We start from the raw sequence: 224,170 nt of genomic DNA on the forward strand, positions 1-224,170 counted from the left end.
CTCGAACTCGAACACCTCGAACCTCGAACACCTCGAACCTCGAACACCTCGAACCTCGAACACTCGAACACCTCGAACCTCGAACCTCGAACCTCGAACCTCGAACCTCGAACCTCGAACACCTCGAACACCTCGAACCTCGAACCTCGAACCTCGAACCTCAAACCTCGAACCTCGAAACCTCGAACCTCGAACACCTCGAACCTCGAACACCTCGAACCTCGAACCTCGAACTACCTCGAACCTCGAACCTCGAACCTCGAAACCTCGAACACCTCGAACCTCGAACACCTCGACCAACCTTGAACACCTCGAACCTCGAACACCTCGAACCTCGAACGACCTCGAACACCTCGAACCTCGAACCTCGAACCTCGAACCTCGAACACCTCGAACCTCAAACCTCGAACACCTCGAACCTCGAACTCGACCCTCGAACCTCGAACACCTCGAACCTCGAACCCTCGAACACCTCGAAACCTCGAACCTCGAACCTCGAACACCTCGAACCTCGAAACCTCGAACCTCGAACACCTCGAACCTCGAACACCTCGAACCTCGAACCTCGAACCTCGAACACCTCGAACCCTCGAACCTCGAAACCTCGAACACCTCGAACACCTCGAAACCTCGAACCTCGAACACCTCGAAACCTCGAGAACCTCGAACACCTCGAACCTCAAACCTCGAACAACCTCGAACCTCGAACACCTCGAACCTGCGAACGACCTCGAACCTCGAACACCTCGAACCTCGAAACCTCGAACACCTCGAGACCTCGAACACCTCGAACCTCGAACACCTCGAACCTCGAACACCTCGAACCTCGAACCTACCTCGAACCTCGAACACCTCGAACCTCGAACACCTCGAACCTCGAACCCTCGAACACCTCGAACCTCGAACACCTCGAACCTCGAACACCTCGAACCTCGAACACCTCGAACCTCGAACACCTCGAACCTCGAACCTCGAACCTCGAACCTCGAACCTCGAACCTCGAACCTCGAACCTCGAACCTCGACACCTCGAACCTCGAACACCTCGAACACTCGAACTCGAAACCTCGAACCTCGAACCTCGAACACCTCGAACCTCGAACCTCGAACCTCGAACCTCGAACCCTCGAACCTCGAACCCTCGAACACCTCTCGAACACCTCGAACCTCGAACCCTCGAACCTCGAACCTCGAAACACCTCGACACCTCGAAACCTCGAACACCTCGAACCTCGAACACCTCGAACCTCGAACACCTCGAACACCTCGAACCTCGAACCTCGAACCTCGAACCTCGAACCTCGAACACCTCGAACCTCGAACTGAACCTCGAACCTCGGAACTCGAACCTCGAACTCGAACCTCGAACACCTCGAACCTCGAACACCTCGAACCTCGAACACCTCGAACCTCGAACCTCGAACCTCGAACCTCGAACACCTCGAACCTCGAACCTCGAACACCTCGAACCTCGAACACCTCGAACCTCGAACCTCGAACACCTCGAACCTCGAACACCTCGAACCTCGAACACCTCGAACCTCGAACACCTCGAACCTCGAAACCTCGAACACCTCGAACCTCGAACACCTCGAACCTCGAACACCTCGAACCTCGAACACCTCGAACCTCGAACACCTCGAACCTCGAACACCCTCGAACCTCGAACCTCGAACACCTCGAACCTCGAACACCTCGAACCTCGAACACCTCGAACCTCGAACACCTCGAACCTCGAACACCTCGAAACCTCGAACCCTCGAACCCTCGAACCTCGAACACCTCGAACCTCGAACACCTCGAACCTCGAACACCTCGAACCTCGAACCTCGAACACCTCGAACCTCGAACACCTCGAACCTCGAACACCTCGAACCTCGAACACCTCGAACCTCGAACACCTCGAACCTAACCTCGAACACCTCGAACCTCGAACACCTCGAACCTCGAACCTCGAACACCTCGAACCTCGAACACCTCGAACCTCGAACACCTCGAACCTCGAACACACTCGAACCTCGAACACCTCGAACCTCGAACCTCAGAACCTCGAACCTCGAACCTCGAACACCTCGAACCTCGAACCTCGAACCTCGAACCTCGAACACCTCGAACACCTCGAAACCTCGAACCTCGAACCTCGAACACCTCGAACCTCGAACCTCGAACCTCGAACACTCGAACCTCGAACCTCGAACACCTCGAACACCTCGAACACCTCGAACCTCGAACCTCGAACACTCGAACCTCGAACACCTCGAACCTCGAACCTCGAACACCTCGAACCTCGAACACCTCGAACCTCGAACACCTCGAACACCTCGAACCTCGAACCTCGAACCTCGAACCTCGAACACCTCGAACCTCGAACGACCTCGAACCTCGAACACCTCGAACGAACCTCGAACAACCTCGAACCTCGAACCTCGAACACCTCGAAACCTCGAACCTCGAACCTCGAACCTCGAACACCCTCGAACCTCGAACACCTCGAACACGCTCGAACACCTCGAACCTCGAACCTCGAACCTCGAACCCTCGAACACCTCGACCTCAAACCTCGAACACGTCGAACCTCGAACACCTCGAACCTCGAACACCTCGAACACGCACCTCGAACCTCGAACCTCGAACCTCGAACCTCGAACACCTCGAACCTCGAACACCTCGAACACCTCGAACCTCGAACCTCGAACACCTCGAACCTCGAACACCTCGAACCTCGAACACCTCGAACCTCGAACACCTCGAACCTCGAACACCTCGAACCTCGAAACCTCGAACACCTCGAACCTCGAACACCTCGAACCTCGAACCTCGAACACCTCGAACCTCGAACACCTCGAACCTCGAACACCTCGAACACCTCGAACCTCGAACACCTCGAACCTCGAACACCTCGAACACCTCGAACCTCGAACACCTCGAACCTCGAACACCTCGAACACCTCGAACCTCGAACAACCTCGAACCTCGAACACCTCGAACCTCGAACCGAACACCTCGAACCTCGAACACCTCGAACCTCGAACACCTCGAACCTCGAACCTCGAACCTCGAACCTCGAACACCTCGAACCTCGAACCTCGAACCTCGAACCTCGAACACCTCGAACCTCGAACACCTCGAACCTCGAACACCTCGAACCTCGAACACCTCGAACCTCGAACACCTCGAACCTCGAACACCTCGAACCTCGAACCTCGAACCTCGAACACCTCGAACACCTCGAACCTCAAACCTCGAACACCTCGAACCTCGAACACCTCGAACCTCGAACACCTCGAACCTCAACCTCGAACACCTCGAACCTCGAACACCTCGAACCTCGAACACCTCGAACCTCGAACACCTCGAACCTCGAACACCTCGAACCTCGAACACCTCGAACACCTCGAACACTCGAACCTCGAACACTCGAACCTCGAACACCTCGAACCTCGAACCTCGAACCTCGAACACCTCGAACCTCGAACAACCTCGAAACCTCGAACACCTCGAACCTCGAACACCTCGAACCTCGAACACCTCGAAACCTCGACACCTCGAACCTCGAACCTCGAACACCTCGAACCTCGAACCTCGAACCTCGAACCTCGAACACCTCGAACCTCGAACACCTCGAACCCTCGAACACCTCGAACCTCGAACCTCGAACACCTCGAACCTCGAACACCTCGAACCTCGAACCCTCGAACCTCGAACACCTCGAACCTCAAACCTCGAACACCTCGAACCTCGAACACCTCGAACCTCGAACACCTCGAACCCTCGAACCTCGAACACCTCGAACCTCGAACACCTCGAACCTCGAACACCTCGAACCTCGAACACCTCGAACCTCGAACACCTCGACACCTCGAACCTCGAACACCTCGAACCTCGAACACCTCGAACCTCGAACCTCGAACACCTCGAACACCTCGAACCCTCGAACCTCGAACCTCGAACCTCGAACACCTCGAACCTCGAACCTCGAACACCTCGAACCTCGAACACCTCGAACACCTCGAACCTCAAACCTCGACCTCGAACCTCGAACACCTCGAACCTCGAACACCTCGAACCTCGAACACCTCGAACCTCGAACACCTCGAACCCTCGAACACCTCGAACCTCGAACCTCGAACCTCGAACACCTCGAACACCTCGAACCTCGAAACCTCGAACACCTCGAACCTCGAACACCTCGAACCTCGAACACCTCGAACCTCGAACCTCGAACACCTCGAACCTCGAACACCTCGAACCTCGAACACCTCGAACCTCGAACACCTCGAACCTCGAACACCTCGAACCTCGAACCCTCGAACCTCGAACACCTCGAACACCTCGAACACCTCGAACCTCGAACCTCGAACCTCGAACACCTCGAACCTCGAACCCTCGAACCTCGAACACCTCGAACCTCGAACACCTCGAACACCTCGAACACCTCGAACCTCGAACCTCGAACCTCGAACCTCGAACACCTCGAACCTCAAACCTCGAACCTCGAACCTCGAACACCTCGAACCTCGAACACCTCGAACCTCGAACCTCGAACCTCGAACACCTCGAACACCTCGAACACCTCGAACCTCGAACCTCGAACCTCGAACACCTCGAACCTCGAACCTCGAACCTCGAACACCTCGAACCTCGAACACCTCGAACACCTCGAACACCTCGAACCTCGAACCTCGAACACCTCGAACCTCGAAACCTCGAACACCTCGAACCTCGAACACCTCGAACCTCGAACACCTCGAACCTCGAACCTCGAACACCTCGAACCTCGAACACCTCGAACCTCGAACACCTCGAACCTCGAACACCTCGAACCTCGAACCTCGAACCTCGAACCTCGAACACCTCGAACACCTCGAACCTCGAACACCTCGAACCTCAAACCTCGAACACCTCGAACCTCGAACACTCGAACCTCGAACACCTCGAACCTCGAACACCTCGAACCTCGAAACCTCGAACACCTCGAACCTCGAACACCTCGAACCTCGAACACCTCGAACCTCAAACCTCGAACACCTCGAACCTCGAACACCTCGAACCTCGAACACCTCGAACCTCGAACACCTCGAACCTCAAACCTCGAACACCTCGAACCTCGAACACCTCGAACCTCGAACACCTCGAACCTCGAACCTCGAACACCTCGAACCTCGAACACCTCGAACCTCGAACACCTCGACCTCGAACCTCGAACACCTCGAACCTCGAACACCTCGAACCTCGAACACCTCGAACCTCGAACACCTCGAACCTCGAACCTCGAACACCTCGAACCTCGAACACCTCGAACCTCGAACACCTCGAACCTCGAACACCTCGAACCTCGAACACCTCGAACACCTCGAACCTCGAACACCTCGAACCTCGAACACCTCGAACCTCAAACCTCGAACACCTCGAACCTCGAACACCTCGAACCTCGAACCTCGAACACCTCGAACACCTCGAACACCTCGAACCTCGAACCTCGAACCTCGAACACCTCGAACCTCGAACCTCGAACACCTCGAACCTCGAACGACCTCGAACACCTCGAACACCTCGAACCTCGAACCTCGAACCTCGAACCTCGAACACCTCGAACCTCAAACCTCGAACCTCGAACCTCGAACACCTCGAACCTCGAACACCTCGAACCTCGAACACCTCGAACCTCGAACACCTCGAACCTCGAACACCTCGAACCTCGAACCTCGAACCTCGAACACCTCGAACACCTCGAACCTCAAACCTCGAACACCTCGAACCTCGAACACCTCGAACCTCGAACACCTCGAACCTCAAACCTCGAACACCTCGAACCTCGAACACCTCGAACCTCAAACACCTCGAACCTCGAACACCTCGAACCTCGAACACCTCGAACCTCGAACCTCGAACCTCGAACACCTCGAACACCTCGAACACCTCGAACCTCGAACCTCGAACCTCGAACACCTCGAACCTCGAACCTCGAACCTCGAACACCTCGAACCTCGAACACCTCGAACACCTCGAACACCTCGAACCTCGAACCTCGAACCTCGAACCTCGAACACCTCGAACCTCAAACCTCGAACCTCGAACCTCGAACACCTCGAACCTCGAACACCTCGAACCTCGAACACCTCGAACCTCGAACACCTCGAACCTCGAACACCTCGAACCTCGAACCTCGAACCTCGAACACCTCGAACACCTCGAACCTCAAACCTCGAACACCTCGAACCTCGAACACCTCGAACCTCGAACACCTCGAACCTCAAACCTCGAACACCTCGAACCTCGAACACCTCGAACCTCGAACACCTCGAACCTCGAACACCTCGAACCTCGAACACCTCGAACCTCGAACCTCGAACCTCGAACCTCGAACCTCGAACACCTCGAACTTCAAACCTCAAACCTCGAACACCTCGAACCTCGAACACCTCGAACCTCGAACACCTCGAACCTCGAACCTCGAACCTCGAACCTCGAACACCTCGAAAACCTCGAACCTCGAACCTCGAACCTCGAACCTCGAACACCTCGAACCTCGAACCTCGAACCTCGAACCTCGAACCTCGAACACCTCGAACCTCGAACACCTCGAACACCTCGAACACCTCGAACCTCGAACCTCGAACCTCGAACCTCGAACACCTCGAACCTCAAACCTCGAACACCTCGAACCTCGAACACCTCGAACCTCGAACACCTCGAACCTCGAACCTCGAACACCTCGAACCTCGAACACCTCGAACCTCGAACACCTCGAACCTCGAACACCTCGAACACCTCGAACCTCGAACCTCGAACCTCGAACCTCGAACCTCGAACACCTCGAACCTCGAACACCTCGAACACCTCGAACACCTCGAACCTCGAACCTCGAACCTCGAACCTCGAACACCTCGAACCTCAAACCTCGAACACCTCGAACCTCGAACACCTCGAACCTCGAACACCTCGAACCTCGAACCTCGAACACCTCGAACCTCGAACACCTCGAACACCTCGAACCTCGAACACCTCGAACCTCGAACCTCGAACCTCGAACCTCGAACCTCGAACCTCGAACACCTCGAAAACCTCGAACACCTCGAACACCTCGAACCTCGAACCTCGAACACCTCGAACCTCGAACACCTCGAACCTCGAACACCTCGAACCTCGAACACCTCGAACATCGAACACCTCGAACCTCGAACCTCGAACACCTCGAACCTCGAACCTCGAACCTCGAACCTCGAACACCTCGAACCTCGAACCTCGAACCTCGAACCTCGAACACCTCGAACCTCGAACACCTCGAACACCTCGAACCTCGAACCTCGAACCTCGAACACCTCGAACCTCAAACCTCGAACACCTCGAACCTCGAACACCTCGAACCTCGAACACCTCGAACCTCGAACCTCGAACACCTCGAACCTCGAACACCTCGAACCTCGAACACCTCGAACCTCAAACTTCGAACACCTCGAACCTCGAACACCTCGAACCTCGAACACCTCGAACCTCGAACACCTCGAACACCTCGAACCTCGAACCTCGAACACCTCGAAAACCTCGAACCTCGAACCTCGAACCTCGAACCTCGAACACCTCGAACCTCGAACCTCGAACCTCGAACCTCGAACCTCGAACACCTCGAACCTCGAACACCTCGAACACCTCGAACACCTCGAACCTCGAACCTCGAACCTCGAACACCTCGAACCTCAAACCTCGAACACCTCGAACCTCGAACACCTCGAACCTCGAACACCTCGAACCTCGAACACCTCGAACCTCGAACCTCGAACACCTCGAACCTCAAACCTCGAACCTCAAACCTCGAACACCTCGAACCTCGAACACCTCGAACCTCGAACACCTCGAACACCTCGAACACCTCGAACCTCGAACCTCGAACACCTCGAACCTCGAACCTCGAACCTCGAACACCTCGAACCTCGAACACCTCGAACACCTCAAACCTCGAACACCTCGAACCTCGAACACCTCGAACCTCGAACACCTCGAACCTCGAACCTCGAACACCTCGAACCTCGAACACCTCGAACCTCGAACACCTCGAACCTCGAACACCTCGAACATCGAACACCTCGAACCTCGAACCTCGAACACCTCGAACCTCGAACACCTCGAACCTCGAACACCTCGAACCTCGAACACCTCGAACCTCGAACACCTCGAACCTCGAACACCTCGAACCTCGAACCTCGAACACCTCGAACCTCGAACACCTCGAACCTCGAACACCTCGAACCTCGAACACCTCGAACCTCGAACCTCGAACACCTCGAACCTCGAACCTCGAACCTCGAACACCTCGAACCTCAAACCTCAAACCTCGAACACCTCGAACCTCGAACACCTCGAACCTCGAACACCTCGAACCTCGAACCTCGAACCTCGAACCTCGAACACCTCGAACACCTCGAAAACCTCGAACCTCGAACCTCGAACACCTCGAACCTCGAACCTCGAACCTCGAACCTCGAACACCTCGAACCTCGAACACCTCGAACACCTCGAACCTCGAACCTCGAACACCTCGAACCTCAAACCTCGAACACGTCGAACCTCGAACACCTCGAACCTCGAACACCTCGAACCTCGAACCTCGAACACCTCGAACCTCGAACACCTCGAACCTCGAACACCTCGAACCTCGAACCTCGAACCTCGAACACCTCGAACACCTCGAACCTCGAACACCTCGAACCTCAAACCTCGAACACCTCGAACCTCGAACACCTCGATCCTCGAACACCTCGAACCTCGAACACCTCGAACCTCGAACACCTCGAACCTCAAACCTCGAACACCTCGAACCTCGAACACCTCGAACCTCGAACACCTCGAACCTCGAACACCTCGAACCTCGAACACCTGAACCTCTAACACCTCGAACCTCGAACCTCGAACCTCGAACACCTCGAACCTCGAACACCTCGAACCTCGAACACCTCGAACCTCAAACCTCGAACACCTCGAACCTCGAACACCTCGAACCTCGAACCTCGAACCTCGAACACCTCGAAACTCGAACACCTCGAAACTCGAACACCTCGAAACTCGAACACCTCGAAACTCGAACACCTCGAAACTCGAACACCTCGAACCTCGAACACCTCGAAACTCGAACACCTCGAAACTCGAACACCTCGAAACTCGAACACCTCGAACCTCGAACACCTCGAACCTCGAACACCTCGAACACCTCGAAACTCGAACACCTCGAAACTCGAACACCTCGAAACTCGAACACCTCGAACCTCGAACACATCGAAACTCGAACACCTCGAAACTCGAACACCTCGAAACTCGGACCCCTCGAAACTCGAACACCTCGAAACTCGAACACCTCGAACCTCGAACCTCGAACACCTCGAAACTCGAACACCTCGAAACTCGAACACCTCGAAACTCGAACACCTCGAACCTCGAACACCTCGAAACTCGAACACCTCGAAACTCGAACATCTCGAAACTCGAACATCTCGAAACTCGAACACCTCGAAACTCGAACACCTCAAAACTCGAACACCTCGAAACTCGAGCACCTCGAAACTCGAACACCTCGAAACTCGAACACCTCGAAACTCGAACACCTCGAAACTCGAACACCTCGAAACTCGAACACCTCGAAACTCGAACACCTCGAACACCTCGAAACCTCGAACACCTCGAAACCTCGAACCTCGAACACCTCGAACACCTCGAAACCTCGAACACCTCGAAACCTCGAACACCTCGAAACCTCGAACACCTCGAACCCTCGAAACCTCGAACCCTCGAAACCTCAAACCCTCGAAACCTCAAACCTCAAACCCCAAACCCCAAACCCCAAACCCTTTTTTTTTTAAATGGACTGCTGGTCAAGTCATGATAGAAATGTATTATTTATTTCATGTTGCCTTGGCTGGTCAGACATTTTGTCAAGTTCTGACACTGAGGGGTTTTTGTGTCTTTAAGGCAAGTCATCAAACATTGCCACTATGCTACGCCCTCACAATGACCCCCCCCAAAAAAATCACTGTTTTATGTTGACCTTCTTTGTAGTATACATGGTTCTAATTCGGCAGCAATGGGCCAATTTGTGTTTTTTGTGTCGACTCATGATAACCACCCTGGATTAAAAAAAAAACAAGTCCGGAAAAAGGAGAGTTGGGCATCTTGTGGGACCACCCCAAGGAGGAATCAGGGCCTTCCCATTGACAGACCCAAGAGGCTGATGTCTGTTCAGGTCAAAGACGTTTGCTCAACTTCTGACCTCGTGCAGATGATTAACAAATGAGTCATATGGTGAATCATGAAAATGTGACGTCTTGCTCTGCAAACGTGCGATAACCAAATTAAGGTGAAATTCTTCCTATTTAGTATGAGTCTTCTGTCTGGTATACATGTTTCAAATTTGGTTGCAATTGGATCAAATATTTTGTATGAGCTTGTTCTCACTGGAAATGGCCAAAATGACAAAAATGGCCAACTTTCTTTTGAAGCATCTTTTTGGGCAATACACAGGATGGAAATTTGACAAGTTTAATGCAAGTGGCTGTGAACAAATATGATGTTGTGAAATGTGCCAAAATAACCTTGATGTAATTTAATTCAGGCTTAATTGAGTGTCGGTGTTTATGGGTTTTTTTTCATTGCCTTTAATTATGAAGAAAGCTTTTATGCCTTATCCCTTTAAAACATGTTAATTAGTTGCTCCCATAAATTGTGGGAAGGAAAAAAAAGATAATTTACTTCAAATGACTGGAATGGAGACATCTTATTTTTCATTACTTTCAATTCTTGCAAATGAGAGCCTGACGAATAAAGTTTCATTGCCTTGGTTTTAATTAAAGGTGGGGGCGGGGACTAATATGACCGCGAACTCTTTTCAGCAAGCAAAGATTTACTCTTTGGGAATATTTCAGTGGGAAGGAGTGACGAGGGAGACTGCTACGTTAGCTTCACTCGCTAGCCGCAATGACGTCCTTTGAACTGTCGTCGTCGTCGTCGTCTCACAAAGAATGTGAGCAGCCAGTTGAGCGTGATAGAGGAAGAACAGGACTTGACAAAACACGGGGAGTTCCAGTAGGTGGCGCTGGGTCGGGGGTGGGCGCAGATAGATTTCCCAGGTAATTAGGGGTGACGTTTTCCAAAGGCTAAAGCCGGCATCAAAGCGCACATCAGCTAAGGAGACGCTTGTTTCCTGAGAAAAGGTTAGGAAAGACCTCGGCGCCTGCAGGCCCGCTTGCCTTTTTCTGCGTCTTCAGTGGAGCAGACGGCTGACATTGTGCATTAACACCACGCAGACCAGCGTGGAGGCTCTGCTGTTTAGCGCCTCGGCTTTCTCTGGGTCGGGAACCAGCTAGCTTCACCAATTTTCAGTGGCAAGCGCAGGTGACTAAAATGCTTCATGAATGGAAAAAAAACAGGCAGTCCTCAATGATGTTTTTTAAAGACAAAACCTGACATGCTGGTCTGTTTTTTTTGTTTTACAAAGGTTAACCTCGAACCTCGAACCTCGAACACCTCGAACCTCGAACACCTCGAACCTCGAACACCTCGAACCTCGAACACCTCGAACCTCGAACACCTCGAACCTCGAACACCTCGAACACCTCGAACCTCGAACACCACGAACCTCGAACACCTCGAACCTCGAACACCTCGAACCTCGAACACCTCGAACCTCAAACGTCGAACACCTCGAACCTCGAACACCTCGAACCTCGAACCTCGAACACCTCGAACCTCGAACACCTCGAACCTCGAACACCTCGAACCTCGAACACCTCGAACCTCGAACACCTCGAACCTCGAACCTCGAACCTCGAACCTCGAACACCTCGAACCTCAAACCTCGAACCTCGAACCTCGAACCTCGAACCTCGAACACCTCGAACACCTCGAACACCTCGAACCTCGAACCTCGAACCTCGAACACCTCGAACCTCAAACCTCAAACCTCAAACCTCAAACCTCGAACCTCGAACACCTCGAACCTCGAACACCTCGAACCTCGAACCTCGAACACCTCGAACCTCGAACCTCGAACCTCGAACCTCGAACACCTCGAACCTCGAACACCTCGAACCTCAAACCTCGAACACCTCGAACCTCGAACACCTCGAATCTCGAACACCTCGAACCTCGAACACCTCGAACACCTCGAACACCTCGAACCTCGAACCTCGAACCTCGAACCTCGAACACCTCGAACCTCGAACGTCGAACCTCGAACACCTCGAAACTCGAACACCTCGAACCTCGAACACCTCGAACACCTCGAACACCTCGAACCTCGAACCTCGAACCTCGAACCTCGAACCTCGAACACCTCGAACCTCGAACGTCGAACCTCGAACACCTCGAACCTCGAACACCTCGAACACCTCGAACACCTCGAACACCTCGAACCTCGAACCTCGAACACCTCGAACCTCAAACCTCGAACACCTCGAACCTCGAACACCTCGAACCTCGAACACCTCGAACCTCGAACACCTCGAACCTCGAACACCTCGAACCTCGAACCTCGAACACCTCGAACCTCAAACCTCGAACCTCGAACCTCGAACCTCGAACACCTCGAACACCTCGAACACCTCGAACCTCGAACCTCGAACCTCGAACCTCGAACACCTCGAACCTCAAACCTCAAACCTCAAACCTCAAACCTCAAACCTCGAACACCTCGAACCTCGAACACCTCGAACCTCGAACCTCGAACACCTCGAACCTCGAACCTCGAACCTCGAACACCTCGAACACCTCGAACACCTCGAACCTCGAACCTCGAACCTCGAACCTCGAACACCTCGAACCTCGAACCTCGAACCTCGAACCTCGAACACCTCGAACCTCGAACACCTCGAACACCTCAAACACCTCGAACCTCGAACCTCGAACACCTCGAACCTCAAACCTCGAACACCTCGAACCTCGAACACCTCGAACCTCGAACACCTCGAACCTCGAACACCTCGAACCTCGAACACCTCGAACCTCGAACACCTTGAACCTCGAACCTCGAACCTCGAACACCTCGAACACCTCGAACCTCAAACCTCGAACACCTCGAACCTCGAACACCTCGAACCTCGAACACCTCGAACCTCGAACACCTCGAACCTCAAACCTCGAACACCTCGAACCTCGAACACCTCGAACCTCGAACACCTCGAACCTCGAACACCTCGAACCTCGAACACCTCGAACCTCGAACACCTCGAACACCTCGAACACCTCGAACCTCGAACCTCGAACCTCGAACCTCGAACACCTCGAACCTCAAACCTCAAACCTCGAACACCTCGAACCTCGAACACCTCGAACCTCGAACCTCGAACACCTCGAACCTCGAACACCTCGAACAACTCGAACACCTCGAACACCTCGAACCTCGAACCTCGAACACCTCGAACCTCAAACCTCGAACACCTCGAACCTCGAACACCTCGAACCTCGAACACCTCGAACCTCGAACACCTCGAACCTCGAACACCTCGAACCTCGAACCTCGAACACCTCGAACCTCAAACCTCGAACCTCGAACCTCGAACACCTCGAACACCTCGAACCTCGAACCTCGAACCTCGAACCTCGAACACCTCGAACCTCAAACCTCAAACCTCAAACCTCAAACCTCGAACCTCGAACACCTCGAACCTCGAACACCTCGAACCTCGAACCTCGAACACCTCGAACCTCGAACCTCGAACCTCGAACACCTCGAACCTCGAACACCTCGAACCTCAAACCTCGAACACCTCGAACCTCGAACACCTCGAATCTCGAACACCTCGAACCTCGAACACCTCGAACACCTCGAACCTCAAACCTCGAACCTCGAACCTCGAACACCTCGAACCTCGAACCTCGAACCTCGAACACCTCGAACCTCGAACACCTCGAACACCTCGAACACCTCGAACACCTCGAACCTCGAACCTCGAACACCTCGAACCTCAAACCTCGAACACCTCGAACCTCGAACACCTCGAACCTCGAACACCTCGAACCTCGAACACCTCGAACCTCGAACACCTCGAACCTCGAACACCTCGAATCTCGAACACCTCGAACCTCGAACACCTCGAACACCTCGAACCTCGAACCTCGAACCTCGAACACCTCGAACCTCAAACCTCGAACACCTCGAACCTCGAACACCTCGAACCTCGAACACCTCGAACCTCGAACACCTCGAACCTCGAACACCTCGAACCTCGAACACCTTGAACCTCGAACCTCGAACCTCGAACACCTCGAACACCTCGAACCTCAAACCTCGAACACCTCGAACCTCGAACACCTCGAACCTCGAACACCTCGAACCTCGAACACCTCGAACCTCAAACCTCGAACACCTCGAACCTCGAACACCTCGAACCTCGAACACCTCGAACCTCGAACACCTCGAACCTCGAACACCTCGAACACCTCGAACACCTCGAACCTCGAACCTCGAACCTCGAACCTCGAACACCTCGAACCTCAAACCTCAAACCTCGAACACCTCGAACCTCGAACACCTCGAACCTCGAACCTCAAACACCTCGAACCTCGAACCTCGAACCTCGAACACCTCGAAAACCTCGAACCTCGAACCTCGAACCTCGAACCTCGAACACCTCGAACCTCGAACCTCGAACCTCGAACACCTCGAACCTCGAACACCTCGAACACCTCGAACACCTCGAACCTCGAACCTCGAACCTCGAACACCTCGAACCTCAAACCTCGAACCTCGAACCTCAAACCTCGAACATCTCGAACACCTCGAACACCTCGAACCTCGAACCTCGAACCTCGAACCTCGAACACCTCGAACCTCAAACCTCAAACCTCAAACCTCAAACCTCGAACCTCGAACACCTCGAACACCTCGAACCTCGAACCTCGAACACCTCGAACCTCGAACCTCGAACACCTCGAACCTCGAACACCTCGAACCTCAAACCTCGAACACCTCGAACCTCGAACACCTCGAATCTCGAACACCTCGAACCTCGAACACCTCGAACACCTCGAATCTCGAACACCTCGAACCTCGAACACCTCGAACACCTCGAACCTCGAACCTCGAACCTCGAACACCTCGAACCTCGAACACCTCGAACACCTCGAACACCTCGAACACCTCGAACCTCGAACATCGAACACCTCGAACCTCAAACCTCGAACACCTCGAACCTCGAACACCTCGAACCTCGAACACCTCGAACCTCGAACACCTCGAACCTCGAACCTCGAACACCTCGAACCTCGAACCTCGAACCTCGAACACCTCGAACCTCAAACCTCGAACCTCGAACCTCGAACCTCGAACACCTCGAACACCTCGAACACCTCGAACCTCGAACCTCGAACCTCGAACCTCGAACACCTCGAACCTCAAACCTCAAACCTCAAACCTCGAACACCTCGAACCTCGAACACCTCGAACCTCGAACCTCGAACACCTCGAACCTCGAACCTCGAACCTCGAACACCTCGAACACCTCGAACACCTCGAACCTCGAACCTCGAACCTCGAACCTCGAACACCTCGAACCTCGAACACCTCGAACCTCGAACACCTCGAACCTCGAACACCTCGAACCTCGAACACCTTGAACCTCGAACCTCGAACCTCGAACACCTCGAACACCTCGAACCTCAAACCTCGAACACCTCGAACCTCGAACACCTCGAACCTCGAACACCTCGAACCTCGAACACCTCGAACCTCAAACCTCGAACACCTCGAACCTCGAACACCTCGAACCTCGAACACCTCGAACCTCGAACACCTCGAACCTCGAACACCTCGAACACCTCGAACACCTCGAACCTCGAACCTCGAACCTCGAACCTCGAACACCTCGAACCTCAAACCTCAAACCTCGAACACCTCGAACCTCGAACACCTCGAACCTCGAACCTCAAACACCTCGAACCTCGAACCTCGAACCTCGAACACCTCGAAAACCTCGAACCTCGAACCTCGAACCTCGAACCTCGAACACCTCGAACCTCGAACCTCGAACCTCGAACACCTCGAACCTCGAACACCTCGAACACCTCGAACACCTCGAACCTCGAACCTCGAACCTCGAACACCTCGAACCTCAAACCTCGAACCTCGAACCTCAAACCTCGAACATCTCGAACACCTCGAACACCTCGAACCTCGAACCTCGAACCTCGAACCTCGAACACCTCGAACCTCAAACCTCAAACCTCAAACCTCAAACCTCGAACCTCGAACACCTCGAACACCTCGAACCTCGAACCTCGAACACCTCGAACCTCGAACCTCGAACCTCGAACACCTCGAACCTCGAACACCTCGAACCTCAAACCTCGAACACCTCGAACCTCGAACACCTCGAATCTCGAACACCTCGAACCTCGAACACCTCGAACACCTCGAATCTCGAACACCTCGAACCTCGAACACCTCGAACACCTCGAACCTCGAACCTCGAACCTCGAACACCTCGAACCTCGAACACCTCGAACACCTCGAACACCTCGAACACCTCGAACCTCGAACATCGAACACCTCGAACCTCAAACCTCGAACACCTCGAACCTCGAACACCTCGAACCTCGAACACCTCGAACCTCGAACACCTCGAACCTCGAACCTCGAACACCTCGAACCTCGAACCTCGAACCTCGAACACCTCGAACCTCAAACCTCGAACCTCGAACCTCGAACCTCGAACACCTCGAACACCTCGAACACCTCGAACCTCGAACCTCGAACCTCGAACCTCGAACACCTCGAACCTCAAACCTCAAACCTCAAACCTCGAACACCTCGAACCTCGAACACCTCGAACCTCGAACCTCGAACACCTCGAACCTCGAACCTCGAACCTCGAACACCTCGAACACCTCGAACACCTCGAACCTCGAACCTCGAACCTCGAACCTCGAACACCTCGAACCTCGAACCTCGAACCTCGAACACCTCGAACCTCGAACACCTCGAACACCTCGAACACCTCGAACCTCGAACCTCGAACCTCGAACACCTCGAACCTCAAACCTCGAACACCTCGAACCTCGAACACCTCGAACCTCGAACACCTCGAACCTCGAACACCTCGAACCTCGAACACCTCGAACCTCGAACCTCGAACCTCGAACACCTCGAACCTCGAACCTCGAACACCTCGAACCTCGAACACCTCGAACCTCGAACACCTCGAACCTCGAACACCTCGAACCTCAAACCTCGAACACCTCGAACCTCGAACCTCGAACACCTCGAACCTCGAACACCTCGAACCTCGAACACCTCGAACCTCGAACCTCGAACACCTCGAACCTCAAACCTCGAACCTCGAACCTCGAACACCTCGAACACCTCGAACCTCGAACCTCGAACACCTCGAACCTCAAACCTCAAACCTCAAACCTCAAACCTCGAACCTCGAACAGCTCGAACCTCGAACACCTCGAACCTCGAACCTCGAACACCTCGAACCTCGAACCTCGAACCTCGAACCTCGAACACCTCGAACCTCGAACACCTCGAACCTCAAACCTCGAACACCTCGAACCTCAAACACCTCGAACCTCGAACACCTCGAACCTCGAACACCTCGAACCTCGAACACCTCGAACCTCGAACCTCGAACCTCGAACACCTCGAACCTCGAACCTCGAACCTCGAACCTCGAACACCTCGAACCTCGAACACCTCGAACACCTTGAACACCTCGAACCTCGAACCTCGAACCTCGAACAACTCGAACCTCAAACCTCGAACACCTCGAACCTCGAACACCTCGAACCTCGAACACCTCGAACCTCGAACCTCGAACACCTCGAACCTCGAACACCTCGAACCTCGAACACCTCGAACCTCGAACACCTCGAACCTCGAACCTCGAACACCTCGAACCTCAAACCTCGAACCTCGAACCTCGAACCTCGAACCTCGAACACCTCGAACACCTCGAACACCTCGAACCTCGAACCTCGAACCTCGAACACCTCGAACCTCAAACCTCAAACCTCAAACCTCGAACACCTCGAACCTCGAACACCTCGAACCTCGAACCTCAAACACCTCGAACCTCGACCTCGAACACCTCGAACACCTCGAAAACCTCGAACCTCGAACCTCGAACCTCGAACACCTCGAACCTCGAACCTCGAACCTCGAACACCTCGAACCTCGAACACCTCGAACACCTCGAACACCTCGAACCTCGAACCTCGAACCTCGAACCTCGAACCTCGAACACCTCAAACCTCAAACCTCGAACACCTCGAACCTCGAACACCTCGAACCTCGAACACCTCGAACCTCGAACCTCGAACACCTCGAACCTCGAACACCTCGAACCTCGAACACCTCGAACCTCGAACACCTCGAACCTCGAACACCTCGAACCTCGAACCTCGAACCTCGAACACCTCGAACACCTCGAACCTCGAACACCTCGAACCTCAAACCTCGAACACCTCGAACCTCGAACACCTCGATCCTTGAACACCTCGAACCTCGAACACCTCGAACCTGGAACACCTCGAACCTCAAACCTCGAACACCTCGAACCTCGAACACCTCGAACCTCGAACACCTCGAACACCTCGAACCTCGAACACCTCGAACCTCGAACACCTGAACCTCGAACACCTCGAACCTCGAACCTCGAACCTCGAACCTCGAACACCTCGAACCTCGAACACCTCGAACCTCGAACACCTCGAACCTCAAACCTCGAACACCTCGAACCTCGAACACTTCGAACCTCGAACACCTCGAAACTCGAACACCTCGAAACTCGAACACCTCAAAACTCGAACACCTCGAAACTCGAACACCTCGAAACTCGAACACCTCGAACCTCGAACACCTCGAACCTCGAACCTCGAACCTCGAACACCTCGAACCTCGAACCTCGAACCTCGAACCTCGAACCTCGAACACCTCGAACCTCGAACACCTCGAACACCTTGAACACCTCGAACCTCGAACCTCGAACCTCGAACACCTCGAACCTCAAACCTCGAACACCTCGAACCTCGAACACCTCGAACCTCGAACACCTCGAACCTCGAACCTCGAACACCTCGAACCTCGAACACCTCGAACCTCGAACACCTCGAACCTCGAACACCTCGAACCTCGAACCTCGAACACCTCGAACCTCAAACCTCGAACCTCGAACCTCGAACCTCGAACCTCGAACACCTCGAACACCTCGAACACCTCGAACACCTCGAACCTCGAACCTCGAACCTCGAACCTCGAACACCTCGAACACCTCGAACACCTCGAACACCTCGAACCTCGAACCTCGAACCTCGAACACCTCGAACCTCAAACCTCAAGCCTCAAACCTCGAACACCTCGAACCTCGAACACCTCGAACCTCGAACCTCGAACCTCGAACACCTCGAACCTCGAACACCTCGAACCTCGAACACCTCGAACCTCGAACCTCGAACCTCGAACACCTCGAACCTCAAACCTCAAGCCTCAAACCTCGAACACCTCGAACCTCGAACACCTCGAACCTCGAACCTCGAACCTCGAACACCTCGAACCTCGAACACCTCGAACCTCGAACACCTCGAACCTCGAACACCTCGAACCTCGAACACCTCGAACCTCGAACCTCGAACACCTCGAACCTCAAACCTCGAACCTCGAACCTCGAACCTCGAACCTCGAACACCTCGAACCTCGAACACCTCGAACCTCGAACACCTCGAACCTCGAACCTCGAACACCTCGAACCTCGAACACCTCGAACCTCGAACACCTCGAACCTCGAACCTCGAACACCTCGAACCTCAAACCTCGAACCTCGAACCTCGAACCTCGAACACCTCGAACACCTCGAACACCTCGAACACCTCGAACCTCGAACCTCGAACCTCGAACCTCGAACCTCGAACCTCGAACACCTCGAACACCTCGAACACCTCGAACACCTCGAACCTCGAACCTCGAACACCTCGAACCTCAAACCTCAAGCCTCAAACCTCGAACACCTCGAACCTCGAACACCTCGAACCTCGAACCTCGAACACCTCGAACCTCGAACACCTCGAACCTCGAACACCTCGAACACCTCGAAAACCTCGAACCTCGAACCTCGAACACCTCGAACCTCGAACCTCGAACCTCGAACAACTCGAACCTCGAACACCTCGAACACCTCGAACACCTCGAACCTCGAACCTCGAACCTCGAACCTCGAACACCTCAAACCTCAAACCTCGAACACCTCGAACCTCGAACACTTCGAACCTCGAACAGCTCGAAACTCGAACACCTCGAAACTCGAACACCTCAAAACTCGAACACCTCGAAACTCGAACACCTCGAAACTCGAACACCTCGAACCTCGAACACCTCGAACCTCGAACACCTCAAACCTCGAACACCTCGAAACTCGAACACCTCTAAACTCGAACACCTCGAACCTCGAACACCTCGAAACTCGAACACCTCGAAACTCGAACACCTCTAAACTCGAACACCTCTAAACTCGAACACCTCTAAACTCGAACACCTCTAAACTCGAACACCTCTAAACTCGAACACCTCGAACCTCGAACACCTCGAAACTCGAACACCTCAAAACTCGAACACCTCGAACCTCGAACACCTCTAAACTCGAACACCTCGAACCTCGAACACCTCGAAACTCGAACACCTCGAAACTCGAACACCTCGAAACTCGAACACCTCGAAACTCGAACACCTCGAAAATCGAACACCTCGAAACTCGAACACCTCTAAACTCGAACACCTCTAAACTCGAACACCTCTAAACTCGAACACCTCTAAACTCGAACACCTCGAAACTCGAACACCTCGAAACTCGAACACCTCGAACCTCGAACACCTCGAAACTCGAACACCTCGAAACTCGAACACCTCGAAACTCGAACACCTCTAAACCCGAACACCTCTAAACTCGAACACCTCGAACCTCGAACACCTCGAACCTCGAACACCTCGAAACTCGAACACCTCGAAACTCGAACACCTCGAAACTCGAACACCTCGAAACTCGAACACCTCGAAACCTCGAACACCTCGAACCCTCGAAACCTCGAACCCTCGAAACCTCAAACCTCAAACCTCAAACCCCAAACCCCAAACCCCAAACCCTTTTTTTTTTTAAATGGACTGCTGGTCAAGTCATGATAGAAATGTATTATTTATTTCATGTTGCCTTGGCTGGTCAGACATTTTGTCAAGCTCTGACACTGAGGGGTTTTTGTGTCTTTAAGGCAAGTCATCAAACATTGCCACTATGCTACGCCCTCACAATGACCCCCCCCAAAAAAATCACTGTTTTATGTTGACCTTCTTTGTAGTATACATGGTTCTAATTCGGCAGCAATGGGCCAATTTGTGTTTTTTGTGTCGACTCATGATAACCACCCTGGATTAAAAAAAAAACAAGTCCGGAAAAAGGAGAGTTGGGCATCTTGTGGGACCACCCCAAGGAGGAATCAGGGCCTTCCCATTGACAGACCCAAGAGGCTGATGTCTGTTCAGGTCCAAGACGTTTGCTCAACTTCTGACCTCGTGCAGATGATTAACAAATGAGTCATATGGTGAATCATGAAAATGTGACGTCTTGCTCTGCAAACGTGCGATAACCAAATTAAGGTGAAATTCTTCCTATTTAGTATGAGTCTTCTGTCTGGTATACATGTTTCAAATTTGGTTGCAATTGGATCAAATATTTTGTATGAGCTTGTTCTCACTGGAAATGGCCAAAATGACAAAAATGGCCAACTTTCTTTTGAAGCATCTTTTTGGGCAATACACAGGATGGAAATTTGACAAGTTTAATGCAAGTGGCTGTGAACAAATATGATGTTGTGAAATGTGCCAAAATAACCTTGATGTAATTTAATTCAGGCTTAATTGAGTGTCAGTGTTTATGGGTTTTTTTTCATTGCCTTTAATTATGAAGAAAGCTTTTATGCCTTATCCCTTTAAAACATGTTAATTAGTTGCTCCCATAAATTGTGGGAAGGAAAAAAAAAGATAATTTACTTCAAATGACTGGAATGGAGACATCTTATTTTTCATTACTTTCAATTCTTGCAAATGAGAGCCTGACGAATAAAGTTTCATTGCCTTGGTTTTAATTAAAGGTGGGGGCGGGGACTAATATGACCGCGAACTCTTTTCAGCAAGCAAAGATTTACTCTTTGGGAATATTTCAGTGGGAAGGAGTGACGAGGGAGACTGCTACGTTAGCTTCACTCGCTAGCCGCAATGACGTCCTTTGAACTGTCGTCGTCGTCGTCGTCTCACAAAGAATGTGAGCAGCCAGTTGAGCGTGATAGAGGAAGAACAGGACTTGACGAAACACGGGGAGTTCCAGTAGGTGGCGCTGGGTCGGGGGTGGGCGCAGATAGATTTCCCAGGTAATTAGGGGTGACGTTTTCCAAAGGCTAAAGCCGGCATCAAAGCGCACATCAGCTAAGGAGACGCTTGTTTCCTGAGAAAAGGTTAGGAAAGACCTCGGCGCCTGCAGGCCCGCTTGCCTTTTTCTGCGTCTTCAGTGGAGCAGACGGCTGACATTGTGCATTAACACCACGCAGACCAGCGTGGAGGCTCTGCTGTTTAGCGCCTCGGCTTTCTCTGGGTCGGGAACCAGCTAGCTTCACCAATTTTCAGTGGCAAGCGCAGGTGACTAAAATGCTTCATGAATGGAAAAAAAACAGGCAGTCCTCAATGATGTTTTTTAAAGACAAAACCTGACATGCTGGTCTGTTTTTTTTGTTTTACAAAGGTTAACCTCGAACCTCGAACCTCGAACACCTCGAACCTCGAACACCTCGAACCTCGAACACCTCGAACCTCGAACACCTCGAACCTCGAACACCTCGAACCTCGAACACCTCGAACACCTCGAACCTCGAACACCACGAACCTCGAACACCTCGAACCTCGAACACCTCGAACCTCGAACACCTCGAACCTCAAACCTCGAACACCTCGAACCTCGAACACCTCGAACCTCGAACCTCGAACACCTCGAACCTCGAACACCTCGAACCTCGAACACCTCGAACCTCGAACACCTCGAACCTCGAACACCTCGAACCTCGAACCTCGAACACCTCGAACCTCAAACCTCGAACCTCGAACCTCGAACCTCGAACACCTCGAACACCTCGAACACCTCGAACCTCGAACCTCGAACCTCGAACACCTCGAACCTCAAACCTCAAACCTCAAACCTCAAACCTCGAACACCTCGAACTTCGAACACCTCGAACCTCGAACCTCGAACACCTCGAACCTCGAACCTCGAACCTCGAACCTCGAACACCTCGAACCTCGAACACCTCGAACCTCAAACCTCGAACACCTCGAACCTCGAACACCTCGAATCTCGAACACCTCGAACCTCGAACACCTCGAACACCTCGAACACCTCGAACCTCGAACCTCGAACCTCGAACCTCGAACACCTCGAACCTCGAACGTCGAACCTCGAACACCTCGAACACCTCGAATCTCGAACACCTCGAACCTCGAACACCTCGAACACCTCGAACCTCGAACCTCGAACCTCGAACCTCGAACCTCGAACACCTCGAACCTCGAACGTCGAACCTCGAACACCTCGAACCTCGAACACCTCGAACACCTCGAACACCTCGAACACCTCGAACCTCAAACCTCGAACACCTCGAACCTCAAACCTCGAACACCTCGAACCTCGAACACCTCGAACCTCGAACACCTCGAACCTCGAACACCTCGAACCTCGAACACCTCGAACCTCGAACCTCGAACACCTCGAACCTCAAACCTCGAACCTCGAACCTCGAACCTCGAACACCTCGAACACCTCGAACACCTCGAACCTCGAACCTCGAACCTCGAACCTCGAACACCTCGAACCTCAAACCTCAAACCTCAAACCTCAAACCTCAAACCTCGAACACCTCGAACCTCGAACACCTCGAACCTCGAACCTCGGACACCTCGAACCTCGAACCTCGAACCTCGAACACCTCGAACACCTCGAACACCTCGAACCTCGAACCTCGAACCTCGAACACCTCGAACCTCGAACCTCGAACCTCGAACACCTCGAACCTCGAACACCTCGAACACCTCAAACACCTCGAACCTCGAACCTCGAACCTCGAACACCTCGAACCTCAAACCTCGAACACCTCGAACCTCGAACACCTCGAACCTCGAACACCTCGAACCTCGAACACCTCGAACCTCGAACACCTTGAACCTCGAACCTCGAACCTCGAACACCTCGAACACCTCGAACCTCAAACCTCGAACACCTCGAACCTCGAACACCTCGAACCTCGAACACCTCGAACCTCGAACAACTCGAACCTCGAACACCTCGAACACCTCGAACACCTCGAACCTCGAACCTCGAACCTCGAACACCTCAAACCTCAAACCTCGAACACCTCGAACCTCGAACACTTCGAACCTCGAACAGCTCGAAACTCGAACACCTCGAAACTCGAACACCTCAAAACTCGAACACCTCGAAACTCGAACCTCGAACCTCGAACAACTCGAACCTCGAACACCTCGAACACCTCGAACACCTCGAACCTCGAACCTCGAACCTCGAACCTCGAATACCTCAAACCTCAAACCTCGAACACCTCGAACCTCGAACACTTCGAACCTCGAACAGCTCGAAACTCGAACACCTCGAAACTCGAACACCTCAAAACTCGAACACCTCGAAACTCGAACACCTCGAAACTCGAACACCTCGAACCTCGAACACCTCGAACCTCGAACACCTCAAACCTCGAACACCTCGAAACTCGAACACCTCTAAACTCGAACACCTCTAAACTCGAACACCTCGAACCTCGAACACCTCGAAACTCGAACACCTCGAAACTCGAACACCTCTAAACTCGAACACCTCTAAACTCGAACACCTCTAAACTCGAACACCTCTAAACTCGAACACCTCGAACCTCGAACACCTCGAAACTCGAACACCTCAAAACTCGAACACCTCGAACCTCGAACACCTCTAAACTCGAACACCTCGAACCTCGAACACCTCGAACCTCGAACACCTCGAAACTCGAACACCTCGAACCTCGAACACCTCGAAACTCGAACACCTCGAAACTCGAACACCTCGAAAATCGAACACCTCGAAACTCGAACACCTCTAAACTCGAACACCTCTAAACTCGAACACCTCTAAACTCGAACACCTCTAAACTCGAACACCTCGAACCTCGAACACCTCGAACCTCGAACACCTCGAAACTCGAACACCTCGAAACTCGAACACCTCGAAACTCGAACACCTCGAAACTCGAACACCTCGAAACCTCGAACACCTCGAACCCTCGAAACCTCGAACCCTCGAAACCTCAAACCTCAAACCTCAAACCCCAAACCCCAAACCCCAAACCCTTTTTTTTTTTAAATGGACTGCTGGTCAAGTCATGATAGAAATGTATTATTTATTTCATGTTGCCTTGGCTGGTCAGACATTTTGTCAAGCTCTGACACTGAGGGGTTTTTGTGTCTTTAAGGCAAGTCATCAAACATTGCCACTATGCTACGCCCTCACAATGACCCCCCCCAAAAAAATCACTGTTTTATGTTGACCTTCTTTGTAGTATACATGGTTCTAATTCGGCAGCAATGGGCCAATTTGTGTTTTTTGTGTCGACTCATGATAACCACCCTGGATTAAAAAAAAAACAAGTCCGGAAAAAGGAGAGTTGGGCATCTTGTGGGACCACCCCAAGGAGGAATCAGGGCCTTCCCATTGACAGACCCAAGAGGCTGATGTCTGTTCAGGTCCAAGACGTTTGCTCAACTTCTGACCTCGTGCAGATGATTAACAAATGAGTCATATGGTGAATCATGAAAATGTGACGTCTTGCTCTGCAAACGTGCGATAACCAAATTAAGGTGAAATTCTTCCTATTTAGTATGAGTCTTCTGTCTGGTATACATGTTTCAAATTTGGTTGCAATTGGATCAAATATTTTGTATGAGCTTGTTCTCACTGGAAATGGCCAAAATGACAAAAATGGCCAACTTTCTTTTGAAGCATCTTTTTGGGCAATACACAGGATGGAAATTTGACAAGTTTAATGCAAGTGGCTGTGAACAAATATGATGTTGTGAAATGTGCCAAAATAACCTTGATGTAATTTAATTCAGGCTTAATTGAGTGTCAGTGTTTATGGGTTTTTTTTCATTGCCTTTAATTATGAAGAAAGCTTTTATGCCTTATCCCTTTAAAACATGTTAATTAGTTGCTCCCATAAATTGTGGGAAGGAAAAAAAAAGATAATTTACTTCAAATGACTGGAATGGAGACATCTTATTTTTCATTACTTTCAATTCTTGCAAATGAGAGCCTGACGAATAAAGTTTCATTGCCTTGGTTTTAATTAAAGGTGGGGGCGGGGACTAATATGACCGCGAACTCTTTTCAGCAAGCAAAGATTTACTCTTTGGGAATATTTCAGTGGGAAGGAGTGACGAGGGAGACTGCTACGTTAGCTTCACTCGCTAGCCGCAATGACGTCCTTTGAACTGTCGTCGTCGTCGTCGTCTCACAAAGAATGTGAGCAGCCAGTTGAGCGTGATAGAGGAAGAACAGGACTTGACGAAACACGGGGAGTTCCAGTAGGTGGCGCTGGGTCGGGGGTGGGCGCAGATAGATTTCCCAGGTAATTAGGGGTGACGTTTTCCAAAGGCTAAAGCCGGCATCAAAGCGCACATCAGCTAAGGAGACGCTTGTTTCCTGAGAAAAGGTTAGGAAAGACCTCGGCGCCTGCAGGCCCGCTTGCCTTTTTCTGCGTCTTCAGTGGAGCAGACGGCTGACATTGTGCATTAACACCACGCAGACCAGCGTGGAGGCTCTGCTGTTTAGCGCCTCGGCTTTCTCTGGGTCGGGAACCAGCTAGCTTCACCAATTTTCAGTGGCAAGCGCAGGTGACTAAAATGCTTCATGAATGGAAAAAAAACAGGCAGTCCTCAATGATGTTTTTTAAAGACAAAACCTGACATGCTGGTCTGTTTTTTTTGTTTTACAAAGGTTAACCTCGAACCTCGAACCTCGAACACCTCGAACCTCGAACACCTCGAACCTCGAACACCTCGAACCTCGAACACCTCGAACCTCGAACACCTCGAACCTCGAACACCTCGAACACCTCGAACCTCGAACACCACGAACCTCGAACACCTCGAACCTCGAACACCTCGAACCTCGAACACCTCGAACCTCAAACCTCGAACACCTCGAACCTCGAACACCTCGAACCTCGAACCTCGAACACCTCGAACCTCGAACACCTCGAACCTCGAACACCTCGAACCTCGAACACCTCGAACCTCGAACACCTCGAACCTCGAACCTCGAACACCTAGAACCTCAAACCTCGAACCTCGAACCTCGAACCTCGAACACCTCGAACACCTCGAACACCTCGAACCTCGAACCTCGAACCTCGAACACCTCGAACCTCAAACCTCAAACCTCAAACCTCAAACCTCGAACACCTCGAACCTCGAACACCTCGAACCTCGAACCTCGAACACCTCGAACCTCGAACCTCGAACCTCGAACCTCGAACACCTCGAACCTCGAACACCTCGAACCTCAAACCTCGAACACCTCGAACCTCGAACACCTCGAATCTCGAACACCTCGAACCTCGAACACCTCGAACACCTCGAACACCTCGAACCTCGAACCTCGAACCTCGAACCTCGAACACCTCGAACCTCGAACGTCGAACCTCGAACACCTCGAACACCTCGAATCTCGAACACCTCGAACCTCGAACACCTCGAACACCTCGAACCTCGAACCTCGAACCTCGAACCTCGAACCTCGAACACCTCGAACCTCGAACGTCGAACCTCGAACACCTCGAACCTCGAACACCTCGAACACCTCGAACACCTCGAACACCTCGAACCTCAAACCTCGAACACCTCGAACCTCAAACCTCGAACACCTCGAACCTCGAACACCTCGAACCTCGAACACCTCGAACCTCGAACACCTCGAACCTCGAACACCTCGAACCTCGAACCTCGAACACCTCGAACCTCAAACCTCGAACCTCGAACCTCGAACCTCGAACACCTCGAACACCTCGAACACCTCGAACCTCGAACCTCGAACCTCGAACCTCGAACACCTCGAACCTCAAACCTCAAACCTCAAACCTCAAACCTCAAACCTCGAACACCTCGAACCTCGAACACCTCGAACCTCGAACCTCGAACACCTCGAACCTCGAACCTCGAACCTCGAACACCTCGAACACCTCGAACACCTCGAACCTCGAACCTCGAACCTCGAACACCTCGAACCTCGAACCTCGAACCTCGAACACCTCGAACCTCGAACACCTCGAACACCTCAAACACCTCGAACCTCGAACCTCGAACCTCGAACACCTCGAACCTCAAACCTCGAACACCTCGAACCTCGAACACCTCGAACCTCGAACACCTCGAACCTCGAACACCTCGAACCTCGAACACCTTGAACCTCGAACCTCGAACCTCGAACACCTCGAACACCTCGAACCTCAAACCTCGAACACCTCGAACCTCGAACACCTCGAACCTCGAACACCTCGAACCTCGAACAACTCGAACCTCGAACACCTCGAACACCTCGAACACCTCGAACCTCGAACCTCGAACCTCGAACCTCGAACACCTCAAACCTCAAACCTCGAACACCTCGAACCTCAAACCTCAAACCTCAAACCTCAAACCTCAAACCTCGAACACCTCGAACCTCGAACACCTCGAACCTCGAACCTCGAACACCTCGAACCTCGAACCTCGAACCTCGAACACCTCGAACACCTCGAACCTCGAACCTCGAACCTCGAACCTCGAACACCTCGAACCTCAAACCTCAAACCTCAAACCTCAAACCTCGAACCTCGAACACCTCGAACCTCGAACACCTCGAACCTCGAACCTCGAACACCTCGAACCTCGAACCTCGAACCTCGAACCTCGAACACCTCGAACCTCGAACACCTCGAACCTCAAACCTCGAACACCTCGAACCTCGAACACCTCGAATCTCGAACACCTCGAACCTCGAACACCTCTAACACCTCGAACCTCAAACCTCGAACCTCGAACCTCGAACACCTCGAACCTCGAACCTCGAACACCTCGAACCTCGAACCTCGAACACCTCGAACACCTCGAACACCTCGAACACCTCGAACCTCGAACCTCGAACACCTCGAACCTCAAACCTCGAACACCTCGAACCTCGAACACCTCGAACCTCAAACACCTCGAACCTCGAACACCTCGAACCTCGAACACCTCGAACCTCGAACACCTCGAACCTCGAACCTCGAACCTCGAACACCTCGAACCTCAAACCTCGAACCTCGAACCTCGAACCTCGAACACCTCGAACCTCGAACCTCGAACCTCGAACCTCGAACACCTCGAACCTCAAACCTCAAACCTCAAACCTCAAACCTCGAACACCTCGAACCTCGAACACCTCGAACCTCGAACCTCGAACACCTCGAACCTCGAACCTCGAACCTCGAACACCTCGAACACCTCGAACACCTCGAACCTCGAACCTCGAACCTCGAACCTCGAACACCTCGAACCTCGAACCTCGAACCTCGAACACCTCGAACCTCGAACACCTCGAACACCTCGAACACCTCGAACCTCGAACCTCGAACCTCGAACACCTCGAACCTCAAACCTCGAACACCTCGAACCTCGAACACCTCGAACCTCGAACACCTCGAACCTCGAACACCTCAAACCTCGAACACCTCGAACCTCGAACCTCGAACACCTCGAACCTCGAACCTCGAACACCTCGAACCTCGAACACCTCGAACCTCGAACACCTCGAACCTCGAACACCTCGAACCTCAAACCTCGAACACCTCGAACCTCGAACCTCGAACACCTCGAACCTCGAACACCTCGAACCTCGAACACCTCGAACCTCGAACACCTCGAACCTCGAACCTCGAACACCTCGAACCTCAAACCTCGAACCTCGAACCTCGAACACCTCGAACACCTCGAACCTCGAACCTCGAACCTCGAACACCTCGAACCTCAAACCTCAAACCTCAAACCTCAAATCTCGAACCTCGAACAGCTCGAACCTCGAACACCTCGAACCTCGAACCTCGAACACCTCGAACCTCGAACCTCGAACCTCGAACCTCGAACACCTCGAACCTCGAACACCTCGAACCTCAAACCTCGAACACCTCGAACCTCAAACACCTCGAACCTCGAACACCTCGAACCTCGAACACCTCGAACCTCGAACACCTCGAACCTCGAACCTCGAACCTCGAACCTCGAACCTCGAACACCTCGAACCTCGAACCTCGAACCTCGAACCTCGAACACCTCGAACCTCAAACCTCAAACCTCAAACCTCAAACCTCGAACACCTCGAACCTCGAACACCTCGAACCTCGAACCTCGAACACCTCGAACCTCGAACCTCGAACCTCGAACACCTCGAACACCTCGAACACCTCGAACCTCGAACCTCGAACCTCGAACCTCGAACACCTCGAACCTCGAACCTCGAACCTCGAACACCTCGAACCTCGAACACCTCGAACACCTCGAACACCTCGAACCTCGAACCTCGAACCTCGAACACCTCGAACCTCAAACCTCGAACACCTCGAACCTCGAACACCTCGAACCTCGAACACCTCGAACCTCGAACACCTCAAACCTCGAACACCTCGAACCTCGAACCTCGAACCTCGAACACCTCGAACCTCGAACCTCGAACACCTCGAACCTCGAACACCTCGAACCTCGAACACCTCGAACCTCGAACACCTCGAACCTCAAACCTCGAACACCTCGAACCTCGAACCTCGAACACCTCGAACCTCGAACACCTCGAACCTCGAACACCTCGAACCTCGAACACCTCGAACCTCGAACCTCGAACACCTCGAACCTCAAACCTCGAACCTCGAACCTCGAACACCTCGAACACCTCGAACCTCGAACCTCGAACCTCGAACACCTCGAACCTCAAACCTCAAACCTCAAACCTCAAATCTCGAACCTCGAACAGCTCGAACCTCGAACACCTCGAACCTCGAACCTCGAACACCTCGAACCTCGAACCTCGAACCTCGAACCTCGAACACCTCGAACCTCGAACACCTCGAACCTCAAACCTCGAACACCTCGAACCTCAAACACCTCGAACCTCGAACACCTCGAACCTCGAACACCTCGAACCTCGAACACCTCGAACCTCGAACCTCGAACCTCGAACCTCGAACACCTCGAACCTCGAACCTCGAACCTCGAACCTCGAACACCTCGAACCTCGAACACCTCGAACACCTTGAACACCTCGAACCTCGAACCTCGAACCTCGAACACCTCGAACCTCAAACCTCGAACACCTCGAACCTCGAACACCTCGAACCTCGAACACCTCGAACCTCGAACCTCGAACACCTCGAACCTCGAACACCTCGAACCTCGAACACCTCGAACCTCGAACACCTCGAACCTCGAACCTCGAACACCTCAAACCTCAAACCTCGAACACCTCGAACCTCGAACACTTCGAACCTCGAACAGCTCGAAACTCGAACACCTCGAAACTCGAACACCTCAAAACTCGAACACCTCGAAACTCGAACCTCGAACCTCGAACAACTCGAACCTCGAACACCTCGAACACCTCGAACCTCGAACCTCGAACCTCGAACACCTCAAACCTCAAACCTCGAACACCTCGAACCTCGAACACTTCGAACCTCGAACAGCTCGAAACTCGAACACCTCGAAACTCGAACACCTCAAAACTCGAACACCTCGAAACTCGAACACCTCGAAACTCGAACACCTCGAACCTCGAACACCTCGAACCTCGAACACCTCAAACCTCGAACACCTCGAAACTCGAACACCTCTAAACTCGAACACCTCTAAACTCGAACACCTCGAACCTCGAACACCTCGAAACTCGAACACCTCTAAACTCGAACACCTCGAAACTCGAACACCTCTAAACTCGAACACCTCTAAACTCGAACACCTCGAACCTCGAACACCTCGAAACTCGAACACCTCAAAACTCGAACACCTCGAACCTCGAACACCTCTAAACTCGAACACCTCGAACCTCGAACACCTCGAACCTCGAACACCTCGAAACTCGAACACCTCGAACCTCGAACACCTCGAAACTCGAACACCTCGAAACTCGAACACCTCGAAAATCGAACACCTCGAAACTCGAACACCTCTAAACTCGAACACCTCTAAACTCGAACACCTCTAAACTCGAACACCTCTAAACTCGAACACCTCGAACCTCGAACACCTCGAACCTCGAACACCTCGAAACTCGAACACCTCGAACCTCGAACACCTCGAAACTCGAACACCTCGAAACTCGAACACCTCGAAAATCGAACACCTCGAAACTCGAACACCTCTAAACTCGAACACCTCTAAACTCGAACACCTCTAAACTCGAACACCTCTAAACTCGAACACCTCGAACCTCGAACACCTCGAAACTCGAACACCTCGAAACTCGAACACCTCTAAACTCGAACACCTCTAAACTCGAACACCTCTAAACCCGAACACCTCTAAACTCGAACACCTCGAACCTCGAACACCTCGAAACTCGAACACCTCGAAACTCGAACACCTCGAAACTCGAACACCTCGAAACTCGAACACCTCGAAACTCGAACACCTCGAAACCTCGAACACCTCGAACCCTCGAAACCTCGAACCCTCGAAACCTCAAACCTCAAACCTCAAACCCCAAACCCCAAACCCCAAACCCTTTTTTTTTTTAAATGGACTGCTGGTCAAGTCATGATAGAAATGTATTATTTATTTCATGTTGCCTTGGCTGGTCAGACATTTTGTCAAGCTCTGACACTGAGGGGTTTTTGTGTCTTTAAGGCAAGTCATCAAACATTGCCACTATGCTACGCCCTCACAATGACCCCCCCAAAAAAATCACTGTTTTATGTTGACCTTCTTTGTAGTATACATGGTTCTAATTCGGCAGCAATGGGCCAATTTGTGTTTTTTGTGTCGACTCATGATAACCACCCTGGATTAAAAAAAAAACAAGTCCGGAAAAAGGAGAGTTGGGCATCTTGTGGGACCACCCCAAGGAGGAATCAGGGCCTTCCCATTGACAGACCCAAGAGGCTGATGTCTGTTCAGGTCCAAGACGTTTGCTCAACTTCTGACCTCGTGCAGATGATTAACAAATGAGTCATATGGTGAATCATGAAAATGTGACGTCTTGCTCTGCAAACGTGCGATAACCAAATTAAGGTGAAATTCTTCCTATTTAGTATGAGTCTTCTGTCTGGTATACATGTTTCAAATTTGGTTGCAATTGGATCAAATATTTTGTATGAGCTTGTTCTCACTGGAAATGGCCAAAATGACAAAAATGGCCAACTTTCTTTTGAAGCATCTTTTTGGGCAATACACAGGATGGAAATTTGACAAGTTTAATGCAAGTGGCTGTGAACAAATATGATGTTGTGAAATGTGCCAAAATAACCTTGATGTAATTTAATTCAGGCTTAATTGAGTGTCAGTGTTTATGGGTTTTTTTTCATTGCCTTTAATTATGAAGAAAGCTTTTATGCCTTATCCCTTTAAAACATGTTAATTAGTTGCTCCCATAAATTGTGGGAAGGAAAAAAAAAGATAATTTACTTCAAATGACTGGAATGGAGACATCTTATTTTTCATTACTTTCAATTCTTGCAAATGAGAGCCTGACGAATAAAGTTTCATTGCCTTGGTTTTAATTAAAGGTGGGGGCGGGGACTAATATGACCGCGAACTCTTTTCAGCAAGCAAAGATTTACTCTTTGGGAATATTTCAGTGGGAAGGAGTGACGAGGGAGACTGCTACGTTAGCTTCACTCGCTAGCCGCAATGACGTCCTTTGAACTGTCGTCGTCGTCGTCGTCTCACAAAGAATGTGAGCAGCCAGTTGAGCGTGATAGAGGAAGAACAGGACTTGACGAAACACGGGGAGTTCCAGTAGGTGGCGCTGGGTCGGGGGTGGGCGCAGATAGATTTCCCAGGTAATTAGGGGTGACGTTTTCCAAAGGCTAAAGCCGGCATCAAAGCGCACATCAGCTAAGGAGACGCTTGTTTCCTGAGAAAAGGTTAGGAAAGACCTCGGCGCCTGCAGGCCCGCTTGCCTTTTTCTGCGTCTTCAGTGGAGCAGACGGCTGACATTGTGCATTAACACCACGCAGACCAGCGTGGAGGCTCTGCTGTTTAGCGCCTCGGCTTTCTCTGGGTCGGGAACCAGCTAGCTTCACCAATTTTCAGTGGCAAGCGCAGGTGACTAAAATGCTTCATGAATGGAAAAAAAACAGGCAGTCCTCAATGATGTTTTTTAAAGACAAAACCTGACATGCTGGTCTGTTTTTTTTGTTTTACAAAGGTTAACCTCGAACCTCGAACCTCGAACACCTCGAACCTCGAACACCTCGAACCTCGAACACCTCGAACCTCGAACACCTCGAACCTCGAACACCTCGAACCTCGAACACCTCGAACCTCGAACACCTCGAACACCTCGAACCTCGAACACCACGAACCTCGAACACCTCGAACCTCGAACACCTCGAACCTCGAACACCTCGAACCTCAAACCTCGAACACCTCGAACCTCGAACACCTCGAACCTCGAACCTCGAACACCTCGAACCTCGAACACCTCGAACACCTCGAACCTCGAACACCTCGAACCTCGAACACCTCGAACCTCGAACCTCGAACACCTCGAACCTCAAACCTCAAACCTCGAACCTCGAACCTCGAACACCTCGAACACCTCGAACACCTCGAACCTCGAACCTCGAACCTCGAACACCTCGAACCTCAAACCTCAAACCTCAAACCTCAAACCTCGAACACCTCGAACCTCGAACACCTCGAACCTCGAACCTCGAACACCTCGAACCTCGAACCTCGAACCTCGAACCTCGAACCTCGAACACCTCGAACCTCGAACACCTCGAACCTCAAACCTCGAACACCTCGAACCTCGAACACCTCGAATCTCGAACACCTCGAACCTCGAACACCTCGAACACCTCGAACACCTCGAACCTCGAACCTCGAACCTCGAACCTCGAACACCTCGAACCTCGAACGTCGAACCTCGAACACCTCGAACACCTCGAATCTCGAACACCTCGAACCTCGAACACCTCGAACACCTCGAACCTCGAACCTCGAACCTCGAACCTCGAACCTCGAACACCTCGAACCTCGAACGTCGAACCTCGAACACCTCGAACCTCGAACACCTCGAACACCTCGAACACCTCGAACACCTCGAACCTCAAACCTCGAACACCTCGAACCTCAAACCTCGAACACCTCGAACCTCGAACACCTCGAACCTCGAACACCTCGAACCTCGAACACCTCGAACCTCGAACACCTCGAACCTCGAACCTCGAACACCTCGAACCTCAAACCTCGAACCTCGAACCTCGAACCTCGAACACCTCGAACACCTCGAACACCTCGAACCTCGAACCTCGAACCTCGAACCTCGAACACCTCGAACCTCAAACCTCAAACCTCAAACCTCAAACCTCAAACCTCGAACACCTCGAACCTCGAACACCTCGAACCTCGAACCTCGAACACCTCGAACCTCGAACCTCGAACCTCGAACACCTCGAACACCTCGAACACCTCGAACCTCGAACCTCGAACCTCGAACACCTCGAACCTCGAACCTCGAACCTCGAACACCTCGAACCTCGAACACCTCGAACACCTCAAACACCTCGAACCTCGAACCTCGAACCTCGAACACCTCGAACCTCAAACCTCGAACACCTCGAACCTCGAACACCTCGAACCTCGAACACCTCGAACCTCGAACACCTCGAACCTCGAACACCTTGAACCTCGAACCTCGAACCTCGAACACCTCGAACACCTCGAACCTCAAACCTCGAACACCTCGAACCTCGAACACCTCGAACCTCGAACACCTCGAACCTCGAACACCTCGAACCTCAAACCTCGAACACCTCGAACCTCGAACACCTCGAACCTCGAACACCTCGAACCTCGAACACCTCGAACCTCGAACACCTCGAACCTCGAACACCTCGAACACCTCGAACACCTCGAACCTCGAACCTCGAACCTCGAACCTCGAACACCTCGAACCTCAAACCTCAAACCTCGAACACCTCGAACCTCGAACACCTCGAACCTCGAACACCTCGAACCTCGAACCTCGAACCTCGAACACCTCGAAAACCTCGAACCTCGAACCTCGAACCTCGAACCTCGAACACCTCGAACCTCGAACCTCGAACCTCGAACACCTCGAACCTCGAACACCTCGAACACCTCGAACACCTCGAACCTCGAACCTCGAACCTCGAACACCTCGAACCTCAAACCTCGAACCTCGAACCTCAAACCTCGAACATCTCGAACACCTCGAACACCTCGAACCTCGAACCTCGAACCTCGAACCTCGAACACCTCGAACCTCAAACCTCAAACCTCAAACCTCAAACCTCGAACCTCGAACACCTCGAACCTCGAACACCTCGAACCTCGAACCTCGAACACCTCGAACCTCGAACCTCGAACCTCGAACCTCGAACACCTCGAACCTCGAACACCTCGAACCTCAAACCTCGAACACCTCGAACCTCGAACACCTCGAATCTCGAACACCTCGAACCTCGAACACCTCTAACACCTCGAACCTCAAACCTCGAACCTCGAACCTCGAACACCTCGAACCTCGAACCTCGAACACCTCGAACCTCGAACCTCGAACACCTCGAACACCTCGAACACCTCGAACACCTCGAACCTCGAACCTCGAACACCTCGAACCTCAAACCTCGAACACCTCGAACCTCGAACACCTCGAACCTCAAACACCTCGAACCTCGAACACCTCGAACCTCGAACACCTCGAACCTCGAACACCTCGAACCTCGAACCTCGAACCTCGAACACCTCGAACCTCAAACCTCGAACCTCGAACCTCGAACCTCGAACACCTCGAACCTCGAACCTCGAACCTCGAACACCTCGAACCTCAAACCTCAAACCTCAAACCTCAAACCTCGAACACCTCGAACCTCGAACACCTCGAACCTCGAACCTCGAACACCTCGAACCTCGAACCTCGAACCTCGAACACCTCGAACACCTCGAACACCTCGAACCTCGAACCTCGAACCTCGAACCTCGAACACCTCGAACCTCGAACCTCGAACCTCGAACACCTCGAACCTCGAACACCTCGAACACCTCGAACACCTCGAACCTCGAACCTCGAACCTCGAACACCTCGAACCTCAAACCTCGAACACCTCGAACCTCGAACACCTCGAACCTCGAACACCTCGAACCTCGAACACCTCAAACCTCGAACACCTCGAACCTCGAACCTCGAACCTCGAACACCTCGAACCTCGAACCTCGAACACCTCGAACACCTCGAACCTCGAACACCTCGAACCTCGAACACCTCGAACCTCAAACCTCGAACACCTCGAACCTCGAACCTCGAACACCTCGAACCTCGAACACCTCGAACCTCGAACACCTCGAACCTCGAACACCTCGAACCTCGAACCTCGAACACCTCGAACCTCAAACCTCGAACCTCGAACCTCGAACACCTCGAACACCTCGAACCTCGAACCTCGAACCTCGAACACCTCGAACCTCAAACCTCAAACCTCAAACCTCAAATCTCGAACCTCGAACAGCTCGAACCTCGAACACCTCGAACCTCGAACCTCGAACCTCGAACCTCGAACACCTCGAACCTCGAACACCTCGAACCTCAAACCTCGAACACCTCGAACCTCGAACACCTCGAACCTCGAACACCTCGAACCTCGAACACCTCGAACCTCGAACCTCGAACCTCGAACCTCGAACACCTCGAACCTCGAACCTCGAACCTCGAACCTCGAACACCTCGAACCTCAAACCTCAAACCTCAAACCTCAAACCTCGAACACCTCGAACCTCGAACACCTCGAACCTCGAACCTCGAACACCTCGAACCTCGAACCTCGAACCTCGAACACCTCGAACACCTCGAACACCTCGAACCTCGAACCTCGAACCTCGAACCTCGAACACCTCGAACCTCGAACCTCGAACCTCGAACACCTCGAACCTCGAACACCTCGAACACCTCGAACACCTCGAACCTCGAACCTCGAACCTCGAACACCTCGAACCTCAAACCTCGAACACCTCGAACCTCGAACACCTCGAACCTCGAACACCTCGAACCTCGAACACCTCAAACCTCGAACACCTCGAACCTCGAACCTCGAACCTCGAACACCTCGAACCTCGAACCTCGAACACCTCGAACCTCGAACCTCGAACCTCGAACACCTCGAACCTCGAACACCTCGAACCTCAAACCTCGAACACCTCGAACCTCGAACCTCGAACACCTCGAACCTCGAACACCTCGAACCTCGAACACCTCGAACCTCGAACACCTCGAACCTCGAACCTCGAACACCTCGAACCTCAAACCTCGAACCTCGAACCTCGAACACCTCGAACACCTCGAACCTCGAACCTCGAACCTCGAACACCTCGAACCTCAAACCTCAAACCTCAAACCTCAAATCTCGAACCTCGAACAGCTCGAACCTCGAACACCTCGAACCTCGAACCTCGAACCTCGAACCTCGAACCTCGAACACCTCGAACCTCGAACACCTCGAACCTCAAACCTCGAACACCTCGAACCTCAAACACCTCGAACCTCAAACACCTCGAACCTCGAACACCTCGAACCTCGAACACCTCGAACCTCGAACACCTCGAACCTCGAACCTCGAACCTCGAACCTCGAACACCTCGAACCTCGAACCTCGAACCTCGAACCTCGAACACCTCGAACCTCGAACACCTCGAACACCTCGAACCTCGAACCTCGAACACCTCGAACCTCAAACCTCGAACACCTCGAACCTCGAACACCTCGAACCTCGAACACCTCGAACCTCGAACCTCGAACACCTCGAACCTCGAACACCTCGAACCTCGAACACCTCGAACCTCGAACACCTCGAACCTCGAACCTCGAACACCTCGAACCTCAAACCTCGAACCTCGAACCTCGAACCTCGAACCTCGAACACCTCGAACACCTCGAACACCTCGAACCTCGAACCTCGAACCTCGAACACCTCGAACCTCAAACCTCAAACCTCAAACCTCGAACACCTCGAACCTCGAACACCTCGAATCTCGAACACCTCGAACCTCGAACCTCGAACCTCGAACACCTCGAACCTCGAACCTCGAACCTCGAACACCTCGAACCTCGAACCTCGAACACCTCGAACCTCGAACACCTCGAACCTCGAACACCTCGAACCTCGAACACCTCGAACCTCGAACACCTCGAACCTCGAACACCTCGAACCTCAAACCTCGAACACCTCGAACCTCGAACACCTCGAACCTCGAACACCTCGAACCTCAAACCTCGAACACCTCGAACCTCGAACCTCGAACACCTCGAACCTCGAACACCTCGAACCTCGAACACCTCGAACCTCGAACACCTCGAACCTCGAACCTCGAACACCTCGAACCTCAAACCTCGAACCTCGAACCTCGAACACCTCGAACACCTCGAACCTCGAACCTCGAACCTCGAACACCTCGAACCTCAAACCTCAAACCTCAAACCTCAAATCTCGAACCTCGAACAGCTCGAACCTCGAACACCTCGAACCTCGAACCTCGAACACCTCGAACCTCGAACCTCGAACCTCGAACCTCGAACACCTCGAACCTCGAACACCTCGAACCTCAAACCTCGAACACCTCGAACCTCAAACACCTCGAACCTCGAACACCTCGAACCTCGAACACCTCGAACCTCGAACACCTCGAACCTCGAACCTCGAACCTCGAACCTCGAACACCTCGAACCTCGAACCTCGAACCTCGAACACCTCGAACCTCGAACACCTCGAACACCTTGAACACCTCGAACCTCGAACCTCGAACACCTCGAACCTCAAACCTCGAACACCTCGAACCTCGAACACCTCGAACCTCGAACACCTCGAACCTCGAACCTCGAACACCTCGAACCTCGAACACCTCGAACCTCGAACACCTCGAACCTCGAACACCTCGAACCTCGAACCTCGAACACCTCGAACCTCAAACCTCGAACCTCGAACCTCGAACCTCGAACCTCGAACACCTCGAACACCTCGAACACCTCGAACCTCGAACCTCGAACCTCGAACACCTCGAACCTCAAACCTCAAACCTCAAACCTCGAACACCTCGAACCTCGAACACCTCGAATCTCGAACACCTCGAACCTCGAACCTCGAACCTCGAACACCTCGAACACCTCGAACCTCGAACCTCGAACACCTCGAACCTCAAACCTCGAACCTCGAACCTCGAACACCTCGAACCTCGAACCTCGAACCTCGAACACCTCGAACCTCAAACCTCAAACCTCAAACCTCAAATCTCGAACCTCGAACAGCTCGAACCTCGAACACCTCGAACCTCGAACCTCGAACACCTCGAACCTCGAACCTCGAACCTCGAACCTCGAACACCTCGAACCTCGAACACCTCGAACCTCAAACCTCGAACACCTCGAACCTCAAACACCTCGAACCTCGAACACCTCGAACCTCGAACACCTCGAACCTCGAACACCTCGAACCTCGAACCTCGAACCTCGAACACCTCGAACCTCGAACCTCGAACCTCGAACCTCGAACACCTCGAACCTCGAACACCTCGAACACCTTGAACACCTCGAACCTCGAACCTCGAACCTCGAACACCTCGAACCTCAAACCTCGAACACCTCGAACCTCGAACACCTCGAACCTCGAACACCTCGAACCTCGAACCTCGAACACCTCGAACCTCGAACACCTCGAACCTCGAACACCTCGAACCTCGAACACCTCGAACCTCGAACCTCGAACACCTCGAACCTCAAACCTCGAACCTCGAACCTCGAACCTCGAACCTCGAACACCTCGAACACCTCGAACACCTCGAACCTCGAACCTCGAACCTCGAACACCTCGAACCTCAAACCTCAAACCTCAAACCTCGAACACCTCGAACCTCGAACACCTCGAATCTCGAACACCTCGAACCTCGAACCTCGAACCTCGAACACCTCGAACACCTCGAAAACCTCGAACCTCGAACCTCGAACCTCGAACCTCGAACACCTCGAACCTCGAACCTCGAACACCTCGAACCTCGAACACCTCGAACACCTCGAACACCTCGAACCTCGAACCTCGAACCTCGAACACCTCAAACCTCAAACCTCGAACACCTCGAACCTCGAACACCTCGAACCTCGAACACCTCGAACCTCGAACCTCGAACACCTCGAACCTCGAACACCTCGAACCTCGAACACCTCGAACCTCGAACACCTCGAACCTCGAACACCTCGAACACCTCGAACCTCGAACCTCGAACCTCGAACACCTCGAACACCTCGAACCTCGAACACCTCGAACCTCAAACCTCGAACACCTCGAACCTCGAACACCTCGATCCTTGAACACCTCGAACCTCGAACACCTCGAACCTCGAACACCTCGAACCTCAAACCTCGAACACCTCGAACCTCGAACACCTCGAACCTCGAACACCTCGAACACCTCGAACCTCGAACACCTCGAACCTCGAACACCTGAACCTCGAACACCTCGAACCTCGAACACCTCGAACCTCGAACACCTCGAACCTCGAACACCTCGAACCTCAAACCTCGAACACCTCGAACCTCGAACCTCGAACACCTCGAACCTCGAACACCTCGAACCTCGAACACCTCGAACCTCGAACACCTCGAACCTCGAACACCTCGAACCTCGAACCTCGAACACCTCGAACCTCAAACCTCGAACCTCGAACCTCGAACACCTCGAACACCTCGAACCTCGAACCTCGAACCTCGAACACCTCGAACCTAAAACCTCAAACCTCAAACCTCAAACCTCGAACCTCGAACAGCTCGAACCTCGAACACCTCGAACCTCGAACCTCGAACACCTCGAACCTCGAACCTCGAACCTCGAACCTCGAACACCTCGAACCTCGAACACCTCGAACCTCAAACCTCGAACACCTCGAACCTCAAACACCTCGAACCTCGAACACCTCGAACCTTGAACACCTCGAACCTCGAACACCTCGAACCTCGAACCTCGAACCTCCTCGAACCTCGAACACCTCGAACCTCGAACACCTCGAACACCTCGAACACCTCGAACCTCGAACCTCGAACACCTCGAACCTCGAACACCTCGAACCTCGAACACCTCGAACCTCGAACACCTCGAACCTCGAACCTCGAACACCTCGAACCTCAAACCTCGAACCTCGAACCTCGAACCTCGAACCTCGAACACCTCGAACACCTCGAACACCTCGAACCTCGAACCTCGAACACCTCGAACCTCAAACCTCAAACCTCAAACCTCGAACCTCGAACACCTCGAACCTCGAACACCTCGAACCTCGAACACCTCGAACCTCGAACCTCGAACCTCGAACACCTCGAACACCTCGAAAACCTCGAACCTCGAACCTCGAACCTCGAACCTCGAACACCTCGAACCTCGAACCTCGAACACCTCGAACCTCGAACCTCGAACCTCGAACACCTCGAACCTCAAACCTCAAACCTCAAACCTCAAACCTCGAACCTCGAACAGCTCGAACCTCGAACACCTCGAACCTCGAACCTCGAACACCTCGAACCTCGAACCTCGAACCTCGAACACCTCGAACCTCGAACACCTCGAACCTCAAACCTCGAACACCTCGAACCTCAAACACCTCGAACCTCGAACACCTCGAACCTCGAACACCTCGAACCTCGAACACCTCGAACCTCGAACACCTCGAACCTCGAACCTCGAACCTCGAACACCTCGAACACCTCGAACACCTCGAACCTCGAACCTCGAACCTCGAACCTCGAACACCTCGAACCTCGAACCTCGAACCTCGAACACCTCGAACCTCGAACACCTCGAACACCTCGAACACCTCGAACCTCGAACCTCGAACCTCGAACACCTCGAACCTCAAACCTCGAACACCTCGAACCTCGAACACCTCGAACCTCGAACACCTCGAACCTCGAACACCTCAAACCTCGAACACCTCGAACCTCGAACCTCGAACCTCGAACACCTCGAACCTCGAACCTCGAACACCTCGAACCTCGAACACCTCGAACCTCGAACACCTCGAACCTCGAACACCTCGAACCTCAAACCTCGAACACCTCGAACGTCGAACCTCGAACACCTCGAACCTCGAACACCTCGAACCTCGAACACCTCGAACCTCGAACACCTCGAACCTCGAACCTCGAACACCTCGAACCTCAAACCTCGAACCTCGAACCTCGAACACCTCGAACCTCGAACCTCGAACCTCGAACACCTCGAACCTCAAACCTCAAACCTCAAACCTCAAACCTCGAACCTCGAACAGCTCGAACCTCGAACACCTCGAACCTCGAACCTCGAACACCTCGAACCTCGAACCTCGAACCTCGAACCTCGAACACCTCGAACCTCGAACACCTCGAACCTCAAACCTCGAACACCTCGAACCTCAAACACCTCGAACCTCGAACACCTCGAACCTCGAACACCTCGAACCTCGAACACCTCGAACCTCGAACCTCGAACCTCGAACCTCGAACACCTCGAACCTCGAACCTCGAACCTCGAACCTCGAACCTCGAACACCTCGAACCTCGAACACCTCGAACACCTTGAACACCTCGAACCTCGAACCTCGAACCTCGAACACCTCGAACCTCAAACCTCGAACACCTCGAACCTCGAACACCTCGAACCTCGAACACCTCGAACCTCGAACCTCGAACACCTCGAACCTCGAACACCTCGAACCTCGAACACCTCGAACCTCGAACACCTCGAACCTCGAACCTCGAACACCTCGAACCTCAAACCTCGAACCTCGAACCTCGAACCTCGAACACCTCGAACACCTCGAACACCTCGAACCTCGAACCTCGAACCTCGAACACCTCGAACCTCAAACCTCAAACCTCAAACCTCGAACACCTCGAACCTCGAACACCTCGAACCTCGAACACCTCGAACCTCGAACCTCGAACCTCGAACACCTCGAACACCTCGAAAACCTCGAACCTCGAACCTCGAACCTCGAACACCTCGAACCTCGAACCTCGAACACCTCGAACCTCGAATACCTCGAACACCTCGAACACCTCGAACCTCGAACCTCGAACCTCGAACCTCGAACACCTCAAACCTCAAACCTCGAACACCTCGAACCTCGAACACCTCGAACCTCGAACACCTCGAACCTCGAACCTCGAACACCTCGAACCTCGAACACCTCGAACCTCGAACACCTCGAACCTCGAACACCTCGAACCTCGAACACCTCGAACACCTCGAACCTCGAACCTCGAACACCTCGAACACCTCGAACACCTCGAACCTCGAACACCTCGAACCTCAAACCTCGAACACCTCGAACCTCGAACACCTCGATCCTTGAACACCTCGAACCTCGAACACCTCGAACCTCGAACACCTCGAACCTCAAACCTCGAACACCTCGAACCTCGAACACCTCGAACCTCGAACACCTCGAACACCTCGAACCTCGAACACCTCGAACCTCGAACACCTGAACCTCGAACACCTCGAACCTCGAACACCTCGAACCTCGAACACCTCGAACCTCGAACACCTCGAACCTCAAACCTCGAACACCTCGAACCTCGAACCTCGAACACCTCGAACCTCGAACACCTCGAACCTCGAACACCTCGAACCTCGAACACCTCGAACCTCGAACACCTCGAACCTCGAACCTCGAACACCTCGAACCTCAAACCTCGAACCTCGAACCTCGAACACCTCGAACACCTCGAACCTCGAACCTCGAACCTCGAACACCTCGAACCTAAAACCTCAAACCTCAAACCTCAAACCTCGAACCTCGAACAGCTCGAACCTCGAACACCTCGAACCTCGAACCTCGAACACCTCGAACCTCGAACCTCGAACCTCGAACACCTCGAACCTCGAACACCTCGAACCTCAAACCTCGAACACCTCGAACCTCAAACACCTCGAACCTCGAACACCTCGAACCTCGAACACCTCGAACCTCGAACACCTCGAACCTCGAACCTCGAACCTCGAACACCTCGAACCTCGAACCTCGAACCTCGAACCTCGAACACCTCGAACCTCGAACACCTCGAACACCTCGAACACCTCGAACCTCGAACCTCGAACACCTCGAACCTCGAACACCTCGAACCTCGAACACCTCGAACCTCGAACACCTCGAACCTCGAACCTCGAACACCTCGAACCTCAAACCTCGAACCTCGAACCTCGAACCTCGAACCTCGAACACCTCGAACACCTCGAACACCTCGAACCTCGAACCTCGAACACCTCGAACCTCAAACCTCAAACCTCAAACCTCGAACACCTCGAACACCTCGAACCTCGAACCTCGAACCTCGAACACCTCGAACCTAAAACCTCAAACCTCAAACCTCAAACCTCGAACCTCGAACAGCTCGAACCTCGAACACCTCGAACCTCGAACCTCGAACACCTCGAACCTCGAACCTCGAACCTCGAACCTCGAACACCTCGAACCTCGAACACCTCGAACCTCAAACCTCGAACACCTCGAACCTCAAACACCTCGAACCTCGAACACCTCGAACCTTGAACACCTCGAACCTCGAACACCTCGAACCTCGAACCTCGAACCTCGAACCTCGAACCTCGAACCTCGAACCTCGAACCTCGAACCTCGAACACCTCGAACCTCGAACACCTCGAACACCTCGAACACCTCGAACCTCGAACCTCGAACACCTCGAACCTCGAACACCTCGAACCTCGAACACCTCGAACCTCGAACACCTCGAACCTCGAACCTCGAACACCTCGAACCTCAAACCTCGAACCTCGAACCTCGAACCTCGAACCTCGAACACCTCGAACACCTCGAACACCTCGAACCTCGAACCTCGAACACCTCGAACCTCAAACCTCAAACCTCAAACCTCGAACCTCGAACACCTCGAACCTCGAACACCTCGAACCTCGAACACCTCGAACCTCGAACCTCGAACCTCGAACACCTCGAACACCTCGAAAACCTCGAACCTCGAACCTCGAACCTCGAACCTCGAACACCTCGAACCTCGAACCTCGAACACCTCGAACCTCGAACCTCGAACCTCGAACACCTCGAACCTCAAACCTCAAACCTCAAACCTCAAACCTCGAACCTCGAACAGCTCGAACCTCGAACACCTCGAACCTCGAACCTCGAACACCTCGAACCTCGAACCTCGAACCTCGAACACCTCGAACCTCGAACACCTCGAACCTCAAACCTCGAACACCTCGAACCTCAAACACCTCGAACCTCGAACACCTCGAACCTCGAACACCTCGAACCTCGAACACCTCGAACCTCGAACACCTCGAACCTCGAACCTCGAACCTCGAACACCTCGAACACCTCGAACACCTCGAACCTCGAACCTCGAACCTCGAACCTCGAACACCTCGAACCTCGAACCTCGAACCTCGAACACCTCGAACCTCGAACACCTCGAACACCTCGAACACCTCGAACCTCGAACCTCGAACCTCGAACACCTCGAACCTCAAACCTCGAACACCTCGAACCTCGAACACCTCGAACCTCGAACACCTCGAACCTCGAACACCTCAAACCTCGAACACCTCGAACCTCGAACCTCGAACCTCGAACACCTCGAACCTCGAACCTCGAACACCTCGAACCTCGAACACCTCGAACCTCGAACACCTCGAACCTCGAACACCTCGAACCTCAAACCTCGAACACCTCGAACGTCGAACCTCGAACACCTCGAACCTCGAACACCTCGAACCTCGAACACCTCGAACCTCGAACACCTCGAACCTCGAACCTCGAACACCTCGAACCTCAAACCTCGAACCTCGAACCTCGAACACCTCGAACCTCGAACCTCGAACCTCGAACACCTCGAACCTCAAACCTCAAACCTCAAACCTCAAACCTCGAACCTCGAACAGCTCGAACCTCGAACACCTCGAACCTCGAACCTCGAACACCTCGAACCTCGAACCTCGAACCTCGAACCTCGAACACCTCGAACCTCGAACACCTCGAACCTCAAACCTCGAACACCTCGAACCTCAAACACCTCGAACCTCGAACACCTCGAACCTCGAACACCTCGAACCTCGAACACCTCGAACCTCGAACCTCGAACCTCGAACCTCGAACACCTCGAACCTCGAACCTCGAACCTCGAACCTCGAACCTCGAACACCTCGAACCTCGAACACCTCGAACACCTTGAACACCTCGAACCTCGAACCTCGAACCTCGAACACCTCGAACCTCAAACCTCGAACACCTCGAACCTCGAACACCTCGAACCTCGAACACCTCGAACCTCGAACCTCGAACACCTCGAACCTCGAACACCTCGAACCTCGAACACCTCGAACCTCGAACACCTCGAACCTCGAACCTCGAACACCTCGAACCTCAAACCTCGAACCTCGAACCTCGAACCTCGAACACCTCGAACACCTCGAACACCTCGAACCTCGAACCTCGAACCTCGAACACCTCGAACCTCAAACCTCAAACCTCAAACCTCGAACACCTCGAACCTCGAACACCTCGAACCTCGAACACCTCGAACCTCGAACCTCGAACCTCGAACACCTCGAACACCTCGAAAACCTCGAACCTCGAACCTCGAACCTCGAACACCTCGAACCTCGAACCTCGAACACCTCGAACCTCGAATACCTCGAACACCTCGAACACCTCGAACCTCGAACCTCGAACCTCGAACCTCGAACACCTCAAACCTCAAACCTCGAACACCTCGAACCTCGAACACCTCGAACCTCGAACACCTCGAACCTCGAACCTCGAACACCTCGAACCTCGAACACCTCGAACCTCGAACACCTCGAACCTCGAACACCTCGAACCTCGAACACCTCGAACACCTCGAACCTCGAACCTCGAACACCTCGAACACCTCGAACACCTCGAACCTCGAACACCTCGAACCTCAAACCTCGAACACCTCGAACCTCGAACACCTCGATCCTTGAACACCTCGAACCTCGAACACCTCGAACCTCGAACACCTCGAACCTCAAACCTCGAACACCTCGAACCTCGAACACCTCGAACCTCGAACACCTCGAACACCTCGAACCTCGAACACCTCGAACCTCGAACACCTGAACCTCGAACACCTCGAACCTCGAACACCTCGAACCTCGAACACCTCGAACCTCGAACACCTCGAACCTCAAACCTCGAACACCTCGAACCTCGAACCTCGAACACCTCGAACCTCGAACACCTCGAACCTCGAACACCTCGAACCTCGAACACCTCGAACCTCGAACACCTCGAACCTCGAACCTCGAACACCTCGAACCTCAAACCTCGAACCTCGAACCTCGAACACCTCGAACACCTCGAACCTCGAACCTCGAACCTCGAACACCTCGAACCTAAAACCTCAAACCTCAAACCTCAAACCTCGAACCTCGAACAGCTCGAACCTCGAACACCTCGAACCTCGAACCTCGAACACCTCGAACCTCGAACCTCGAACCTCGAACACCTCGAACCTCGAACACCTCGAACCTCAAACCTCGAACACCTCGAACCTCAAACACCTCGAACCTCGAACACCTCGAACCTCGAACACCTCGAACCTCGAACACCTCGAACCTCGAACCTCGAACCTCGAACACCTCGAACCTCGAACCTCGAACCTCGAACCTCGAACACCTCGAACCTCGAACACCTCGAACACCTCGAACACCTCGAACCTCGAACCTCGAACACCTCGAACCTCGAACACCTCGAACCTCGAACACCTCGAACCTCGAACACCTCGAACCTCGAACCTCGAACACCTCGAACCTCAAACCTCGAACCTCGAACCTCGAACCTCGAACCTCGAACACCTCGAACACCTCGAACACCTCGAACCTCGAACCTCGAACACCTCGAACCTCAAACCTCAAACCTCAAACCTCGAACCTCGAACACCTCGAACCTCGAACACCTCGAACCTCGAACCTCGAACACCTCGAACCTCGAACCTCGAACCTCGAACACCTCGAACACCTCGAAAACCTCGAACCTCGAACCTCGAACCTCGAACCTCGAACACCTCGAACCTCGAACCTCGAACACCTCGAACCTCGAACCTCGAACCTCGAACACCTCGAACCTCAAACCTCAAACCTCAAACCTCAAACCTCGAACCTCGAACAGCTCGAACCTCGAACACCTCGAACCTCGAACCTCGAACACCTCGAACCACGAACCTCGAACCTCGAACCTCGAACACCTCGAACCTCGAACACCTCGAACCTCAAACCTCGAACACCTCGAACCTCAAACACCTCGAACCTCGAACACCTCGAACCTCGAACACCTCGAACCTCGAACACCTCGAACCTCGAACCTCGAACCTCGAACACCTCGAACCTCGAACCTCGAACCTCGAACCTCGAACACCTCGAACCTCGAACACCTCGAACACCTTGAACACCTCGAACCTCGAACCTCGAACCTCGAACACCTCGAACCTCAAACCTCGAACACCTCGAACCTCGAACACCTCGAACCTCGAACACCTCGAACACCTCGAACCTCGAACACCTCGAACCTCGAACACCTCGAACCTCGAACACCTCGAACCTCGAACCTCGAACACCTCGAACCTCAAACCTCGAACCTCGAACCTCGAACCTCGAACCTCGAACACCTCGAACACCTCGAACACCTCGAACCTCGAACCTCGAACCTCGAACACCTCGAACCTCAAACCTCAAACCTCAAACCTCGAACACCTCGAACCTCGAACACCTCGAACCTCGAACCTCGAACACCTCGAACCTCGAACCTCGAACCTCGAACACCTCGAACACCTCGAAAACCTCGAACCTCGAACCTCGAACCTCGAACCTCGAACACCTCGAACCTCGAACCTCGAACACCTCGAACACCTCGAAAACCTCGAACCTCGAACCTCGAACCTCGAACACCTCGAACCTCAAACCTCAAACCTCAAACCTCAAATCTCGAACCTCGAACAGCTCGAACCTCGAACACCTCGAACCTCGAACCTCGAACACCTCGAACCTCGAACCTCGAACCTCGAACACCTCGAACCTCGAACACCTCGAACCTCAAACCTCGAACACCTCGAACCTCAAACACCTCGAACCTCGAACACCTCGAACCTCGAACACCTCGAACCTCGAACACCTCGAACCTCGAACCTCGAACCTCGAACCTCGAACACCTCGAACCTCGAACCTCGAACCTCGAACCTCGAACACCTCGAACCTCGAACACCTCGAACACCTTGAACACCTCGAACCTCGAACCTCGAACCTCGAACACCTCGAACCTCAAACCTCGAACACCTCGAACCTCGAACACCTCGAACCTCGAACACCTCGAACCTCGAACCTCGAACACCTCGAACCTCGAACACCTCGAACCTCGAACACCTCGAACCTCGAACCTCGAACACCTCGAACCTCAAACCTCGAACCTCGAACCTCGAACCTCGAACCTCGAACACCTCGAACACCTCGAACACCTCGAACCTCGAACCTCGAACCTCGAACACCTCGAACCTCAAACCTCAAACCTCAAACCTCGAACACCTCGAACCTCGAACACCTCGAATCTCGAACACCTCGAACCTCGAACCTCGAACCTCGAACACCTCGAACACCTCGAAAACCTCGAACCTCGAACCTCGAACCTCGAACCTCGAACACCTCGAACCTCGAACACCTCGAACCTCGAACACCTCGAACACCTCGAACACCTCGAACCTCGAACCTCGAACCTCGAACCTCGAACACCTCAAACCTCAAACCTCGAACACCTCGAACCTCGAACACCTCGAACCTCGAACACCTCGAACCTCGAACCTCGAACACCTCGAACCTCGAACACCTCGAACCTCGAACACCTCGAACCTCGAACACCTCGAACACCTCGAACCTCGAACCTCGAACCTCGAACACCTCGAACACCTCGAACCTCGAACACCTCGAACCTCAAACCTCGAACACCACGAACCTCGAACACCTCGATCCTTGAACACCTCGAACCTCGAACACCTCGAACCTCGAACACCTCGAACCTCAAACCTCGAACACCTCGAACCTCGAACACCTCGAACCTCGAACACCTCGAACACCTCGAACCTCGAACACCTCGAACCTCGAACACCTGAACCTCGAACACCTCGAACCTCGAACACCTCGAACCTCGAACACCTCGAACCTCGAACACCTCGAACCTCAAACCTCGAACACCTCGAACCTCGAACCTCGAACACCTCGAACCTCGAACACCTCGAACCTCGAACACCTCGAACCTCGAACACCTCGAACCTCGAACACCTCGAACCTCGAACCTCGAACACCTCGAACCTCAAACCTCGAACCTCGAACCTCGAACACCTCGAACACCTCGAACCTCGAACCTCGAACCTCGAACACCTCGAACCTAAAACCTCAAACCTCAAACCTCAAACCTCGAACCTCGAACAGCTCGAACCTCGAACACCTCGAACCTCGAACCTCGAACACCTCGAACCTCGAACCTCGAACCTCGAACCTCGAACACCTCGAACCTCGAACACCTCGAACCTCAAACCTCGAACACCTCGAACCTCAAACACCTCGAACCTCGAACACCTCGAACCTCGAACACCTCGAACCTCGAACACCTCGAACCTCGAACCTCGAACCTCGAACCTCGAACCTCGAACCTCGAACCTCGAACACCTCGAACCTCGAACACCTCGAACACCTCGAACACCTCGAACACCTCGAACACCTCGAACCTCGAACCTCGAACACCTCGAACCTCAAACCTCGAACACCTCGAACCTCGAACACCTCGATCCTTGAACACCTCGAACCTCGAACACCTCGAACCTCGAACACCTCGAACCTCAAACCTCGAACACCTCGAACCTCGAACACCTCGAACCTCGAACACCTCGAACACCTCGAACCTCGAACACCTCGAACCTCGAACACCTGAACCTCGAACACCTCGAACCTCGAACACCTCGAACCTCGAACACCTCGAACCTCGAACACCTCGAACCTCAAACCTCGAACACCTCGAACCTCGAACCTCGAACACCTCGAACCTCGAACACCTCGAACCTCGAACACCTCGAACCTCGAACACCTCGAACCTCGAACACCTCGAACCTCGAACCTCGAACACCTCGAACCTCAAACCTCGAACCTCGAACCTCGAACACCTCGAACACCTCGAACCTCGAACCTCGAACCTCGAACACCTCGAACCTAAAACCTCAAACCTCAAACCTCAAACCTCGAACCTCGAACAGCTCGAACCTCGAACACCTCGAACCTCGAACCTCGAACACCTCGAACCTCGAACCTCGAACCTCGAACACCTCGAACCTCGAACACCTCGAACCTCAAACCTCGAACACCTCGAACCTCAAACACCTCGAACCTCGAACACCTCGAACCTCGAACACCTCGAACCTCGAACACCTCGAACCTCGAACCTCGAACCTCGAACACCTCGAACCTCGAACCTCGAACCTCGAACCTCGAACACCTCGAACCTCGAACACCTCGAACACCTCGAACACCTCGAACCTCGAACCTCGAACACCTCGAACCTCGAACACCTCGAACCTCGAACACCTCGAACCTCGAACACCTCGAACCTCGAACCTCGAACACCTCGAACCTCAAACCTCGAACCTCGAACCTCGAACCTCGAACCTCGAACACCTCGAACACCTCGAACACCTCGAACCTCGAACCTCGAACACCTCGAACCTCAAACCTCAAACCTCAAACCTCGAACCTCGAACACCTCGAACCTCGAACACCTCGAACCTCGAACCTCGAACACCTCGAACCTCGAACCTCGAACCTCGAACACCTCGAACACCTCGAAAACCTCGAACCTCGAACCTCGAACCTCGAACCTCGAACACCTCGAACCTCGAACCTCGAACACCTCGAACCTCGAACCTCGAACCTCGAACACCTCGAACCTCAAACCTCAAACCTCAAACCTCAAACCTCGAACCTCGAACAGCTCGAACCTCGAACACCTCGAACCTCGAACCTCGAACACCTCGAACCACGAACCTCGAACCTCGAACCTCGAACACCTCGAACCTCGAACACCTCGAACCTCAAACCTCGAACACCTCGAACCTCAAACACCTCGAACCTCGAACACCTCGAACCTCGAACACCTCGAACCTCGAACACCTCGAACCTCGAACCTCGAACCTCGAACACCTCGAACCTCGAACCTCGAACCTCGAACCTCGAACACCTCGAACCTCGAACACCTCGAACACCTTGAACACCTCGAACCTCGAACCTCGAACCTCGAACACCTCGAACCTCAAACCTCGAACACCTCGAACCTCGAACACCTCGAACCTCGAACACCTCGAACACCTCGAACCTCGAACACCTCGAACCTCGAACACCTCGAACCTCGAACACCTCGAACCTCGAACCTCGAACACCTCGAACCTCAAACCTCGAACCTCGAACCTCGAACCTCGAACCTCGAACACCTCGAACACCTCGAACACCTCGAACCTCGAACCTCGAACCTCGAACACCTCGAACCTCAAACCTCAAACCTCAAACCTCGAACACCTCGAACCTCGAACACCTCGAACCTCGAACCTCGAACACCTCGAACCTCGAACCTCGAACCTCGAACACCTCGAACACCTCGAAAACCTCGAACCTCGAACCTCGAACCTCGAACCTCGAACACCTCGAACCTCGAACCTCGAACACCTCGAACACCTCGAAAACCTCGAACCTCGAACCTCGAACCTCGAACACCTCGAACCTCAAACCTCAAACCTCAAACCTCAAATCTCGAACCTCGAACAGCTCGAACCTCGAACACCTCGAACCTCGAACCTCGAACACCTCGAACCTCGAACCTCGAACCTCGAACACCTCGAACCTCGAACACCTCGAACCTCAAACCTCGAACACCTCGAACCTCAAACACCTCGAACCTCGAACACCTCGAACCTCGAACACCTCGAACCTCGAACACCTCGAACCTCGAACCTCGAACCTCGAACCTCGAACACCTCGAACCTCGAACCTCGAACCTCGAACCTCGAACACCTCGAACCTCGAACACCTCGAACACCTTGAACACCTCGAACCTCGAACCTCGAACCTCGAACACCTCGAACCTCAAACCTCGAACACCTCGAACCTCGAACACCTCGAACCTCGAACACCTCGAACCTCGAACCTCGAACACCTCGAACCTCGAACACCTCGAACCTCGAACACCTCGAACCTCGAACCTCGAACACCTCGAACCTCAAACCTCGAACCTCGAACCTCGAACCTCGAACCTCGAACACCTCGAACACCTCGAACACCTCGAACCTCGAACCTCGAACCTCGAACACCTCGAACCTCAAACCTCAAACCTCAAACCTCGAACACCTCGAACCTCGAACACCTCGAATCTCGAACACCTCGAACCTCGAACCTCGAACCTCGAACACCTCGAACACCTCGAAAACCTCGAACCTCGAACCTCGAACCTCGAACCTCGAACACCTCGAACCTCGAACACCTCGAACCTCGAACACCTCGAACACCTCGAACACCTCGAACCTCGAACCTCGAACCTCGAACCTCGAACACCTCAAACCTCAAACCTCGAACACCTCGAACCTCGAACACCTCGAACCTCGAACACCTCGAACCTCGAACCTCGAACACCTCGAACCTCGAACACCTCGAACCTCGAACACCTCGAACCTCGAACACCTCGAACACCTCGAACCTCGAACCTCGAACCTCGAACACCTCGAACACCTCGAACCTCGAACACCTCGAACCTCAAACCTCGAACACCACGAACCTCGAACACCTCGATCCTTGAACACCTCGAACCTCGAACACCTCGAACCTCGAACACCTCGAACCTCAAACCTCGAACACCTCGAACCTCGAACACCTCGAACCTCGAACACCTCGAACACCTCGAACCTCGAACACCTCGAACCTCGAACACCTGAACCTCGAACACCTCGAACCTCGAACACCTCGAACCTCGAACACCTCGAACCTCGAACACCTCGAACCTCAAACCTCGAACACCTCGAACCTCGAACCTCGAACACCTCGAACCTCGAACACCTCGAACCTCGAACACCTCGAACCTCGAACACCTCGAACCTCGAACACCTCGAACCTCGAACCTCGAACACCTCGAACCTCAAACCTCGAACCTCGAACCTCGAACACCTCGAACACCTCGAACCTCGAACCTCGAACCTCGAACACCTCGAACCTAAAACCTCAAACCTCAAACCTCAAACCTCGAACCTCGAACAGCTCGAACCTCGAACACCTCGAACCTCGAACCTCGAACACCTCGAACCTCGAACCTCGAACCTCGAACCTCGAACACCTCGAACCTCGAACACCTCGAACCTCAAACCTCGAACACCTCGAACCTCAAACACCTCGAACCTCGAACACCTCGAACCTCGAACACCTCGAACCTCGAACACCTCGAACCTCGAACCTCGAACCTCGAACCTCGAACCTCGAACCTCGAACCTCGAACACCTCGAACCTCGAACACCTCGAACACCTCGAACACCTCGAACACCTCGAACACCTCGAACCTCGAACCTCGAACACCTCGAACCTCGAACACCTCGAACCTCTGTTGGAATTTATCTTTATATCAATGTTAGAATTTAACTTTAACCCAATGTAAACTCAAATAAGTAATCTGACTCCAATTTGCGACCTTACCCAACTCCCACACATCCAACAATATGCGCGCTCGTTCTGCAATAGAAAGGTATCAGGAAGCCGGCATTTTCACACACGAGTGGATTTATTCCTAACACACAAATCTACAACTTGAGTTTGGGTCCCTCTCAATACAGCTCTACACCTCTCATACCACCAGCGAATGTGTTCTACCCCCGAGTTGCCCAGTCCTGATTCATACTATACAACATGCAAAATGGCACAGACAAAGGCATCCTGGCATGATTCTATTGGCTATGTGTATTGCAGTTAACTTTAGCTCGCTCTCATTGGTCTTTCTCCTCCCGCCGAATCCCGTGGCTCCTCCTGCGTGCGATTCCCCCGATGGCCGCTCCTTCCCGGAGTCATCTCGTCTCGCTCAGCACCTTCGGTTTCTAAAACATTCCATTCTTGCACAACCCCCGCAACCAGTTTCTCGCCACCAGTCACACTCTCAGCATTTTACAATATCACATTTTCATACATTGGATGCACCAACATCTAATGAACTATGTTAAGCTCAAACTCTTATATTCCTTTAATAGTCAAAAGTATGAAATCCTTTAAGTGTAACTGAAGTTTAGACCATGCTAATGACCAGACATTCAGGAGAGGAATGCAGGAAGATTAGATCACAGCTGCACCACAGGAGGTGTGAACGAGACCCCTCTGAAACAATGGACTTCCATGCCAGGATCACAAAAGTGGCTCCGAGCCGTCTAACCTTTGTTCAGTTTTAAATTGACTGCCATTTACATTATCCTTTAATCCCTCTCATGACCTCAGACATCTGAGGTCATCACTAGAACACCTTGTTTCATTGCTGCACACGAGCTCGACATCACTTGCCATAAAACTAAAACACATCAAACAATTAGTAAAAGAATAAGAATCAGTAGAAAATTTCCTTCCCTCCTTATGGCCTCAGGTCCCCGAGGCCATCTTTCCATACTCACATCCTGGACTCCCGGAGGGCCACGCTACCTCCGCCTCCTGGGGGTCCTTTTGAGGGATCATCATGTACTGACCCCCAGGAGGGAGTGGCCCCAACGTGCGTTCTATTGTCTTAACAGTTAATGATCTGATACATGGAATACAGCAACATCCGCATAACACCATAATAGCGGCAAACACAGCGATAGAAATCAGTACTGATGCAATCAGGCTTTTATATTTACCAAAGATGTTGAACCAGTCAGAATACCAACTGGTGTCCACACCTGAGTGCTCCTTCATTTTGTTACTTAGCGTGCGCAGACCCTCCAATGCCTTGGTAAGGCGACCGTCAGGAGATGTATTGTTGGGAATCAGAGTACAACACTGATCCCCAAAATACCACACACCCCTCCTCTTTCGGCTAACAACATATCTAAGCTTATTCTGTTCTGGAATGCCATAAGAGACGTGGCAGCCAATTGCTCATGCACTGCCTGGAGTGCTGAGGTGGTAAAATTCGCCAATCGTTGGACATTATAGTGGGCATAATTAATCCGGTCCACATTTTTGTTTACTGTAACGAACAGGAAAAGGCTCTCCCATCCTGCCGCAATTTGATCCACCAATTTATACTCGTCAGGGATCCCTCTTGGAACTCCAATTGCATCTATATACGTGGGATCTCCTGCATTCAACCATTCTTGCATGTCCCTTCTCTTCCTGTTAAGGAAGGGGATTCTTCCCCATTGTCCAACACCTTCCCACTCCATTTTGGCCAGATCTAAGGCTGTCACACTAACTGGCATGATCAGCGTTACCAGGGCGCACTTACCTGAGGCATTGGTGGGAAGCCTATCGTACAGCACTTTCTCTCCACACCACAGCCAAACATCATCACGAGCGAGAGGGATTCCTACTGGCAAAGACACATTTTCATTACACCATGACTCCTGGAGATTTCCAATCCCAGGACCAGTCCCATTTAACTTTTAGGCAGGTGAACTTTTGTTTTGCAACTTGGGTGTCAAAAATAGGCTCTTTCTTTTTTATTCCCACATCATTCCATGGGTGTGTCCAATTAAAATTGTACCCAAGTGTTCACCTGTGTCGGTTGTTTACATTTCAGATTTAGCAGTAGTTGTTGTGTCTGTGTCAGCGTCTTACCATCATCTCGCTCTGCTCCATACCATACCATTCCATTACATGCTCCTTTCGCTCCATCACTTCTGTCATCCCGCATCCTATGTTCAAACGCAAACATCGTCCACACAAAGCACACGCCAGCAGGTAAAATAGTCAATAAGTTAAACATTTGCATCGTCATCGTCTTTGTTCAGACTCGAAAGTGTCTGACTTTGATCCAATTCATGCCATCTACACATTCCCTCTCTTGACCTGCCCGTCCGGGCGGTCAACCTCTAAGCTCAACCATGGCGGGCACAAATACTGGGGCCGGGCGCAACTGTGAGCTATGGTACCACTTTTGTCCTGTAGTTCCCAATTGGATGGCGTGTCAGGTTCTAGCCAGAACTCTAAACTGTCCTTATCAGCGAGATTGAGTCCACCTCCGGGAAAGCACCCGGAGGTTGATGTACGGAGCGATGTCCGACTCCAGTGATGCTGAGTTCACTGAGTTCAAATATCTAACTGTGTTCCGAGATTACAAATGAAGCCTCGAGCTAACGCTCCAATTTTGACTGTTAATTGACAAATTTTAAAGCAACACAAATGAAATAGTAACCATTTATGCTTAAAATAAAAAATCCCAAAACTATAATAACGCAGATACCGAATTAAACCTCTATTTTTTTCTTTTTTTTTTTTTTTTTTTTATGGGAAGAAAAGGTGCTCTACAAGACATAGACAGCTCCAAGACCGCTGCAGTCTTCACCTCCCATTGTCTCATGATTGGCTCAATCCACCTACAGGCTGTGCCCACACTGATTCTGTCAACTGGGGGAGGGGGTAGAGACAGTAAAAACATCGCGGAGCTGTGGAGCCGAGCCCCAACTCAGTCGGGCCCTGGGTCCACAACACCTCTAGCAGAGACACACACAGAACTACCATTTCCGAGCGACCCTTCCCTGGAAATTTTGAAATTTAGTAATGTTCCCAAAACCAAAGAATTTGTAGTCGGTGCTGATATATGATCTACCCATTGTGCAACAACTATGGGGTCTAGACCTCTAGTATGATGACGCTCATCAATATTCAATGCGATTTGTGGCTCGGCGAAAGTAAACAATTCATACCATTTCCGCTGCTCAGGGACAAGGCACGCGTGCGAGGCAACGCCAGTAGACATAACAAATATATAATTCTAACGCAAGATGCACTCATGACTAAATTTGGATGAGTGCATTTTTGATAAACCAAATCATGTTTGTGATCACATGTACAATTTGATATGTCAATTGGTGAATTGAAAGGGTGGCGGTTGCTAAACCAGTCAGACCAGAGCAAGAACAGGGCATACCCACCGCGGGAGGATGGGAACCAGGTTTCAGAGCTGCCCTCAAATGTTTCAGTTCAGTTTAGCCACTGGGAAGGAAGAGAGCACGACATATGCTCCCTCCAACGGATGTGCACAGTCAAGTTCAGTCCCATCCGGGAATGCCACTCGAATTCCAGTGTTCGTTCAGTCAATGGCAGTGACTCAGGCACTCTTGAGAGTCCACATGGCTCAGTGGGGGTTGCGGAAGGAGCTCATAGCTCGCCCCAATATCCAGCACCATCGAAAACTTGTCCATCCACCGTCCCCGGACTGCTAGGACCTGCTAGTCCTCGAATGCTGAAGCTCCGCTGCCCCCTGTCATGGAATGGGGTACGAGCGGGTTTGTGTCAAGTGCGTTGGGAGTGGGTAACGGTGGCGCCCCCTGCGCTGGTGGAGCTCTTTGTGACAGATATGGCACCGGAGGATGGCACATTCCAGAAAGTGGCTCGGCATGGACAGCTCATCACCCAGTGACCCCACACCCCGCAGCAAGTGCACACCCCACTCACAACCCCCGTCAGTAACCACCCGTACCTCTGTTACTGCAATCCCAACCTCGTTGACTGGCCTGCTATGGACAGCAGCCAGTCTGCTGTGGCGCTGCGTCACCCGAACCTTGCCCAGAAGCAGCAGAAGCGGAAGGAGCAGCTGCCTCCTTTTTTCTTATCTCTCTTGGCCTTCTAAACCTGCAAGTACAACAATTTTAGTCACGCTCCTTAATCCAATCCCATATATTCCTTTTCTGATGTCGTGCAAAATTAGGTACAAAATGTGTTCTACTTAGGCCGATTAGCATTATTTCATTCATGGACTATTTCGCCTGATGTCTGCCACTGGAAGGTGCACGCCCTTGTGGACGGCCAACTGGAACAGCTGTGTAATGTCGACATTATTGGATGGGTCACTGCCGGAAGTCTCACTCCATTCATGTCTCGCCCTGGCCACATAGACCAGGCCTGTCTCCCTTTTCCCCACCTGAAAGACACAGCAACATCGACCCCAACGGGCCAGAAATATCTGATGCACGGCACAGCCAATCTCACCTGAGGTGTCCCCATTTAGCTGGTGACCATCATGCTGGTCAGCAGATCTGGCCTCGGCCTCAAGTGAGGATAGTTCCTCTGAAATAAATTTTGTCCCGCCTGTAACTCTGTATAAACCTCTTAGTCTGGTGTCTCCTTTGTAGGAGATTTCAACCAACGTGACCTCTTTACAACGTGTGACCTCTTTACAACATGTCGAATAAACCAATGTTGACCTTTCTGCTATCTTTACAGCTGTGAGAGCTGTTACTAACCCCTCCTTCCCCCTTGGGTAATTACAAATGTCTTATCTTCAAACTTCTTACAAGCACCCAGCATCCTGGCTTTACTAGATCACTGCCCCTGCTGGGAGACGGAAAGAGCTTTGTCACTCTAAATTTGCGCCTGTCTTTTGTTTTCCTAACATTTTTCACATATGGTCAACTAAAGTTGCTTCAACATCTATTTCCCATTTGTTCTTAAATTTGAGGTATTCTATAAGTTCTTCCAAACAGTGTTTTACAATGTCTTAGTCCTAAATACAATGAAATACGTTACGATGGAAAATATCAGAATAAAATTTCATACATCCAACATGAGACACGTGCTTGTGACCACTTCAGGGTCATTTTTGTCTGAAATATCTCCTCTACAACAACTTACCCTTGCGTTAAGTGAGTAATTTTCCATAAAAACAGTGCCACTAATTCGACATTAACTTCAAGTATCACTGCTGTGGTGCTGTATTATATGGAAAAGTCTGAACAATCCAAGAAAATTTTGCCCTATCCTGGACTGGGTGTGTGTTATCTAGTCGCGCATCCAATGTGAATATGTCTTATATCTCCCTCCTTGTTGAGGAGAACCTCTGGGATGGCAGTGGTGAGGCGCTATTTGAAGCAGTCTCTGGCCTTCTGGTCACACTGGTCACATGTCACCTCAAACCTGTGGACAGAACTGGACGAGTGGCACTTGCCAGTGAGAATGAGAAGGGGTAAATTATCTTCCTTCCAAAACTTTCAGTTTTGCATAAATTTTGTGTAATAACGTCAATCAATCATTCACTTGATGCTTGAATTTAATTACTCCAATCTATCTCCAAAAACAATTTCAAAATCAATACTCGGGAGTGCAATAGGGATTCAGGTTGATCAGGCCTGTCCACCCATCGCATCCTAAGTACTGTAAGGGCTTGCCGGTGACCTCAAACAATTTTCTGTCCTGAGGCCCGTCCCTACAACATTCACTCAAACCACATATGCATACAAACACTTTTCTTTCACACTGTCATTCACCAAACGATACTTTCCAATTCCACACAGAGACCCCTCCCTTGGCGCGTCCGCCTTGATTTCACTGAGATTTGTGCTGGCAGATCCATAATTTTGCCTTAATTTAGCCAGCGTATGCCAAAATTTACAACTGTGGGTCTCTGGATTTTCCCATTCACTCCCCGTGAAGTTGTTTCTCCTCTCCTGGACGCAGCTGACGAAACTGCACCTGTGACATCAAACAGCTCATAGATGCGAATGTTAGCAGTCTGGTATTTATGGAATGATGTCATATCCTCTAAAATTGTCATGTCAGCGTTCGCGTCGTACAGTCAAACAAAAACATCTGTCTTCCACCTTTGTCACATTTAATACACATCAGTTAATAAATCATCTACAAAACTATTTAGTCCAACTTTAAATTTGGTAAACCAATCTCCAATGGCTAGATATTCCCCTTTCCAAAGATTTTCTTTCAACATGTTCATAGAATACTTCACTTAAAACTTATCCCAAAACCATAATCCCTTTGCTTAAAATTTAAATTTTAATAAGATTGTCGCCGCCCTGCTGTTCCTCAGGCATCCCCTGCATGTTTCAGTGTTTAACTTGTGTACTAATTCCCTGCTAATTTGTATTTATTGTTAGGTTGAATACATATATTTTATCCCGTACCATACTACACTAGCACTGTAAAAAAAACTGCTCCACAGTGCGACCCATGCTCGACCACATTAGAACACCTCAAGTAGAGGCAGATGCCTGAAGATTAGATCGTCAGCAACATCGAGGGGGGTGCCGCGACACACCTCTGAAACAAAAGGACTGTGACCTTCTTACGAGAGCACCAAAAGGCATATCTTCCTTTTCAATCAGTTAACGACTGCCATTGATGCCTGTTTTTCCTCTTGTGTCTGAAATGTTTACATGTTCCTGCTGGTGCTTCCCCCACCCCGGGGCCAGCACGGGCGTCTCCACACTCCCCTGCTGTTCTCCGCGCACCCTCTCTCTCATTATTCACAGCCTGTTCGATCAATTGTATGGTCGCTGGTGCCATCCGTGAATCGTTTTATCTTTTGCATCTCAAACCATTCTGCTCCCCCCCCCATTAATGGCGCCGTCGGATCGGGCGGCGGCTCAAACACATACTGTTGCGAGTCTGGCAACTGTGGATAAATGCCTCTCAGACATTCCGTCTTTTCTTCCACTTTTTCAATCACTTCATCCTCTTTCTCTGACTTCCTCCCCCTACTTTGGAACGAGCATCTAACTTCAAAGAGCTGTTAACTCTTTGTTAGAGCACACTCATGATTTTACGATTACACCTATACTCATTGCCTTCTGTAAAATCTTTCTCACTCTTATTTTTTTTCCTCTAATTTTCCAAATTCACTGTAGCCTTACCAAAGCCACTCAACCAATCAAGGTATCAAATCACAAACTACAAAGTCAGGAACCACCTATGCTCTTGCAAAGGTTTCTCATGCTCTCAAAGCTTCCTACAATTAAGATTTCATAACACCAATCTTTTTCTTTGTGTCATTTCCATCTGTGCATTTCATTCCAGTTACTAATTACAGTTACCTTAATAGAAAGACCATCAACTCAAGTATGAAACATGAAATATTTATTTCTTCAATTCCTCCTTACAGCAGACCCTAATTCTTATCCTTTTCATTTGTTCAAGTCACACCTTCTTCAATACTGCCTGTTTAATCATCCTCCTTTCAATGGAACATTAATTGTTCCTTTCTCTTTTCTACACATTCTGCATCTTTTTCACATTCCTTTTCTTATCTTATTGAACTTCCAATCGCTACACTGACACAATTTCTTCTCTTTTCTCTAGCTTTCTTTCTCTCTCTTTTCTTATTTCATCCCTACTTCATGTTTTTCTTCTCTTTTTTATGTTTCATTTTTATGAATTTATCCTTAATCTCCGTGCCACACCCAGGACCCGAGACCACTATAACACTTCCTCTCCTTCAACATCCTGAAATCCAAATCCACTCGTGCGTGTCCCAACCACTTTTACGCAGAACAATTTTAGCCTTCACATTCACACAGCTTCCACACAGACACGTAAATCCCAGATTTTAAACCGTGTCCCGATACGTAAATCCCAGATTTTATACCGTATCTTAACCACGAATAGTTCCAAACTATTCTAGTAGGTAAATCCCAGATTTTACACTACTATCGTCCACACTTTTACACTTATTTATTTATATATTTATTTATTTATTTAACCATATCATATCTTAACCACGAATAGTTCCAAACTATTCTAGTAGGTAAATCCCAGATTTTACACTACTATCGTCCACACTTCTACACTTATTTATTTATACATTTTAACGCCGTTCCACTCCGCCTTCCTCTTATAATTTAGCGTTGCCAATATGCAGAATTTGAAAAGGATCTGCTTACCTTATGTCACTGTGGGCCCAAGAGGAAGGCCGGTCAGAAGTGTGGCTCCTTTATCCTTTAATCTTTATCAGGTCGCCACCTGGTGTGGACGTGGGCCCCAGGCCCGAGTCCCAGACTCTTGTGGTTTTTCCTGAAGCCCCAGGCTTCCTTTGAGCCCCAGGCTCTTGAAGCCCCAGGCTTCTCTTCTTTTCTTAGAGTCCCAGACTCTCTTTGAAGTCCCAGACTTCTATTACCTCTCATGCATCCCGTCGGCGTCACCATAAATTGTTGGAATTTATCTTTATATCAATGTTAGAATTTAACTTTAACCCAATGTAAACTCAAATAAGTAATCTGACTCCAATTTGCGACCTTACCCAACTCCCACACATCCAACAATATGCGCGCTCGTTCTGCAATAGAAAGGTATCAGGAAGCCGGCATTTTCACACACGAGTGGATTTATTCCTAACACACAAATCTACAACTTGAGTTTGGGTCCCTCTCAATACAGCTCTACACCTCTCATACCACCAGCGAATGTGTTCTACCCCCGAGTTGCCCAGTCCTGATTCATACTATACAACATGCAAAATGGCACAGACAAAGGCATCCTGGCATGATTCTATTGGCTATGTGTATTGCAGTTAACTTTAGCTCGCTCTCATTGGTCTTTCTCCTCCCGCCGAATCCCGTGGCTCCTCCTGCGTGCGATTCCCCCGATGGCCGCTCCTTCCCGGAGTCATCTCGTCTCGCTCAGCACCTTCGGTTTCTAAAACATTCCATTCTTGCACAACCCCCGCAACCAGTTTCTCGCCACCAGTCACACTCTCAGCATTTTACAATATCACATTTTCATACATTGGATGCACCAACATCTAATGAACTATGTTAAGCTCAAACTCTTATATTCCTTTAATAGTCAAAAGTATGAAATCCTTTAAGTGTAACTGAAGTTTAGACCATGCTAATGACCAGACATTCAGGAGAGGAATGCAGGAAGATTAGATCACAGCTGCACCACAGGAGGTGTGAACGAGACCCCTCTGAAACAATGGACTTCCATGCCAGGATCACAAAAGTGGCTCCGAGCCGTCTAACCTTTGTTCAGTTTTAAATTGACTGCCATTTACATTATCCTTTACCTCGAACACCTCGAACCTCGAACACCTCGAACCTCGAACCTCGAACACCTCGAACCTCAAACCTCGAACCTCGAACCTCGAACCTCGAACACCTCGAACACCTCGAACACCTCGAACCTCGAACACCTCGAACCTCAAACCTCAAACCTCAAACCTCGAACCTCGAACACCTCGAACCTCGAACACCTCGAACCTCGAACCTCGAACACCTCGAACCTCGAACCTCGAACACCTCGAACACCTCGAAAACCTCGAACCTCGAACCTCGAACCTCGAACCTCGAACACCTCGAACCTCGAACCTCGAACACCTCGAACCTCGAACCTCGAACCTCGAACACCTCGAACCTCAAACCTCAAACCTCAAACCTCAAACCTCGAACCTCGAACAGCTCGAACCTCGAACACCTCGAACCTCGAACCTCGAACACCTCGAACCTCGAACCTCGAACCTCGAACCTTGAACCTCGAACACCTCGAACCTCGAACACCTCGAACCTCAAACCTCGAACACCTCGAACCTCAAACACCTCGAACCTCGAACACCTCGAACCTCGAACACCTCGAACCTCGAACACCTCGAACCTCGAACACCTCGAACCTCGAACCTCGAACCTCGAACACCTCGAACCTCAAACCTCGAACCTCGAACCTCGAACCTCGAACACCTCGAACACCTCGAACACCTCGAACCTCGAACCTCGAACCTCGAACCTCGAACACCTCGAACCTCAAACCTCAAACCTCAAACCTCAAACCTCGAACACCTCGAACCTCGAACACCTCGAACCTCGAACCTCGAACACCTCGAACCTCGAACCTCGAACCTCGAACACCTCGAACACCTCGAACACCTCGAACCTCGAACCTCGAACCTCGAACCTCGAACACCTCGAACCTCGAACCTCGAACCTCGAACACCTCGAACCTCGAACACCTCGAACACCTCGAACACCTCGAACCTCGAACCTCGAACCTCGAACACCTCGAACCTCAAACCTCGAACACCTCGAACCTCGAACACCTCGAACCTCGAACACCTCGAACCTCGAACACCTCAAACCTCGAACACCTCGAACCTCGAACCTCGAACCTCGAACACCTCGAACCTCGAACCTCGAACACCTCGAACCTCGAACACCTCGAACCTCGAACACCTCGAACCTCGAACACCTCGAACCTCAAACCTCGAACACCTCGAACCTCGAACCTCGAACACCTCGAACCTCGAACACCTCGAACCTCGAACACCTCGAACCTCGAACACCTCGAACCTCGAACCTCGAACACCTCGAACCTCAAACCTCGAACCTCGAACCTCGAACACCTCGAACACCTCGAACCTCGAACCTCGAACCTCGAACACCTCGAACCTCAAACCTCAAACCTCAAACCTCAAACCTCGAACCTCGAACAGCTCGAACCTCGAACACCTCGAACCTCGAACCTCGAACACCTCGAACCTCGAACCTCGAACCTCGAACACCTCGAACCTCGAACACCTCGAAACTCAAACCTCGAACACCTCGAACCTCAAACACCTCGAACCTCGAACACCTCGAACCTCGAACACCTCGAACCTCGAACACCTCGAACCTCGAACCTCGAACCTCGAACCTCGAACACCTCGAACCTCGAACCTCGAACCTCGAACCTCGAACCTCGAACACCTCGAACCTCGAACACCTCGAACACCTTGAACACCTCGAACCTCGAACCTCGAACCTCGAACCTCGAACCTCGAACACCTCGAACCTCGAACCTCGAACCTCGAACCTCGAACACCTCGAACACCTCGAACCTCGAACCTCGAACCTCGAACACCTCGAACCTCAAACCTCAAACCTCAAACCTCAAACCTCGAACCTCGAACAGCTCGAACCTCGAACACCTCGAACCTCGAACCTCGAACCTCGAACCTCGAACACCTCGAACCTCGAACCTCGAACCTCGAACCTCGAACCTCGAACACCTCGAACCTCGAACACCTCGAACACCTTGAACACCTCGAACCTCGAACAGCTCGAACCTCGAACACCTCGAACCTCGAACCTCGAACACCTCGAACCTCGAACCTCGAACCTCGAACCTCGAACACCTCGAACACCTCGAACCTCGAACCTCGAACCTCGAACACCTCGAACCTCAAACCTCAAACCTCAAACCTCAAACCTCGAACCTCGAACACCTCGAACCTCGAACACCTCGAACCTCGAACCTCGAACCTCGAACCTCGAACACCTCGAACCTCGAACCTCGAACCTCGAACCTCGAACCTCGAACACCTCGAACCTCGAACACCTCGAACACCTTGAACACCTCGAACCTCGAACCTCGAACACCTCGAACCTCAAACACCTCGAACCTCGAACACCTCGAACCTCGAACACCTCGAACCTCGAACACCTCGAACCTCGAACCTCGAACCTCGAACCTCGAACACCTCGAACCTCGAACCTCGAACCTCGAACCTCGAACCTCGAACCTCGAACACCTCGAACACCTCGAACACCTCGAACCTCGAACCTCGAACCTCGAACACCTCGAACCTCAAACCTCAAACCTCAAACCTCGAACACCTCGAACCTCGAACACCTCGAACCTCGAACACCTCGAACCTCGAACCTCGAACCTCGAACACCTCGAACACCTCGAAAACCTCGAACCTCGAACCTCGAACCTCGAACCTCGAACACCTCGAACCTCGAACCTCGAACACCTCGAACCTCGAATACCTCGAACACCTCGAACCTCGAACCTCGAACCTCGAACCTCGAACACCTCAAACCTCAAACCTCGAACACCTCGAACCTCGAACACCTCGAACCTCGAACACCTCGAACCTCGAACCTCGAACACCTCGAACCTCGAACACCTCGAACCTCGAACACCTCGAACCTCGAACACCTCGAACCTCGAACACCTCGAACACCTCGAACCTCGAACCTCGAACCTCGAACACCTCGAACACCTCGAACCTCGAACACCTCGAACCTCAAACCTCGAACACCTCGAACCTCGAACACCTCGATCCTTGAACACCTCGAACCTCGAACACCTCGAACCTCGAACACCTCGAACCTCAAACCTCGAACACCTCGAACCTCGAACACCTCGAACCTCGAACACCTCGAACACCTCGAACCTCGAACACCTCGAACCTCGAACACCTGAACCTCGAACACCTCGAACCTCGAACACCTCGAACCTCGAACACCTCAAACCTCGAACACCTCGAACCTCAAACCTCGAACACCTCGAACCTCGAACCTCGAACACCTCGAACCTCGAACACCTCGAACCTCGAACACCTCGAACCTCGAACACCTCGAACCTCGAACACCTCGAACCTCGAACCTCGAACACCTCGAACCTCAAACCTCGAACCTCGAACCTCGAACACCTCGAACACCTCGAACCTCGAACCTCGAACCTCGAACACCTCGAACCTAAAACCTCAAACCTCAAACCTCAAACCTCGAACCTCGAACAGCTCGAACCTCGAACACCTCGAACCTCGAACCTCGAACCTCGAACACCTCGAACCTCGAACACCTCGAACCTCAAACCTCGAACACCTCGAACCTCAAACACCTCGAACCTCGAACACCTCGAACCTCGAACACCTCGAACCTCGAACACCTCGAACCTCGAACCTCGAACCTCGAACCTCGAACACCTCGAACCTCGAACCTCGAACCTCGAACCTCGAACCTCGAACACCTCGAACCTCGAACACCTCGAACACCTCGAACACCTCGAACCTCGAACCTCGAACACCTCGAACCTCGAACACCTCGAACCTCGAACACCTCGAACCTCGAACACCTCGAACCTCGAACCTCGAACACCTCGAACCTCAAACCTCGAACCTCGAACCTCGAACCTCGAACCTCGAACACCTCGAACACCTCGAACACCTCGAACCTCGAACCTCGAACACCTCGAACCTCAAACCTCAAACCTCAAACCTCGAACCTCGAACACCTCGAACCTCGAACACCTCGAACCTCGAACCTCGAACACCTCGAACCTCGAACCTCGAACACCTCGAAAACCTCGAACCTCGAACCTCGAACCTCGAACCTCGAACACCTCGAACCTCGAACCTCGAACACCTCGAACCTCGAACCTCGAACCTCGAACACCTCGAACCTCAAACCTCAAACCTCAAACCTCAAACCTCGAACCTCGAACAGCTCGAACCTCGAACACCTCGAACCTCGAACCTCGAACACCTCGAACCACGAACCTCGAACCTCGAACCTCGAACACCTCGAACCTCGAACACCTCGAACCTCAAACCTCGAACACCTCGAACCTCAAACACCTCGAACCTCGAACACCTCGAACCTCGAACACCTCGAACCTCGAACACCTCGAACCTCGAACCTCGAACCTCGAACCTCGAACACCTCGAACCTCGAACCTCGAACCTCGAACCTCGAACCTCGAACACCTCGAACCTCGAACACCTCGAACCTCGAACACCTCGAACCTCGAACAGCTCGAACCTCGAACACCTCGAACCTCGAACCTCGAACACCTCGAACCTCGAACCTCGAACCTCGAACCTCGAACACCTCGAACACCTCGAACCTCGAACCTCGAACCTCGAACACCTCGAACCTCAAACCTCAAACCTCAAACCTCAAACCTCGAACCTCGAACACCTCGAACCTCGAACACCTCGAACCTCGAACCTCGAACCTCGAACCTCGAACACCTCGAACCTCGAACCTCGAACCTCGAACCTCGAACCTCGAACACCTCGAACCTCGAACACCTCGAACACCTTGAACACCTCGAACCTCGAACCTCGAACCTCGAACACCTCGAACCTCAAACCTCGAACACCTCGAACCTCGAACACCTCGAACCTCGAACACCTCGAACCTCGAACCTCGAACACCTCGAACCTCGAACACCTCGAACCTCGAACACCTCGAACCTCGAACACCTCGAACCTCGAACCTCGAACACCTCGAACCTCAAACCTCGAACCTCGAACCTCGAACCTCGAACCTCGAACACCTCGAACACCTCGAACACCTCGAACCTCGAACCTCGAACCTCGAACACCTCGAACCTCAAACCTCAAACCTCAAACCTCGAACACCTCGAACCTCGAACACCTCGAACCTCGAACACCTCGAACCTCGAACCTCGAACCTCGAACACCTCGAACACCTCGAAAACCTCGAACCTCGAACCTCGAACCTCGAACCTCGAACACCTCGAACCTCGAACCTCGAACACCTCGAACACCTCGAAAACCTCGAACCTCGAACCTCGAACCTCGAACCTCGAACACCTCGAACCTCGAACCTCGAACACCTCGAACCTCGAACACCTCGAACACCTCGAACACCTCGAACCTCGAACCTCGAACCTCGAACACCTCAAACCTCAAACCTCGAACACCTCGAACCTCGAACACCTCGAACCTCGAACACCTCGAACCTCGAACCTCGAACACCTCGAACCTCGAACACCTCGAACCTCGAACACCTCGAACCTCGAACACCTCGAACCTCGAACACCTCGAACACCTCGAACCTCGAACCTCGAACCTCGAACACCTCGAACACCTCGAACCTCGAACACCTCGAACCTCAAACCTCGAACACCTCGAACCTCGAACACCTCGATCCTTGAACACCTCGAACCTCGAACACCTCGAACCTCGAACACCTCGAACCTCAAACCTCGAACACCTCGAACCTCGAACACCTCGAACCTCGAACACCTCGAACACCTCGAACCTCGAACACCTCGAACCTCGAACACCTGAACCTCGAACACCTCGAACCTCGAACACCTCGAACCTCGAACACCTCGAACCTCGAACACCTCGAACCTCAAACCTCGAACACCTCGAACCTCGAACCTCGAACACCTCGAACCTCGAACACCTCGAACCTCGAACACCTCGAACCTCGAACACCTCGAACCTCGAACACCTCGAACCTCGAACACCTCGAACCTCAAACCTCGAACCTCGAACCTCGAACACCTCGAACACCTCGAACCTCGAACCTCGAACCTCGAACACCTCGAACCTCAAACCTCAAACCTCAAACCTCAAACCTCGAACCTCGAACAGCTCGAACCTCGAACACCTCGAACCTCGAACCTCGAACACCTCGAACCTCGAACCTCGAACCTCGAACCTCGAACACCTCGAACCTCGAACACCTCGAACCTCAAACCTCGAACACCTCGAACCTCAAACACCTCGAACCTCGAACACCTCGAACCTCGAACACCTCGAACCTCGAACACCTCGAACCTCGAACCTCGAACCTCGAACCTCGAACACCTCGAACCTCGAACCTCGAACCTCGAACCTCGAACCTCGAACACCTCGAACCTCGAACACCTCGAACACCTCGAACACCTCGAACCTCGAACCTCGAACCTCGAACACCTCGAACCTCAAACCTCGAACACCTCGAACCTCGAACACCTCGAACCTCGAACACCTCGAACCTCGAACCTCGAACACCTCGAACCTCGAACACCTCGAACCTCGAACACCTCGAACCTCGAACACCTCGAACCTCGAACCTCGAACACCTCGAACCTCAAACCTCGAACCTCGAACCTCGAACCTCGAACCTCGAACACCTCGAACACCTCGAACACCTCGAACACCTCGAACCTCAAACCTCGAACCTCGAACACCTCGAACCTCAAACCTCAAACCTCAAACCTCGAACACCTCGAACCTCGAACACCTCGAACCTCGAACCTCGAACACCTCGAACCTCGAACCTCGAACCTCGAACACCTCGAACACCTCGAAAACCTCGAACCTCGAACCTCGAACCTCGAACCTCGAACACCTCGAACCTCGAACCTCGAACACCTCGAACCTCGAACACCTCGAACACCTCGAACACCTCGAACCTCGAACCTCGAACCTCGAACCTCGAACACCTCAAACCTCAAACCTCGAACACCTCGAGCCTCGAACACCTCGAACCTCGAACACCTCGAACCTCGAACCTCAAACACCTCGAACCTCGAACACCTCGAACCTCGAACACCTCGAACCTCGAACACCTCGAACCTCGAACACCTCGAACCTCGAACCTCGAACCTCGAACACCTCGAACACCTCGAACCTCGAACACCTCGAACCTCAAACCTCGAACACCTCGAACCTCGAACACCTCGATCCTTGAACACCTCGAACCTCGAACACCTCGAACCTCGAACACCTCGAACCTCAAACCTCGAACACCTCGAACCTCGAACACCTCGAACCTCGAACACCTCGAACACCTCGAACCTCGAACACCTCGAACCTCGAACAGCTCGAACCTCGAACACCTCGAACCTCGAACCTCGAACACCTCGAACCTCGAACCTCGAACCTCGAACCTCGAACACCTCGAACACCTCGAACCTCGAACCTCGAACCTCGAACACCTCGAACCTCAAACCTCAAACCTCAAACCTCAAACCTCGAACCTCGAACAGCTCGAACCTCGAACACCTCGAACCTCGAACCTCGAACACCTCGAACCTCGAACCTCGAACCTCGAACCTCGAACACCTCGAACCTCGAACACCTCGAAACTCAAACCTCGAACACCTCGAACCTCAAACACCTCGAACCTCGAACACCTCGAACCTCGAACACCTCGAACCTCGAACACCTCGAACCTCGAACCTCGAACCTCGAACCTCGAACACCTCGAACCTCGAACCTCGAACCTCGAACCTCGAACCTCGAACACCTCGAACCTCGAACACCTCGAACACCTTGAACACCTCGAACCTCGAACCTCGAACCTCGAACACCTCGAACCTCAAACCTCGAACACCTCGAACCTCGAACACCTCGAACCTCGAACACCTCGAACCTCGAACCTCGAACACCTCGAACCTCGAACACCTCGAACCTCGAACACCTCGAACCTCGAACACCTCGAACCTCGAACCTCGAACACCTCGAACCTCGAACCTCGAACCTCGAACCTCGAACCTCGAACACCTCGAACACCTCGAACACCTCGAACCTCGAACCTCGAACCTCGAACACCTCGAACCTCAAACCTCAAACCTCAAACCTCGAACACCTCGAACCTCGAACACCTCGAACCTCGAACACCTCGAACCTCGAACCTCGAACCTCGAACACCTCGAACACCTCGAAAACCTCGAACCTCGAACCTCGAACCTCGAACCTCGAACACCTCGAACCTCGAACCTCGAACACCTCGAACCTCGAATACCTCGAACACCTCGAACCTCGAACCTCGAACCTCGAACCTCGAACACCTCAAACCTCAAACCTCGAACACCTCGAACCTCGAACACCTCGAACCTCGAACACCTCGAACCTCGAACCTCGAACACCTCGAACCTCGAACACCTCGAACCTCGAACACCTCGAACCTCGAACACCTCGAACCTCGAACACCTCGAACACCTCGAACCTCGAACCTCGAACCTCGAACACCTCGAACACCTCGAACCTCGAACACCTCGAACCTCAAACCTCGAACACCTCGAACCTCGAACACCTCGATCCTTGAACACCTCGAACCTCGAACACCTCGAACCTCGAACACCTCGAACCTCAAACCTCGAACACCTCGAACCTCGAACACCTCGAACCTCGAACACCTCGAACACCTCGAACCTCGAACACCTCGAACCTCGAACACCTGAACCTCGAACACCTCGAACCTCGAACACCTCGAACCTCGAACACCTCAAACCTCGAACACCTCGAACCTCAAACCTCGAACACCTCGAACCTCGAACCTCGAACACCTCGAACCTCGAACACCTCGAACCTCGAACACCTCGAACCTCGAACACCTCGAACCTCGAACACCTCGAACCTCGAACCTCGAACACCTCGAACCTCAAACCTCGAACCTCGAACCTCGAACACCTCGAACACCTCGAACCTCGAACCTCGAACCTCGAACACCTCGAACCTAAAACCTCAAACCTCAAACCTCAAACCTCGAACCTCGAACAGCTCGAACCTCGAACACCTCGAACCTCGAACCTCGAACACCTCGAACCTCGAACCTCGAACCTCGAACCTCGAACACCTCGAACACCTCGAACCTCGAACCTCGAACCTCGAACACCTCGAACCTCAAACCTCAAACCTCAAACCTCAAACCTCGAACCTCGAACAGCTCGAACCTCGAACACCTCGAACCTCGAACCTCGAACACCTCGAACCTCGAACCTCGAACCTCGAACCTCGAACACCTCGAACCTCGAACACCTCGAAACTCAAACCTCGAACACCTCGAACCTCAAACACCTCGAACCTCGAACACCTCGAACCTCGAACACCTCGAACCTCGAACACCTCGAACCTCGAACCTCGAACCTCGAACCTCGAACACCTCGAACCTCGAACCTCGAACCTCGAACCTCGAACCTCGAACACCTCGAACCTCGAACACCTCGAACACCTTGAACACCTCGAACCTCGAACCTCGAACCTCGAACACCTCGAACCTCAAACCTCGAACACCTCGAACCTCGAACACCTCGAACCTCGAACACCTCGAACCTCGAACACCTCGAACCTCGAACCTCGAACACCTCGAACCTCGAACACCTCGAACCTCGAACACCTCGAACCTCGAACACCTCGAACCTCGAACCTCGAACACCTCGAACCTCGAACCTCGAACCTCGAACCTCGAACCTCGAACACCTCGAACACCTCGAACACCTCGAACCTCGAACCTCGAACCTCGAACCTCGAACACCTCGAACCTCGAACACCTCGAACACCTTGAACACCTCGAACCTCGAACCTCGAACCTCGAACACCTCGAACCTCAAACCTCGAACACCTCGAACCTCGAACACCTCGAACCTCGAACACCTCGAACCTCGAACCTCGAACACCTCGAACCTCGAACACCTCGAACCTCGAACACCTCGAACCTCGAACCTCGAACCTCGAACACCTCGAACCTAAAACCTCAAACCTCAAACCTCAAACCTCGAACCTCGAACAGCTCGAACCTCGAACACCTCGAACCTCGAACCTCGAACACCTCGAACCTCGAACCTCGAACCTCGAACACCTCGAACCTCGAACACCTCGAACCTCAAACCTCGAACACCTCGAACCTCAAACACCTCGAACCTCGAACACCTCGAACCTCGAACACCTCGAACCTCGAACACCTCGAACCTCGAACCTCGAACCTCGAACCTCGAACACCTCGAACCTCGAACCTCGAACCTCGAACCTCGAACCTCGAACACCTCGAACCTCGAACACCTCGAACACCTCGAACACCTCGAACCTCGAACCTCGAACACCTCGAACCTCGAACACCTCGAACCTCGAACACCTCGAACCTCGAACACCTCGAACCTCGAACCTCGAACACCTCGAACCTCAAACCTCGAACCTCGAACCTCGAACCTCGAACCTCGAACACCTCGAACACCTCGAACACCTCGAACCTCGAACCTCGAATACCTCGAACCTCAAACCTCAAACCTCAAACCTCGAACCTCGAACACCTCGAACCTCGAACACCTCGAACCTCGAACCTCGAACACCTCGAACCTCGAACCTCGAACACCTCGAAAACCTCGAACCTCGAACCTCGAACCTCGAACCTCGAACACCTCGAACCTCGAACCTCGAACACCTCGAACCTCGAACCTCGAACCTCGAACACCTCGAACCTCAAACCTCAAACCTCAAACCTCAAACCTCGAACCTCGAACAGCTCGAACCTCGAACACCTCGAACCTCGAACCTCGAACACCTCGAACCACGAACCTCGAACCTCGAACCTCGAACACCTCGAACCTCGAACACCTCGAACCTCAAACCTCGAACACCTCGAACCTCAAACACCTCGAACCTCGAACACCTCGAACCTCGAACACCTCGAACCTCGAACACCTCGAACCTCGAACCTCGAACCTCGAACCTCGAACACCTCGAACCTCGAACCTCGAACCTCGAACCTCGAACCTCGAACACCTCGAACCTCGAACACCTCGAACACCTTGAACACCTCGAACCTCGAACCTCGAACCTCGAACACCTCGAACCTCAAACCTCGAACACCTCGAACCTCGAACACCTCGAACCTCGAACACCTCGAACCTCGAACCTCGAACACCTCGAACCTCGAACACCTCGAACCTCGAACACCTCGAACCTCGAACACCTCGAACCTCGAACCTCGAACACCTCGAACCTCAAACCTCGAACCTCGAACCTCGAACCTCGAACCTCGAACACCTCGAACACCTCGAACACCTCGAACACCTCGAACCTCGAACCTCGAACCTCGAACACCTCGAACCTCAAACCTCAAACCTCAAACCTCGAACACCTCGAACCTCGAACACCTCGAACCTCGAACCTCGAACACCTCGAACCTCGAACCTCGAACCTCGAACACCTCGAACACCTCGAAAACCTCGAACCTCGAACCTCGAACCTCGAACCTCGAACACCTCGAACCTCGAACCTCGAACACCTCGAACACCTCGAAAACCTCGAACCTCGAACCTCGAACCTCGAACCTCGAACACCTCGAACCTCGAACCTCGAACACCTCGAACCTCGAACACCTCGAACACCTCGAACACCTCGAACCTCGAACCTCGAACCTCGAACACCTCAAACCTCAAACCTCGAACACCTCGAACCTCGAACACCTCGAACCTCGAACACCTCGAACCTCGAACCTCGAACACCTCGAACCTCGAACACCTCGAACCTCGAACACCTCGAACCTCGAACACCTCGAACCTCGAACACCTCGAACACCTCGAACCTCGAACCTCGAACCTCGAACACCTCGAACACCTCGAACCTCGAACACCTCGAACCTCAAACCTCGAACACCTCGAACCTCGAACACCTCGATCCTTGAACACCTCGAACCTCGAACACCTCGAACCTCGAACACCTCGAACCTCAAACCTCGAACACCTCGAACCTCGAACACCTCGAACCTCGAACACCTCGAACACCTCGAACCTCGAACACCTCGAACCTCGAACACCTGAACCTCGAACACCTCGAACCTCGAACACCTCGAACCTCGAACACCTCGAACCTCGAACACCTCGAACCTCAAACCTCGAACACCTCGAACCTCGAACCTCGAACACCTCGAACCTCGAACACCTCGAACCTCGAACACCTCGAACCTCGAACACCTCGAACCTCGAACACCTCGAACCTCGAACACCTCGAACCTCAAACCTCGAACCTCGAACCTCGAACACCTCGAACACCTCGAACCTCGAACCTCGAACCTCGAACACCTCGAACCTCAAACCTCAAACCTCAAACCTCAAACCTCGAACCTCGAACAGCTCGAACCTCGAACACCTCGAACCTCGAACCTCGAACACCTCGAACCTCGAACCTCGAACCTCGAACCTCGAACACCTCGAACCTCGAACACCTCGAACCTCAAACCTCGAACACCTCGAACCTCAAACACCTCGAACCTCGAACACCTCGAACCTCGAACACCTCGAACCTCGAACACCTCGAACCTCGAACCTCGAACCTCGAACACCTCGAACCTCGAACCTCGAACCTCGAACCTCGAACCTCGAACACCTCGAACCTCGAACACCTCGAACACCTCGAACACCTCGAACCTCGAACCTCGAACCTCGAACACCTCGAACCTCAAACCTCGAACACCTCGAACCTCGAACACCTCGAACCTCGAACACCTCGAACCTCGAACCTCGAACACCTCGAACCTCGAACACCTCGAACCTCGAACACCTCGAACCTCGAACACCTCGAACCTCGAACCTCGAACACCTCGAACCTCAAACCTCGAACCTCGAACCTCGAACCTCGAACCTCGAACACCTCGAACACCTCGAACACCTCGAACACCTCGAACCTCAAACCTCGAACCTCGAACACCTCGAACCTCAAACCTCAAACCTCAAACCTCGAACACCTCGAACCTCGAACACCTCGAACCTCGAACCTCGAACACCTCGAACCTCGAACCTCGAACCTCGAACACCTCGAACACCTCGAAAACCTCGAACCTCGAACCTCGAACCTCGAACCTCGAACACCTCGAACCTCGAACCTCGAACACCTCGAACCTCGAACACCTCGAACACCTCGAACACCTCGAACCTCGAACCTCGAACCTCGAACCTCGAACACCTCAAACCTCAAACCTCGAACACCTCGAGCCTCGAACACCTCGAACCTCGAACACCTCGAACCTCGAACCTCAAACACCTCGAACCTCGAACACCTCGAACCTCGAACACCTCGAACCTCGAACACCTCGAACCTCGAACACCTCGAACCTCGAACCTCGAACCTCGAACACCTCGAACACCTCGAACCTCGAACACCTCGAACCTCAAACCTCGAACACCTCGAACCTCGAACACCTCGATCCTTGAACACCTCGAACCTCGAACACCTCGAACCTCGAACACCTCGAACCTCAAACCTCGAACACCTCGAACCTCGAACACCTCGAACCTCGAACACCTCGAACACCTCGAACCTCGAACACCTCGAACCTCGAACACCTGAACCTCGAACACCTCGAACCTCGAACCTCGAACACCTCGAACCTCGAACACCTCGAACCTCGAACACCTCGAACCTCAAACCTCGAACACCTCGAACCTCGAACACTTCGAACCTCGAACACCTCGAAACTCGAACACCTCGAAACTCGAACACCTCAAAACTCGAACACCTCGAAACTCGAACACCTCGAAACTCGAACACCTCGAACCTCGAACACCTCGAACCTCGAACCTCGAACACCTCGAACCTCGAACCTCGAACCTCGAACCTCGAACCTCGAACACCTCGAACCTCGAACACCTCGAACACCTTGAACACCTCGAACCTCGAACCTCGAACCTCGAACACCTCGAACCTCAAACCTCGAACACCTCGAACCTCGAACACCTCGAACCTCGAACACCTCGAACCTCGAACCTCGAACACCTCGAACCTCGAACACCTCGAACCTCGAACACCTCGAACCTCGAACACCTCGAACCTCGAACCTCGAACACCTCGAACCTCAAACCTCGAACCTCGAACCTCGAACCTCGAACACCTCGAACACCTCGAACACCTCGAACACCTCGAACCTCGAACCTCGAACCTCGAACCTCGAACCTCGAACACCTAGAACACCTCGAACACCTCGAACACCTCGAACCTCGAACCTCGAACCTCGAACACCTCGAACCTCAAACCTCAAGCCTCAAACCTCGAACACCTCGAACCTCGAACACCTCGAACCTCGAACCTCGAACACCTCGAACCTCGAACACCTCGAACCTCGAACACCTCGAACCTCGAACACCTCGAACCTCGAACACCTCGAACCTCGAACCTCGAACACCTCGAACCTCGAACCTCGAACACCTCGAACCTCGAACACCTCGAACCTCGAACACCTCGAACACCTCGAACCTCGAACACCTCGAACCTCGAACACCTCGAACCTCGAACCTCGAACACCTCGAACCTCAAACCTCGAACCTCGAACCTCGAACCTCGAACACCTCGAACCTCGAACACCTCGAACCTCGAACCTCGAACACCTCGAACCTCGAACACCTCGAACCTCGAACACCTCGAACCTCGAACACCTCGAACCTCGAACCTCGAACACCTCGAACCTCAAACCTCGAACCTCGAACCTCGAACCTCGAACCTCGAACACCTCGAACACCTCGAACACCTCGAACACCTCGAACCTCGAACCTCGAACCTCGAACCTCGAACACCTCGAACACCTCGAACACCTCGAACACCTCGAACCTCGAACCTCGAACCTCGAACACCTCGAACCTCAAACCTCAAGCCTCAAACCTCGAACACCTCGAACCTCGAACACCTCGAACCTCGAACCTCGAACACCTCGAACCTCGAACACCTCGAACCTCGAACACCTCGAACACCTCGAAAACCTCGAACCTCGAACCTCGAACCTCGAACCTCGAACACCTCGAACCTCGAACCTCGAACCTCGAACAACTCGAACCTCGAACACCTCGAACACCTCGAACACCTCGAACCTCGAACCTCGAACCTCGAACACCTCAAACCTCAAACCTCGAACACCTCGAACCTCGAACACCTCGAACCTCGAACACTTCGAACCTCGAACACCTCGAAACTCGAACACCTCGAACCTCAAACCTCAAGCCTCAAACCTCGAACACCTCGAACCTCGAACACCTCGAACCTCGAACCTCGAACACCTCGAACCTCGAACACCTCGAACCTCGAACACCTCGAACACCTCGAAAACCTCGAACCTCGAACCTCGAACCTCGAACACCTCGAACCTCGAACCTCGAACCTCGAACAACTCGAACACCTCGAACACCTCGAACACCTCGAACCTCGAACCTCGAACCTCGAACACCTCAAACCTCAAACCTCGAACACCTCGAAACTCGAACACCTCGAACCTCGAACCTCGAACCTCGAACACCTCGAACACCTCGAACACCTCGAACACCTCGAACCTCGAACCTCGAACCTCGAACCTCGAACACCTCGAACACCTCGAACACCTCGAACACCTCGAACCTCGAACCTCGAACCTCGAACACCTCGAACCTCAAACCTCAAGCCTCAAACCTCGAACACCTCGAACCTCGAACACCTCGAACCTCGAACCTCGAACACCTCGAACCTCGAACACCTCGAACCTCGAACACCTCGAACACCTCGAAAACCTCGAACCTCGAACCTCGAACCTCGAACACCTCGAACCTCGAACCTCGAACCTCGAACAACTCGAACCTCGAACACCTCGAACACCTCGAACACCTCGAACCTCGAACCTCGAACCTCGAACACCTCAAACCTCAAACCTCGAACACCTCGAACCTCGAACACCTCGAACCTCGAACACTTCGAACCTCGAACACCTCGAAACTCGAACACCTCGAAACTCGAACACCTCAAAACTCGAACACCTCGAAACTCGAACACCTCGAAACTCGAACACCTCGAACCTCGAACACCTCGAACCTCGAACACCTCGAACCTCGAACACCTCGAAACTCGAACACCTCGAAACTCGAACACCTCGAAACTCGAACACCTCTAAACTCGAACACCTCTAAACTCGAACACCTCTAAACTCGAACACCTCGAACCTCGAACACCTCGAAACTCGAACACCTCGAAACTCGAACACCTCGAAACTCGAACACCTCGAAACTCGAACACCTCGAACCTCGAACACCTCGAACCTCGAACACCTCGAAACTCGAACACCTCGAACCTCGAACACCTCGAACCTCGAACACCTCGAAACTCGAACACCTCGAAAATCGAACACCTCTAAACTCGAACACCTCTAAACTCGAACACCTCTAAACTCGAACACCTCGAAACTCGAACACCTCGAAACTCGAACACCTCGAAACTCGAACACCTCGAACACCTCGAAACTCGAACACCTCGAAACTCGAACACCTCGAAACTCGAACACCTCGAAACTCGAACACCTCTAAACTCGAACACCTCTAAACCCGAACACCTCTAAACTCGAACACCTCGAACCTCGAACACCTCGAACCTCGAACACCTCGAACCTCGAACACCTCGAAACTCGAACACCTCGAAACTCGAACACCTCGAAACTCGAACACCTCGAAACTCGAACACCTCGAAACTCGAACACCTCGAAACCTCGAACACCTCGAACCCTCGAAACCTCGAACCCTCGAAACCTCAAACCTCAAACCTCAAACCCCAAACCCCAAACCCCAAACCCTTTTTTTTTTTAAATGGACTGCTGGTCAAGTCATGATAGAAATGTATTATTTATTTCATGTTGCCTTGGCTGGTCAGACATTTTGTCAAGCTCTGACACTGAGGGGTTTTTGTGTCTTTAAGGCAAGTCATCAAACATTGCCACTATGCTACGCCCTCACAATGACCCCCCCCAAAAAAATCACTGTTTTATGTTGACCTTCTTTGTAGTATACATGGTTCTAATTCGGCAGCAATGGGCCAATTTGTGTTTTTTGTGTCGACTCATGATAACCACCCTGGATTAAAAAAAAAACAAGTCCGGAAAAAGGAGAGTTGGGCATCTTGTGGGACCACCCCAAGGAGGAATCAGGGCCTTCCCATTGACAGACCCAAGAGGCTGATGTCTGTTCAGGTCCAAGACGTTTGCTCAACTTCTGACCTCGTGCAGATGATTAACAAATGAGTCATATGGTGAATCATGAAAATGTGACGTCTTGCTCTGCAAACGTGCGATAACCAAATTAAGGTGAAATTCTTCCTATTTAGTATGAGTCTTCTGTCTGGTATACATGTTTCAAATTTGGTTGCAATTGGATCAAATATTTTGTATGAGCTTGTTCTCACTGGAAATGGCCAAAATGACAAAAATGGCCAACTTTCTTTTGAAGCATCTTTTTGGGCAATACACAGGATGGAAATTTGACAAGTTTAATGCAAGTGGCTGTGAACAAATATGATGTTGTGAAATGTGCCAAAATAACCTTGATGTAATTTAATTCAGGCTTAATTGAGTGTCGGTGTTTATGGGTTTTTTTTCATTGCCTTTAATTATGAAGAAAGCTTTTATGCCTTATCCCTTTAAAACATGTTAATTAGTTGCTCCCATAAATTGTGGGAAGGAAAAAAAAAGATAATTTACTTCAAATGACTGGAATGGAGACATTTTATTTTTCATTACTTTCAATTCTTGCAAATGAGAGCCTGACGAATAAAGTTTCATTGCCTTGGTTTTAATTAAAGGTGGGGGCGGGGACTAATATGACCGCGAACTCTTTTCAGCAAGCAAAGATTTACTCTTTGGGAATATTTCAGTGGGAAGGAGTGACGAGGGAGACTGCTACGTTAGCTTCACTCGCTAGCCGCAATGACGTCCTTTGAACTGTCGTCGTCGTCGTCGTCTCACAAAGAATGTGAGCAGCCAGTTGAGCGTGATAGAGGAAGAACAGGACTTGACGAAACACGGGGAGTTCCAGTAGGTGGCGCTGGGTCGGGGGTGGGCGCAGATGGATTTCCCAGGTAATTAGGGGTGACGTTTTCCAAAGGCTAAAGCCGGCATCAAAGCGCACATCAGCTAAGGAGACGCTTGTTTCCTGAGAAAAGGTTAGGAAAGACCTCGGCGCCTGCAGGCCCGCTTGCCTTTTTCTGCGTCTTCAGTGGAGCAGACGGCTGACATTGTGCATTAACACCACGCAGACCAGCGTGGAGGCTCTGCTGTTTAGCGCCTCGGCTTTCTCTGGGTCGGGAACCAGCTAGCTTCACCAATTTTCAGTGGCAAGCGCAGGTGACTAAAATGCTTCATGAATGGAAAAAAAACAGGCAGTCCTCAATGATGTTTTTTAAAGACAAAACCTGACATGCTGGTCTGTTTTTTTGTTTTACAAAGGTTAACTTTTGTTGTTATTCTTTTTATAGTGGAAAGGTGATAAAAGGTCGCAGGTCAAGTCAAACGTCAGCCTCAAGATCAAAGTTTCTTCCCACAGAGAAGAGAGATTAACGCTGTTTATGCCTGTGAGTAATGATCTTTTTCTTTCCCCCCCCTCTTTTTTGTATCCGTTGTAAGTAAAAAAAATGTTTGAATTTTCATAATGACCTTCCTTCCGCTCATTTTGCTTAGCAACGTACATTATGTTAGCATTAAGTTATCAGGTTATCATGTTGGCGTTCGAATAACAACGTTTAATTTTCTCTTTGTTTTCTGCATCAATTTCACGGCAAACTTCAACCAGGAGTGACAAAAGCTCGAAGCGAGCACAAATCGCCTCATATTTGGAGAGCTGTGCAAGCGAGAGATTAATTCATTTTTCATTTCCACTGAGTGATGGTCGTTCGTCTGGCATTTCTTGATAACGAGAAAGTGAGAACAGGTGCTTCCCAACCTTTATTGAGCCAAGGCCACCTATTTTACATAGAAATATTGTCAAGTTACACCACCAAACCACCAAAACAAACGTGAGAAACATCATGAATAGTAAAATGATGATGATCTTGTCTCAATTTACTCTCAAATTGACTTGCTTTGGGCCTGTTTAATTGAACACAAAGCTGCTAATTCCTCTCAGAGAGACTTGAATTATTCTGTTGTCTGATTGTTAACTGGTTTGTTGTACGTACCTTCTGCCATTTATGGAAGAGCATTTGATTGTTCTGCAAAAGTATGGACATCTGAACTAATTGTGGAAAATGCGCATAACACATTTGCATTATGCTGAACTGAGTGCGTCGGTGTCAAAATGTATTCAGTTGAAGGCATATTTTTCTTTCTTTGTCGCACGACACCCGTGTTCACATGCACGTGAGTTCACCTGAGGAAGAGGTTCATCCGCTTCCCGAAACGGCGATGAGTTCGATGGGTCAACACTGCGAGCCTTCGTGCTTCGCGTCCAACTGGCGGGATGTCACGGCGGGGTCGCAGCCAATTAGCTCCGTTGCCACGGAAACGCTTTTGAACCATCCGTTGGCTTCTTTGTTCGATACGCCTGCACAATCCGAAGTTACTGCTTTTTACAAAGATCATTCTACTCACCTTTTAGTCAGAGAGCTTTGTGCTTAATCATGTTTAAGTACTGCGGCTCTCCCTGAAAATGGGGTTGATCATGTGTGAAGCTCAATAATCTCTTTCAGCATATATGTTACATACAAGCACATTGCCAATGTAATTAAACATATATTAGCCAACTATACTGTACATGTTGCATTTATTACATTCACGAAATAAACACATTCATGAAAAAAATAACAAAAATATTTTTTAATGAGAAATTTATTTTCCGGCTTTGTTTTTTGGTGAATTTTTTTTGCAGTTTTTTTCGGAATCTTTTTTTGCTGGTGTTTTGAAAGATTTTAAAAAAAAAATCAGTTTTTCTCAGTATATTTGCTTTTTTTTCTGATTTTCTTTGGGGGCTTTCCCACATATAGGGAAGGGCGGCATTATTCAGAGGATGGGACTTCGATCCCCGTCATCCGCGGCAGCCCCAACCGACCATGTCAAAGTGTCATTGAGCAAGATACTGAACTTTTTTTTATTTCTCTCATTTTTTTAAAACACATTGAAAAGGTATTTGGATAAACACAATTACAACTAAATTGCATTGAAGAGTGTGGCCTGGTGGGGTGGGATGAGTCTTTGGCATTCGTGAGTGTCTGGGCGTGAGCTGGGATGGACGGCAGTTCCCGCATGAGTGCGTTCATTGTGTTTTACTGTCCTCCAGGTGTTTAATAAACGGCTGAAAATTGCATTGGCAACTCCGGCTGCCCTTTCACGCATCCAAGGGCATCACAGTAAGCATACTGTAAAAAGCCATAAACAGTTGCTATAAACTGCTGATTTCTGCGTTATAGCAGGGGAACTCGGTACGTTAAAACAACCTTGTTTTGAAAATGTCGTTTGAAAATAAGTAACTCTTTAATGTCCATGTGTGAATGTGTTTCGTCAGGCAGTTAAAGTTACTCCGTTGATTTTTCTGATAGCCAAAATGTGATTGTTTATTTGAGTGGGATATTTATTTGGCAACGCTCTGCATCTGTTAGAGTAGCTATTATTATTTGAGCAAATTTTCAATTCAGAAGTCAGCTTGTGGACAAGGTACGACATTAGCATAATGCTCAAACAAACACATTACTTACACACTGTAAAGCGAAAAGAAAAATCCTGTAGTTGTTCATTAGCATGCTGAATAAAGTAGCTTTTAATGTCTGGGGTATCATTTATTTATTTTTTTAATCCTCAAGGCGCTTCCATCCATCTGTTCAGTCTGCGTCTTTGAACGCAACGTTTGCCAGCACGGGGGAAGACGCTTTAAATCCTTCCTGTTTTCCTCTATGGATTTTGACTTTGGGGATTCCAGTGTGATGAACCGGTTGCTTGTGAAAAGGCAGCGTTCTATTTGATTGAAAGCCGTTTTCCTTTAACACTGCCTTTTAATGCCAGGTTACATCTGCTTTTATGAGAAGAAAACACGATCATCCCTCTTCTTCACTTCTATTTGTCATGCATCAGATCAAAAGCATATATATATATATATATATATTTATTTATTTATTTATTTATATTTATATTTATATTTATATTTATATTTATATTTATATTTATATTTATATTTATATTTATATTTATATATATAAATATGCTATAGAAAGATAATTACTAGTGAAAATTAATTGGATGTTTATTGCACACCAGTGGTCACAAAGCAACGTCCCCAGACTCCTTTCATGTTTTGGCAAGAAAACAGAAACCTTTTACTCGGGGCTCTGCTCATCCTTTATAAGGGCTTGAATTCCATTTCATAAAATGGAGGCCTTACTTATCCGTTGAAATCACACTTGATCCTTAAATCCGCGTCAATTGTTGGTCTTTGGGTTAAGTGAGGAAAAAAAACAGCATCAGAAAACATGTCACGTAGTAGTTTTTATTTTTATGAGAAAAGAATGCAAGCCAGACTGATGTTACTTTTTCTTTTTTAATTTGTCATTGGAACAGCTGAGTGGGCATGGCTGGCATTGGCCTAAATTGAAATTTGTCTAAATACGACCTGGCAACAAGTTAAACGTGCGATCTAAGTAAAGAGTGGCAATTGTGTTGCTTTGCCTGTTCGTCACAAGTTGCGAGCCACTTCTTTTTGGTATATACACACATGTGACCTCCATGCATAAATATAAATTGTGACTAAATTCAACTAATTGAAGATGAGAACATTTTTGAAGTGGAGCGATATGCAAATGACTTTATGGGCATTATTCCAAAATGTGATGTAGGTTACAGGAGAGCGCTAATGAAACTGTTTGAATCGGCATGGCTAATCAAAGTGTACTTCTTTGAAAAATAAAGTGCAGTGTGTGTGCGCGCCAATGTCGTCTCGCACCGGTGGCAGACGTTCAAACGGTAAATTTGAAGATGAGGGCCAAGAACAAACCCACGCAGGCGGAGAGGATTAAGATTAACGACGTCTCCATCATCCAAAATGTTGTTTATCACCCCCCCCCCCCCTCCCGCTCCTCTCTGACATCTGAGCTTGATGTCAATCTCATTTGTGTGTCTGCTGGATCTCAAACAGTTAATCGTAAAAGGTGTTCGTCTTCATCAAGCTTGGCTTCATGAAGCCCTTACCGAGGAACACTTTTTTTTTTGTCTTAAATTCTGCATGACAGTCATTTTTTTTAATTCAGTCAAAACAGTTGTCAACAAATAATAAGCAATTTATTTATTTATTTGCATTTCTCAGCACTCACTTTAGTTTTCAGCATTTACACAAGCAATTAGCACATTTCTGTTAAAACTTTGTCACGTAAATGCTTCCCCAGTGCACGGAAGCTTCCATTTTAGTGTTTTCTTTTTTTTTTTTTTTTCCCCCAGCCAATTCAAAATGCATCAAATGTATTTTTCATGCTGTGTGGAAGCACATTGAAACTGAAAGTCGAGATGTGGCGTCGTAAGATGATTTATACATTTATGAGTTTCGTAAGCTGGTCACACTTTCAAGTCCCTGTCATGCTGAAAGTAAAAAAGTCACACCGGAGAAGAGGTTAACTTCATACTCCTCCTTTTTGGACTAACAGTGGACAGTGTTCCAGTATGAGATATTTATACTGCTGTATTTTTTTTTTCTGTTCTGATTTTTGTGTTTATGTTCGCTAGCAAACGCAAATCTGTCCATGAGCTCTAAGTAGAGTGACGGCAAATAACACGGCATTAAGATCAGTAAACGTTGCTTTTTATTTATAAAAGATCCTGATTCTATTTCGAGTGTGTTGAGCCGGGTTCGGCATATTGTGTGCAATTTTATTTAATGAAACCCTGACTGCGCATAGTATGAGAAACAATGACTTCACAGTACATTTCTGCACGGTCTGGTCTAAGGACACCGCCCCCAAAAAAATAAAAAATACGGGGCCCGTTTTGCGTGCCAGTCCAGCCTTGTTGTGATCAATCACTTCAGTGTTCTTACATGACACCAATTACTACTTTCCTATCAGTCAGGTTTCACATTAGTACTCATTGAATCATTTACTATGCACAACCAAAGCAGCATTAGATTCTCAAGACGACAACAATAGTTGCTGTTCTACCCTTTCGGCAGGTTGCTAACCTTGAGTGCGGCAGCGCCATTATGCCTGAAAGGCATTTCCGTCTCATTAAGACGCACAAATCTCATTTGCACGGCGCATTTTGCTGCATGAAAATCCCACAAAGCAATATTGCTTTGTGAGACTAAATGGATTTGGAAGTGCCTTCAGATACACATTGATGTGTTTTTTGTCGACTGCATAATATCACTGCAGCAAACGGCACATATGCATATATATTGTAACTTTATACAGTGTGGCGTCTTCCATTGGCGTACTGCAGCTGAGTTGTTTATCGGCGCCGTTGTGCACCACGTACTGTAGCTTTATAAGCAACGTAAAAGCAGACGTTTTGTGTTCACTTTTAGCCGCAGGTGATCATTTTGCTGAAATTGAACGCACCCACATTTGGTTATTGCGCTCAAAATGTGTTTTTTTTAATCTGCCTGGTTGCAAGTAAATATGCAAGGAAGGCCATTGATAGTCCTGGCAAATAGTGTTCATATCTCAGCATTATAACTCGGCCCAAAAGAAGAGTAATTGTTGAAGGCGTGGTGTCCGTGTAAAAATTAATTATCTGCAGGGTGTTTTGCTTCATGTGTAAACAATACATTTGAGCGGGTTCACTCGCAGTAGCGCAAGGCCATTAAGATGCTGATGTGGCTATGCAGCAGTCGTTAGCTTTAATGACTCGGTTGATGAATTAGCGCTTATAGTGGAGTTTGTCCTCCTCCTACCTGCACGCATATATAAAAGATGGCCATCATAAATTGAGTCTGGAATTTTACACATTGTGCGGAATTTAATCGCACTAACGTTCACATATTGTATCTGTTATCTATTGAGGAAGCTATAGCATCTCAATGGATTTCAGTGCTTGGTGGAAAGCAACAGACGACACGGTAACGTTCCGCAGTGGTCAGATTAAAGTGACCCTATTTGCTTAACTGGTGGCGGCCCCTTAAATAGGAGAGTCATCCACTTAAGACGCTTAACTCAAACAGACGCCTCAGGTAAAAGGTGGAGGGAATTATAGTCAATCGTGCTATTTACATAAGAGCTCTGTATAGCTTATAAGAAACGGAAGTGACGTTTCCTCTGTCATGTTTAGAATTGCTTATCTTAAGTTTAAAGGGATCATCCAGCCAGGATGGGCCACTTTTTCAATAAGCAGCTGAATTGATGTATTCCTTTATATTTTCAATTATATTTTTTTGGGAGAATGAATAATGGATAAATAATGAGTTGAAAAGAGCCCCCGAAAAATAAAAGATATGGCCGCTCCTCGTCTTCTGCCTCTATGTCTTGGTGGGGGTCGCCAATCACAATTCGTCCATTCAAAATCATTGTGAATATGTTGCTAATAATGGCAAAAATTACGGAACCAACCGGCCCCAAAATATTTGTGGACATATCTATTTATGCTCACTTCAACCTCTGAAAAATCACAAAGCGACTGACTCTCCTTTCCTTGACTGGCTGAAAAAAGAGAATGAGGAAATGAGCAACTAACATGCAGCATGCAGCTCCGGACATGTCCTGTCTGTTTTCTTTAAGAAGTCACCAAGATATGCAAACATAATATGTTTGAAGAGGCTTTTCGTGAGGTTAATTACAATTCCAGCCATAAGTGTTCGCTTGACTTCATTTTTTTTTTAAATCAAGGACACTAGCTACGCCTTTCACCACTCATCCAAAAATGACTCGGCTGTGGAGTCGGCCTCCTCGCTGCAGCTTTGGTGCTCTGAATTTTTCAGTCTGTCCATCCATCGTGTGGCATCTTCGAGCGCTAAAGTGAGCAGAAAATAAATTGTGAATAAGTGAGTTTTTCAGCAGGTCTTTGGGACTGTTGGGGTTAATTTCTTCCCAAATTCCAGGGAGCGCTTTTGAGTGAGTTTTTGGAGGGTTGTGTTCTGAACCATTAAAGCACATACATTTTCACCAGAATATATAAGAATTCGTGTGTTTTTAGGTGTGTTGAGACTCCCATTTCCGACTGAGTTCAAATGTAAGCTTGAGTTGTTATTATCGGGCACGGCATTGTTCAGAACCTCACAATTTGATTCAGTTTAATTGAGTGAATCGTACATAAATAAATGAAACATTTGTACAGTGCACCTTAGTGACCGAAATTAAGCTTTTTTTTAAATTTTTTTTTTAGCCTTAGCAGCTAATAATTGCTGCCTTTGTGTTTAGAAAATAATATTTTACTACATTGCGATGTCGATTTGAATTTGCCTAATTGTTCAGGCCTCCCTGTGATGTTTCTGACATCCCTGTTTGTGTTGTGACCAGGCTGACCTTGCCTACTTTATAATCCTCACTCCGAATCCTGAAAGTGTTCCGGTGTATTACTGTGAGGCTGCGGGAAGTATGAAGAACCCAGACAACATCACACTGCATCTGATATATGTTGCTCTCGGTATCGAGGCTGAATTTTGAGCAGTGCCTTCTCATCGGGCGAGTCCAGGGCTCTGCATCATGAGCGGTGTACTTGAACAGTTGCTGTATTTGCAATGTCACCCCTTCGCCTCTCTTATTTGCTGTCCGTCGTCATCCTGAGTCCCAGCCGATGTTATTTATGCCGCCGCTGTGGATCCAATCTCGCTCGGAGTGGTGAGCCGCAAAAGACTTTCACTGTCGAGTGTCACCGGCGGTGCAGTGTACATTTCCCAGAAGGGACGCTCTTGTGTGTGTGATTCGTTGGGCATTTTAAACATCAGAAAGACAAACCTTTATGTGGACTTGACCTTTCAACCATGCCTTAAGGCGGAAAACTCGACAGTCCATCAAAGAGGGACACTTACGGCCTCCTGCCCTTGACGCATTCTGTTCCTCCCGTGAATTAGCCTGTCGACTGGAAAGCCTCCCACTTGTTAGGCTCGAAAAGAGTCTGTTCAACTAGCCAACTGATCTCGACATTTTTTATTTTTAATCCAAGCAATGTCGTGGCAGCCTTAACGGATGTTTCGTGGTCACTGTTGACTGAGCCCAACGAGTTACAGTGAACCCCCAAGCCCTCCCCGCCCGCCTATTTGCAGATAACTTTTTCACAAATTCAACCCTTCGCGTCCCCCTCACCCTTCACAACCATCTTCAGCTGTTTGCTGAAAAACTCAAACGTTGGCGTTTTTAGTGCCCTCGCTGGAAAGACCTTAGATGCTGCAAGATGGCGCCAGTGCCCTGGCCAACGAGGAAAGTGGTAATTGGTATCAAGGAAGTTTTGTTGACATGATACATTCCAATTGAAAGATTTAGATCTTTATATATTAAGGAGGTGCTAAATTTAGCATGGATTGTTAGTGGACCTTTGCTCTGTTAAGTCATGCTATGCTATATTTTGACTACTCAAACTCAAATCATCTGTAAAACATTTGTTTTGAGGATAATGTCATAAGACAAGTTTGAAAGTGTTATGGGATAGGTTTGTTTTATATTTAAATGTTTTAAATTAGAACTACTTTTTAATATAGGCAGTTAGGAACATTTGTAAGGGAGGGGTGTCAGTTACTCTGTTTTTTCACTTTTGCGGCAGGGCTGAATGCATATCCCTCATAAATCCCAAACCTATTTCTCAAAAGCCTTCAACTTTTTAGCAGAGCAAAGAACATTTAATTTGTTGTTAAAGCACATTTGTCAGCCATAAAATGTCGCGGCAACCTTTTTGTGGATGTTTCTCTCCACTGCGTTGTAGACGATGCCTGATGTGTGATACCAATCAATTGGCCGCTTGCCTTTTAGTTGGCTTGATTCTAATGAGCTATTCGTGCAAATGGTTTCAAAGATTTATTTTTTTTGCCTCACAGTATTGAGCAAATTTATTGCTGAGACCTAATTGACAAGCAAGCGTTCACGTAAATTTGGAATGAGCATTTTGTAAAATCTTCAATTATGGACAAAGGGCGATGCAAAGGCCCCTCAAACAATCCCTGTTTTCTTGCTTCCTAATTGATTATTGAAAAATAATTTGTGGAGCCGCAACACAGAAATCATTTATATCCTGGTGATAATACAGGAAGTCGGCCATTTTGGTTTGAAGTGACCATTTTGGACAAATTCTCCAGATTCATAATTAGACAAACGTCTTCTGGATAATTTTCCCAAATGATCCACGTTCGGAAGTTTACAGACGGCTGACGCTAAATTGCAAATACGTCCTCTGCGGCGTGGCATTAAAGTAAATCATTCTGTCAATACGCTAACCGAAAACGACATCTTCTCTTTTGACAAAATGTAGATCTTTGTTATATTTTTTTTCCCAACACTAATCAAATCCACTTTGAGTTTAACATGTTTGGGTGGGAGGAAGACAGATGGTTTTCATTAGAAGTGGCAGAGCAAGTGTTTGCTGTAAGGGAATTATTCAGCGACACGGAGGCATTCTATTTCAGGAAATGTCTGTTTTCAACTATGGAGCCTTCTCGGCAACTCCACTTGATTTTTTATTTATTTATTTTGGGGGTGGGTGGGGGGATTTTTTTTTTTTTTTGCCTTTAAGCAGTTGTGAGAAGCGGCTGTGCAGCAGACAAGCAATTAGTCCACAAAGGCCAGACAATTAGAGTGACTGAGGCAACGCTTCAAAGAGACGAGGGCATAAATCCTTCCGTCGTGCCCGCACGCACATCCTGACTGGACGGCACTCTGTTAGTTTGTGGAGCAGGTTGCGGAGAACCACTCAATTTGATTCTCCCAGATGAAGCGTCACAATTGTCCTGCTCGGAGACAACCAACGCCTGGGTAATTTTGCGGTTGTCTCTTCTTGACATTCAGAGTCGCTCCTCCGCCGCTGCCTGCGCTGCTGGGAATTTCCGGCAAAAGCCTGACAAGACATTTGCATGTGAATGATCCGACTCTGCCTCATAAAACTTCTCATCTGATGGAAATGAAGTTGGTGATTAAATCCAGTCTATTATCTGTCATTTGGTTGGGCGACCGCACAGTCTCAGACTCGACTCGACTTAGCGGCAGCCACTTGGAATGCCGTCGACTGCGATGCAAACATTTGAAGTCTTGGGGCTAATTGTTCTTCAACTTTCAGGTTTTGCTTTTGTTGATTGAAATAGATTTTTTGCTTTTGTGTTGTGAGCGAAAATGAAAAATTCGAACGAGTTTCAGATTTATATAAAAAGAAAAAAAATGGAAGTTAACTGCAAGCTTGGTCACGGAATGAATTAAAATCGTAGCTATAAATGTTTTTGTAATCTTTAAAGACCTTTAATTGATGATTATTAAATGATTTCAATCGGGCCTTTCCTGGATTACTATACCAATTTAGTTTGCAGCCCTTCAAAGAAGACTTTTCCTCGTGATTTCGTTGACAACACTAAATTACAGATTTAGTTTATTTGTCTTTCTGAGTTTGTCGACAATCCAGCAAGCAAAATTTGACGTGAATCTTTATGACGTGAGCTCCACGGTTCAATCTCGCCCAAATGTTTTGTGTTCCGTCCTGAAGCGATCAATTTTTTTCTCTTTACATTTTGTGACGACTCCTCGCATTTCTTACCGTTTCATTCCATTTGCTGCGTGGAGCAGTTGAAGCTTAAATTCTTCCCGGTTGTCTCCTGAAAACATCCTTTTCATACTTTCCGTAGATTGAGCTGCTCCCCAGGGAGCCTGCATCTCGGGAAACTTAGGAAAGTCCACTTTCCACTTCATTTCCATCTATGGAATCTGAAAGAAGGGGAAAGGATATGCTAGCTGCCCTCAACCCTGCGGCTCTTTCTTTTGTCTTTTTTTTTGCAATTGGAGAAAGAGGGCAGATATATTTCTCTTTCTCGGCCCGGGTCGAGCTCAGACGGTGGTGGTGGTGGTGGGGAGTTGGAACAATAAGAAGAAGTGGCTGACGAAACTAGTCAAGCAGAACGCGAGGCAGAGATGTAAGAGCCTTTGTCTGAAGCAAGTCTACGGGAAGTAGTCTCCCCTGTTCTGCCTGCCTGATAAATGTTGTATGGAGTGTCGGAGTAATAGCCGCATCAGCGTGATGGGTAGAGATGTTAGCCCGCAAAGGGGCAGGCGGGAAAGGATTTGGGCTGCTCGGAAAAAAGTGCACGCACAGAGAGGGACCTCTAAAATTGCAATGGAAAGTACTCGGAAGAAATGATGCCTCTTGAATATTCAGGCGTGAGCATAGTTTTGTTTTGAAGCGGCTTTAGTCTGCTTCAGTCTTGATGGAGAGGGTCGGACTATAATTTACCTTTGTGTCCGGTTCGTGTTGAACTTGGTTAAATAATATCGAGGGAACCTGAATAAGCTTACATTTCACACTGGTCAACAGAACATTTTAATCAGAGATGGCTTTTTGTTTCCTGTTATTTTTTACCCTGTTTTAAATAATTTCTTTACTTTAAAAAAAAAAATAATTATAGCACATCGGGTTTTGAGGATATTTTGTTTGTAAATTTGACCTATAAAAGATTGCAATGCGGACTTGACCATTTGTTGCAATTTATAGCTAGGTTAACTATACTCTATGATTTATTTTTGTGGTATTTCTGAATCTGCACGTATTTTTTCATAATAATAATAATAATATCCTCATCATTAAATTAATTAAGGGTTTGATTCCTCAGGTATCTAATTTAAAAAAAAAAAAAAAAACGCACAACTTAAAGAAATACAGTCGCAAAAAGGAGCAACCATAAAAGCAAATGGCTGTTCCAACGATAATTCTCTGAGCTTCTCTTTTATCCAAGTCACGTCCCCTTATCTTCACAAAACATGGACGCTATGCTTTATCTCAACCCCCCATTGTTTTATTCTATACCAGGGAGTCGAGCTTGTTGACAGGGACTATCCCAACAAACACACGCACACACATGACTGTACTCAATGATCTGAACAGTCATTACAGTCACATTTGCTGCTGGCTGAAATCAGGTCGAGTCACTTCCAGGCATATTTTTCCAAACAATCTAGATCCAACTTCGGAATGCACAATCATTTTATGGCTGGTTCTCAGTTTCGACTGCCTGCCCATCAAGGGAAATAAAAGTAAATGTTATTAGCTTGCAAATACCCAAAATGCTTCTCTTCACAATTTGATCCAATTGTGACCTCACAATCATTTACATAACAATCACTCTCACATTGAGTTACTTGACTTGGCGACTAGGTTGGGTGAAGAAGATACACCATTTTCAAGCAGTGGCCGGACGACACTGTCTGAAATATCTATCTAATATTTATAATAATACAAATATCATCAGGTTGAAGCCGAAAGCTAAGCAAAGCCGCAATGAGTTTGTTTGGTGCAGATTAGCATTAGCTTGTTCAGCCACGTTGTGTGCGCCTGTATTTGATGTGCTGCTACATGCGCCACATTCAGGGATCTGCTAAAGTAACTGATAATTGTAATTAGGTGGCCGTTTTCAAGTGTGAAAGAAAAGCATCATATCGCACCAAGGTTTGATGTTTGGAAATTTTATTTGTTGCGCATGCAATTAATGAAGGAAACTGCACTCATCTGAATGCGAAAAATATGCAGACGCCTCTTTAGGCTAAATTACTTGTGAGCGTAAAAGAAATAGCGATACCACCCAAATGTCTCCCGACAGCGCGGCAGGCTTCATTTGCTTCCAAAGTGATGTGCTCTCCGAAAGGCTGGCGGGACTCATTGTAATCACGCCTAATGCAGAATACTCTCAGCCTGTCTGGGAAGCGGCTGGCTCATTCTCCGTGATTGCGCCAACCCTTCTAATCAAGCAATTGAAGAACACAAAAAGAGAGGAGAAAATAGTTTTGCTGATTACATTTAGTAAATGTGCTCTCTCTTTGCACGGAAACTCTCGCTGCCTGTGGAAAATATTGGAGATAGACGGGAAATGTTTGTGTCTTATTGAAGAGCCGCAAATTCCAAATGTGGGGGATTGTGGGACATCCCTCTATCCTTTTTCTATCGCGATTGTCCTCATAAGGGTTGCGCCATCATTCCCACGCACATGTCCTCTTAAACAGTGGTGCTCAACTTTTCTTGCATATAAGTCCGTAAGTTTTGCGGGTGTGGGGGAGGGGTGTTGTTAGTTGACTGATAAAATGCGCCATCAACAAATCCACTGTGTATTTCTAGGCACCTTAATATGGTCACTGTTGGAACGCAACGGACACCACAGAACTATAACGTGCGTCAACGAGCAACACAAAAAATGGTATTTTATTTATGATATTTTGTCGATATTACTGAGGCCACATTTTTATGTAACTATATTTGCATCGTCCACCCGAAATGTGCCAACATAACGCACCACAGAACAACCGTATGAGATATATATAACTTACATTAATTCTTTATAAGGTACCACTAGCCGCATATTGTGCACAGCGGGATTCGTACGTGGTCTGTTATTTTCTTTGAACTCATTTTGCTATTGTGGGTTTCATATTAATGTAATGCGACTGAGACAGTTAGCAGCTTGACATGCGTCAAGAGTCCATCATAAATGGATGTTACGGAGAGAAGCCGGCCATTTTTCAACCTGTAATAATAACCAAGCCAAAACTACTGCAAGTTTTTTTCTTTGTTTTTATCAGTGGGGCCCACTTCAGCTCAGTCTAAAGTGGCCCGCAACCCAGTTGTTGAGGACCACTGCTCCTATGGAGAAGGTAGTCTAAAGTGACTTTACCACACCACCGATCACGTGCTCTGGCAACATAGACTTCTTGCTGCAATCAACAGGTGGTGAGGTCACATTGAAAACTTACAGCAGTGCCTCAAGCATGTGGCAATATTTGACTAAAAATTAGACTACATTCAGCAGTCTGTTCTCGCATATCGAATGAGCTGATAAATAGACTGAAATCGTCAGTTCAGCTGTGAATAAATTCATGTTAGGCTTTACAGTAAAAACTGACAATATACTTGAATATAACAATTATCACCTTGGGAGCCCCATTTTCTTATGTTGCATAACGGCAACCTACTTTTAAAGACGTTATGAAAAAGTCAAGAACATGTTTTGTTTAAAAAAAAATAACCTGTTTAAAATGAGTTTGACATTTTGCCAGGAGCATATTGCGCTCGCTCTCTATGACGTCTGCTAGCCAGAGGTTGAGTTGCTCGAGGCAGCTACACTTCTTGTTACTTAGCTAGCGCATGTTCCATGCGGGAACTTGACACGCCTTTACACTATAGCAAAAAATCCAAATAAGAATACATGTCGTTTTTCAGTCGCTATTGCCAACTTACCCAAAATGGCGCCACAAATCGAGTTTGGGTTCCGACCCACCAGTGTAGAATTGCTGCTGTAGCGGATGATCTTCAATCCAATTAGCTCGCTGAGATTTACCGAAGTCTCAAGTGACGTCATACTTGGGGCTGCCAGCCTAGACTGGAGGACATGTTCTCATTAGTCTTAAATTCACCCTTGGCATTTTCCTCGTCAGCGCCATGTCGGTCGGACGATATTTTAATTTCACGTTATCTGCCGGCTTCGTCTCCGTTGCGCATTTGCCGCGGCTTCAACGCGATGGGGCGGCACGCTCGGAGGTGACAAGTGGGAAGACGGGAATGCATTTCACGCGCGAGGTGTCAAGTGAACGGATTTACAGTTTACGAGCTTCTCTGGTTCATAACTCTCCCGTTCAATTAAAGAAAGTCTGCAGCAAGCAGGCTACATACATATTAATCGGTTATCGGAATTTGATTCTGTCAAATATCGTCTTTCCATAATCTTGAGTACACCGCACACCATAAGAGCAGTAGCGTTTTGTTTCCTGGTCTCCCAATGATACAATTGTTTAAAACTCGTTTTTTTGGTGTACCCCGCTTAAGGATTACTTGACATGACTTTGACAAACGCATCCAGCATCCCTGTAGCTGCTCGCAAACAACTCATTTTGTATTCTCAAGGAGAAGCAGAAGCAGGCTTGACTTTGTCTTCTCTGGCAAGAATGTGCGGCGGCGGCGCACAATCATTAAAAGACAATCGTGTTGTGGCAAAAGGCCAAACACAAAGAGGCGTAAAAGCTCAGTGGAGTTTTCCGCACACTGCGCCGTTAAGTGCTGATCGCTGGCTGACTTTTGGATTTACATGAATTCAAGGCGGGATGGAATGTTTGCGGCTCCCGTTTGTTTTTTGTGTGCGAGTGTTGCCGAGACGCGACGCTGCAAGCTCAGCATTCCCGCGTTAGAACAAAGATGCAAAAGCACGTCTGACTTTGCTTGTGCGGTTGCAAACAACTCTGGCAGGTACTTTTCTTTTTTCAACAGTCATGCTTTACAAATTGAAGGTGCAAAGATGGTTATTTTGCCTTTCAGGTGACATTATTTAAAATTGCCGTCATTGTTTTGGTCCAAATAGTTGGGTCTGTAAAGCAGTTGGGTGCAATTCAACAACCGATTTCTCAAACTATGTTTGTCGGGTAGCCCTTCTGAAGTTTGCCTAATGATGTCGCTAATTGGCTAATTTATATAATGTAATCCCGCCCCCTCTGCAGACTTCTACCCATAACCTGAAAGCTAGGCCGGGTTATTATCCCCCAGCCCAGGTGGAAACACTTGTTGTGTCAAAGCTAACAGGATAAGCAGAGCTGCAATAGCCCACACCATAGTTGTTGACATGGAGAAGGGCGTTATTTGGGTTCACTGCATGCGCCATATGCACAGATCTGCTACTTTAATTGACAAGTGTAATTTGGTTGTTTGGTGATGAAGTGCTGCCTCCAATGAGTAAAAATGTCTCTCTCTGCTTTGATTCGTCTTTTCTGCTCACCTTTGTCTTCAGACTCCGGGTTGTTTGAGAACATTCAGCCGCTCGCCAAATTGCAACACCCTAGCTGCGCCTCAGCTCGTCTTGGTAAAGAAAGCCCATCGGCTTCATCCTTCCCATTCCGCGTTTGGTCCCATTCATACGAACAGCAAGCTGAAATAAAGGTAGAAAAACTCAACCGTTTTCAGGTAATATCAAATTTCCCCAGTCAGGGAATTGAAATGCCCCAATTATAATTATTGTTCATTATTTTGTTGTCTACTGCCTGGTGAGTCCAGATGCTTCATTGCAGTTCATTGTACGCGGCCATTAACTAATCAGTGAGGCCTTCAAAAACGCGCTATTAGCATGGTGGCGGGTTGTATTCATTCACGCATACAATTACGCTTCGTTACCTCCTGCAAGCATGAAAATGCGAGTTGAGATGCTAAAGGTTTGTATTCGAGTCTAGTGCAGATTGTGGAATTTATTTTTTAGTTGTGTCTGCTTGTGTTCAGGTCGAGTGTGGTGAAATCTCTGCTTGAGCAGATGGAACACGGCATTTGGTAACCGCTTCATGTAAATTACTGCCACCTACAGGACTGGGGGTGCACCTCTCCTATATGTGTAGTAAATGTACCTACAGTAAAGTTAATGATTTGAATCTAATTTTAATGGGTAATAATGTGGAAAATTGACTTTTTAATGGCTTGTCGCATGTCAGTTATCCAGAAACCTTGGAACCATTTAAAGCGTGAAAAATGTCCACTAGAAAGAACTTTCAGAAACCTCTACCTCATTTATTACATTATAATAAACACGCCTACACTTAGACAGCCTAAACACGCGCACGCCTGCGCCCAGCTACACACCTCCTTTGACACCGACACACGCGTCTGCACACACATGGCACGTGCGCTAGGTGTCATCCGATGATAATGAGCACACCGCCAGATGGAAGGAGTCTCACCGACCCAGAGAAAAGCTCCCAGGCGACGCCAGCGTCGTGTGGGCAATCTATGGAGGAACCTGGCAAGTGCAGGCCTGCCTCTTTATTTGTTTCGGGGGCGACGCCAGATTTTGCTTGCTTGCTCCATTGCATCGGAATTGCCTCCCAATTCACCTGCCCCTCGTCCGTTTTCCTGTCGGTAATAACTATTTGTGTTTGGGCCGTATCTACCAACGACATGCTTTTATGGAGCTCTGTGAACGGTAGCGTCTTTTCACTGAGTGGGAAGAAGATCTTACAGAGTCACGCATCAGACATCTCTGGGAATAAAACATCAGTGTCACAACACGCACGCACAAAATGGCTGCCTTAGTGTGCAACGAGCCGTGACTTTTGTTTCTGACGGGGGACCAACGTCAAAACTAATAACAAGAGAGTCAGGTCAGACTGAATAGATGTCATTTGACATGTTTTTTTTTTTTGTCTAGGGTGTAATAGCTTGCTGGTAAGCAAGCATCTCTTTTTTTTTTATTGTCATTTATTTTTTCAATATGACATGTAATGCGTGTATTTGGATATTTATTTAGAGATTTAGAGTGCTATTAAAGCGTTAATTCCGATTTACGAGTAAATTCAAGCCGCGTCGCCAACTTCGTGACAGAACTTGTTGATAACTTGAGGACTTCCTGTACTTTATTTTAACAATTTACACATGTCAAATGCTAATACGTTAAAAAATAAATGAGCTCTTTAACAGACACGATTTAGTAAAAAATAGCTCGCTAGCTAGCTATCTTGTTAGCGACAGCATCTGATAGGATGCGTGCTATGTGCCTCCCTGGTGAGGTGTTCCGGGCACGTCCCATCGAGAGGAAGCCCCGAGAAAGAACCAGGACACGCTGGAGAGACTTTGTCTCTCACTTCAGCTGGTTTGGGGACACCTCGGTAATCGGCTTGGTACTGTCTTTGAGTGTTTCATTCATTATTATTATTGTTTTTATTACTTAAATAAATTGCCACTAAATCCAGGAAACGCCTCGTTAGAGATGTGTCAAAAGGTGAGTGGTTTTACTTTTTTATTTGACAGTGATTAAATCTCTTTCCGCTTGCCCGATAGTCGAGTGAAATGAAAACTTTGCATGCAGACGATCATTTGACGTTACATTATTTCCTATGAGGGGGAAAACTCATTAGAGAACTTTAGGAGCTACTGATTGGTTTAAAATAGCATCAACCGTTGCATAGCGGCCGGTGTTGTACCCATGTGGTCGGCAAACAGATGAGGATGAGGAAATGATGACCGGCAGATGAGACGAGACGTAGCCGAAAAGTCAAGAAACTCATTATTTGCAATGACTTAACAAGAAGTTGAAAATGTCAGCGAGACTTGGAGCAGGGGAGAGGGGGGGGGGGTGTAATAAAGCACTGCCATCGTCTCGCTGCACAAAATCGATTGTCCATACGAGGGAAAATGATTATCATATGAAGCACCTTATTAGAAATGCTAATTGTTGTTCAAGTTGTCATCTTCACAGAATATGGCAACCTTGGATCGTGTGCCGGAAACTCATTTACAACAGGCAATATGATGACATACTATAATTCATCCAGGAGACCGTTTATGTGCTTCAGTGGGTGCTTCCTTTTTGGTTGGCAATTAATCTGTTATTCTCCAGCACAAAGTACCGCAACATGCCTTGTTGGCTCTGGTTCTCTCATAACGCCGATATGTCTGTCGGTATTCTTATATCGCCTGTCTACGTGTGTTGATGTACCGTTTGTGTTCAAATATCTGTTGTTGAAAGGGTTCTAACATCGCAACTGTTGTCTATGGCCTTTTAGCTTGTTAGCATTAAGCTAGTAGAAGGCAACTTGTGTCATGGTTTGAAATGCAAATTGTGTGCAATTCTCATTGTGCAATAAACGTCATCTTGGTGTGGCAATAAAATTTGGAAGTCTCGTTTTTGAACCATTGTTCATTGTCTGTCAAAGGGTTGCTCGTTAAATAGGTTGATTTTTGCATTGTAAGTCAAAGCAAGTTATGTTTTTGAATGAATTTTAATTAGTTTGTCCCTTTTGGGGTTTTTTTATAATTCACTTAATTTTGATTAGATTTAAAGCAAGATTGTTATTTTTTTTTTTAATTCAAAATATAGAGTAGTTGGGCGGGGGCTGGGCACAAAGAAACAGGTCACGGAGTCTTGCGTAATAAAGTAAAGTAAACTAAAGTTCCCCAAATAACTGTTCGACCTTCCTACTTCTGTACGGATGTATAGCAATACACAAATAAATATGCTTAAAATAAAATTGATTGACAAACAGAAAAAAAGGGACATTTTCGCTATAATTATACTGCAGTTAATTTGATATTTTAACGTAAAATGTAATGAATTGTTTTTGTTCCTTTAATGGAAATGTTTTTTTCTGTTTTAATTTGTTGGGTGGGTTTATTTGTCTGGAATAGCATCTCACGCCTATTTTAGCTTTTGGCCTTATTGATTGCGGTGGCAGTCACCCTGAATGGCTTTTTGCTGGCAACTGAATTAATTTGAAGAAAGCGAACACCGAGCAGCTTCCTTCCTGGTGCTAATTGGTTTAGCACGTGGAGTTGGTAATGAAAACAAACGCAAGCACACTGTCATTCAGTCAGATGAAGCCCACCCACAATTTGCTCAATGGAACGGCGTGACAAATCGATTTATACGAGAAGTAGAATCTCTTTAGCGAGTCGCCGTTCGTGCCGTGACTGACACATGGAGCCGCAACCAATCAGTCGCCTCAATCGGTCGTCACGGAGACGAAATGATGAGCCGAGAGGTGGAGTAAACGTCTCCTGATGTAGACTGCGGCCTGCCCATGTGACCTCGACCAGATAAAGCACCGACGACAGATAATTAAGAAAGTACTGCCACCGCCTTTCCATTCACGCGGCTTTTTTATGAAGGGACTTTCAGCTTGGGGGAAGATTCATATAAATCACCAGCCTGTGTGGCTAAATGAAGAACAGACGTGGAGATGGGCGAGCAAGGAATGAATTAATAAAGACTTTGTAGGTACAGTCAAGTCACACTATTTGCCGGTGATCCAAACCAAGGCCGACCACAACAAATTTAAATCCGTCACTAATTGGCACCCACCCAAATGGATGTGTAAGTCCCAATTACGGGATTGCAAATGGTGGGTGTATATACGAATGTGAAAAATGTTTATAAACGGGCATGTGGAAGGAAGATCCGGCGGTGGCTGAAGGACATCAACTTGGGAAACCTCCCATGCACTTTATTCACAATGTTTAGGTTCAACTATCACAATTTCTGATAGTGGTAAAGGTTTTGCAAGCAGGGTTTTAAAGTTTTGTTTTAAACTAGGGTTTGAAAGGAGGGTTGAAAACCAGGCTAAGGTTGGACTTTCAGGGTCGCACGGTGAGCCTTAAATCAGTACATCCGCCTCATAGTTCGGAAGGGGAGTGTTCCCGCATTCCGAAAAGATGCATGGTAGGTTAATTAGTCAGGATAAAATGGGCCTAGGTATGGTTGTGAGTGTGAATGTTTGTGTGTGTTCGTGTGCCCGCCGATTGGATGGAAACCAGTTCAGGGTGTACCGGCCTATTGCCTGAAGGCAGCTGGGATAGACTCTGGCACACCCGCCACCATTGTGAGTAGAGGTTTGGAAAATGGATGGATGGTGAGATTTTAAAGTAGGAAAACTCGACTAGAGTTAGGGCTTTAAAATAGGGTTTAAACTAGGGTTAGGGTTTGCAGCGAGGGTTAGGGATAGGGTTTAGAACTAGGGTTAGAATTTGCAATTAGGGTTAGGCTTAGAGCTAGGGTTAGGGTTTCCAACTAGGGTTAGGGTTTCCAACTTGAGCTAGAGTTAGGGTTTCCAACTAGGGATAGGGTTTCCAACTAGGGTTAGGGTTAGGGTTTCCAAAAAGGGTTAGGGTTTCCAACTAGGGTTAGGGTTTCCAACTTGAGCTAGAGTTAGGGTTTCCAACTAGGGATAGGGTTAGGGTTTCCAACTAGGGTTAGGGTTTCCAACTAGCGTTAGGGTTAGGGTTTCCAACTTGAGCTAGAGTTAGGGTTTCCAACTAGGGATAGGGTTTCCAACTAGGGTTAGGGTTAGGGTTTCCAAAAAGGGTTAGGGTTTCCAACTAGGGTTAGGGTTTCCAACTAGGGTTAGGGTTTCCAACTTGAGCTAGAGTTAGGGTTTCCAACTAGGGATAGGGTTAGGGTTTCCAACTAGGGTTAGGGTTTCCAACTTGAGCTAGAGTTAGGGTTTCCAACTAGGGATAGGGTTTCCAACTAGGGTTAGGGTTAGGGTTTCCAAAAAGGGTTAGGGTTTCCAACTAGGGTTAGGGTTTCCAACTTGAGCTAGAGTTAGGGTTTCCAACTAGGGATAGGGTTAGGGTTTCCAACTAGGGTTAGGGTTTCCAACTAGCGTTAGGGTTAGGGTTTCCAACTTGAGCTAGAGTTAGGGTTTCCAACTAGGGATAGGGTTTCCAACTAGGGTTAGGGTTAGGGTTTCCAAAAAGGGTTAGGGTTTCCAACTAGGGTTAGGGTTTCCAACTAGGGTTAGGGTTTCCAACTTGAGCTAGAGTTAGGGTTTCCAACTAGGGATAGGGTTAGGGTTTCCAACTAGGGTTAGGGTTTCCAACTAGGGTTAGGGTTTCCAACTAGCGTTAGAGTTAGGGTTTCCAACTAGGGTTTCAAACAAGTGTTAGGGTTTCAAAGTAGGGCTTAAATTCGAGTTAGGGTTTTAAAAGTGCACGTTGATGAGGCCAAGAGTTGCATCCACAGCAACCTCCCCTTTCTTCTCCTTCATTAAAAAACAAAAATTAAAATTGCCCCATGAAAATTGGCTGGTCGCCCCGCACATCCGCTTTGCTTTGCTCGCCACGGCCAACTGACGCCACAAGCTTTATATTATTAGATTTTATGTAAGACGAACCTTTGGCCATGCTGAATAAAGCTGCTCAAAGTCCACAGATATCACATCTTGGACAATGTACCTGGTAGAATTCAAGGCTGTTTTGCAGAAATCTACGTATCGACTTTTTTTTGTTTTTTTTGTATAAAATGTGGCAAATGAGATTCTCACTGCGGTGCTGCTATCTGCCACAGCTCACGCCAGACACTCACTTGGAGACCAACCAACATTTTCATTCCCCTCCTCCTCATTCGTCTCCATTTTCTAGTTCCCTTCTTTTCAAGGCGCACATCCTTCTCATTCTTTCCATTTCATCTCGTCAACATTTTGAACACGACACGTCATTTTACAAACGATGGCGATAAACTATACCAAACTGTCACCATATCGCTACATTGGCGCACTGTAATGAGAGCTCATTTAAGATTAGTGTGCGTGGGGAAATTGTATTATTTATTTATTTTTTTTTTTGGGAGTTATGCGATATAAGGCAGCGCCTGTTGCCAACCACTCTTATCCCACATGTGTTCGACGCTAGCGGCTGAATGAATTCGGGATTAAATATGAGCGTATGTCTTTAATCTCGACGGATACCTTTTATTTAGCCTCAGGCTCTCACATTCAAAAGGGAAAAACATCCCAATTTAAAATATATTATTTATATTTTGATACATCTTGCATAGGGCTCACTACTGTACATTTCTTTTAATTTAACCTATCATTTTAATTGGTCATTTTAGTACCACAATATTTTTGTTCACAGTTATCAGACTGTCAGAATCTTCTAATGTCATAGATTCTTTGTCTCATTAACATAATTTGCTGTTATCCTCGATCAAAAGCTCCGAATTCTTCCAACATACACGGACAATTTCTACTGTAATTGCAATCTCTTTACATCACATCTCTCGGCCAACTCGAATGTCGTTGCCGTGATAAACAGCAAGCGTTAAATTGATCGACTTGTCTTCCACCAAGTAAGGAAGATTGCGGTCGTGATTGAAAGAGCACATATCACACACGGTTTCATTTGTATAGATTTTATTGTGGGGTAAAATGACAAGCGTTATTTTTATTCATATATATATATATAAATAGCAATCAGCAATCGCAACAAGGGACGCTCACACACACACACACACACACACACACGCACACTAGACATGACTACCATGGACGTGGGACGCGGTGATCGCAATGCACTCAGTGGAGGACAATCACTTGTGTTTTAATCTGTGCAATCGGAACGAAGCAATTGAATGAGCCGCTCAGGATGTAAAAGGAACAAAGGACAAAGTGGCAGAAAAAGTGAGGGTGAGGCGTGAGGCAGGAAAGACAGACTTCACAAACGATATACACGCCAAAAGTCCAAAGTAAATTTTTCAGATGCAGTTGTCATTGGGATTGTTAATGCATAGAAAGGTGTCCATTGTCATCATTATCAAAGCTCGTCTTCAACACGATAAATCACAAGTAGCCACTCTCGATCTCACGCTAATTTCTAATCTCTCTCTCGAGGATCCTAGTCTAGTCTAATTTCCCTCCTTTTTGTTTGGTCCAAGGGTTTTAATCTTTCATACAGACAGGTGCTCTATTGACTCGTCTTCAGGGAACAATCTTAATAGGAGTTGGTATTTTTCCCTTCTTAAAGCTGGAATAAGCATCACGGTCGATTTTTGATTTTACCACTTTGGGCTGGCAAAAAAAAAAAAAAAATCTAATTTAATTTTATTATTCTGGATTAAAGGTTAGTGAGCGCCGGACTGTAATGAAACTCTCGGGGTGCGCTTCAAACCAGACAGGATCAGGCTGTGTATAGCCACGTTCAACATGAACGCAAAGGGGCAGGCGGGAAAAAAAAAATTAATGATTATTTTTCCTTGAAGGCACGGGAGAGAAGTTTGGGAAAGTTACGTTTTTTTTAAAAATATCTCTTCATTAAATAACACTGGTCAACAGCAAATTAAAATCACAGATGGCTTCATGTGTCTCTCAATGTATTTTTGACGATTTCAAAAATGTCTTTTCAGGTTTTTAAAATATTTTAGTTTATGTTTTAGAATTTGATCAGGCTTGCGCAATTCAGATTTTACAATGCGTTGTAATTTATAGCTATGACGTTTCCCAAAAAAAAAAGAATATTCCCCCCATTGCAGCATATATTACATATTTATTATTGTTGTATTATTATTATTATGAAAACCTGATGTTCCGAGAAACGAAAACGATGGCAGATTTGGAATCAGCCCCAAAAAAACTTATTCGGAAAATTGCATCTTTGATTAAAAGATTTAAAAACTTGTTGACCAGTATCATGGATTTTATTGACTGCGATTACTTTTGGATTTATCGAAACGTGGAGCTCGGTATGGTCAATTAGCATTCTCAAATAGGTTACGTTTGCTCTCCCACCAAATTCAGTGCAGCGGTACCAGAACTGGACTAAGACTCCCCGACCCACGCCAACACGTTGCCTTGAACCACATCGGTGATCTCGCAGTTGAGCTTGTTGAGTCGCCCGTCCAGGATGAACAGGGACTCCCGCGAAGGGGTCATGAGGTACTGGCCGAACATCCCGCCGCCCACCACCGCCCGGTTGCTGGCGCTCCACGGCCATTCGTACGGCTTGATGGCCTCTTTCAAGCTCTTGATCATCTTCACCTTGCCGCTGTGCAGCTCCACGAACAGCACGTCGGTTTGGCGGCCGGAGCTACCGAACACGTTGTACTGGTGGGCCTCAGTGAAGGAGCGCTGGAAGGCCAGGTCGGAGATGTGCAGGTTGGTGTGGATGTCGAAGGGCTCCCCGATCTCGCCTCGCTCCGAGATGGTCTGGATGCGCATTAGGCCGTCGCCGTCGTCCACGGTAACGAGGTAGCGGCCGTCCGGGGACACGTGGGGCGTTCCGGTGACGTCGCGGTTCTGGCCGACCACGCCGTCCGTCACGCTGTCCACGATGACCTGAGGCTGCGTGGCGCCGGTGGAGTCTGGCCGGCAATTGACAAAGTAGTAGCCGCCCAAGTGGGTGTAAGCGGCCGACTTGGGGATGCAGTTATAGTCCCGCAGGCTGATGTTCTTCACATAGGCCGTCGTCTCCAAGTCGATCTTGTGCAGGACAGGCTCATTTCGGTGAAAGATGAGGCCAAATCTGTCGGCAATTTCAAGAGAGACAACACAAAAGATTGAATCAATAGCTAATCATGACATTTCTGTGCTCGAACCAGTAATCTGCGATGGCTGGACCAGTCGCCACTTTGTTTCAGACTGAGAAGTCATCAACTCTTTGGATGGATCACAACCATATTTTGTACAGACAGACAACGACACAACAACTACACACTTGGGTCACATTCTGGACCATCCACGCAACGATTCATTTTAGACCACTTGCTGTGTCAAGGATCCGCTAAAGATTTAGGGTGAAAGACATACTGTATTGATAAACCCTTGGTTGTTTGCGGCTGAAATATGCACCCCACACTTTGAATTGGTCTTCAGTCAATCATGGCGACTTTGGACAAGAGGTGGACGACCCCATTGGATCGGTGTCTAGCACAGAACTCAAATTGGCAGGTCACGCCTGATCACCTTTCAGGCACAGGACTCGGTTTTAGAGGAAGGCAAGGCTACACCTGAATTTTTTTTCTCCGGTTGAACTCAGGGCTGACTTTGGGAGAAAGGTGGACGACCCTGGATTGGTCGGTAATCAATCATAGGGTTGATTTAGGACAACTTGTAAGTCCCACACTTAATTGATGACAGGGTTCACATTTTTCAATAATTTTTTTTTTCAAAAACTAGAATATATGGTACATTAAGAAACATTGTTATGTCAAAATAAATACATCGATGTTCATATTCTTCTTCTATTTTTGTCAATGTCATATCGTCCTTGGGGCTAACTAGTACCTGCTGGAACATTGTTTTTTTTGTTTTTGTTTTTTAAAAATTTTCTTTCTTTTTTTTTTTTTTTAAGGACAATGTACATTAACTGAGCAAATGTCATTTGTCTTGCTCGATCCCTCCTCTCTGCAGAACTGGTCACCCCTCCCCTCTCTGCTTGCAGAGAAAGAGAAAAAAAGGTACCATCCCCAATTAACTTCAATTAACTTGCCTTGTTTCGCCAACCATACATCCCCTCAGCTCATTACCCATGATTAGCAGTTATTGAAAACTTTACTTTAAAATATCACAGCTTTAATTATTCCATGCTTAATTTATAGCTAATGCTAATTTACAAAACCCGTCCCTAGAAAGGTTTTTAGTCAAACACAAAAAAACAAACATTTAAAACATGGTCAACTTTGAAGTATAAAAAAGTATAAAACTAAAAAAAAAAACAGACAATTGCAATGGCGATGTTCTTCTGTCTAATCATTCTGCGCACGCATTTGTGATGCCTCCAGGCTTAATTCTAATTACCTAGGGGCAACCGACATCAACATTCAGCAGACAGTATACAGAAATGTATAATCCAATCCAGAGGAATAATGTTCGAGGCTGAAGTAGAAGTGATAATGCATCTTTTTTTTTCTACATTGCATTTACATTTACATTTATTCAAGCATACAGTCTAGTGCTAAGGAACATTAGTTACGGTCCCTGCAATGCGACACTGCCGCATCTGCTTATTTGGACCTGGTCCACAAAGTTTCTTGTGTTGGTAAGCAGTTCTCAACCTACTAAAGTTGATCACAGGCTGACTGAGAAAGAGGCGGACTAATTCCTGGATTTCTACCTTCAGTCATTTACAAGGCCGACTTTTGGCTAAAAGGCTGAACACTCCCTGGATTGGTTGATTTTGTTTAACAGAGCTGTTTTGTGTTCATCACAATAAAGATCATAATGGATGTGATTATAAATAATCACTTGGTATGCTTTGGGATATTTCAGGGACACACCTTATATGAATAAGTACGTATTCATTCCGCAATAGGCCAATCTTTTCAACCTAATGGTCTTTTTTTTTCCTGATGATTTGAAGACTCCAGGTACCTTATTGACATTCTTTAAAAGTTTCAGCATTTGCCTTTATCAAAACAAGAACCAAACTAATTTGGAATATCTAATATATGATTGCTGAGGACGTTTTGAACTTCTCCGCATGACTTGGCAGGCACAAGTCCTCAAAAGTCTTTAGACTTTTAGGATTACAGGAATTATGTGAATGCCATTCAAGCCACTGAATAATATGAAGAAGAAAAGGGTATACCTTCACTTTTGATAACTAGACTGAATACAAATCCATTGTCTGAATTCTTTTTTTTTTTTTTTGAATGGTCCAGTCTCTATTGCGGCCTCTGCTGCTCTTCATGTTGAGCAACCTCCATTGTTACAGAAAGACGTTGCCACGGAATTGCAGAAAGCCTCCCAAAAGCCCAAGAATCTGTTAATGGAACTTTATACTCAGACGGTTGGATAAGGTACGCACGCTTTCGACAGGGACCGTCTGACTGACGAAGTCTGACGGGCATCTCAATCTCGACATCGTTCGTCATCTTTGTATGCCGTTTGAACATTCAGCAGCCGGCGGGGCACACTCGGAGTGCATATTATCACGGTCTCTGTCAAGGCAATCATCGATCCACAGATTGCATCGTCCCTCAGCCGCCAGAAATCTTTATTTGTACGTGTCGCAGATGGATAAGAGACAGATTTATTGGGCTGTAAACAATCTTTTACATACACCGAATGCTGGTCAAATTCAGAATTCCGATCACGTTTTGGGTTTACCATTTTGGGTCGGCAGTAAAAATAAATACAGTGAACCGAAGCAGGGAGGGAGAGTGGCGAGCCGATGCTGATATGGGAAAGATGAAAGGTTGCAAACAATAGGGAGGAACTCTGGGTAACAGGCTAGAACAATTTCAAACTGGAGTGCCGGGTGGTTTAAAGCGCAGTGATGAAGTGGCAGAACGAGGCAAAATGGCCGCCCTCTGAAATGCTACTTTGTTCATATTCCACAAACATATTGTAAAGACAATTAGCTTAGTTTTAGGTTTTTACAGGATACTGTTTCTTTGGGCGCTAGTCATTACTTAATCTAACCGAATAATAGTCGGACAAAGTTGATGTGCGGGCGGGATTATGTAAATTAGTTGAACTGTTGCGTCACAATTTCGACTGAAAGTTTACCTGATCAACATGCACTACAATGATGTTTTTTTGTTTTTAATTTGGACAATATGTTTACTTCAAGTATATCTTTAAGTCCGTTTTACACATCACACGCAGATATCTGGCTCCGATCGCAGTTTTATCCACATTGGCGATCTGAGAATATCCAAAACAGCGAGTTCTCCCTCTATCCGCGTTAGTGTAAATCCAGTTTTCGCGACCTGCCAGAAAACAGTTCTTGTACCTCTTTGCTGCTGAACTGTTGAAGAAAGTAAAATCTGTTAGATTTCATGGATTTTTGTCAGGTATCCAAGCATGAATCGTATTGATTTTGAATAAGGTGTCGCAAAATGGTTGAAGTTGCCGCACTCACATCTCCAATCGATCAGAATTTCTGTTGGGAGTTCAAGCAATCCAAAAGGATGGCCTTCAAACGCTTCTTGAGATCTCACGGTGCGGACCCTATTGATTGTACGCTCGTAGAAATACACCATGAGAATTCTCCAGTTTTCGTTTTTCTTCAGCCTCAATCACTGACAGATGCAGCTTGACGTTTCCTTACATTGCTTGATTCATGGAAGCATGTCGGGAATTGTTCACACGAAGCCTTGTTTGCATTTTAGCACCAGCGCCTCCATCACGGTGTGATTTTTGAATGCTTTGGTCTTTGACCCCCCCCCCCCCCCCCGGGGCCAAACTATCAAGTAGGAGAATTCTAGCATTAAAAAAAATTAATAAATAAAAAATGTAATCTACATCTGACTCTGCTTGTTTTGAGGCTTTGCTGCTCGGGCAGTGATTTTTTTATTTTTTATTTTCAACAAAAAGCAAAGGCTTCAAAATAAGAACTAGCTGCATTGGTTTGCTGACAAGAGGTTTGATTCCCAGTCAGAATAGTTGTTATTGGAAGATTTTTAATATAACACCCTGCATAAATCTGCTTATATCGCTAATTCTATGAATGATATATAAGCGCATCAAAAATACACGGTGTCACATAATATAAAACATTGCTCTCGATTTAATGAGCTCTAATACAAGAGCTGTATCAAAAATCCTGCCCAAAAAGTCAGACGTGGTTGACTTTGAAGCTCTTGTAATGTACAAAAACATGTTTTTAAGTGTGAAAATTAAATTCCTACCCACTTTTTATGTCATAAAATCTTCACCACACCTAGTTTGAGCACAAACATACACATTGCTGTGTTTTTTTTTTTTTTTAAGGGCATCCGAAAAAAAAAAAAAAGTGGCGTCCTAGTGGATCTAATTACAACTGCGTTAGCGTAGCAACCCGACCTTGAAACCTTCAATGCACCACGCACACTTGCACAGGGTGGACGCCACTACTTCTTCCTCTGTAAAATGTGACCAACCTCCTGCTTGCTGGTCACCTCCGTGTGACATCAGTCAAGTCTAGACACGGCATTTTTTTGGGGGAGGTAACGAGGGCTACTCTCAGCGTATTTCTCATGATGATTTCAAAAATATACATGTAAAGTTTTCAAAGCGCATCTCCGGCAGTGTGTAAGTTGCCGCGAGACGTCTGTTACAGAGTCTTCGCCACATGAGCATGTACACAATGTAAAATGAGTTTGAAATCATTTTGGGGGCATTTTTAGTGTGTCATCTCTGGCAGGACATTATCCCAGTGCCCTGTAAATAGTCACTATAATATGAAAACATTGAAAGCATTGAAAATAAGGCAAAGTAAAAATAACGCTGTCTGTACTCTCCACGCCGGATGCCTGGCAACGTAATTACACCGCCTACCTGCTCTTGGCTTGACTGACAGGCGGGTAAAAGCAGGCCAGTACAAGACGGCAGCAAACAAACCACCTCAGCATTCGGGCCGACTAAAAGCCCAATAGGTGCATGGATGATGTACTTACGCACCTTACGCTGTCCACAATCAGGCTGGTGGAGGGGATGAAAAAGTCGTCCGCCCTGTCGAAGCGGCCACCCACCGGTTGCGTGTGCACCGTGTGGTGGGAAACCCTCACGCTCACCTCACTGATCACCTGGAAGGATATTTATGAATAGTTTATATTTTTGAGTAGCTCAAAATTAGCCTGTTAATAATTTTATTTCTTTATTTAGCAAACCACAATATACAATATATATATTTGAGAAATATGTGATTAACGCGTGACATCATCACAAGGCGGCGCGCAGGCCAACGAAGGACCCCAATACAATCTTGCAAGCCGATCACATCCCGTACCCACAATTAGCAGTTAGCATCGAGCTAAAAAGCTATAAACAAAACTTGTGCTTTTCTTTTGGAAGTGAGGACATTTTTAAGTGACCCTAAACTTTTAAATCACACATCACATCACACATCACCAACATCCACGTCTGAATCCACTCAATGCCTGATCCAAACGCATCAATGGGAACAAAGCCCCAAAAACGTCAAAACCAAAATGAAAGATGGAGATTTTCCTTTACCTGCAGGGTAGGGAAGCTCTTCTGTCTGTCCCCCCAACTGAGGACCCAAACCTGGTCTCGAGACTTGTCGTAGTGCAGCTTGACAGGATACGGGTCAGTGCTGACCGTCTGCATCACACACACACACACACACACACACACGACTGTCAGCCCTTCAGCCATCCCAACGGACTGCATTTTATGTTTGTGTAAGTTGCGCTAAGGTTAACGTTTGACTGCAGGAAGCATGCGGCGTAGCAAAAAAGAGACGGGGAGGTTGATTTGTTATGCCATACTCCCGCTCATTCTGCCATCGGGAGAAAACAGGTGTTGCGGTTTGTTGTCAACCTCCTGACTAGCAGCTCCGATTCCATTGAGGAAGAGCTCACTCTTTCCTCTCAAGCTTGCATGAACTTGACATTTGTATAGATAATAAGCCCTCACCGATATGTGCACTTTTCTGTTGAACCGATCCGCAGCTATTTGTTGACACTTTCAACTGTTTTCAGCTTGCTCAATTTTTTTTTTTTTTTTACAGAGATACCACATAATTGAGCCAAATATAGTAACTGGTGTCAAGGAAGTACACTGAAATGATCGAGTACATCTCAACCAAGATATTTTTACGTTAGGCAGAAGATAAGTTTAGCCTGGGTTATTACAGGAAAAAACAAGTGTCAGAGAATAACCTATTACAAGGAACTTTGACGAGCAAAATACCTCAGTAGCATCGTCACACAGTATAACATTGTCACCAAGTCCAGCGGCTAGGATGTTACATAAAGTAATCATGAGGGGTGTCCTGATCCAATATTTGTATCGGAATAACGGCCGTAGTGCAGCTATGGCGAGTGATATTTTAAACAATTTATTTTAGTGTGTATATAATATTTACACTTGAAAATGACCATCAGCACTGAAATAAGTTAGTGTATTTTTTTTTCAATACCCGTGTGTGCAGGTATGTGCATTGTTGAAAGGTCACTGTTAAATAAATAATTCTGTGAGAGATTTATTCTTTGAAGCATTAAATATTAAATATAGAGTAAAACAATCCCATGCGGAATCCTGCTGTAATGTTCCTGACAGAATTTTAAATTGGGAAAATTACCATAAATTGTTCAGGAAGTGAATTGCTGTGAGCTGCCAGCACTGTGAATATGATTCGATCATGAAGGTTTCTAACTTGAGCGATGGTGCAACTAAGTAAAAAATTTGGGCACGCCAGTTTACAACCAGTCCAAAGTCTCGAGCCCTGCTTTGATTTTTTTTTTTCATTTATTTTATTCAAGTGCAGTACGTTCTCATGTTTGGGGTTGAATTCATGCAACCTATATGTTTGGATTGAATGGGTCATATTCTCATACGTACCGTTGCTTACTATTTTTATTTATTTTAATACTAAAAGTTGGTCAAGTCACTAACAATTTATACGAAAAAAAAGTAATTTAAACATGATCATTCCTGCTGATATTGTATTGGACGATATCAGTATAGAAAATTACTCCAGGCGGCAATATCGGTATTGGACCAAAAGTGAAAAAAGTTGTATTTAAATACGGATTCTGAACCGCTCCAGATATTCGAGGCTATAAAGCGTTTTTGCATAGTGTTGATGATTTCCATAATTGCGACATAATATTGTTGGTGTTAAAAGATGGATACGCCCCCGATCCGGAAGGTTCAGGTATGAAATGCCGCCAAAAGAACCTAGCACCATCAAGGATTTTACGATTCATCAATTCCTATTCAGGCTACTATTACATTAGCGGTGTCATCACTTTAGTACAAAAAAAAAAAAATACAGTTAAGAAAATAGAATAAAATCGAAGAGCTCGTGTACTAGTGGATTCAGCGGCAGGTTCGGGTGCTTTAATTAACAGCTGCTAATATAACGCAGTGGAGCTCAACCTCCAGGCGGCCTAAATAAATGAGCCGCTGACAGTTTTGAGGGAAGCTCAGCCTGCTTAGCGGCGGCTGGACGCCTCGCTTTTCCCGTGAGGCCGGCAAGGCGTAAACAGCCATCTGCAAGGGGAGGCGAGACACACCCAGAAAAGCCAGCGACATACATGACTGCACTCACAGCCACTTAGTTTCAAACAGGAACAAGCATTTTTAAAAAATGTCAACCTCTAATTTGATGTTTTTCACTTTTCGCGGGGTGGTTCTGGTCCTTGTTAACTGTGGAAAAACAAGTGATTACTGTCATAAATATCAAATGTCTTCCACTGTCGTTAACGGAACAATTATTATTTATTTTTTGAAGTAAATAAAACATTCTGAAAAATATAAAAGGTGCATCTTCCTGCGTATATAAGGCTGGAGTTGGTATCAGCGCTGTACCGCCAATTGCCTCAATAATTTAATGCATTCTGTGTGCTATTAATCATTGCTGGCGCTGGCTTACCCAAACTGCTTTAGTTAGCATTTTTTGCTAAATGATGCATCGGCTTATCGAGTTTGACTGCATACCAACTGTTTAGCTGGTGACATGAATTAATGTTAATTGAGTGTTAGTGTGTAAATTGAGTTACCTGGACAGCCTTCTGCGACTGGACGTCCACGATGAGCAAGCGATCCAACGTGGGCTGTGCGGCGTAAATAAATTTGTCCTTGACGTTGACCGCCGCCGACCACACACACTTCTGCACTTCGTCGTCTTCTGACGCGGGACACACTTCCTCCTAAACACACGCACGCACGCACGCATGCACAACACGGTTTGCAGTTATCTTATCAACAGTGTTGCTGTTCCTTTCCTGCCTCCTGACAAATGAGTTTTTTTCCCACTTTCTACCGCATAATCCACACAACAAAGCCTGCACGTTCCCACGGATGTTCAGATTCCAGGCCCTGGCAGCTTTTTTGCCTGGCTGGCCGACGTCGCTATCCTCTGCCCAGCCGTCTGTTCCCGACTCTGCGGGGCGATTTAGAGCGGCTACAGGCCAGGAGAGATGAAATAAAAAGGCTCCGGGATGTTGGAATTAACGTCTCTTGTGTGTATTTATAACCGCAGAAGCAGTGCAGTGACAGGTGCCTTCCCGCTGGCCAACTTGTCTCGGTTAAGAAGGGGCATATACCGGTCTTGTCCTCTGTAGTAGTGCAGTAAATCTAGACTGGTGCTAATGTCCAACCAAAGGTGTCAAATGCAAGTCAAAAAGTAAAAATCCTGACACAGGTGCTTCTACTCAGCCGGCAGGTAAACAAGCTCCCAGGGAGCTCATTTCTGTTCATGACAAAAAAACGTAATGCCTAACATTAGCTGCTAGCATGAGAAGCTAACACAGTAGTCAACAAAGAGATAGACAGAACCAGCCACCGAAGAGCTAAGACAAACTTCAAAAACTGTTCGACGCAGACATATGGCAGCTAATGCGAGTTTATAATCAGTTCATGTTCTTCTTCAGCATTACAGATAGCTTAAAAGTAGAACAGCAGTCACTTGTCAGTCATATGGTCGCTCACAAGGGAAGCTAATGTTGGGATCTACGTCATCACTCCAAGTTAAATATTACAAAGATCTGAATTAGTCAATTGTTCATCAGAAGTTGGTTAAGCCAAGCCAACATAAATGGGAGCTAGCAAGAAGCTAACGTAGTAGGTTACATCACAAATTGGTGGACTCCAATGTATGACAGCAGTCACAGATGATCCAAATTAGTCATTTCATCTAAATAAGATGGATAATCTTCCTCTTTTTTGACGGTGTGCACATGCAGGGGGGGCTGCTGTGTCTCGGCATGTCGCATGCTTTGTATGGGTTTGTGTGTGGGCGAGTTAAATATTTTGTCTTTGTTCCGTATGGAATTCAACAGCAAGCAGTATATAGATATTTTTTTATGAATTCATTAAAATGCAGAATTGCTGCTTTTATTTCTCATTTCTTAATTGTTCTTTCTAGAATTTAAATCAACTAAATAAAGTCTTGCTAAGGCAAACATGGAAAGTATTGTCGCGACACCAATTTACTGCAGCATATGATCGGTTGCTAAAGTAACCCAAAAAAAAGGAAAATCCAATTATCCACACAAGCGTCTCACGGGAAGAGAGAACTTCAAAACAGTCTCAGCAACATAGAGATACAAAGGGATACAAACATACCGCGTATATAAAAAAAAAGACTAACTAGCATTGAAATTAAACTTGAATTTGCTCAAAATGACTTCTTAAATCAACAACTTTTTGTTCAATTTCAGGCATAGGTCCTTGAAAGGTTTTGGTGCGTCCTGGTATGATATTGAGTGAATTTATTGAGCCATGAGTCTTGGAGACATTAAAATGTGTCCTATTATGATGGACATGCCCACCAAATTTGTGTCGATTGCTGGCGTCCAGGCTAATTTTAGTTTTTTTTTTCAGCCATCCAGGAAGCACTCGTGACCGATGTTTTGGGAAATCTCTCACCATAAGAGCCAGCAGTTTCTCACTGGGCTTGATGTGCCTCTGTATCTCGCACGCCACCGGTTGGATGACTTTAATGCCGTCCTGGTAGAACACGTAGAACATGTTTCCGATACCGAGACCTGTAACAACAAAGAACGTCACTCGCCTGATGAACGAGGCCCCGCACTGTACAGCCTAAAGTAAATAAGGCAGCGTGCAATCATTTAATCCCTCTTGTCACAGTTGGCTAACCCAATTACAGGAATTCAATTAAGCCACTTTAATGAATGCAGCCATGGAACCGTACCTTCATCCCGCCACAGAATGTTGGCCACTGCCAGGCAGAAAAAGAGAAAGAGAACATTGAACATTAAACGCCACAATCAATAACATCACATTTGTGAGACTTTTATAGGAATGGTTGGCCCCCGCTATCCGATGCAACAGATAATTGAGTCCTCTGCTCGGAAATCAGGATTTCACGCCGACCGTGTTTACGCTTACGGGAATCAGCTTAAATCAACAAAATAATTTGGACTGAGCCTGAAATGCTAGCAATGCAACAGACACGCCAGGATGCCTTGTTTCTTGTTGTTCGCTACATTTTTCATGTAGTGTATGAACTACAAACAATGTTGAATTGATTTTTTATAACACGACAAGCATTGCCGTTAGCGCATTTGCTGTGCATTTGTATTTGCCAAAGGAGTTACTTACTGTATATTATCCTCTTCCTATGGGGAGTATTAAGGATCAGTTAATTGATTCCAGAATGTTAGATTCAAAATTGGATGTTTGTGATCAACTGTTTGTGGGTTTGCAACGTTTGTGAATAGTACTACAATTTGTGATCAGAATCACAATTGTACGTTTGGGTTCACAATTGTACATGTCCAGTTGTAAGATCAGGATCACAATCGTGAATTTGGGATCAGGATTGCAGTTGTATTTTTGTGATCTGGATTACGATTGTACATTTGGGATTCGGAACGCAGTTCAGCATTTGGGATGTAGTTCACAATTGGACATTTAGGATAAGGGTCACAGGTGGATGTTTGTCATCAGGATTATATTTGTATGTTTTTGATCCCAATTGCACATTTGGCATCGGGATCACTATTGTACATTTTGGAATCCGGATCACAATTGAACATTTGTGATCAGAATTACAGTTGTATGTTTTTGATCCCAATTGTACATTTAGGATCCATATCACAATTGGGCATTTGTGATCAAGATCACACTGACTGTTTTTGATAGGCGGCTCAGTGTTAAGAATAATCCAAATAGACATCTCTTACTTGCTTCCGCGTCATTTATTACCGTACTTGACAAATATTTCCAAAATTTGTGCACAGGAACGGGTCAAGTTGCGTGATAAACTTTTTATATTCAGTGCGACCTGTGCAACGGGTTGCCTCAGATGCCCCCCGACTAAATCATCTTTCAAGCGAAGGTGATTTTGATGCTTCATTAACATGGATTAATGGCCCATCCTTCTGCTCTTAGAAGCAGCAGACCTTGTTTTTTTTTCTCATTAAAGACATTGCGAGGTGGCTAATGACACTTGCAGTGCCACACCAGCGCTCGGATACTTCTAATAGCTGGATGTGTTGAAACCCCCCTACCTGTTACCTCGATCATTACTTTGTCCGTCAGGCTTCTTCAAAGAGTAAGCAGTTTTACTGTTTTAGTTGATCGATAATACAGCAGTCAAGTTTTTCTTTATTAGTAACAACAATACCTAAATTGACTGTGTCACGCAGCAAACATCTTTCCTTTTCAATATATCATATCATATAGAATCATAATAAAAGAATGTAACAATATGAAATGTACTGTGCATAGTGTAGAAGTTGAATGAAGGCTGTTTACCTTTAAGGGGCGTGGCCTATTGAGTGATATAAGGAGCTCGAGTGGGTGTGTGTTTGAGCACCTGCACGCGAGTTGTCTCATTGGCGCTCTTTGAGTGTTCTTGAATTGGCTCTTCTTGCCCACATGCGGTGGCCTTGAAGTTTTTCAATGAGGATGGGTGAGGAAGGGTCTGCTCCACTGTCATTTTCAAGGTTGGAAACAACTTTACTTATGCACAAACACCAGTAGGTGGCAGTCATGAGAGAAAATATGCTGCTGGCGCGTAGTGTTTAATTCTGTTGCTGCAGTTTGTGTTGAAATATCCATTGTTTAAAGTTGTAACACAAAGACGCCAATGCTATGCTAACATCTATGGCGTTTTGCATTGATTGTTAGCATTAAGCTAAGCTAACTCTCAAAGCTTTGTGGATGTTTGCAAAACTCACAGAGTAAATCTTTTTGATTTATGTCGAGTTTGCAAGTAATTTTCAACTTGCCGGTGGCAACAGCCTGGAGATTCTTTTTTGATGACTGGTTGACTGCCAAACGGCTGATTGTTCTGAAGCCAGTTCGCTTCGTCCACCATACTCTCAAGTCAAAGCAAAAAAAAAAGAAATTGCTTGACAGATGGCTTATACCGTTCTATGATGATTTTATAGTGACAAGATTTGGACTGTGTTTTGGAATGAGAACAACTGACTGAGTCACTCTAGCGAAGAATAGATGCGCCGATTTACCGAACTTGTTTTCCATGCAAATTCAAAACTGTGTCCTTAATGCCGACCTTCTCTGCCGATTGTCTGCCCATCCCTCACTCCCATCTTCCATTTCCCGACGTGCCGTCCAATTTGCGGGCCAATTGGCGCCAATGCTAATCTGTCCCGCTGCACTCATTTTCCCGCAGAACGGTGCCGGGAAAGAGACAAAGCAGCGGGGGTCGAGGCGTAATCTTTGGGAAAAAAAAGCGCTTTGTCGAGTGTTTCCCCTCCTGTGCACTCTTGCGTATCTTTTTCTGCTCATTAAAAAGCGTCACAAAAGGAGTGCTGTGTCGTCGGCAAAATGGACGGCGGGTGGAAAACGGGAAGAACAATGCCGTTTATGCGAGAGCTTGCCAGGGATGGAAACATAATAGAAAAAGAGCGGAGTCATACGAACGCCATATTGATGCTATTCATCACCCGGGGTCGGGAAGACTGCGGCTGTTTTGCGCGTGCGAGGGGCCCATACATCAACTTCAGCGCTCATATAGCAAAAGCAAGCCGGCCGACGGCGGTGGGCAATCGCTTTGCTGTAGCCGCTCGCCATAACTGTTTGCGCTGGATGCCAAAGCTCAGGGGCATCACGCTCGGGAGGTCGGGTGGCAAGGTCACGCTGCGATTGGCTCACGGCAACGGCGATGCGAGCCAGGCCATTTAGACTATGCTGGGGATATTTGACCAGTGAGAGTTTAGAGAAAGGGTAGGGGGGGCAGGCCATTCATTGAAAAAATAACTTAAATATATATGTAAATTTGTTTTATTCCAATAGTAAATAGATTATTTTTTTAATAAATCCAATCATTGATTTGATTTTTAATTATAATGAGCTTGATTTATTTAACCAATAATGAAAATATTTAAGTAAAGTTGTTTATATTGAATGATTGAATTAATTTAAAAAAGGATAAAATTAATTTTCAATTATGATTATGCGCAACACCTATTTGCTGCAGGGCGGAGTCTCCAAAAGTGTCTGTATTAATATCTTAAAGTGTAAGTACACCACAAACTATGATTCCAAAATACTTTTCATATCTTTTCAGAGTGCACTACCCTCTAAATCAGAGGTATTCAATTAAATGTCACAGAGGTCCACGACGCAAATTTCTTCCAATTAAAAGGTCCGAACCAAAGTCCAACTTCCCGAAATGTCTAGCCTATGTTCACATTTTTATATAGTTTCAATATTTAGTCATTTTCAACAGAGTGCACTTATATACGAAATATTTAGCAATGTTCCCATTAAACACCTTTGCCAGTCAAACAAATATAAGGCATTTATTTCAGATTCAAGAAAATGTGGCTCCAGGAATTTAAGGGTGCCGCTTCCAGAAAAAAACTGTAAAATATCTCCTGCAGAAATATATCAAGTGCTAAGCATTGAGTTAACATCTTTTACCTTTTTTTTTTTAAGCAAAGAGTTATCAGCCTAAAAAAAACGGAAAGCCTAATTATCCAAGTAAAACAGGTCGACATGTTCAGTACAAAATCAATAAAAATGGCTGTCCTCATGAAAAACTAATTCAAAATAAGCTTTGACACCACTTTTTCTTTTGAATATTTTTGTAACTTCTGAGTTTGTGACTGCCCTGCCAGTGACTTAATTCTGGTTTGCAACGGATTCAGGGCCATTGGGATTTGGTAGATTATTTCACACATCTGGTCTGTGTGTTTTCCTTTAAATAATGTTTGTGCAACCACATTTAAGCACTCCTTCGCAACTTCCCCATCACTTGAACGTTTTTTTATGTTTCCCCAAAATCCATGATACTTTTACTGAATATTCGTTTGCATGCCGCTGGGCTGTCAACGAAAATGTAAACATCTCTTATACTGCACTCGAAGTTCGATGTTTTTGCGTGCGCTCACCTCAAACTTCTGCGGATAACTTTGCAAAAAAGGGCGGAGCTTTGTAGTGGCGCTTCGAAATGTTGCGACGGTTTCGGAGCATATGATGCACACTGGTTTTGAATTGGCTGCAGCCAGAACCAAACTACATTTCTCCATCCATTCATTTAAAACAAGACGCATCGACCATGCTAACTTTTTAGCAAGGCATACTGTTAGCAGCACTCTTTTCCGGTCTGCTGCGCAATTGGCAGTGGATCGTAAACAAAAGATTTGATTGGCTCAATTCAGTGACGCCTTTTGCGTATTTACTAGAATTGCAGAGCCAACGTTTGCGAATGCGCCCTGAAAAAAAATCATGAAAGATTGGCCATGGGTCCGGTCCGAACCATTTGGTGATGCCTGTTCTAAATAAATAAAGATTTTTTTTTAAAAATGCACTGAAAGTGTACATGCAGTCTACCCCAGCCTCCACTAACCACCCAGGCTAAACCTAGCTCCACCCTGACATACAAAGAGGTTAGCCTCTCAGTCAAGACATATTCCAACATACTTCCTTGACACCAACTTGCGGCATACTAGAACATTATACAAAGAGCACAAAAACACCAATAGGTGGACGACACACAATGTCGCTGTGTAGAGCCACCAAGCTTTGTCACACCAGGCAAGGTGTGTCCTTGAATGAGAGAAACATTGTCAAGGAAGAATAAAAAAAATAAAGACTTGGCAACAGTCTTCACAATCAGATAAACAAAAGCGACATCGTGCGAGATATAGAAATGCGTACTGACTGCCTAATTGCTCCCAGTTGTTTCAGTGTTGTCTTTTCATTGCGGCCCTGCCTACTCTGTGCAATCTCAATATAAACAGCAAACATCTTCCATCCAAAACACTTTGAGCACTGAGCCAATAGAGTATGGATTCAATGGAATCTTCCGCCCATTGTTGTCTTTGTCCATTATCTGTCAGGGATAAGAGAGGCTGCCAAGTTGAAGAAAAGCATTGAATCTATTTCAATATTTTATCTAGGAAATATCTTGAATCAAATCAAGGTCATTTAACAACCAGGCAAAAGACAGAAAATAAGATCGTGGCCCATCTTCGGGTTGCGTACAGTACAATGCAAATAACACAAGCGATTTATTATTTATTTATTTTTGCTCGTACTTTGTCCGACTTTTCAGCCCACTTAGCCTTCCAAGACGGCGTGTTCTGTTCCCGCTGAGGTCATTTCTTATCTAACAGACCTTCACTGTGAGTCATAAAGTTTGATGGGGAGGATTTAGCGCAGTCGTGAGACCAGACGGCGATCCACAAGCACCGATGTGCTGACGTTTTGACGAGCGGGACTTTGCTATAGCCAGATGATGGCCTTAAAGTAAGCTTGTGATGGCCTGCAAGGATATCTTTTTTTTTGGAATACCGTAAAACCACCACACGTTGCAAAGACTGTTAAAACCACCAAAAGTTGCATAGGTCTAAACTAGGATCAACCTTAAGCCCTCAAAGGTTACAGAGGTACAAATAGCGCCCCACAAAGGTGCCCAGGTTAAAGTAAGACAACCCTAAATCCACCAAAAATTGCACAAGTTCGGATGACTGTTTCCCCAAAATTTGCCCAGTTTAAAGTAAGACAACTATAAATCCCTGAAAAGTTGCACACGGAAAACAAAGGTTGGAGAGGTCAAAATGAGACTAGCCCAAATCTCCCGAAAAGTTGCACGTTGATATAAGACTACCTTAACTCATTCACTATAAGGCGAGTAAAAAAAAAAAAAAATGGAACTTTGACGTATTTAGCCGTCAATGGTAGTAAATGAGTTAAATACTTTCAAAAATTTGACATTTTAAAATACGAAACTTTGACGTATTTAGCCGTCAATGGTAGTAAATGAGTTAAATACTTCCAAAAATTTGACATTTTAAAATACGAAAATAAATAAGTTGGACAATTAAAAAAAAAAATTTAAAAAAGACTGTAAAGTGCCCCAAATTTGCACGGATTGAAGTAAGACTAACTTCAATCTCCTAAACGTTGCACAGGTTAAAAAAAAAGAACTTACTGACGTTAAATGTCATTAAAGTTGCTCAGGTTAAAGTACGACCACTTCTGTAAAGCTGGTGCAAGTTGCACAAGCAACATTTAGTTACAGAGGTCCAAAAAAATGTAATACCATAAATGCCCTAAAAATTGGGCAAGTTAAAAGAAGACAACTGAACCTCTCGATACTGTAAATTCCCCAAAAGCTGCACACATTAAAATAAATGTAAACTACTAAATGTAAACTTTTGCAGGTTCTCTGTGTGAAAGGGGTCTGGTGGGTCGACTTAACGAGGCTGAAAATGCCAGCAGTTATTTGAATAATCAGTCCAGTCAATATGTCAACAAACAACATTCTGCCAAGACGACTTCATTGAAAGTTGGATGTATTTTTTTGAAATTATAAGGTGGGCACACTAATTAACGGTGACCTTTTATTAAATGTCACACATTGTTTGAGGGCTGGAGAGTCGTTGTCAGCATGCGGCGGTACTCCTCAGGGTAATTAAGCATCCCAAACCACATCCCCCCACACACACACACCCACCCCCACACGCACACGCACGACAATCTTATGCTAACTGCACCCACGGTGTCGTCACTTGTTTCTTTGGTTAAAAAAACATGTGGGAGGGCAAATCAATTGAGTTATTTTTTGCAACAACAAAGAATTTTGTGTTCTTCTGTTTTCATACAGTTTCCATTTCTCTGATAGTTTGAATATTGATGCACAATAGGTTTCTGTTTTTAGCATCTGGCAGTTCGTAGCGGGTTGTTCGACAACTGCGCGACAAACTGTGAAAGTTTGTCCCACACATGAGAAATCTCTCATGTGTTTTGGTGCGACGTCATTTATTTCACGCTTTTCGATTTAAACAATGTGCCTCTTAACATCTTGATTGAGGTGATTAGTGTGATCATTTTGATCACAATGATGTGCGCTTCAGAAAATGCGTGGATGGATGAATTGTGAGATTAAATTTTTATAACTTTTTCATTTGTAAGTTTAGATTTGACTGCAATCGAGCCGGCACTACTGATTTTGTTTTTTCTTTTATTAGCACAGCACGCAATCAAAGATTACGTAACTGCGAAACGAACAAAAGTATACGTCAATAAGGAATATCACGCAGGTTAATTTGGCTACGACAAAGAGTTTAACTCTCAACCATTTGTCGGTTCATTATTATTTTCAATGTTTCTGCTCTCCAGCCGCACTTTTTTATTTATAGGCTCAAAGTGTTTTTAGATGAATAGTGATTGTAATTACGACTTTATTACAGTGTTATCTTATTAATGGACCACAACATGTTTCAATTTACATACATAGTATGGTTGTGCCATTGTACGAACTGAACTGTTCGAAACCGAAGACCTCCTATGTAAAAAAAAAAAAAAATCGACAGTGTCTGACTTGGCATATTTTCTAACAAGTTACTTAATTTAATTTTGGTGGGTTAATGACTGGAGGCCAGAAATGACTAAAGCCTTTTTTTCCCCAATTCCAGACAATGCAACACCTCATTGTACCTGTCACCGTTATTATGCTTGGCTTTTAACAATGCCCTGTGAGCAGAGCCATTTTTTGACTCATGATACTTGATTTCTCCTGCGAGGGAAATGAAATTGGAATCAGTCGCGATGTCGAGTTTTCATACCGTTTTGTCGCTCGTTTCAATGTAACTGCACTCCATCCTGTTCTCAATATCTCACACCGCCTTTAACCCACTAGTGAAATGGCTGCTTTCCTTATAAAAGTTAATTGAACCCATTTTTAACACGGTTAGGAATTCACCAAGCATGTAGCAATGGTCGAAAGAAAATGAACAACACGGTGATATCGCTGCATCTGAAGGTCAAAACACTTTTCATGAAAGCCACACTCTAGTTTGCTGTCAATAAAGATCATTTGGGAGCAGAGGACTTATTTTCCAAGCCTTTTAAACCGTCCATTGTTGCTCAGATGGCGACAGTCTGCCGCTAACTGGCACAAAAGAGATGCCCTTCACAGTGCGCCAATTGTTTCTGCTTTGTCAGGCTCTGTCGACGCGCTCCGCCGCTATTTGATATTTTCCGAGCCGAGCGTCTGTCACTGCTGCACAGGAAATCAAGGGCGGACATCTCGAATGGACGTCTTGATTCTGACTTACAAGTTTTACGCGCCGAGTCCTCCACAAAGAGCGAGGAGATATCCTCATCCACGCCCGCCTGGTTTCTGGCGATGCAGGTGTAAGCGCCGGTATCCTCAAAGCGCACGTTGCTGATGTGCACCTCGCTGCCGTTAGCTGAGATGAGCAGACGCACACACACAAAAAAAAAAAAATATGCTTCTCTAAGTATTTTCGAAACATCTGCTCAGGTTAAAACACGACTTCAACTTATCTCACAAAAGTTGTGCAGATTAAAAAAAAAAAAAAGAAGACCACCATAAAAGGTTAAAGCGAGACAGTTAAATACTGCAAAACTTGTAAAAGTGAAACTGCAGTAATTTGCTAAATCACATGTATTAAACCGGTACGATTGTAAAACTCTCAAAAGATACGCAGATTCAAATAAATTAGATTAAATGTTGCACTGATTCAAATATGACAACCAAACGTTATTCATACGAGTTCAAATAAAACAATCTGAAATCCCGTCCAAAATTGCTGAGGACAAATTACGACTACCTTAATTCCACAGAAGAGTTTTAGAACAAGTCAACCATAAATCCTTCAGAAGATGCAGAAATTAACATGAGATTATTTTATACCCCAACAGTTGATGAAATCAACAGTACGGTGAATCTGCTAAAATTTGTAACAACTGGAAGACAATCATTAAAGTAAGACTTCCTTCAATTCCCTCCAAAATGTGCACAATTTGAAATATGAGAAAATGAAATATGAATCCCTCTTCGATCGCATAAGTTGATAAACCACTACTCGCTAATGTGCTTCCTAGAAAGGTGCTACCTTGCAAGGTGAGTTGCTTGGATAGCTTTGGTGTGATGTCCATTCCGTTCTTGAGCCAGGTCAGCTGCGGGCGCGGGATGCCCTCAGCGTGGCATCGTAGGCTGGCGGTGACGCCGGGCTCCCTGGCTTGGCTCTCCGGGTAAACACGGATGACGGGCGGAACTGCCGGGGGCACAGACGGACGGCATCAGAATTTCAACCGTTTTTCAATATATGGGATGCAAAGCAATTCAAGGACGGACGGTTCAATCCATTTGCGGAACGATTCGATTCGGTTCAACTCAGGGGAATCCAATAAAAGATGATTCAAGACGCAACTGGAGATATAAATTAGATATATAGTAGCGATTATATTGTGCAAAAGTACAATATTCTGTTTGCAAGGTTAACCACATGAAACGCGGAAAACCTCAAATTTTCCGCCGTTTTTATCCGAGGGTCTCTAAACGCGGTAGATATCAAGTAGGCAGCTTGGCGCTTGGCCGATTGATTTTTGGAAAGTGATTGACCTTAGCCTTGAGAAGGCTCCCCCAAGTTTAGATTGCTACAAACCTCCTCGCGTCATATCTCAAATTAAAGGTTATGATGAGGGCATTTGTTCTAACAGTCGCTCCGACACAGGGGGAAAAGTAAAACACTAAGCAACCTCATAAGGGAGCTTTTGTCAACCACAGCTCATGCCTAGACTCTTTAATTTGCAGGCCTCGTCTTTTAAATTCACATCTGAAATGTATATTATTGTCTGTTCATTTTATATTTGCAATTTTTTGGGGGGCAAATAAATGTTTTAAAGCTGATGGGGGTAAAAGTCTAAAGAACTGAGTCCTGTAAGCGTGAAATTTACAGTATAATTGAAGAAATTATTACTATTCCATGAGTATCACCTTTTAGGTAAGCTTTAGTGGCGTGTTTAGAGCGCGATCAATGCTTCGTTTGTTTCGCCGCAGCCTTTGGTGCCGTACGGTCGAGTGTACACAAATCACGCATATAAATGAGCGGGAGAACCATTAGGAGGTCAGTGACTTTTTTTCCCTCTGCTTCCTATCGATTTGAAGCAACCTTTTGTCAGCAAGCAGACGAAGCGCAACGTCTAGCACCTGACTTGACACTTTTAAAAAAAAAAGAAAATCTTTACCCTGTGGCGATGGCAAATCACCAAAACAAGCAAAGTGAACTTCCCAGCGACGCGATACAATAGTAATCAAATTCATTTATGCACAGGGTACACGGGGGGATTAAGTTTTTTTGCTAATCCAGCAGCATAAAACATGTTTTATATCGAAGGAATTGAAAGGAAAAGGAGCACATAGTGGGAAATATTCTCAAAAGGCATCCTAAGATAGTAAATCCCCCCAGCTGCAAAGGGTGGTCTTTAGGCAGCCAGGTGGATGGCGGCCTCCAGGAATGGCCGCCATGGCCATCTGGACCATCACGTAATGGCGGGCATTGGATTGCCCAGTTGGTGTGTTGGAACTTGGCAGTCACACAAATGGGCCGCTCTTAACAATCGCAAACACAAGGTCACAATGCAGTTGCAATGACACAAACCGACCCAAAAAAGGCTCAAGAGGCTAACTGACTACCAACTTTTTCCATTTTTTCCCCCTAGGGAAATTTTCGTTATGATTTTGTTTATATAGATGTTGTAGAAATTGTGTTAAAAGGTTTGAAAACATTGAAAACTTAAAAATATATACTTATATAGTTTTTTTCTAATTGCTAAATTATATATTATAAAATGCAAAATTATATATATTTTTTCATTCAATTATTTTTTATTATTATTTCTTAAATTAAAAAAAAAATACTCATTTACAATAGAGCTGTATTTAAATTTGTCTTTGAAGGTTAATATTGAAATAAAAAACTAAAAAATACGATTGGTCTTACAGAAGAATGTTGTCATTTGGCAGATAGAAAGATTTTTTTCCAGTGTTGTTAAGAAACAATTAGTCCTCATGTGAAATAATTCAACTGCTCCAGGGTCAACAGTTTCCATCGTAAAAGGCGCCAAAATTTAACTGAAAAAGTAATATGGATCATCTGCAAACGTTGTTCTTGAGTCATTCCATTTATGACATGCAGAGTAAAGAAAAGCCTTGTGGAGCTCATCTCATCCACTCAAGCTTTTGAGGTCCATACGTATAGAATGCAGACGACGCGCACTGCAGGCACACTGCGACATAGCGCTGCTGACAGGCCCTTCATGCAGCTCGCCGGCCGCTCGTCAATCACCCAGCAAGGCCACTGTCTGCGCACACACATTTGTACACGCACACACTCACGCACGTAGTGTACACGCACTCCCACACACCTACACAGGCAGCAGGCTGTTTTGCTCTCAAACTGTGAAATTCCAAGCAGAGACTTCAATCACACAGAGAAGCTGGAGGCGTCCGCCAAAAAGCACGTAGTAGACCAGGTAGCTGTGAGATATGCGCCGGCAATCACATGCATGCCAACATACTGTGACTAAGATGCAAAAGTACGCGGGGAAAACAAGCATGCGATCGAACATTTTTCCCTATTGGAAATAATGTAAAGCAGGGATTGGGAACTGGTGGCCCCCGACCACAATTTGATCAGACCCGAAATTAGTTTTCAAAACAACTCCGCCCCAAACACTTCCCCTGCAATTATTTTTTATTTTTATTTTATTTATTTATTTTTACAAAACCCCTAAAATTAATTTAAAAAAGGACTTTCATCAAAAAAAATATCTTCCATGAAAAACTGGCAAAATTAGGGGAAAAATATCCACCAAAAAAATAACAGAAAAAAATCCAACATCTGAAAAAATATTGGAAAAAAACCCAAATCTGTGAAAATGCAAATCCACAGGCAAATATGCAGGCGTCGATTGTAGCTTTAAGTTGTATTATCAACAATGAACACTAGATGGCAGACACATCTTGGATATGCTTACACAGGGTAGGCCTAATCATTTTTTGCGGATGTTTTACAGTATTTGGTTATTTTGTTCTTTGCTTCTTTCATACCAGCATTGAAAAATGAATGATCAAAAATAAAATAATTAAGAGCACATATTGTGTCCAAATAGCATTTGTGTCATGTATCAAGCTAGGAAGTGTGTGGTTCTATGTGCACCCTACCTCCAGCCCACCCTTAGCACTACTGCAAAATGTTCCCTGAATCAGCATTCAAGTTGTACTGGACAGTACTGGAGATATGACGGTGGCAGCATCAACCAGTTTGCCAGCAGGAAGAAGTTTGTTTTTTTTTTTTTTAGGCTGGTTTAGTGTTATCAATGCCAGAGCATTTTTTCCATGTACAAGTTATATTTGTACATCCCCAAAAATACAGCTGCTGTGAAATAAAACTACAGTAAAACTTAGTCTTCCCCTGCAATATAGGATTATCCCAAATGTTTTTGCAATGTATTTGGGAAGTCTGTTTAAATATATCAAACGTGTATAATGGCGAATACACTATAGCCCATGCAAAAACACTTTTTGTATGGCCTGCAATGTAGCCTCCAGAAATCAATGAGAGTTCACTGTACCGTATTTCTCCTAATATTTGCGTAATAATCCATCTCTGTTGGTGTTATTACGGCAGCATCTGTGCTGCTGATGGAACATGGCCGACCATCTGTGAGAAAATGGTTTCAGAGGGCGCCGCGGTATGGGGAAACGTCTTGGTGGAGATGGATGGCAGCAGCCAGTCTGGCGCATGAAATCAACTGGCATTATGAACATGATGTCAGATAAATGAATAGGGCCACGTGCGTAGATTAGATTGAAGATATGGGATCTTAGACAAATTGGCTAGAGCAGCAGCAGCACGGACGGGGATTCATTGAGCATTAAGCACTTGGTTGCTTGTGAGGAACTGATTGACGAATCGTGTCTTGAAGGAAATGCTTAAAATAATAAACTTTAATTATCTTTTTAAGGTGAATTCTTTTCTGAGGTCAAAGTATTTTTATTTTCCTTTTGTAGTCTATTTTTTTCCAGTCAAACCTTTTTTGTTTAAATCACATTTTATTAAAAAATAGATTAAGTCAAAATTAAATTACAAATTTTTTATTTTGAATGTACTTTTTAGTTTAAAATTTAGTTTTTTCCAAGTTAAATAGAATTTTTAAGGTCCAAACCTGCTTTAATTCCAGCAAATGTTTAAAAATATATATATATATATTTTATATATATATATAAATTAATTTAAAAATAATTTTTTTTGCAGCCCACATGTAGTTCGGGCTATTAAAGCAGCAGAAAGTCACGCTGGTGATTTATACAACCAATCAAGTCTTCCTCCAACTTCAGAGTGAGATCGCTGTGGGAAACCCAAAGTATTCTCCATCACGCCTCCACTTCTACTTCAAACTCAATAGTATCCGTCAGATTCTCCCGCGTCGGGGGTGATGAACAGTGTTCCAAATCCACTTACACATCGAGTTCTCTTCGCTAATTGAGTTTTAGAAAACGTCAAGTCGTTTCGTCGGGAGGGGCGATAGCGTCTCCTCCGGGACCTCGCAATGTGAAATCCATACACAGAAAAACTGCGGTCTGGAATCAATTACAACTGGGAGCCGACACTCTCTCCTGGGCGTCGTGGTTTTCATAAACAGAACAATTGGTCGTCTCCCTGTAGCGTTTCAATTAACCTCGGAGGGATCGTCTTTTGAATGAATGCTAATGAAGCAGCTGTCTGTCAAATGTATAAAAAAAGTTTCCTCCACTCCCTGCTAGATCATTAAGACGGGAAAGAGGTACTCCACGGCACATCCGTGACCTTTACCTTCTCCATAAAGAGCTCATTTCACTCCCAAAGTTAGCCCAATTAGCAAAGGAGTGAAACTCTTAACCTCAGGATGAATGAAGACCAAGTGGGATGTTTCACTTTTGAAAATGTACACTAGAGCCTTCAAAACTGAACACTATTAGTTCTTTGAACTTTCAAACTAAATCCCAGTAAGAAATAATGGGAAGGAGGAAGTCAGCTGTCGCCATTTGGGCTCAACTGGGGGTGGAGCTACTTATAAGCGGTAGAGCAGACTGAGATCAGACTTGGGCTTGAAAAGCCGTATCTTACACTGCAGCACTTTGAAACAGTAATTAGTGTTTTCCGAGCATCCAGGCTGGATTATTGTCCTACTCTTTATTTTAGAGTCAGCCAGTCCTTACTCAAACATCTCCACTTGGTTCAAAATGCCGCTTTTCGCCTATTAACTGGAACACGTAAGAGGGAACACTCCAATTCTCCACTCCCTCTCCTAACTGCCTGTGCATTTTTAGAATTTATTTTACAATTGTTTTTCAAAGTTATTAAAATCTATGTCACATATTTTAAAAAATCCAAACTTATTTCTTAAATGTCCGACTTTACATAAATATATAAATAATAAAATAAATAAATAAGTAAATTACATAAATAAGAACAAAATAATCATAAAAAAATGCAATTCATTTTTTTTTTATTTTGGAAATGAACATTCTTTTTCTCCTCAAATATAGAACTTTCCCCCCCAAGCTCTATTTTATTTTCAGTAGCGAGGTTGATCTAATTTTCACAGTAAATCATGACAGTTCTGCTTAGTAGAGTGAACCTTCACATATTTGCAGTTTGCGCCAAACCGGGTGGGTGATGATTACGTGTTGAATTTGGGTTTTCGTTAAAACACTGTATAAAAAAAAAAATGAAAATAGTCAAAGACGCGTGCGTTTTATAATGATGGTGCTTTATTTGTTTTAGTGTCCAGTCATGATAAATATGCAGGCTGGGTTTTTCTGTCAATCCAAAACACTGGTGGTTTTAACTTCTCATTTTTTAACTACTCAATGACAAACATATGGAAAAAAACCAACCTGTAATTCAGAATCATTGACGACTGTGTTCAGAGACTTGTTTTAATGAAAATAAAACATCCTGGGAAAAGATACATCGGTAAAGCATTTTTATTTATTTTTTGCGGCAGAACCAGAGGGCAGAATTTACAACGGCAGCAGATGTTTGGGATTCCCGTCGGAAAGCTTTCTGTTCGTGTAAATACCTTGTAAATCCCCGCCATAAACGTCGTGAGACTATCGGCGTATCCTTGCCAAAGCGCTCAGTCGGAGCTCAAAACCCGTCTTTAAGTTGGCGAGAATGATGAATGGGCCATCTACTACACGTGACGTCTAATTGATTCAAAGGCCCAAGAACAAAAAGTTACCATTTGACGCAAGAGACCTCTTACCTTCCACGTGGAGAATGTGCGTCTGGAAGAGTTTCTCGTAGCCGTCGGCGTGGCAGGTGTAATTGCCCATGTGGGAGGGGCTAACCTTGGTGAAGTACAAGGAGCCGTCGTCGCCAAAGTCCTGTTTGAAGACAAACGCAGCGGGTTGAAACCTACTAAATGTGCTTTTAGGCGGGGACATATTATGGAAAGGTGACTTTTTAATGGCTTGTATACAAATAGTTGGCTTTCTGGAGTGTCTGGCAACCATCAAGTGTGAAATTGAACAACCAAGTCAATCTTTTGTTCGCGGCCTGAGAGAGGAGACAGGACTTTTTTTCAGCTCAAGAATATGAAACTTCTTTCCAGGAATAGACTATTTTTTTTTCTCAGAAAAGATATATTTTTTCTACTAATATACATATTTTTTCCACCACAAAAACTCTACAATTATAATTTCAGCAGAGGGGGGTGGAGTGAGCAATGGCTCATTTGCATGAGATGACTAAAAAAAAACAAATAAAGCATGTTTTCCCCTCAAGAATATATTAAATATTTATTCACTGAAATATGATTTATTTCTCAAATATACATATATTTTTCCCCTCACAAAAACTCTACAATTATAATTTCGGTAGAGGGGACAGGGTGAGCAGTGGCTCATTTGCATGAGATGACTAAAAAAAAAAACAAAAAAAAAAAAAACAAAACATGTTTTTCCATTCAAGAATATATTAAATATTTATTTGCCTTAATATGATTTATTTCTCAAATATACTTTTTTTTTTTTCACTCACAAAAACTCTACAATTATAATTTCAGTAGAGGGGGCGAGAGGTGACACATTTGCCCGAGACAATACCAAAGATGTCTTATTTCTCAAATAGATGCATTTCTTGGAAACATATAAGTATCATTCTTACAAATATTTGGCTTTTTTCTCAATTTTTTTTTTTTTTCTCAAAAATTATATAATGAACCCCGACCTGTTGGGGGAGGTGGAGGGTGGACTTATGTTGCCATTCCCAAATTCTCCAGTTCACATTGTTAGATTAGGCCTCTTTGGTGCATATGATTAGTTAGGTGACTTGTTCTCGTTACGTTGCCGTGACCTCCTCCTGGCTCGGCAACTTCTTAGCTATGATACGCTTGGCACACATTAAGTTGGAATCAGTCACACATAGTCACATGGGCGAGGAAGAGTCGCCCCGCCCCCTATGGCTGGGCAGCCAAGGAAGTATAAAGAATAAGAAGTGTTTTGGACAGATTAGACTTTTTTCTATAATCTTCAAAGAGAAGGCTCCACAACTGTGCACTCAATCTTTCTGGCATCCATTAATTAGTTCAACTGTGACTATGCGGCTTTCTGGTAGTTACTATGAGCATAGTGAGCTTTAAAGATAAAAGAACTAGGCAAAGGTTCCCTTCAGAACTTTTCAACTGGTGCCAAAAATTTGGAACCCTAGACACTATCCATCCATCCATTATCTGTACTGCTTCTACTCACAAGGATCGCGGGCATGCTGGAGCCTATACACGCTATCTTCGGGCAGTAGGCGGGGTACACCCTGAAATGGTTGCCAGCCAATCGCAGACCCTAGACCAGGGGTGGGCAAAATTTTTGATTGATGGGCCACAATGGGTTCTAAAATTTGACAGAGGGGCAGGACCAGGAGCAGATGGATGGAGAGTTTTGGTAACCTGACCTCAGCTGAGAAAAAAAAATAACATTTAATTTTAAATGAAAGTGAACAAAAGCATTACAACAAAATATATGTCTTTGACACGCCGCAGTATTTAGAAACTAAAACATTAACAAGGTGTATTCATTTAATTTTTTTCAAGCTCGGCGGGCCGTATTGAAAGGTTAAACGGGCCGCATGTGGCCCCCGGGCCGTAGTTTGCCTACGGCTGCGCTAGACACTAATCACGAAAAAAATTCCACTATTCCCACTTGTCACCGCATGACATCCAAGCACTAAGTCTGGAAGTAGTAACTAGTAGTAGTAAGACTTTGCTTGCCAGGGAGGAGCTAAGTTTAGCCTGGGTTGTTAGCAGAAGTGATGGAGTGTCGTCAACTCATGTACGCGTACACACGTAATTATAATAAATTCAAATGTATTGTTAAATAAAATGTGTATTTACATTTTTAAAAACATTTCTTGAAGATTAAACAAATACTTGATTTCAAAGTTCCAAACTGAATTGCACTTTAAAGTGTGCTTGAAAAGTAAAAAAAAAAAGTACTGTTTAATTTAAAAAAATTAAAAATGCTGTTTGCATAGCTACCCGATTCATTTTAATGTGTTGTTGGGTTGCAGTTTAATTCATTCTTTTGCATACCACCAGAGAGAATCTGCTAAGCACATTTTGAGAATCACTCTACAAGAGGAACAGCAAGAAAATGGTGTATTTTCTGATTTATCATCAAAGCATCATACATGAAGAAAAAATGTCTCACTCTAAAATATTCATTTCTATCATTTTTGTCGTTGTCAATCGTTCCCAATTGCTGCGGCTTGGCTACATTGTTGCACGCTTACAATGATGTAAATGCGCAATGAGGCTTTCGTCAGCAACACAACAAGCACAAAATAACCGTAATGCATGTGAGGTGATTACTTCAAAAACGTCGCCAAGCAAAGCAAGTGAATTGAGATCGGAAACAATCAATGCTCTCTTTTGTCAAAAAGCTAAACATTTCCCGGTGGCTATATGAATAATTCAAACCGCTCTCGAACACAAGGCAGATGAAGTTCCTCTTGTTTTGTTTTTTGTTTTTTTTCCATGCGACCTCAGCACGTCGTTGGCAAGCTCATTAGCTTGCGGGGCCTTTTGTCGGTGTTAGCAAATGTTTGTCGTTCTTTTTGCGGCATTGTTTATGTTTATTTTTGAAGCAATGGAAAACAGTACGTTAATTAATCATGTTCTCATTGTCATGCTCGGCCTGCATAACAGGCCGCATGAGGATTAACTTCAGTCCAGCTGTCCTTTTTCTATAGTGCTTATCCCAGGACTGGTCGCCAGCCAATCGCGAGATTAGCCATTGGAGGGAATGGGGGTCTTTGGCATTGTCTTTTCTTTGTAATGTGTTAAAACAAAAATCTGCAAAAATTGCCTAAAAGAAAAAAAAAACATTTTTGCCAATTTAAAAAAAAAATGCTGATATCAGCCGCTTAATAGGTCTTTCCTTGACACCTGTAAAAAAAAAACCAAAAACCAAAAAAAAACCCAATGTACTACTGAACGTCTATGGCACAGTTTTGATATAAATAGTTTGGGACCTGGACAAACCATCTCAAAACATGTTCCACCCTTGTGACCTATAAGTGAAAAAAAAAATACAACTTGAAATAAATTAAAAATAAATTAAAAAAAAAAAAGTAAGTAAAGTGTCCACACCGTCTTGCAAGCCAGAATCCGCCTGTGTTCAGAATGAACCAATCCCATTTAAACTCAGGTTAAATGTGAGCAGTCGACACCTATCATGATTTAAGTGCTTCTGATTAACCCCAAATAATATCTTTTTGGCTTTTCTAGACAGTTTTGTAGTCAAAGGCCGCCAAAAGTGCTCTCGTTACCAACATTGAGGGGCATGACAGGACCTTAAATGCTGCATTTTTAACTTCACTCAAGTAGTGGCAATGGCTTGTTCCTGAAAATCTCACACAGTCAAGGTAACAATTTTTTTTTTTACTCTCATGAGGGACTATTTGAAGGCAGTGTGAATTTGTCGTAAGGTATTCATCTTAACATTTGGGATATGTTCCATTTAAGGAAATCAAGTCTATGTAACACTTGCGTGTGGATGTGTGCGCAGTGCGGCTCGCTGAGGTCAACTGTATTTTGAAGCAGGTTGCTTCTGACGGCCGTATTAATTATAGCCTCCCGAGAGTACGTCCACCTGCCCTTGTCTCCCATTTCCCACCTCCCCACCTCCAGTGGTACACGCTCAGTCAGCACAGTGCCGGACGGACCGACGAAGGTTCCGCTGCTCTGACTTTCATCCTCTCCACTTGTTCATTTTTCACTTGGCAAGGTAACAGTGTTAGCTCCATGCAGCCCTGTGAAGCCAAAACGTGCTGTCCATTTGCTTTTCCTACTGTGAAGAAGAATGCCGCCTCATAGGTCAAACTCATTTGTGGCGTGAAAATGAGACTCTAAAGTCAATGAGTGATGTGCGTGGAGATGTTGTGAATCCCGTTTTTGCCAATTTGTCAATTCAGGGAAAAAAAAATATGGTGAAAATATTAGAAGGTTAAAGAAGTTTTTAAAAAAAATGCAGAAATAATGTAAATTAATTCAAATGATTGACATAAATTAAAATCTATTAGATAAAAAACACAAATATTGGAGGAAAAGAATATAAAACAAGACAAAAAAAATACATAATACAGAAATGTTAGACTAAAAATGTCAATAATTAGAAAAAAAATATTCTTGTGAATATTTGAAGAAGTTCTCCCATTCATCTTCTTCATACAATTTGTCACTTTCAAGCAAATATATATTTTTCACATTATTTTCACATCCATTGCGCAACCCGAGTTTGATCAGACCCATTTAGTCGCACAAATGTGCCCCAGTCTCGATCAATCAGCGCAGCTCTGCCAGGCTGACGGCTTTGAGTGATGATGCAACAGCCGGCAACGTTGCATGGAATTATGCCATAAGCCGCTTTTTCACAACGCCGAGAGGCTCTGGTCAACCCCCTGCCACTGGTGCACGCACCGGGATTAGCGCGCTGTCAACGAACCAGCAAACGTTGTCAACCAACTGCTAAAGTTAGCCGGGAGTGCGAATGACTGCACATAGAAATGAATAATAAAAGAAAAATTATTTCTAATTTTAACCAGGAAAGGTGACAGTCTACTGTTCCCTCTTATTATTTGTGAATTGTTTTAAGTCATAATTTAGCTTCTGTCACATGCAAGTGAGCCACTGTTCACACCTCTACCTGAAGGCTTTACACTAGCTACAAGTCAGCTGTTTTAAGATTTTAAGAGTCGAAATATTCTGCTACTGGTCTATAAATGATTGAATAGTTTGTGTCCTGAATACATGAAATAAATGATAATTGATATTAACCTAGTTGGGCTTTGAGGTCTGCGGACTCGGGTCAATTAGTGGATCCCAGGTTTCAAAGCAAAGATGGTGAAGCAGCATTTAGCTATTATGCTGCACACAAATGGAGCGATAAATCCAGATGTAAATCGATGCTTCCCCCCCGCCCCCCATACCTTTAATTGAGGTCTTTTGAAGCATTCAGATCAATTTAATTGTCAGGAATTTTAGAAAGCTAGTTTTAATTTCCTTACTTTGCTTTTAAATACCTTCAATTGTTTTGGTTGTAAATGTGTTTAATTGCTGTCAATGGACGTTTATTTTTAATCATTATTAGGGAGCCACAATTGTTCTCTTTGTAAATGCTTTTAAATGTTGTGCTTTTGATTGTGTGAAGCACAATGAGTTGCCTTGTGTACGAATTGTGCTGTATACGGTAAATAAAACTGCCATGCTTTCCATGACAAAAGGAGTGTAGCTACTTACTGAGCCCCTGTGTCGAAAACAATGTGTGAATGCTCAAAAATATTTTTAAAAATAGAAAAAAAAACACTACAGCAAAAAATATCATTATCCAAAATATTTCAAGTAATTAATAAATGTAAAAATAACTTTTGAGCACTGAAATAAATTGCAAAAAAGTTACAGAATAATTCTTAATTTTCAATCAAAAATAAAAAAAAAAACATGCAAGTTGATGAAAATATAAAGAAAACATTCGACAAAATTGAAAACATCGCATATCGAAAGACACCAGCACTACATATGCTCGAGCCTCCAACATTCGTCAAATATTGGAGCGGATCGCTTTGTACGGCACATGCAGCATACAAACAAAACGCTTCTTATCAGACACTAATCTGTGCATTGAACAACAATGCAGCTCTGCTTCACTTTTGGCTTTGACATGATCGTGCTTCTATGTAGTTCCTTAAAAATGGACGAGGTTGGTCATTTTGGGTGAAATTAGTACTTTTTTTCCAACACTATGCAGCTAAGAAAAGTTTTACTTGTGTAATTTCACACTTGACGGGTGGGCACTCGACTATTTGTATTTGTATACAAGCCATTAAAAAGACCATTTTCCATAATATGTCCCCTTTAAATCTAATTTGGATGCATTAGCGAGCGCTTCCAATACAATTAGCAGCACAGAACTTTTCACACATTTTCATTTAGCTGCGATGACTCAGACACAAAGCATTTCTTTTGCGAGTTTAGCAACCTCACAGAACCCCTCGCACCTTCTTACTTTCTCCACTCACGTAAATCCTTCAGAGCGGCGTGAAGAAATAATCTGTCTTGACGTCTCCCTTTTTTGTTACGTCTAGAGCTGGCTCGTTTTTTTTTTTTTTTTTTTTTCACTTCATACACTTCTTAAAGCGTTATATAAAGTGAGAAAATTGAGCGTTTAAATGCGTCACGCTGCTTCCCGGAGTGTCGGAGGATGACCGCAGACAGCTGGGCGACTCATTTGAAGGGTCATCAAGATTTAATGTTTTACATCACTGGCTTCACTGGGGCTCCCTTTATCTACTGCGACAGTGTTGACTTTATTATGCGTCACACATACACACGCTCACAGTGGAAATATATTAAAAAAAAAAAAAAAAAGAGTAAGGTCATCATATCTGGTATCTCCTCCACACTGAACTCACTGAGGCGTACACACACGTACACACACACACGCACAAGCACAGTCCAATACTGTGTAGTTGTTTTGATGCCCCCTCAGTATCCAGCATCGTTTTCTTTCCTCTGCCGTCCCTCCCAGTCATTTCAGAGCAGCACCGGAGCAAAAAACATGCTGGATTATTATAATTAATTTTTCAGAATTCCAAACAAAAATTAAATAGTAATTAAGCAAAAATATAGTTTTTTGTTTTTTTTATGAAAGAGGCCTATTCATAATTTGGGGGCTAGAAAATTGGAATATGACCAAGCTGAAGTCAGACTCTGAAAAAGTAATTTTAAACAAGAGTAAAATCATTGTTGAATAGAAAATTCATAATTAACAAGAATAAATTTGAACTTCAAAACCAAAAATCACGTTTTAGTTTAAACAAAACTAAAATATTAATTATGCAAAACGAGTCACGTTTTTATGAGGACCAAAAAAGCCTTTTGTTATAAGGAAAAAGAAAAAAGGCATAAAAATGCTTTGAAGTCCCCCACTAGCCACCTTCATTTTCTTGATCCGAGCCCCGAAATCCCCCCTGCCATCTCTTGCTTCATCTCAAAGCACCACAAGAGCAGCTGACATGCTGAATTATTGTCAGAGTCTCTACGCAAGGCACCAAAAGTCACATACGCAAACTGCACACAGATCAATCCAAGCGCAAAGGAGGAAAAGAAATTAAGAGAGTAGAGAGCGAGAGATTAAAATTTAAATTTAACAAGAAAATAATGTGATATTCCATTTAAACATTTTTTTAACAAGAATAAAATGTGAATAATTTAGAAAAATAGGCATATTTTAATGGATTTTTTTCAATAGTTCATCATGAAAAAAACCAACTAAATAAATAAAGTGAATTTAAAGACTTCAAACATGAGTAAAATTATAATTGTCCAGAGATAGAGTGAAAGACTTTTGTTTTTCAAGGAAAGAAGTCATTTAAAAAAAATACTGATATAATTTTGCAAGACAATGGGAATGTTACAAGATTACTTGAAAATCAATGCAAATTGAATTTAAAAGAGTAAACTTCTAAACGCCAAACGTGACAAAAAATCAGATTTGAGTTATTGTATTTATTTTAAAAAACTTTTTACTAGGAAATCAGCACTTTAAAAAAAGGCTATTAAAATGACCAAAAAACAATATCACATTTTGACAATTTACAAATGGAAAAAAAAAGAATACATTTACATTTATATGAAAATTAAATTTTAATCCCCTGACAATTTGATGAGAAACCCTACTTTTTGACTTTGAATCCCTGCTCTGTATTAAATATAAACGAGCTATTTGGCTGTGTTTTTGCTCATGTCTGACTTACGTTGATTTCGTTCAGGTTCAAGGCGTTGAGATACTGATTGTTCCTTTTCCACATGATGGGCGGGCGGCGCTGGCCCGTGATGGCGCAGGTCATTACGGCGCTTTGGCCCACCATCACGGTCTTCACTGTCTCCCTCTGGTGGTCCGGGAGATCCAGCAGGTACACATCTGTTGATCACAAGATGATCCAGAGTCACGGGGACTATCTTGTATTTTGCGGGGTTTCTTGTTCTCAAATATGAGGTAAAAAAAAAACATCGTGAACAGGCACAAACTAAATCAATACAGTGGAAGACCAACAATATAGGGACCAAAGATATAATCATTAAGGAATGTGAGGTTAGTTGCTGGTGTGCGACAGAGGCTGATCTAAAATAACAATATTGGGATTGCAATTTAAGGAGGGAGAGGAGTTAAATAATTGAACAATCCCTGAACAACTGAAGAAGGGAATCGTCAGCGAGGTGTACTTGGACCAAGGCTAATCTTGGTTGCAATTATTCTTAATGAATAGCGTTCTTGCTAAGACACAGGGCAATTATCTCCAAGCTATTGAAGAATATCGACTGATTGCAAACAGAGAGATCAGGTTTTGGGGCTATGAATTGGATTTAATAATTAACTGTTTTGAGCCATAATCCCAATAACACGAAAAAAACTAAACCCTAACCACCCTAAACCCAAAAACTTCCAAGCCATTTCTCTGATCTTTGTCGGAGCCCTAACCCCAGCCACCAACACGCCTAACCCTAATTTCTGACTTACATTTCCTCAACTTTAACAGCCCTGACAACTTCTCCTAACCCCAACCCCCTTTCCATACATCCCAAAAGGTTTTGGGATTTAAAAATTTAAATCGCTGCAAAACCAGTAGCCAATCATTAGCCACTCAAAAAAACTGGTTGCCAAACCCTACAAACCGTGGTCGAGCTCAGTTGGGTACGGCTGCATTGCTCTGTGTGTGGCGGCTGTAAGTGTACTAAATTATTGTGTCGCCAAAGCAAGGCTCCAGACTGGCCCTAAATGGTCAGAGTTTTTCCCCAAAACGTGAAACAGTACCAATACATTTTTCACCTAAGTGTGCATGTGCAACCAGCAAATTTTTAAAATTGCCATTGGATAATGGATGGATGTTTTACTGCTGACAAATGTGATTGACACTTCCTTACTGTTGTTGTCGCCGGTAATACACAAATGAGCTGGTTTGCCAACCAACCTTAACTCCAAAAGAAGAAGCATTTGAAAGGAGACCAATACAGAAAAAAAAATGTGACAATGTGTATAACTGCACTGTGATTGGCTAATGTGCAAAAAGAGGCGGGGCTTGGGGGTTAGTGCATGAATCGACAGGATCCACATAACTCTTTTATACGGAGAAGAGGAATATCGGCGCTTATTTTCTTCACAATCAACCTCGTCTGCCATCGGAGACAACTTGTAATGAAAATGAGTCTGACTCCAGTGTGAAAAAAGTTACTTCCGCGCATGTTTACCTGGCTGGGGTATTTCAGGGAGGATGAACTAGAAATTTTATTGTTGCAGTAACACCAAATTTGCTGACAGGACAGGCACTGCCAGCCGAAACATTAACTTTCAATTTTTAGTATTTCAGCTGTATAACTTGTTCATTAAGTGTCAAAACATGCACATTAAAATGAGAATTTAAAAGGTACTTTCTGCTTTTATTGCCAAGGATTTGAGAGGAAATATGATTTACTTTTATGAGTTTATTTACAGTGGGTGCACCTACATTTGCTCCTTGTGTCATTAGAATTTTATGTTTGTGTGCTCCTATTAAAAAAAAAAAAAAATAAAAAGTTAGTTTGCAGCCCTTGGCTTTGTATACAAGAATGTTCTATTTCTGATTGTGGATGAGAGTCGCATGGTGTCCAGGAATTTCATGAAGCACCGATTGAAGTCACTGAGTTGCGCTATTCGACCCTGCATCTGAGAAAAAGCCTTCTTTAAGCTTTCTCTCCAAAACAGACTCCATTAGTTGTGATCCTGAAGGTGTAAAATACAAACCTAAAGACCCTGCGCATTTCCGTCTTAACCTTCCCTGTCTTGGCGACCTCGCCCAACCTGACAGAGCCTAACGGACCAATGGCAGCGGAGTGCAGAGAGAATGGTGAGGCTCACAGCTAAGACTGGTAATCGCTCTCTTGGCCGAGTAAATCGCCGCCGGGATCACAGCGAAATTAGAGGATTAATAACGCCCAGTGGTCCAGACCTGGACCTCTTCTCTATGAACTACCGTTGTTGTGTTTCATGCACGCCTGTAATCATCGTCCATGATCCGGTATCAGCGATGGACCTTGAGCAAGTATTCCCTTCAAGATTAGCAATTATATTACCATTTAGACTTTGCCTCTATAATATGAATAGAATTGATAAATAAAGAAACTTTAATAGAAAAGAAATAATACTGCAGTAAAGGGTAAGTTCATTTTCATTTACAAACTCTACAAAAGATAGTTTTAATAACCAGCGAAAACAAAGCCGCAATTATTTGAGAAAAATTTACTTATAGAGGCAAAAAAAATAAATAAATCATAACATTAGAAAAATGGGAATGCAATATTGAGAAGAGTCGGAAAAATTAAACTAAAATTTCACATTTTTCTAAATTGAAGAAGATGGAGCCAGTGTTTGAAAATAAAGATGTATTCACTTTTTTATACAAAAAAGTATTGTATTTAAAAATGAAAAACCGACATTATGCGGTCAAAGTCCAAATTTTGGAGGAAATAGACAATTATTTTTTGGACACAAAATATGACCAAAATCCGAATTTGTGATAACCTATTTGCAATTTTTCATTTTGGAACTTATCCCCAGCCTCTACAAAATGTACGCGATTTTCCTACTCAGAACAGGGAAACTCAAAGAAGTCAACTCAGGAAACCGATCCCTGTATTTGAAACTTTGACCACTTTTTTCACCCTGCACGATGTCCTGGGGAAGTAAAAGACATTCGACACTCGGCAGATTTAGAAGGATAAATAAGTGAGGAAATTGGATCTGTCGTCCAATGAGCTCAGGCCAAGTCTATTCTCTACCTCTTCCCCTCGCGGACGCCCAATCCTGGCAAAAGCCGGACTTGTCCGGCTGCTGCTTGGTGCATTGGCTGATCCAAAATCTCATTCCCATAATTGTCGTCCTCTAACCTTTCAATCTTGTCGCCTAACGCCGCTGAGATGCGCTACAAGCTACAAACTCCATTTGCCGCTGATCCCCAGAAGGGAGGGCGCCGAGAAAACGTCTCGGGGGGGATTATTTTTTTCGGACCGAGTTTCCCCTCCTGAACATATGAGTTAGGAGGCGGGAAGTTTTAGTTTCTCATACTCTAGAACATCATTTTATTTTCCATGGTTTTGGGATAAACTTCACAATTATGAGAATAGAGTGTGTGTGTGAGTGTGTGTTGGGGGGGGGCGGGTGCATGTGTGTGTGCAGTAATTTGAGAGTAATTCACACACTCCTGAAAAAGATTCAATATATCTGGATGCCCCAACATAGTTTCAAAACACAACTTTTGTCTCAAAGAAGCTCTTCGACTCACTTCAATATAGCACCAAGATGCATAAGATGGGGCCAAGAAAAAACTTTTATTGCTTTGGCATGAGAAATCGAATTAAAATGAAATATTTGAAGCCCAACTAATTGTGATTCCAACAAGTCCAGCACTTTTCATTTGATATTTATCAAAAGAGTAATTGGCCCTCCTGTAAGATTTCCAGGCCGGAGTGACTCGACCTCCCTGGGGAAGGATCAACCTTGGACGACTAACCTGTAATGAGCAATTAAGGAGCAGGACTGAGGGATGCGGCAGCACGGCCACATTTAAAATTGCCGCGAGGTTCGCCACATGAAGACAAATTGCAGGCCGCTCGCTTAACGCAGCTCTTTTTCCCAGCCGGTCGCTCAGCTTCGACCGGTCGCTTCGTGGCTCCAGCAGGCAGGTCCATTATCAACATCCAAAGCTACCCACGAACGCTCGAAGTTCAACGACTCGGAGTGCAGATAAAAGCCTTTTTCCGCACGTCGGCGTACGGGCGGGGAATGGAAAGAAAAAAGACAGTGAGATCAGAAGAGAAGTTTCTGTGATCTTGGATGGCTCAGTTGATTCGAGAGAGCTTCTCGGTTCCCAGAAGAAGAAGAAGAAGAAGGACGGGTTTCTGTTTTTGATGCCGCATCTCTGACAAAGACAGAAACTAGTTTGAAAAACAAGCGTTCCCTTTTGTCTTGCTTTCTTGTATTTTCGGCTTTGATGTGGAGTGCCGCGACTAAATAAAGACAGCAACACTTGCCCACATGTTGACGCCGTCTCACTTCCACTTTTTTTCAGAGGAGGAACATGGCTAAGAGTGTCCTATTCCGAGCTGCTTTTATTGACAAAAGGACACCTGAAGCGAAAGCAGACATTCTTCACTCACTTCAAAAATCTGCCTTTGATACTCGCGCTTTTTGCTTCTCCACTGAATACGTTGCTAGTTGCTTCTAAAAAGATGGCGGCAAAATGACAAAGTGACTAAGACACTGATGAAAATTTGCCTGAAAGTAACATTTTACGACAGACTTTTTTTTTTTTAACTCAATACCTGAATGTTTGATACCAGCACAAATAACAGCTGTCATCGCAAATGAATCCAAATCCCGAATCTAATTAGCAGAATTCTGCACTGACCTGACCCATGGGGATATCTGATACCCCATCCTACTCACAACCCACCAATTTGACCCATGAGTAACCAAACAAATATCCAAACCAATAAATTTAACTAGATTCCTCTTTTTTAAATGAATCCTGAACAGGCCCATTTTTTTTCATCCGGGATCTTCAATACAGCATTTGGCCTACAATCTGCAAATTTGACAGGAGTCTAAATATCGTATTTTCACAACCATAATGCTCACTTTAAAGTCTCTAATTCCCCCCAAATCAAAACTGATGGGCCATGTCGTGCGACGTGCCTATTCTATAGACTAAACAACTCTCCCGGCCATCGAGCCTGTCCCTCTGGGGCATTGCAGAGTGCATGATGGCACACCCTGCTGGCCAAAGTCTGAGACATCTATCCTACAAATTGAGTGTGACAAATACATTATTTGAATATGTTTTTTCGGTGATGGTGCAAGAGAACGCTGGACAAAGGGGCAGCTGTCCACAATGTCGTAGTCTGTCTTATCATTCATGTTATTGCAAGCAAGCAACATCACATGTTTAGGCAACAGACTGCAAAAAAACAAAAAAAACAACCACACCACTCACATCTCTCTAACCTGACAAGTCTGATAATCTCCCAGAATGCCTCAGTACTGTTTTTGTGTTATTTTTATTTCTTTTGGTGATAGGAATGGCATGAGAAATGCATGTTTTGTGTTAATTGTATTTCTTTGTAGCATTATTTGCTTGTATGGTGTTCAGAGATATTTATGGTTTTGATTTGAAACCATGACTCTAAGGAGTGTGGTGACCAGTGACATCCCTCCCCTGACATAGTCAATTAGATGTATTGACATGACTCCCCTGACTGGTCTGAGCTGAAGTGCTGCTATCAGCCATTAGCATGCGCGAGCTAGCATGCTAACATGCTCCTCGTTGTGCGGCCGCGCCCAGTATAAGTATTAAATACAAAAATAGCACTCTCAACTGGTGCTGCACCCTTTCATACAGTGCGTCCTAAAAATGCAGTAATATATGCCCCCCCCCCAAAAAAAAACGTATTTTAATGGAATACTTCACAAGTCTGATAATATTTAATTTTTTTTTTTCGCCACCAGTCAAACCTGAGGATATTTGATACCGCATCCGGTCCATAATCCACAATTTAGCTTTAACATGACAAAAATGAGGAAAGATTCAAGCTTACTGTGCATCTGACATGTGTGCTCCCCTGATCACTTCCTGGTTCTCCACCAATCAACAACTACCATCCTGCCATGCATACAGTACTTTCACAGACTTTCAGATTTTAGGAACGCGCGTTTCTAAGAGCAGGTTCAGTTCAAAGCAAGTGAGCATTAAATTGCACAAGTACGCTTAGTGACTAATTTGTCTCTTCTCCCGCAAACACGACATGCACAGTAATGTCCGCTTGGAATACGAAAATAAAAAACAGCCTCACTGAATGGAAAGCAGCTGGATTGCGCAGCTCCAATTTTTTTCGGAGAATTACCCCAAGGACGTGTCATAAGAAAAATTCTAATTAGACTCAATTTTATAGTTCTACCTCAGCCACGTTTAAATTATTTGGATCATGTAAAGAGGCAATGACATAATCAGTTAGAAGGATTTGTGATGGATTTTATGGAGACACAGATGATTCCATATCAGTAACTTACACCTAAACCTTGAAACCCTGACACTGTATTAAAACCCTAATTTGAAACATTAAACCCAAACGATGTTTTAGCAACCCTACGTTGAATCCCCCAAAACCCTACCCCAGTCTTAAAATCCTAACTGCAGCCTGCAATGCATTTTAGAAACACAAATTTTGGATTGAAATCCCGCTTGAAAGTTTAAGACGCCCTGAAACCCTACTCCTCGTTTGAAACTCTGAACTAATCTTGAAAACCTAGTTTGAAATTTTAACTCAAACGTGAAATCCTATTCGTGGATGGAAAAAAACAGACTTGCAACCTTACTTTGAAACCCTAACCCAAGTTTGAAACTGTAATCCAACTGTAAATAGCAACACAAATTTATCAGCCTTGCAAGCATCATTTTGAACCGTGACATGAATCCCTAACACTCACATCAACATTGCCTACACGTTTCCAAAATGCTCCGCTTTTTTTCCACTTAAGCGGCAGATTTTGTCCAAAACCTGCATCATCTCTCATTCTCAGAAGCTTCTTCTTCATATCATAATGATTTCATATTTCCTTTACTGCCGAAGTGTCCAGAAGAGGACGACGTGTTAAGAAAGTATGCCGCTAGGGATGGGTCTCCTCAACAACGTGTGTGCTCTACCACATAAGGTGGTGCTGTTTTGGTTAGCAACAAAGTTCAAATGGACTAAGCAGCTGGCTCATTATTTCTGAATCCTAATTGGCTTGAAACCCAAATTTCTGGCTTTAAACAGAACTTTGAACTGTAGAAATCCCATCCGTGACTCGACACCTTAATTCGCAACACTAAATCTTGTTTAAGACTGTAATCTTGATTGGACCTCCCACTTTAAAACCCTAACCCTGTCTCTATAACTTGAAACTGTAATCCTTTTTGAAACCATATTTGGAAATTCTAACCCTAAATGGAAAGTCAAACCTATTTTTGAAACCCTAATCCTGATTCCAGAACCTTCTTTGGTACCATGCTTGGAACCCTAATTGGATATTAAAATTTGAAACCTGATTCATTACCCTGATTTAAAACCCTAACCCTAGCTTTAAACCCTACTTTAATACCCAAACTTTGTTTTGAAACTCTATCCGTCACTTGAAACCAGACTTTGAAACTATAACCCTAGTTTGAAACCATAATCCTTCATTTCCGGCGCATTTGAAATGTGGTGTTGGATGGGTCCTTATCCTTACCCACAATTCAACGGGGTCTGATGTAGAAGATTATTCAAGCATCAACATTAATGTCATTTCTTAAAAGAAATGACGCGTGTGTCTAGCGGCTTTCCCCAAGAGAATTGATTCTGGCATAAATAATGCACGGACAGTAATGCTCTACAAAAGGTGTGCTGAGACGCCTTTGTTCAGGGAGCACTCGCGACAGGCGCCGTTGTCATGTAAAAATTTTTTTTAAAAATTAACTCTGTCGACCACGGTTAACCTTTCACACAGCCGCCGTCCCGCTTCTATTACGGCTCTCAAACATGGGCCCAAGATGGGAAATTGCTGGGTCGCCTTTGTGGCCTCCATTCCGTGTCATTGCTGCGGGATCTCTTTTTGAGAGAGGTCGGCATCCCGCTTGTCTCACGTCTCTGATAAAATATTAACTTTACTGGCAGCATAACAGGAGCTTTGGTTTGACTGATGTAAGAGCCCGCATTAGGAAGCGACCGCACATCAGTCTACTAGAACACTCATCCAACATAGTGCTGCTGTTATGGTTAGCAACAGACTTCAAATGGGCTTAGAAGTCCAATAATATTGGAGGAAATGCCGTGCCGATTTCCTTGTGCGCTTCAGACAAACAAGTGCCTGCAGGAAGTGGCCGGCGCGTTCTCCCCTCGTTTGCAGTTCTATCCCCAACAGCAAACACAAACACACCCACTGGCTCACAACTTGGGTTGCCTGATAAGATGAAGGCGGCAGCGGGGTATTCTGCCACCCCTCCCGCCCCGCCACTAAATGTGTCACGCCAGCCAAATGTCAGAGGAGATCCCGTCAGAAGATATTGATGCAGGCTGCAAAATGTCAGATGGGAAAAGGAGTCATGAAAGCCACAATGGTGAAGAGGTGGAAGAGGAACAAAGAGGATGGAAAAGTGGTGCACGCGTGTTTGCCTTCGCCGAGCACCTGTGTCACTGTTAATGACTTGTTGTTGTGTGACCTGCTTTCTTTTTGGCAAATGCTAAGCTGTCAAACTTCTTCAGATTTCATCTGCCCTCCCCCACCGGCCCGACTCAATATGCTTTGATGTAACGGTGTGAGGAACGAACAGGCAGCTCGCTAACCCAACTTGTACCTTGTACCTTTTTGTCCTGATTTTGCACTTTCCCGACCAAGAATGTCAAAAGCATTCATGTCTTATAACTGAACATTGAATGGTTTAGGTCCTGAATACATTAAAGAAATGCTAATTCAATAGAAACTCAGTCGGGTTCTGAGGTCAGCAGAAGTCAATTAGTGGAGGCCAGAGTTCAAAGCAAACATTTAGAATCAGCATTTAGATGTTGAGCTGCACGCAAATGGAATAAGAACTAACGTCAACCCTAAGTGCAAATGCTTCGAAATCCAGTTTAAAATCATAAATCAATTTCATAATAATTTTTTTCCTAAATTTGTTCTTACGCTTTGTGTTCTTTTAATAATCTTAGCAAACTACTTTTTATTTCTTTAGTTTGTTTATGTGCATATTTTGTCTTTCTCTTTTAGGATAGTGACAGCGAAATCCGATAAAAACGGAGCTCAATCATCGTTATAGAAACTTGACTCCTCCCATGTCAGTTAAGTTGCACTGTTGCTACAAATACTGACCATACAACCGCATTAAGATAAATATGCTTTTTACACGTTAGGGTCTTATACCCCGTGTTAATGATTGTCATGGTGGAAACATTGGCAGCCTACCAAAGGCGGTGTAGAATTCCTCCTTGGTCAGGCGCTGGTCATCGTCGACATCGTTGTACTTGAGCAGATCCAACAACGTACACTCGCCAACGTCCTTGGGCAAAGCCTGGTGCTTCATCACCTTGAGAGAGGAGAGAGGGAGCTAAGACGGCAGTCAGATTATTACTATGATATTATTTATTTTATTCATTTACTTTTTAACATGCTACTGTGTTAATACGGATGATGGTGTTGCTAGATGACGCCACATTTAGCTCACTTTGTAGCTAAGAGGCAACGTAGCAAGTTACCGATGACATTGCAACTGACTGACATCGTCGCTAACCAACATCGCAACTACTTCAGGAGAGATTGTGAATAATCGCAATTGCATCTGAACGAAATAAACGGCATAGAAACTCACCAACGTTGGGGCGACTCTAACTTACGTCACAACGAGCCAGCGCTGTAAATAATCAACCTCTTAACTAACCAACCTTGTAGCTGAGTAATATTAAGTCCGACCAACATCATAGCTAATCAACTCTTTAAGTATGTAGCTAACTGACATCATACCTAACCAACGTCAAAACTAATTGAATTACAGTGACCGCGCTGTTAATCAGTGATGTCTACGAACACCGTTGTACAGTTTAATCTGGTTTTCGAGACTAAATGAAATTGAAAAGATGCATCTAGCAGGCTTGTGAAGGGCGCCTTCAAAGTCACGTTGTGAAACGCTGCACTTGCGCATCTTCGTTTGACGTTACGGTTGCCTGAACAAGCGTTCCCTCCTTGTGTGCTGCTACGGGGCGCAGCGTGTTTATGTAAAAACATGGAAAAATATGTTAATATTAAATTGAGATGTCAAAGCTGGCAGACAGTTATTAAGGCACTTTGAACTGCAGCTGGAACATGTGAAAATGGATCTGAAGAGACATTCTGATCTAGAACAAAGCTAACCAAAGTGACGCCGCCCGAAACCGCCTCAAGATTGGAGGCATTTAATAAATGGATCTGTCACTATTTTTATAGAAATAAAAAAAAACATCACAAAGTACAAAATTACATCGTTATTCCCATAAATTGTAATCGTAACTGTTATTCAAAAAAATTTCATAAAATAATTAACTCATTTATTCCCAGCCGTTTTCACGAAAGGAAACACCTCAATCACAGCGGGGTTTTTTTTTCTCTTTTTTGACTGATTTTGTAACGCCTGCACAATATTGTGTTCTAAAGATAAAAACATGGAGCTATGACGCCAAAAAAAAAAAAAAAAAAAAAAAAAAAGGCTATGACGTATAAATACGTCTTTGGGAGGCAGGGACTACAATTTTGAAAATGTAAATATATGTCTAATGGATTGAATGAGTCAAAATAACATTTTCTACAAAGAAATTCAGATTAATTCTCAGAAGATAATTGCTTTTGTCGATTAGAAATTCAGACTCTAAATCATCAGATTCTCGTACTACTGTATTAGATACTTTTTTTATAAGATACACTTTGTTTGCCATTTAATACAACAATCTCGTAAGAGTACTTGTTTTCGTGGAAAAGAAAATTTTCAAGAAATACTAATGATGCAATGAAAACTTGTCATGCTTAGAAATTCTGAGTATTGAAAACTCAAAACATTCACAATCAAAGTCTCACCCAACTGTTTAATATATTGTTAGTCTTATGGCATAATTTCCTTTGTCCTGTTTAACATTTTATAACAATATCGATCAAAAAAACATAAAACACAAATGTGCAAAAAAAAACACTAATGTCCTAAAAGTTAGTTTTTTCTTTATGTTTGTACTTTCTCAGTTATCAGGTCAGCGTAATCTTTCGTCCTTTCCAAAAATATTCAAGGATGTCTTAGGCAAACAATGCCAGATTCAAATTTGGCGGCGATTGGCAAAATACCTGACGTAGAGTTCAGGCACAAACATTCTTAGTATTTTTTTTTTTTCGATTTACCTGCGAAAGTTCGCCTGTTGAGATTTGCCCATTGCCGTCCCCATCGAAACTTCTGAACATGGCGTCAACCAGCTGCTTCCTGGCGGCCATGTTGTCCTTGTGAGTCCCACGTTCCGCCTTTGTCGCCGCGTGTCTTTTGTCGTACACGTCCAAGACCTTGGCCTTGAGACGCCGGTAGTCGCTCAGTCTGCAGCAGTCACCTGGAAGGAGCAAAATAGGCAATGTTAAACGTGACGACTTAAAGGTCAATCACTCAATTTACTATTTAGTTAGCATAATATAGAGTTAAAAACAATAAAATACTCCTCAAACATTCGAGAGGGATCATACATGCTAAATTACATCAGCTATCAATGTCATTTAAAACTCCACAATTAGCGTGAGAAGCTAATTTAGCTGTCTCCAGCGTCACTCAGTTAAATGTTAAAGCTAACCAGTAGGCAGCTAGCGCGAGATGCTAACATAGAGATTCACAGCGTTTAAAAATTTCCAGTTTGGGTCCTTGATGAGTTGATTTTGTGAAGATTGTTAAAATGTCGGCCAAATTGGTGCCTGGTCTTTGAGCCAACTTTCCTTGTAGCGAGTTGAGGTAGGGGTGGCGTAGTCGATTAGCGACCGGATCACAAATCCGGTGTTGCCTTTGCAAGCCACCATCACTGGCTGTAACATCACTGACGTGAGGGGGGCCACGAGGAGGTCGCGAGTCAAACGCGGAGCAGAGTCACTGTCAGATCTCGTCCGACATCTGCCGCTGTCACAACCACAATTCATCACTGAGGAAATGACTGAGTCCTCATTGGAGATTCAGTAGCAGTGGAGGGAAGGAACAAAATACAAAAACTTCCACACTACGTCTTTGTCTACTTTATTTGAGTGAGCATTTTTCTGGCAATTTTACAACCCATGTTACAAATATTGAAAAAAAATAGCAGGACTTTCTACCCCCTTTGTGAAAATGGGCTGGTTACTCAATTACCAAAGAGGACAAATATTTTTCCAGGAGGTCACAAAGAAACACGGGATGGCATCTAAAGAAATGCTGGCCTCCCTCACCTCAGTTAAGGTCAGTATTCATGACTAAGCAATCAGGAAGAGACTGGAAAAACAACATGACATCCAAGGCAGAGTTCCAAAGCGAAAACCGCTGCTGACCAAATAGAACATAAAGGCTCGTCTTGCTTTTGCAAAACACTTGTGAATTATTCCCAAGACGTTTTGATGAGTATTCACTGGACTGACAAAACAAAAGCAGAGCTTTTTGGAAGCTATAAGTTTTATATAACACAGCATGACAGAAAGAGTACATCATACATCCTCAAACAATGTGGTGGTAATGTGATCGTCTGGGGCGGCTTTTCTATTTCATGACCTGGATGACTTGCCGTGATTGACGGAACCATAAATTCTGCTCCATAGCAGAAAATCCCGAAGCAGAATGTTTGGCCGTCAGTTTGTGACTTGAAGCCGAAGCACATTTGCATCATCATGCATCACAACAATGATGGGAAAATACAAAAGTAATATTCAACTTGTGAATGGCTTGAAAAAAAAAAAATGAAGGTTTTGGAGTGGCCAAGTTGAAGTCCAAACTTGAATCTAATTGGAATGCTACGGCATAACGTTGAAAAGGCCGTTCTTGCTCAAAAACCTTCCAGTGTTGCTGAATTAAAGCAATTTTGCAAGGAAGCGCGGAACAAAATATCTCCACAGAGATGTGAAAGACTCATTGGCAGTTACGGACAATGCTGCTGCTGAGGGCGGCACAACCAGTTATTAGATTTACTGAATAGTTTTATCCGCAAGTCATATGGCGACATTTCTTCTGTCTTGTAACAAGCGGCGCAGGTACAGTACAGAACGCCGTCACGTCGTGTTTCCGAGTTGACACAGGAAAAAGTGTGTGGTGATGGCTCGCACATGAAGGGACGGTTGTGACTCTCTTGACAAGCATCAACGCCAGACAAGCCGCCCGCTTCGCAAATGGCACAATGAATAAAAGATAAATGGCTGTCGGCGGAACCTCAGGGACGTGAAGGTCACGGCCGTCACGGTGCGGTGCATACGCGGACGCGGACACACACGCGCACGCTCCGAGGTACAGCACAAGTAATTTTTTGATTAGACTATGAATGGAGAAATAGATAAATGGGTGATGTTGATTTGTGCATTTTAACAGTATTCTTCAAAGTCTACACCGGAAACTCAGCTGACTATGGTGACAAAAAATTCAGTTTGCTAAAAAAAAAAAAAAATCGGGCAAATCTCATATTGATTACTGACTTTAATTTTCTCGAAAAAGTATTTTAGTATCGTATTTTTGTATTTTACTTAATACAAATGTTCTCTCCCAAAAATCTGATGTCATTCTTGTAAGATTGCAGGAAATGACGTTAAAAATGCCATTTTCTCCGATTGACTTTTTGTTTCCATAAAATCGACATTTACATTTTTCTTTCATGAAAATATTGTTTTGTGATTGTTTTCTACCATTTAAGGTTAGCTGATATTTTTCCTCCTTTTTTCTTTCAAATAAGAAAATACTTAAGCCTTCAAATCCTTTTTTTTTTGTCTTGAGGTGATGAATATCAAACACTTAATTTGTATGGTGCTTTTCTTTATTGAGGAAAAAGCAAACATTTTTATTTTTTTTTAAAATGGACTTTATTCAAATATTAAAATGTTTCATATAATTATGGGGAAAATGACTTATCAAACAACTTCTTTATACCTATTGGAAACAGCAAATGCGTCATTTTCATTTTGTTGGTTTTGGCGGCCGTGAAGCAATCTGCAACATGCATCGCTGACACCTAGAGGCCTGGAGTGGAATCATCTCAACTACTCGACATCCTGATCAAGTATCTGGAGAAAAAGCGCCCCTGATGTGTATGGTTTGATTCAATTAAATACAAATATATCTGTGAATTATTCAGGTAAAAGGATAAAGGGAGCAACAAAAGGAAAAACAAAGAAAATAAATCACGTAGCAACAGAATCCCCACCTGTGATGTGGATGATTTGAATCATGTATTATTCAGAGCACATAAACAAAATAGCCTTGCGTGATGTTTTTTATTTCATTCTTTTCAAAGCTTGTTCACGGGCGCTTGAAATGAGAAATCATATGCTTTGTCAAAAAGCAGCTGTATCAGAAATATTAGATGTCTTTTTATTTTATGTGGCCGACCAAAATGAGATAGCTGAAAATGTGCGCGATCCATCCAGACAAAAGCAGGCGAAGGTTGTGAAGACGCGTCCGCTCTACGACTCCCAGCGGAGCTCTTCGGTGCTAAAGCGCATTTATTCGTACATGGAACCTTATTTATATCGATCACGCTCTGTGATTTGAAATACAGTCAGTTGTTGACAAAACTTTTGTTTCTTCTTTTGAACTGAAGGGGCATACGTCACCGTGGTGACAAATGTCAGCTGTCCCGGCCGAAACACCACAGGGAACCTATTTTGTCCCACAGAATTTTCATGTGTTGTCCATCTGGCGCGTTTATTTGTAAGAATATGCACCACACACTCAACATGAAATTATGACATGACAAAAATGATTTAGTCAGGGGGAAAGGTAAAATCTTACCATGGTAAGTAAGATTGCAATTTGGGGATAAAAAGTATTAAAAGAATTGAATCACAATTTTAAGAAGGGAAGAAAAATATTCTTTTAAAAAAAATGACTTTTTCCTCTTTGCTACTTTTGCTCAAACAAATTTTATTTTGTGGTGTTACGACGAAAAACGTTCTAAAATAACACGGCTTAGTGAGCTCATCTTGAGAGTAATGACTGATATTTACTTTACGACAGATTTCATTCTCTCAAAATCACAATTTGTCTCTCTTAAAAAATGCCAATTTTGTTCTCATTAGATTCCAAATCTCTTTTATTTTAAATAGTTTTTTTTTTAAAGAACACCACATTTAATAATGCAAGATTGCAACTTTTTATTTCCCACTAAAATTTACTTTTTGCATGATTGACTTTTTTTGCCCAAAAGTTAGGTTTTTTTTTTCTTCCGACAACTTTACTCAAATGTATGTTTTTATTCTTGTGATATTTTTCTTCTAAAATTCTAAATGATTTTTTTTCTTTAAGAAAACATCTTAAGTACTTTTTCCTTGGATAACTTTATTTGTACTTCATTCTCTTTAGGGGACAACTTTATGAACCAGGAATTTCTTTCTTTTCATTTTTTTTCTAATACTCTTTTGTAAAGTGCAGCCTGCAAAGCTGAGCGACTTACATCATACAATAAAGCATTGAGAAGAACTCTCAGACTTTTAGCAAGGTTATAAACATTCAAATCTGTATAAGTAAATGTGGCGCGCCGTTTTTCTGTCTGGCGGGCGAGCAACCATCAGCTCCAGTCTACACTCTAGCAATTGTCAATGGACGCCTTTTTTTATGTGAGGAAAAATAAAAATAAAATTAAAAAAAACAAATTTATTTTCAGACCAAATTCTTTTTTTTTTAAATTTTAATTTTCACTTAAAAAAATGTATTGAGTCTTGGAAAAAGAAGAAATTACCACTTAAAAATTACTTTTTTTTCTTCATTTTCCAGAAAAATGCTATTTTCTTTATAAAATATGACTTAATTGTCATAATATTCAGATTTTATTCTCATTAACTTCTTTTTTTGTGTGTGAGAAAAAAGATACACCTTATACAGAAAGAGTATAAAAGTTTATTTTTGTATTAGCGTGTGTAAAATAATAATAATAATAATAATAATAATAATAAAATGCTCCGTATGTGCATTTCTGTGCAAAAAGTAAGATTGTACGGACAAGGTAGTGGAAGGTCTTTTTCAATACAAATTTGTTCCTTGAAAAAAATTCGTTTAAAAAAAAAAAAAGGATTCTTTGTTATATGTTATTGGACAATAAGGCAGTCCATGTCTTTTTTTTCTGATGCTTCAAATAAAAGCATAATCAGCAACAATGCTTGCTGTGCACGGTTGTAACCGAAGGTACTATTAAAATCCCACCTTGCACTTTTATTTCTGACATGAAAAACGGTTGCTCAGCAGCCGAGAGCGAAACCCGAGTTGCGAGCTGCGCATCCGCCCGTGGCCTAGGCCGCCGCCATTCAAGCCATCCATCAGGATGGTGACAAGCGAGCCGGCCCCAAGCGCAGGTCACTGATGGCAATCTTGAAGGGCGAGTGTGGGCCGCGACACCTGAGCTCGACAGTAAACCAACGCGTGACGCCGCACATTTACAGTTCACATCAAAAGCACCAGCGTCTCATCTCTTTAAGACAAGGGCTCAACTGATATGATTTTTTTTTTTTTATGGCCGATTCCAATATTTGCCAAAATAAAACTCTGAAAACCGATTAATCGACTGATTTATAAAAAAAATAAAATAAAAATTATGTTGAATAAAATAAAAACATTTTAACAATAAGATATGAATTACAGGTAGAAAAATTGACTGTTTGACTAAATTTTGTCCTTTAGGTCTTGTTTAACTTTACAACAGAGAGAAAAATCGTCGATTTCTTTTTTCAGATTTTTCTTTTTTTTTTTGCGGTTACAAAATATTTGAATGTCATCATGATTAGAATTCAAAAGAAGCTCTAATTGTAAGTCACTAAAACATGTAGAACAGTTTGAACCCAACACTCAATAAAGGAAAATAAAAACATTAAAATGTATTGCACATTAAAGATAAATATCTAAACCTTCACCTTCTAAAGATTAAATGCAAGTGCATTGAATTTAAACGTTAAATACAACTGAATTTGGCAGTTATTTTTTTTGCATAGCAGAGAATCAGTTTACTAGAATAAGCCAGTCGCACTCCAATTGATCTCCCTTTATTTTCATAATTGCTTTTTTTTTTGTTTAAAAAAATAGCATCATGTTAAAGTGGTATGTTCCTCTGTCGGTAGCATTCGTCGGGAGCAAGTTGACTAATTGACGACTGTACTTTATCTGTCCGCCTTCAGTCACTTGTGTTGCTTTCCACCAACACCTGAGCAACATCTTTCATTGCGGCTTTTACGGCGTCGCCTCGTAAAGCAGCTCAGACCCCATTAAAGTGGCCGTGTGTTTGTGTTGATTACTATAAATAACCTTTATTGGCACTTGAAAGAAACTGAAACGAAAACACAGGCGGAGCGCTCAGGTTCGTGTTGCCAGCGCGACAAATAATGCGCTAGCTTCTCGGCGGGGGATGGAATCATTCCTGGGATGAAGTGTCGCATGTTTGCCACTTGATTTAAAGTCTTAATAAGGTTCGCCACGACACTTGACAAGCGAGGGAATTCCATGAATGCGATACAATTCAGACACTATTTTCTAAAGTGCAAGCCAGAACTCAGCTGCACAGAAACGTTCACAAAAACGTAGAATTCAAAATTGGCTTGACTTTTTGTATTTTTTTTTCAAAGAGTAACGCTACAACCAAATGTACCTTCCTTGAACCGAATCGCACGCATGGAACAAATCACCTTCTTAAAAACATTAAGGGACCGCCCTTGTTTCTTCAGTTTCCTGTCAAAGGGAAACTTTAGAAATTAGAAATTAGAATTAGAAATCCCTTTATTGTCATTGTACTCAAGTGTGCAACGAGATTAGAGGGCTCCCCTCTCCAGTGCAATACAACAATAATACAGACAAATATATAAATTAGATAAATAAATAAGAGAGTGCAATGGAATTTAGTACTGAATAGTGTATATAAAAACACATCACAATGCTGTTCTGCAAGGTAAGGGTGTTCTCGTGTGTGTGTGAGAGTTCAGAATGGAGATGGCTCTCGGAAAGAAACTGTTTCTCAGTCTATTGGTCCTTGATTTGATGCACCTGTAGCGCCTGCCAGAGGGCATCAGGTCGAACAGGTGTGAGTTTGGGTGGGTATTGTCTTTGACGATGTTGAGAGCCCTTCTGAGGCACCGGGCGGTGTAGATGTCCGACGGTGAGGGGAGAGGGCAGCCAATAATCCTTTGCGCTGTTTTGACCGTCCTCTGAAGCCTCATTCTGTCCGCCTCAGTGCAGCCGCTGTACCAGGTGGAGACACAGTACGTATGCAGGCTCTCGATGGACGAGTGGTAGAAGGCCAGCAGCAGCTTCCTGTCCAGGTTGAATTTCCTGAGGACTTTCAGGAAGTGCAGACGCTGGTGGACCTTCTTTACCACTGCTGTGGTGTTGTGAGTCCAAGAAAGGTCGTCGGAGATCTGTACTCCCAGGAACTTGAACGTGTGGACCCTCTCCACACACACGCCTTCGATGCAGAGGGGGGGCGGCACCGTCTTGTTCCTCCTGAAGTCGACGACAATCTCCTTTGTTTTTGCAGTGTTAAGGTGCAGTCTGTTGTCCTCGCACCAAGCTGTCAGTCTCTTTACCTCCTCTCTGTAGGCTGTCTCGTCACCTTCCGAGATCAGACCGACCACTGTCGTGTCGTCAGCAAACTTGACGATGGTTGCATTACTGGAATATGAGTTAAGCAGTAAAATCCATGAGCTGTGATTGGTCCTTTGGTTACCTCAGCAACTCTGAACAACTGTGATGTCATTTTTAGGGGACAATAGTGACAAAATGGCCCCCTGAGATGGCTAAGAGCGGGTTGATTTTGCTGCTTCACTCATATTCCACAAACACAATATTAATCCCAATGTCATGTTTAAGACAAGAGGAGATGCATAGAACGTTTTATTGCAAATAATTATTGGGGGTTGCCTTCCCCTTTAAGATATTATTGAGACGCATACGATAATAACCAAAATAATTTCACAAGTTTTTACATACATAGCTGCCAAAAACTTGCTTTTTAGGCGTTTTCTGTTTTCTTTTGTGTCAGTTATTCATTTGATACACTTTTAGTGACACCAGACATTGAAATAAACAAGAAATTTAAGAAACCATTGCGCTCTCTTAATATTTTACACAGCTGCGTGTGTTTGCTATAGACATACCAAAAAAGAAAATTAGATTGCATCATACCCTCTCAAATTGAGCTGTACCTTATCTTATATCAATCTTTCGGCTTCAAAAGCCTCCTTGAATCGTATCGCAGCCCACGTTGGAGTCACGTATTGAATTGTCACCCCTAGCTTCTTTTTTTATAATTTAGCAGGTAAACCTGATATTCATCGCAATTACTAAAGCTGTTCTGATATTTTTGACTCTACAGTTTTCACGCGCACACACACAAAGTAGATCACTGTAGCAGGCGAACTGGCAAACACACTGATTATCACGACGTCTCTTGAGGTTGACTGGTAATCCTCTCTGAGGTCAGCAGCAGGTGAATGCACATGCGCGCACACACACACACACAAATGCACGCACTCTCAAGGCATCCTCATCACCAACCATCCAAGCGTAAAGTGATGTAATCCCATAGATCCACTGCGCCGCATGTGGCATCCTCCTCAGCCTTCATCGATTGCCTCCTAAAGCCGTCGACTTGACAAAAAGGTGACGCTAACACGAAGCGTCACCATCTTGGCAGCCACGCTTTATATATTTTATCACCTCTTCCGGGGTGGCTTTGTGAGCGGGGGTTACTTTATTTCCTCGAATTGAGTCAATACCAGTGGTTCCTTTACAAAAATAAATAAATAAATAAATTAAAAAAGGGACGAGAGTTAAACTGGTACGTTTTTTTTGGGTGTTATTGGAAATAGAGATGCCCTCTCAGGTGTAGCCAGAGCCAGATATACTCTTCCCCAAACCCCAGTAAACAGTGCGCCAACATAACAAGCCATCTGAGCGAATAACTCTCTGGTGTATTACCTTTGGGCAAATAAAACCAGAGATGTCATGTAAATCACACAACGTGGAGCTCCTTCTCATAATTCCTCTCGCTAAGATAATGAATACATGTTGAAGTCAGTCAATTGCACGGTTGCCATCCAGCCATCTGCTTAGCGCTTCTTGTCATTCGGGTGGCAGGTGATCCAGTTCACATTGGGCCAGAGAAGTGAGGCGCACCCGGGATTGGTCACCGGCACATTTACGCAAACAATGTACGACAATGGAAAATTTACAGTCATTACTGAAGCTAAAGTGCATCTTGTTGGAATGAGGAAGGAAGCCAGAACAAAATCCAAAAAAGCCATAGCTGCAAGTGCTGATCATAAAAGAAAAAAAATCAGACCTATAAACACAAATACAGTTCATCACTACAGGCAATCTACACAAACTGCACACAGCAAGGCCCGAGCCAAGATTCAAACGCAAACCTCAATACTGTGAGTCAGACGTGCTTTCAAACTACTCCACCATGACGTCCACAACTACATCATGTGACACTAAACCAAAAGCAGCTTAAGGACAACATGCACATCACAATGTCATGCCACAAACGGGAGGGACATCACAGAGCCAGAGGCATGTGCAGCTCCTCCTCACTAGCGCAATGACCACACGATGAAGGTTTGAGGTCACTACCAAATCTTCTACTAACTTTGTTGGGATATTTTTTCCCAGTCGTTTCAACAAACCGTATTGAAACATCCTATGTTTGAATGTATCCTGTAAATTTCTTCCATTCTGTTTCAATGTAACATAACAGAATTAACCATCTGTAATTTGCATTTTAATCGCAGACATATGGGTCATCACATTTATTTCAGGGGGGTGTTTGTTCCAAGGCCAAGTCCCGAGGGACTCAACATCCTGCCTTCCATGAAGTGCAGCCCGTAGATAAATTACTTTGTTGTCCTCCCGCTGCCAAGTGTGAGAGCGAAGTGGCCGAGCTTGCTGCCAATATGGCAGATGACTCCATACATCAGCAAACATTTCGATTTCCGACCATTCATCCGGCAAAAGCAATGAATGCACCTTCCGGACGCCAATATTTTACCGACGGTTGACCTGGATACACCGTCTACCCAGCAGTCGAGCTATCTGTCTATCCATCTATCTTCCTTCTTCGATTAGGCCTTTTCGGCACATATAATCAGATAGGTGACTTGAGCTATGCCGTTGTATCGTCGTGACCTTTTCTCTTGGATGTCTTTCACTTTCCATGGAGGCTTTTTTCCACACTGACAAGTTGAATCCAGTTAAGATTGTGGAGTCACATGTTCAGGCAAAGCTTTCACCGTGTGGACCGAGGTTATCACAGTGAACAAAAAAAAACGAACAAAATAACTCAAACCAAAATGAAAAACTGATTTCTTTTGTGAAAAAAACTAAAAACTAAAATGCCTTTAAAAATACGAAAAATAATTTTGAAAAAGCAACAAAACGTAACTAAATGACAGCAGAATTTTTTTTCAATACTTGTTATACCCCACTTACGCTAATTGGTTTAATTTCAAATTATTATTCATAATTGTTATTATTTATTTAGCGGTTTATGTAAATCTGTAAGGAAGGAAGTCAAACAGTTACATTACTACGCATTACACGGTGATCTTTATTTTATTTATCTTGCACCTGACAAATATTCCATTTATTAAAAAAAACTAAAACTAACAACAAAACCCATAAAAACGTTACTAAAGTGAAGCATTACGAACACAAGAACTAGTAAAAAACTGACAAAAGTGCTCTAAAAATAATTAAAACTAAATAAAAAAAAAGCTAAAGTCAAAATGAAATAAAAACTGTAATTACACTGGCGATAATAAAAAAAAAATCCCAAACTGTTTTAATCATGGTGTGAGCGCGGCTAAAATGAAATAAGAGCTATAATCACGTCGGACACGGCAGACCTTCTTTCGCATCTGGGAGAAAAGGTTCCATGGCATGTACTTGATCTTTTTAACATCAATATACAGTCTTCTGCTAGTTAATGTTAGTATAGCGAGCATTCAAGATAAAAGAACCGACAGACGCTCCCTTAGAACTTTTCATTTCCATTCATCTATTCTGTTTCACTTCCGTCGTCATCATCAGTGCAATCGATGCCGTTGCAGGTGCTTTGCAAGAGTGAAAGCACGTGACATCATACGACGCGCTGCATCTTTTACGAGTGTACTGTTTGACTCAATTTCAAACAAGATGACAGCTTATTGCATTTTTTTTAATTCAGGTCAGATCAATGCTGCTGTCATATATTGATAAACAACATAAGACATGAGTCCATTTTCAGGATTTTTCTATTTTCCAGTTTATGTTTCCAAAATAAAAGAAATCCTCAATTCATTTACTATATTGTGAAATATATTTAATTACTATATTGAACGTATTTAATAATCATTGATGCCAGCAGATACATTTATTTTGTGCAGTTTATTCAGGTCATGTATTCAAGTCTTTAAATAATTAAAAATGACATTAAATAATTACAGAACTCATTCAGGCTTAAATGTTTAAACAATGCAAGAAAATGCCACCAAATAAATTAAATGCAAGTAAAACACATATTTAGATTTAAAAATAAAAAACGAGTTAAGTAAATAGTATGTGTAATTAATAAATATGAACGTCTACGTAAATAAAGTCAAATAAAACTGCTAATTAATAAAAAATTGTAAAAGATTAATAAAACAATTAGAAGCAATACATAAAAACGAATAACAAATCAATGAAACTTAAAATCAAAATGCCAATTAAAAATAAATATGATTTAAAAAGTCTGATTCATGAAACAAAAAAAACTGCCTTTAAATAATGTAAAATGTCATGAAACTTACAACGGTCATATGCAAAATGATCATTGAAAAGGTTCAATATATAATGACCAAATATATTTCACAATGTATTGATGACAATGGATTTCAGATTTTAATTTGATGAATCAATATTTTAATGCTCCATAAATCACCGCCTATTGTGTCCTTATCAATGTGATTAGACCAGTCATGAAAGCCTCCTCGGTGACTTAGATATTCCACGTGGCGATTTGAGCTCACGCTGTGATATGTGTGGAACTTTTAATATCCCTTAATGATAATTTTATGAAAGGTGTAAGAAAGGTCACACTTGAGTCCCCCGGTACAGTTTAATTACACGGGAGGAAAGTCCTACAGGGAAGGTTGCGATGGGGACGGTGCGGAGTGGACTATTCATAGCTTTGATAAGGGAAGACGCCCACGGTACGGTGACCCCGTTGAAGCTCTCTTACTCCTCCTCAAGTGTGTGGTAGCAAAGAGATGAGCTGCCGCATGCTAAAGCGCGTTTCAAAAAGGTTTACGTCAAAACAAATGCCTACAAGCTGCTCACGTAAAAAAAATAAATAAATGATGAACAGATATTGGCAATGTTGAAGAATTACGCTCACGCATGTTAGCGAAGGGGCGTGGCTTTAGTAAGTAAATTAAACGCAACACAAATCCAGTAGACAGAACCGTTTCCGTCTCATGTTGAGTGGAAAGCTAAAGAATAAAAATGCATCTTCAAATAAGTTTGAAAAGTGGACAGAGAACGCGCTTGCCAAATATTTAATGACGGAAGCACGGGCAACAGAAAGGGTTCCATGCCTTCTGAGGCTCCGATTAGTCCTCGGCGCCTCCAGTAGCATTTGGTCCGCAGACCTGAGGCACGGGCAAGGTGTGTAAAGGTGGAGGAGCTCAGAGAGGTGCGCTCAGGTGAGGACATTTACAGATTTGAAAACAAATAGAAATATCTTGAAAATGTACTTGGAGCCAGTGAAGAGGTGCCAGAATCGGGGTTATGCTCTCAAGCTTCTAAGCTCTCGTTAGGAGATGAGCAGCATTTTGGACCAACTGGAGACGCTTGAAGGAGGACCGGCTGACTCCAAAAGCACATTACAGTAATGGAGCTAAGATGTAGCAAAGGCATGGATTACTGTTTCTAAGAAAGAAGGACTTCATCTTAGCCTACTGCCGAAGATGAAAGGCGCTAGATCGGACAACAGCACTGGATTGAAAGTCCAATTTAAAATCACTGTTCAATTTAAAACCCAAGTTGCTTTTAGATAAGACAACAAGCAGGCCACTGGGACCCAACACCATAACTTCTATTTTTTGTCTTTTTTGGGGGGAAATATAAGAAATTCTGTGACACCCAGGCTTTGATTTCCTTTGGACAGTTTTGCCATGAAACGTCGGGTCATTCTGTTAAAAACTCAAAACATTGCATGTGCAGTTACGTCAATGCTACGCAGACGTTTTCCGGAATGAACGTCAATGAATTGAGTGTATCGACGTCATGAACATCTCACTCGGTGCTTCGAGGAGGGAACAAACATCCGAGACGCTTAATCTGCAAATTTGTCATATGATTGTTTGGACTCGGCGCGAGGAATTATGTGCCCATTCCGCGCCCCGTAATGAACATGCAAATCGATACGGCGAGGTCTCCAGCCCGACGCGCTATAAATAAGCCTATTGATCACGTAGGTACACGCACACACTCGTCTTCTGCCTGCAAGCAAATAAGATTACAGGCTTGTCAGATTGAGATGTAAAGTGTAAATGATTTAGAATGCTATATGTGTTTTCTTTTGCCAGCAAGTGCACATCAAAGGTGTGTCGAATCAATGCATGAAATATTCATTCAAGCAAAAAGAGGAGCAAAGTATGAATGGCTTACAAAAAGGTAAACGTCCATACGACGTTTTTAAAAGCTCAGCGAGGAGTGAGTGATACGGCGAAAGTGCATCATTATTTTCACGATGATTTAGCATAACGTTAGTCGATGTGCTGTTGAGTTTGAGTTTTTTTCCAGATTAAAAATAAAGAGTGGGTTTTAACCTGTACACAGATTGCATTTTTTCTCATATTCGAAATGGATTGCATTACATTTTTATTAAAATGCATCGCATTCATTTGGATTTTAGGTTTACTGGAATTGATTAATTAGTTTGATTAATAAAAATAATTAAATATTAAACAGAAATAATTTTGTATAATAATATTATGACTAAAAAAAGTACATAATCCAATGACTTGATTAAGAATACCTTATTAAAAAATGATAATAATAAGCAGGCTGTTTTTAAACATCAATTACGCATTTTTAGTCGTAATACATTAATACCAAAATATTTTAGTCTATGAATTAAATTACAAAATCTTTTTTAAAGGCATTATATATTATTGAAATTGGTTTATTGTTGAATCATACAATTATTTAACCATAAATGAGAAATATATTGATGATAATGTAATAGTAATTTATTACTATTTTATTTTTAAATGATGAAAACATATTAATGGTAAAGATTTCACCATTGCACTGAATATTTAAACAGTACAAATGTTAATAACAAATCTAAATTGAAATATAGACACAGTCTCTCTCTCTCTCTCTTTCTCTCTCTCTCTCTCTCTCTCTCTCTCTCTCTCTCTCGCTCTCTCTCTCTCTCTCGCTCTCTCTCTCTCTCTCTCTCTCTCTCTCTCCATCCTTAAAACCACTTGTCACACAGGAGACAACGCCAGCAGGATGACCTCATAATTAACGGCAAAGTGTCAACAAGTCATTAAAGGAGAGCAAGTCGTATCCCATCTCCACTGGGACGGACAGACAGCCGTTTCCCGGTAGTTATGGCGGAGGCTCTCCAGAGGTTTTATCTTGTTGTTGTTGATGTTCTAGTTGGTGCAGCCAGCCAAGGGAGTTTGAAGCAACACGTTTCAGAAAGATCCTAATTACTGCGCTTCATCACTGTTGTTGTGGACGTACAGCATGTGCTCCGTTTGATGCAAACATGCAGCATTCAGCCATGTTCGTATTTAAACACACTCAAACGTGCGCACCACAGCACACACACTAAAAAAAAAAAAGGGCCATCCATTTGAACTCATACGACACAGCATCTGAAATAAACCCTTTTTTTCCCATCTCGAACTTTTTGGGTTTTAATCTCCAGTTTCACTTCACCTAACTCGACTAGTGACAAAATGCCTCTCTTCAAATAAACATCTGTTTTCCTCTCCAGAATTCAAATTCACATCATGCAGTTAGAATTTATAGTTGCATTGACATATTTGCTCAAAAAGTGCATGAATAAATGATAAATACCTCCCCTCAAATATTTTGCCTCGCCAAAGGAACAAAAAAAGTCATTTCAAGATAATCGACCAAATCAATTTTTTGGACCTCCATCATTTTTTGTATTTTGAACTCATTTGAAAAAAAAAAAACATTATCACAACTAGGTGTATAATTAATGAACACCTCCCCTCAAAAAAGCAAATTTTCCCTTTGTGGGTGAAAATAATGTATGTAAGATATTCAAAAGATAATACACGTTAATTAACCGATTGAACAAATATGCACCTCATCTAAAAAAAAAAAAAACGTTTTGTCGCTCTTCCCCCTTTTCTGGCCGCATAAAATAAAATAGACCTCACCTCAAATATACTCGGCATTCTAGAGCACAGAGTGGAAAAGAATGACATGAGCATGTCAGATCCTCCCCTTGACTAACGAGAGTTGTGTGACAGTGCTGCTTCAAAAGCAATAGTAGCAACACCTCTCAGTTGCGAAACGCCTCCGTCCTTTCAACATAATATCTGCGATTCCACTCTCATATAGTATCTTAATGACTCTCCTTATGTATTTATGCATGTCTTTTAGATTGCAGGCCATGTAAAGTGCCAGAGGGAGACTGCGAATATGAAAATGCCATACAAACGCCACGGTACAAATGTCTTGCTATATGCATAAAGTGTTGTTTTGGGCATTCTATCTTTGCGAATGGACACGGCTGCGAGTTATCTATTACAGAGGCAAAGCACATCTGCCTCATTGTGGATTAAAACATGATGATTTATTCATCTGGTCACTATCATATTTTTGTAAAAGTGAGTCAGTCGGAGGCATTGGGAGCATGAGCACGTACTGATATGAAAACCATGTTTGCTGCAAGGCGCCTGTGGCCTTTTTGGATTGGGAAGAAGACTTCGACGCTGCAGGGAGGAAAAACTTTGACTGAAAGCTCTACAGTCAAACACAATTTAGCAACATGACGTTTAGTGTACTCTCCATCAGAAGTACAGACACACAAAAAATATCAAGAAGCCAATACCCCCCCCAAAAAAACATATATATATATATATATATATATATATATATATATATATATATATATATAGCACAGGAAATCTGCTATTTTGGTTCACGTCATCCATTTTATCATTTTTTTGAAAGTTAAAGTTGCTCTAGATAATATGTGTGCTAAGTGTACCTCTCATGGTATATCCGCTCCTATAAGTGAAGAAGCACTCCCTACTGTAAGTACAGTTCAGTTGTATTTAACTTTGAAGTAATATTGATTTGCATTTTTAAAATTTTAATTCTGTACAATTTTTTTAATCCATTAATTTAAAATGTACAGATTTTTTGGGGGGAAATGTTCCAGAGCAATGTTAATCTAACTGTTCATGATCTTACATGAGTTTTCAGGTTCTACTTGATACGAGGCATTTGAGAAGCACTGCACCAGACAGATGGATGACATTAATTTGTGAGAACTTTGACTTTTCCTCATGAGGTAAGAGCATGGCGGCGGATTTTGATGACTTGCAATGCATGCAACTTTAATAACTCCATAAGGTCAGAGTCAGTTTGACTCAGCAACACTAAATTTGGTGGACATATTTATTATGAGCAAGCTTACAAGAAATGTGTCATCCTTGAAAAGACAAAGAAAGTCCGACATTTTGTGTTGAAGTGGCCATTTCACGATTATTTGCACCATTTTGCGTTGACATTTTAGGCAAACTTCCGATCGCTACCACGTTTGACTGACAAATGACGCGAAATGGTGACAATTCACGTAGTTTTCGCAAGAGTTTGTCAGTCAACTAAATGACTGGCAATAAATGACAACAATTCTAAAGGGTATTAAAAGTCATTGCACAAAATGAAAATGTCTTCCATTATCGATTTAAGTGAGCCAGTTGCTTTCTCCTTTGCTCAGATATGAAAATGTGGCTGTGGAAGGCTTTAATCTCTGCGAGTATCACCTCAATTTTGGATTGATTGACAGCCGCTTCGTTCCATTAGCGCTGGCTCTTGTCGAGACACTTCTCGTTGTGCTAATCTAACGTTGACAAGCGCGACGTCTCGTCTCTTCCTACTTTAACTGCAGTTACGCGTCATCCCATAATGTGTTGTTTCAGCAAGCTCCATAAAAATGCTTTTGACCGGCGTGTGAAATCACATCATCAACTTTACTGGAGCGTTGCCGTTTTATCCAGTCCATAAGTCAGAAAGGCCCAGAGTCTGCACTTTTCTCTATCTGCATGCCAGAATTAGAACCTACTTCCGACCGTACCAAAGATTAGAAGGGAAGCCAGTAATGACGATTGGGAGGCTGCCAAAGAGACGAGCGGCGCAGTTGACGTTTGGCTGATGATGAGTTCGCGCTCTAAAGAATATCGCTCTTTGAGTGTAATGTTTGTGTTCTACATTGAAAAGTCAACTTCTAGTCAAGTTTTGAGGTCAAACTGAACCCTTTCATAGATGGACAATTTTAAAGTCTCACTTTTGCTCCATAAAACATTAAAACTCAACAAAACAATTGAGACAGACATGGCATTTTTCCCCAGTTTTTTTTTTTTTTTTTTGCATTGTATGTACGTATTTATTTAACTCATTCAATACCATTGACGGATAAATACGTCAAAATCCATTTTTTTTTTTACTAGGCTGGTCGTGAATGAGTTAATTTTATGAATCCAGGTGCACTCATGTGGCGCAAACACTGGCACTTGTGTGTGACTTTGCATACTGCCCCTCAAAACGTAGCCACATTCTGAACTGTATGACAATAAATGGTTTAAACTCTGAAGTTTTGTTATCCACAAGTTAGTAGCTTCACTTTCAAAATCATGTCATTGGTGAGAATCTTAGCGCTAAGCAATGACATTTAAGCATCAGACTGTCTGGACATGCAATTCTGACGCAACTCATGTCGGTATATTGCCGGTATTAGTGAAAATCCCACTATAATCCAGTTGGAAAGGGAACTAGGACGTTGGATCATCATCAGCATCCGTAAAGGTTACCATTCATTGCATACAATATCCACTGAATCCCGCGTATACTTCAATAAAGGTCACATGAGCTCCTACCTTTGTAGAAACACTCTTCGCCATGAACGATGGTAATTCTGCGACGTTCCGAGCAGGAAGCGCGGTGCAGCTCGCAGTGGTTGGTGTAAAGTTTCCCATCGGAGCCGCATACTGGCTTGTAGTGAGGTTTGCAGTGATCCAAACAGTTACACTCCCCTTGGCCCGTCTGGGGGTTGATGGCACAGCGGCGGCCCAGGCCACAATACTTGTGCTCGCATGGATGCGGGTCGCCGTGGTGGACAGTCAAACCTGGTAACACACATGGGAAGAAACAGTTAAACGTGTACTTTGGCAATGTTGGCAAGGATCCGATTGTACAGTTGAGTATGGTCATACTGGGTGAATCACAACAGCATGACTTTGATTTAATATCTCTAATGGAGCGAACCAAGAGCAAGTACAAGACTTTGAGAGGTTGAGACTGGGGCAAAACCAAGACTTTGAGGGATAAAGACTACGTCAAGATCAAGACTTGAAGGAGCGGAGGCATAGAACAAGATTTCGAGGGATTGAGACCAGGTTACAAGGTTTTGAGGAGTTTCGACTAAAACAAGATTAAGACTTGTAAGAGCACGCTCAAGATTTTAAGGAGTTGAGACTGAGTCCAAGCCAAGACTTAGAGGGGTGTAAACTGAGACAAAATTTGGACCTTAATGAGTTGGGCCAAGTCAAAACCCGAGACCAAGTTAAGATTAAGATTTGACCAAGCAGAGAACAAGTCAATAACAAGAGAGTGAGTGTTTGAGATCCTATGATTTCAAATAATCCATCCATCCAACCACTGTGCCGCACTAGCCTTTAGTTAGTTGCTTTCAAGTCAAAATCTTACAATTCATAGGGGATAAGCACTGCTATCCCTTCAGATTTGGTCTTGACCAGTCTCGAGGGCGTTAAACCAAGCCTGCAATAAAACTTTGGGGAAAAGTCTTGCAGGGGTTTAAAATTAGTCAAGACCACAGTTTTTAGAAGTTTCAACTAAGTCAAGATGTAAACTTTTCTTGGGTTGAGACCAATAAAAGAACAAGACTTTAAGCAGCCAAGACCAAGTCAAGATCAATACTTAAATAAGCCAAAGCCAAGTAAAGAAAAAAAATTGAGGGATTGACACAGACTTAAGGGCAAGACTTTGAGAAACAGAGACATTTTTCCCCATTTGATTCTTTGTTGAATAAACTTTGAGCGTATTTCCTCCAGTACATAGAAACTGCTTTGTGGTCCCAAGAGCCGTAAATCTTCGACATGTTTGACAAGCCTAATGGTGATCGGATGTCAAAACCTGTCAAAATATACAATACAATACAATTTTATTTTAATAGCGCATTTCACAACAGATGGAGCAGTAACAAAGCGCTTTCCACATGGTGTAATATAAATTAGCGGGTAATAAGAACACAAATGAAAACACATAAACTCATTTACAATCGGTATCAGAAGAACAGTAGAACAGTGGCAGACTCATGTTGATTCGAATGCTAAAGAATAAAAACGAGTCGTCAAACGGGTTTCAAAAATGGACAGAGAGGGGGCTTGCCTAACATTTCATGGAAGCTCATTCCATAGAGAAGGACCGGCAACAGAAAAGGCACGATCCCCTGAGGCTGCGCTTAGTCCGCGGCACCTCCAGCAGCATTTGGTCCACCTGAGACAGAAGGCAGGCTCATAGGGAAGACACAAGCTCCTGCTTTCGACCTGGTCCTATGCTCTCATCTTAAGGAAATCCCCCCCAGCCCCCCATCAACAAGATGCTGTTTTGTTTCTTTCACGTCTGCCATTCATGTAATTGAAGATCACTACAAAAACTCCTCTGTTGGAGTGACTCAATGTTGGCAAAAATCACACAGATTTGTTGTCTTTATGATCACAGAAAAGGGAAGACACAAATCTGTCGAAATGCAATCCCAATTTTTTTTGTCAGACTTGGATGACAGAACACACAAATAGAAGCCCCACATGGAACCTCATGAATTATTTAACGTTCTCTGTTAGCTACTTTGGAAAGTAAAAGTCTTTCATGGAGGTTTAAGATTTCAGCAAATATGCACCAATTTGATTCCATCCATCCATCCATTATCTGTACCGCTTCTCCTCACGAGGGTCGCGGGGGTGCTGGAGCCTATCCCAGCTATCTTTGGGCAGTAGGCGGGGGACACCCTTAACTGGTTGCCAGCCAATCACAGCCAATTTTATTCCATAAACTAAAAAAGGGTCTCCAATAATAATAACAGAAAGCAAACTTAGATGCGTGGACATCTCGAAAATTGAAGTGGGTTCTTGTTTGGAAAGTTGACACGTTAACAATGTAAACATGCAGAATATATTTTTACCATTAACTTGAACAAATTCTTTGAGTCGGATGATGTTCAAAATCAAGAGGGTTCTCTTGCAGATACAAAACAATTTATGAGAGGTTTAAAGAAGACGGATCTGGAGAATTTCCTTGAGGGGTTAAAAATCAAATCAAGACCAAGACTGTATGAGCTGAAAAAAAATTCAACACCAAGAATGTGAGTGAAATTGAGTTTCCGGAAATCAATCAAGACCAAGCTTTTGGAGCAGAGACCAAGTCAAAATTAGAACTTTGTGGGATTGAGATCAAGTGAAGACGAAGACTTTAGGTAACCGGGAATAAGTCAAGACCAAGATTTTGAGATTTTGAATTTTTGGCCAAATTATAATGAAAACTTTCAGGCAAGGGTTTTCAAATCCTGCTTGTTGCAGTAGGGAGAGATTGAACACATTCAGGAAAACGGCCCTCGAGGAACAGGTTTGAAGACACCTACTTTAAGGGATTGAGACCAAGACTAAAAGCAAAGAGACCAAGAAATTCACGGGTTAAGACCAGAGGTGAGCATTTAACTAAGTTTTGCTGGACCATCTTTCGTCATCTGTCAATGGCCGTCATTCATCAGGATGTCATTTTTCATGTCGAACTGAATTGTAACCGTTAAGTTAGACTGCACTTGGTGCCCGTATGACTTAAAGCAGCAGAGACCAAGTCATGACTAAGACCTTGAGGGGTCGAGGCCGTGACATGACAAAAACTGAGGGGTCGAGATCAAGTCAAGATCGAGACTTTGAGGAGTTAAGATCAAGTCCAGTTCAAGATTAACCAAGCGACTTAAAATAATGACTGGACTGTTAGTCATCGAGTTGCAGTGGAGTCAAGTTTGGTCGCTCCCAGTTTGTTTATCTTTGACTGATTAGATAAGCAGCTGGTCACACTGACCCATGAACATTTTTGGGGTACCAAAGAAACAGACAAATTGGAACGCTTAATAAAGGTTTTGATGATGGCAACACGAAACAGATTGGATTGACTTGATATTTTTAGATGGGAAAAATAGTTAGCTGCACACGCTAACAAGGTGGGCCTCAATTCGGGGCGTGCACGTTGGCGTAAACAAACCGATTTAGAACCTCTGACGTCTTCCCTCCACACACACACACACACATACGCACACCCCCACGCACTCCCACGCACACACAAACAGGCAAGCGTGCTGTGACCTGAATGGAGACAGTCAATTTGCCACTTTATTAATTCCCGGCGGCTCTCCGGCATAATGATTATTCCGCGAATTTGCGCGACGCGGCATGGGCGAGCTGCCTGTGCCACCGGCGGGGTCGTTGAAGGGCGCCCTCATTTGTCACCGGGACGCTTGTACGGCCGTCTGCTCGTCGGACGACATCAGGGAGATGTTTGTTTCCCCATGACACGTTATGTTCTTTAGTGTGCCTCAAGATTATCTAATGAGATCCAATACAAGCCTCGAAAACTACAGTAAGAACAGCTTAAATGTTTTCTTTTTGGGAAAGCGCAGGATGAGGAGTTTTTAGTTTTAAGAAATGAATGTTATCATTTTGTCCATCTTTTGCAGTCTTATTTGCTGTTGCGACACAAAATGAGAAAACTGTGACATCATTTTTTCTCCTGAGTTTGCATCGTTTACTCTCCTTGTTTGTCGTTGCCTTATGCTAAATACAGCATCTTTAGTTAGAAACTTGAGTAATTTTCTAACCTGCGTAATTCGAAACTGTAATATCGGTAAACCATACCAGCATGAAGCGTTAAAGTAAACATGGGAGACGTGTTTGATGACAGATGTCGATGTTTAATTGGTTGTTCACCGACACGTCTTTACCGAGACACGCAGAAGAACACAGACAATCTCATGACCACACTTTTGCTGGTCTTAGCTGGGGTGCACATCGAATGTATTTTTAGCCCACCTGTTGTCATGCAAAGACACGCTAATATATGCATGAATGCCATTAAAGACGATATATACCGGCCGCAGATTTTTTTCCTCCCCCGCTGTAACGAAAACAGCACGGCGCCACTTTGCTGACAAAGAAATGATGGGAATACGTCGTTTGACTTGGCGAAGACAAACAACCTCTCTATTTTCGCCCTCCTTCTCACAGTCCCTCCCTCTGCTAATTGTTGCACCAGTGACAACACTTGATCTCCTGCTGGCATAAACAAGTCGTGAAGATTTTATGAGAAGCTATTTGAGGCCTAAGAGCTTTCTGCATCCCTTTAGAGGAATGCCGCTAACTCGCTCGGCTTTGAAACATTGATGACTTCCACCTCACTAAGTTGGAGTTTTATTATATTTTTTATTTATTTTCATCCTTGAGGGGGGGGGTCTACGGTCACACTGCAGTGTGTGATGCCCAACATTTTTTTTCTAATCATTCTACATACTCGATCACATTACAAAAACAATGTAATTTGAATATAACGTATCTGTGACGTGACACGCAAGCACACAAAGCACAACGTCGAGTGACGTGCCCCCAAAAACATGGCTAATGTAAGGGCTCGTCGGATCATCTTATATCGCCAGAATAGAGAGGTGGGAGGAGGTAGAAATATTCTGGCAACGCTTTTTGATTTCCTTATTTAATTTAGTAAACCAATTATTTGCCGGCTGTTTTGGACTTAAAAAAATAGCTCACCTCAAGTAGTTTTGAGGTTAATTTCTGTGTTACACATTTCATGAGAAACCTTGATTCAACGTGAACATTTATTCATCTTAAGAGGAACAAGTACCCGGCGACTAACGCACCAGTATTCGAGGAAATGTGTTGTCTGCTTAAACAAAATGCATTGGATAAATTTATACAGTAAAAGCATCACCTTTGGTTCCTCCCGGGAGATTATCCACTCATGGCAAAAAATAATATTCATTATTTATGCATGCTGGAAGGCATGAATGAGACGCATTCATCTGTTTCAACTGTTCATTGTTCTAATTAGACTAATTGCCTTTGTGCTTCAAAAAAAAAATGTTTGAGGAGATTATCCTGCAAATTTATTACACAAATATGCTTTGTTGCATAAATGCCATAGCAAATAATGAAACCTATTTAAGGTTGGGCAAACGTGCTTATGTGACCCACTGGGCAACAGCAGAGATGCATAAAATATAGTGTGTAAACAATAACGGTCGCCGTTCAAAAATATCTCTGTTGTCATAAGTAAACAATGACACTCACACACTTATACATATATATGTACTGCACATATTTATACATATGTTTGTATATTATTATTGTATATAGTGCTCCAGAGTCCATCATGGGCAACCAAAGCTGTCATTGTGTTGTCATGCCTCCGGATATACTGTTTGAAAACAGAGATTCAGTGGCGACGGGAAACGCAGATGGCTGCATTCATTTAAAGGTGCGACACAAGAGGGGGCCCAGCCCAGGCGGGGGTCGCCGCAATTCCACCTAAAGCATTCAACCTCTGCTTGTATGTGCATACAAATCAAATAATTACGGCTGCCGGATGAAAAGAGCGGAAAAATCCTTTGGAAAATAGAAAATGTTCGGACCCTAAATTAAGTTAAAAAAAAATAAAATAAAACTACAATTACATGAAAAATTTAATGATATTGGTCAACAAAATACTGGTGTACCAGATATAAAAATATATGGGAAATACAAATCATCTAAAAGGAAAGTATTACACAAATACTAGAATTTACCAAAAATAGTGCAGAATTAATGAAAATATATTTGACCAAAAATACAAGAACATGAGATGAGAAAATACAAAATTATGATGCACAAAAAAGTAGACAAAGTAGAATTTTTTTTCTTTAATATTAAAAAAAAATACAGGTGAAAAAATATATAATAATTGTGAGGAATTAAAACTATTCAACAAAACATATATGAACATTAGACAAAAATACAAGATTATTAGACAAGAAAATGTGAGCCACAAAAATAAAAGAAGAATTAAAAAAAACAATACCAATGTTTGATAAAAACCCAACATAATTAAAAAATATTAGTCACAAATATTAGAAAATACAAAAATAGGACATTAAAAAAGTTGTACAAAAAATAAAAATACAAATGACCAGAATAATACTAAACTAATAAACTAGTTGATCAAAAATACAAATATAAAATATACATAATGAAAAAAATATATGACAAAACTATAAATATATTATATAAAATCATAAGAAATATATAATATATAAATAAGAAGAAATATGAGGCCAAATATAGAAAATACAAAAATTATTACACCCAAAACAGTGGGTAAAAAAAATTGAAAATACTAATATATTAGATGAAAAATACAACATAAGAGCCCCAAAATAGAAATATATTAGCTAGAAAAACACCAAATTATTTGATGAAATAATTAAATTAGAACAACATTTTTTTAAAAAGTAACGGACTAAATTCCAACCCTATTGAAGAAAAAATACAAAAATAGTGTGAAAATCGTGTGCAATGCGTTGCATGGAATGATTCAACGTCTGCTCACGGATGCGCTGCCGGCATACAAATGAAACAATTACGACGGGGACGTACGAGAACCGCGCGAACGAGTCGTCTGGGTGAGTAAACAAGATCTCATCGAAGGATTTGCCCTCAGAGGCCACGTTTAGACGCTATTAGACGCGTCTTTCAACATATTAGTATATTGATTGTCTCCCGTGCTACCATCACGGCAGCAAACATTTCCCGATTCACCAAGCACAATCTCCAATTACGCCGCAGTGGCTTTGTCACACGTAATTGCGCTTCTTTTTCATTTAAAATTGCTACTTAACATCAACAGCGGCATTCGAGTGTGCCGCTCAAAAGGTATTGATTACATCTTTCCGAAGCACGAGATGTGCACTTTGGCTGATGGATGCTTTGAACGTCGATGTATTAAATAAGAATAGGGCTGAGTGATTTCGAAAAAGAATCAAATCATGTTTGTTTATGAAGTTTTTAGCTTGAAAATTGTGTTTGATGCCAATTTAATTTCAGTGAATTGTTCCTGAATTTATTTACCAAAATCATCACAATTCCAACGAGGTTCTGACATGATGTTGTCAAAATTCACCAGGGATTTACAATTACAGGAATTACGTCTCCAAAGAGCCGTGTTCAGATCAGAAGGTTTTGAGGGGGCTGTACTATCTCATGCGCTGTTTGCCCCTCCCCAATCGACTGCAGACAACATCGCAGCTCTGCTGATTGTTTGACTACAGTTGTACCTCGCTGCATCAAAATGTACTTTAGCGGGTTCACTACATCACAGATGTTTTTTTTTTTTTTATATATTTTTACATTTAACTGTTAATCTTACTATTGATGATTATTCATTTTATAGTGCTTACACTGGTGAACAGTGCATTTTCATTAGAAATGGATTTATGTGTCCCTAAACATATTTTTGACGCTGATTTTAAAAATGTTCCTTTCCTCCAGTTTCCTTTCTTGAGGTTTTTGAGATATTTTCGTTTTTAAATTTGACCAATAAAATCTCACGTATTATGAATTTTACCAATGTGGTAATTTATAACCATGATGTTTCAGAAAAAAAATTCCACCTGTAGCTGAACGTAACCCTGAATTCAGAAATGTTACTAAATTACTATATTCCATATAATCTGATTATTATGATTATGATTATGATGATGATTATTATTATTATTATTATTATTATTATTATTATCATTATTATTATTATGAAAACCTGATGTGCCACAGAAAAAACGAGGGCAGATTTGGAATGAGCACAATTTTTTTTTAATGTTGAGCAGAATTATGAATCATTTGACAATTAATCAAATAAGCTAAAAGTATGATCCGCCTATTGCAACAACTGTCTTAAGTTACACAATTGCACATAAAGTAAACATTGTTTGCTCAATTGTATGCCACTCAACAGGCCAGGCTTCCCTTTTAATAACTGCAAACAAAAAACAAAGAAAAAACGTGGGGTCGGAATTATTTAAATCAGACAGACTATGACATCACAGCAGGCCCGTGTGGGTTGGTTGGTGGGATGGTGGACAGATGGCTGGATGAATGGATGGACAGCGAGCCAGCTTTTGGGTGGTCTGCCAAGCTAAATATTGCCTGTAAACTGATGAGTCAGGCCTTCGTGACGAACTCTTGGTGCGGGGACTCCCAATTAGCGAGTACCCTGGCAAGCGTCTGCCATTTTGCTGTTCTTTTGTGTGACAGCCAAGGTTTTTTTTTGTCCTGGTGCACGACAAAAATGTAGATGTCATCGGTCTTCATTCAATTTGCTCACAAACTCGCTCTACTACATAAAAGCCCCAAAAGGCGCATGTAATTCTACTGTATTATCTCCGACAATGTAGTTATGCTTATTTGAAAGCAACCTTCTAGTTAGTGTGTTGGATGTGGCCATACTTACTCTATGATGTCACAATACACTGTATATTACAAAGTAATATTTGCAAAATACGCAACTTCAAACATTTTTGAAATAAACAGTATAGCGAAGCCACAATATTCACAGCATCAAGAAAATCCGAACTCAATGCCCTTTCCAAAATATGTTGATAATAAATCTTCCAATCACTTCAAGTGGCGATACTCCAGCCAACGTGGTGAATGAATTCTTCTGGATGTTTTGACAATTATTCTTTTTATTTTATTTTATTTACCTCGACTCGTTTCGATGTCAAATTGCCACCTTCTTCAGGTTTATAATTGTCTATCACGCAATAATGTTTGAATGAAAATTCTCGCTCACCTCTACTTAGTTCCTTGTCATGATTGCTCTGCAGCAAATAGGAACGTTTCAGCAAATATGAGAGAACAGCCCCCTCCAACCCCCGCCCGAAAAAAAAATTACAGTTCTGCGAAAGCTGAACTTGAGCATGTAGATAAAATGTGTAAACATGATTGAACACCCTTTCTTTCTTTATACAACGACTTTATAGATGTCACCTCTGCTATATTGCTGTCTCACAAAAGAGAAGATGACTGTTATTTTACAGTTGGGCAAAGACTCACCCTTGGCCTTCAGCTGTAGTTTATCACATATAGGGAGGCAAAGTTTCTATGCCAACGCATTATAATGTAAACAGTATATATATATATATATATATATATATATATATATATGAGCGTACTGTATATGTTTCTATATTGTTTCACCACTATTAGAAGTTCAACTGCACTTTCTTTTAAATTTCTATTAAAAGATCTGTTATTACAATACAATTTGTTACTATTTGACTGAATGGGGGGGGGGATGCCTCTTTCGAGTAAGGCGTTTATCCAACCATTCAAATGCCAAGATCTTTGCTCTTTGTTTGGAGGATTTTTTTTGATCAGCGTAAACTCAATCACCTCATTTTGCTGTGAAATCCCGGCTGAGAGGTGGATGCAACTCGTAAAATAGAGGCATTAAGGCTCAATTGACCTCACGGGTGTAATCATCAGAAGGCGGCGCGTATGCGAGAGGTAAAACCTGAATTATTTATGACTTCCTCCTCCTCGCCCTCATCAACGTCGCGGCTGCAAACGAGTTGCCCAAAACAGGCCGGAGTGAGACCTTCCCCCTGGGCGTGTTATGCTAATACAGCCTCCGCAATTACCGCCGCAACCTTGTCGATGTCCGGTCTGGATGGAGAGTCTCACGCTCGTTTTCAGCGCATTTGTACGCTGAGACAAAGTTGATTATTTTTCTGACTGATCGATTAGCATCTGGCTAATCGATCTTAACGCTTGGGCTGCTTCTCCATGAAATATAGCTGGAATAGATCCCACGCTACAACAATGAGGCGCTCCAAAGTGGTCACGCCAGCATGAAGCTCCTGTCCACACGCTGGCTGTCAAAACAAACAAACAAGCCCCCCGCCCTCACATCTCCTCTTCCGCCTTTTCTCCATGACATTCGCGCACTCTCAGCTGACAACGAGGCGCTCTAAAGGGCTGCTTTAAAGTTCAAAAGCAAGTTAACCACTCTTTACGTATGTTAAATCACCAACACTCTTAATGTTAAATGTAAAAAGAAGTTAACATTATTGATAATAAAGTGAGGAAACCAAAATTTTTTAAGTATAAAAGAAAGTCAATCATTTCTTGGAAAGTCCACAATTTTGATTATCGGTGAAAAAAAAAAGAAAAATCAAGATGTGACGCCACTTTCAAAGAACAGTGAGGATAGGCACTGGGCTGGCATGTGAATAGCAGTAAAAAAAATTGTGTATAATTTGATGCCATCTGTAATTTTTTTAACCTCGAAATATAAGCAAGAATAAACTGTGTCCAAGTCAATTTTGAACAATTTTGGGTTGGCTTAAAGAAAAAAATGAACTATATATATATATATGTATAGACTTATATAGACTTTTATTTTAGTTATTTTTACTGTATTCCATTTGTATTTAGTGTTGAGTGTTTAACGATTTAATACTTGCCTGTACAGTTAATAAAGGTTTTATGAGGTTTGGATGAATGAATTTACATGATTTCCTCCGGGAGGCTCCATCTGCTAATTAAAGAGCCACATACATGCTATATATGTTCTTGTATAATTTTCCGTTAATTAAAAAGAGCTTTGGCATCAAGGCCGAGGGACGGCGGTGAGGAGACGCGTTTACTAAATGGGATTCTATAATTGGTTGTTCGAACGCTATAACATAACGACTACTAGCGCGTCCAAGCGTTTGAGTGGCTAAGTTAGCTCGCTAACCTGATAATATGACAACATAGAGAACAGTAGAAGTACAAATAATTTGTCACGGCTCTTTAATAGATTTTTCAGATATAGTGTCTGAACTTGAGTATTTCATTTTCGGATACATTTTCTAAAGTGAGATCTGTACTTTCGACTCCATACAAATACAACTACTGAAAATGCCCTTACATTTGAGGAGTATGTACTTTTTTAAAAAATCTTCAAGCACAGGCATTAAATCCATGCTACTTTTTTTTTCGAGTATTTCTACATAAGTGAGTATACTTTTTCCACTTCTGTCGAGCAGTAATTAAAAAGGAAGTTAACTGAGTGGGAGCTGCCTGGGGAATGAAGACGTCCACCATGAAAGAAGTCAACGTTTAGCTAACCGACAGCAGGAACTCGGAGGTCGGGTAATGAGGTTGAGCTTGTTCCCAGACCCCGTTGACTCCGGGGCCACACATGCATGTATGTATACATATTTGATATACTGTACATATATCGTTTATGCATTACACACACTCAATTCACTGATGCACAATACAATCGCCATATTTTCACCTAAGGTACCAGGAGCTTTTTTTTTTTTTTTTTTTTTTTGGAGCACATTCATGTGTCATTCATTGTTAGGGAGGGAAAAGGGATGAAGGAATCACAAATTGAAAACTTACCCTTCATCTTTAAGCTCTCAGGGATTCCATCCTGCGGGATAAAGAAAAATCTGAGTTAAAATAAACCCTGCAAGGGGACAGGCAGCATTTTTTTCCCCATTTAATAGAATAAACAAGTTCCTGCTGCTATGCTGCACTACGTACAGTAGACATGGCCAGCTTGCTGCACTGTTGTCATGTCAAATTAAGAAACTGAAGTCAATACATTTGGAGACTGGATGAAGCTGATTTTAAAGCAACAGGTGGTGCTCTAAACAATGCCACAAAAAAAAACAACCATTTTAAGCCAACGAGACCAGAGAGGAAAGGCTATTCTGCAAATGTATTGGTATAGCACATTTTATACACAAAGCAACTCAATGTGCTGCACACAACCAAAAGCACAACACCTAAAGGCAAACACAATATTAAAGACCTTAAAAATTAAAGTAGGTTTTGGAAATGACTACAAGACAGTAACGTGAAATTTATTTTAAAAAGGTTTAAAAGAGCTTAGAGTAATGTGAAAAAAGCAAAGTGTTTCACTTGGATTTTGAGGCGTTTATACTTCACTTGTTGACAACTTATTCCATTTTCCTGCTGCATAACAGTTTAATGCTGCTTCACCATGTTTGCATTGAAGAACCAATATATTGAGTTTAAGCGGCCTCATACCTTTGTTGAGACGAATAATTAATTAACAATTTTTTTTTTTTAAGTAAAAAAAAATATATATTCTTATAATAAAAATATTTAAAAAGTTCATATGCATATAATAATAACTAATAAAATTAAACTGTGATTATCTAGAAGTACATGACAGAATCCCCGCCGAAGTATTGAAAAAGCAAAGTAAATACATTTGTTAAAATTAAACGATACAATAAAAAATAATGTGTGATTAATTATTACATTAATAAGTTCAGTACTAATAATACTACAATGAATAATAATGAATTTTAAAATTGTAAAAAAAACTTAAACTAAGAGTACAGACTATATAATAGGTGTTTTAAAAGATAAATGGATATTATTGTGACATCATTCAGATGCTGCCGATAGAAGCTAATATAAAGTCTTTGCACTTTAAAAAAAGCATAGAAAGCTTTATATGCAAGTTTTATATATTTGAATCCCATGTTTCTAAAAATATGGCCTTTGTGTTTACCCTTCCGTTCAGCCACCATTTCCCAGTGAAGACAGGGCGTGAACGTCAAGCCGACGCTCATCCAAACAACTCCACAGGTAGCCATTTTCGGCGCAGTGCACCTTATTATTCCACACAAAGGGACAAAAAGTCCAGTCACAAGTTGGTGGAAAGTGACTCACAAAAAAGAGGGAGGGGTGCATGCCGCTGGAAAAGCCAGTTTGCAACATCTCCACCAGCGTGATGCGTGAATGTGGAAGTCGCCATAAATATTTGATTTCTGCAACACTTGTTCTTGTTCATGCACAGAAAATTCTAGGCTGGCTGACTAGCTGGGGAGGTGTTATGAAGAACAAGAAGCATTATGCAACAGGTCAATAATCAACAGCCACGGCTGAACGGTTGCTGAAAATAGCCATGGAAAACACAAACGCTCACGCTCACGCTTCAACAAAACGATTTGCTCCAACTAGTTACGATTCACGACAATTACACCAAATGATCGACTCTGATTACGATATCACTTAAATTAGGATGGAATTCACCTCTAATATATTTTAATATATATAATTCACTTTGATGACGACATTTTTGGATTATAAGGCGCGGTCTCAATGAACAGGTCTATTTTGGGGGGAAATTTCCATATATACGGCGCACCGGGTTATACGACGCATTACTGCACATTAACGTAAAGCGCAATCGATTATAAGACTCACTGTCGATTTTTAAGAAAATGAAAGGATTTTATGACGTCCGAGTCTCATCCACTATTTTGGCTCGGGTCACAATGCAAGCAAATGCAGAATATATTTTGCCCACATGCGACCTGCATCAGATGGTCTGAACGGCTCACTTCCAATTTTTGGAAATCGGACCTCGGTCGCTTTCATATGGTGTCATAAATGGATCAGATACGTATAGGGATTTTTTTTGCAATGCGACCACAGTCTGAACGGCCAAATTGCATACATCCATCCGAGACGTCATCATGCACGCCACGTGCAGACAGGGACAAAGGCTGCTTGGGAGGGATAATGACTGTTTGATTATCCGTGAATCTCCAAACTCATTTTGAAGAACAGTGTTGGCTTTATATTCAACTTTAATTGAATGCCACTTTGAACATGAATCATAAGGTGGACATTTGTGGTGATAGTTGACGGCGCGTAGACGGCAATGATGTGACGCCATAGTGTGTGTGTAGAAAGCAGGATCTTCTAGCGATGCTTTTCCAGTCAAGAGGAAAAGCCATTACGATGGAAACGAACCTGGATACCATCAAATGGACAATTTCTTCAATTGACATACCAAGTGCTTATAATTCCATTATGAATCGATTCGCTCCAGTTATGCTAGGATAGGATTTATGACATTCCAATTATGACATCATAATTGAAACAATGAAATTCAATTCACTCAAATAAAATATGATTCAATATGGTTACGATATGATACAAGTGACTCCAATTGTGATGCGACATTATTATGATGTTTGTACGCTTTCACGAACACTCTAAAATGATCACAAGATGGCACTAAGGCTCTGGGAAAAAAGGGAAGTAGTAATTGGCATCAATTTAAGAGATACAGGTAAGATGAGAGACTAAGATCGTTATTAGTTAGGGAGAACCAAGTATGAGGATAAGTTTGAAATTATTTTAAAGTGTTTTGGGATCATAGTTTTTTGCATATTTATGGTTTAAGCATTTATTCTATAGTCAATTGCAAACTAACTTTAGGGGGAACAAACCTTTAAAAGAAGACAAAAAAATATAGTCGTAGTCTCAGAAGTTGATTTAATGGGAATTTTCTCGTAAAATATACATTTTTTTTAAATCCCTATTTTGGATTTTTGGACAGTTGCTTGCAGTGAAGGGTAAAATGACTACCGTTCTATTTTCATTTTATTGGGCTATGCCGGCTGAGCACAGCAGTGACCACCTGTGGCTCTGCGCTATTCCTGCCTCCTCGCTCGCAGTGTCGAGCAGCTGACATTTAGCAAAGCTCCACAGGTAGGAGCGATATTAGCCCGAGTCTTATTTGCATATGACACAAACACACACGCACACAATTCACACTCCATTTGTTTGAACAGAGTGCTTTCCCCTAGGGCTTCTGGGGGTAGCGGAGCAGCTCGCCTCCCAGCTGTAGGGGGCGCCATCCAGCCATACCCCTAGGTGGCCACCCACATCCTCTCGCACTCTCTCTTCGGCTACATCTCTTTGTAAAACCCACTCGCTCCACCAACACATCCTCCGCAGAAGTCCGAGAGTCCTCCGAGTTCACGCGAAGAGAACGCTTAGTTTCTTCGAGGTCGGGTCCACTAAATTTCGAAATACCAATGTTTAAGAAATACATATAATAATAAATCAACAGGAGTGATGAAACAGAGCGTTGATACTGTTCATTAGGCAGTCAGTTACAAATAACGACTGCCAGATGGAGGATAGGTCTTTCTTTTTTTTCCCGTATAGTCTAATACCGTTAAATGATTCACTACATATCTTGCCGGCACTCGGAGAAATACAAAAGAAAGAAAACATTGGAAACATAACCATTAAATTTAAAGAGTTGTTCAAGACCCTGGTAAGTGAAAATATATTTTTTCTAAATACACTGTACTGTACATATTTAAAAATATTTGCTGAAAAAAAGACAGAACGGACTGTACATACGACTGAATCGTGGTGCTTTACCATTAAATTGATATTCACCATTTGAGTTGACCTGATATTTTTTTGGCATTCCCCCACTTCAGCGCTTCTATTCACATTCGTGGTTTACAGAACAGCTCAGTGTTGCGATTTAAATTCCCAAGCCAGGCGATGATGCTGCGGATGAGCCTGCCGCCCGATCACCACCCGAGAAAAGCCACAGAAGCCTGTTAGCTCGCAAGCTAGCTGGTGGCTGGCGCCTCTTGTTTACGATGTAGAAAGCCTCGCAAAGATGAGGTGGGATATATTTAAGCCACTGCAGGCTTTAAGGGGATATATTTTTGCAGCGCAAATATGTAGAGATGTGTCGGCATAAGAAAGCTACTAGAAACTAGTAACGTCTGTGTTTTAGCGGGACGTGGTTTTAACGCATTTAGCGAGCACATCCATGGCGTTTGAAAGCAAACACGACGGCTCGACTTTTCACAATTAAGAAGCCTCGTACGACGATTTTTTTTTTCTTTCAAATTTGAAGATTTGTTAAAAACTGTTTTTACCTTTTGACTAAGATATTCCGCCCATTTAGTCACATACTATTTGAAACCAATAGGATTATTGCTAGGACTGCTCGAAATATGTATAAATCTGGTCAAAACATAAACAATAAAAAAAATGATCAGGAGAGACATGACACAAACCACAGACTGATTTTCACTTTTAATTCCAGGTTATTACGCATACTAATCGAAGAAATGCAAATAAAATTATATCAAAAAATATTTAACCCCAGTAAATTTGAACATTTGTTAAGGACCAAAGACCAAATATAAAGGTGTATTTTTCAACCGACAACCCGGCGCGTTTTGTCCACAAAACTGATCAAAACAATCAAATCCTATGAATGCTAAGATGTAACAAGCCCACCTAATGATTTTTACCGACTATCTTTTGCCATATACCTTTTGAAACCAATTGGCTTCTTGCTGAGACTGATCGAAATATGTACAAAGCAAGTTGGTCGACAACATTGCATGATGGAGAGGACTATTTGCATTTCAGTCTTGTTGTTTGGCCTCTTCATCACAATCCTCTTCTCCCTCACGGCTCTGAACCCCCACCACCCTCCACCACTCCTTTGCCATCCCCACTCAGCCCATGTTAATCTGGATTAGCCGTGTAGCCCAACCAATGCGGCACGGCCGGCCGACGGCGGGGCTTTGCCAAAGCACGCGGCTGGCCTTTTGACTCCATTTTGTTTGTGCGTTGACATCATCGCATGATGTTTTGATGAAAACGTGGCCCAAACGGTATGATTGGAAGAAAACGAGGGGTGTGATTTTTTGATGGAAACTGTTGATAAAGGGGAAGGAATTCACCAAAAAACAACAATATAAGATTTCTCCCGTGTTAAGCATGCGGTTGCAGTGTGGGTTTTATCTCATACCAGAAAGTCCAACATTTAACTTCTGAACGGCAAAAAGTAATGACTGAGTGGACCTGTCACAGGCGCACATTTTTTTCTTTTGATTGATGTTGCTTGTAGTGAGGAATGGCACTGCTATTAAATGAGATCGATACAGATTTTTCTTGTGGTTGTTACAAACTTTAGTGAGCACAAACTGGATTTACACTACGTTCGAGGAATCTAAAGTGTTGAAATTACTTTTTTTCTGGGTTGGTTTTGAAGTTCCGGTTTTTAATTCTCTTTGAAAAAAAAGGGTCAATGCTTAGCTCCCGATATATGTCAAGATCGGGAAAAGTAATGAAACAAGAGTTATGTCCGAGCCGTGCATTTTTTCTTTTGATGTATGATAAAATGACTGTTGGGACTGTTATTATGTGGGATACAAACTTTTTTGTTGTTATTGCTTGCATCTTTAGAGAGCACAAGATGATCTTTTTTTTTTTATTTTAATTGTAATATTTCCCTGTGTTTTGTAATTCTCTATCTAAAAAAAAAATTGACTATTTAACTTCTAATATGTGTCTGGACTGAAAAAAGATTGACGTAGTATCCAATGAATGATGAGACTGCTTTTAAGCAGGATAAAAACTTTTTCTTTTTCTTTTTTTTAATTGTTGTTGTTCCTAGCCTTCTTACCAAGCATAAATAAATTTATGCTGCTTAATGACTATGTTTGAGAAATCCACATAGATTTTGTCATGCACGTTTTGGGGAAAAGGGATAAAAATAAATAAAAAAAATCACACAATCTACTCTTTCATCTTTGATCTTAATTTTCTTTAAATTCTCTTATAACAAAATTTCAATATTTATCTTCCGATCTGAGTCAGGACTGCTATTGACATACTTTTTTAATTGTTGTTGCGGGCATCTTTGGTGAGTGGACGCCACATAATGACTATGTTTACCAACTCCATATGGATTTTTGGATGCAAACAGTTTGGAAAAGGGCAAAATCTCTCATAAATGACAGTCTAATCTTTCAGCATTGATTTTAAATCAGTTTTTTTCCTTGCTGCTTTTGATCCTCTTGGAGACAGAGTGTAATATTTAGCATCCGACTTTTTTGTCAGGACGGTGAAGACTAATGATACAAGAGTCCTGTCCAAGACGCACATTTTTTTCCCTTTGATTGATGTGGAATCCAATGAACAACGGCACCGCTATTAAGTGAGATAAAAGCAGATATTTGCTTTTTTTTCTGGTTTGTTTTGCAAGTACAAGCTGGGGCATGCCTCATAACTAGAATACTCGACAAATCTACTTGTAGTTTCTGGATGGAAACTGTTTTGGAGAAGAGTAGAAATCAATTAGGTCTTGCCTGGTTCCTTTAGATTTGGAGGAATTTTAATGACGGCTATGATGCTTCTTTTGATCATCTTGCAGAAAAAGTCCAACATTTAGCGTTCGATTTGTGATGAGCATAGTAATGACGCAGTAGTTGTGTCAGAGGTGCAAGTTTTCTCCCTTGATTGATGTAACATCCAATGAGCAACGCCACAAACTATTAAGTTAGATATGAATGTTTTTTTATGTTGATGCTAGCTTTTGACAAATCCACATAAAAAAAAAATCAAACAAAAAAAATCTAACTTACTATGCAACGGATATTTGAAAAAAAAAATGGGGGGCGAGGAGAGGGTCAAATGAATTAACGGTATTTAAATTAATTTCGCTGGGAAAGATGATTTGAGATCAAAGTCTTTTGTTCCCTGAATGGCAAATTCATATTTCAAAGCACATATTTCAAAGCACAACTGTATTTGAACAACAGCGATGATGCCTCGGATTCCGTTGCAAAAAAAAAAAAAAAATCCATTATTCTAGCTTCCGATTTATATTTGTGCTGAGAAAAGTAATGACTCAGCAGTTCTGTCCAAGCTGCACATTTATTCCTTTGATTGATTTGACTTCCGATGAGCGATGACACTACTATTCAGCGAGACAAAAGCAGAACATTTATCCTTTTGTTGTCGTTTGTTAACGCGCAAAAAGGATCAGTTTGAATGCTTGCCTCGCCTGCTGTCACCATGAATAAGAAACTGAGAAAGTTATAATTTGTTGAAAGTCACAGAAATGGATGAGCATTGTGAACTTCTGTTGTCTTTCTTCCACGTTATCGTCTGACTCATAAAGAGTAGGTTTGACAAATCTATGTGGGTTTTATTTTCATGGAAATGTACAGAAACTCTCAAAACAGCACTCTAATCTTTTTCCTGTTATTTATAAGTGTGCTGTCTTTTCTGCTATTTTAACGTCCACTCTGCTGCTTTTGCTCTCCTCCGAGAAAAATCCATTGTTGACCTTGTGATGATTTGTGTTTGTGCTGAGAAAAGTGATGACGGCACAAACTAAATTCTAACCACATTTTAAAATCATGGCAAAATATGCGTGCTCTTTGTTTGAGAAGATATTTCTCTGACTTGGCAGTTTTTGTTGCGAGCAATTGTGTTGCTGAGAATTTATTGACGGTTCTGAGTAAGATCTTGAAAGAGAAAAGAAATGCCATATTTCTACAGGTATACGTAGTTTAATTGTGAGACATTAGTAGGTACTATTCACTTGTTTTAAGAAAAAGTAAAATTGTCATGTACAATTGGCAGAAATGTTTTTCTTATTTTAACGTGTAGCTTGCAGCGATAAAAACACTTTGTCATATATTTAAATGTTTTGGGGTGGGAAATCAGCCCTCATTGAAACCAAATATTTCTCTAAATTCATTTTTTATAATTATTTCTTAACTTATTACGACATGAATAAAACTAACCAATCAGAAACTGCACGGTTATCCAACTCGAGGTACTCGAGGGCTACTATCCTGCATATCTGAGACGTTTCTCCCCTTCCAACACACCTGATTCAAATGATCAGCTCATCAGCAAGCTCCGCAGGAGCCTGGTAATCATCCTGATCGTTTGAACTAGGTGTGTTGGAGGACAGAAACATCTCAAACATGCAGGATCGTTGCACTTGTGGAGCTGCATCGAAACGGCTGTATACGGTTGCAACCGCTGACGTGACCCATCAGATCATTCGCTAAGTGGATCGCTTCGTGTTTTAATTGATTGTACAAACGAGAAAAAAACAAAAAAAACAATACCTTATGTCGGAATCTCAGGATTGGCTGATAGGACTGCGACCCGTATCGCTCGTCATCATTGGGCCTCCCGTCTACGTAGAAAGCTGCCAACACTGCCAGTAAAATGGCCGCTGACCACCAACTGGCCGCCGACATTGGTCTTCTCCTGTTGGGGAAAAAACAAAACAACACGTAATTACCAACGTCACCGTTTTAAGGCAAGCCTATCAATCCGGTCCCGGAGATTAGATCTACGTTTGAATCACATACGAGGAAATAGACGCGTCACCAGGAGATGAAGATTGGGAGAAGACATCGAGACGATGGATTAAGACAATTACAGCAAGGCCTTTACGACTTAATGAGGCCTAGATTCAGCAATCGGGAGCAAACATGTTTATTCATACGAGTAATCAAAGAATTCACTTTCAACTTGTCCTCGGAGAACCGCTCCATTAGTTAATACGCTGAAGCAAAATAATGTGGCAACAAGTGTGAAACAAAAGCTTATTAATAATGGGGAACAAATGTCATGTCGCATTACATGTCAGCCAGACACACTCGCGGCGAAGGATATTTTCTCACACTTGTGTTTCATGCTTCATGGCGAGCATGCAAATTTTTTGCCAACATCTGCTCACACCTTACGATGGAAAGTCACAACTGTCATAATTTAGGCCTCCCATCTGTCTGGTAAAGTGTTTCCCAACCTTTAATGAGCTAAGTCACATCATTTTTCATGAGAAAATTGACTAGAATGCCACCAGAAACTGGCACAAAAAATATATATACTGTAATAACGATGATTGAGTCAACATTTACTCCAAAACCGACTGTTACTGCAATGTCTAATCAGTGTTTGTTTAGTTGAACTGGATACAATGAATTTTCTGTATCTTGATATCAATGGTAGCGTTAGCAAATATAAGGCTTATACACGTTGCCAATGGTAATATCCTCATACTTGTACAGTCATTGTGTGATTATCAACATACTGTATCAGAAAAAAAAAATAGCCATGATAGGGATATTTGATGTTTTACCCACCCCTTGCTTCCCTCCAGTATATCAATCATTGCACAATCACTGTATCTTGATATCATTTAAAAGGCTAGGTTCAGGGTCACATGGCAGGATGTATAACAATATCGTGATTGCCCAATCATTGAAAACCACATGGACTTATGAGGACGTAATATCAATATTATTATTATTATTAATCCTGTTTTGTACTGATGATTTATCGTGAATTAAAACGACAGGAATCGTGATTACTGGAAAATATTGCTGGTCAAGATAACAAAAGTTCCAAAAAAAAAAAAAAAAAAACAACATTATTGCAACTTGAGCAGAATTTCTTCACTTCCATCGCAACCTACAATTTTTTTTTTTTTTAAAACGCCTCATCTCGAGTGGACATGTTTTCCCACCACCTTTTTCTTCCAATGGATCAATTATTGCACAATGGCTTTATCGAGAAACATGGGTAAACTAATCTCTATGCATCATTAGAGCAATAATCGACATGTCAGAAAACAATGTTTACTTACTTTACACAATATTGATTTATGACACATTAAATTGATCACAACACGGAAATTGTGATCTTGTAAAAATATCACTCACTTTCAGGGTTAAACTACGCTGTAACGCCTCCCCCGACATCTCTCCCACATGTTCGTTTGAGTTCTGTTGTATTTCTTTTTATGTTGTATGTGCTGAGATGTTGTTTTTTTTCATACCTCACACTGATAGTTGCCACTTTGCACCAATGATTGATTGTCACTGAAAATGACACAGCAATTGTGATATTGTTGCTAAAGGCTAATAAATGTCACGCCGACAAGAGTCAAACTAACCTTAATTGTGCCACTTTAGCCAACTTTCTCCATCTCTCTCACCAGAATTAACATAATCGAAATTCCCATACCACATTCGGACATCTCATATCGAGTTTATTGATGAAAGCGACACATACAAACTTTTCGTTAGTGCTTAGCAATTTCTCCATCAAGAGCTTGGAAAAAAGCCCAATAGTATCGCCTTCCACACCCATCCCTAGACACCCGCCGACTGGGAAGTGGCATCCTTGCTACATGGTCGCTAATTAGCATGGAATTAAGGAAAAGGACGAGCTTCAAAAAAAGGCAATTAAGTAACGACAACAACAACAGCAACAAAAAAGAGGTAATATATGATGTGAGCTAATTTGCTGCTGGAGTCTTAAAACATTCACAGCGCTAGTCATTAAGTGGCGTCTCTGAAGGGGGAAGTGTTCAAGGTGCTGCGATAATCTGCCACTAACTGGGAATTAACATTTGAAGTCCAACGTGAGAAATTCTGAATTGTTTTATTTCAGAAATAAACAACTATTTTGCTATTTTGTTTTGTCTCCAAATTTTTCAAGACCCCATCTGTGATGGACTGCAACCAGTCCAGGGTAGAGTCTGCTGGGATATAAACTCCTGTCCACTGTCAATCCTGAACTAAGTATGTGCTGTAAAAAAATAAAATAAAATAAAATGGATGTATGGATAGTATGTTGCTAAAATTACACACGTTTGAAATCAAGGCAATAAAAACTCAATTTAAAATGGAATATTCAATTAAATAAAAATTATTTAAAATTTAAATTTTTATTTGATTAAAAAATGCATTTTTATTAGATATTCAAAATATTCCAATTAAAGTATGCTGCATAAAAATATCTATTATGATGTATAAAAATGAAAAGTAGGCAAAATTGTATTCTAAACTATTAGAATTATTACAAGAACATAAACTTGCAATGATGTTAAATTATATATTATTTTCAATTTCAAAATAAAAAGATAAAATAATACCAAATAATAACAAATAATTCAATACAGGGTTATAAAATACTATATTAATTGTATTATATATATTTAAAGAGTATAGTAGCTTGATTTGTCTTGGTATACCATATGCAATTTTAATGTAATTTAAAAAAGTATAAAATAATAACGATTATGTATTATAGTTTTTTTAATAAAGTTTTTAATAGTACAACATTTGGAAAGACGAAAAAAGATTCTCATTATAACTCTATTAGTGCAACGGTTTACACTTAAAGTTTTACTTAAAAGATATATTTTAATTTTGCTCTTATCTTCAAAAAGACAGAATATTGAGAACAATAATTCAAAGTTTTCTGGGGATTGCTTGCGGGAAAATGAGAAAGTTCCCTGCTCGCCTGACCGACTAGCACCTTTATCAACCACCGGTCGCGTTCCATTTCCTGGCATCCCTCCCCGTCGGGAGCGGCCCATGCATCTGCTTCTTCTCCGCCTCGCTGGAGCCGCAGTTGCGAGGATAAAAGCGAGCCGGATTACTTTTTGCCTTCCGTATCGTCTCCTGGCAGCGGCCCAATCAATCTCTTTGTGTTGAATGACTTATTAATGAAGCCGCTGTTGGGCTGATAAACACACAAACACTTGCACGTGCACACACAGTTTAAGACAGCAGAACCTTTCAAGTTTGCTCCGGAGGCAATACAATTTGGAATTCAAACATTTCTAGGATTGTGCGTTTTCTTTGGTTTTTTTCACAACACAGGTATGAACAGTCTCAAAAAGGCCTGTCGTATTACTGCCAGGAGCTACATTTAGGTTCAAATCACATCCGAACCTACAGGTGAAACCATTAGCCCCGGGTTAGTGCTTCCGTGAGGGCCTCGTGTTGTCCATAGAGATGCCCGAATTCATCTTCTCAAAAGAAAGCTGTGAATTGAAAGTCATCCGGTAAATGACTGTCCTCATTTTTTTGCATGTGCGCTTTTCTCGACATTCCTTCCTAACTGCTTTGCCATCATTTTAGCTAAATTGTACATAGTTCACTGTCATCTACTGTATTTACGAGAAACAATGAGGAAAAATCAAGGGATTGACAGTTCAGTCTTGTATATATGGTGAGTATTTGGTAACGAAATAATTTGGACAAGTTCATCTTTGAGGACCTCCTGGGAATGGGCAAAATTGACTGAATTAGACTTGAGTGCTCAAACGGAAAATGATTTTTTTGGGGGGTCTCGTCGTGAAAAATATGCCTACCAAAATTTCATGTTGTTTTGTGAGTTTTGGAGGCATTGCGGGAATTGTTACCTAAAGTAGTAAAATTGGCTGCCTTGTGATAAAAATTCAAATTCTAAGCAATTTTTCATGGTTGACTCCCCGTTTCTTTTGACGTATGTATTCTTGAGAATTTTTTGGTGGGTTCACTTATGACAGAACAAATGCTTTTATACTAAGTCAAACTGGCTTATGGAGGTGACTTTTAAAAGACTTCTAGGATACACTAAAAGTTAAACTTGGCTGCCTTGCTCAGCTCACATACCATCAGGGAAACTTAAATGTTTCACAAGTTTGCTGTGTCCATCTGTCTAATTTATGGGGTTCAAAAAGTTGGGGAAAAAATATCTTTGACAAGGTTGCCTTTGAAGGGCTTCTGGAAATGGCAAAAATGACCCTTAAATGTTCCCGTCGACAGAAAATGGAAAACTTCCTGTGTCTTTTCAGGCATGGCTTTTTGAATGATTTTATGGATCGACTCATTGTAGCCCTACCAAATTTCATGTTCACCATTTGTCAAGTTAGTCGCAATGTGAAAATTGGGTAGCGATGAGGCACATTTTCTCACAGTGGGTTTCTTTGAAAGACCCCTGGAAATGGTCAAAATGACTCGAAAATGGCCACTTTAACGCAGAATGGCTTCTTGAGACATTTGTGTGCTTCTCCTCGTGATTGACATGCCTATTAAATGTCAGGTTCAGTGAAACTGGCTTCAGGGGCTGGATTTTCAAAAACTTCTGAGTGCTGCTGCCCGGCCAATTTTTCTTTGCATAAAGCATGCTCAGGCTCAAATGAATCGTGTTCAAATTTGAAGGGATTAACTCATAATGTCAGCACCAGATTAATTTGCAATAATATCCCATCCAAAATGCAACAGTCATTTCCTCAGTGCAACCTATTTTCCTCTGTCCTCCACAGAGAACACTCAGCTGTCAGCCAATTCTCCCCAATTAGAACCCAGAAATGTTTCCTCACTTTATTAAAATTGCTGTCCAATGTTTATTTTGGCTCTCGCCCAAATCCGTGCTTGTTGGTGAGACTGAGATTTGAGTGCAGTGATTCTCAAAGTGAGAGGAAATGCGGGCTGCCGCTTGCAGTAAGCAGAAGAATCACTCAATTAAATGTTCAGATAATTTAACAGAGGCTCGATCTTTAAAAAAAAAAATAATAGTAAGAGTATTGCATTCATTCAAATTAGGTCAAATATATTTCATCGAATTCATCTGTAAGAAATGCAAATTAGGTCCAATTTTTATTAAACTTTTATGTGTAATTATATAGCATTTAAGTACATTTTTTATCGTCAATGTTAAAACTGTGTATACTGTGGAATAATGGTGGTCATAATGGCGTAACTTGGAGAGTGAAGTGTTTTTAGGTGGTGCTCAGTGGAAATAGTTTGAGAAGTCTAGTGGAAGGCAAGTGTGGTCAAAGTTGGTCCCGGCCGGCCATGCTCGGCATATTAATGGCCACGTCAGACCCCCCTCTGGCTGAGTGTGACAACATGGTGGAGGGCACGGGGCCGGAGGTGCCTTGTGTCTCCACAAAGTGACTTACCAAAATATGACACATACTTACACGGGAGGACTACCTTATAATTCCAGCGCCAATTAAACCTAACTTACCCATGTGTACCCTGAAATTACATTGGAATTTAATTTTTTTTATCTGAAAAGTCATAATGTTACAATTAAAAAAAAAAAAGGGTTATGTAATGGCAGCAAAATGTAATTAAAAAAATATTACTTTATTATAAAACACCTCTGAAGAAATAAAGTCATTTCATAACTCCCATCACAAAAATAAATCTAAAATACAAGGCATGTCGTAAATGCCAATCATCGCAGATATCAAACTGAAAAACAAGAACATTACATCACTGTCCATCAAAGCTGCAAGGTGAAAAATTGAAAAAAAAAAAAAAAAAACTGTCCATCATTGCAGAAGCAAAATGAGAAAATGTAACTGTCCACTATAACAGTAAACAAAAAAATGGTGTGACTTAAACATCATTGAGGCAACATTTACGTATGAAAAAAAATTCAGAACTTTCCATCACTACAGAAGTACTGAGAACAATGCCGTCCGTCCCCTCGGAAAGTCATCATAAGCTCATTAGCCAAGCGCTTATTGAGCGCCATGAACTCTCGTGACCCCAACCGACCGACCACATTCTCATCACCTTCCTCTGAAGCCTCAATGGTGACACGGCCGGTGCGTGCGAGGGCTGGAGACATGACCTCACTTGGACCTCATGTGAGCAGTGTACATGAAACTGGAGTCCATTGACTTAAAGGCGACATTTTACAAAAAAATTACATTTTTTTTTCCTTCTTGTATTCAAATAGTTGTGTTTCAGGAGTGTCAGCCCTCCCATTAAGTGTTAGATTAAATTTGACATATATTATGCCTTCTAAAATTTGACCCCATGTCATAAAAGATGGAACCTAAAAAGCTGATTTCTTTTTTAATTATGTTAGATTACTTTTCTAAGGAAAGCCACATTAATTTTTTACAATGTTGCGCCATCTAATATTTCGCACCCTGATTGACCGCAACTAATATTTATACGATGTTCTTGGCAAGCATGACGGCCCCGATTGCCTGAAACTCACTGCAGCACACCATGATGTTGATCATTTCTTTTCTGACTATTAGTCTTGCAAAATATTCTCACAGTATGTGTGACGGGCCATGGTGAAGTCTGCCGATTCCCCGATGTGCAAAGGCGCAATACAGTTCGGCCGACTGTTTTGCACAAGTGCCATACCAGTACATCCCTTCCCAGGCGTGTTGACTTCGGATGGGATCCCTCATGTATGTCAAATTCTGTCAAGGTTTTCTGCGGACGAAACATGGATTCTGAACAGCTTTGGAGCGCATTTGTTGCCCTGGCAAAATAGAACGAAGCTGTCATGCCGGGCATGCCCCAAAAGGGTGGGGGGGGGGGGGGGCATCATGTCACTCCATAAATATTTGATAATATTAGTTTTCTGTCAACAAATCATTGACTAAAGTAACTCTTGTATCGAAACTTGCAAAAAGGCCTGTTATTCACATGCACACTGCACGGTGCACTCACGGGATCACTGTCTCTCACACACATCAACATTAAGAGTTCTACACGTACACACATTTTTAGATGGCAAATGTGAACCCTTAAACTCAATAACACGCTAGCAGTGGTATACCTGCAGCCTCGCTTGATTTTATACACTCCTCAACTTTTTCTCTACATTTGTCTCTCATTTCCTCGCTCGCCACTCCAGTATATCTGCACCTCTCCGTCATCGCTTTCTTCCTCAAGCAAGCACAGACACACCCACACGTCACACACAAGCTTGTCACAAGGCTCGCAAAGCACCCAATTATATACTGTCACATTTAATTGCGACGTGTAAACAAGACTTTTTCTTTTTTTCGGGAATTCCGCGGGTTATGGGAATCGCGCGGGATTCCCACAGGATGGGAGTCTACTTAACTTGAAACATAGCATTGGGACGGTAAAGGATAAAAAGCTCACAGGAGCAGAGAGGAGCGGGAATTCTTCCAATTTGTTCTCTATTCCATAGCGCATGAGCTAGTGAGATTCCATGAGGAGAACGGGAGCAACAAACTGTTCTTTCTCTCTCTGACTGACAGATAGACTGAGATCCTAAAAGCCTTTCTACATGAATAAATCAACAAAAGACAACTCTCACTTTTTCACAAAGTAATTTAGCAAAGGTAGAAAATGAGCCAACTGAGACGTAGGAGAAGGTGGAAAAAAACAGGAGCAAGAGGCCAGGGCCAGCGGGGGGTCTCGCACATCAAACTCATACATGCATGCAAGAACGCGTACCCCTCGTGTGACTCCCCCGCTAGATAGCTCAAAGCTATTATTCACGCTATGACGATTCAAGGCGTCTTCGCTATCGGCGGCGTGTTAGCACAGCAACACTCCGAGTGTGTTCTGTCCAAACACGGCGCATACACACAAAGATGCTGTAACACCTGACTGTTCCTCAACATGGATGAGCACGCTCACAACAAATGAGGGTCAGAGATTCCCCGGGGGTGTCAAAGGTAGTGCACCACTTAAAAAGTTTGGGAAAGGTTGAAGAAATCACAAGTGAGTTGTCAAATATTTGCACCCTATTTGGTATGGAGCACAGAGATCTTCAACTAGTATTGATCTTTTTTAGCCCTCTGGGGCCACCATACTTTAGTCTTGTTTGAAAAAGTAGGCCAGTGTAAGGTCAGACTTTTTCTTCGCTGGAAATTTCATAACACCTAAAATTTTGCATTTGGGTTGAGTGAAACATCCCGGCCAGAATTTAAAGTCCTGATAAATCAGTTTATGTGTATTTAATTTGTTTTTCTTCTTTTGAAATTTAGCTCCGCAGAAAATAAAATTTCTCATGCTGACCTCATTCACTACCAGAAAAAATAAATAAATAAATAAAAAAAAAATATATATATATATATATATATATATATATATATATTTATTTATTTTTATTTATTTATTTTAACGTCTTTAGCCATCAATGAGTTAGTAAACGTCTGATGAAACATCTCAATTCCAACACTGCAGTCAAAATTTAACCTGGATGTGATCCATGAAGACGAGACAGCAATACATTTTTAATACGGCGCCCATATTGGCTCGAGATCTGGATTAGAATCTTTAGCGGGTCCTAATGTTTAGATGCCTTTAATTGCGGACAACAGTAGTAGTGTGGAACTGCTCCAAAGCTCAGCCGGCATTCATGTGTCAGTTTTTTGTAGTTATTACCAAAACAAAAGCTGTTGTTTACAGTCAGCTCGCCGTTTCAAGCTGTTCAAGCGCTTTGTGAAAGATTTATTAGTCATGAGAGGAAATATGGTCCAACAGCAACATTCTCCACAAAGCATTTTCTGCTTACTCTACCGTGAAATGAAAATCTTATGGATGAGCCATAAAAAAGAAAAAGAAAAAACGTCAAGAATGTTCAATTTAAAAAGCTTTTAGAGTGACAATTGGATTACTGGTCGCAGTGACCTGAAGATGCATAAAAAGCATCATGTGGTCACGTCGTGAAAATGTCAACGTTTAAAATATGTATGTTAAACGTGCGTTGTAAAAGCTTGGCCGAAATTGCTTCGATTCTTTGTCATTATCGCAAATTACCACTGTAAGAGCATCAGCAAAAACTAGATAACACTTTTGGAATGTTTTGAAAATTCTGCCTCAGAAGACTGTTTCGCTTCTCGATGTAGAATTTGGTGGGCATGTATATAATGAGTAAACGCATGAAAAAGTCTCAAGAAGCCATGTCACATAAAAAAAAAAATATTATAATAAAAAATCCAGCCCCTCAAACCAGTTTCACTTAGCAACATGGAATTTAGTAGGCATGTCTAGCATGAGCAGACCCACAAAAAAACTCTCAACTGGCCATGCAGAAAAAGACAAAGGAGGTATGACATTTTGGTTTGAAGCCGCCATAATAGGCTAATTTGTTGAAGTCCTTCAAAGATGAATTTGTCGGTAAAATTTTGTTACATCCCATTTTGAACCATGTACATGTGACGGACGGGTGACTCAAAATTGCAAATATTCAAACCAGGCAGAGCATGGCGGCAAATTTTCATGACTCGGCATAAAGCACCAAACTCTTACAACTCAACTCTACATGCTCCAAAGCCAGACTGAACTCGCTTGTCAAAAGCTTCATAGTCATAGAAATGTAAATGTATCACTGCAGGCAGCTTTAATTACATTTCCTCCACTTTTGGATTGCCTAAATCCACACATTCGCCCGCGCTTCCAGCCAAGGGGGGGAACGCCGCACTCATTACAGCGCAAACGACTCCAGCGGTGCAACTTTGTGCACTTTTTAATAGGCCTGCCGAGTTGTGTTTACACACTATTTGCTGGAAGAATTGTCCCTTCAGACCTTTTACCTGGACACGGTGCTCACCAGCAGCGCATCAAACACCTCTAATTGGATGATTAGCATGTAAATATTGTATTAATAGGACGGGATCGCTCAAAATCTGAGTCCATTGCCTCCCAGTTTTTTTGTCTCTTTTACATTCTTGTCGGGTTCTATTTTTGGGTTGTTGTTACACCGCTCTGGATGCCACCTTTAACAGTTTTGTCCCCCCGGTAGACTTAGTCAACAAGGCAGATTCAGCAGATACTACATGAGCTTCTTTCTACGTGCTATTAACTCCTTCAATGGGTCGGACATTTCTATTCAAGTGGAATCCAACCACTAACTGCAACTGTGCTGTTTTGGTCAAATACATTTTTCAACGGGTAGGCGTGAAAGAGCCCAGCTTGTATATGAAATTCCGTTTTGTAAAATATTGTAAAAACTAACAGATCCCTATATGATGCAGTGAGCTCAGCACAGCTTTTAAGTAGAAGATAAAGATGAAATGCCAGCATGTTGACAATTGGACAAGTTTAGGGACTCATATTCGGAGTATGTATAGGTATTGTATAGGCATGGGGCGAGTATCGGTTTGACGGTTTTCCATGCGTGTTTGCACGTGTCATCAATCACATGAAGTGGCCGCCAGCCAGTCATAGGGCAAACACAGATACCGTCACTGAGTAGGAACCGATCCCACACTGCCTGCACACAAATCAGGCAAGTGTAGCACTACACCGTCAGTGACTCGGTTTTCCATGGGTGTAATAAAAAATATCAAGGTTTTAATAATCGCTTATACTGGCTGTCACTGGTAATAAGTGCCTCTTTTCTTTTTTGAGGGAACCATTTAGCAGGGCTCAATATGATTGGCTACTTGCAGAATTGAGTAAATGCCCCACCTTTTTTAAGTTTAGAGAGGGGGGGGCGAGTCGTGCATGGCGGAAGACGGAGGGAGAAAGATGCAAAAGACGCAAAAATGGATGCCTTTTTGCTCTGCGCATTGTCCTTAAAAAAAAAAAAAAAAAAAAAAAATTGGTTCCAGTGGGTACTAGTTAGCCCCAAGGAAAACATGAGTAGTCCACAGGTCTGTTCTAAAAATAGCTCACCAGTGATATTGAACATTTTTAAGATAATAGTTTATGAGATTTTTTTAATAAACATGTATCTTGCGCTGTCCTGTTTTTAGGTTGTATTTCCTATACTCGCTTGCTCAGAGGATCAACCCTAATCTGAGGCTTTTTGTCTTCAAACTAATTTCTGAAGCGTGACCTTCCGCACTCCACGCCAAGATGGAACTCTGAATGGATTGTTGGATTGTTATTGCCAAAAACTTGTTTAATAGAGACAGACGAACAAGGCGCATTTTCTAAGTCAAGGATGGATGAACATCAGCTCCATGTCAGGGCTCTTTTTTGGCAGATGGAAGAGGACTTAAAAGATGAGGTTGGGGGGTCATCAATTGCTACTCGCTGCTGCTCAAACGTGCACCATCAAATGCCAGATGTGTGTGGAAATGCAACAAGGGAAATGTTTTACGAAGGTGCCAAATCGCAGGCGTTAAAATGTGTGTTCAGTGAGTCTCAAAGTGTAATAGGTGTGCCACTCGTGGTACTCCGGTGGTACTTGAAAGAATCATTGCCCAAATAAAGTTCAGTTGTATTGAACTTTTTTGTACAATTTTCCTATAAAGAGGCACAGTGTTAATGTTCAAACGCTGCATAATGTTACAATGACTTGCAGTAGAATTACTTTCAAGAACGCGACTACTCTACTTTATTGCATTGTATTTGAGAACGACTATGTTGCAGTCAATATAAAAAGTGTACATACCCCTGTTCAAATGCCAGGTTTTTGTGTTTATTGTATACACAGTATAAGGGCGTCAGTACACACCTGTCACCATTTAAGGTGACTCTGATTAACTTTAAATAAAATGTTGATGTTCTAGTAGGCTTTTTTTTTTAGTTTTTAACACTGTCTATTATTTGGAATGGTTTAACCTCTTTAATGCCACTCCCAGTTGAAGTTTATTCTCAATATAAAAATAACACCAAGAGAATTACACATTGTGTGTTTAAACCAATTCCATTGCTTTTCAATGCTCCTTTGCGTTAGACTGTTTAGCTTAATGGTAACAAACATCCTTCCATCCATTATCTGAGCCACTTCTCCTAACGAGGTTCACAGTGGTGCTGGAGCCATCCCATCTGTCTTCCAGCCAATACATGGCAAATATTTTCACACAAACGGTGCAGCAACACATGTAGAATGACTATGTAATACTCATAGAAATAATATTTTTGCCTTAAGCCCCCCCCTCCCAAAAAAACTGATTTAGTCATTTACAGTAGTTTAGTGATACGATTTTTCGTTTACCTGCATGGCACACCTCCACCCTGTGGCTAAATAATGCACTTGTAGGAATCACAATGATTTAATCATTATGTATACGTTAGTCTTTTAATTCTTTAAATTCTCAATTATGTTATCACTATGATTTTATAAAATATGATACCATAAATTGCCATTATCATTTTAATTAAAAAAAAACACATTCCAAAATGTTTGTTGTCTTTATGGTGAGACTGGAACGAATTAATGGCATTTCCATTCATTTAAATGGGGAAAGATTATTTGAATATCTGAGTGTTTTGCCGTAGGAGCATCGTCACAAAAGGAATTAATTTCATATCTCAAGGCAACACTTTACATAATTCATTATGACCCTGATAGGGCTCCTACATAGTATGTTATTGTCCACGAGAAGTTAATCTGCTTTAAACTCTCCACGCACAGACACACACACTTCAACTAGCATCTGCTGCAAAGATTAAAACGCTCTCGAAACGTGGAACCATAAGACATTATCAAAACAATCAAGTGAACCCGTAAAACACGCACATGCACTTATACGCGCGCGCACACGAACAAATACACGCACACAATCACACACCGACCCCCACACACACGGCAGACGTATCATCCAAAACAAGATAAAAAAAATTAAAGTCTTAATTCCTTTGCGGCAAAACGGTGTCACTCAAGGATTACTGCCCCCACCCTCTCACACGCAGACACATAAACTATTTGGTTGACAAATAAAAGAAGATATTCCACAAATATCACACACGTCAAATCATTCGCATCAAAACTCACTTCCGAGACTGCTAACAAGTAAAATAAAGAAAACAGAAAAACAAGATGTATTTACCTGTGTGTGTCCACACGTGTAGAATCCAGAAGAAGAAGTAATCCACACACGCAAAATAAAAACAAGTGCAAGTGAGCGCTTCCACCAATCCAAACGGTAATCCCCAGTAACGGTGCGGTGTAACGGAGATCCGTGCAGTGTGGTAGTGAATGGACAGCTCCCACCGAGAAGCAGCACGGTTTTGCGATCTCACCTCGGCCGCGCGCCGCTCGCGTGTGTTTCAGCAAACTGGGATCCGCTGATCTCACCTCCACTCGCGTGCACACCCCCACCGGCGGGATTTGCGCCGAGTCACGCGGGGAGAGGGAGGGAGGGGTGAGGGGGAACAAGGAGCCAATCAGAAGTGGGCGACACAAGCGGATCAGGCCAGCTGTCCTTGAGCAGGATGCTGCGAGAGAGGAATGAAAGAGTTGGATTATAGCCTGAAAATCACAAAGCCCCAAACATGATGTTGAATACAGTAAATTATGGCCACGAAATAATCAAAATAATAAATTGTGGACATGCATTGAGCCACTGAGAACAAGAGTAGGCATGCACACACACACACACAAAAAAAATAAAAATACTGGGTTGTTAAACTAACCCACTCACTGGGGTTAATTATTTTCACACAGCAGGTTGGGTTGAATTAGAGCGAGCTGAACAACTGAAGCTGGTCGTCAATTTGGAGTTGTGTACTGAAGTTGAAGTATATTTAACGTAAACTTTTTAGGCAATGCCGGTGGTGTCTGTATGACTGAATAGGTGATATAACACAGCTGATTTTGGACACAAGGATTTGGGTTCAAATCCAGGTCAGGGTGGATTTCCCACCCCTGGAAAATAGGTGGATTGTGTCATGAACAGTATCCGGTGTGAAAATTGCACTGACCATATCATGCATGCAACTTGCTGCGATGACAGGGTCCCTTTTAGACCCAGCATTGGGTTAGCTATTTCACCCAATTTGAGTTACTTTTGACCAAGTTGTTTTCACTCAATTCTTGTCTATTTTTTTTAAGTTACGTGCAAGGATGAACAGAGGAAAGGCAAACATTTTGATGACTTCTGGTAGAAATCAATATTCGGTTCCAATTTTGACATCTAGGACGCAGTCCATTATTGCACTCATCCTTTTTCCAGATCCATCAATGCGGTACCGGGCCAACGTCCAAGAAAGTGAGGTTCAGAGATTGATAGACTCCGATAGGAAGTAGTGCTTTAACTTGGGTGATGCTACTACTGTATAAGTGAACTTAAGTCATCAGCTTTCATGACATTTTCTTCGATTTGACATACATTGGATTTAGCCCATTGTTGTACTAAACATTTATTTTAACTACATCACTGGTCCCCAACCACTGGCCCATTTGGTAACTGTACGCAAAGAGAGCCAAAAATTTAATTGTATTTATTTTAAAGCACATACTTCACCGACCCGAGTAAAAAAAAAAAAAAAAAAAACTTCCAATGGGCAATAGACTGTATACATGGCTGGGTGATTGATTATGACACATATTTTACAATAATCTTTTTTTAAATATTTATTTTCAACCCCTAACAAAGTATATGGATAAATAGTAGTATATCTACCAGAAAAAGTTGGAATATTATGAGAATAAAGTCCAAACAAGTACTTCTTACCTCAAGACTTCACCTACGTACAAAACAAGCGACTGATTGTTTTTCTCTTCCCATCCGAACAGACGGACTATTGTATGGGCGTCCTCACAATCAAATGCAAATGAAAGCAACTGATGGAGGACAAACGCGCAGGAGGAGGAAAAGGAGAAGAAGGCTCTCCCTTGACATTCCGTTCACGCATGTAGAAGATGACGCGGTGGCATCTGGGCTTATAAACCAGCGGCAAGTACATGTCGCACGGTGCTAATACATCAAGTGAAGCGTTAACGTTCCGAATGCTAATTGGAGGAGATGTTATGCAAAGTTGACGCTGACATTTTTTTTGTGTGTGCGTGAGTGTGGAGGTGAGGGTAATGGGGGGTGAAGATTTCTCGGTGAACAGGCTTACGTGTCACCTTTTATAAGGGTTCTAATCCACAGTAGTGTTTCAAGACAGGGTTCTGGTTTTAGATTAGAGTCTGAAAACTGTTTGGTCGAAAGTAACCCAAATTGGTTGAAATAGCTAAACCAGCACTGGGTCCAGAAGGACAGAGCCAATCCTGGGTTGTTTATAAAGAGCGTATTGGGTTGACAATGTGACCCAACATGCAAATCAAAAGTAATTAACCGGATTTTGGGTGAAAGGGGTCCAATTTGTCTAAAATCCACAGCTACCCGGTGAGTGGGTTAAGATAACAACCCAGCATAACGGGTTTTTCAGACAAGGTAGTAGAGTTTAGGTTTGAAGGCATGATCGGTGTTAAGGATTTGGGTTGCAAATCAGGGGTCTGGATTTCAAGTCAGGACCGGGGTCTCAAATGAGGGTTTTCAAATTAAGGTCTCAAGAAAGGATCATGATATCAAGCAAACGTGGTTTCAAGTTAATGTTTCAAAGTATGGTTTGAAAACAGGATTAGGATCTCAAGGCACAGTAAGCGGTTTAGTGTCAGGTTTCAAATTCGGGTTTCATATTTGGGTTTAGAGTTACGGTTTCAAGTCTAGGTTTGGGTTTCAAGGCAATCTTGATGATTCAAATAGGGTTTCAAATGAGAGTTTCAAACCAGCGTGAGGGTTTCAGACAAGGGTTAGGTTCTCAAATTAGGATTTCAAGTCAAGTAGGTTTGAAGACGGGGTTAGGGTTTCAACTCACACGAAATGGATTCACGTATGGTTTCAAAGTAGTGTTTCAAGCCAAGGTTAGGGTTTCAACTGCTGTCAGAGATGACCTCAGCTTTTTGGTGTTTCTATATATACAGTACTTAGTACATTTGCCTTTCTCCACTGAAATGTTCCAATGCGGCTGAGTGTTTGGCATTTGAGAGCTTTTCTTTCTTTGTGGACCAGCGAAAAGTCGGCACTAATGGAATAACTCACCAGGGCATCCATAATGCAGCAGCCATTTGCCTTTGTCTACGCCCTCGTATCATGCACTACCAAGTGCTGAAAAGACAACATGGCTACAATGATGCACACTGCTTTTCACTCCCATTGACGGGTATATACGTCAAAAAGTCAATTCGTTTTACCTATGCTGGCAGTGAATGAGGAAAAATTGGTGGAAAAGTCATTGCACAAATTAGGGTTTCAAGTCTGGGGTAGCAAGGGTTGGCGTTTCAAGTAGCGATTCAGGTTAGGGTGTGACTCTTGCGTAATGGTTTCAAGAAAGGATTAAGGTTTTAAATTAGGTTTTGAAGCCAAGATTAGTGTTACAGTCATCCAGAGTAAGGTTTCCAAGTTAGTTTCAGGGTAGGTGTTTAAAATAAGATTAGGGTTTTACAGTTGGCAGAGTTCAAATATTAGATTCGGTTTTGAAGCCTAGATTTAGGGTGTAAAAATTGGTTTCAAGGTGAGTTTTCAACAGTGATTGGGGTTTCATAATAGGGTTTCAACCATCTTGCGGAGGGGTTTCAATGTGGAGGTTTCAACTGAATTTACAATGACATTCTGATTCAGATTCTGAAAATAGAGTATTAAAACAAGCTTAGGGCTTCAAATTAGGGTCTTCAACTGCGGTTGGGGTTTCAAATAACGATTAGGGTTTCAGTCATTCAGAATTTCGGTCTTAAAGAAGAGTTTCAAGACTGGGTTTGAGTTTTAAGCAAGCGTTAGGGCTTCACATTTGGGTTGTGGTTTCAAATTAGGGTTAGGATCCAGAGATAGGTTTTCAAAGTAAAGATTCAAGATGAATTTAGGATTTCAAACAAAGGCTAGGGATCCAATTTGGCATTTCAAGACAGTTATGGTTGCAAAAAAAGGCTGCATAGGGTTTCAATCATTCAGGTTTGGGGTTTCAACTCACGGTAGTTTCTAGTGGGGCTTCTAAAACACGTTTAGAGCTTCAAATTTGGGTTTCAATCTTCCAGACTTATGGTATCAAGGTAAGATTCTGAGCTGGGTTTATTGTGCCCAATTAGGGTTTGAAGCTTAAATGAAGAGTTTCACAGCTGTAGACTAGCATCCACTAAAAATGATTCAGACTATTTATTAAATTATTTATTTATTTTTTATTTATTTAACTTTTCTGTGATTAAAAGTGAACATCTGAGCTCCCCCCTGACTGCGATCAAACACTTCTTCCAGAAAGACAAAAGAGCAACACACGTCAACGCTGATCTAACACGGTGGACAAACGAGCGCTGTAACCTTGTGAAGTGCGCTTAGTCATACAGTACGGACTTTCCCAAAGGGAGTGTTCTTGGACTGGTCGCAGCGGGTGGGGCAAAAAAACCCAAAAAAAAATCCAAACTTTGCTTTGACTTGAAAAGACGTGGAATGGGTTATTAAAAAAGTCAGCAGGGGGTGAAAACTTAACGAGCTCTGCTAACTGCAGCGTTGCTACTGCACGATGATAAATTAAGGTGTTGTGGGAATGAGCATGAAATTCTGGGAAACAATTGGACGTTGACGACAGACTGATGGATTTCTGATCACACTGTTGATGTTGAGGTGCATATTTGTGGAGTGGGTGTAGCAATCTCGCTAACCCAACTCAATTATTCTACTTTAATATTCAACCAGTTTTCTTTACGTGACAATTCAAGAATTGTAGTGGCATCAATCGGACACACAACAACGTCACTTGGTGGTGTTTTAGCCACGCCCAAAAGATGAGTAAAACTCAAATGGTGAATCTTAATGCAGCCAAGAGTTAGGGTTTGGATTTTTACGATTTGTGTTAAAACATGTTAGTGGAGGGTTTCAAATTAGGTTCATGTTCGGGGAATTCAGAGTAATATTAAGTTGAACTTAGGTTCGGGATGTTAGGTTTGGTGGTAATAATTATACAGCATATTCTAATGCTGTATTTTCTTTTGATTTTCAAACTAATATTGTTAATTTTTTCAATTTTGAGAACTGATGGTAATGATGATCACATCGGGATAATCCCCGGCACTGGAGAGCAGTCTCAGCGGACCTTTCCAACCAGCATTGATATGCATGCCTGCATTCTGTCCATATTGCCATCAGATCTCATTATGCAAAGCAAACGAACATGGCAGCTTCAGCACGGACTTTGCCTCAGTGGGGGGGCTGAGGCCGAGGGTTATCTTTCATAGCAAATGACTGTGTGATGACAAGTCTCATCCGGTTTGGATTAGCATCCCCGGTGGGCTAGCGGAGGCTGCGCTAATGTTGTTTTCAGAGAGTGTTGTGTAAATGTTGGCATTTAGATGCGTGACCAAGAAGAAATGTGTTGATGATGGAGGTCAGGCTGAGACACGGGAACGTCCATTTCTATACTAATACGCCCTATAGGGTCTTATATCAAGGTACTGAATTTCAGGAGGAAAAGTGTCGCCTCCAAACTGCAAAATTATATTTAAAGTGTAATCTCCCCAAAGAGAACACTTAAGTCTCCACAACCCCAGTGACAAACCATTGTAAACCTCAGAGTACTAAAGTATATCGCCTGATATACCCCGAAAACTGCTAATAGCTCTAAAACTACTTTATTGTGTTTTTGGGGAAGGCCAGAGTGGTTATGGTTAGAGGTAAGGGTGATTGAGGTTATGAGAAAGGGTGGTTAGGGATGGTGAGGTTAGGGTAGGGTAAAGGTGTTGGGTGGTTACCACTTAGGATAGCATCGTTGAGTAATTACAAAGGTTGGGGTTGGGGAAGTTATAGGTTTAGGCTCGTGAGAGTTAGGTCGTTTTAGGATTTCTATGGTTAGGGTTAGGGAGTTAGAGTTTGGATTTATTTGCTATAGACCCTTTAAAGTGAATTGAAAGATTTAGTTTTTGTTTTGTGCAGACTGGGAACTATGTAGTACTGAATTATGGAACTACAGCATGGAAACAGTTTTTCACCATTTGGGTTTTGTTGATTTTTTTTCAGGGTTGTGGCTGAAACCACACTGTGTGACTATATAACAATTTGAGTTAGCTAGTCTACTCCCCAAACATGCAACTTCTCTATGGATACTCTTTACTTTACTTTAGAGTGCCTTGTTGTTGGCTGTAAGTGTGTGCATGTAAAGCTGATAAAAATGGAAAATCAAGAAAGGGTATTTTATCACAAAATTCTGACTTGAGAACCGGCGTATGGACTGTGGCTTCGGGCGGCACTTTAGAGTGCCTCGTTGTTGCGGCATGGAAACCCCCCGCAACTGCAGGGTGGAATATTGCACCGTAAATACAGCCAATAGAGGCTTCGACCGGATGTACACAATACTATTTTTTTTTATTTTCACACCTCAAGTTGCAGATTGAGATCTTTTAACTTTGATATTTTTGTATAGTTGTAATCCACAACCATACAAAATATTGTAATTTAGTAATATAATTTTTATTATGCGATGTTTCAAATTTAGACATTTATACTTGCACTTTGCACTTTACGGGGACTCTAAGGTAAGGTTTGGGGTTTACTTTTAAACCCATAAATCACTGAGCGGTAAATGCGTGGCAGTGGTTGCGCATATAGCAAAGGGTTGTTAGTGTGGCTGGGAGTGAGTATAGGTTAGGATTGTGTTTAAATTAAATATTATATTGGGTTAGAGTTCAGGGTGAGGCTGCTTCAGGTTGTTATATCGGCTAAGGTTGGACGCTGGGTCATGATGGCCGAGTGGTCTAAGGCGCCGCGTTCAGGACCCAGTCTCCCCAGGAGGCCTGAGTTCGAATCTCGAATTTCCCCATTGTGGGACTAATAAAGGCAATATTATTATTATGAGCCTGCAACGTTGCTCTTATTCTGCTATATGCAACCTGTCAGAGAAAAATACCAAAGCTCTAAAAACTGGAGGCATTTCTATTCATATTTTGTTCATGTTTTTTTCGTGATATGCGGCGTGCCTGCGAGCGCTACAAGCATTTCAACCCACAGGAGAAGCATTTGACAGTATAACAGTTGCTCGCCTTTCCGCATTTTACCTCATCAATCCGATTCCCAGCCTGTCACCTTGAATTGTTTTTCACCCACACAAACAAGGAGAATCTGATTGAATGGGTGAAACACAGAAACTACAATTATGTGACAAAGACGTAAAATGTCTTTCTTTTTGTCTTGAGTTTTTTTTTTTTCATGAATTAATGACACGCAGGACTTCTATGCAGTAATTAACTGCTACACACGAGTCTTTTGATGCACGAATGGGAGATCAGACCCAGATGGAACTAAACCGTTTATCATGGTTTGCTGATCTTAATTACAATTTCACATTTTTAAAAAGGTTTTGGATGTATTTTCGATATTTTAAATGGTAACACCCAAAAATAAAACCTGACAATATCAGGGTAAACACTAGGTCACGATAAAAGCAGAATCTGGATAAAACTCCGTGGCCGACCATCGATTGTTGACAGTGTGTCATGTTTCCATTTGGTTCAATAAGACAACAGTTTGAAGCAATAAAGCAAAATTCAGTACCTCGACTGATCAAATCTTTTTCGTTGGTATTTGACAATGTCAAGGTTTTAATCATCATATTTTGGAAGAAAGCACATCCTCTTACCAGAAAATTGTCATTCTTCCAATTTCTAAAATACAGGATCTGTCGTCCCACTGCCAGCCCGGCTCTACAATTAGTTTAGATGCAAAAGTCAAAGCCATCAAAAACGTTCAGCAAATGAGAGTTATGAAAGTTCGTGCATTTAGGGCAGTTTTAGCGAGGTTAAAATGGTTTGTCCTTCAGTTTAGTACTTGCACAGTGGGATTGTGGCTTTCTATATCAGTGGTTCCCAACCACTGGGCTGTGGCCCGGTAGCGATCCTCAGGCCACTTTCGACCGGCCGCGGTGGGCAACATAGATGAAAGAAAAAAATAAATAACGTTGCAGTATTTACGGTTCGTTTATTATTAAAGACTGAAAAATATTTTATTTTGAAAAGTGACTGGCTTTCCATGACATCGGACTCTGCACAATAAACCCCAATAGTTTTCTTCCCTCAATAGTTTTCTTTTAAATTTAATTTGTGCATGAATGTACGAGTTTGAATGGAATAGACAAAGAAGGCCTTTAGTGGTGAGTTGATATCACAATAAAGCTTAATTAAAACCTGCTTTGTCATTTTGAACTCACCTAATACTTAAATAAGAAGACATCTAAGGAGATCTGATGGATGAAAGCTGGTTCTCCCAGCTGAAGAAAAAATGATCATGATAATGACAGACAGTCGTGTTTTTAATTAATTGCCAGGGTTGCGTTTGGCATCAAGGAACAGCTGCTGCCGCTTCCTACATTACTTCCTCCCCGAGACCGGGGGTGCCGCCTCACGGGAGCGTGGAACAATTCCAATTCTTGAACTTTTTTTGATTCGTATTTTTCATTGTTTCCTTGCACACAAAAGCGAGACCTCAATAGTCACCCGTACAGATGCTGATGATTACCTGCAACTTACTGCCTATCTCTGTCTAATTACACTCGCACCCCCCTGTGACCAACCGCTTGGAGAGCAGCTTACTAATCGAAACAGGTTCACATTCACTCTTCTTTGCAGGGCCGTAATCTATACAGAGGTGTTGCTGGGTTTGAATCCCACTTTGGACAGCAATACTGGGGTGGCTTGTGGTCCATCCCAAAGGCATTCATGATTTCAAAGCCCTCTTCTGATGCCAATTTTGGGGCGGGGTATGGACCTATTCAAGGTCTCATGCAGACCCACAGCTGATTGCTGTATGTGCATCGTCACACCAAGGTTAGTTTTTTTAGCCCCTGTAAGAGAAAGTACCCAGCTATGTTCAGCACTATGGCAGCCTGTGTCATGATCATGTGACCATAACGGACCAATGACACTGTTTGTTTACCGAAAGAGATGTTCGAGATTGACAACACACTATGACTTTGAAACACGCTTTCTGATACGTCGGTTTTGAATCTCACTTCAAACACCAATGTTGGTGAATGAGCAAAATCTATCTCAAATTCCTTGTTGGTTCTCGAATCACACTTCGGACAAAAATTATGGGGCGGGCTTGTCATCTATCCTGAAGACAAATTTGGTTTGGGGCCACACTTCTGACACCAATTTTGGAGTAGGAGTATATGTTTTTTTTATTTTGTCGAGGAAATGCTACTCATTCATCGTCATTGTTTCCACTATACATCCAACACTGATCACATCAACGTTCCATCTTGAATATCTAAATAAACACAGTCCTGAAAATTTCAGACCTTTGAAATTTGCTCAAACTTAAATAAAACCAAAACAGAATGAACATGTGCTTTAGTATTCATGACTTCTATTAAATACTTTGCTGCAGCTTTTCACTATTAAGATGGAAAGAATCATTTTCAACAATGTACACTATTTAGAGACAGACAGTATTTTCATTGTTGTGAACACGGCTCTGAAATGGTGCAGTCATCTCAATGAATGCCCCATTTTTTTTTTAAATGCATTTTTTAAAATGCATCATATGCTTCATAATTAAACTTGTCATGTGAGCCTACATTAAACTTGTTTGTAAAAGATAGTTGCATCGTTCTTCATGAATTCAGGATTGTGCTGCTGGCAAAGAGAGACGCTTGGACTTTTAGCAAAGCCTCATGGGGACATCTAGTGTTGGCTGAGGTAAAGACATTTTAAGAGCCACAAAAATGAATACCACTCAATACAACCACATAAGGTTTTAAAAAAAAGTCGAATCTTACTAGATAGTACACTATTGTTTCTGTAAAATAATCAAATTAAAACAATGCATCAGTATCCACAACATTGACTATTTTACATGGTATTTGAATGATACTAATATCCCCTTAACTGATATCAAAAATATACCTGCAATTACTTATTATCGGCTTGATACCAAACCTTGCTCTTACGACGCTAGCCCTGTTGTTTACTGCGTATCATGGTCATAACAACTCGTATCAGACCGATACCTGATCTTGCCATTCCCAATATCTGCTCTGTATTTACTTTGTACATGATCAAAACCAAACTTGCTATCACAGACACAGGCCTCGTGTTTACGTACAGTGGTATCGTAACGAAATCATGCCGGTGCTATTATTGCCCCATGCATTTACTTAAAATAGGATTGATACTATAGTGATACTGTCGCCTACTTCATATCAGAGGAATATTCAATCTACAGATACCAATACTGGCCTTACATTTACATTTCGGATTAATGCTGACACTCGCCCAGTATTTACTTCATATCCGCTTGATACCAAATGTTGCTATCGTTGAAAGTGGTTATGGAGTTACCTGGTATCGGATCAAGATGCCTTGCATTTACTTGTCTCGATAACAAATCTTGCTATTGCTGATAGTATCAGATTGATACCATATCTTGCCGCAAAGTATGCCTCTATAGCAGAGTTGTCACACATCAGATCTGGCCCAACTCATCTTTTTATTTTGCACACAAAATATCCACTTCATGTTTGTAGCTAAACAGAGCTGGTATTTTCATTTAGCCCTAAAATGCCAACTGAAACTGCCAAAATTCCTCATCTTTACAAGGTTTTACAAGTATTCATCTCCTCTAAATCGCTTTGTAACATTAATTGACAAATGTTATTCACTACAATATTTGCTTGCCAATATTTTCCTTGACTTGTCATTTCAAATCAATTTGTTTAAAAAAACAAATTAAAAAAGACATTTTCACTCAAGCCCTCTAACAAAAACCAAAACAAACATGTGGGCTGGGAAGAAAATTAATTTGACACCACGGCTCTAAAGCCACAGCAACAAACAAAAAGCAGATTTTTGTGACACCGGGCTTGCGATTGGATCTCATTAGATTGCGTAAGTGTACCTAATGTTGCGGCAGGTGTCACCACTCCAACGACAAGGGGCATAACAAGCAGTTTGCTGCTGTCGTCATTAATCCAAACTTCTGGTTCCTGTTGTGGGCGGCGGCGGCCGGGCTAATGTGATGTTTGTTGACAGGCGGACGCCGGCAACATGTCACGCGTGTCTCCGCGCCTCCTGCAGGTGCAGCCAGTTGACAATAATGAATGTCTCGCCTCTGGATCGCTGCCTCCTACTTCCCCCTCATCTTCTCTGAAGGAGAAAACAGCCCAACCACGAAAATGAAACAATCGCTGGGAAGGTATAATTCTCAATATAATAGTCAGAAATGTTGCTTCATAGCGGCCGTTTAGAATTAGTTCCTGGCAATGTGGTCGCTCCCCAATGTCATATGCTCTAAAGACGATTGGTCGTTCCACAATATTGTGTGCTTATAAATATATATATAAAAAAAGAAAAACTTTCCAGTAAACTCTCATATATTGTCAACCCACAGTGTTGTGTGCTTAAACAGTTTTGTTAACTCTTATAATGTGGCTGCACCACAATGTTGAACTTTTCTGTGATAACTGGGTGTTCCACAATGCTGTGTGTTTGAACACCAATTTTTCACTCCAAAATAGTGTATGTTAGAGGAACAATTGGATTGCACAATACTGTGGGCTTGATCAATGCTTGGTGCCGCTACAACGCTGTGCGCTTCAATGACAACTGGTCACTCCACAATGTGTGCTTTAACAACGATTAACATTCCAGCAGACTTAAATTGAGTTGTTAAAAAAATACTAAAACTTAACTAAAAAGATGCATTCTGAAAAAAATTAAAACTAACAAACCTGCTCTAAAAAAAAAAACAAAAAAACACGAATTAAAACCAACTGAATTTAAAACAAGAAAAATGAAATATATACTAACTCTTGGGCTCTAGCACCCCCCTTCACCCTTGTGAGGATGAGCGGAACAGATAATGGAAGGATGGATATATACTAACTCTAATATAAAATGCAAAACCCTGGCTTTATCGAAGATTGGTTGCTCCACGTTTTGTGCTTTAAGGACAATTATTACGCCACGATATTGTGTTCTTAAATCGCCATTCCCATTCCAGTTTACTTTTGCTTGTGGTTCCTCTATGGTCTTTTTCGCAAAACGAAAATCATCAGTTTGGTAGAATCTCGCACACGATTGCACCATAATGTTGTGTGGTTTAACAATAGGACATCTCCGGATCTTTCTGTTCTTCTGCATTCACAGCAGAGTGCATATGCATTTGTCATAGAGCAAAATGTGATATAGATCAGAGCCTTGCATACACAATGTTGTGTATTATTCATGAGCGTGTGGCATGTAACATTGACACAGTGCAGATAACGACAACAATGATGCTGCTCTCTGCTGTGTCATCAGCATCTCACCAGCAATGTGCAATGCCCGCCGAATGAAAATGAGACTGTTGGCACAAAACAACCCACAATAGCCATAAATAAATCTATATAAAAAAGTCCCTTTTATGGACCCCCTAAAAATCTAAATAATTTTGATAGTTTAATCAAAGTTTGACCTTTTGCTCAGGTAAACAAATTCCTCTATCGACACCCCTTGATGGTTAGGCGAAGTATATAATACACTTGTAAAAATTTCATGAGGGGATACACAAAAGTTTTATTCCCGGATTGTCAAAAAACAATTGTAAAGCAAAAGAACATCGGGAATTACGACGTGTCACCGAACACATCAAATCTGCAACAGGAGACACGGCACTTTAAAGGGGCAGTGTGTAGAATTTTTTTTTGCTATATAGTGGTTAATTAATAGAATGCAATGACCTCAGTTCGAAGTGCGTACATTTTTAATTACATGAAGTACAGTCCCACAGAGGGACCACACTTCACAAGCCTACCACCAATTTCTTTTGCAGAGCAAAGAAGCAATAAGTCATCACCAACGACTTGTGGTATCCCCTCAAGAGACAAAATACGTGCCATTTGTTACAATTACGGTAGTCATTGATCCAACAAATTTGTGATTCGGTGATTATCTCCTTCAGGTATGAATCGCAGAAAGATGGCACATCGGCGTCCTGTACAATGAGTCGCGAACCATATAATATAATCAGCGATTACTAGACCAATGATTATATTAAAAATGGGTGTTGATCTGATAGAACATACATTTTTGGGGATATTATTTAAATTAATAGTGGGTTTTATAATGAATGAACATTGGAAAAAAATCATCATATACACTGTGTCTTTGAGTTTGTTTGTTTTTTAAAACGTAGGGTATCTCACAAACAAATTTATCTTGCTAAATTGTTACTTGGTATCACTCAAATAAGCAGAAGATGAATACGAAATAGGGGGTTTCGGTGTGTACATAAATGCACCCATCAATTCCACTCCACTAACCTGTAACCTGATGTTCGGGAGACATGTTACTTTACGTCCTTTTAGACAGGTGGGATATCAAAACAACCACTTGATCTTTCTTATTTGTTAGTCGGTACCACTCAAGTAAATTATAACTACATTTCTTTTACCATTGTTTGATGAATAGGCTTAATGTAAAACCGCTTTTCAAGTTTTGTACGTACATACATGGTAATCATAAAGCGGACGATCAATACGAAAAGGAAAATCACATTGTTTCCTGAACGCATCCCCAACTCCGCTCCACCAACCTGTTGCTCGCTCAGGGTGCCGCCTCCTCTTCTCTTTCCATTTTCCCCTCGTCGCCGGCTGCTTGCCTCTTCTTCGTCTCACTCCCTGGCTTCTCCATCCGGCGGACGCATGGCTGCCAACAAAGTGATAGTTTACGGTGGAAAAGGCGCCCTGGGCTCCAAGTGTGTCCAGCATTTCAAATCCAAAGGATGGGTGAGTGGACGCGTGCTAGCCAAACAGGCTAACCCGGTGGCTAACGGACAGCTATCCACTAGTTCAACTTTTTATTTTTACCACAGTGTTATTAACAAAAATGTGGATTATAGAGTTTTCACCCTTCTAACCGACTAGTGGGTTGCCAATATCGACATGGGTGCTAACGAGGAGGCTAACGAGAACATCATCGTCAAGTTGACGGACTCCTTCTGCGAGCAGGCTGGCCAGGTGGGTGATAACAGAGAGCGGGTGACGATTCATTCAGGTTGCCCTAAACTCCATGAACTTCAATATTTATACAACGTGGTGCTAATATACGTTGAGCACGTTTATTTATTTGGGGGAGTTGCGTTACCATCAGGAGCGTCTGTTTCTGTGATGGTGTTGCGTTCAAGTCACCTGCTGAACTGTCAGGTTTAGCTGGCGTCTGTTTCTTAGCTGGCTAGTGATGCGTTTAAGTACCGTTTTTCATTTCATTTTTGCCTTTTCATGCCTGCTCAGGCGGAGAACAAAAGGCTCATTTATTTTTAAATGTCAGTAGAAATGTTAAAAACCCTCTCTGAGCAGTGCTTGTTCCTACTACTAACAAATAATATTATGTAAAATGATAGCACAAGTAATTTATTTATGGTCTATTATTGCTGGTATACAATTATACATTCAACATCCAACAATTCAATTATTTATACATTTGAATAAAAAAGACGATGAATTGACTGCTTTGATTATTTTTCAAAGATCGCTTGTTGTTAAGATGCCTTGTGACCCCAGACATCAGCTGATACAGATTATCATTAAAAAAAAAAAAAGTTACTTACTGCCCTCCCGTCTAGCCCAAGAGCGCATGACTTGCTTTTGATGTCTGGACTGAATTTTTAAAAGCATATTATCAATATATATTTATAGGTCACATCAGATGTAGCCCAATTGCTTAGGGAGCAGAAGGTAGACGCCATTTTGTGTGTCGCCGGTGGATGGGCAGGAGGAAACTGCAGTTCCAAAGGTAAGAGCTCAACATGCGTTGCTTTGTGAATGCAAAACTGAAACTAAATAAAATCTGATTTATAAATTTGATGAGATTTTGTGAACGTTACCCTGCAATTAAAATTGTATCCTTGGTGTCTTAATAAAATGTCTGTGACGGGTTTGAGTCAAGAATTTCAGCAAATGTCTCACAGTTGATGGGTGAGCAAGCACTACGTTGAACGAATTATTTGTATGCGAGACTTATAAAATTTATATTTCCATAACACAATGCCCTTATACCCCCTAAAATGAGTGTAATGGGGCACAATAACAATTTAAGCATTTCTTTTCATGTGGCTAATGGTGGAAATAATGATCAAACGTTGATGCCATATATTAGTTGCCGTGGGCTAAAACGCTTGGAAATTTAGCACAACCCATCTGTCTAAGGTTTCTCTTTCTGATCGTGACTTAATTGGATAGATTTGCTTGTAGGGGTTCGGCAAAGTATGAGCCCACGGAATTCACCCCAAAATGGCTGCTTCTAAATCAAAATGACCATCTTTCTGTTCAATTTTGGGCATGGGGTCTAGGGTCTTTTTCGTGCGTGTTATTATAGACAAGTTCAGCCAATTTGGATTAGTGAAACCGGTGGTGATGGCTATTTTTTTTTTTACCAGCTCCCCGGGATAACACCTCTAAAAACGAACATTTTACTAGGATACACTTTGAGAACTCCTGTGTCTATTATAAGGGCATTGTAATCATGTGTTTTTGCTCTTCAGACATGTACAGGAACACAGATCTAATGTGGAAACAGAGCGTGTGGACCTCCACCATCTCCACCCACCTGGCGGCCATGCACCTGAAGCCAGGAGGTCTGTTGACTTTGGCGGGGGCCAAAGCCGCTCTGTCAGGGACCGGAGGTGAGGTCTACTCTTGTGCGTTTGTGTGTGTTTACCATTCTCATCCATGTGAGCGTATTGATCTGTGTGTTGTCCGGCTTGTCAATACTGATAATGCGTGTAATAGAAAGCACCGTAGGGAATCGACTTTCTTATCGGAAGATATGTCGATAAAATGGATCTGAGCAAGAGGGAAAAAATGGACAATTCTGTGCTTTGTAAACAGAAAGTCAATGCTCTGATAGGCCCGTTTGTCCATCAGCCGGCGCGCTGACCTGGCCGCGACCCAATCGCTTTGTTTCGATCACTGGCAAAGCGAGGCTGAGTCAATATTTAGAAAGTAGCTGGCCGGAGTTCATGTGGGGAGACTCTGCTGCAAACTTTTTAGCTGTATAGAATAAAGTTTTCATGTTTAAAAATAATAAATTGTTCTCTTCCCTCATTCATGGACTATCAAGTATATGCAAAAGCAACAGGTGACTCTGAGTTTGAAGCCCTTCATGTTTTTAGTCGATCCTAAATCAGAAAAGTTATTTCAGGAAAAGGCACAATAATAGCAATATAAAAAAAAAAAAATAAATTGTGGCAACTGTTACTGAACTGCAGTTACTCTGAGTAATAACAATAAATGTTGTAAAATAAAAAATACATTTCCATAAAACTGAAACAATTAATACAGAAATGAACATATTAATTTAAGAAAACTCAATATTATGAATATAATACAATTTAAATTTAAATATAATTGTCATTATGAGCAAAATTATGTCATGAAATATTAAATAAATAGCAATTATATTCTATTTATAAAATACTTAAACTAAAATGTAAATGTTAATATAACAAAACAAACTTAAGTATAAAAATAATATTAATATTAATATGTCATTCGAGTGTTTAAAAAGATCCCTATTCACTGCCCTTGATAATTTTGATAACTTCATCGTCTTTTACCTCCTACACACTGTCTAAAAAGTCAGATTGTGTTTAAAAATATGTACGGTATTTCGCTTTTATTGATATTGCCAAGGCAACTTCCTTGTAGCATTAGTTACACATTGGACACCATTAGTCTATTGAACAAATGTTCTCATTAGCTCATTGTCAATAGTGCAAGGGGATCGAACCTGCAGCCTGTCTGATAGCAGAGGTCCGTGCCCCCAGCCTGACCCCAACATAACATCTATTCTAGCTTGGACTTTTAACGTTTCTTCCAAAATTGAAGGAAAACTCCCCTCGCCACCATTGGTCCATTCTTTATTGGCATGCCACGAGACTGCGCCAGTCGGGAATTCCTGGGATTCTTTGGGAAGCCACTGTACATGGTGGGGGAGGCTGTTTAGTGCATCCAGATGCTGAAGCTACAAAACATTTTCATCCAATTCCTCTTGTTTTTTTCCCCCCACCTATTTCCTTCGTTGACCCAAAGGCATGATGGGCTACGGGATGGCCAAGGCCGCTGTGCACCAGCTATGTCGGAGTCTGGCAGGCAAAAACAGCGGGATGCCTTCCGGGGCTGCCGCGGTGGCCATCTTGCCGTAAGTCCTCAATTGCAATGATTCCCAGGTTGTCGTGCAAACTTTGTGTTTTAGGTTCAATTATAATTGACTTCTAGATGCCGGACCACAAAATAGTCAGCAGGTGTGTCAACCTCTACAAAAAAAGTTTTCTGTGGAGCTCACTTGATTTCTGCTGCTAAAGAAAAAAACATCACATACCAAGTCATGGATACCGTCTCTCAGCTTTTTTTAAGTTTACATTTTTCATTTTCAACTCAGTGAATATTTTAATATAGCGCTGACAATGTTCTGTAGTTTTACAAAATGGTCTTAAATGAAGGCCTCCGCCTTGATAGATATCGATATTAATAAATGCAATCAAAACGGAAATAAAACGGCTCAAACAAACAATTACCGGTAAAATAAAGAAATGTAAATATTGAAAAGTAAAAATGTATTGGAAATGTAATGATTTTTTTTAAAAATCTGCCATTAAATGAACAAGCATATTTTGAACGTTTTGTGAGACAAAGCCTGCTTTGCTTTTATTAGCCATGTTCTACATGCGTCACAGATGGACAGATAAGGCGCAAAGCAAAGATAAGCATCAGACAATCATCATAAATTAGGTTGCAAATGGCAGATGTCTGTTGGGTCTGTCTTAGCTGAATGGTGTGCTTTTGTCGGCATCGTAACATTAGGGTTGTATTTTATTTTATTTTATTTTATATATTTTTTTTTTGCATCTTGCGTTGTGTCTTGCATTCAGTTGCCCTTTCCACCAACAGCAGCAGCAGCGGCAGCATATTGAAGGGAAGCTGTCTCATCTGTTTTGCATTAGCCCAATGACTTGCATTTCTGCTGCTTTTCACCCCCCCACGCATGAACATTGGTCACATGACTGAAGCAGCCTGGCATCATAAGGCAAGCATGTGGCAGCCTTTTGTTTTCCCTCTCAGGCCACAACGTTAGGCACACCCGCACAATGCAATGACATCCCAAATTCTGCCTTTACAAAGGTGATGTGATACGTTCATCTTTGATTGACTGAGAGGTTGGGCTGGGCAAAATAATACTCCTGATTATTTTTGATTGGTATGGAAATTACGATTAATAAAAACGATTATTTATGGTTTTCAGTAAGTTGTATTATGTTATATGTATGAGTTGATTGTCACCTGCCTCCATTTCACAACAGGGTTACCTTGGATACGCCTATGAACAGGAAGTTCATGCCAGACGCCGATTTCGGCACCTGGACGCCTCTGGAATATGTTGCTGAGTAAGTATGAGTTTATTACATTATCACTACCAATAACCTCTTATTATAATGATCTACAATCTATTAATTAAGGCACAGTAATAGTTTTATTACTTATACGATGTTGAAGAAGTACAAATATGATTCAATAAGAAACAGATAATTTAGGTTTTATGTTGGCAACAGTTAACTAAACTCAAGTAAAGTGACTTAATTTTTTTAATGAAAGCAGTGGTTCATATTGTTTTCTGGGTGGCTGTTTTAAAACGAGAACGATTGCAGATGCCTTTTAAGAGATCCCGGATGTGTGGAGAAAAAAAAAAAACCCACACCAGATTACCGGCGGGGGGATTAAATCGAGATTAGTTGAGGGTCCGAGCCACGCAAATAGAAAAGAATCCAACCGGTGGGGGAAATGAAAAGTGATGGCGATCATTTCAATCATTGTCCTTTTTTATTAGCGCGATGACCTTGCGCGCAATTAGCTTGCCTCATAATTCCTGGCATGGTGTATTTGTCAGCACTGAAAGAGTTTGCGTTAACCCTCATGTCATGTTCGTTTCTCAGGGATGGCACTAATGTCCTTGGGTGAGTTTAATGATTCAAATGAGTCTAAATTGAAAAGAAATTCACAGAAACGTTGGTTATGTCATTTTTACCAAGATGATAAATTAAGATGGATTTTAAATTATTTGAAATGTTTTGGAATCATAGTTGTTTGTTGTTTATATGGTTTATTTGTGGGTTAAACATAATAGGCAATTAGAAGCAGTATTAGAGGGCGTCAGTTACTGTTTTTTCCTCTTTGCAGCAGGCTTGTCTTGCTGCTCGGCAAAAAAAATCAATAAAATGAAATTTTGTTCTGCTCATCATGTTGAGAATCACAGCTATTGACTCACTTGTTTTTAAACATACATGAGATTTTAGAATGCTCACTAATATACATTTTCATTATCTCCAACGGAGAAAAATCGTTTCACAATCCCACCGATGTCCGTGAACAAATATGGAGGTTCCACTCTGATACAGAATCTCTATTTGAAGGTGTTTGCAGCCATCTTTTAACCCCTCCTCTCGTCCTTCCCCTGCCCGCCTCAGAACGTTTTTCAACTGGGCCACAGGCACCGACAGACCGGCGTCAGGCAGCCTGATGCAGCTGCTCACCTCCGGCGGGAAAACTCAGGCTGTTGCGGCGCCGTAAAGGACGGACAGACGGACCGCAGTGGCAGCATTGTCGTCGAGGGGAGAATGGAAGATAAGCACGGAGAGGAGATAGAGGAGGAGGATCAGGAGGTGATGGAGTTTGAAGGCAAGCGAGGGGAGAAAAAAGGAGAGGGTAAAGAGTTCAGTGTTACATGAAGCAAAACAGCGCCATCTAGCTTTGGATGTCACTATTGCTGTTAGGCTCTGGCTGCTTGTCAACATGATTATAAAATATATCATAATAAAAGGACCAATGTGATGTTCAAAGGTGGGTTTTATTGGTGTGAATACATGTGATGGGACAAAATATTAGCTACACATTCTAATAAGAGCCAGTGACCAAAATAATAATGCTCACTTATGAGCACCACCAATTTAATTAATTATTGTGGTTCTAATTTTAATGCCCTACACGGAAAGCTGTTGCTAATCTTTTGCTGACCTCTCAGGTTGCCACATGAGGTAACCAAAACCTCAGATGTTTTATATATACAATAACTTGGTAGTATATATTTTAAGAAAGAAATGTGGAATATAAATAAAGTATTTGCAATATGGCAATCAAACCTGAGCTTTATTCTAAATGTTATTTTATTATATATTCATTACACTGAAAGCTGATTCTAAAATGTTGACTTAAGGTAACCAAAATGGACATAACA

At 44.4% G+C, this 224,170-nt stretch overlaps 2 protein-coding genes and 1 long non-coding RNA gene across 5 annotated transcripts; 2 read left to right on the top strand and 1 right to left on the bottom strand.

Annotated features, from left to right (window-relative positions):
* The first annotated feature begins 83,445 nt into the window (after positions 1-83,445).
* LOC148338496 (uncharacterized) lies at positions 83,446-101,920 on the top strand. The gene is made up of 4 exons (XR_015842920.1): positions 83,446-83,692; positions 83,824-83,919; positions 99,195-99,367; positions 99,677-101,920. It is a non-coding gene; the product is annotated as an uncharacterized LOC148338496 (long non-coding RNA).
* Positions 101,921-106,057: 4,137 nt separating this feature from the next.
* fstl5 (follistatin-like 5) lies at positions 106,058-215,007 on the bottom strand. 3 transcript variants are annotated; one of them, XM_088292909.1, is made up of 17 exons: positions 214,803-215,007; positions 203,991-204,378; positions 190,807-190,951; positions 182,459-182,489; positions 170,819-171,067; positions 152,867-153,066; positions 150,917-151,058; positions 141,663-141,829; positions 133,618-133,738; positions 127,416-127,577; positions 126,612-126,746; positions 118,265-118,291; positions 117,979-118,097; positions 116,109-116,258; positions 113,596-113,703; positions 113,041-113,165; positions 106,058-108,178 (listed from the first exon to the last, which is right to left on the bottom strand). In XM_088292909.1, the coding sequence occupies exons 1-17, from the start codon at positions 214,843-214,845 to the stop codon at positions 107,476-107,478; spliced, it is 3,015 nt and encodes a 1,004-aa protein (XP_088149035.1). In that variant the 5' UTR covers positions 214,846-215,007; the 3' UTR covers positions 106,058-107,475. The 3 variants fall into 3 exon arrangements, with proteins under 3 accessions (XP_088149035.1, XP_088149036.1, XP_088149038.1); XM_088292910.1 differs by having other exon boundaries at positions 150,917-151,037; positions 214,803-215,000; XM_088292912.1 differs by lacking the exon at positions 214,803-215,007 and having other exon boundaries at positions 204,184-204,326.
* Positions 215,008-217,455: 2,448 nt separating this feature from the next.
* qdpra (quinoid dihydropteridine reductase a) lies at positions 217,456-223,775 on the top strand. The gene is made up of 7 exons (XM_088292913.1): positions 217,456-217,671; positions 217,810-217,902; positions 218,581-218,677; positions 219,426-219,566; positions 220,975-221,083; positions 222,243-222,326; positions 223,404-223,775. The coding sequence occupies exons 1-7, from the start codon at positions 217,588-217,590 to the stop codon at positions 223,504-223,506; spliced, it is 711 nt and encodes a 236-aa protein (XP_088149039.1). The 5' UTR covers positions 217,456-217,587; the 3' UTR covers positions 223,507-223,775.
* The last annotated feature ends 395 nt before the right edge of the window (positions 223,776-224,170 follow it).

This window comes from Idiotropiscis lumnitzeri, chromosome 4 (assembly GCF_059441095.1).
Source record: "Idiotropiscis lumnitzeri isolate Australia: NSW breed Sydney's pygmy pipehorse chromosome 4, RoL_Ilum_1.0, whole genome shotgun sequence".
In the NCBI taxonomy this organism is placed as follows: Eukaryota; Metazoa; Chordata; class Actinopteri; order Syngnathiformes; family Syngnathidae; genus Idiotropiscis; species Idiotropiscis lumnitzeri.

Excerpts from the sequence above, each read along its gene's own strand:
- fstl5 (XM_088292909.1), bottom strand. The coding sequence starts at position 214,845 with ATGCCCCTTGTCGTTGGAGTGGTGACACCTGCCGCAACATTAG. Across the intron at positions 182,490-190,806 it reads TCCTGAGATTCCGACATAAG|GATGGAATCCCTGAGAGCTT; the intron begins GTATTGTTTTTT and ends TTTATCCCGCAG. Across the intron at positions 116,259-117,978 it reads AGAAACTGCTGGCTCTTATG|GAGGAAGTGTGTCCCGCGTC; the intron begins GTGAGAGATTTC and ends GCGTGTGTTTAG.
- qdpra (XM_088292913.1), top strand. The coding sequence starts at position 217,588 with ATGGCTGCCAACAAAGTGATAGTTTACGGTGGAAAAGGCGCCCTGGGC. Across the intron at positions 217,903-218,580 it reads TCTGCGAGCAGGCTGGCCAG|GTCACATCAGATGTAGCCCA; the intron begins GTGGGTGATAAC and ends ATATATTTATAG. Across the intron at positions 219,567-220,974 it reads CGCTCTGTCAGGGACCGGAG|GCATGATGGGCTACGGGATG; the intron begins GTGAGGTCTACT and ends GTTGACCCAAAG.